We start from the raw sequence: 224,774 nt of genomic DNA on the forward strand, positions 1-224,774 counted from the left end.
TTCGAATCCTGGGTGCAGACATGGCACTGCTCATCAAGCCAATGCTGAGGTGGCATCCCACGTGCCACAACTGGAAGGACTCACAACTAAAAAATATATACAACTATGTACTGGGGGGCTTTGGGGAGAAAAAGGGAAAAAAAAGTTAACTCACAGTGGATCAATGACCAAAATGTAAGTACTAAAACTATAAAACTCTTAGAAGAAAGTGTAGGAGTAAATCTTCATGACTTTGGATTTGGCAAAGGATTCTTAGATGTGACATCAAAAGCATGAGCAACAAAAGAAAATAGATAAATTGGACTTCATAAAAATTAAAAACATTTGGGCCAGCCCTGGTGGCCTAGTGGTTAAGTTCAGCATGCTCCACCTCGGTGGCCCAGTTCCTGGACATGGATCTACACTGCTCTGTTAGTGGCCATGCTGTGCTGGTGGCCCACATACTGAAAAACGGAGGAAGATTGGCACAGATGTTATTTCAGGGCAAATCCTCCTCAGGAAAAAAAAATCAAAAACTTTTGTGCTTCAGAGGACACCATCAAGAAAGTACAAAGACTGGGCCGGCCCGGTGGCACAGCAGTTAAGTTCGCATGTTCCGCTGCAGCGACTCAGGGTTCGCCGGTTCAGATCCCGGGTGCGGACCTACACACTGCTGGTCAAGTCATGCTGTGGTAGACGTCCCACATATAAAATAGAGGAAGATGGGCACAGATGTTAGCTCAGGGCCAGTCTTCCTCAGCAAAAAGAGGAGGATTGGCAGCAGATGTTAGCTCAAGGCTAATCTTCCTCAAAAAAAAAAAGAACAAAAACAACGCACAGAATGGGAGAAAACATTTGCAAATCATATCTGATAAGGGACTTGTATCTAAAATTTATAAAGAACTCTTAAAACAATAATAAAAAGATAGATGTTAGCTCAGGGACAATCTTCCTCACTAATAATAATAATAAAAAGACAAACAACCCAATAAAAAATGGGCAAAGGATCTAATAGATTTTTCTCCAAGGAAGGTATACAAATGGCCAGCAAGCACATGAAAAGATGCTCAACATCATTAGTCATCAGGGAAATACAAACTGAAAGCACGAGATACCACTTTATACCCGCCAGGATGGCTAGAACCAAGAGATCAGATACTAAAAAGTGTTGATGAAGATGTGGAGAAATTGGAATACTCCTACACTGCTGGTGGGAATGTAAAACATTGCAGCCACTTTGGAAAATAGTCTGGCAATTTCTCAAGTGATTAAATATAGAATTATATGATTCAACAATTTTACTCCTGGGTATATACACAAGAGTAATGAAAGCATATGTCCACAAATAACTTGTGCACAAACGTTTAGAATAGCAGTATTCACAACTGCCAAAAGATGGAAACAACCCAAAAGTCCATCAGCAAATGAATGGATAAAGAGAATGTGGTGCAGTCATACGACAGAATATTATTTGGCCATAAAAATGCATGAAGTGCCGGCTCAGGCTACAGCGTAGACAAACCTCGAAAACATTGTGCTCAGTGAAAGAAGTCAGTCACAAACGTCCACGTATTGTGTGATCCCATTTATATGAAAGTCCAGAATAGGGAAATAGAAAGAGACACAAAGAGGTTTAGTGGGTGCTTAAGGCTGGGGTGGGGAGTGGTGGGGAGGAAAGGCATAATTGCTTAAGGGTATGGAGTTTCTTTTTGAGGAGATGAAAACGTTCTGTGGTCATGGTTACATATATATGTGAATACATCAAAAATCATCGAATCGTAGACTCTAACATTTTCCCACTGTCCTCATCTGGGGTATGTTTCCAGGGAACCCAGCCTTCCGCAGGGAGATGGATACCAGACGGGGAAGCACTTTATGAACACATTTGAATACAGCGGAGCATAAACATGAGACTGTTTTTATTTCTCCGTCATGAGTTTCTCTGTTGCTGGCTCTCCTCTCACATTCATTACTGAATATGGAAGCACTTTATAAATACATCTGCACGGTTTTATTTCTCCATGACCACGCTTCTCTATTCTAGACTCTTCTCTCCCATCTCTTAAGGAGCAGATCTCATAGCTCTTAAATCATTTTCAGTTATTACAAGTCCAGCTTAGTGTGGCTTAAAACCTCCACCTCATATCCATTTTAAGAGTCATTTTTGGGGGCCGGCCCCGTGGCCGAGTGGTTAAGTTCGCATGCTCCACTTCAGCGGCCCAGGGTCTCACCAGTTTGAATCCTGGGCACGGACATGGCACCGCTCATCAGGCCATGCTGAGGTGGCATCCCACATGCCACAGCTAGAAGGACCCACAACTAAAAATATACAACTACATACTCGGGGGCTTTGGGGAGAAAAAGGAAAAATAAAATCTTAAAAAAAATAAGACTCATTTCTTCCTCCCCCTGTGCCAGCCAGGTTTGCCCCAGGTGCCACTGGTCTGCAATGTCCCCTCTCTCCGAGCTCCATCTTTATCTGGTGTGATGGAGGGAGTGGCTTGTGCTCAGCCTGGCTGGATTCTGCCCCCAGTGTGGTCTCTGAGCAGCAGATGTGCAGGATTTTCTCGTCTCCTAGCTGTTCACATTGCAGCTTGTTCCTTGCAGGGCAGCCCTAGTTCCTTCTGAGATTTAGGACTATTTAGGCATCATGTCTCAGGCCCTGCACTCGGGGGCCCTTCAAATAAAGCCAGGCTCAGGGGCCACGGAGAGGTCAGTGGGTCTGCAGCCTTGTGAGGAGAAGGCAGTGGTCAACTGGCCTCACCTTGACCCACAGATGCACTGCAATCTCAATCAATGTCCCAACAGGATTGTTTTGTGGTCTTGACAAAGAGACTCAAAATATAATATGGAAATACAAAGGGCCAAACTAGCCAGACCCTCTGAAGAAGATAAAGAGGTGAGGGTCCATTCTGCCAGGTCTCAATCCTTCTTGTGTAGCTGTAATAATTCCACATATCAGCCTTGGTGTTGACAAATAGACGAATGGAACAGGATACAGAGCCCAGAGAAGGTACATACACGTATGAGGACCTAATATACGATTGCGGAACCACTGCAGAACAGTGGGGAAACACAAGTTTTTCCATAAATAGTGCTGGGTCAAGAGAGTATCTATATAGAAAAAAAAGACCTAATCTTGCATACATAGACATAAATTTCAGGCAGATTGAAGACCTACATATGAAAGACAAATCTACAAAGCTTTTAGAAGATAGGAAAATATATTCACAACCTTCGTTGAGGAAGAATTTCTTTAGACACAAAAGGTACTAATCATAAAGGAAAAGACTGACAAATTCAACTATGTTAAAATTAAGAACTTCATAAAAAACATCATGAAGATATTAAAATGGCCAAAATTCAAAACACTGATAACACCAAACGCTGGCAAGGATGTGGAGCAACAGGGACACTCAATGAACGCTGGCGGGAATGCAAAATGGCGCCGCCACTTTGAGAGCTGATTCGGCAGTTTCTTAGAAAACTAAACACACACTTAGTGTATGATCCAGCAGTCATGCTCTTGGCACTTACTCAAATGAGCTGAAAACTTACGTCCACACAAAAATCTGCATACAGATGTTTATAGCAGCTTTATTCATAATTGCCAAAACTTTGGAACCAACCAAGATGTCCTTCAGCGGGTGAATGGATAAATTAACTGTAATCCGTCCATACAATGGGATACTATTCAGTGCTGCAAAGAAACGAGCTATCGAGCCATGAAATGACATACAGGAACCTTAAATGCATATTGCTAAGTGAGAGAAGCCAACCTGAAAAGGCTACATACTGTGTGATTCCAACTATAGGACATTCTGGAAAAGGTAACATGATGGAGACAGAGATCAGTGGTTCTTGGGGGTTAGGGGAGGGTGGGGATGAATAGGTGGAGTGCAGAGGGGTTTAAGGCAGAGAAACTATTCTGTATGACACTGTAATGATGGATACACATCATTATACATTTGTCAAAATCCAGAATGTGCCACACCAAGAGAGAACCCTCACGTAAACTACGGACTGTGGCTAATAACAGCATCAGCGTAGGTTCGTCGATTGTAACACATGTACCACACTATCTAGGGCGGGATGTTGACAGTGGAGGAGGCTATGGTGTTTGGGGGCGGAAGAATATGGGAACTCTCTGTACTTTCCACTCAATTTTCCTGTGAACCTAAAACTTCCCTAAAAAATAAAATCTATTGAAAAACACACATAGACCATGAAGAAAGGAAAAATACAAGTTGCTGAATGAGAAAGGATGTTTCCGCCACCAAAAACCATGCAGGTGAAGGGTCCTATTAGTAGAAACCAGTGAGTAAAAGACCAACGACTTACCAGGACAGCCCATGAATACTTGAAGATCCGCTTCTCCAAAAAAGGAAATCCCAGTGGCCAAGAAACACTTGCAAAGGTACTCAGCCTCAGAAGGAATCAGAGAAATGCAAATAAAATCTCAGTAAAACCCTCAGTCTGAAAATTCCAAATATTAGCAAGGAGGTGGACCGTCAAAACTCCTACGCTGCTAGTGACAATTTCGGTTGACAAAACCTGCGTTGGTAAGACGTTTGGAATTATGAAGAAAGTGAAAAGACAAGCTACAGAATGGGAGAAAACATCTGCAAATCCTATGACTGGTAAGAGTCTAGTATGAAGAATTTAAAAGAGAACTCTTACAGCTCAACAACCAAAAAACAACCTAGTTCACACTCTTACGAAACCCTCACCCCGTGAGCATGGGCTGTGCCCAGCGACTGCTCCTGACAATAGAATGCAGCAGGAGAGATGGGCGTCACGTCAAGATTTGGTTGCCAAGACTCTAGCTGCCTCTGCCTCTTTCTTTCTCTCTCCCCCTTTCTGCCTTGGAGCCCTCGCTCCAGGAGAAGCCAGCTGCCATGTTGTGAGCAGCCCTGTGGAGAGGTCTATGTGACAAGGAACTGATGTCTCTGGCCAACAGCCAGTGAGGACTCGAGGCCTGCCGACAGCCCCATACACCGGTTTAGAAGCAGATCCTACCAGAGCTGAGCCTGGAGTGTCACCGGAGCCCATGATAGACCCTGAGTCAGAATCCCCCAGAGAAGCCCCACTCAGATTCCTGCCCCAGAAAAACTGTGAGATAATAAATGTGAGTTGTTTTACGCCACCAAATTTTGGGGTATTTTGTTATGCACCAGTAGATAACCAATACAAAGACCAACAGTGGAGACGTCAGTGGGTCTCACCAGCCTGCCAGTACTGGGACCCAGTTGCTCTGATGGTCCGTGGGGCTACACTGCCCCTCAGAGGCCATAGCCAGGACTGCGTCTGGGCTCCCTCCGCCCAGCTCTCTTTCCAGTGGCTCCCTCCTTCTGAGGCTTGGCTAGTCTGGTCTCAGTCCTGGTCGGCACTCTGAGGGCGCCAGGGCCTGACGGAGGAAGAGGTGGAATGGGAAGTTATGGATGAGCACAGCTTTGGGTTTCCGGAGCATTCCTGTGGATCTACTAGGTGGTCCCGTGCAGTGGGCTTGGAGGCACCCAGCCCTGCAGGGTGGGAGGAGCTCATGGACCAGGAGAAGCAGATTCTATCCCAGCCCTGCTGCTGTCGGCCTCATTTTCTCAGCAGTATGATGGGGGCATTGCCCGACATCGGGGTCTCCCAGATGTTTTTAAACTTGTGTCTCTTCTGGATAAACATGGAAGTTTCTGTCGTGTGTAAGAGGAGGTGAGTCTCATGCAGAGGCAGGCCTGGGGCTACAATACAGTGTGTCCCCCATCAGCCAGGAGCCAGGAAAAGAACACTTTTTTGGTTGGAAAATGACCAAATGCACTGGAAAAGAACAACCATTCTGCGGTAGTTGGATGTAGCGCCCTACAGACATAGTTCAAGGTGGCCGATAGTATTGTTCAAATATTCCATGTCTTTACTCATTCTTTTCTCTAGTTTGTTCCATCAACTGCTGTGAGAGGGTTATCAAAATCTCCTATTCTGATTGTGTGGTAATGCCTATCTCTTTAATTCTGCCAATTTTTTATGTATTTTGAAGCTCTTTTAAAAGGTACATACATATTTATTTCCTCCTAGTGAACTGACCCTTTTATTTTTTATTTTTTCCTTTTTTCTCCCGAAGTCCCCCAGCACATAGTTGTATATTTTTAGTTGTGGGTCCTTCTAGTTGTGGCATGTGGGATGTCGCCTCAGCTTGGCCTGGTGAGCAGTGCCACGTCCGTGCCCAAGATTCGAACCGGCAAAACTCTGGGCCGCCGAAGCAGAGCGGGCGAACCTAACCACTCGGCCACAGGGCCGGCCCTGACTCTTTTATTTTTATGAAATGTTATGAAATATTTTTCTTTATTTTTGGTAATGTTCTTCATCTTGAAGTCTACCTTATCTGATAGAAATATAGGTACTCCAGCCTCTCATGCTTATTACTGCATAGTATATTTGTATATTTTTGTCCATCCATTTACTTTCAACCCATCTGTGTCCTTGTAGCTGAAATGAATCATTTCTAGATAGTTGAGTCTTGCTTTTCTTTAAATCCAGTCTGACAATCTCTTCCTTTTCATTAGCATATTTAATCCATTAATATTTAATGTAATTATTGATATAGTTGTATTTAGGTCTTCTCTTTTACTATTTGTTTTCTGCTTGCCCCCTATGAATCATATTCTTTTCCTCCTTTTCTGATTGTTTTGGATTAAATGAATATTTTAGAGTTCCATTTTAATTTGTCTGCTGGTTTTTTAGGTATACCTTGGCATTATTTTCATATCAGTTGCTCTAGGGATTGTAACTACATCCCTACCTTTTCACAGACTATTTAGAATTAATATTGTACCACTTCATATAAAATGCAGGAATCTTGCAAAAATGCAGGTCCATTTTCTCCTTTCCCCTGTCCTGTATGCTATAATTGTCCTCCTATGCTGTCATTATTTTATCCCAGATTTCCTATATATAAATGTACCTAAATATTATAATTTCTTATACTGTTTTTTATTATGCTTTTTTTTTTTGAGGAAGATTGGCCCAGAGCTAACATGTGTTGCCAATCTTCCTCTTTTTTTTTCTCCCCAAAGCCCCAGTACATAGTTGTATGTCCTACCTGTAAGTCCTTCTAGTTCTTCTATGTGGGATGCCACCACAACATGGCCTGAGCAGTGTGTAGTCCCCCCCCAGGATCCCAACGGGGGAGCCCGGGGTGCTGAAGCAGAGCATGTGAACTTAACCACTCAGCCACGGGGCCAGCCCCTAATTTCCTATACTCTTTATTTCTTCCTGAAGATCTGAATTTTCATCTGGTATAAATATCCTTTCTTGGAGCACTCCTGTTAGCATTTATTTTCTTTTTTTAAAAAAGCACTTTATTGGGGCCAGCCAATTTCACTGGTTTGGATCCTGGGTGTGGACCTAGCACTGCTCATCAAGCCACACTGCGGCGGCATCCCACATAGCACAACCAGAAGGACCTGCAACTAGAATATACAACTAGGTACCGGGGTCTTTGGGCAGAAGAAAAAAAAAGCCCACTGTGTTGAGGCATCATTGATATAAAAAAGCTTACCTATTTAATCTACCACTTGATAAGTTTGGAGATAAGGATGTACTTGTGAAACCATCACTCCATCATTTCTGATGAGAAGTCATAAGTTGTTCAAATTGTTGTTCCCTTGAATGACATTTTTCTCTGGCTGCTTTCAATATTTTTTCTTCAAGTTTGGTTGTCAGTAGTTGACTATAATGTGCCTGAGTGTGGTTTTCTTTGTATTGATTTTTCTTAGGGTTCACTGAACTGCTTGAATCTGTAAATTAATGTCTTTCACTAAATTTGAGAATTTCTGACCTATATTTCTTCATATATTTTTCCTGCCTCATTCTCTCTTTCCTTTCCTCTTGGGACTCCAGTTCTAGACAGATTTGACGTCTCTCCATCCTTGGTCAGTCACTGCAGGGAGGAGCCAGGAAGGGTGGCTACTTTTTCTAGGGGGAGGGGGCCTGGGTAGCCTCACTCCCACCTGCCAGCCCAGGTAAGCTGGGGAGGGGTACCAAGGGGAGCCCTCAAACTGGAGCACAACTCTCAGGGCATCCTGCCCTGGCAACCGTCTTCTGCCCTTGTCACTCTCTGTCCCTACCTTGGAAGGGGACCAGGAATTTGGTCTGGTCACCACGCTCCAATGCAGCTGGACCTCCTCCCAGCCTCACTGTAGGCCAAGAGCCCCGAGGGCCCACCTGTGCCCTTCACCTTCTAGTTCATGAGTGCCCAACACCCAGGCCAGGAAGCATTCATTTGCCCAGATAAAATGAGGATAAATAAGAACCACATGCTGGACTTTAAAAAATAAATAAACCTAACCTTTATTCAAGCATAATTCTAAGAGCATGTACTTCCTACTTTTTTGGTTGGAAAATGACACTCCCTTTATGAAATGATACAGATAGATGGTAGGGACTTAAGAAAAACTTTGTTTTGGGTAGAATATTCATAAACCCTGTTCTTCCCAAAACCTTTGAGGAAACTAATCTTGTGAAACCCAGATGCCCAGGCACCTTGGTCTAGTTTATGCTGAAAAGCTGGGGCACCAGGGCAAAGAGGAAGAGTGACTGTCCGCCCCCCGGCCCTGGCAGGACCACGTAGGGTGCGGCCCACTCCCACTCCTTCTTTCAGGAAAGCTGCAGTGGGCGGGGTGACAGGATGCCCCTCTCTATATGGCAGGAAGCCATGAGAGGGCAGGCCGGGGCGGGGGGAGCTCATTCCCACCCAGGGGCCTCACAGGGCCTTGCACTTGGAGGAGGAGCCCAGGGTGGGTTACAAGGACAGGCAGGAGGAGAAAGCAGCCAGGGTGTCTGAGGGCCCTGAACAGCCCCGCCGTTGTGTGCAGGGCTGAGCACCGCCTTCTGCTGGAAGGGAAGCTGCGTGACACAAGGCTGGCGGCTGGCTGTTGCGCTGGCTGTTGTTGGCTGGGTCCAGGGCGGTGGCACCACTTGCCTGCGACACCAGAAGGGAGGGAGGGAGGCCGGGCAAGCCATGCAGCAGGTGTGGGGGAGGGCAGCGGACAGCACTTTTCTTCTGTCTCCACTCGGGGAGTTGTCCAGAGGCCTTGGAGGTGTCCCCAAACCCCAAGTGCTGTAGCTCTGCCCCCCATTGTTTGGATACAATTGAATTCTAGTTTCTTGCTTTTGTTAACCTTTGAAATTTTCATCCAAAGCAAACAGGATAAGGCTCCTTGTGGCCAGACACAGACTGTCTGTGGGAATCCATCTCCCCTGTCCCTCTCACGGTCTCCCCTCGGGGTGGGTGGACAGCGGTGCAGTCAGCCCATGCTCTCGAGAGACGGAGCTGGTGAGGGGGCCTGAGGGTGGTCCAGCCCAGAAACGGATGCATCCACGTTATCTAACAACTGGGTTTTTCTACTTGATGGGTATTCCTCCAGAAGACCCACAGACCTGTGTAGAAGTTGTGTAAAAATTCGTAGTATATCTGTATCCTCATTTGTTCACCCACTCCCCTCAAGTTTCAGCAACTACAAAAAGCTTGTGCAGTCCACACCCGTGTGTATCTGTCCTTGGGGACTGTGTTTTCCATTACATTTCAATGTTGCTAGAGCAACCTTCGAAAGGTGAGGCAGTTCACATTCCTGCCAGCAAAGCGTGAGGTGCCTGTTCCCCGCGTCCTGAGAGGGCCACCCGCGCTGCTTTCGACGAGTGGTCTTTTTAAATTTGTATTAAGACAATTTGACCACTAGTGAGATCGAGCAGCGTCTCACACATGACAGGCCATTTGCATCTTTTCTCATCTTCTGTAAATTGCCTGTACATACCCTGTGTCTATTTTTCTTTGGGGCTTTTTTTCAGTGTGTAAATTTCCTTTCTATCTTAGGTATATGAATCCTTTATCATATGCATAGCACGTATTGTCTCCCATTTGTCTTTTGACTTTATCGATGGCTTTTGTCCTGCTTTTGACTCTCACACTTTTTACACTTACGTAACACTTTAAAAATGTAGTCAGATAAGTAACTTTTGCTTCATGGTTCTCCAGTTTCCTGTCCCTTAAATTCCTTCCCATCCCTGTATTCTAAGGGATATGCCCTAAGTTTCCTTTTAATATATTTTTTTGAGGAAGATTAGCCCTGAGGTGACATCTGCCGCCAATCCTTCTCTATTTGCTGAGGAAGACTGGCCCTGAGCTAATATCCGTGGCCATCTGCCTCTACTTTATATGTGGGACACCTGCCACTGCATGGCTTGACAAGCGGTGCATAGGTCTGTGCCTGAGTTCTGAACCGGCAAATCCCGGGCTGCAGAAGTGGAACGTGAGCACTTAACCGCTGCACCATCAGATCAGCCCCTCCTTTTAATACTTTTACATTTTATTCCTGACATTTGGCCATCTGATCAGGTTGGAATTCAGTTTTCTGCACCGTGTGAGGTGGAATACAGAACTGTGTGTGCAAGAGCCTCTAGACGGGGCCCTCCGTCTCTGGGCCTCAGTGTCTGCTCTTCAAAACAAGGCATGCAAGGTGGCTCAGGAGTTCTTTCCATTGCTAAGCCTCTGTTACTGAGCAGAGGTCGCTGGACCCCAGTCCAGGGCTCCCTGTCCATCAACAGGTTCACCAGCCCCAGATGGAGCCCTGTGTGTGTGGGTTGGGGGTTGCCTGCTGCCCCCCCCTCCTACCTGGTGGGAACTTGGGGCACAGGAACCTCACACTCAGGAGAGGCCCTGGGAGTGAGGAGGGCTGGTGGGGGACCTCTGAGCCCAGCCTGGGGCAGGGGGTGGGTCTTGGGTGGAACAGTCCCCCGTGCTGACCACAGCTGCTGTCCCGGCACAATCTGGGTCAGCGCCATGCACTGAAACCGCAGCTCAGCAAAATCCAGATTAACCCCTGTCCCTTTAAGTTGAGACCCGCGGGAGCCCCCTGCTGCCTAGATTCCAGAGGACAAAGGGTCTCTGTTCTGGCTGCCCGGGCTGGGCCTCCTTCCTCCCCAGGCCCCCGCCCCCGCTTCCCTAGCCCTCAGTGGCCTTGGGCTGCTGGGCCAGCTTCTCCTCCCTCTCCAACCCCACCCTGGACGTACAAAGTTCAAAAGGTGCAAACAGGTGTAGACCCCGCCCCTGATCCTCAGTCACCTGGTTCCCTCCCCCAGGGTCAGGGCAGCCTGCTGCCGCTGGACCTTGCCAGTCATTCCATGCCTTTGATACTTGCAAACAAAATGATTTTTTAAAATTTCCTACAAAAATGGTAGCTTTCCAAACACAGTGTTCTGCCCTTCCCTTTTTCCGCTAAAGCCACATCTGGTGGACCGTTCCCAGTCAGTACACCGAGCCCCTGGTTTCCCTCTTACAGTAGCTGCACCGTGGCCCCGTGTGTGCATCTCGGTGTGGGTATCCGGGACCCGAATGCCCATCCTCTGACGACCACCATCTGGGTGTGGGCTGCACTGAAACGCAGTCTCACACGTCTGTGCCCGTCGATGCAGGGAAAAACACAGCGCCGGAGAGACGGGGTTGCAGCTGTGTGCTTGCCGAGTCCAGAGGCTTCCAGCAGGTTCGGCCTGCTCACTGCTCACTAAATCGAAACATGTCTGTTGGCCCACATCTCACCCTTTCAGTGCAATCAAACTTTTTGATCCTTGCAGATGTGTCAGGTGAAAGAGAAGGCATCTCTGTACTTTTCAGTTCGCATTTCTCTAGGGAAGGGCGTGGGAACCTTTTCCTCTTCCTTTGCATATCCGTTCCAGGAATCTGCTCGGACCTATTGGTGAGTGGGTCTTTTCTTATTGATTTGTAAAACCTCTTTATTACTAAACTCCTTATTATTGATCTTATTGAGACTGGCCCTTTGTGGTACGAGTTCCAGGCACATCCTCCCAGTTCACTTCTGTGTGACTTTGCTTCCCAAGTTTGCTCTGCAGAAAGTGTTGATTTTCACCTAAATGAATCTCTCAGTCTTGCCTCTAAAATCTTCTGGGCTTTGAGTCTCATTTAGAAAAGCCTTCGCTTCCCCAAGACTCTGACCCCAAGAACCCCGCCCCCCCAATTTTCTTCTAGTCCCTTTACCGTTACCTTTTTACGCTGAAATCCTCAATCTGTTTGGCCTACCCCGGTGTAGAGGGCGGAGTCAGTCCCGCGCACCGACGTGAATCGCCCCCTTATAGTGCACGAAAAGCCCATGTGTACGAGGCAGCGTTTCATCTTCCCAGAAAAGTGTGTTTGTACACACGCTCGTGGCGGCTTTGTGGTGTGATGGAGCGGGAGGCCCGGCCAGGAGAGTCCGGCTGTGTCAGGCGCACAACCGGGCCTACGGCGAGGCAGGAACTGGCGCAGGACTCGCGGGGCGGCAGGGACGAGGCTCGTCCCGCGGCGCCTGGCCCACGATGCACTGATCACGCAGACACTCGAGTCCCGTGGACCCTCTCAGTGCCTCCAGGAAGCATTTAGGGCGCTTTGCGCGTCCCCCGCCGCCTCCGATCTCCTGCGTGTTCCAGTTGGCGCCCCCCATTCCCCCTTGGTTCCACGTTCCCCGCGTGCGCCACTCGGTCCCGTGCCGCCGCTCCTCCCCCCACTGCCCCCGGTCCCACGCCCCCCGCGCGCCCCACTCGGTCCCGCGCCACCGCTCCGCCCCTCATTGCCCCTGGGTCACACTTCCCCCGCGTGTACCACATAACCTTCCATCTTATCCCGTCCTGCATCCCCCGACCTGCGCTCGCGGTCCCCGGTCGGCGTTCCCCCTCGGTCCACAACCTCGCTGAGACCCATTTTCCTCGCTCACCCCCTCAGTCCCCACGTCATCCTCGTCCGCGCCGCCCCGTCGCCCGCCCCGCGTCCTCCTTCTGACCCCGGTCCCCGCGCGCCCCCGTGCCCCTCGCTCGGCGGTCCCCGCGCCCTCCGCCCTTCTCCCGCCCGGCTCGCGGCGGGGCGGGGCCTCGCAGGCGGAAGTGCCCGGGGCGCCGGCAGCTGGGACCGGCCGGGACGATGGGAGCCCCAGGCAGAGGCGGCGGCGGCGGGGGCCGCAGTGGCGGCGGGGGCTGCCCGGGCGGCGGCGGGGGCGGGCAGCCGGGGACGCGGTCCGGGTAGCGCCGGGCCGAGCGCGGAGCCATGGGCCGGGCTGGGACCGGGACCGGGGGCGCGGCGGTGGCGGTGGCGGTGGCAGTGGCGGGGCCGCTGCTGCTGCTGCTGCTGCTCGCTCGGCCCCCGCCTGGCGCCGCCGGCGACAGCCAGAAGGGCGGTGAGTGAGCGCGGACCCGCGGGCGCCATCCCGGGGGCGCGGGCTGTGGGGCAGAGCGGGGAGCGGCCGGGGGGCGGGGCCGGGATTGTGACTCACCTGGGGGCACCTGTGCGCTCACTTGGCGCGGGCGCAGGGCCCAGGGCCCAGGTCTCCACCCTCAGCTGGGGGCGCAGGGCAGCCCCTTGCGGGTCGCCTGGGATCCGAAAGGTCGGAGGAGAAAGGATACCCGCGACCCCTCCTCTGTCCCCAGGACCTGGTTCGGCCAGACCGGCCCCTTGGCGCGTGCCCCCCCTTCCATCCTCCTCCTCCCAAGGCGCTCAGGTCGGGCAAGACCGTCGCGCGCCGAGACGTGGAGGTGAGGGGGCCGAGGAGGACTCATCTGGGACTGGGGCATCAAGGCTCGCTGGGAAGAAGAGTAGGGCAGTGGGATTCCAGGGCTCCCACCTGATCTGGGAGAGGGAGTTGGGAGAAAGTTGCTTATATCCTGGTGCCGGCGCCCAGGTAGGGGTCATGTGTCCACCCCTCCTGCAGTGACCACCAACCCTGGTGCAGTCACTTTCAGCAGCTGGCCTTGCTTCTTGGAGGCTGGACTCCCAAGTGGCCCTGAGGAGTCTGGAGGCCAGGGTAGTTCTGAGGCAACGGGAACTTCTGTGGTGTCCAGAACTTCCTGCCCTCCCTTCGCGTTTCTGCTCCCTGAGAGTCCCCACCCAGGACCACGGCCTAAGGAGGTGGCTAGACCAGGAGGGGCTGCCCCTTGGGGTTCTGCCCGGGGCTGGGACACCTCAGGTACTTAGTAGCATCCTGACTCCTGTGGTCTGGAACTTCCTGGGGGCCATGTGGCCAGGCTGGCAGGGTTGGGAGGGCCCAGATAACCCCCTGGGCAGCTCATCCCGCAAGCCTGGGGTTTGCTTCCTCCACTTCCCAGCTCCCAGCCCCTCCCCCCTTCTCGGAAATCTTGCTCCTCCGAGCTCCTGTTTCTCTGAGGGCTGTGCCTCTGGTTTCTGAGCTTGGCACAGCTTGAAATGAAAGGCTGTTTCCCGAGATCAGCTCCTGATTAAATTGGTCCGTTGGATACCGACACCCTTACTTTCTCCTTTTTCTCCATCCTGGGGAGCAGGGCTGGGTGAGGGGTCACTGGTGGGGGGTTTATGGAGGTAGGAAACCTGGGGCAGCCCCCACCTCCCAGGCCTGCTGCAGGGCAGGCAGCTGTGTGGGTCTGTGGGTGGGCAGAGTCCCTGACCGGCTGCCTGTCCTGGTTTGGAGGGTGTGGGACAGGGTGCCTTCACTCGGGTTTGCAGGACAGGCTCCGGGACTTTCTCTCTCTTCCCCCAACCCTGTGTTCTTGGCGGGGGCTGGGGGGCAAGGTGGAGGTGCACATGGCTGGTGCTTCCTGATATCAGAGATGTGACCTCCATCCCGCTCAGACTGGTGTGCTAATGGCTGAGTACGTTCACCCAGATAGTGTGGGCGTCTTGGGCAGGAAGATTGGGCTGCAGAGCTGGTGTGGGGGTGCTGGAGGGGCTGTGTAGCCCTGGGAGTGGAGGACCACTGAGTCTTAGGGTGACCTTGAGCAGTTCTCTTATCTCTTGTTCACCTACTGAAACTTCACAGCTGAGCTGGGTGCCAGGTGTCCTCAGGCTGGTTCTCCAGGGCTGGCTGGGACACACACTGCAGCGTGACCTCCCGTGCCCAGCCCCATCCAGAGGCTGGGTGCCCGGATGGCTGGCTGTTTCTTGGAGGCCCCGTGGTCCTGAGGTGGTGGGGGCTGTCCTGCCTCAGCTCCCAGCTCCTTTAGGGTTTTGGGCCCTTGCCATCACATTGTCCAGGGGCTGCAGCAGCCTCAGGGGAAAGTTTGTGTAATTCAGTGGCTTCTAGGCTTCTAGCACTCAGGCTGTGGCACTGGCCTGGTCGTGGACCCCGTGGCCAGTTGACACCTGGAAAGCCTGGAATGCGTCCCACGTGGAAGCCACCCCCCTGCCCCCATGCCTGCTCAGCCTGGCTTTGCAATTGGGTTGTTATTTTTTTTTCAAGGTGCCTCCATGGGAAGGTCAGGAGGCCGGCAGGGGAGCCAGCTCACACAGCTCCCTTACCTGCTCACCGGCTCACCTGGAGGGGCCCTGGGCCTGCTGCCAGGGTGGTGGGAGCCAGTGGGCAGAGGGAGGCACCCAGCTAGAAGGAGTAAGGCCTCGCCCTGCTGTGTCCACAGCGAGTTCTTCCTGGAGCACTTTAACCTCCACTAACCTTGGAGGGAGGGGCATCGGAAGGGAGGTGCTGTCCACCTCAGCCAACTTTTGAAGAAGCTGGGACCCAGAGAGGGGAAGGGACACCCAAGGTCACACGGGGCAGGAGGCCTGAGCTGGCTCTGGGGTGGGGCTCCCTGCCATCCAGCCCAGGCACCTTGTGGCCAGACCCTAGGCCTGGCTGGCCACCCCTGGGGGCACAGAGAGCACCCAGGATGTGCCTGTCCTGTGGGGACCCCAAGAGGGAGGTCCTGGGTGGGCACCCTCACCCACCCACTCATGGGGTAGGTGATTACACAGTAGGACCTGGACACACGCTCCAGTGAGGGGGGGGTGCCCCGGTCAGTGCATACTCCCAGGAGGGGCCTAATCCAGGGTGGGGCCTCAGGCCTCAGCTGAGTCCTAGACCCTCGGAGCTGGTCCAGGAAAGGCCGGTGTGACAGGGGATGAGCAGCAAGGGCAAACTTTTGGAGTGTGTGGGGCAGGGAGCTGGGGAGCCATGATGCGGGGGCCTGAGAGCTGCTCCAAGGACTGGGGCCAGCAGGGGCCCCAGGTTGGGGCCATGGACCGTTTGTCTGCCGTGGGCCCCTACCTCATCCTTGTGCCACCTTGCATGGGCATGTGCTCACTGGAGTATGGGGACTAGCTGTCTCCTTGTCCTCATGGCTGGCCAGGCTTCCAGCCTGAGGTCCCATGCCCCCAAGTTCTCTGCTTGCCACCTCTCCGGGTGAGGGGGTCTCAGGCTCAGGTGGGGGCTGTGTCCCAGGCCATCACGGGCCTGAGCAGGCAGCCAGACTCCAGACCTGCCCCCTCGCCTGTCAAGTGGAACCATTTGCCACAAACAACTGCCAGGGGCTAGAGAGGGACAGTGACCTTTGTCAAGGTCAAAGTGGGCGTGCTGGGCATCCCAGGGACTCCAGACCTGCCCACCATGGCTTCCCTCGTCCTTTCTGGGGCCATGGCAGGGCAGAAGGGCCTCCTGATTTCTCTGTCTGTCCCCCATGTGGAGGTGGCTGGCTCGGGCGTCCCTGGCCTTGCTGACGATACCTTCTCCCCACAGACGTTAGGCTGGTGTCCGAGCAGTTCTCGCAGTCCCCACAGAAGCTGTCTTTCTACAGCTGGTATGGCAGCGCCAGACTCTTCCATTTCCGGGTGCCCCCAGATGCCGTGCTGCTGCGCTGGCTGCTCCAAGTGTCCTGGGGCAGCAGCCCCACCTGCACCAATGTGGAGATCACTGTGTAGGTGCCCGCCCACCGCCAGAGCCCAGCCCAAGGCCCACATCTGACCACATCTGACCTGCCCTGCTCATCCCACCTCCAGGTACTTCCGTTATGGCGCCCCTCCTGTCATCAACCCACTGGGCACCAGCTTCCCCGCCAACACCTCCGTGCAGCCCTCCTTCTTCATCAAGATGCTACAGAGCAACGCCTCCGTCAACATCTCCCACCCAGCACCAGGGGACTGGTTTGTGGTTGCCCACCTGCCTCCCTCATCCCAGAAGATTGAGGTGAAGGTGAGGAGGGCTGTCTCCAAGGATGGGGGGCCATGAGTTCACCTTCTCAGGGCAGAACTGCCCTAGGCTCTGCTGCCCAGCTCTGCTCCAGCCCTCTCCCCCCATGCCCGGGCTCCCTGCTCCAGCCCTGTCCCCCCCGCCCGGGCTCCCTGGTCCTGCCCCCCACAGGCCTGACTCTAGTCATAATCCCCCCATGCTGGCTTTCTCTTCTCCCCCAGGACTTTGTTCCCACCTGTGCCTACGTCTTCCAGCCTGACATGCTGGTTGTGCGGGTGGTCGAAGTCTCTGTCCTGGAGCCCGACGTGCCCCTTCCACAGAACCTCCTCTCCCACCCCAGCTACCTCAAGTGAGTGGGGCCTTGGGGGAGGCCCAGCCTCTGGGTTTGGTGGAATGGGTGGTACGGCTGTCCGAATCGTGCGGGTGAGAAAGCTGGGGCCTGGGTCTCAGGGTGGCACTGGGAAGTGGGGCCCAGCCCCCTTTGGCCACCACCCTGAGTGTCAATGATGGGGGTTGGTGGAGCCTAAGTGAGACCCCTTTGCCTGCAGGATCTTTGTCCCCAAGTACACCCAGGAGCTTCGGCTGGAGCTGCAGGGCTGTGTGTCCAACGGGAGCTTAGGGTGCCCCGTGCGCCTCACTGTGGGCTCGGCTACCCTGCCCAGCAACTTCCAGAAGGTGCTCACCTGCACTGGCCCCACCCAGGCCTGCCGCCTGCTGCTGCCTTCACCACCCTGGGACCGATGGTTGCAAGTGACGGCCAAGAGCCTGGCGGGGCCCCATGTGTCAGTGGCTTTCAGCGCCGTAGCTGCCCTCACAGGTGGGCTGCATGGGGAGGGCAGGGTGGGGGTAGCTCTGCTCCCTGCCCTTGACCCCCAGGCCTTCCTCCAGCTGAGCCCCTTGTCCTCCTGACAGCCTGCAGGGTATGGAATATGAATGTCCAGCCCCTTTTGCCAAGCAGCCTGAACCAGAGCTGCAACATCTCCACTGGTCTGATGTCCCCAAGCCCCAGCTACCAGGACCAGGGCAGGAACAGCAGACTGGACAATGGTCCCTTCTGCCTCATGAGCTACGCGGTCACACGCGAAGACGTGGATGTGGTGTCTGTGCGCTTCCGGCCCTTGGACAGGGTCTTGGTGCTGGTGCAGTCGGACACACCCTCGGTCATGCAGCTGTACCTCAACACAGGCATGGACAGTGGGGGCTCCCTCACCATCTCCCTGTGGGCCAACCAGGTACTTTGTCTGCAAGTACCTTGTGGCCCGGCTCAGCTCGGCTTGGGGCTCGAGGCTCAGATCAGCCTGGGCTGAGTGACGTTGCTCAGGCCTTCCCGCTCTGACTTTGGCACAGAGGCTGGGTCTAGGTGGCCTTTCAGGCGGCAAAGTGACCCCAGCAGGCATTGGGTCAGAACAGGGCTTCCATTTGCAGAATGCAAGGCCTGTTCTCTGGGGCAGCAGATCCCTGCCCACAGGCCCGGGGCTGTAGCTGAGGAAGTGGGGCTTTGGGGAGATCAGAGGCTGGATGTCCCCAGACCTGGAGGGGAAGGCTCCCAGGCAGGTCCTGGGCCAGTGGGAGCCACAGAGAATGGCACCGAGTACCACACTAAGTGGGAATGTAGGGCAGACGCTGGTCCTGCATCTCTGGGCAGCTGCGCTGGGCTGGGACTGATGCCACATGGCCTCTCCTTCCAGAGTTTGATTACCAAGAACTCCTGGGTAGTGGCCTGTGTGAATGCTGCCTCGCCCTTCCTCAGCTTCAACACTTCACTTAACTGCACCACAGGTATGGGCAGGCAGTGTCTGGCCAAGTGACCCCAGCCAGCTGCTCTGGCCACCCCTAACGGGCCTTCCTCTCCCCCGCAGCCTTCTTCCAGGGCTACCCCCTGTTTCTGAGCGCCTCGTCTCGGGAGGCCAACCTCATCATCCCTTACCCAGAGACAGACACCTGGTACCTCTCCCTGCAGCTCGTGTGCCCTGAGAGTCCTGAGTGAGTAAACTTCCGGGCTGGGCAGTGGGCGGGGGGTGGGCACCCAGGGCTGCTGGCTGGGGGCGGGTGGCTGGATCACTGCGTTCAGGACCATGGACGGGGCTGCCTGCTTCCTAGTTTGGGAGCAACCCACTTCCCACAAGGCACGCAGGGTCAGTTGTCTTCCCGGGAAGTTACGAAGGATTCCCCTTCTCTACCTAGCCACCCCTCCCGAGGCAGCCCTGGGAGCCAGGACACAGGGAGGGGGACGGGCCCAGGACACAGCCCTAGACAGACTGGGACTCAGGGCAGGGCAAGGGGGAAGGGGCATCTTGGCCTTGGCAGAGCTCACGGTTCCTGTCCTCCAGGGCTTGGGCCTGGGGCCTCAGTTCTGGGTTCACGTGTCCAAGAGCCTGCGGGAGCACTGGCGAGGGGCTGGCCAGCACGCCTCAGCAGCCAGTCTCCCTGTGCCCCTTCCTTGCAGGGAGTGTGTGGAGGCTGTGGTCTTCGTGGAAAGCGCCTTGTCCTTGGTGCCCTGCCTGCACGACTGTGGACCTTACGGCCAGTGTCTCCTGCTGCGCAGACACGGCTACCTGTATGCGGGCTGCAGCTGCAAGGCAGGTGAGGGCCGGGCCCGGAGGCCTCCGGACTCTCCTGCCCTTGGCTTCCCAGCCCTGTGCCTTCCTCTGGGACACATCGCAGCTCTGCCGAGGCTGAAGAGTGCCTGCAGAGCAAGGGCAGATGCCTCTCCTCGCTCACCATGCCTCCCAATTCCCCACGCAGCCCAGAGAGGCACCCCAGAGATGGCACTGCCTCCTGACCTTGGCCTACCACCCACTCCTGCCCACAGCTGCCCACGCCTGCCCCATACCCGCCTATACCTGCCCTCACCAGCCCACACCTGCTCCACACCTGCCTACATCTACCCACACCTGCCCACCCCTGCCCCATACCTGTCTACATCTGTCCCACACCTGCCTACACTTGCCTACGCCTGCCCCATACCTGTCTACACCTGCCCACACCTACCCTCACCTGTCCTCACCAGCCCACACATGCTCCACACCTGCCTACATCTAACCGCACCTATCCCACATCTGCCCACACCTGCCCGCACCTGCCCCATACCTGTCTACACTTGCCCACACCTACCCTCACCTGTCCACACCTGCCTACATCTACCCATGCCTGTCCCACACCAGCCTATACCTACCCACGTGAGCCCCACACCTGCCCACACCTGTCCCAGACCATCCCAGCGCCTGCTCCTGGTGAGGAAGGGGCTTCTCTGCAGGGCCCTGGGTGAGTAGTGAGCCCTGAGGTTCAGAAGTGCCCCCAACGAGGCTGGCCTGGGTTTCCCAGCCTCAGCCCCCTCGATGTCGCGTCGGCCCACAGGCTGGCGTGGGTGGAGCTGTACGGACAACAGCACTGCACAGACGGTGGCCCAGCAGAAGGCAGCCGCGCTCCTGCTCACCCTCAGCAACCTCCTGTTCCTGGCTCCCATCGCCGTCTCTGTGTACCGGTCCCTCCTGGTGGAGGCTGCCGTCTACGCCTACACCATGTTCTTCTCCACGGTAGGCCTGCCCCGCTCCCGTGGGAACTCGTGGGAGGTCTGGGCCTCCACTCACTGTCCTGCTCCGCAGTTCTACCACGCCTGCGACCAGCCAGGGGAGGCCGTGCTGTGCATCCTCAACTATGACACCCTGCAGTACTGCGACTTCCTGGGCTCCGGAGTGTCCATGTGGGTCACCATCCTCTGCATGGCGCGGCTAAAGGCAGCCCTAAAATATGTGAGTCACCTCCTGACACCCCCAGTCTGGGCTCTGGGGGAGCAGAGGCCCTTGCATGCAGCATGTCGAGGGAGAGACCAGAAAGAGGGTCTGGTTGCTGCCCTTAGAGACCTCCTGTCTCTCATAATGACCAGTCTCCTGCTGGAAGAGCTGCTGCCAGCTGGGAAGGGACTGTGCTGGTTGCTGGAGGATGCCAGGAAAGGAAGGTGGTGGGCAGGGTTAGGTGAGACTCCCCCATCCTGTCTCTCTCATGGGGCGGCAACCCTAGGCCGCACCTCCCCAGATGTGCTCCTAGCGTCCCTCGTGCCGAGGATGCTTTGGGGACTTTTCTGCCTCAGCGCGGCCTGGCCAATGGGGATGTGTGCCCTGGTGCCCCACTGGGCTAACTTTTTGCCTCAGAAATTCACCTGTGGACAGATGAGTGCGAGTAACAGGTACAGGCAGTGCAGAAGCTGGATGAGGGGCGCCTCCCTCCCAGCCGGCAGAGCAGGATGGAGTGTGCTGGCAGCTCCAAGGGGCGGGCAGAGGTGATGGGCGCAGTGAGGGACAGCAGGATGACTGGCGTGCCCAGGCCACCTCCTCCTGTTGGACCTCGTGCCGTCACGGACGACCCTGGCCCAGGGCTCCTGTGACCCTGCGGTCGTGCCTGTGTTTTGCCCAGGTGCTGTATCTCCTGGGCACGCTGGTCTTCGCCATGTCCCTGCAGCTGGACCGCAGGGGGGCCTGGAACACGATGGGGCCCTGCCTCTTTGCCTTTGTGGTCATGGTCACCATGTGGGTAAGGAGCTGGGCAGGCCAGTGCTCCTGCCCAGACCCTCGCCCCAGGGGTTGGGATAAGAGAGCGTGGGCTCCTCACGGACCCCCACTCTGGGAAGAGAGAGTCTGGCCCCTCGTTCTGGCCATGTTTCTGGGTGGGTCCCTGGGAGCTGTGGCTGCAGCACCCTGTGCCAACGCGTACATGGCGGTTCTCTCCAGGTGTACCGCTGCGGGCACCGGCGTCAGTGCTACCCCACCTCCTGGCAGCGTTGGGTGTTCTACCTCCTGCCTGGCATCTCCATGGCCACTGTGGCCCTCGCCATCTACACCTCCATGATGACCAGCGACAACTATTACTACACCCATAGCATCTGGCACATGCTGCTGGCAGGGAGCGCAGCGTTCCTGCTGCCACCTCGTGACAAGCACACCGAGCCCTGGGCCTGCTCCAAAAAGCTCACCTGCCACTATCAGATCTGCAAGAACCACCGGGAAGAGCTGTACACAGTGACGTGACATGGCCAGCTTGGGGACGCCTGCAGCTTTGATGATGACCTCTCTAGCCAGGGGCAGAACCAAGGGAGAGGGACCCTATCCAGATCAATTTCCACCTGAATAAAATTGACCTGCACACCTTTTTGATTCCTCCTCCCAAGGAGAGGACCACACCCTCAAACTCTCTTGTGCTGCGGCTGACTCGGCCCCTCTGCAGGTCCCAGCTGGTGTCTGCAGTGGCCTTTGGGGCCTAGGCTTGGCTGCCTGGAGACCACAGGGACTGTGCAGGGCAGGCTCTGTGTTCTGCTGGCCTGGGGATGGTTGGAGATGTGGAAAAAGGTTTCCCTATGGCCTTGTTCCTCTGAGAAGCTGCGACATGAGACCTGGCGGACCGGGGAGGCCTGAGCCCAGCTCCCATGGGCCCCTGCCCCTGAGGCTGTTGGCTGTGCCCTCCCTGCATCCCTGGCTCCCTGACACTGTGTGCCTCTGAATGCCAGTCTGCCTTGGGCATGGGAATACCCCCTGCTGACCCAGTTGCTGTGGGGAGGGTGACCATGCTCACCAGGGAACTAATGGGCACTGGGGGATGGATGAAGGGGCTAGCTCTCATGAGCGGCATACCAGAAGCTGGCCTCTGGCTGTCGTGCTCTGCCCCTCCCCTCCCTTTGGCTCTCAGATTTGGAGCTGCCGGCCTCTGAGAAGAGCTTCCTAGGGAGGGAGTTGCCAAGCCGCTCTGGGGGTGCTGGCACCACAGGGCGCGCCCTGCCCCAACTCTGTGTCCCCACACCTCTGGCTTCATGGGCCCCTGTCTGGGGAGCTTCCTCTTGAGTAGTTCCCAGGAGGAGATGTGATGTTGCCGCCCTGCAGGGGCCCACCCCGCGATGGGGAAAGAACCATCTCCCTCCTCTGTGGGAGAGGAGGGGGAGGGGTCCCAGCCCCCTAGGGGCGGTGCGCCGCGCATCCCCAAGGCGAGCGTGCGGGGGCTGCTGTCTGCGTGAGGGATGCGGGCGGGGTCAGGGCGGTCGCGGAGGCCCAGAGTCCGGGCACTAGGCAAACCCTTCCCACCCCGCCCCACGTGGCCCTGGGGCTTCCCTGCTGGGTCCCGTCCAGGTTGTCGCCTCCCTGGACACCTGCCCCGCCCCCAGCCTCCATGCGCTTCGCCACCCCAAGCATTCTCTAGGCTTGTAAAGGGGATACATTTGTATATGGTGTTTTTGGGGTAAAACTTTTTAAGACATGAAGACATATTTTTCTGTAGCTGTGATTTCGCTGTAATTGATGAATTTAATATTCTACGGTGATATTTCAAGGCAGACGGGTTTCCGCCCTCCTCGGGGAGAAGGTCGCCTCCCTCCGCAGGGCGGTGTCCAGATCCCCGAGCGCGGAGGGCGGGGCGGGGGGGGCGGGGCGAGGGCGGACGGACGGGCGTGGCAGCCAGTCGGCGGGGGGGCGGGGCCCGGGCACGCGGCGCGGCTTCCGGTTCCGGCGGGGCTCGGAGCTCGCCGAGGTAGGAGGCGCGCTCAGCTCTGGGGTCCCGGGCTTTGGTTTGGGGGTGGGGGCTGGGGTCGGGGCCGCGCGGAGGGATGGGGTCGAGGGCCGGGCCGCGGCGTGACGGCCCGCTGCCTCCAGGCCGCCGCGATGCCCCTGCACAAGGTCCCGGTCCGCCTGTGGAAGCAGCTGCGGCTGCGGGAGGGCCTCTGCGCGCGCCTGCCGCAGCACTACCTGCGCTCCCTGGAGGAGGCGCGCACGCCCGCCCCCGTGCACTACAGGCCGCACGGGGCCAAGTTCAAGATCAGCCCCAAGAACGGGCAGCGGGAGCGCGTGGAGGACGTGCCCGTTCCCATCCACTACCCCCCGGAGTCCCAGCTGGGGCTCTGGGGCGGCGAGGGCTGGATCCTGGGCCACAGATACGTCAACAACGACAAGGTCGGTGAGCGGGCGCGCATCACGGGGACTTCCCGGGCTTTGCTGCTCTGGGCTCTGTGCTGGCCTCCCGAGCTGCCTGGCGAGCATAACGGGCGCCGACCGGCCCTGGGGAGCTTAGAGTCTGGTGGAGACAGCTACATCCGAGGAGCGTGCAAAGGAGTGAAGCCACGGTGGGGTTGGGGGGAGGTTCAGCAAGTACAAAGGCTCTGGGGTGGCCGCCCAGATCAAATGTGAGGGTCTGCTGTCACCTGTCAGCTTGACTGGCCAGAGTTTGCCTGTTTGTCGTCACACTTGCAAGGCTGGCACTGCCACCTCCTTGTCACGCTTAGGAAGGCTAGAGATTCACCTGGCAGCATGGCTCCTGTCTGTCCCCAACACCCTGCCCCCTCCGGTGGGAGCCTGGAGGGGCTGCTGAGCCCTCTGGGGCAGCCTTGTGTCTGAGCCCCCCAGGCTGCCGTCTCCCTCTGCCTCTGGCCCCTTGGCCCCTGGTTTGAAATGTGATGCCCTGTAGACTGTGGCATTAGGATCGTGTGTTTGGTGTGTCTGGAACACACGTGGGCAGCATGGGCAAGGCCTGGGGTGCCACGCTAACTGGGGGGAGGCTGACCTCTAGGTGGACGCCAGCTCCATGACCTGAGTCCGGGCAGCTGCCCTGGGCCTCCCTCGGGTCTGTCTGGAGAAGCAGCAGCACTTGTGAAGCCTCTTCTGCTCCCTCAGCTCTCGAAGAGGGTAAAGAAGGTGTGGAAGCCACAGCTGTTCCAGCGTGAGCTCTACAGTGAGATCCTGGACACGAAGTTCACTGTGACCGTGACTATGCGGACCCTGGACCTCATTGATGAGGCCTACGGGTTTGACTTCTACATCCTCAAGGCAAGTGGCCGCCCACGGCAGGGCCTTGTGACCGGTTAGAGACTCACGGGAGGCCAGGGCAGCACCACGGTGGCAGTGGAGGGTCACCCGTAAATGGCTGTTGGGGCCGTGCCTGTCTCCGGGCAGCCCCCGTGGGGACTTTCTGCTCCCAGGAGAGTCGGTCACTGTGGGCAGCCGTCTCGCCCTCGGGCCCGAGTGAGCCCTGCCGCGTCCCTCCCTGCTTCTGACTCTCCTCTATTCTGGTCTGAGTGCTGGGGCTGCCCTGCTGGCCTGACGTGCTCTGCTGGGCGGGCGGCCTGCTGGCAGCCCCTAGCCCCACACGCAGCCTCTCGCTAGACCCCGAAGGAGGACTTGTGCTCCAAGTTCGGGATGGACCTGAAGCGAGGGATGCTGCTGCGGCTTGCCCGACGGGACCCCCAGCTGCACCCGGACGACCCTGAGAGGAGGGCGGCCATCTACAACAAGTACAAGGTGAGGGCCGGGGCTTGTACCTCCTGCTCCTGTGGGCCCACCCGCTGGCTTCCCCGGCCTCACCGCTCGCCCTGTCTCTCCCGCCCAGGAGTTCGTCATCCCGGAGGCAGAGGCTGAGTGGGTTGGCCTGACGCTGGAGGAAGCTGTGGAGAAGCAGAGGCTTCTGGAAGAGAAGGTGAGCGTGTGTGAGCGCCAGCTGCCCTGTGCTCTTGGGTGGGGAAGTGTGCTGCCCCGGGAGCCTGGGTGAGGGGCCACTGCCCCAGGTGGGCTTGGGGAGGAGCCCCCCCATAGCAGCCCGGCTGTAGCCACAGCCCTGTGGGGTCTGCACAGCTTGTTCCCTCTCCTCGAGGTCCTGACCCTCTCCTGCCTCCTTTGGCCAGCTTCATAGATTTTTAGACGAAAGACTTGGTGACAGGAATGGATTCTTGGCACCGGCGTTTTCCTTGGCCACCTGGTATCCCACAGGATCTTCCCGGTATTGAGTTGAGGCCTTTTTGGGTCTGGCCCTAGAAGGGTCTGGAGCCTGTGTTATCTGCGACCACAGGCCCCTAGGAGGGAAGTAGGGGCAGGCCCCTGATCCCTGTGTCCCCAAGGGAAGGTCGTCTCTGTTTCACGACGGGGCGCTGCTCTCGGGCCTGGGGGCTGGGGCGGCGAGTAGCCCTGCTTGACCCTGCGGCCAAGCCTGAGCGGCTCAGTCCTCTCCATGTTTGGCCCACAGCAGCTGGACTCCCGCCCACCCCAGAATGCCTCACTGTGATCCATCTCTCCCCAGGACCCGGTCCCTCTGTTCAAGGTCTACGTGGAGTCACTGATCAAGCAGCTTCAGCAGGAGGCACTGTCTGAGCCGGCAGTGGTGGGAAGAGACCAGCGAGAAGTGACCACGTAGTGCGCTGGGCCTGACAGCCAGGCTCAGCCCCAACCCCGTGCCCTGTAGCACCGTGGACACAGACCCTGTGGTGGTGGCGAGGGCCATTTGTGGGTGAACCTGTGCTTGTGTGTGCCAGCCATGCAGCTCCTGGAGTAGAGTGGGCTTTGTGAGGCCCTTTGGGGCCTCTTGTCTCAGGATCCTTAGAGCCCTGGGGCCTCTGTGCTGCCCCGCGGTCCCCCCTCCGTCCTGCAGCGGAGGCCCGGCCGAGGCAGGGTCACACACTTGGGGGGAAGCTTGAGTAAAGTCTGAGCCGGGCCGTGTGTGTGCTGCGTTGCTTGGAGGACTGAGCTCTCCCACGTAGTCCTTGACTGCATCACCCTCTGCCCCAGACACTGTGGCCGCAGCTGAGATGGGTGGCGGTCCCCAGCTGAATGCTGACCGAGGTTTGTTTTGGTGATTTTCTTTCCTCTGGGAGAGAGTCAAGTGTAGTTGAAGGCATCCTGCGATAGAGCCCCCCTCCCATTGCACATCCTTGCATGTTCTGCAACATTCTGCAGGGCAGAGGCAGGGAGGCTGTGGCCTGGCTCTGGGAGTGACCGGGAGGTGTCCGTGCTCGTGTGCCCTTCAGGGGTGGGAGCACCCCCAGCAGCTCTGGGCAGCCGTGGCAGCATCTTGCGGGGAAGGCCTTGAGTCAGGAGCCTCTATCAGCACCACCCTGTCACTGTCATGCCACGCGGACCTGCAGGCGTTCAACCTGGGTGCCCTGGTGGGCATGTGGGTCCTGGTAGGATACTGGGCAAGGCACCCTGAGGCCTTTTCTGCTCTGAGATCTAGGGGTGCTTTTGCCACTTCCCTGGCTCTTACATGGAAGTCTTGAGCACTGAGACCCAACTGGATCTCTGGGAGGACAGGGAGGGGTCTGCCTGCTCTGGTCCTGGCAGTTGACTGAGGGGTACTGGGCTCCTATCAGGGGCGCTATGGGAGTGACGATGTCTGGACGGTTCTCAGGGAGGCAGAGGCCAGAGGGAGCTGCAGCCAGGCAGTGGGCACGGCTGGGGCCAGAGGTCCCGGGGCTCCTAAGGAGGTCATTGAGGGGTGGGGCCTGCCTTGCCTGGGGGTAGTACCCAGGGGTCTCTGTCCCCAGCTCCTCCAGGGGTGCCTGTGGACCCCGCGTGTGCTGAAGCTTCCTGCACACGAGTGTTTTCTCATGTAATCCCTGCCTGGTGAACAGTTTTTAATTCTTAAAAAATTTTACCAAAAGCTGACAACACCCAGCTCTGCTCTGGTGGGCTGGCAAGTCCTAGCCACTTGTCCGAACGACAGCCTCTGGCTCCAGCCAGATCCGCGATGCTCTGGAGGGACCAGCCCTCCCTATGTTCACGTCCACATCATGCTTTTCATGTTAGCCCTGAACTGAGTCACACTCATGCCTCCGCAGCCCCTCAGCCTGTCACTTGGGACCCTGAGATGTGTACCCAGGACATGCCCCGTTCATGGACCTTGGGCCTCAGTTACCCTTGCTCACCTGCTCTCCCGGCCCCAACTGAGATCACGGGTTGAGGGGCTCCTGTGTCAGAATCCTCGGGCTCCCAGGGACCTGGGGCTGGCACAGGGTGAGTAGCTGGAGCAGGGAGGGGACTGGGCCTCCTGTGGGCCATGGTGGGAAGGGGGTAGACCCACGCCTCAGTCTGCCCATCAGCACTGGTGGGATGAGCGAGTGTCGGTCTTGCCCTGCCCTGACTCAGGCTGCCGCTCTGCTCCCCCAAGGGCCCCTGGGTTACCACCAGGATGGCCCAGTGCTGCTGGCTGGTAGGGGGAGCTTGGCGTGGCCTCAGCCTATCACTCACCTCCCCGAAACCTGAGGCTGGCTGAGGTTGGGGTCTGAGTGTGGCCTTGGCCCTGAATCTCCAAAATGTGAGCCTTTTTCTGGTTGGAGGCAGCATCAATTTCATCAAGTTCTCACGAATATCTTTGACTCAGGAAAGGTTAAGAAGCCCTCAGTGAGGGACACTTGCCCCCCGCCCCATGTAAAGCAATAACCCCTGTCTGGGACAGGCCCTGGCAGGCCGGTCTGCTGTGCTGTTCCACCGCCCAGAGTCGGGGCAGGGAGGGGGACATGGCTGCACTTGCCCACGTGGCACACAGAACCAGGAGCTGAGCTGTGGGGGCCCATCTGGTGAGTGTCCCCCTCCAGGCGCTGAGCTGCCTTCCTTGTCTCTCCCCCGTCAACCACAGCTCCACCAGTCCTTGGTTGCCCTGTCTGTCTTGCCGGGAACCCCCAGTTCTGCCCTCGCTGAGGCCCTGCAGCCCCTCGGCCCCTGGATTGGTCTGGGAGGGTTTGCGTTGACCGAGGTCAAACCTGCAGAAGCCAGAGCTGCTCTGCCCTGGCCCATGGCGGGCAAGCGGGCATGCCCCTGTCCCCGCACCAGCTCGGTCCAACCCTCCCCAGCTGTTCAGGACCCTTCAGGGGCAAGCCCCCTTCCTCCACCATGTGTCCCACGTGTTTTCATGACAACAGAGCTCAACCAGTCAGCTTCAGTGTCGGCCATGGCTGGGCCATGGACGCGAGGGTGGACCATTGCTGTGGCTGTGGACTGGAGAGGGGTCCTTGACAAGAAAGCGGCCATCAACACATGGTGTCCTGAGGCCCTGTTGTGTCCGCTCTGTCATTCAGATGTCCTTGAGTCCCAGGAAGGGCGAGAGGATGGACTCTGTCTAGAGATGGGTGACCAAGGCCAGGAAGGGTGGGCCCGGGCCGGGGCTCCGTGCCTGCCCCCTCCTCCTGAGGGTCTTGCCTGAGTCTCACTCACCTGTGCATTGGCTTCAGGGCGGCAGGTGTGGAGAGAGCAGGCCGGTCCTGGGCCCCGTCAGGGTCTTGGGCGCTGTGAAGCCCACCCACCCGTGCTGTTTGCCCTTCCCCGGGCCTGCGCTTGGACTCCACCTCCACCTTCACCGTCCACTGCGCACCCTTAAACCTTCTGCTGGCTGTGGGCTCCCTCCCACCCCTCCCAGCCCCGCCCATCTGGCACCCTCTGCTACAGCTCACTGGAGCCCTTTCTGAGCCAACAAGCCCCAGAATGGGGCTCCAGCCCCTGGACCCTTCTCCACTACCCGCAGCTGGTTCTGGCTTCTGTCTCCACACACACCTTGCCCCTGGGCGAGACCAACTGGGGCTCGGTCCTGTGATGAGTTGGCTGGGGGTGGGGCTGGGCAGTGTAAGACCAAGTCCAGGGGGCTGGCTGGGGGCCCTGAGCCCGTCCCGTTGGATGTGCAACCCCTGTGGACCTGTGTTCCAGGCTCCCTCTGGCTCCTGGGTCCCTCTGGCCTCAGCAGTAGCCTCGCCAGCAGTCTCTGGGCCCCCAGGGGCCTGCCTCAGCCTTGGCCTCCTCCCCGGGGCTTGAGGCTCGAGGCTTGCCTTCTGGCAGCCCCGCTGCTCCGCATTTGATCTCTTTAGCAGGTGGGCTGGGCCTGGGCCAGGAAGTGGGACGTGGCCTCCCCCAGCTCACGGGGGCCTTGACCAGGTGGTGCTGATCCCAGAAGCATTTGGACAGGCCAGGAGCCTTCGCAGAAATGGAGGAAGGGTGGCCTGGGGCACTCACTGCCCTGCAACACCCTGGATGGTCAGTTCTTGAAGTGAGGCTGCGTTGTGGCCTTGCTCAGAAGCCCTGGTCTTGAGACATCTGGGAAGGCCTCACTGAGGGGCCGGTGCTGACAGTCTGGGAGCGCAGGCCAAGAGAAGAGCAGGTGCAAGTCACAGGTGTGTGGCAGTTTGCACAGGGTTGGAGAGCGCTTAGCGTGGTGAAGTCCCAGAGTCCTGCCAGGTGGGGACGCAAGGTCTGGGGCAGTGGAGCCATGCTGGGGCCTTTGAAGAGTCTTGGGAGGGCACTGTGTGAGCGAGTCCATGAGTTCAACAGGCTAATGAGGGTGCGGAGGAGGGCTTGGCAGGCAGGGGTCTGAAGTGGATTGAGACTCTTGTGGTCTGAAGTGGATGGAGAGCTTGGCTCTGCCCCCTGCGGCTGGGGAGTGCCCTGCTCTTCCTCCCCTTGCCCTCGTCCATTATTTTGTCACTAGACTGAGCCTGGCCTCCAGCCCCTAGGGCAAGCCTGACCTGAAGTCCTTCTCTTAGCAGAGGCTACAAGGACACTGTTCCTGCCTCTACCAGAGGGTCAGGCAGGGCATGGAGTGGCCTGGGACACGTCCCAGGGACAGGGACTTCTCACATTGGACATGCGTGAAACACACACATGAAAACACTCAACAGTGGATGCAGGAGCGGTCACTGTCTGGCCACACCTGACCCAACCCTCTGAGGGGATCCCGGCATGGGCCCACTGGCAGCGCCGCCTGCTCCCTCGGCAGTCAGGAGTGGCTCGGGGGTGGCGGTGTCTAAAGGGGCTGGTTGCCATGGCTACCATAGGGTTCCGAGGCCGTCATCTGGTCCCTGCCTCAGCCAATCGGCGGTGGGAGCCCGAGCTGCAGCCTGGAGTCACGCTTCTTCCTCCCAGCCACACAGTGGCCAAGAGCAGGGACCCGCTTCCTGGAGTGGCTGAAAGTGCTCAGACGGACGGCCAAGCCCATCATGGCGGACCGAGGGATGGCGGGGCGCGAGCAGGCACACGGAGCCAGGCAGGTGAGGTAAGCCGAGGGGGTGGATGGACAGACGGACGGACAGGTGGACAGGTGGACGTGCCCTCTGCTGCCCATTGTTCTCGTGGCCGAGGCGCTGCCCTCAGCCCACCCCGCCCTGCGCGCCCTCCCTCGCACGCACACGCACACGCACACACCCACACCCGGACCCCCACCCTGGGACCCTCTCCCCAAATGTCCCAGGGAAGGGTCATGGGAGAGACAAAGGAAGCAGCACGAGGCAGAACGAACCCCACCGCGCCGCGTCCCGAAGCTGGCGCTCGCAGCTCACGTCAGATTTCACATGGAGGCGGCATCAAAGACCCCCAACTGGCCGGGCCCTCGGCAGGACGGCCACCGACCCTTCTCCCGGCCACCGCTCCCAGGGCTAGGCGACAGGCCACGTCAACTCAGTGCGGTTTAAGGAGCATTTTTTCGAGAAGAGAAAAAAGAAGCGAAAAAAAGGGAAAAAATGTCCACCTATGACGGGAGCAGCCAGCCCAAGATGGATCAGAAGCGCCAAATCCCATTACTCGGGACTTCAGAGGACAGGCCTGGAAAAGCAGCTGCGATTACGAGCTTGCAAATGGAGGGTCCTTTGGAGATCAAAGAGTGACACGTTTGTGTGTGTGTGTGAGTGCACGCGTGTGTGCAGGAACGCGCACTGTGGGGCGACGGCAGTGGGGCTGTGCGCCGCGGCGTGGTGGAGCCTGCCATGTCACCTGCCCACCACGGCCACCGCCACCCTCCATGTTGCTTGTGTCCTTGCTGCTGTGTGCAATGTGTGGATGCGCCGAGGGGGCCGGTCTGGGTGCCGGTGAGGCCCGGGCCCCACCACCCACACCTGGCCTCAGGCAGTGGGCCCTCTAGGAGGTGGTCCTGGCTGGGCCTCGTCTGCCCACCTGGGCCTCCACCTTCTCCTGGAGTCGGTCCCGTGCCAAGTTTGGCCCAGATGGGCCTGGCAGGAGCTGAGGGGGCAGGCCCGGCTGCGGGCAGAGCCGGCGTGAGGACAGCCGGTGGCTGCCTGTAACCACCCCTTCTGCTGTCCTGCCCGCAGAGGCCGAGAGCTCCCAGATGGCCTGGCGAGCGTGTCCTGGAGGTTCAAAGCCTCCGTCAGCGGGATTGTTAGGTTATTAGGTAAACTCTGAGAAGCAAATCTTTTAATCCACTGTGGCTAATCCAGTGCACTTTTGTGTGCCACGCAGACCCTGCAGCAACAAAGGGCCCAGGGACCCCGGCATACATAATCACACACTCAGAACTTGGCCCCGGTGGCCGCAGGGCTCCTAGGCAGCCAAGAGAGACATCGTGGGGCGACAGAGTGGAGGGCGGGTGGGGCCGAGCTGGAGGGCGTGGGCTGTGGGCGGGGGCAGCTGGCCCGCCTCCCGTTGTGAAGCCCCCCCGAGCTGCAGTGAAGGGGTAGCCCCTGGTCCCCGTGACCGTGCAGGCCTGCGGGGGCTGAACGAGGTGCGTCCTGGCCGGTGGTAGGAGAAACATGAGCTCCCAGCCCCAGGAGAGGCCTTCGGGGATGGAGTGGTCAGATGGGGAAGGGCATTCCTGGTGAGGGAACAGCAAGGACAAAGCAAAAGTCCGCCTGGCGTGAGGGTCAGTGCAGCAGGAGGGCAGGCATGCCTGAGTCCAGGGGGGAGGTGGTCTGAGCCTACCCAGAGGGTGGGCTTCTGCTGCTGCTTCCAGAGGCCAGAGGCCCCCCCTCAGGCACACGACCCCTCCTCTCAGACACTACTGTTCCTGGGGTCCGGGGAGGCCAGCAGGCCCTTCCCTCTGCTCATGAGGGGTCTGAGACACTTGACAGGGCCACAGCCAGCATGGGCTCCAGCCTGCACCCTAGGCCATTCTCGGAGGGTCACTCACGGGCCTCTGAGCCCAGCAGGGTCGGGTCAGCACCCTCACTCTGCTGGGGAGGGTACTCTGGTGTACCCAGGGCCACCAGCTGGCCAGAGACACAGTAGACGCTCAAGTCTCTACGGAGGCGAAGGCTGGGCAGCGCTGGCCACACCCCCAGGTCCCTGAGGCTCCCAAGTTGGCGAGGGGCTGGGTTGGGGGTGGGTGGGCTGCTCTCCCCTCCTCCTTCCTAGGCCCGCCGGTGGGGGCCATCTGGGACCTCAAACCCTCAATGCCACCCCTTTCGCCCTGACCCTACTCAACCATCTCCTGGAACCCTGCACAAATCCCTGGGGTCAGAATCCTCCAGAAAGGCAGTGTGGGAAGGTGTCCCTGCTGTGCCCCTCAGCCTGGGTGACAGGACCCCCGTCAGGACATGAGGTGAGACCCGAGTTGGGCTGTGGAGGGCACCCTGGGATGGAGTGTACTGCCCTGGGGGCCACATCTGCCGCCATGCCGCTGTTGTCCTGTCTGCCCGGGGTGGGACCCTCGACTCACGGGGGCCACTGGGGCTGTGGGGGCTGTGTCAGGTCTGCTGGGTGAGTTGTCCATGCAGGGGACACAGGATGAGCATGGCACTGGCCAGCTGGGCTGGGACCCTGCACTGAGAGTGAGTGGGAACCAGCACAATACACAGTGACCACACTGGCCTTTTGTGAGAGGATGCCAAGTACCCATGGTGGGGGGACCTCCTCCCCTGTGAAAGGGGAGAGCATGGAAGGTGTGGCAAGCCCTGAAAGCAGCTGACAATGACTCTTAGGAGCAGGGATTCAGACCAGGACGACATACAGCTGCAGGATAGAAGCTGACAGTCACGCCAGGTGTCATGCACTGAGCGGTGGGCACTGGGCTGACACTGGAGCTGGCATGTTTGAGGCAAAGCCCTGGTCTCATCCCCCTACCTTCCCAGATTGGCCATGAGAACCCTGTCACGCCTAGGGCATCTGCTTGAGGCAGCTTCAGCCGAAGGGCTGGCCAGAGAACTCCAGATAGCAAGAGGGATGCAAGATGCCAGCCTGGACGACACACGTGCCCCAGGTGTGAAAGGCAAGAGGAGCCGAACACAGGAGGAAAGAGGCAGGGGGACCTGCCTGAGGCAGAGTCAGGACCCAGGTAGCCCCAGCCCAGGGTGCCCACGGGGAGCCGGGCTGGCCCAGGAAGCTCAAGGTGGCACCGTCTTGCTAGTCCTGGGCCCGACTTGGGGCGACTGCAACAGTTTCGGGACAGGGCCCGCCACCCTGCCCCACACTGCCCAACTAGTCAGTTCTGTCGACCCCAGGCCTCACCCCCTGCACCCCCCCCCCCCCCCCCGACTCGCTCCAGCAGATTAATTTATACTGACGTGGAGGTAGAGACTGTGCCTGCTGCAGAGCTTTGGGGTTTCCCTGTGATTGGAAAGGCAACATTGTTGCAGCACTTCCCCCTGAAGGCACAAAGGAGAGAAGGGAGCCTGACCCTACTTTCCAGCAACAACTGCTGTCAATGCTCCAGGACAGTTCTTTAGTCTTCTTGACTCTGTGCCCACATTTCCTGTGTTCACGAAAGTGGGCACCGTTCATGCACCGTCTCCTAATCTTCTTGGTGATACATCTCTCCACCTAAGTGTGGTGTCACCACATCCTCTTTTGGGCCTGCGATGGGGGCAGAAACAACACCCGGCCCTCCCCCGAGCTCAGAACGGATGGAAAAAGGACACTGAGGGACCAGAAGGAGCTCAGGGGGCTGGGCTGATGGCTAGGAAGGTGGCTGGCCAGTGTGGCTGGGGCTGCGCCTCGGAAGGGAAGTCCACTCCTGTGGTTGGAATTGGACGAGCCGGGCCTCACCTGCCTGCCCACCCCACCTCCAGAAGCCCTGTCCTCCCCTCCCAGGGAGACGATGGGGATCTGCCAGTGTCGCATCTCTGCAGCTGCCCCTCTGGGGCTGGTGTTCACCGTCGCGCATCGGGCCCAGCATGCCCCCTCACTGCATCCTCGGCGATTTCTACGCATCGCTTTTCAGAGCTGGTCTCCTCAGCCAGGAGGATGAACGCGTGTGAGGCTTCAAAGCTGACTTTATTTTAAAGTATTCCTTTTTTTGTCTAAGTTGAAGAAAATAATTTCATTTCTGCTCTTAAGTTTTTCGCTTAGTTCCTGTAAAGCCTGCACATATGTCGTCAACAGTTAATCAGATTGAAGCCTCAGTGGCCAACTCTGGCTCCAGCGAAGGGGAGTTGCATTTTAAAGGACCTTAAAAGAAAGGAGGCTGCTCCATCTCGGAACTCGCCTGTTTGGACTCCCTCGGCTCTGCCTCTGGTCTCAGCTCTGGGAGGCTGACGCAGTCCCCACCAGGTCACCCCTGCTTCATCACAGGCCTGCAGTGCTGCCCTTCCCGCCTCCCTCTCTTCAGAGGCTTCCCTGAGCTCCCTCATCCGGCCCACCCCTCCCCCTGCTCGGACAGCGTCGCCTCCATGCCCACGGCCGTACCCACCGGGGCAGGGCTGCCGCAGTGCCTCCAGGCTTTCTGATTCCCTTCCTGTCCCTGCAGGGCGGGGGCCCTGAAGAGCTGGAAGCCCAAGGGCCCTGTTCTGGCCCCAGGGCCTGGGGGCACCTGCCGCCATGGGCCAGGAGGAGGATGGACATGGACGCAACCCTGGGACGCAGCAGCAGCTCTGCAGAACCAAGGCAAGCATTGGGGGCCCGTGTCTGGGAGTGGGGAGGCAGCTTGAGGGCCAATGTCCAGGAGGTCCTGCTGTCTGTCCAGCCCACCCAGGACTCCACACTCCACAGAGACCACACTGTGCCATGAGGGCCAACACTCTGCCTCCTCTGAGGCTCTGAGGCTTAACAAGTTGGGGGAGGAGCTGCGAGGGCGTCCCCCATGCCCAGCACTGCAAGGCCTGGGGCCATTCTAGCCGGATGTGGGCGAGAGTGACACTGCTGCCAGGACCCCAGTGGGGTCAGTGTGGGTTCAGCAGTGCAGCTCCTGTGATGTGCTGTCCTAACCCATGGCCCCCGCCCCTGCCCAGCTGGCCCTGAGGCATGATGATGACCCTAGGAGGGGGCCTGGGCCCTTGGCAGGCTGGGGATGCTTCCCTGGTCCTCATTCCTCACTGCTCCTCTTTCCTACAAAACCCTGGGCAGTGGATGGTATGTCGAGTCCTCGGAGAGGCAGGATGCCAGTGGCTGGGGGCTGGGATGCCTCTGTACCCACTCCCCCCAGGCAAGCACCACCAATGTGCAGCTGGGTGGGAGGTTGGCTGGTGGCTCAAGGAGCACTGAGCCAGGACTTCTGTCCTTGCTTGGGAGCTGTGAAGGATGAGAGTGGGCAGGGAGGGTGAGCAGTGTCCAGGAGAAGATGCGGTGGCATTAGAGGTGACCTGGGGGATTCGGGGGGGCAGGGTAGTGGAAGGATGAAGGTGGGCAAGTGACCAGATACACCCAGGGAGGGTGGTGTGGAGGAGATGTCAGGGAGGGGCCCTGACGGGCTATGGGAACCAGAGAGCAGATCAGATGGGGGCTGTTGGGGAAGGTGTGGGATGGACGAGGCGCTGGGGAGCCCTGGGCTAGGAGGTGAGGTCTCTCTGTGGCCTGAGCTGTACCCTCCTCGTCTATAGAATGGGGGTATAGCCCTTCCCTGGAGGCTCCTGGTAGCATTTCTTGAGGTGCCAGGCCTGGCATGGCTCTGCAGAGGACAGGGTCCTGGGTGGTGGCAGAAGTGATTCCTTAGGGGCAATAATCAATTCCTGGTGCTCACATCCATCCCTTGGGGAGGAGTTGGTGGTGGGTGGGAAACATGGAGTCGGCCACCTGGGCTTGTGCATAGGACAAGGGCTGCTATGGTGACAGTGGGGGGTGTGGGGAGTGCAGGGGATGGGGAGGGCAGTGGGTGCAGGGATCAGCACATCCAGAAGCCCTTGCTCTCAGGCTGGCCTGGGCGAGTGGGACCCACAGCCTGTGGTGGGAAGGGGAGCCCTGTCCAGAACCTGGATGGTGCCTGGGAGAAATCGAGGCAGATGGGCCCAGCTGGGGTGAGGCCTCAGCCAGTCTCAGCCACAGCTCTTTGGCAGTGGGGTTACTGCCTAAGTGACAGCCAGCATTTATGGGATGTCTCCTGCCCACTGTGTGCCTTGGCCCTCTCTGAGTCCAGACTGCCTGGGGACTCAGGGAGTGCAGAGCCCTGGCCCATCTTCTCAGGGTCCTGGCCAGCTAGGGGGCAGCCGGCATGGAGAAGGTGGAGACTGGGGCTGGTGGTCACCAGGGGCTCAGGTACCGGTCAGCCTGGCTCTGCCCTCCAACCACCCAACTCCTGGACACTTGCTTCCTTCAGTCCGCGGGCAGTTGGTGGCCGCCCTCCTGCAAAGGTCCTCCTGTCCAGGGCTGGCGGGCAGGGAGCCCCGAGGTCTCCAGTCCGTCTGGCTACCACGTCCGCCCGGGCACCAGCTGCTCGCCCCGAGCGGGTGGGAGGCCGGCTGGGCGCGGGCCGACCTTGGGAGGTGGACACCGGTGTGGGCGGCAGAAATGGGCTGCCTCCTAGCGTGTGCCCACATGAGGGGCACCGGGCTAGTTGGGTGCCAGGCCGGTCCTCTCGGTGGCCGGGGTCCTTCAGGGAACCTCGCGGGGGCGTCTCCCCACGCCGCGTTCCTGGACGCCATAGCCCAGGTGGACGAGCGTAGCGTCCCGCCGCCCGTCCAGAGTCCCTTCGACGGCATCCTCGCCGCGCGGCGCGACCACGGCCCCGCCCCACGTCAGTGCATCTCGTCTCGCCCGCTCGCTCCGCCCGCCTCGCGCCGCAGGCCCGCCGGGACGCTCTGGCCCCGCCTCCGCGCTCTGGCCCCGCCCCCCTCCTCAGGCTCCGCCCTCCCCGGCGCTCCGGCTCCGCTCCCGCTCTCGGCCCCGTCCACACGCTTGGCCCCGCCTCCGCGGCAGAGGCTCCGCCCACACGTTCCCCGCCTTGTTTCCGCAGTCTGGTTCGGTCTCGCGTTCTCGGCGCCGCCCCACGTCCCGGCCCCGCCCCGCGCTTTCGGCCCCGCCCCACAGTCTCAGTTCCGCCCCACGTCCCGGCCCCGCCCCCACGCTTTCGGCCCCGCCCCCGCTCTCCGCCACGCCCCACGCCCTTGGCGCGCCCCACGTTCCGGCCCCGCCCCACGCTTGCGGCCCCGCCCCGCGCCCGGCCCCGCCCCCGCACTTCCGGGCGGCGCCGGCGGGGGCGCTCCGGCCTGGGCTTGTGCGTCGGGTCCGGCTCCCCGCTCGGGGAAGCGATCGCGGCTGCTGCCGCCGCCGCAGGACCGGCCGGAGTCGGGCCGGACCGCGTCCCCAGGACCAGGCCAGGGAGAGCGGCGGCCGGCCTCGGCGGCGCCCCGCGGCCTGCCCCGCGCCCGCCTCCGGGCCGCCGCGCCGCCGCCGCGATGGGGGCCGCCCCGGGCCGCGCCCCCGCCCCGTCCCGCCCGCCGCGCCGCCGCTGAGCGCATGGGCCGCGCCGCGCCGCGCCGCTCCGGGAGCCGGGCCCGGGGCCCCGCCGCCGCGCGCGGGTGAGTGCGGGCGGGCGCGCGTTCCCGAGGGCGCGGGCCTGTGCGGCCCCATTGTAGGCCGCGTAGGCCGGGCGGGCGGGACCCGGAAGAGGGGCTCGGGGGGTGCGGGCCGGGAGGGGGTGCGGGCTTCGAGGGTGTGCGGGGAGGCTGTGCGGACCGGGCCGGGCGTGGGGAGGGTGTGCGGGCTCCGAGGCTGTGCGGGGAGGCTGTGCGGGCCGGGAGGGTGAGGGGAGTCTGTGCAGGCTCCGAGGGTGTGCGGGGAGGCTGTGCGGGGCCGGGAGGGTGAGGGGAGGGTGTGCGGGCCAGGGCGGTCGAGGGGAGGGTTTGCAGGCTCCAAGGCTGTGCGGGGGAGGCGAGGGGAACCTGTGCGGCCCGGGAGTGTGCGAGGGGAGGGTGCAAGAGCAGGCATGCCGGAGTGCCCAGGCTGTGCGTGTGGGGTCCAAGGCGGTGGGGGCAGGTGTGTCAGAGGAGGCATGCTAGCGGGGGATGGAGAGTGCAAGGACTCTTGACACTGGCCTGTGTGAACGGGGAAGACTGCGGGGCTTGGTTCAGAAAGTGCAGACTCTTGGTCTAGGGGAGTGGAAGGGTGTAAGGAAGACCCAGGTTTCTGAGCAGGGGTGGGGGGTGATCCTGGAGGAGCCTGGAGTTGGAAGTTGGTGTGTTTGATTGGATGGTGCCAGGTGTGCTGTGCTCCTCCTGCTTGGGGCATGTTTTGGGATGTGGGTGGGGTGCAGAGTAGCTGCTGGGGCCAGACATTGTGGCAGGGATCCTGGAGAGAGGCAGTGCGGTGGAGCGTCCCTTCCCCCTCCCCAGCAAAGAGTGGGAGTGAGTGAGTCTGAAACCCAAGGAGGGCACTCCCTCTGAGGGCAGAGGTGCCCCGGGCTGGATCCAGCTGTGGGTGGCTTGTCCGAGTGGCTGTGCTCTCTCAGACTGACGCCTTGCCCCCAGAACTCTCTCTCGGGCGTGGACCTTAGATTCTACCCCCACCGCGTATTTTGGAATTCAGACCCCACGGAACTAGAGCTGCACAGCCAGGGCAGTGAAACTTTTAGCTGGGCACTGAGGACAGTAGAGAATGATATGTCAGTTCTCTGGGGATTTTCCTCAGTCCATCTCTAAGGGAATTTATAGAGTTCTTATGGTGCATCTTGACTACTCCTTTTTGCTTGTGTTTATGTTCTTTGTTCTTTAGGAAGAATCTCAGGGGTATTTAGACCCACAGGCTCTGTTTTGGAGAACACATACACTCTAAACTTGACCTCCCAAGATGATCGGCAATATCTGGGTTTCAGTTTTAAGAACTATTCAGGGACAAGGATGGGAGAGCATGCAAAACACAATGTTTCTGTTTGATTTTTGGCAGGTGTTGATGTTTCTTGGATTTCTAGTTTCAGAAAAGCTAAGTGGACCTTTTTGGGTTATATTAGTCATTGAGAACTTACGTGCTGGGGGAATGGATTACATGTAAAACAGCAGACCTGACCCTTCAAGAGTTTAATTAGTGGACGGTTTGGAAAATGTCAGAGTCATTCTCTGTTACTTCCATACTCCACATAAATCAAAAGTCTGAAAGTTGTATTTAAGTAAAATAAATAAATACATGCACATCCATAGCATCGAGCTGGCTGCCGTGGTACCCAGGAGGGATGCCTTGGTGACTAGATGGGATTTTAAATGCGGTATCAGAGTTGTAGATTCCTTTTATGGAAGCCCTTTATTGATGGTGGTTACTGGCTGTTGGCCAGATTCAGTGCTTGTGGGCATTTGACTCTAGCCTGAGTTAGTGTGACTGCATTCTGCGTGGTCTGCACGTGTGCGTCCACTAACTGCTCGGTGTGCCTCTCTGTGGGGACCCAGAGACTGCGGGAACTGGAGCACATCTCAGTGCTGTCCGTAACTTGGAGAGGTGCCCATGTGCTTCCAGGGACAGGAAAGGTCTTCTGTCAGTTGACAGCCAAAAATAGATGTGAATGGTAAGGAATGCTTCTTTTGGGCAATGAAAAATAGTTTAAAATGATTAGAGGGACTTGTTCACACATGAATTAAAATGGTAGCCTTTTAAGACAGCCATGGTTTTGTAATCAAGGGCTAGGTCATGAATTTGCTGCTGTCTATAGCACGATAGTTCAGCATCTGTAAAGAGAGAACATTCGGCATCTATGACAAGTGTTGTTTTCCTTTATGTCAATGAATTAAATATTTGTTGGTGTGTCTTAGTTGCAAGACTTTGTGCTGGCTGCTGTGATGCTGCAGAAAGCGTCTGAATCAGCCTGCTACAGATCATTTACATAGGACACATAGCGCCTTAGGAGGAAGTGGCAGTGGCTCTTACTTAGCTATCCGTTTGCAAACAGTGACTTGGTTCTTTCTTGAGGCTAGTGACACAGGGTGTCTCCAAGGGTGAGGCTCAGGGGCCAGGTGCGGGCCTTCTCTCCTAGGCCGGCGTCCCGGACACAAGGATGTTAGACATCCAATCCAGGAGCTGGTGTGGGTGCTTGTTCTGTGTTGACAGGGCTCAGAGACAGCGACTTTGCATTTGAAGTGGTCCTGAGCAGCAGGGGGCCACAGCCCATGGGCCTTGACCTTAAGAAGCAGGCCCAGATTACAGCCTACCAAGTAGTTTACATACGAAGTCATTAGCTGCAGAAATGTCATTTGGGGCACATAATTGTGACCCACTCTCTGTCTCTAGATGCTTCTCACTTCTAGCCATCGGCAGCCGCTGGCAGGTGAAGTGTGTGCCGTGTGATTATGCAGGTGTGGGGGCGTGGATTACATGTAGGCCATGGCTGAGAGCGCCAAGCGGTGGCCAGGGAGAGCTACGCTTTATGCTGAAACCAGATTTTAGGGTTGTCCTTTGCTCCCTCTGGCTTTTTCAGTGCTCCAGGCGTTCGGACCTGACACGCTTCTCTCCAGCCCACTGCTAGCCAGCCCTCTTACGTCATGGCGGGCTGTGTTGTAGTCACCCCGTTGGCTGGGTTGGGAGGTGTCGCCGGAGCTCGTGGGCTCCGCGAGCTCCTGTAGGATGCGGCAGGAGGACTGAAGACCATGGCAGAGTCCTGATCCGGGGCAGTCCTCCCTCACACCCCGGGAGGTTTGTAGCTGCGACAGTAGAACCCCTAGTTCTCTGACCTCCAAGAGGGCAGGTGGCTTGGTTTTCAGCTTACGAGCTAAATCTCCTGAGCTGTATGCTTCCCGCGCTGAAAGGTCTGACTATTTGGCTGTCGTTTTTCTGTATCTTCTCTGTTTCTCAGAGTGCTCACCATTTGTTGTCAGAAGGACACTTGCCTTATAAGTCAGGTTTTAGAAGTCAAGTGCAGCTTTCTGCTGGAAGCATTTTCCAGATGCTCCACATTGGTGGCGTGAGGGCCCTTGCACGTGTGCGTGTGGGTGGTGTCCTTTGATCGCCCAGTTGAAGATGCTGAAGGTGACCCCCGTTAGCAGCTCTTTCAGGCGTGTGCTGAGAGTTAGACAACTCGCCGTGTGTGTGCACACGTTGTGAAGCATACAGAGTGTGATGTGGTGGGGTAGGCAGAAAGCACAGTGGCTGTGGGCCTACAGGACATGCGAGCAGATGCTCGCGCCCGCCTTCTGTTGTGTGATGTGCCTTCCCGTCCGTGTCTGAGTCTCACAGTGACCCTGTGGGGCCCGTGGGATGGTCATCTTCATCTCTCACGTGAGGGACCGGCTCTCACCCAGGTGTGTACAACTAGAAGGACCAGAAGCCTCTTTCTTCTCCAGTCCTCCTGCCTTCCTGGAGCTGGCAGAGAAGGCCTGGTCACTCAGCTCTGCGGCCGAGATGGGGTTCCCCGGGCTGCTGGTCTCTGATGTGCTCGCAGTATGAACTTGAGGGGAGTGCTGCTCTCCCTGTCTGGGCAGTCCTTTCTTAGCGCCAGAGGCATTCCTGCAGTTGTAAGAGTTTCCAGGACGTGTTTTAATGTAGCACAAACCTTGTGACAAAAGACTGAAAACTTAAACTGAGTTTTTGGCCTTGAGTTCGAGCGGGAGGGCGTCATTACGAGTCTTGTCTTGAGAAAGCCTCTGTGGCCATGTTTCCGTGGACCCACCTTTCCTAATCCTTGTCCTCTTAATGGTTTCAACAGGACAGATTGATTCACTTTGGAGCCGTAAGTACTGATGTATTAGGGTGCAGCCCTCGTTGTTCATTGACGCAGAGCCCCAAAATGAGTGTCCAAGAGCAGGGTTTCCCCTTGGACCTCGGAGCAAGTTTCACCGAAGATGCCCCCCGGCCCCCAGTGCCTGGTGAGGAGGGTGAACTGGTGTCCACAGACCCCAGGCCCGTCAGCCACAGCTTCTGCTCCGGGAAAGGCCCCGGGATCAAAGGTGAGACGTCAACAGCCACTCCGAGGCGCTCGGATCTGGACCTGGGGTACGAGCCCGAGGGCAGCGCCTCCCCCACCCCCCCGTACTTGAAGTGGGCCGAGTCACTGCACTCCTTGCTAGACGATCAAGATGGGATAAACCTGTTTAGGACTTTCCTGAAGCAGGAGGACTGTGCTGACCTGCTGGACTTCTGGTTTGCCTGCAGCGGCTTCAGGAAGCTGGAGCCCTGTGACTCGAATGAGGAAAAGAGGCTGAAGCTGGCCAAAGCTATTTACCGAAAGTACATCCTTGATAACAATGGCATCGTGTCCAGGCAAACCAAGCCAGCCACCAAGAGCTTCATAAAGGACTGCATCATGAAGCAGCTGATCGATCCTGCCATGTTCGACCAGGCCCAGACGGAAATCCAGTCCACCATGGAGGAGAACACCTACCCGTCCTTCCTCAAGTCCGATATTTATTTGGAGTACACGAGGACAGGCTCAGAGAGCCCGAAGCTCTGTAGCGACCAGAGCTCTGGGTCAGGGACAGGGAAGGGCATACCTGGATACCTGCCCACTTTGAATGAAGACGAGGAGTGGAAATGTGACCAAGATGTAGATGAAGACGATGGCAGAGACCCTGGTCCCCCTGGCAGGCTCACGCAGAAGCTGCTGCTGGAGACGGCTGCCCCGCGGGCCTCCGCAAGTAGACGGTACAGCGAAGGCAGAGAATTCAGGTGAGTGAGACACGGGCGTCCGCTTCTGTGCTCACCTCTGAGACCCGGAGAACTCGCGCGGGAGAGGTGTTGCTGAGGCGTGGTCTTGTCTTGCAGCCCAGAGTGGGCATACGCCTGCTGCCAGGGGTGAGGTGTGCATTTCGTTCTTACTGATGATAGCTTCACCTTTGTCATTAGATGTTTTTAATGTTTTTATGTTGAGGATACTTCTGTGCAGAACAGACTGAAATATATGGCTTTGTAAGTCACTAGGAGCAGTAGAGTTCTTAGACGGCATCATGACATTTAAACTTACCCTTTAGCAGTCGAATATGTATCCTCACGCACAGACGGTGGATTTACCTGGTAGGCATAATCCTTGTGGCTTAATAAAGGGAGGAGTGGACGTTTAAATGCATTCTGGAATCACTGCTTTTTATAACGATCTTCTAAGATTCTTCCTCGAGGTTGGGAAGTGGTGGTGGGGCGGCTGCTGTGCGGCAGCTCGAGCACTTTGGGAACTCCTCTGGCTGTGGCCACAGCTCCAGGGTTGGACCCTCACCTGCCCACCACACGAGTCAGCGCTGCTGTGCAGTGGGTCCCAGCGACTGGGCTTCCTGAAGTTAGGGTCACTGCCTCGGCGTGCAGGCACACGGGCACCTTGGGCGCTTGGCCTTGGTGGCCTTTGCGGGTGTTAGCAGGGCACCGCTGTCTCTCACTCCTTGCCCTGGAGCCGTCCTGGTCCTCGACGCACCTGCCTGTGGCTCCACTGGTTCAATCAAGAGTCTGAAAAGACAGTCCAGCGCCGGGGGTCTCCCGTGGAGCTGTTAAAAACCTGGACTGTTTCTCCAAGCTTCCTGTGGCAGAGAAATTGACTGCTTGCTAATAAACACAGGATTAAACGCTTCTAAGACTTAACCATCCTTTAAGTGATGTGATTCGAGAGACACTGTTTGAGGTGATTTCTTTGCCTTTTGTTCATTGTCTTTAGCTAAGCGCTGTCGATCTTGCGAGGTTTTGAGGACAGCATATGCCATAAAGTTGTCTTGTTAAGTAAGGCTAGTAACCGACACAGTTTTAAACCTCACCTGGAAGTTTTTGTGGTTGAATAGAACAGTTTTAAGATGGCATTGTGTTTGAGGCCCGGGTTGCGGGGGGAAAACCTTGAGCTCAATTCTGATTTCTAATTTTAAAAGTTCCTGAGTGCCACTCCTCCCCCAGCCAGCCCAGTCTGCACACTTTTCAGTTCTCGGTCGTAAGTGGCAACTTTGCCTTTTCCTTCTTTGGTTTGTTCTATTTGTAATAAGTAAGCTTTGCTGTCAAATTAATAGAATCTGTTGGCTGTGCCCGTCTCATAGCGTGCAGCTGTGAGGACTGTGGCACGTTGTGGTTTTAACTGTTGTGGAGCTGCTGTTGGCTGGCAGAGCCTGGAGTTCAGGAGTCCTGTGTGTGATGAAACACCGTCCCACTCGTGGTTGTCCGTGGTAGTTTTGTGAGTGGAGGATCTCCGACATCGGGGTCATCGTTTCTTAGCACTGATGGGGTATGGAGTCCATCACATTCTGCTTGTCCTGAGAGCGTGTGCAGTCAGGGTACATCACGTTGGAAGTCATGGAAAATCCAGGCCGCCTGGCTTAAACAGTACAGGGGTTGACTCAGATAAATAGAAAGTCTGGTGGCAGTGCCAGCTTCAGATATGGTTTGATCCAGGCTCCAGCCATTTTTCTTTTAAAGACTTCAGCTTTTTAGAGCAGTTTTAGGTTACCAGAAAAATTGAAAGGAAGGTGCAGAGAGTTCTCCTGTCCCCCTGCCCCACACATGACAGCGTCTCCCATTGTCAACCCCTGGGGTGGCACGTTTGTCCCAGCTGATGAACCTCCGTGACACATCACGGTCACCCACGGTCCGCAGTTTACATCCATTGCCAGTTTTCTTCTATTTTGTATGTGGGACACCACCACTGCGTGGTTAGTGAGTGGAGCGGGTCTGTGCCTAGGGTCCGAACCTGTGAGCCTGGGCCACCGAAGTGGAGTGCGTGGAACTTTAACCACTTGTCCACGGGGCCAGACCCCCAACCTGTGCCTTTTCTTGATGCTTCTTTGCCTCGCCTTCCTCTGGCCAGCTTTGCTGTCTGGTTGGCTCCCTGTGTTGGAGGTGGCTGCCACACCAGCCTTGGGCTCCAGGCTCCCTTGTTTTTAAACAGACTCTTCCCACAGCCTTGGAGGAAGGTCCTGTGGCTCCTTGTGAGTGACTGGGGCCACTGTGTGCCGCTGTGTCCTGCCACCCCAGCATGACCGTGTGTAAGGCCTGAGCCTGTGCCGCTAAGCTGACACCTCCCCTCAGAGGGGCAGTGGGGTGCCCCTCCCAGATAGCATCTCCACTCTCCAGTGGGGGAGAGTATCCTTCAAAGGAAGATTGGGGTTCATGGAAAGGGAAAAGGAAGGTGGTGCTGAATAAATAGGCAGATAGTGAGCGCCCGCTACAAAGAGGAGGGATGGGAGCCGAACCCTCCACGTGGGGATGCAGGTCTGTGGACAGCAGGTGCCTCAGCGTTGACTGCGTGTGGAGGAACGTCATGAGGGCGTGTCTAGGGCAGGACAACCCAGGGATCCTGAACCAAGAGCATCCCAGTCCCACGGGCTCTGCAGCGCGGGCTGCTCCGACTGTGCTCGCTGGCGTAGTTCCGCCTCCCTGTCCCGCGCACGTGTCTCAGGCATGGTGCTCCCTGTCCCCGGCAGGAGGCCTGAGCGGCAGCCCTCGTTTAGCTTTATGTGTGCGCGCGTGGCTGTTTTTCATATAGACAACATGAGAAAAGTTAAGTGAGTTTTACTCAGGTCTCTGTCAGAACAGTGATGCCCTGGCCCTTTTCTGTGTTCGTCCTCCTCACTGGGGGTCGTTGTGAGCTCTTGGGCTGAGGGACTTTCTTGCCGCTCTGCGTTTTCCGTGTCTCTGTATGGAAGACTTCCCCAGTCTTTAGTGCCTGTCATCGTCAGTGGAATTTTGAACGTACCTTTAGTTGGTTCACGCCCACCACTTAAGTGTGGTGGGAATTGTCAGAGGGTCCTGTGATGCAGGTGCTTGACTGGCCATTTACTTGTGATTTGGCGTTAGGGCTCAGGGGCCACAAGACAGTAGCTGGCAGGCTCAGGCTTCGCTCCCCTCCAAAGCTTGGCCTGGTGTGGGTGCCGAGTGTGGTCAGGGCCTGGCCATGGGAGGGCCCAGCTGGCATTCTCCTGCGCGGCCTGGTTGGTCAGGGCAGACACCAGGCCGGCTCCCTCAGCCCTCCACCGCCTGTGCTCACCAGTGGCTGCTGGCTTTTGACGTGTGACGTCAGCAGATGTCTCCATTGCTGTTTACTACCCTTGCCTTCCTCCTCGGCTGAGAAGTTCCCCCGGGACAGCATCTCCAGGGATCTTTTTTTTGAGTCTTCTTGATGGGCCAGCTGAGTTAGGTGCTCCTGGTCAGGGCTGGTCATCATGGCCGAGGCCGAAGGGTGGACCACCGATGCCATTCACAGCAGGAGCAGCTCGGCGACTTGTGGGTCCTGGAAGGGGTAGGCGACCAGCCTTGCTCTCCAGGGTCCCCTCAGAGTTTGACTGAGGAACTGTCTGACTTGTTTGTTGGTTTAGTGACTGTATTTCTGGTGACGGCTTAAAAGGTCAAGAGGAGAAATGTAGAAAGAGGAAGCGCCCAAAATGTGTACAATTTTATATGGAAAGCAGAAAAGTGAGATTGATTTTGGGTTTTTGATTGGTGTTCGAATGGGGTGGGGTGGCGTTTGGGCGGGGGCTCTGGTGAAGGCCTGCAGAGGGGGTCCCGTCAACAAGGTGGAATGTGTGCCCGCTGTGTTTGGGGATGGCCACGGCCCATGGGGTCTCAGGACACACTTGTGAGCAGCAAGCCTGTTTGATTTGACCTCTAGCAAGTTCTCTTCACTGTCAAGCTTTCAGGCCATTTGTGAAGGTGGGTAGCTGGTTTTTAAAGTCTGGCTCTCCCTGCAGCCCTCCCCCTTCTTTCCTACTGCTGTGTTTGTGGTTACTCCAGGCGGGGCTCGAAGCTTAGGGAGAGAGCATGGCCCTGCTGCCCTTCCCTCGTCATCTTCCAGATGTGTGACTTGTCCAACTGGGTGAATTCTTTTAACTGAACAGATGCCCCCAAAGGAGGCGACTGGAGATGTTTTCAGACAAGACTGGTACGCAGCTGTGGGGCTCTCGAGACAGGAGTTTATGAATCTTTTCACTCACCTTGCTGGCTGGATGAGGAGGACCTTAAGCTTGGGGGCTTAACTTAATCTCTTGCGTGATGACTTTTCCACTAGGCGGCGTCTTGTGGGGTCAGCTCTCTCTTGGCTTTGTGACGGTGGGAAAGTTACTACACCTCTCTGTACGCATCTGTGAAATGGGGAGGATGAAGTAAGGACCTCCAAATGTGGTTGTCATGGAGGTTCCGTGAGATACACCTAGGGGTGCATAGACCAGCCAGTGCCTGTACACAGCAGGTACACGGTACATTTCAGCTCTTGCTGAAACTTCATCGTCAGCATCATCATCTCAGTTTAGTGGTCTGCTGGATGTTGGTGAAATTCACATCCAGGTTACAGGTGGTCTCAAAGACAGGGTAGTAAATGACACATTCAGATTGTAATAATCACATTTCCTTAAAGCAAGGCATGTTAATTCGCCACCCTAAACCTGTTCCTCTCGTAACCATTCTTGCAGTGGCACCACGATTGACCAGGTCAACCCAGACCACCGGGTCCTGCTTTGCTCCCTCCACCAGTGCTGCAGCAGGTCCTGGCCCCTCCTGTGGGAACCCTGTGCCTCTCGCTGTCTGCGCTCTGCCTCCCACTCCTCCCGGACCGCTGCACAGCCTTCTGGTCGGGTCTCTGCCTCCGTGTCTTCTCCCCACAGGGCCAAAAGGATCTTTTCTAAATGCAAGTCTGGTCACGCCGTCCCCTCTCCCAGCACTGCTGGGCCTTCCCACTGCCCCTGGCGTCAGCCCCAAGCTCCTAGGACACAGAGTGCCGTGGTGGACTGCGTCACAGCAGCACCAGTAAGCTGTGTGCACTTTATATGCCTGCCAGCGGGGTAGGACTGGCCGTGAAAATATTTTTAAACCCAAGTTATAGGAGGGTCTAAAAATATTTTTTCTCTGCCTAAGTCATACAAAACTTAGGATCTTTGACAGGTTCCAGCAGGGTCCAGGAAAGTCTCCCTAGTTAGCCGTCAGGCTGCGGAGTTCTGGGTGCAGGGGCCACTTTGCCAGGGCCTCCGTCAGTAGGTTCTGGAAGGGAAGCCCTTGTAGTGAGCAGGTGGCAGACGCTGGCCGAGCCCTCTGGTGGGCCGCTGCCCCCTGCCCTGACGGCAGCAGCCGTTTCAGGAGAGCGCAGGGTCGATGTGCTTGGCGGGGCGTGCGGGGCGTGTGTGTCCCGTCCTGCCGCTGTTGGAACGGAGCCATGCCCGTGGGTCAGCTGCCCGGTGACCGGCAGAGCTTGGGTCTGTGCGCCCATCGGCGTCACACATTGGAATTTGATTTGCGCTCCCCGGCTCTGTAGATCTTTTCTAGAAGCCTGGCTTCGTCTATGCCCGTTTACCCTGCAGTTCGGAGAAATCGGGCCTTGGCTGAGTGGTGGCGCTTCATTGAGGAAAGGAAGGCAGGCTAAGAGTCCTTTCTTTAGTGCATGAACCACGTGAGGCTGCAGACCTGTGTGCGTGGGGGAAAATCAGCATTGCTTTGTTGTCCCCTGTGTCACATCGCTACAGGTGCAGAGTTTTGTGGGCCACTCAGGGTCCTCTCAGAGCCCGTTAATTCCAAAAAGCGTGTGATCTGAGGAAATGACTCAGGAAATCTCAGTCCCTTCCCAGGACCCAGGCTGGCCAGCGGACTTGGTGACAAGGGCTCAGCCTCGCCCCTCCCCTTCCCCTCCCGCGGTGGCCCCGGGCGCCAGTGCGTTACAGTCTCGGCCTGCAAGCCTTCCCTGTGCACCAGGAAACTTCTGGTAGCAGCTGAACTCAGCTCTTTTGTTGGGAGCAAACTCCTCCAGTTTTGATGGGCAGAGGTGAGCCCTGCACAGCGTGACTGGGTGGCTGGGTGGGCACTGCCCTTACCCCCCAGCGGGAGAGGCCTCTTCCCATTCCTGAGCCTGTGCCCGCCCAGTTTTGTGCCCTTTGAGTTATTTAAATGTTGGGTTTTTTGGTGTTGGCCCTCTCTGGACCTTTACTAACTCATCTTCAGTCTCTGGGGCCAATGTCTTCTCTTGAACAAACATTTGAAAATAATCATAAAGAGAGGCCGGCCCCGTGGCCCAGTGGTTAAAGTTCCACACGCTCTGTTTTGGTGGCCCAGGTTCGCAGGTGCGGACCTACTTTACTCATCAGCCATGCTGTGGAGGCGTCCCACATGCAAAGTCCAGGAAGATTGGCACAGATGTTAGCTCAGGGCTAATCTTCCTTAAGGAAAAAAAAAAAGGAGGATTGGCAACAGATGAATCTTCCTCACACGCATGCAAATAATAATCATAAAGACTGCTGTTTGTAATAGCTGATGGCTAAAATAACGTGAATGTCCAGTAGCAGGGCTGGTTGTACAGGGATTTTTTTCTGTATGGTTAGAGAACATAGGCTCTTTGTTTTCTTTTGTTTGTTTTTCTACATTTTCCAAATTCGTATAAAACATACTTCTTTGTAATTAGAAAGTGTATTATTAAAATATATACAATAATATATATACAAGTAAACAATATATACAGATATACAATACAATATGTACCAAGATATATCACAAGAAGGTCCGTGATGTGCAACTTTACAAAAGCGTATTGTTTTCTTTAAAAAGGATGCATGTAAATGTTTCCTTTTCATATGACCTTAGGTCTTCTTGATGTTTGCACTACTATACCAGTATTTTAAATTAATTTTAATTTTTATTAAAACAATGGAAACAAGGAAAATTTCAAATCATGCTGAAGGCTGATAACTAAACTTTACCGTGTGATGTCCCCCTGGTCTTTCTGGGATGGTCACGTCCCGCTGTTTCCTCCCCTGGTGTGTTAGTCTGCTCAGACTGCCACAGTGCAGCACCATGGACTTGGGGCTTAACAGCAGGCATTCACTCACTTCTCACAGCTCTGGAGACGCCGGCACCGTAGTTTCATCGCGAGGCTGCTGCTTGTGGCTTGTCGTCGGCCGCCAGCTCCCGTGCTCCCGTGGCCCTTTTTCAGTGTGGACAGCTCCCTCTTGGCTCAGGGCCCCGGTCTTGGACCTCAGCTAACCTCTGACTTCCTTAGAGGCCCCGTCTCTGAACACAACCACACTGGGGGCCAGGACTTCAACACGTGGATTTTGGGGGGACTCAGACTTCCAGTCCATCGCACCCCCTTTTCTGAGCACTGTGCTCATACTGCTGTCTTGGGCCATCTGTTCTGAGACACCCTGTTGGTGGTCTCCCCTCCCACCACCTGTCCTCATTATTAATGTATCCTCGATTTGGTTTAGATCCGTAGTCGGTGTTCTCATTGCTGAGCCATGTTGGGCCAAGTGTTTTCTTTCTTGTACTATTTTTTAGTGTATCTTTTTGGGTTATAATTGCTGCATTTTTTTTTCATTTGCTTAGATATTTGACTTTCTGACATAAATCTTCCTTTAGGCTGCATCTGCTTAAAAAGTGCCTATGAATATACTTCTCCACATTATAAAACCTGTCAGATAAACTTGTTTTGTATTTTTTTACAGGCAAGGATTCTCCCTGAGCTAACATCTGTTGCCAGTCTTACTCTTTTTTTCCTCCCCAAAGCCCCAGTACATGGTTGTATATTCTAGTTGTGAGACCTTCTGGTTCTTCTGTGTGAGCCCTCACCACAGCATGGCCACTGACAGATGGATGATGTGGTTCTGCGGCCAGGAAGTGAACCCGGGCCACCAAAGCGCTGAGAGCACCGAACTCTAACCACTAGGCCATCAGGGCTGGCTCCAGATAAACTATTTTTTCCCCAAGAGGCATCTCCTGAGACCTTCCCTGTCCCCACTGCACTGGAGATGGATGCTCTTCAGGTGTGCTGTGTGACTGCCGCGCCATGTGACAGGCGTGCCGTGTGACTGCCGTGCCATGTGACTGCCGTGCCGTGTGACTGCCGTGCCGTGTGACAGGCGTGCCGTGTGACAGGCGCACTGTGTGACTGCCGTGCCGTGTGACTGCCGCGCTGTGCTGATGCTGAAAGTCCCTGGAGGCAGCGCTGGTTGGGTTTAGGATTCTTGACTGGGCGGCACCTCCCTCAGAAATTAAAGGGCTAGCCTCGTCCCCTCTGTCCTCTGGAGCCGTCCTGGAGAGGCCCTAGCCACTCTGTGTGTATTCGCGTGTAACCCTCCCCTCCGCGTTTCCTGGGCGTTTTCTTTATAGCTGTGCCTTTTCATAGTACTGTGTCTTGCTCTGGGGCACTTTTCCTTTGTTGTGCTGAAGAAGCTAGTCTTGCAATCCTGGGAATTTATTGAATGTTGCTTCTTTGGTAACTTCCTGTTTTCTGTTTTCACATTTTAGAGCTCCTATTATTACGATGTTGGACCATCTGTAATGAGCCTTTGAATTTTAAATCTCTTTTTCTCCTGTTTTCCATTTCTTTTTGTGGCATTTTCAGATCTTTTATTAAGTTTTTCCCGCCCTTGTTTTCTGAATATACACTCTAAAAAGAAATGTCATCCTTTTTTTGTTCCTGGATCAACATTTAAAAATCTTTCTGGAGATGTTAGTTATCATTTCTTAGTTGTTATTTTGCCCTGCTTTCTGCACAGTGTAGTGTTTGTCCTCTGAGTTCCTTTCTTACAGGTTTGTTTTGGTTTCTGTTTTCCTTGCTTGAGGTTTTACCCAAATGATGGTCCTTGGCTGTTCCCTCTTGTTTACAAGTGAGGCCCTGGAGACGCTGATTCAGAGCTGTGTGGGGAGGGCCTTTGCGACGGCTGAGCTTGGGCTGTTCAGGTTGCCGGCTGACTCTGGCGTAGGGATCCCCTGTCTGTCTTTTTTCTGGGGTGATTGGCTTCCCCAGAGAGGGATGCGTGGTCTCCTTGTGGGGCTGGCTGTTGGATTCTGGAGCTGGAGAGGTGAAGGAGTTTGAGCTTTCCCAGGTGAGGATACGGATTTTCACCTGATTTCTGGGTTTTCATCCTAATCCCCTATCTGTCTCCTGTACCTGATTTCCCTGGATCTGGAGCCTTTCATACTCATTTTACAGAGATGACTTCTCCTGTGTCCTAGAGGGGCGTGTCAGGGGAGTCAGATGACTGCTGGGTGTGAGTGAGGACAGTTCCTGTTTCTGGCGTCCTGCCCCCAGGAGGGAGGCGTGGCTGGTTATCGCCAGAAGTCCTCCGTGTGCTTGAGAAAGGCTGCCCCTTATTTCTCTGATCATAGAGCTAGGCCTCGTTTGCAAAACTTACCTTCTTTTAAATACAAAAGGACGAGAAGAATTCAGTGAAGGGAAAGGAGATGTGGGGCCTGGCTGTTCAGGGGCCGTGTGGTGTGAGCGCCATGAGACACACCGTCCACACTGCATGTTTGTCGAATGTGGGGCCGTGTCGTGAAAGGGTTCTTTCTTTCTCAGTGAAAGTTCACTTTGGGGTGCCCTTAGTAGCCTCAGGGTCACTGGTGAGCGAAGATTACGTCTGCACGTGTAACTTCAGGAGCCCCTGGGTCCATCCGGCAGGCTTTCCTGTGTCACACACAGCTGCAGGGTTTGGAGTCTTGGGGTAGCTGTGAGGGTTGTTTTTCACTCCTGTATGACTCTTGGTTTTCTTATTGGATCTTCTTCTTTTTTTTTTTTAACATTTTGTTTTTCTTTTTTCTCCCCAAAGCCCCCCGGTACATAGTTGTGTATTTTTAGTTGTGAGTCCTTCTAGTTGTGGCATGTGGGATGCTGCCTCAGCATGGCTTGATGAGCGGCGCCAGGTCCGCACCCAGGATCTGAACCAGCGAAACCCTGGGCTGCCACAGTGGAGCGTGCGAACTTAACCACTCGGCCACGGGGCCGCCCCTCTTATTGGTTCTTCTCGAAGACCATTTTGTTCATCTTAGAGAGGGCGATTGATCCCTGTCCTGGTAATGCACTGTTAGATGATCGCAGTGTTTTGGATTTGGGAGAACAAAAGGAGATTAAAGGACAGTGGCACGCACGTGTCTAAGGAGAGCGTGTCTGAACAGACAGGAGAAGTTCTCTCCGCTATGTGACCCAGATTCAGCTGACCCTGTGAAAGGAGAATCGACACATGTGCAGATTCATTCGTTCATCGAGCGCCCTCAGTGTGCCACATACTCTTCTGGGACCTGGGGATTCATGAGTGAAGAAGGCAGGCAAAACGCCTCCACTCTGGGAGCTTAAGTTTTACCAGGGAGAGACACAGGGGAAAATGAGTGAGAAGGAGAGTGTTTCAGATGGTGGCAAATACTGTGGCAGACCGTGGGGTGGGGAAGGACAGTGAGGGACAGAGGGAGGCGTGCGACTTTAACAAGAGTTGCAAAGAAGGTCCCATTCAAGAGGGTGACTTGGGAGCAAAACCTGAAGAAGGTGAAAGTGCAAACTCTGTACCTGGAGGAAGGTGATTCTCACACCGAGGGCACTCAAGGAACAAGCAAAAGGCCAGAAAGGCCGCTGGGCTGGTGCGGAGGGAGCAAGGGGGCTCGCTCGGCAGAGTGGCTCCTGCTTGGCTCTCTCGGGCATCAGTGTGTGGATGGTATTTGGGCCGAGAGCCTCGTGGAGATGCGCAGTGAGTGACATGGGCGGAGGAAAGGGGGTCTCGAGTGACACTCCTGTGCTGAGGTGTGGGGATGGGAAGGAAGCAACAGGGAGATTGAGGAGACCCGACCAGTGAGGGAGGAGGAAAGTAGTGGAGTGTGGCATCTTGGAAGCCAGCTGAAGAAAGCGTGTCAAGAAACATGGAGTGATGGGCTAGCAAAGGCTGCTAATGGTGAAGGAAGAGGGGGACTGACAGCCGTCCCGCTTGGCGGTGTGGAGATGCCTGGTGACCAGGTTGTGGCGGAAGTCTGGGAGATGGCAAAAGCATGTGGAAATGACTTTCAAATTTACCTTTAAACAACTTAAAGCCCTTTGAGAAGGGACCGTGTCTTGTCTTACTTGTGGCCTTTGGCCTAAGATAGTGTCTTGCAGGTCTGCTCTTGGTAAATATGTGTTGAACTGAAATGACTCCAGCTGTGAGAAAATACTTGCAAGACTTGCAGGCTGGGATGGCTTTGTGCTTCTGAGCCGTGGCGTTCACAGCATCTTGGGTTCCCGTCTTTTCTTAAGGAGGCTGTAGCTTACACTGTGGCTTGTGATCATAGCCAGGAGCCACCTTTGCATTGGTTTTACACTTTTGGGCCTCTCACTTTTGATAAAGAAGTAGGTAGTTTTTAAAAAAAATTAGATAAAGTGTGAGATTCTTATTCCTTTTATCAAGTGTATGGAAAATGTTTCAGGAGTGCCACTGCTGTTGAATGTTGAGGCTGAATTTATTGGCTGCTATCTCTGATTGTGAGTGTGGATTTCTCTGTATCTTATTTTATTTCTGTCAGGTTTTGCTTTATGTGTTTTGAGTCCGTAGTTTTATGTGCATACAAATTTAGGCTTGATATATATTCTGTGGATTGACCTTTTTATTATTAGGAAATCTCTCTCTTTATATCTCATAATGCTTCTTGCTTTAAAATCTGCTTTGTCTGATATTGGTATAGCTACCCACTTCCTTTTATTAGTATTTGCATGATTTATGTGTCTCCCAATATTTTTTTTTTTTTTTGAGGAAGATTAGCCCTGAGCTAACATCTGCTGCCAATCCTCCTCTTTTTGCTGAGTAAGACTGGCCCTGAGCTAACGTCTGTGCCCATCTTCCTCTACTTTCTATGTGGGATGCCTACCACAGCATTCTTGCTGAGCAGTGCCATGTCTGCACCCAGGATGCTAACTGGTGACACCTAGCCCACTGAAGTGGAATGTGCACACTTAACTGGTGCGCCACCACGCCGACCCCTATATTTCTGTATTTAACTTATTTCTCTTATTTTCTGGATATGGTTATTTTTTTAAAAATCCTTATTATCTACTTTTAATTGGCATATTTAGTTGATTTATATGTGTTGTAACTACCCATACATTTGGGTGTACAGCTTTCTCCTAGTATTTATGTTCTATTTGTTCCACCTCTCTCTGGCTTTCTTTTGGGTTAATTGAATGTCTTCTGTTATTCAAATTTCCCCCTCTGTTAGCTTGTTGCACATTTATGTACTCCTTTTTTTTTTGAGGAAGATTATTTCTGAGCTAACATCTGCTGCCAATCCTTCTTTCTGCTGAGGAAGACTGGCCCTGAGCTAACGTCCTGGCCATCTTCCTCTACTTTATATGTGGGACGCCTACCACAGCATGGCTTGCCAAGCGGTGCCATGTCTGCACCCGGGATCCGAACCGGTGAACCCCGGGCTGCTGAAGTGGAACGTGTGCACTTAACCGCTGCGCCACCGGCCGGCCCTGTGTCCTGCTTTGTCAGTTGTTGCTCTATGGATTAGAACGTGCATCCCGGACCTAGTCAGGTATAATGTGAGTTGGTTCTTTCATCACTTGCCAGAAAATGCAAAGATTTACAGTTAAACTAACACTAATTACCCTTTACCTACCCCCCAGTGCTCTCTTTGCAGTTGTTTATTTTATTTATATATGTATTTTAAATTCTGCAAGACATAGTCATCATTTTTATGCAGGTTGTAGTCATTCAGATTTACCCAAATATCTACCCTTTCCATTTCCTTTTCTTCCTCCCTGCTTCTCTGAGCTCCCATTGGGATCATTTTTCTTCTATGGGTGGAACTCTCTAGTGTTTCTTTTGGTGTTTACTGGCTGGTGATGAATGCTCAGTTGGGTGCCTGGAACTGTCTTTCTCTCCTGCCCCCTTTGAGGAGTGCTCTTGTGGGCATAGAGCTCTGGGTTGGCATTTCCTTCCAGCTGTCCCCCCATTGTCTTCTGGCCACCAGTGTTTCTGTGCAAAAGTCCAGCGTCTGTCTTACAGCTGCACATTCGAAGGTAATTTGTCATTTTTTGATGCTGCTGTTAAGATTTTCCTCTTTGTCTTTGGTAAAATGCTGAAGTTTTACTGTTGTGTTTATTTCTCTTTCTTGGGGTTGGAAGAGCTTTTGAATCTGCAGCTGGATGATTTTCGTGAATTTGGGGACGTTCTCAGTTACCTGCTCTTCAAATATTGCTTCTGCTCTATTCTCTCTCCTCCTTCTGGGCTTCCGGTTACTCGTACCTTAGACCTTTCCTCTTTTTAAAGCGTTTTCAGTCCTTTCTGTCCTTTGTCCTTGCCTGTTCAGTGTGGATGTTTTCCAGACTGTCTGCTGGCTCACTGGCTCCTCTTAGCTGTGTGTGCTCTACTCTTAGACCTGTCTGTGAGTTCTTAACTTCACTTACCATATTTTTCAGTTCCAGCGTGTTCATTTGATTCTGTTTTTTTTTTTAAATTTCCAGTTCTCTGCTCAAACTCTCCAGCTTGTCTTTTAACTTACTGAGTGTATTAATCACATATATTTTAATGTCCTGTTATTTCAAAATGGGGACTTTTTGCGATTCTGTCTCTCTTGTCTTCTCTTTTTTTCAGTCACTTGGTCTTGTCTCCTGGTGTGCTGGGCAGTTGTTTATTGAATAACTAGACATCATATACGAGACGTTTTGAGATAGTTTGAGGGTCCCGATCATGTTTTTCTCTAGTGAGGGCTGCTTTTGCTCCTGACTGGCCCTAGTGTGGGGACACATCCCTGTGCTCCAGGCAGGAGCCAGTCTGATGGACACAGGGCCTCGGGCTTTGGGAAGGCTGGTTGAGTGCAGACGCATCCCCTCTCGGAGGATGTGGCCCGTGGGCTCTGCACCAGGGCTCGCCTCTCTGTGTGCTCGGAGCCCCCACGTAAGAATTCTGGAAGTTCTCCCTCCTCCGCCTCTGAGTCACCACTCGAGGGCCTCGAGGGAGGAAAGTGGGACCAGATGTTAGACTTGCCTCTGTTTTCCCTTTTTCTCTCGTGTTTTGGCTCCTTAAGACCTCATTGCCTCCATTAGCTCTCTGGTGCCTTTAAACAGATCACAGCGTTTTTTTCTAGTTGTCCTTACGGTGGTTTGGTGTGCAAGCAGAGGTCCAAGGTCGCTGTGTTTTACGGATCAGCTGTTTGTTTAGAGCTTGATTGCGAGGAACACTTGTATTCGATAGCTCTGTCATGTGGTTTTTTTTCTTTTCTCTTTTTCCCTGAGCAAGATTGGCCCTGAGCTAACGTCTGTGCCAGTCTTCCTCTCTTTTGTATGTGGGTCACCGCCACAGCGTGGCCTGATAATCGGTGTATAGATCCATGCCCAGGATCTGAACCTGTGAACCCCAGGCCACTGAAGCGGAGCGTGAAAACTTAACTGCTATGCCACCAGGCCAGCCCCCTTAATACATTTTAAAATAGGAATTTTCTTATGAGAAATGGATGTGACCTAAAAAATTAGGTCAGTCTCACAGAATATGGTACATGTTGAGTATAAACTCTCCATCTATTGCACATATATTCATTTTTCAGGTTTAGAAATGACTTTCCTAGTTACCGTACACATTTTTAGGATTTTCTTTGTGTTTTGAGTTACATTCCTTTTACCCATGTGAATGTATTTGCCTGTTCCCCTGTGACAAAGGTACCTGGGTGTGTTAGTGGCCTGAGTTCATTATTGAGGAGGATGTTGAATGTAACTAACGGCCTAGACGAGGAACGTACTTGGCCTTGGCAGGTGTAGTGTTGCCAGGTAACACCTGCCACGTGGATTCCGCTCCACGTGTCCTGTGTGTGTCAGGCTGTGTGCAGGCCGCACAGGAGGGGGCTGTGCCCAGCGATGAGCTCTCCTCAGCAGACCAAGTGTTCAGACGCTTTGAGCCCGTGTCACTGACACTGTCACTGAGGGCACAGAAGACAAAGGCCATGGGCGCACCTGTGCTGGGGCCCTCCCCACCCCCACCTGGAGTGCCCGGGTGTTGGTCCTCGGTTCCCAGCATGTGGCCATGTGCCCCTCAGGGTGGCCTCTGCATCCACAGGCATGGGCCTGGTGGTGCTGCGCAGGGCCTGATGAGGCCTGGGGCTGACTCGAGACGGTGGTGGCCTTGGGGTTAGGCCAGCGGCAGAAAGCCTGCCTTGGTGGTGGTCCCAGCCCTGGAGGGGACAGGGCTGAAGGCATGTAGGGTCTGCGCCGTGGCTCTGTGAAGTTCCGTTTGCTTTGCAAAGTCAAGTTTTGTGGTGCTACCTGGAGTTGTGTGGAGACGTTTCCATGGTGAGCGAACGGACTGGCGAGTGAGAGCAGCCCAGGCCCTTTGTTCCCACGCGTCCCGGTTGTCGCTGTACATCCTCTGTGCACGCGGGGGTCTGGGCAGCTAGGCTTTCCTGTAAGGGGGTCGTGTTAGCTTAATTGTTGATAAAGTGCAACTCCTTTAAAAAGAAAATCCTTTTGAAACAGTGTGAGAGAAAACTCATAAGCAGAAAAATCAAATAGCTCATAAAAACAAAGTTCCTAAAGATTTCCTCTTCCTCCCTCAGGGTTTTGCTTTCTCCAGAGGCTTCTTCCAGGTGCTCACTCAGGGAGACACGGGGCCTGCGGGCATCGGGGCTGTCGGCTTGGAAGAGGTCTTGAGAGCTGCCTGATGAAGTTGTGAAGCAGAGAGGGTGACCCGAGGCTTGGCATTTGTGATTTCTGAATTACTTCAAGGGAATAAATCATTCCGGTTTAAGAGCATAATTTTGACCTTGGCTAGATTCCTAAGTGTACGTTTTTTAGTTTTAATAAGCCATGTTTTTCAGAAGTCACTGATTTGGTTGTGTGGCTTCAACACTGGGAGCTGGTCTCTTGACCAGAGTCTTATGGGGTCTTGGGGTTGCGACTGTGAGTGTCCGTGTCCCGTTTCGGGTACTGATGGATTCAGACCTGTGTTAGAGAGGCTGCGACTGACACGTGGCTGCCGTCTCGAAATCAGCAAGGCCGTGTGTGGGTCTCCTGCGGTCCTCTAGCTCACGTTTGATGGCCCTCGGAGGGATAGGCACAGATAGCATCTTGCTAAGTGACTCTGAATTGCCTGCAGTGTGTTGGGAATTGCCCCTTCTGAATGCTTATCGCAGTTGTGACTGTTTGAGGTTGTAAAGTGTGGTTGGTGCGTCTTTGGAACCGGTAAATTCCTTGGCGCTTCTGTTTGAAGGTCAAGGCTGGAGTGAGGGGTTGGGTTCTCCAGGCAAGGCCGGTGCCACGACATGCAGGTGCAATATGCTGACCCGCATCGTTGCCATGAGAACGATTCATTAAAAATCATGATGGCAGATTCTGTAACACATGTCTTGTCCGCTTTTTAAACACAGCCACAAAAAGCTCCTCTTCATCAGATGCATGCGAACCTAAAAATCTGTGAAACGTTTGTATCGATCCAGGTCTGGAGGGACTTGTGCTGACGTGTAGGAACCCAGCGGTGCAGGCAAAGCTGAGTGGCACCGCAGTGTTGATGCCGAGCAGAGGGGAGCGGGGCCTCCAGTCTGGTTTAGCTCACCACGTTTGAGCTCTCACCAGTAAGTTCCTCAGCGGCTTCTGTAGGGTGCTTTTTAATTTTCAAAGTGCTTTTCACGTACATTGTTCTGTACACGTCATAGCTGCCCTGAGAGATAACGTACAGAGACATATTATTGTCAAAGCTACATAAGGAATACATTTGTGCGGGGCAGTTGGAAAATACAGATAAGCAGCAGCTGATCTGATACCCACGGCCCAGAGAGCCCTGCTCTGTCTGGACCCCTCTCGCATCTTCTGGGCGCGCCTGTTGTCCCCCACTGTGTGTGTCTTCAGCAGGTGTTTTGGGGAGTTGTTGGTGTGAGTAGCACAGCTACATAGAAGGATTGTGGCAAAGAGGAGCCGATGCCGGGTGGGCCCCGCCCGCCCGCCTTCTCTCCTGTGGGGCTGCCTGCCTTTCCACGTCCCGCGTGCAGGGGCTCCGTGGGGACGGGTGTTCTGACTCCAGAGCCTTGAATCTGGCTCCTTGTGCACTTGTGTCCACTCACAGAAAGTGGGAATTGTGCGATTTAACTGTGACCTGCATCTCTTACCACTCAGTCCTCCTCCCGCTGGACGCGAGGGGCACATGCCCGGACAGTGGGGTCTATGTCTAGGGCTTTCTGCGCCATATGCTGACCCTCAGCGAGCACTTTCGGGTGCGAGTCCTTCAGACGCTTGGAACCCTTATGAAGGAGCAGCTGTTGTGCTTCCTCTTTGCAGGGGAGGAATGCGACTTGCAGCGGTCAGGAGCTGGCACGTGGTGGTGAGGGGCCACTCTGGAGCCAGGGTCCTCCACTGCCTGCCTCTGGGGGGGCAAGTGCCAGTGGCCACTCAGCGGCCACGTGGCCCAGTCTGTGCCGTGCCTGTTCCACAGAACATGCGTCCTCCCATCTTACTGTTTGATTTCGCCCATGAAGGGCCTTTGATGTGTTGTGCAATTCAGAGTTCATTTTTGGCGGTGGGTAGGGTGCGCCAGCTATGTAATAAAAATAAAGAAAAGGCCTGCAGGAGTGAGAAAGCACGAGGCGACCGACATGGTGGCTGAGCAGGAAGCTCCCACCCAGTGCCGGCAGGTGACTCATGCCCTCAGCCTCTCCCCCCCATCCCGATCCATCGCTGAGCATTGTCGGAGCGGCAGGTGCCCTGTGGTCGCTGTGTGAGTGGAAGGCTGTCCGTTCAGTCTGACGTGTCTGTTCCTGCCCCGCGGTGACCCCGAGTGTCTGTCATCTAAGTAGAGCTCACCATGGTTGTAAGAGTGGGGGCGTGTGGGGGACTCTGTGGAGGGGGCTGTTAACTTTGGCTGAGCGTTTGCATAGATGCCAAATTCCTGGTTTCTCGTGGAGGAAGTGAAATAAAGATTTTTTTAGATAGTGGTTTTATTTGTCTCACAGTTTTTAGTGTAAACTTTTTGACCTTTGGATGGAGAGGTAAGTTATTTGTTCTTTAAGTAATAGTATATGTGTGAACACGAGCAACACGCACTTAAATTGTTGCTGCTGCTCAAAGAAACCAAAGCACGTCTCACCGGGGTCAGCGCCTCCACTCTGTGCAGAGAGGAGTGTCATCCTGCACATTCTGGCACCTTCGTGTCCATCGTTTCCGTGTGCTTTGGAGGCCGCCGTGTGTGAGAAGGCGGAGCTCTCGGGGCATGTTCTTTGTAGGGAAGCTGCCCGCCGCCTCCTCCTGAGGGTCAGGCCTGTGAGTGACACACGGATGCCAGGCAGAGCCCTGTCCCAAGGCTGCTGGTGTCTCTGGGTTTGGGTGGTGACCTTCTCACTCAGTTGTCAGCTCCCTGAGGGTGGAAAGGAGCTCTGGTCTGGGACCCTCCACCCACGTTCGGGTCTAGACTCACACTCCTTCCCGTTGTAAAGTCGGGGGAGGGGGTGCTGGGCTTTGCCAACTGTGAAGTGCTGTGCACACGTGAGCTGTTGCTGTGGGAGGTGTGTGCCCCCCAGTTCTAGGAAGAGGCCAGGCGGCCTCTGCCAGGCAAGTGGAGAAACAAGCCGCGGGGCCTCCGTACCACAGAAGACCACTCGGGATGAGACCACGGGCTGGTTGATAGGGCAGTGGCCTGCGTGGATCACAGGATCAAAGTGCCTGGTGAAAGAAGCCAGACAAAAGGGAGCGTGTACTCCCTGTGTGGTGCCGTTTATACAGAATTCTGGAAACCTCTAGGGACAGAGGTGGGGGTGGGGGGGACTGGAGAGAAGAATGGCAAAGGGGCTCGAGGAAATCTTGTGGTGATGGTTGCGGTGATTGTCTTGGTTGTGGTGATGGTTTCATGGGTGTAGACATACGTCAGCACTTATCGCATTGTCTGCTCTGATTATGTGAGTGTATTGTATGTCACACTTGAGTGAAGCTGTTTTTAAAAAGCAGTCTACGCACCTTCATCTGAGGGACCTGGGCTTTTAGGAGTGGAGCGCAGAGCAGTATCCACCTCCCTGAGGGCTTGGGCAGGGCCCAGCTGTCCGCTTCTGCAGGGCTGTGACCGGTGGGCTTGTGCTCACGGGCACTGTCCATTGGGCCTCAGTGAGGACCCGGCTCTGGGAAGGTGCTGGTGTTGGCAGGAGACTGCTTCGTAATGGGCACTGGCTGTTCTCGCCTGCCCCGTCTGCTGGCTCCCTGGGTCAGGCTAATGGCCACCCTGGCAGCGTCTGGGCTCAGCGGATCCCCCTGCCCCTTGGTGGTTCTGTGGAGATGAAGTGAATAGCACGGACGGTCACTGTTTCTAGTGTAAATTACTCGTCTCGTCAGAATAGCTATCAGGTGAGTTTATCTGTACATCTCACAAGCTAATGTGCAGTTTGTGACTCTGTGATCTCATGCTGTGAGCTTCTAATGACATTATTTCCAATTGTTTTTGTCGAGCTTCTGTTTACCCATAAAGCCTGACCGGTACTGTTGACGAGTCAGTCTGGAAGCTGCTCGTCACCACCGGCCACGTGGTCCCTGTAGACTGCACCAGACAACCGTCTGCTAAGTGGTGCCTTGTGCCTGAGTGTCCCTCCAATCACTGCTCATCTCCCGTGCCTGTTTCCAGCCTCTGCCAGGTGCGTGCGTCACGCCTCCACCCTCTGCCTCAGGAGGCTCGGGAAGGACCAAACAGGAAGATACACTTGATGTGACTGGAGTCCTCGGTGAGGTGGCCATGTCCTTGTGCTGACCATCCTGCGATCAAGAACCACCTTCTGACCCGGAGGCCGTTAGTGCGAGGGTCCTGGGCGAGTTGGGTTCAGCTGCCCATGGGCTGGGCCCCCATGGGCTGGCTGTGCGCCTGGGCTCTTTATTGAGCACAATGTTCAATCCTCTTGTGCAGTTTATGCTGTTCCCCCTTGTCCCTGAGGTGCCGAAGGCCATGTGCCCCCAGCTGCACCCCTAGGTTGACATTTCTGGAAGCCAGCGGCAGTGGTGTTCATGCATCTGTCTTCCCAGTGGCAGTCCCTTGCCTTTCTGGTGCCAGAACCCTTTCCCTGGACATGGGCAGGGTCCGACGGTGGGAACGTGGCTGAGGCCAGTCCCTTAACTGAGGTCAGCTGTGGACTCTAGGCTCGGGCAGGAGCTGGTCTGAGGGAACAGGCCATCCCTCGTGGAGAGCCAGCCATCGGCTTGCCAGGTCTCTCCAGACCCGCCCAGCTGCCTGCTGCAGGCTCCCATGGCTTTCTTGCTCTCTTTTTTTCTCACATTGTCTTGCCTCCTTGAGTGTTCACAGACTGATGGGGCGATGCTTGGGTATGAGCAGAAATGAAAGGAATGGATTATAATCCTCTGGATAAAATCCGAATCCAGGAGTCCACATGTAAATAAATGTAGGCGGAGGGAAAGTCGTCCTTACAGTAGAATGCCACCTAGTAAATGCAGGTCAGATGGTGAAGTCAGAAATTACTGGGTGTTAACAGAATTTGTGTATAATCTCAAAGTAGCTCCCCATAAATTACCTGCTAATTAGGAAGAAAAGTAATAAATTTAGGGTGGAAACTGGGCAGGCACTTGGTTTGCCACCAGCGATGGGACCACCCAGCATGGCGTTCTTCTTGACGGGGGGTAGCGCCACTTCCGTGCATTCCTGCCGAAAACGCCGCACACGACCTTGGCCCCGAGGACAGAGGGACGTTCTGCAGCATGACTGCCCTGGACTCTTGAGAAAATCACGGCTGGGACGGATGAAGACTGAGGAGCCGCCCAGTTTAGAGGAGACTGAAGATATGTGACGATCAGTGGAGTTATGGTCCCTGCCTGGGAAGAAGACAGTGACTCGAAAGGCCACGGCTGGACAGTGGAGGGAACCTATGTTTGACTTTTGGATTATTGGTATTATCTCAGTGCCAGGCGGCCTGCTTCCGTTGGTCTGTGGCGTGTCAGGGTTCGGCGAGGGAGCAGAGCCTCTGTGAGCTACAGGAAGGAGTTGATGTGGCTCCTTGGCCTTGAGCGCTGGGGTGGGAGGAGGAGCTGTCACAGCCCGAGACCCTGGCGCCAGTGGCCACAGTAGGGCAGGTGGGCGGGGCTGGCACCTTGTCACCTTCCAAGGAGCGGAAGGTGGAGAAGTCAGTGACAAGAGTGGCATTTCCAAGGGCCTGGGTGTACTAGTGTCTTTCTGACCGTGCTTTCAGTTCTTCTGGGTGTGTACCAAGGGATGGAGTTGTCAGATCATAAGGTAATTCTGTTTTAATTTTTTTGCCATATTGTGTTCCATAATGGCTGCACCATTTTCCATTTCCACCAGAATGCTCAAAGGTTCCCTAGAAGTTGAAAATAACTACCAACCTAGAACTCCAACCCAGTGACAATACCCTTGAAGAATGAAGGGGAAACAGAGACAGCTTCAGATCAACAAACTGAGAAAGTCACCAGCAGCCGCTTGGTACAGGGGATATTTCAGGACTTTCTTCAGGCAGAAAGAAAATGCTCCGAAGTGGAAACTCCTCGATACAGAAAGGAAAGGGCAGATGTGTGGGTGACTCTAGGTGACTGCCGTTGGGGTAAAACAATGCAGTGATGTCTTGTGGGGTGTAAGCATGCATAGAATTCAAATACAGACACAGACCGCACAGCACTGTGTGAGGAGGGGATGGAGTTAATTCTGACCTTGTCTTGCCTGGGAGGAGGTAAAATGGGCTAACTGGACTTTGATACATCAAGGGTACTGTTATAATCTTTACGAGAACCACTGAAAGAAGAGTAAAAGGGTTACTTTATTAGTGGGAGGAGATGGAAAATAAAAAAACATTCCGGAAGAGCAAAAGAAAACAGAAGAGATGTCACCAACAGAAAGCAGATGATAGGCTGGTGGACCCACCCTCTCAGTGGTCACACCAAATGCAGAGGGACCAGATGATGAGATGGTGGATGCACCCTCTCAGTAGTCACATCAAATGCAGAGGGACCAAATTATCTGATTAAGGGGAAAATTGTCGAAGTGGATTTTGAAAAGGCTGGCTGCTTATAAAAGACACAAAATAGAAGACTATAGAAAGGTTAAATGTGCAAAGATGGAAGACAGCAACAGAGAGAACGGCCGCGTGGAGGCCTGTTCGTGTGGGTCCCATCGAGGTTTTGTTCTGAGAACATGGAAGCTACAGAAAAATTGGGAGTTTCCTTAGAGGCACCAGCTGGGAAGTTTGCCATGTCCTCTGTGCCTGTCTCTGTGTGGGTGTGTGTATCTGCACACAAGCACACACGTGCATGAGCACACACATGCACATGCATGCCTGGACACACTCCCTCCCGCCCCCGGTTCCCGGCTGTCTTGTAGGGTCTGGTCCTGGAGTCCCCCACATGACATTTCCTCTCACACATCATTGGCCAGACTTTCTGTCATGTCTGTCTACAGCGAAGGCCCTGCGGTGTCTGTTTCCACTGCAGGAGATGGGCACTCGTGGTCTCTGTCCCAGGAGCCAGCTTTCCTGTTAGCACAATAAACAGGTGACAGCTGTTTCTTCTCTCTTCCCTTTGTCTAAACTTGGAGCTCATGTACATAGTGAGGTTCGCTCTGTCCTGGGGGCTATAGAAAATTCAGAATCCATGTTTTTCCTGCTTATTGCCTTAAAGATGGATTTTCTATACATGTGAAAGACACACCTGGGACCTGTCAGGGCAGGAAGGCAGACCGTTTCAGACGCATCAAAGCTGAAAGCTTGTTCCTGCTGGACGTGGTTCTCGCCACACTGGAGGAGGGTGAAGGTGGGTGCGTGTGGGTGTGCGGGGTACAGAGCACAGACCCCCATGCTCGTCAGCTGCAGTGTGGGCTCGGGCTTCTGTGCTGAGAAAAATTTTTTCTCTTTAATTTGAATTCTTTTTTTTTTTTTGTTTCACCAAATAGATGTTTATAGAAAGTTGCCAAAGTTTAATATTCCTTAAGTGTAGCAGAGAAACGGAAAAGTAGTATAGCACTTAGCCTGTGATCTGAATACCGTGCAGTGGTCATTATGGTGACAATATGTGTGGTTGTATTTTTTTCAGCACCAGAGGAATAGCAGTGTCCTTTAAAAATAATGGTTTATGATGCTTAAAGCAGAGTGTGATGTTGCAGGTGGGCATTGTCTTGTCTGCTCCCTGTCCGGCATTATCCAGACAAGGAAGCATACACAAACACAGGAGCCCGGACGGATGTCCAAGTCTCTGAAGATGTCCCCTCCCTCCTGTAAGCCTTTGGACGGGACGCAGTCCTCAGAGCCTTCGCAGCCCTCTCACTGCCCTCCTGTGGCTGGAATGTGGCAGTGGCCTGCAGGGATGCCCTCAGGCTGTAGTAGGGAATGAGAAAGACTGTGTGTGGTGTTGGACAATGACTAACCCCTCTGAGCCTCATTCCCCGTCTGTGGAGTGGGGATGATGAGCACCTGCTTTCTGAGCCAGCGGGTTAGTTATGTGGCTGTGTCACCATCCACTGCGGTGGCCTCGAGGGCTGGAATAAGAGGGGCATCGTGGCTGGCACTGTTTTCATGTTTGTGGCCTCAGGTGCCGCTCCATCCAGAAGTGCAGAGGCCGAGACCCCTGGGGGAGGTGGCCCAGCTCCCTAGGGTCTCTCTTCCAGCCACAGTGCCTGGCCCAGCCCAGCTACCACGTCCTATGTGATGGATGTCCAAGATACTGAGGCACCTGGTCCTGCCGTCTTGTCAAAATGCCTTTTCCTGAGTGTGCACAGCACTAATTAGGGTTTCCAGAAGGTTCTGTTCAGTAGGCGATGAGTGTCCACAAGGGGTTCTGTTGCCTTAGAAACTATCTGGTTTCCCCTCTTTCTGCATTGAGGGCACTGAAGTCTGAGGGACGAGGTGACTCCTCCAGGTCCCTGGCGTCAGTCACTCACGGCAGGCTGTCACTCACGAATATGGCAAGGGCCCGGGGACTGTTAGCAGCAACGCCCTAGTCAGAAGTGAGCCTGGAGCTCTGGGGGCCATGACTGTGGCCGAGGGTGCAAATCGCTGAGCATTCAGCAGGTACCCAAGCCACCTGCACAGGCTTGCTGGGCCCCATCACCTCATGGCCTTCAGGGGACTTCTTGGTCATTGCCCACGTTCTCCGTGACCTATGGAGATGTGACAGATGTTGTTCTCCAGGGACAGTCTTTGGGAAGGGGAGGAGACACTGCGGACGGCAGCGAGGGGTGGGTAGAGCTGATGCACGGATCAGCGGAACAGCGCAGAGCCCAGACTGGATGTGTATGTGAGGGGAGTTAGGATATGAGGAAGAGCAGGTTTAAAACTATTCAGAACAAGAGGGATTGTTCAGTAGGTAGCGCTAATAGCTGGCTCTCCATCTCAATGCGAGGGAGTGAGGTAGACCTTACACACACCTCAGGTCAAGATCTGAATTAAAAAAACTGCTGAACCATTTGAAGAAAAATAGAAGGATGTATTTATAGTCTTGGAATGAAAGATACAAAAAAAATCTATGAAGAAAAAGATTGGTAAATCTGATTTCGTAGAAATAAAAAACTTGTGTGTGACCAAAATCAACATAAACAAAGTTAAAAAAGAAGAGTGACATTTAGGGAGAAGATGTTTTTGCGTATTAACCAGAGGTTGATGGTAAGACTGTTTAAAGACTTCTGTAAATCACTAAGAAGCTTCCAAACAGCCCAGTAGAAAATGGACAAAAGGTATGAACAGATAAGGAAAAAGAAACTTAAGTGACACTAAAACCACCAGCCTGACATTAACCAGGGAAATGCACACTATAGCTAATCACGTGACAACAGGTGGCAGTGAATCCACCCAGGGATGGTCACTGCTCCTGGTAGGAAGTGACTAGAGGGCAGTGTGACAGCCTCTGTTAAGCCCACACTTCCCCCACCTTCCATCTGGTGGCGCTTCTCAGACTGGTGCACAAGAGTCCTGGTTGGCTCTGTGACGGGGTTGTGACATGCTGTGTCATCAGGTTCTTGTGAGAACCAGCACCAATGTCAATGCTGCTGCTGCTGGCGACACCCAGGGGGGCGGTTTCCTCTTGAGCAAATAAGTCTGCACGCAAGGCTCTTTAGGAGAAGAAAGAGCAGAACAGCTGGGTCCCGTTTCTAGTTATATGTGTGAAAACCAAACCCAAATGATGACCTGTGTGCTCACTTGCTTGTCTCCCTAAATGCCCTGGGCATCTTCCGGTCTTAACCAGCCCCTCTGGGAAGAGCAGTGAGGCAGGAAGCAAGGTGGAGACGCCAGCCCTTTGTGCTCTGCGTTTTTTGTGAATCGTTTGCATTTGTAGTTCATATATTAGGATATCTATCCAGATGACTCTGAAAATGTGGGTTAATGCGAGAGGGCCTTGTGGAGCCGCTGCTAACGTGCCCTCCTTGTTCTCAGGTATGGATCCTGGCGGGAGCCTGTCAACCCCTACTATGTCAACTCCGGCTACGCCCTTGCCCCAGCCACCAGCGCCAACGACAGCGAGCAGCAGAGCCTGTCCAGCGATGCCGACAGCCTGTCCCTCACCGACAGCAGCGTGTAAGTGCCCCGCCTGGGCAGTGCAGCCCCTCGGAGCACAGCAGCCCGTGCCAGGCCCAGCTGGGGCTTTGTCTTCATGGACGGTGTTTCACTGTCCTCCCCCAGCTTGATGGTAGCGCATCTGTTGTGGACAAACTGCATTGCAGGAAGAGTCATTGAAAATCCTTGCGCACGAGAACTGCATTTTGCATTAGTTGCTTCTCTCTGAGGCCAAGGCTGCTGGAGCTTTTGAAAGGGGAAGACCAGGGGGTGATGCAGAGTCCAGAGCTGCTGGGGCTGGAGTGCTTTGCTGCATAGTCTAGGGGTTCCCTTTAAAGGTAGGCGACCAAGTGGGGTGACTGCCTGCCCGGGTGGTGGTGACACCAGCCCTGTCCTTGGAAGGCCGCGTTGCTGTGTGAGCACATCTCTTGTTGATGCTGTTCTGGACTTGTCAGTTTTTTTAATCCAGAAACTGTCATATCAGGTCAGCGGTCACTGTCGTCTGCTCAGTGTTGGGGGACGGAGGCAGGAGCAAGAGGGGAAGTCGGCGCAGCTGGTTCTGTGCGGGCTCTGGTGCGCGCATGACTCAGGGACAGCCGCTGGGGCTGTGTCCAAGAGGCCTTGGTGACCACATTGAGCCTCTGTGTCCCTTGGTGGGGACAGCGGACCTTACTCTTTCATCATCCTCTCCAGGGAAGCCCTCTCTTTGAGGGAAAGTGCTTGTTTTCTGACACCTCCTTTGCGTCAGCAGGTGGCTTTAGGAGTTTGAAGGTGTGCAGCACTCTCTTGTTATGTCAGGGCATTGCCCATCCAGCCCTTGAGGTCATTTGGGGGCTTGACTGGGCCGCCAGGAATGTCAGACTTGCCCAGCTTTCGGTCCGTACGCCATTTGCATCTGACCACCCCTGATGGGAAGTTTCTGGTCAAGGCCGGGGCCTCAGGCCGGGGCTTTGGGCCGGGGGCCGGGGGCCGGGGCCGACCCTTGGGTGCCTTCCATCAGTGTCAGGGCAGAAAGGAAGCCTTTGGCTGTGATGATGAGCAGGAGTGAGTCTGCCGACAGTGACAGCAGATGTCTTTTGCCCACGAGGCCAGTGGGCCCGGCTGGGACGCCTAGTGGTGGGGCATCAGCTGCCAGCTGGTCACCAGGGACTTCTCCCCACTCGGCTTGTCTCTTCATGCGAAGAGTTTGGGAGTCAGATAGGTTTAAATAAGAAAGAAGAACAGGGCTCCTAAACCCTTGTTTTTGTCGGTGGACATGTTTTTGACTCGCTGTCCCCCTTGATACGCTGTCTCTATAGTTGCCCCTTTCTTTTGCTCTGTTGTTAAGCGTCTTCCAGCACCTGACGTGGAGCACCGGACAGCCTCTCACAGCTGTTCTGAGCTGGTGGCCAGCCCTGTCACAGTGCAGCTTGGGCTGTCTCCCCTGCAGTGACCACACGGTGGTGACCTCACTGGGCGGCTCTGCCCCTGCAGGTCGGGCTTCTGTCGGGGTGTTTCTTGTTGATCATTTCATTCTCCTTTAGTCTGAATCTTCAAGATAAAATGTTGACATGTTTTCAGCAACTTCTTGTTTGAAATTTGAATATTTTCAAACAGTATCTGCCATGACTGTAAAGTGTCATGTAAAACACTTGTAGCCCACACAGCCCCACTCAGCCCCACTCAGCCCCACTCAGCCCCACTCAGCCCCACACAACCCCCACAGCACCCCTGCAGCCCCACACTGCCCCACTCAGCTCTACACGGCCCCACATGGCCCCACACAGCCCCATGCAGCCCCCACAGCCCCCCGCAGCCCCACACAGCCCCCCGCAGCCCCACACAGCCCCCCGCAGCCCCACACAGCCCCACACAGCCCCACACAGCACCCCTGTAGCCCCCCGCAGCCCCATGCAGCCTACGCAGCCCCCCCGTAGCCCCACGCAGCCCACACAGCCCCTCCAGTCCCCCAGAGTCCCCACGAGCAGCTGGCAGCATAAGATTGTGCATTTGTAGCATCTGGTTTTCCTCTTCCCTGAAACTCTGTTACTATGATGAAAATTAATCTGCCCAAGCAGTTTTCTCGAAGTCTCTTAATTCTCTCCAAGGAAAGGACATATGTTTGCTAAAGGGAAGATCTAAAATTTTAAAAATAGAGTTTTTTCCTGATATTCTGTTCATCTTGGTTTACACTGAGACTCAGAAATGTAGGAATAGTCAAGAATTGAGAATGTCAAGTCGTGACAGATATTTGAACGTGTATCAGAGGCAGAAGACACGATGGCGTGTTTCGTCTGCACTATTTCTTGGGGGGCAGCTACATGCAGTGCCTCCCCTGTGCGACAGAAGCATGGGCTGGCCTAGCGGTCTGTGACTGTGGACCCGACCCTGGCTCAGGGGCATGTGACAAACCCAGGGGCAGGTAGAGACGTTTTAAATGTGAGTGACTCACTTGTTCTTGATGCCTGTCCCCTTGATGGCCCCTGCCCCCCTGGGTCGCTGAGCCAGCTGCACGGCAGCACCCGTTGGCGCCCTGACAGCAGGGTACTGGGGTAGCGACAGGAGGGAGAGGCCGTCACAGCCCCTCTCACCCCTGCTCTGAAGCAGAGCGCGCCCTTTCCATCCAGACTGGGGCTCTGCGGCCTGTGGTCTTAAGAGAAGGACATTGCAGCCCGGCGTGCTGACGGAGGTGCCAGGCTGGTGGTGTACGGCTGACTAGGACATGGGCTGGGCACCAAGGGGCACGGTGGTGGCTGCGCTGCGCCATCCAGCAGTTAACACAGCCAGGACAGAATGGTTGCGGCTGTGTGTGCATCCTGCTGTTGAGTGAGAGCAGCACTGCTCTGGCAGCACCCCGGCCCCTGTGACGCGCCCCACCCCCTGGGCGTGCTGGGGAAGGAGGCGAGTGGCCAGGAGTCCTGATGTGGATCTCCACTGCACCGCTGGAGGACGGGGAGGCCGTGGTCCTTCCATAGCTGGACGCTCAGAGACCCTCCTTTTTAGCCGTCGGAGGCGGTGGCCCCCTCCCGAGTCCTTCACTGAGAAGGACACGAGGACCTGGGAAGCCACTCTCTGGGTGTCTTGCCCTGGCAGGCGTCTTTGGGTGGCGCTGCTCCTCTTAGCTGCTGCGCTCCCCAGGGTAGCTCTTGAAGAGTGGGGAGAGGACTAGAGAGTTTTTAGGGACTGCATCTGTGGGGTGAATTTTGTGTTAAATCTGGCATCCGTCTTAAGTAAGCGCATTTACTTATATTAAAGACAATGTATAATTTTCTTTAGATGTTTGTCATAACCTTCAGAAGGGTTCGTAACTAAAACTTACGTCAAGAGATCTAATTGGAGCCTCCCTCAGAGAGGTTACACTGCTCTGCCAGTTCACCCTGGAAGGAGGCGGCACGATGGAGTCTTGGAATCTCTTTCCATGGGGTCTCGGTGGTCCTGGCCGCCCACTTCGTAGTCCTCCAGTGCTCCCGGTCCATCTAGAGCCCCCGCCCAGCGAGGCACAGCGCGTCCCCCGCAGCGATAAAGCAGGAGTCGGCCAGCCTTTTCCGTAAAGGGCTAGTAGTAAATATTTTAGGCTTTGTGGCCACATACGGTCTCTGTCACATATTCCTCCTCTACTTTAAAAACGTAAAAACCATTCTTAGCTCTTGGGACTTAGAAGAACAGGCTGTGTGGGCCCTGCTGTGGGTAAAGCCAGCACAGCGAAGCTTTGTGGAGCTGTTCATTGTGCTCACGCCAGGCTCTCTCTCTGACAGGGATGGAGTCCCTCCGTACAGGATCCGCAAGCAGCACCGCCGGGAGATGCAGGAGAGCGTCCAGGTCAATGGGCGGGTGCCTCTACCTCACATTCCCGTAAGTCCGGCCGTGTGGCCTCGTGCTCCTCGTCGCCAAGTTCGGGGCTCACCAGTCCTCTTGGACCTGTGCCCATCCGTTCTCCCCACCCTGACTGTGCTGTGGCACCGGCAGGTGGGAAAGGTCCTGGCCTGGCCTCCTGTGAGCTTGGCTCGTGTCCAGGCCGAGTGTGGGGCCGGTGGCTTACTGGCCTGGCCCACGCATTGGTTCAGAAGAGCAGGAGTGCCCTCACCCAGCACCCACCATTTGGTCTTTGCCCACCGTGTTAGCAAGATGCTTCTCCTCTAGGTGGGCGAGCGGCTCTGAGCCTCCGTTGCCGGCTCTGTGCCCAGGCTGGGCTCCTGCACAGGCCACCTGACTGCAGCTCTATCAGAAAGCCTGTAGGCGCCCCTTGGTGCCCCCGATCTCAGGTTACCTTGTTCTTCAAGTGAGCACTGCTCATTTAAGATGAAACGAGGCGTCGGCCTCTTGGGGGCTGAACGGTGGCAGTCATCACGTGGTCATCCTGACTTCAAAGCTTTGACTCCTGGATAAAGATAATAAGATGACGGTGGTTCTCCCGATTGTGGGCACTGGGGGCTTCTCAGAGCCCAGCGTGGAGCGGGCGAGCACGGCCTGCCTCCCTCCGCCTGCACAGAGCTCCTTTGTAGATGAGCATGTGGTTTGCTTTCCTTATTTGAACACAGGGACTCTAATGGGAAGGACTTGCAGAGGGAGAGTGGAAGCCTACGAGAGGGTCTTCACCCGATGGGCCTGCAGCCTCCGAGGGTGATGCCATTCATTTGCAGTTTCTTTGCAGGGTAGCACCCACCCTAATCGGGATGCCTTGGTTAGTCTTTTAGCTTCTCTGCAGATACTTGAATTTCCAAATAAGAAAAGTGATTGTTTATGACTGAGAAGAAAGGATGTTGGTTTGTTGTCACTTCTAAGAAAAGAATGGTTGAGCATTTTGTCACCTCCCAGTCAACCCTTGATACAGATTTGGCCTGAACGAGACACTGATGGTGTCTCCTTAGGGACAAGTGGAAGGCGCTGTGGGTAGTGTGTGTGTACACATATGTGTGCACATGTGTGCCTGCACGTGTGTGCATGCTGCAGGTGACCTCCCAGGAAACACCCAGTCTGGCTTGTATGACCTGGAGCTGTCTGGGCTCCGGCCTAGGCAGGGGACTGCACACATCTCCGCCTTGCCTTGCAGTGATGCACATGGCTGTTCAGCTCTGCTTGGTGGACACTCACACTCAGGACCAGGGCTGAGCAGGGGAAGCAGAAGGGAGCCTGGCTCCTGTGTCCCTCACTCTCTCACTTTTTGCGACACAGGAGCCACTCACAAGGGCTCCTGTCCCCCAGACAGTAAGAGCATCCAAGTTAGTGGCAGTAAGGTCAGAATTCCTCTGTCTACACTGACATAACCAGTGACCTAGGTGTTTGACGAGGAACAGGATATTTATGTTGTCCCAGATAGCCCCTCGCAAAATACTGACTCACAGTAGGGAAAGCAACTTCAGGGGACTGCCTGCAGGCCCTGCTGGGTCAGTGGTCAGGGGCTGTCGTCAGCGACAGGACAGACGGATGTTGGCCCTGCTAAGACAGTGAGAAGGGCCTGGCACCCCCGGGGGCCCTCCTGCCAGGAATGTCACCAGAACATGGCCCAAGTTGAGGGCCGTGCTATATAAGAACTGGCTTGTGATTTTCAAAAGTCTAGGGGTCATGGAAGTCCAGGAAAGACTGAGGCTTGGTCCAGACGGAAGGTGGCCTGAGAGACAGCCCAGGTGAGCCACCGTGGGGCTTCAGGGCCTGGGGGTGCTTGTGTCAGAAAGTCCTCATGTGTGGGAGACATGCCAACAAATTCTGCATGATGGGGCATCAGGTAGGCAACTTCCTCTCAAAAGATTTAGAAAAAGCTTCTTTGTATCATTCTTGCAACTTTTCTGCAAGTTTAAGGGTTTTCCAAAGTAAAATTGTTATAATTCGATAAACAGAATATTAGGCAAAACCTAAAGTGCAAATTGGCGATCTGGAGAACAGACCTGGAAAGACTTCTCAGATGTGCCACAGAGAGGAGGGTAGTGACAGCTGGGGGGAGGCAAGAGTCAGGGGTGCCGCTGGGAGAGTGTTCCAGGATGAAGAAAAGCTAGGTGTCCTCGGGTTCTGGAAGATCTCAACTAACTGTCGGTGGGAATTGGAGCTGAGAGAGGCGGTGGGCACTGGTGAGAACCTGGCCTGACCACTGGGTGGACAGTCCATAGCCTGGCAGGCCACCCGGCATGATCTCTGGGCCGTCGCATGGTCGCTGAGAGGAGCTGCAGGTGCAGCACTCAGATCAGGCCTGGCCCTGGCTAGACCTTCAGTGAAAGCAGGAGGTGCTGTGTGTTCCAGAGAGAACCCGGTGGTTTCTGAGTCCTGAGTGCTGGCCAGGGGAGGTTTAATGAGCCAATGCTTTTTGAGCTGTGTGCACGTTCAGGGCGATGGGCTGAGGCCCAAGTGGCCTGGGCACAGTGAGGCGGCGAGCACCGAGGGGGCACAGCTCCACCACTGCCTGGCCTTTGTTCCCAGGGCCTGGCGATAGGAGAAGCTCTCGGTGGCCTGCTTCTCTGCAGCGTGGGAGCTTCTTGGTGCCCGAGGCCTGGCTGTCATCATCATTGGCGTGTCTGGAGGCTCAGCGGAGGGGCCTCGAGGTGCCTTCTTTGGGGGGTGCAGCTGCGCGGGACTTGGAGAGGGTGGGGCCGCAGGGGGCGGAGCTCTGCCTGGGAGGAGAGGCTGGGTCCCTGGAGAGCGGCCGTGCGGCCGTGCTGGGAGGCATGGATGGCGGCCTGGTGCTCAGCCCAGCATGTGTCCGGGACAGAAGGTGCAGCCTTTGGCTCAGTGATGGTGGTTTCAAGTTCAGAGTGAAGAGACTTGGCGTTCCGTCCGTGTATCCCACGTGGACGCCCGTCCCACAGACGAGGAGGGATGCTGTTTCCCGTCCTCCTGGCGGCTGCCGAGTCTTGGGAGTGGCCGTCTCTTCTGTGACCGGTGACCGTGCCGCCTCAGGAGCCTGTGCACATTCGCTTCATCGTCGGGCCAGAGGTGTGGTGGCGGGCGGAGGCGGGTCCAGGGAGTGTGGTGCTCCCGCTGGACGCGCGTGGCCCGTGGCCTCCTGCCTTCCTCCGTTGCCTGAGTTGGGGATGTAGCTCAGGCTCTGCTGGAGTCTCTGTTCTGTTTACGAGCTGTTTCTCTTTGTTATTATTATTATTATTATTATTTTTGAGGAAGATTAGCCCTGAGCTAACATCTGCCACCAGTCCTCCTCTTTTTGCTGAGGAAGACTGGCCCTGAGCTAACGTCTGTGCCCATCTTCCTCTACTTTATATGTGGGACGCCTGCCACAACATGGCTTGACAAGTGGTGCCATGTCCACACCCAGATCCGAACCGGCGAACCCTGGGCCGCCGAAGCGGAATGTGAGAACTTAACTGCTGCGCCACCAGGCTGGCCCCTAGGAGCCATTTCTAAGCGGATTTGAGTGGCCTGCCGCATGCAGGGGTCCTGGCGGCGTGACCCACAGGGCTTTGGGGGCCAGCTTAGGGGGACAGTGTGGGTGACTGCTGTGGCACAGAGGTGCCAGCACTTGGGGGACCCTGGAGTCGTGAAGTGTCTGGTCCTCAGATCCTTGCAACTGAGGGAGGGGTCTCTTTTCTGCCTTTATAATTCTGCAGAAGTTTCACATTTTCAATTTACTTAAATTTTTTCCTTTGTGTTTTTTTTCTTCCTCCAAAGATAGAAAGGTTACCGTCGCCTAAGTCTGGTAATTGTGACTTTGGGCAGTTTTCCTGTTTTCAGAAGTGTAACTGCGCAGCCTGGAGGCTGTTTCTAGGATGGACTGGCTCGGCAGGTCTTGGCCGTCCCGGGGCTGAGCCGGCCAGCGTCCTGTCATCAGGTCGCCTGGTTCCATGTGTCTGGGCCTCATGGAGGGATTTTTTTTTCGTTTTGCCCTTGCTCTGTGTGGGCCGTCGGCCAGTTAGAACCATGAGCTCTCGCCATCTGGGCATCCGGCTGTCCCCTCTCAGTCCTGTGTGTGTCATGGCACTCTGCATCAGCACTGTGCCCAGAGAAACTGGCTCTCCAGGCCTCTCCGGCCAGCGGGCTTGGCGGGGCAAGTCCAGCCTCAGGCCCTCTGTTGTCTGTCCAAACACCCCACTGGTGAAGACTCTTTCCAGGGTCTTCGCCTCTTGGCCATCCCCGCTGCCCAGTCCCTGGGGCTCTCTGTCCACGCCCACCTTCTCTCTCAGGCTCCTCTTCTGGGATCATTTAGAAGCCTGGACACCCTGACTGCCCCTTCTAGGGTCTGGCCTCCTTGGCTCCAGGACAAACTCCAGCCCCTTAGGCACCACCCGGCCTTCTGCACCAACTTTTTCCACCACTGAAGCATTGGCCCGTGTTCTGGGCTTGCCCTCGGCCCCCTTTCCTCTCCAGGCCCCTCATAGGTTCCCGCGGCCGCCTCTGAGCCCATCGTGGTCAGCGTCAGCCCCACACGTGCATGTTTGTCTCTGAGCCCTTCACACAATTTTTTACCTAACCTTCCACGTTTCCGAGGTCTTAGGCACAGTCTTCACTCCTGTTTTGTAGATGAGAAACGAGTGGGCAGAGTGGAGGCTGCGCAGAGCCCTCCAGCGGGAGGGTGGCGGGGCAGCGCCTCGCTCAAGGCCCCCTCCCCGAGTCTTCCCTTTTCGCCTTGCTCACGCGTAGAGTCAGAGAGCACCCCTGTGTGCCAGCCTGTCCGCAGGCCACCTCCCTCTCCACCGTCTGCCCTCCTGCACCTCCTCAGCCCTCCTCCCTTGGGCCCCCTCCGTCCTTGTCCTCACAGCAGCAGCCACCCTTGCACAGACCTTGGTGGCTGAAGTGTTTAGAACACGTTTTGCTGTAAAGGGCATTGTTGGGACAGCTGGTGAAATTGGAATAAGATCTGCTAAAATAGTGTTGTATCAGTTCTTTCATGTGTGGTAGTTGTCCTGTGGTCAGGAACCAGAACATCCTTGGTGTTTGTTAATACGCTCTCGGGTGCTTAGGGGTGAACAGGCATCGTCTCTCTACTGGCTCAGAGGAGTGCGTGCCTGTCTCTGTGTGCATGTGTGCAGTGCCTGTGTGTCTCCATGTGCGTATGTGTGCACCCGTGCATGCATGTCTTTGTGTGCATGTGCCTGCGTGTCTGCGTGCATGCCCATGCGTGTGTGCGCACATGTGCTTGTGTGCCTGCGTGTGAGACAATGACAGGGTAAACATGGCAGAAGTCAGCAGTTGGGGGATCTGGGTGAAGGGTGAACAGGAGTTCTTTGTGTTATTCTTGCAACTGTTTTGCATTTGAAATTATTTCCGAATAAAGCCACTCCCCCGAAAAAGTTATACAGTGTTTTCCTGTAAAATACATTGTGGAGTTATATTCTCTGAAAAGGGGAGTCCTCCGTGTCCCTGCCTTTCCCTGATGTTTTCCCCGTGCCCAGTGTGGCGGAGCCCGAGGAGGCCGCAGCCTGGCCTGCAGACACCTGAGTGCCGGGGGCTGCTGCCCTCTTGTGTGCGGGGCGGGCACTGCAGGGAGAAGTTGGTCCGGTCCTGTGTGTGCTGCAGGCTTGTCTCTGCCATGCTCTGAGCTCAGCCCCTCCCTCCTCTGCAGTCTTTGCAGCTCTGCCTGCCCAGATGCCTCGGCCCCAGACCCCGGGCCTCACTGGGTCTTTGCCTGGCCAGTCGCTTCTCTGGACAGGCTGGGAGGCCCTTGGTGCAGGGCATCCCTGGGCTCAGGGCATCAGAGCCTCCCAGTCATGGGGCCTGCAGGCCACCGCCCTGACCACCCAGCTCCAGGAGACCGCGTGCCTGCCCTGCTCAGTGTCTCTGGTCTGTGGTTGTGGGAGGCTAGAGAGAAACGGTGTCGGTGCTCCGTTCTCCTCGATCAGCGCTGGACGAGGGGGCCTGTAGTCTGATGAGGAGACAGGGCACTGATGAGGCCGGTTCCCAGGCGAAAGGGACAAAGGCAACACTGGCTTTACAGCAGATGCGGATTTCCTGATACTTCCTCTCACCCAGAAAGGGCCCAGGGCCTCCTTGGCACAGAGCGTGGTGGCGCGAAGCTGCCCAGGGCCACTGATCAGCAGTGTCTTCTCACAGCGCACTTACCGAATGCCAAAGGAGATCCGCGTGGAGCCGCAGAAGTTTGCCGCGGAGCTCATCCACCGCCTGGAGGCCATCCAGCGGACGCGGGAGGCTGAGGAGAAGCTGGAGGAGCGGCTGAAGCGCGTCCGGATGGTGAGTGGGCCCATGTCAGGGTGGCCCCTGGGTGGTTTGGCCGCGGCCAGATTGAGTTCGGGGCAGTGTCAGGCCCCAGGAGCTCCCTCCAGGGCCTCCCAGACTAACCTCTCCCTGCTTAGTCATGCTCTGACCCTGTCTCCTGTGACACATGCCCCCTCAAAGCCCCCACTCCTTGTCCCCAGCCTGTGCTGTCTCCCAGGGAGTGTTGTGTAGGCCTGGGGCGTGACCAGCAGTGCCTGGCCCCAGCTCCTGGCCCCGTGCAGCCCTTGGGTGCCAGGATTGGGCTTCCTACTTGCACTTCTTTGGGAAGGCAGTTGACAGGGGGCTGAGATGACGCCCAGCTGTCATCCCTCGGCCCTGCAGAGCACGGGCCGGGACAGGGTCGTGGGATGGGGGCAGAAGCCCAGGGGTACGAGTCTCTGCTGAGGCAGCTCTGAGCTGTGCCCATAAAGGGGCACGTTCACCCCCCATCCGCCAGTCTGTCCTTTCTCTCACCGTCCGTCTGTCTGTCCGTCTCTTTGATACCGTTTTCCCCCCGAGCACCAATTGCAGTGCCCGCAGCTGGCCACTGTCCTGTGGTGTTCAGGTACTCTGTGTTTGTGAGAACCTCGTGGGAAACTTCTGGAGATTTGTTTCTGCTAAAATCTAGGAGTAGCTGGTTCCCCATTCTTTTCAGTTATTACCAAATTTACTCATTATTCTGTTTCGACAATTCAGTAGGATGAGAAAATAAATACGAGATGTATCTTTTGGAGTTAAAGTGATCAAATGTTTAAGGTTACAGATACAGTTGCATAAATTCTTAGAGAATCAAATGAAATTCAGGTAGTTTACTGTGAGAACTTATCAAGAAACACGTAGTGAGATAAGCAAAAAACAAGAGTTCTTCCATACAAGGGACTATTTCCTTTGAAAATATAATGAGAAATAAGGCAATAAAATTGAGGAATAGAAGAAAACAACTGAAGAAAACAAAAATCTTTATTGAGAAACATAAAAGAAGGCTCAGTGGCTGCAGGGGTCTCTGAGCAGCTCCCTGGGGCCCTCCCTGAGCCACTGGTGCGAGCCACACAGCGGCCACCTGCCCGTCCACTCTCGCTGGGTTCCTCGTCCTCATCCGTCTGTGCCCCATCCTGCGCGCCGTGCTCGCTCGGGGATCAGCAGGGACAGAAAAGGCCCCAGGGGCCGTGTGGGAGGTGGGTGGCTCCTCAGACCTCTGCTGGCACGGCCTCACCCCGGGCTCCTGACCCCAGGGCACAGAATTTCCCAGCTCCTGGCTCTTCTGGTTCCCCGAGTGTGAAGTCTGCACGGTATGGCTGGTGCCAGGAGGTGACATGTGGCCTTGTCCCCACAGGAGGAAGAAGGTGAGGACGGCGACGTGTCCTGTGGCCCCCCAGGAGCCAGTCACAAGCTGCCTTCTGCCCCAGCCTGGCACCACTTCCCGCCCCGCTATGCGGACATGGGCTGCACCGGGCTGCGGGATGCGCACGAGGAGAACCCCGAGAGCATCCTGGACGAGCACGTGCAGCGGGTCATGAGGACGCCTGGCTGCCAGTCCCCGGGGCCCGGCCACCGTTCCCCTGACAGCGTACACGTGCCCAAGGTGCCAGGGGTGCTGGGGGGCATAGCTCCCGGGCACGGTAAGCACGCACTCAAGTCGGGGGCGAAGCTGGACGCCGCCGGCCTGCATCTCCACAGGCACAGCCACCACCATGGCCACCACGGCTTGGCCAGGCCCAAAGAGCAGGCCGAGGCCGAGGCTGCCCGCCGGGTCCAGAGCAGCTTCTCGTGGGGCCTGGAGCAGCATGGCCACACGGCCAAACCCCGCAGCCACTCCGAGAGTGTGGGCGCTGCCCATATCACCAGCGACGGCCTGGCCTACAGGTGAGCATCCGCAGCGGCCTGAGTTGCGCCTTGAGATCAGGGCTGTGGCTTCTTCATCCTGTGCCCGTGTCAGTGGGGCCTGTCTTCCCAGGGGGGAAGGGGCCGCTGCAAGAGGCCGTGTCTCCTGTGTAATTTTTCCTGGTTTCCTAGGCCAGAATTCCCCTTTAAAGGTCATTAAACAAGGTCAGCCATAGAGACTGTGGGCGTGTGGTGGGCAAGAGCTTGGGCGCCAGGCCTGGGCGCTGGGCTGGCTGGGGCTTTGGCCTTGAGATGTGGTTGGATAAAGATGTGCCCGAGTCAGAGGGAGGTGTCTGGTGAGGAGGGGTGGCCAGATCCTGGTGCTGCCGCTGGGCTGGTGATCTGAGCTGGGCAGGGCGAGGACAAGCCCTGCAGCCTGCCCGAGCCCCGGCCCTCCCAGCTGGTGTGGCCGGGGTGCCCCCTTCCCTTCCTGCCCTGGGGATGGCCTGAAGCAGCCCAGACAACCCTGCAGAACGGGCAGAGGCCACTGGCATGTCCCGCTCCGTCAGGGCCCCCGTGTTCAGGGAGCAGGGGCCCTTCCAGGCCCTTTTCCTGCCAACTTTCGGGGTGCAGAGCGCCAGCGGCCAGCTGTCCAGTGACGGGCCGGGTGAAGTCAGCAGGTGACGCCCAGGTCTTATTCTTACAGCGGGAAGGCGGGCACCACCTGCAAAAGAAACACCAAGAAGGCCGAGTCAGGGAAGAGCATGGGGGCCGAGGCACCAGGCCCCTCAGAGGACGCGGAGAAGAACCAGAAGATCATGCAGTGGATCATCGAGGGGGAGAAGGAGATCAGCAGGCACAGGAAGGCGGGCCACGGGTGAGTCCTGGGGCGTGGATGCAGGCGTGCGCAGATGACCTGCCAGACCCTGGAACTGCTTGGCCAGTGTCCGCGCAGCTGTGTTGTGGCCCCACCCGGCGTCTTACTGCAGACCACCCACGGTTTAGGCATGAATTCCACAGCGTCAGCTCCCATCCATCGCTGCCTGAGCTCGCTAACGCCACCCCTGTGTGGGCCTGTGATGGGCCTTCAGTGTCCTGGGCCTGCTTGTGAGGCCAGCGGGGGGTCACTGCACCCCTGTCCGCGAGCTCCTCTCCCTGCAGCCCCACCCGCTGAGGAGGGCGCTGCTGTCACACGGCTGCTCTTGGGACTATTTCTGGAATGTGATGCTGCCATGTGACAATGACCCGAGTCGCTGGGGAAGTTAGGCAGGTGCCCGATTGTCACTGCAGACAGAGCCCGCAGGAAGAGGCTGTTTGCACATGGCCGTCCCCCGGGGTCGGTGGGGAAGGTTCTCACTTAGTCCTCATCCCTCCGACCTCGACGTCAACCCCACGGGGCCAGAGGCTGCTCTGGGGGGTGTGGAGCTGGGCCCCGGAAATACCCTTGCCACCCCACACGGGCGGGTCCATCTGGGCCTGGCTCAGACAGGGCAGGTCACACCTGAGCAGGTGGCAGGGCTGGAGCAGGTGGGATCTGCCCGTCAGTGTGCAGGCTGGCCCTCCTTCCTTGGTCTCAGACTTCCCCGACCTCGGCCTGCCTTGGCTGCAATGAGGAGGGCTGCGTGTGCGTGTGCAAGGGAGATGACACCTGCCTCGCCGTCCTGAGTGGCGACTCGGGGTCCCTGAGTCCTGTGTCCACGTGGTCTTAGGAATGAGCCCCCCGCCAGTGTCCAGACCCCTTTGCAATCACAAAGCTTGTCCTCTCTATTGGGATGGGGTGGATTCTCGGCTTCTCTAGATTTCTCTCTTTTGTGGGTTTTCACAAGGAATGAGTCTGTCCTGCCCACCCCCAACCCCAAATGAAGGGTTTGTGGTTGACAAGTAAGAGGCGTGTCTGGAAACAGACTCCTGGGGGGAGGGGGAGGGTGCTCCTGCCGTTGGGATAGGCTGTTTTAAATGCTGGCACCTTGGTGTCCCCACCAGGCCCTCGGTGACCTCCCCGGAGCCCCAGGCCATGGGGCCTTGGCCCTTGTTGTTCTTACCTAAGGCAGGTGGGCTGGGCCGGGGAGGTGGGCCCCGGCTGATGTCTCTCTGTGGCCACCTAGTGGGAGGACCCCACCTCCCCCAGGTCCTTCCCTTGGGCAGTTCTGCGTCACGAGGGCGCTGGCCCGACCCACTGCCCAGGTGCTCTTGTTGGGGACCCTCATCTGCTCCTGGTGCCGAGCCCCCTGCCTGATCCCTCTGCTGCAGTGCAGTGAGGTGGCTGTTTTCACACGACCTCGTCTGCTGGTCGTGGCGGCACGTGCATGGGTGTGAACGCGCCCTCTGTGTCCGATAATGGAGGAAAGGCATTTATCATGTTGAGGGAAAATTATACGTTTAGAATTACGCCAATGACGGTAAATGTTTCTGTGGGGGAAGGAAATACACCAGTATACTGAGAGTGATTGTTTCTAAGCTATGAAATTATGGATTATTTATCTTTTTTCTGTAAGTTTCCTGTGTGTTTCAGGTTTTTCACAAAGAGCATCTATTTTAACATTAAAATATTTTTTAAAAAGCACTGAAAACTTTTTCTTAAAAAAGGTCTTTATGTAGGATATGATTTATACTTCAGTAAACCTGTTAAAAATAAGTTACAGAGAAAAAAGTGTGAGAAAGGGATGTTTGTTTATGTGGCACAGGAGGAAATGCAGAGGTTCACGTGGCCTTCGGTGGCCAGGGGCACAAGGGCACTGCTGCCCAGTGCCTGGGGGTCAGGGCCACACCACCTCTGCCGGCCCTGCCCCCCCTCCCGGCACTGCCCAGGGCCCAGGATTGCCAATGGTGCCACAGCTGGTGCTCTTACTCCCGCAGATCTTCCGGGACAAAGAAGCAGCAGGGGCATGAGAGCTCCAGGCCCCTGTCCATCGAGCGTCCGGGGGCCGTGCACCCCTGGGTCAGCGCTCAGCTCCGGAACTCCGTCCAGCCCTCTCATCTCTTCATTCAAGACCCTACCATGCCGCCCAACCCAGCCCCCAACCCTCTGACCCAGCTGGAGGAGGCCCGCAGGCGCCTGGAGGAGGAGGAGAAGAGAGCCAGCAAGCTCCCCTCGAAGCAGAGGTACGGAGCAGGGGGAGGAGGAGAGAGCCGGCAAGCTCCCCTCGAAGCAGAGGTACGGGGCAGGGGGAGGAGGAGAGAGCCGGCAAGCTCCCCTCGAAGCAGAGGTATGGGGCAGGGGGAGGAGGAGAGAGCCGGCAAGCGGGGACAGGTGGGCCATGCTGGGCACCCACCCCCTGGCAGTACTGTCTTCTTCCTTTTGTCGAGGGCCACCTAGGGCATGACAGGTGGCCGTGTTGTGTGATCAGGGCTGGGAGGGCAGCTGGTCACCACTCTGTCCTGGGGAAGGACAGGGCCCCTCCCTCTGACCGTGCCCGCTCTGCTCTGAGTGTGTACTCACCCCGGGGCCCGTCGCGATGTAGAAGCGCGGGAGGTCACACAGTCGGTTGCACTGGCTGCTGTGCAGGCTGAGCTCAGGGCGGGGATCCGGCCGCCTCCCTGCACAGCCACCCTTCGAGGAGCCCCGAGCGTGTCGTTGGCTGGGTGGAGGTAGACGGTGCTGAGATTCGTGTAGACTCTTCTCTGGGGCCCCGGGCCCACAGCCGCTCTTCATTCGCTCTCCTGGGCCTTGAGGGCTAGAACGTCAACCCGCTGTCGCCGTGGCTGCACACCAGGCCCCGTTCTCTCCTCCAGGGAGTGGGGAGCCCTCCCCTTTGTGGTGGCAGCTTCTCTCAAGGCCGGAATGTGGCTGTCCCAGGTCTTCCAGGGCCTTGAGGTCAATTTCCCCGGACGTACTGGTTCCTTCAAATTCCCAGGTGGATCAGGGTCTCTGTGAGGGGCCTGAAAGCTGTATTTCTCCCCCAGAGCTGGGGATCATGGTTCCACAATGGCCACGGTTTGCCTCCGCTGTTACTGGCTCCCTTGCCCAGTTTTCAGTCAGCTGGGCATCTGGGGTTCGACTCCCCTTACTGTTGGCCTCACTGTGTGTGGGGCGGCCCTGCTCTGGGGAATCCGGGGTCAGGGTGCAGACCCTCCCCTGTGTCCATCTCGTCCGCGCAGCCGGAAGCCAGAATGTGTCCCCCGGGTCATCGAGGCGACCACATTTGCAGCCAGCTGTGTCACGCCACAATCCTGGTCAGTCAGCAGAGTCGTCTCTGGGCAGTAGATCTTGCCTCATACTGGGGGACGCGCTCCCGTCTGTCAGGCCTGTGACCCAGAGGCAGCCGGGGCAGCGAGGGGCCGCCTGGGGAGAGGCCGCCTCCTGCTGCGCAGACCACCTGCTGGGGCTTCCTGGGGCCGTCGCCGCCCAACTCGGGGGCAGGGCTTGCGTCTTCTTTTCTGCAGGTTAGCAGGGTGGCGTCTTTCTCGCCGGTGACACGAGTGGAGCCACACGGCTTCTGTGCTGCGTGTTCGGGGTGCGAGCCTCCTGCTGGGGTCTCAGCTGGTGGCTGTGGTGTCTCCGTGTGTTGTCAATCGGGGCTCATGGCCTTTTGTGAATGGCTGCAGACCGAGCAGAGGTCTGGAGGCCCAGTAGGGGTGTGGGCCCTCCCTGAGCCCCTCATGGGTGACCCCTGCCAGGCCGGCCAAAGTAGAGGTCATCATCAGGGCCACACAGAATCATGCCTGGAGGTGGACAGCCTTGGAGAGCAGTTGCTGGGCAGCGAGCCCCAGGACAGGCCTCCCCAGCTGCTTCGGATGTGGCAGTGGTCAGGCTCCAGCACCCGAATCCACGTCAGAGCGCTGAGCGGGCAGAGCCGCACCCACAGAGAGGAGGCGAGGGGCAGACTCTCTCTGGAAGCTCTTCTCAGGGTGGACGAAGTGACGAGATCCCCATGCCGCAGATCAGCGCTTCCCCAAAGTTCTTCCCGGGAACCCAAGGGCTCTGTGACCAGATGAGGACTCTGGGAACTCCGGATCCGCTAAAGCCACAGCCGTTCTGACTGGTCCTGACAGAGCCCTTGGTGCTCGAGTCAGCCCTGTGCTCCGCGCTCCGAGGAGGGTTGGTGTGCTGTCTGTCCCACACCGTGGGAGCCTCGTTTGTGGTGATGGAGCCTCTTGGGGAGCCCCTGCTCCGTCTGCCTGCCTGTCACCCGCTGTCACGCCGAGCGCTGGTGGAGCCCGCTGGGCGTGCGCTCACTGACGCGGTTGTTCCCTAGGTATGTGCAGGAGGTCATCCAGCGGGGGCGCTCCTGCGCCAGGCCAGCGTGCACGCCCGTGCTGAGCGTGGTGCCAGCGGTGTCCGACCTGGAGCTCTCCGAGACAGAGTACGTGCCCCCGGGGATCTTCCCGGGACCGCCCGCCCACCCGTGTCGCGGGCCAGGTCCTGCGTGGAGCACTGTTCCCAGGATGGGAGCTTGGGCAGCACACTGGAAGAGCCAGGCCTGCAAGCCGTTCCTTTCCGTCTCCGTCTCAGGAGGCGCTGACCTCCACGTGGTGACAGATGACCCACAGGCCACAGAGGCAGTCACTCTGCCTCCTTTGCTCTGACCACGCGACCCTGCCCGCCTTGAGTTTCCTGAGCTTCCCAGCCAGGCCTCGGGCCTCGCTGAGCTGAGACTGGCTCACTGACAGGGTTGGGGTTGCAGCCGCAGTCCCCCTGGCGTGCTGGAGGCGTCAGCTCCGTTGGTGCGCGTGCCAGTGCTTGTGTGGGTGACACGGGGATCAGGGCTCTGTGTTCCACTCCCCAGGCTCACCAGGAGCAGGGTGGGTGTTGGGGACCCGTCAGCCTTGTGTAGGCAGTGCTGGCCGCCCCATCCCTCTACTTTTGCTCCAGACAGAGCAGAAGGGGCCCTTCAGCCTGTGTAGTCATCCCAGACAGCACTTAGCACGTCTGGCTGGTGCGTCACATGGGGACGAGTGGCGCTAGGAGACGGGGTGCTGCCTGTCATCCCAGATGCAGCGTGGCTGCCCGGCACCCCTCAGGATAAGGGTCCCACCCAGCTGGACAGGAGAGGGTGCGGCCTCACAACCCACTCCAGAAGCCTGGCCGACCGCTGCCCCTGGTCTTGGACAAGCTCTCTTGTGGAGAGGTCCATGTCAAGACCCGTCTTGGTTCTCTGTCCATACTGGCCTTCAGGTGTTTCTGAAGCTTTGGGGTCTGAGGCCTTGCTAGGATGCATGCAGGGTGGCCCCGACGGAAGTGGGCTGTGTTGGTCCGGTGGCCTGGCGGCTTAAGAAGCCCAGTGGAGGGACCCACCATGGGCTCCGGCCCCGGGAAGCCTGCTCGCCCATTTGTGTGTGGTCGGGGTTGGGGTGCCGCCCACCAGCCAGCTCAGGCCATGGAGCCCTGGGGCCTCACCACACGTGAAGGAGGGTCGGGGGCGAGCTGAGGCAGTGGCTGGGCACGGGGCAGGCAGGCAATGAGCTGATATCTGTGCTGTTTCCGTGTAGAGCAGGCTGGTGCGGGGCTGGGCCCTGGGTTGAGATGTTGCGAGGGGTGAGGCCCCCAGGGGGCTGGATGCGGCTGTGTGGCTGGGCCAGGCATCGGGCCCATGCTGATGTGGTTGTCTGAACGTGGCACGGCTTGCCCCTGCAGCCCTGCCTCCTCAGTCACTGGGGAGTCCAAGGCCCACCAGGGGTGCCCCGTGGGACCCTGAGACCTTGCCATCACAGCTGCATCTCTGCTCCCAGGACGAAGTCGCAGAGGAAGGTGGGCAGTAGCAGCACCCAGCCGTGTGACAGCATCGTTGTGGCCTACTACTTCTGTGGGGAGCCCATCCCCTACCGGACCCTGGTGAGGGGCCGTGCCGTCACCCTGGGCCAGTTCAAGGAGCTGCTGACCAAGAAGGGCAACTACAGGTAAGACCGGGGCTGGGTGGGGCTGCCCGTTGGGTGGGGTCTCTGATGAGCAGGCGCCCACCCAGGAGATGGTGCCATGTGCTGGGTGCCTTGTCCACACCTCTGTCTGTGTCTCGTTCAGCCCTGGTCTCCACCATAACCCGCCCATCCCACCCGGCTGCTGACGTGGCCCCTCCTGGGTAAGCTGCAGGTGGCCTCGGGCTGCGGGCTGACTCCGGCCCCATTTGACTGAGGCCTCCAGGCTGACTGAGGGGTTTGGAGAGTCTGGAGGGACCCGGTTCAGGGCCCTTTCCCCGAAGGTAGGAATAGATGCCTGAACACAGCAGTCTGTCGGTCCCCGTGCTGGTCTGACCTGGGTTGGCCCTGTTTTCCGCTTCCTGATTCAGCCCGTTTTTACTGGTCTGGGAAGCCATGGCCCCCTCTCCAGGGTCCATGCTGTGCTGCTCGGCCCTCTGGCCTGAGACCAGCCCTGAGAGGCTCCTGAGTGAGCACTGTAGGAGGAGCAGGGGCAGACGCGGTCTCAGCCGGGGTCGGCCCGTTGGGCATGGGTAGGTGGTTGCCTCTGTCCACCGGGTGGCCGAGAAAGCACCCCTTGGAGATCCTGGCCACCGGGGGAGGACCCAGTTCCACTGGCTTCCACTTGGGCCTGAGTTGGGGGAACATTACCCCAATGGAGACAATAAGCTCAGCTCTTGGGGAGCAGAAACCCTGTGCCCATCCACTCCTCCCCCATGGCACCCTCGAGTCCAGAGTGGGGACCCCCGCCTGTGGTCACTGTCGGCCCACGGGCAGGCAGGCCCTAGGCAGAACCAGCTCTGTGCCCTGCAGGAGACCCCTGGAGCACGGCCACCAAGCTGCTGTGCGCACGCGGATGATGGGCCGGGGCTGGGGGGGCGGCCCGGGGCGGGGTGCGGGCAGACCCTCATGCCCCGACGCCTCCCTCGCCCCGATGCAGATACTACTTCAAGAAAGTGAGCGATGAGTTCGACTGTGGGGTGGTGTTTGAGGAGGTTCGCGAGGATGAGGCCGTCCTGCCCGTCTTCGAGGAGAAGATCATCGGCAAGGTGGAGAAGGTGGACTGACCGCAGCCTGGCCTCTGCGCCCGGCTGGGCCCTGTCAGGCGGGCGGGGCAGCCACGCTGAGCCACGAAGGGTGCACATGTCATGTGCTGTCATGCGTGTGCCTGACACACGGCTGCTGGGGAGGCCAGCTGCTGCCCGCCCCCCACCACCCACCCCTTGGTCCATCTGTCCAGGTGGTGGTCCCTCCGAGTGGTCCCACAGGCTTCCATCCCGCTGCCGACGAGGAGGGAGCCCGTCTGCCCTCCACAGCAATACTCGGAGGGGCCGCCCCAATGACCCACCCCAGCGGCCCTGCTGCTGACCACAGGCTGGCCCACTGGCGCCTCGCCGGGTCACCCCACCACGGGCTCTGCTTCTCCCTCTGGGACTCACCACCACGCCCTGCCCTGGTCGGGACCCACGAGGCCTCTGTAAACTGTACATGTCACCGAGTGCCTTCAACGCAGCTTGTCTCTTGCCCGCCACTATGGACCTGGCAGCGGAGCGCCGCGGTGCCCTCCCTTCTCCGCCCTCAGGTCCCCAAGCGCCGGCTGAGTGGGACCTAGGTCCCCCTTCCCAAGGGCCCGTGTAAATATGTACATTTCTCAGGCCAGGGCCAGCGGGGGGCTGCCCCGGGCCCGTTTTTCATGCGCTGACTTGTACAATTATCTTTTCAAAGGTACTTGGATAAGAATGAAATAAAACCATTTTTGAACCTTCTCTGCCTGTGGAGGGCACCTGTGTTCAGTGGGTCTGACTGGCAGGCCTGTCATCCTCGACCAGCTCCTGGCGCATGCAGCCTGTCCCCTCTAGCCTGGCCTGGCCATGTGAGCCCTTGTCAGCCCCTGGCGGCGAAGGCGGTCACACCAGCCTCCGAGGGACATGGGGTGGGGTGTCCATGCTCTAGGGCTCCGGAGAGGGTGGGGCTGAAGCCGGCAGCCACGCCAGGTCCCCCTTCCTGTCCAGGTGGGGCCCCAGGCCCAGACCTGAGCCAGGCATCCACCCAGGTGAGCTGGGCGCCCAGGCTGGGTCCATCCAGGATGGAATAGGCCCCAGGAGGCTGAGATTTGGCCAAAGCCAAGGGCCAAGGGGAGCCGTGCTCAGGAACCACGCACATAGTCCAGGACCAAAATTCTTTATTCATGGCCCACCGCTTCCTTGGGTGCCGGAGCAGACGGTTCCCCCGCGGTGACCTGGGCGGCTACAGCTCCTCCTTGGGCCCTGTGGTGGAATTGGCTGGCGTCTCCTGGAAAGAGTCACCGAGGCCCAGCTGGAAGCTGCACCCTCTGCCACCCCTGCCCCCGTCAGCCCCACAGCCATGCATCCAGAGGACTTGTCTACAAGCCAGGAAGCGTGGGACAGAGGCACCCACCGGGAAGGGGGCTACGGGCTCCTCGGTGGGCTCCTCTGCAGGCAGCTGGCCCCCGCTGTCCAGGAACTTGGAGAAGGTCTCCAGGTCCCTGGTGCTTTTGTAGTCAATCACCTGAGGGGAGACAGGAGGATCTGGAGGACACACCCACCTGTCCCACACCCGGGGCACCCTCCCAGGCAGCGCCCTCCAAGGCTGCACCCCATCTCCCGGGCACAGGACAGCCCGAGGAACTCCCAGACCGAACCTCAGACCAAGGGAGACAGGGTCCCGCCTCACCTTCCGCCCGGGCCCTGCGGGGAAGTACTTGAGGGTGGGGAAGCTGTGCACGGCGAAGGCCTCCAGCTCGTTGGCCGTGGCGTCCAGCTCGGCAATGACGATGTCCTCATGATCCTTGTACTTCTCAGCCAGTGCCTCCCAGGCGGGGGCCATCTCCTTGCAGTGGGGGCACCAGGGGGCATCTAGGACAGGGAGTGTCAGCAAGGCCAGCAGGGCCCCCCCCCCCGCCCGCCCACTACCTTCTGCACTCACAGAACTTGATAAACACGTTCTTGGTTTCGTCAAAAGCCACCTGCTCGAAATTCTTGCCTACGAGGGTCTTGAGCGGCCGCTGGTCCCAGTCGGGGGGCACCTCCTGGCTCAGGTGGTAGTGCTGTGGGGAACCGGGCCCAGTGCTTCGTTGGGGATCTCTCTCAATTGCTGTTGCTCCCGCCCCCGTCCCTGGCTGGGCAGCCCAGCAGCAGACCTTGACCTGGCCGCTGAGGACTGCATGGCAGAAGGCCGTGATGGCGGCTGCGGTGACCAGCTCCCCGGCCGCAGGCGCGTACTTCTTGGTGGTGTCCATGTCGATGAAGCGCAGGGTGGGGGCCTCCTCGGCCCCGAGACCGAAGTACCGCAGCACGTGGTCGTTGTCGGCACCCACGTCCACCACCACAAACAGCACCTGCCACAGGGAGACCGCGCTGGGCACCCCGCCTCCCTGCTGCCCCGCCCTCCCGCCCCCCCCCCAGTACCTGCCCCCGGAATGGGGGAGCCGCCTCCCCAAAGCCCGCCAGCAGCTCCTGGTGCGGGGCCAGCGTCTGGTTGATGAACAGCAGCAGGTGGTTGGGAATCTTGGCCGCAAATATCTTAGGGGATGTCTGCAGGGGCAGGCCAGACTCATGGGGACCGGCTCGGGGGCACCCTCCCACTCCCCCACCCCCGCCCCTGCACCTGCAGCCCGACGCACCTGGCTGTTGAACTCCGTGACCAGGTGCATGCTGTGCGTGAGGAGGAATCGTGACAGATCTCCCTGGTCCAGGCCCAGCTCCTCGTCCACAGGGAAGTCTGCTCGCCCCTCATCAAACTGGACAACACCGGGTGGGTCAGCAGGAGCCATAGCGCCAACCCTGAGCCCTGCCTCGGCCCTGACCCACCTTCTTAAAGAGGACCACGGTGTCCTTGGTGAGGCCAAACTTCTGGAAGAGCTCTGGCTGGTCAGTGAGGCCAAAGGTCATATCCAGGGCATCCTGGGCCAGGGCCAGGAATGCAGTCGCGTCCTCGTCCTGCAGGTCCTGAGAAGCCCAAGCCTGTGAGGCCAGCTGGCACCACAGGCCCTGCTCCCACGGCCTGGCCCCTGCCCCGTGCCACCAGCTCACCTGGAAGAAGCCGATGACCACTACGTCCTGGGCATCTATTAGTGCTCGGGCGCCTTCCTCGTTCTCCAGCCGTGTGGCGCTGGACCCCACCCGCCGCCTCAGCCACTCAGCGATGCCTTCGGCCTCCCGGGGGCCTGTGGAGAGCCCCCTCAGCATGGGCCCAGCTGCTGCCCCCGCCCCCCACATGCCCATGCCCCGCACCAGTGTACTCCTCCGGGTGCAGGCGGTCCCCGTCACGGAAGAACTTGAGCGTGGGGTACTCGGTCACAGAAAACTCCTCCGTCAGCTCCGGCTCCGCGTGCCCGTCCACCTTGGCCAGCCTGGCTGTGGCCAACTCTGCTGCCAGCAGGGCAGCCGCCTTGCTGTACTCGGGGGCCAGCACCTTGCAGGGCCCACACCATGGGGCGTCTGGTGGACAGGGCCATGAGTGCCCTGGCCTCCGCGGCCCCAGCCACAGCTCCCGCTCCCGCCTGGCCGGAACTGGCAGACCTTGGGGTCAGTCAGGTCTGGAGGGAACAAGCACGACCCGTCCATGCCTTCCTCCTTCAGGGATCCTCCTGAGCCCCAGCCACACTGAGCCCAGCAGCACAGGGCAGCTCCTCAAGGCCCCCAGCTTGGGTGCAGTGGCCAGCAGCCCCCGACAGCGAGTGTCAGGAGGACCCACATGATGCAGCTCCCTGAGGCCAGCTCCTCGGCCACAGGCTGCCCACTGGGCCTGCTGGCCAGGAATGGCTTTCACACATGTAAAGAGCCACAGAAGGCGCAAGGCCTGAGTGCAGCCTGGGCCTTTACAGAAAGAGTTTGCGAAGGACAAGGACCTTGGTCTCCCCTGCAGCTGTGCCCCTACCTGCTCAGGACCCCCAGGCCCAGCTCAGTCCCACGGCTCTGCCTCAGGTGCCCTCCGACGGATCCCCAGGAGCACAAGGGGGGCCGAGTGACCTCAGAGGAAGCCCCCATGTGCATGGAGTGGGGGATTGAATCCCCAGCCCCGCTGGCCCTGAGCACTCACAGAACTCCACCAGCAAGGCAGGGTGCTCCTGGAGAGCTCGGGCCAGGGTGCGCCGGCTCAGCACCAAGATCCCATTCTCCTCCTCGGTGACCTTCTCCTCGGGGAACTCCTCCTTGAGGGGCTCCTCCGAGGGACCCTCGGGCCCTGGCCCCTGTCCCCATGGGCCTGAGGCCCCAAGCAGCAAAAGCAGCAGCACAAGCAGCAGCTGGCCGTCCATGGCAGTGCCGGGCCCACAGGGCAGGGGCAGATAAGGGGGCCGGGGGCCAAGCTGCAGCCGCCACGTGGCACCCAGGCCCAGTCGCACGGAAGATAAGGCCCCGAGGCTCCCCCCACCCCGAGGGAGGGGAGGCAGACAGAGGCGACACCGAGGGCACAGAGACAGGGCCACGTTTAATAGGGCTGTTCAGGGCACAGTGCCAGGCCCAGGGAGGAGGGGTCCCAGGACAGGGCAGAGGGCATGGAGGGTCTGGTCACTGACAGAGGGGGTGGGGGAGTGCATGGGGGTCCCTGTGCAGTGACAGACAGGCGGGGGAGACAAGGACCCCGAGTGGGAAGACAGCCCCAGGCAGGGGTGGTGCTCAGCTCTCCCAGTCTCGGCAGATTTGGAGGCCCCACTGCCAGGACAGGTGGTCCGTCCTGTCGTCATCGGTGAAGAAGGATGTGACCACGTAGGCACCCCGCACCAGCGCGCCCCGCGGCGCCTCCTCCACCGGAGTTACGAACTCATACTCCTGGGCGCTCGGGCCGTAACTGCCCACCATGTACACGGCCTTGTCCACTGGGGGAGGGCCGGGGCATCAGGGACCGCCCTCTGCCCACCCACCACGCCCCGCAGTCCCCCAGCCGCCCTGTCATGCCGCCCTCACCACGCAGGCCCTGGCGGTAGGTGTGATGCAGACATCTCAGGCCACTGACGATCTCCTTATTGACCTGAGGGACAGAGGGTGTAAGGGTCCCCGGGGGCTGGGCCTGAGGTCGGCTGGCACCCCGGGGACAGCAGCCTCACCTTGAAGGTGATCTTCACTCTGTAATCCACACCCTCCTTCAGGATGAACACCTGGTTTTTCAGCGCAGCCAGCTCCCCTGCAGGGAAAGTGCGCCTAAGGCGTGACCTCCAGCCACGGCCGAGACCCAGGAGCCCCGTGGTGGGTGGCACTTGTGAGGTCTATGGTGACGGGCGATGGGGCACAGGGGTCTTAAGAATCCATGGCAAGGAGCCCAGGTCTCTATCCCAAAGGTCAGTTTGTAGTCTGCAGCAGGGAGTTCCCTGTGAGGTCCCTGGCCGCGGCTCAGGGTTGCACCTGGCATCCTGAGAGTTACCTGTGAGGTCCATAGTGATGGGCCCTGGAGCCTGCTCGGACATCAGTGTCAGCCTGGTCACCTGCACGTTGGGCAGGCTTGGGTCTGAGGAGAAACCAGGAGTCTCTACAGGATGCCCCCCCCCACCCGGGGGCCCCCGCATACCCACCACGGGAGGCAGGGGCCCCCCACCCCACCCTCAACGCCCCCCCACCCCAGGGCCCCGCATACCCACCACGGGAGGCAGGGGCCCCCCACCCCGCCCTCAAACCCCTCCCCCCGCCCGGGGCCCCCGCATACCCACCACGGGAGGCAGGGGCCCCCCACCCCGCCCTCAAACCCCCCCCCGCCCGGGGTCCCCACATACCCGCCACGGGAGGCAGGGGCCCCAGCAGCGCCTGCTTGTACTTGGCCAGGCTCTGGTCACCTGGGTCCAGCTGCTGGATCTCCAGGAGGCTCTTCCTCCCCGGGGCCCGGTACTCCGGCACGGCCTCGTCGAGTGCCTCGTCTGGTGGCAGCTGCCCCCCCTCCTTGTCGGTCAGGAGGACTGGGGTCCGAGAGGTGCGTGAGCAGCTGTGCCAGCTGCCCCTGGCATTTGCCGGCCCAACTGGAGCCCCCCATGTGGCCAGCTGTACCTCTCACTGCCCAAAGGCACTTAGGAGGAAGCCGGTGGGAGCTCTGAGAGGGAGGGGTGCACGGGGGCTCGGGGAGAGGGGTAGGCCAGGGAGATGCAGAGCAGCACCCACGCCCAAGTGCTTCAGGAGGGCGCTGGTGGCTGGAGAAGGCTCCCAAGCGACAAGAGCCAAGCGCAGCCCTGGAGGCACTGGCTGCTTTCTCCTGGCCCAGCCAGCCAGCCAGGGCTCCTCCCTGACTCCGAGGCCAAAGGTGAGGGGAAAGGAGACCCCAAATCGGGGACAGCCCCGAGGACTGGGCCACCCCTGTAGAGGGAGACTCCCAGGCCTCCCCTGAGCAGAGGCTTAGCCCCCCAGGCCCCCTAGGGTCTCCCAGTGCTCCCTGGCCGCTTCCCATATCCCACAATGCTCTTGGACGCCTCTGGGTCCCCATATCCTGCTCTGGGAATGCATCTCTGTACACCTGCCCACAGTCCTACGGGTTCCTCCCCAGAATACTCCTGGGGGGGGTTCTCTCTGAAACCCTGGCTGATGCTCTGGGGCCCCCTCCCTGGTGCCTCCAGGGCCAGTCTCCTAGAGCCCCTTCCCAGGGTGCCTTGGGGTAGGGGTCTTTCTAGGCCCCCTCCCATAGTGTCGTGGGACAGTCTTTCTGAGTCTCTGGCCACTGTGCCCCAATTTTCTCAGGGGTCACCATACGCCCTGAAGGGGCCGGAGCCCCACCCAAGGGAGAGGGTATCTCAAGGCAGGTTCTCCAGGGTAGGGGGTTCCCCTGCCGCCCTGGCCTCCCAAACAGACCCGCCACTCCTGGCTCCTTTCCCGTGAGTGTCTAGCTGGACGAAGCCCCCACCCCTACCAGAGCCCAGCCCGGGGACCGCCCACGAGGTCCCCACGCGCGCCCCCAAAGTTTCTGCGGGGGAGGGGCCCGCCCCGCCCCGCCCCGGCCCGAACCCCCTCCCCTCCCGCCGAGTCCCCCGCCCACGTGGCCGCCCTGGGCCCGCCGGCCGCTCACCTCGGGCGCACAGCGCCAGCCGGAGCAGCTCCAGCAGCTGCGACCCCAGCTCGCACGCGTCCAGGCCCAGCATGGTGGCCGCGGCCCGGGCGCCGCGGAGCCGCCGAGAGCCGCCGCCGCCCCGCCGCCGCCCGGCTCGGCGCTCAGCCCCGGCGCGACTGCGGTGAGCTCATCCCGGCCGGGAGCGCCCCCCGCGCCCAGCGCCGCGCCCGCGCCGCGCGCCCCCAGCCGCTCCGCGGACCCCGCGCAGCCCGCAGAGACGCGCGTGTCGCCCGCACGGCGCCGGCACCGGTCGTCCCCGCCGCGGGCGCACCCGGACCCCGCACGGCCGCCGCGGACACGGACGCACACGGCCGCGTCACGGTCCCAGCCGCCGCCCGGCCCGCACCCCGCTCTGGCCACTGGGGCCGCCCCACCCAACGGCGCCGCGGGCGTCTGGGGAGTCTCCGGGGAAGCCCCCTGGGCGGGGCGGGTGGGGCTGGGGGCGCCGAGCGGAGCAGGTGCGTGTGTGTCCCCCCTCCCGCGTGTCCCCAGGCCCTCATTACCTACCTGCAGGCAGTGCAGGCTGCACCTGGAGCCCAACAGTCCCCCACCCTCCCCCACCCCGCTCCCGCTGGAGCTCCTGTCTGGGCAGAGGGGACTCCTGGAGTCCGTCCAGCCTTGCGGAGCAGGGGGCTGTGTGTGTCTGCACAGCCTCCTGGCCCCGCACCCCAGAGGTTCGCAGTGTCCAAACACAGGGATCCCGGGTCCCACGCACACGGTGAGGTGCAATCAGGAGACACACAGCCATCACTCAAGTGTTTATTGACTGAGCTGTGTCAGTATGGCAGGGTGGGGTCTCTGTTGGCTGTGGGGACCTGGACGATTCCAATGGCCCGTCCTTGGGGAGAAACAGACACTGATCCAAAACAGAACCCCCTGGGTGCAGTGCTGAGAAGGGAGCTTGGAGGGCTGGTCTTAATACCTAAACAAACGTGGGGTGAGTAGCCAGGGGTCAGCCCGCACAGAGAACAAGGGTGAGCTGGACCTTGGGCTGAGGACAGCCGGATTGAAGGCCGAGGTCTGAGCTGGGGAGGAGGCAGAATGCCAGCCTGAGTCCTTCCACCCCATCCACCCCCACCTTCATTTCTGAGGACGCCCAGGGATCAGACCCACCCTTTCCCAAAGGTGCCCCTATCTGAGCAGGAGGCCAGCAGGCCATGGGTGCCAGAGAGCTGCCCCCCTTGCGGCCCCACCCGCCCACAATCTTTCAAGGCAGGATCCCCCCAGCTGGGGCCCAGGCCCTTCTAGGGCCCCATCCCTGCTGCCCCTTCCCTGGGACGATGGGTGTCAGTCAAGGAAGCCAGTTGTCCCCAGGCTGGGGACAGCTCCGGCCTCTGGTGGTCTCCAGCCTCTGTGGATGCCCCCCATCCAGAGGACAGCCAGGCCTGGGGCCAGCCTGACCCGCCCGTGTGGGGGGAGGAGTTCACTGGGGGACAGTGCCCTGGCAGAGGTAGGGGCCCCCCAGTGCCCCGGCCGGGACTCCTGCGGGACCTGGCCTTGTGGGCAGTGGAAATAGATTCAGACAGCTATGTCTGAGGCTGCTGGCCAAAGGAAAAACCCCCATCCTGCCCCGCCCCCAGCTCCCCCTGAGTGGGGAGGGGAGGGGAGGGACTCTATCCCTGAAAAGCAGAAATAGACCTGTTTGCACCTCTTAAAAATGTCCCCAGCAAAGGCGGGGGTGGGGGCGAAGCTGTTGGAGGAGAGAAAAAGGGCCAAGATTGAGCCCCCAGCCCTGGGGCGAACCTTGGGGGTGTGGGTGCTTGTTGAGATCCTGCCTCCTCAGTGAAGCCCCTCTCCCACCGTCTAGGGGTATCCTGGATGTGGTCTCTGTCTGCTCCTCCACTGGCCCCACCCAGGCCTCCTGCAGCTGAGGGGAACTGAGCCCGCTGCCACCTTCCCCCAAGCCTCCAAGGGCCCCCATGCAGCACACCTATGCAGCCACAGCGTCACAGCAACCTGGTGGTACACACACAGTCATGTATGGGATCAAACAATTGCAGGGACACACTCCTAGGGCAGTCAGACCCCTCATGTGACCCCACAGCCCCCTCCACTGCTGGTCCCCACATCCTGAGGGTGCTAGGGTGCTGCACGTAGGGTGGGTATGCGGGGCGGGGGGGACAGCAGACCTGAAACCTTTGTCCCCCACCGCAGCCCACCTTCGCCCCGGGGCCCCTCTCCTGGAGCCCCTCCCCGCACGGAGCTCCCTCCCTCTCCCAGAGCCCCCTCCTCTCCCAGGTGGGCCCCGATTCCCTCACAAGCCCCCTCGCAAGGTCCCCAGCGAGTCCCTGGGGCAGGGTCTGAGGTTCTCGTGTCGTGGGGGAGACTCCTGGGGCGCCGGCCGGTTCCGCACCCGGAGTGGGCGCTGGGCCGACCCAGGCCGCGCAGCCGCCCAGGGTTAACTGGGGCGGGGCGGGGCGCGGCCGGGCGCGGGGCGGGGCGGCGGGACACCCTCACCCTCCCGGCGGTCGCCATGGCCGCCGGCCCCGCGCCCCCCGGCGGGTGCCCCCGCGCGCAGAGGCCGCATCTGAGCAAGGTGGGTGCCGGGCGGACGTCCCACCGTGCCCCAGGTTCCCGGCATCCGAGGGCAGGAGGGGCCGGAGAGGAGTGGGTGCGGGTGCGCGCGAGTGTGGACGCTGCGCGAGCACGCGAGTGTGGACGCGGGGCTGGGGGCGCTGGCTCTGTGTGGGGCGGAGCGGCGCCGGGCGGGCGGCGGAAACCCCCGAGCCCCTCGCGTCTGTCCGCTCCCCCAACCCCCGCTCGCGCCTCCACCTCCAGCCGCGGCCTGAAATACCCCATCGCTGCGCGTTAATCCCCTCTGAGCGCCCTGATCCGGGCAGCCTGGCCGGTCCGGGAATCAGGGTCTCGGGTGGGGGAGGCCGGCCAGAGCGGACCCTCAAGGCCCCCTTCGCCCAGATGGAGCGGGTGGTCGTGAGTATGCAGGACCCCGACCAGGGCGTGAAGATGCGGAGCCAGCGCCTGCTCATCACTGTCATCCCCCACGCGGTTGCCGGTGAGGGGCCGCGGAGTCTGGGGTGGGGGGCGAGCGGCCCTGCCTCGGCCTCCCCCCACCCCAGTCTCTGCTGTGCAGGCAGCGACATCGTGGAGTGGTTGATCCAGAAGTACTGCATCTCGGAGGAGGGTGAGGGGTCGGCCCGCTGCCCGTCCCTCCCCCCACCCCCCTGGGGGTCGCCCTGCGGATGGCCTGGGCTGGGCATCTCCAGCGCACCCACGTCAGACCAAGCCCAGTGTGCTGGGGAGGGGAGCTTGTGGGGTGGGGGGACCAGCTCGGCTCTCCCCGCTGAGCACTCCCCACGCGCCCCCAGAGGCCCTGCACCTGGGCACCCTCCTCGTGCGCCACGGCTACCTGTACCCACTGCGGGACCCCCTCAGCCTCCTGCTCCAGCCAGACGACACGCCCTACAGGTTCCAGGTCAGGCTCAGCTGGGAGCAGGTGGAACGTCCCCCCCTCCAGCAGCCCAACGAGTGGGGACCCCTGGAAGGGGCAGGACTGGGGTTGGAGCAGGGTACTGGGTGATTTCACTGCAGGCCTGGTGGTCCAGCCACGCTTCCCCAAATGGCCTGGACTGGAAGGGCCCTTGTGGTAGAGACACCAAGTTAAGGGGCGGGACTTTCAATTTTTCTGGGGCCACAGTAGGGCCCCCATAAAGGGTAGTGCCTGGGGAGGATCCTCCAGGGGTCCTTTGACCCCCGCCCCTGAAGGAGGCTGTGTGGGGCTTGAGTGCAGGAGCCCTCCACCTCACTGTGTCCTCAGTCATGACGGACGCCCCCTCCTGCCCTCCCTGGCCACAAACAGGCACCCAGGCTGGGCCTGCCCTCAGTCCCTGCCCCTCCCTGGCCCCTCAGCACAGGCTGTGACTGCAGTGGGGACTTGGGCCCCTCCCCACCCTGCCCTGGGGCTGCGCCTCGGAGCCCGGAGTCAGGGAGGCCATCCCTGCACAGGGCCCCAGGCATGAGTGGAGCTTGGTTCAAGGTGGAGAGAATGGCCTGGGTCAGTGACCCTCAGGGCCATGGGCGGACAGGCAGATCCTGGCAGCCAGCCCATTCTCCTCCCAAGGGACCTGAGAGGGTGGGGGCAACTCCTGGGGAGGGAAGGCCCAGGAGGTCCCAGACATCCTTGTCCCTGCACTGCACCAGACGCCCTATTTCTGGACGAGCACCCAGTGGCCAGCCGCCGAGCTGGACTATGGTGAGTGGGGAGCGGCAGGCTAGCCTGCACAAGCTCCCAGGACTGGTGGCCGCTGGGTAATGCCAAAGGGAAGGAGGGGCAGAGATTGCTCTTTGCAGCCTGTCCCCCTGTCCTTCCAGCCATCTATCTGGCCAAGAAGAACATCCGAAAGCAAGGAGCATTGGTCGACCATGAGAAGGTGGGCTCCCCGCCAGGCTGAGTCCAACCCTTGGACCTCAAGCCCCACTTGTGGCCCCAGGGCCTCACAGTTTGCCCTGGAGCCCACAGCCCAGGCCCCAGGATAATGCACAGGCGCGCAACCTCTAAGGCTCAGAGCCGGGCACGGGAGGGGTCACCCACTGAGACCTCGACCCCCCAGGAGCACTACAACCAGCTGCACAGGAAGATCAGCCACACGTGGGACCTGGTAGTGATGCAGGCGAGGGAACAGCTGCGGTGAGGCCCGGCCCTGCAGCCGTGGGACCAGAAGGCACGGCCGGCTTGGCTGCCTGCCCGGGCCCTGGCCTGAGGGGGTGGGGGAGGCGCTGTGGTGGGCACGGTGTCCTCCCAACGCCACCTCCTCCCCAGAGCAGCTAAGCAGCGCAGGAAGGGGGACAGGCTGGTCATCGCGTGCCAGGAGCAGACCTTCTGGCTGGTGCACAGACCCCCGGTGAGCCCCGTGTGGGGATGGGGCGGGTTGCGGACGGCAGTGGGGTCCTGCTGGGAGTCGGTGTGTCTTGCTCAAACGCTCACGCAGACCTGTGCTTTGAGCCTGTGGGAAGGACGTGCCTTTTGGGGTCCTGGTGGGTGACGGGAGGTTCTAGTTATGTGGCTCATCCGAACCCAGAGACCACAAGGCCAGGCCTCGCTGCCCCACACTCCCGGACCCCAGGACAAACCAATTTCTCTCCAGGTCTGAGGGAAAGGCACTGGGAAGCAGAATGGGGGTCCTGAGGACCCTTGGGAGGAGGCAAAGTGGAGCCAGAGCATGAGGGACAGAGGTCAGAGGCCAAGAGCTTCTGGTGGGTTCGTGCCTTACCCAGGGCCGTGGTCCTCATGGGTTGTTTGAGGTCCCCTATTGTGTGGACCTGTAGAGAGATGAAGTGGGCACAGCCAGGGGTGGCCGGGCAGTCACAGCTACCGTGAATGGAAGCTCCTGTGGGAAAAATCCATGAAAAAAAGTGAGAGGGACCCACAGCCCATCCAGTGTGTGTGGGGCGGGGGGATCTGGGAAAACAACTCGTCGTGCACCTGAGGGCCAGGCAAGAGGGCATAGTGGGCGTGGCCCCAAGGCTGTGCGCATGGCCTGGGGTCGGCCAGGCTGGCCATGAGGGGTGGGGGTCCATGTGGAGGGGACCTCAGGGCGAGTGGGCATGAGGCGGCGGTGAGGGAGGGGCCAGCCCGGGGTGTGTGACTGAGGGAGGGGCGGTGGGACGTACGGCTGTGGTGAGGGACTCTCTGGAGAACGTCAGGTTTCTGCTTGAGCAGGGGGCTTGTGGAGGTGAGCTTGGCGGAGGCGAGGAAGAACGGGGAGCTTTGGGGAGAAAGTCAAGGATTTCGCCTGAGTGGCAGAGCCAGGCTGGGGCGAGGTGTGCATGTGGAGCTCAGGGGGCCATGCGCTGGGCGAGGTGCTGGAGAGGAACTTGGAGCCGGCTCTGGGAGGGGAGGTGACCAGGAGCTGGGAATGGGCGGAGAGGGGACTCAGAGAGGCTCAAGGCTCAGGCTCCTGGGTTCCTCTGAATCTGTTTTCACACTAACGCATGACATGTGGCTGCAGAGCTTCGGCATTGGAGGCTAGTGGGGGCAGGAACGTAGCCCTGGGCTGGGTCTCAGCAGCCCACCTCAGCCCCCCACCTCATCTCCTCTCCCCTCTGCAGCCGGGGGTCCCCAGCGTGCTGGAGCAGGGTCCAGAGCGGGGCTCCTGCACAGCCAGACGAGTGCAGATGGTGAGGACCCTGCACGCAGCCCCCAGCCCCCCCCCAACCCCTGCACCACTGTGGGACTACTTGGGGGGGCTGCCGTCCATCCTTCTGTCCATTTGTCCATCCAAATGGCAATTGACGCAGCTGCTCCGCTGCATCACTGCCCCGCTCCTGGTCTCCCTCTCCCCTCGCTCAGTCCCCTTTCCCAGCCCCCTGCTAACTCTCGCCTTCTCTCGCCTCCCACCTGCTGCCCTGGGTGCAAGTAAGTGCGATGACTACGGGCGGGGGGATGGGGGTGCTCTTCCCCAAGACCAGGGCAGCATCAGGGTCCACAGGGAGTTGGAGGGGTGACAAGCAGGGCCATGGGCCTGAGGGACTTGGGCCAGACCAGCCACCTCCCTCCAAGGCCTCTGGTGGCCTCTGGAACCAGAGGGAACTGGACCTGCACAGACATGTCCAAACTTTGTAACAGCAGGGCCCTCTGTTCAAATCCTGTGAAATCTAAAATACGGAACAGGTTCGCCTGGGGCCTTACTGATAAAGCTTCTTCCTAACCTCGAAACCCTAAGCTCACGGTCATAGGTTTATAGTTCCCCCATCATAAAGTCGGTCAGAGAGAACTGAGAAAGACTGAAATCACAGGCCTCCTGAGGGTGCTGTGGCCCTCGCCTCCGCCTGTTCCCGTGTTGGTTGTGAGTGTTGGGAGGGGCCAGTCATTCCGTGGTCACACTCTGTCCCAGAGCCCATGAGCAGACGGCAGGCGGGGTCTGAGCTCTGCACACAATGAGTTAAACTTGGAGATAAGTTAACAAGGCCAGGGGCCCAGCATGAGCCCATAGCAGCATCTCTTGTGCATAGGTTGTTTATATAAAGGATCTAAATACATCTGAAAATATGAAAGAGTGACAATTGGGGAACCTCAAAGCAACTTTGAGAACCTAAGGGCTCCATGGAACATTCTGGAAAACGCCAGACCATAGGCCCCTAGACGTTTCCTGGGAAGTCAGACCCCTCATTGGAGGAGGGGGCTCTGAGGGCTGGGACAGGGGTGGGATGTCAGTCCCCAACAGGGGCCTGCCTCCTGACTGCAGCCCACCCGGCCCTTTCCAGACCAAGAACATGGATTTCTACAGGCGGGAGGTATGTCCTGGGGGCCACTGGGAGGGGAGGGCTGGCTGACCCCTGCCCAGGCCACCTCACAGGTCTCGTGTCCCAGATTGAGTACTGCAGGAAGGCGCTGGGCCGGACCCGGGTGAAGTCCTCAGTCTGCCTCGAGGCGTGAGTGGGATGGGGGGTGGTGGCTGGGGACCCCCAGCCCAGAACCCAGACCCTCCTCCCTGGCCCTTGTCCCCACAGCCCCTCCCTGCCCTGGCCCTGGCCCATCCCCACCCCCAGGTACCTCAAGTTCAGCAGCCAGCACGGGCCACATGACCCCATCATGTCTGGGTGCCTGCCCAGCAACCCTTGGATCGCAGACAGCGACACCTACTGGGTCGTGAACGCACCCAGGTGAGCCCAGGATGGCCCGTGTCCTCCCCACCTCCCTACCTGCCCCACATTCCTTGTGCTCCTGGCCAACCCCGCCCTCTCCCCCAGCGTGGCTGCGCCCACGAAGCTCCGTGTGGACCGATGGGGCTTCAGTTTCCGGGAGCTCTTGGAAGACCCCGTGGGACGCGCCCATTTCATGGAATTTCTCAGGAAGGAGTTCAGTGGTGAGAAGCTAGAGGCCCTGCTCAAGGTCCCAGGGCGGAACACCCCCGACCCTGTTCCCACCAGCCCTGCCTGCAGCTCGGGGTGGGCCTGACCTGGTGCCTGGACCCCCAGCCGAGAACCTCAGCTTCTGGGAGGCATGCGAGGAGCTGCGCCACGGAGGGCAGGCCCAGGTCCCCGCCCTGCTGGACGCCGTGTACGAGTGAGTGCTGAGTGGCGGGTGCTGGCCGGCGGCCGGCTGGGGTGAAGAGCCTGGACCACCCGGCTGTTCCCCGTACACAGGCAGTTCCTGGCCCCTGGTGCCGCCCGCTGGGTCAACATCGACAGCCACACGATGGAGCGGACCCTGGAGGGGCTGCGCCGGCCCCACCGCTACGTGCTGGACGACGCCCAGCTGCACATCTACATGCTGATGAAGAAGGTGGGCACCCCCTCCCTATGCCGCCTGGGAGGCTCAGGGGCATCCAGCCCAGGCCAGGCCTCAGTGCCCCCCACCCCCAGAGCAGGGTCAAAGGGCCACTGCCCTGGAGCCCTGTCTATACACTCACGCCCCCAGGGGGCTGCCCTTACTCTGCCCTTTATAGCAGAACAAACTGAGCCTCCGAGGGGCTGCCCCAGGCACGCGCTTAATGAGGGCCCAGCGCTGACTTTAAGAAGCATTTTAATAGGGAACAATTCAGATATACACAAAAATAAAGTGAAATGATGAATCCCCTGGAACCTACTGCCTGGCTTCAAAAATGGTCACCCAGGGCCTGTCCAGACTCACGGTCACTCCCGCCCGCTGCACCCACCCCATGACTTTAGCGCCGTTTCCAGCCTTCCTATCTGCAGGTGTTTCGGGAAGTTCCTCTGAAGGACATGGACCTTCTCCCTTTTCAACTTGACCGCACATGCCAGCATCACATGCTGAACACGAGCAGCTTTCCCTCCACGGCCTCAGTCGGGGTCCTCGCTCCCCAACGGCCTCCCTCCGTGTTCGTTCTTGTTGCCACTGCAAAAACACGCCCCCAGCTTGGTGGCTTAAAGCCATACAGATTTATGCTCTCACAGTTGTGGAGGCCAGAAGTCTGACACGGTCTCCCTGGGCTAACGTCAAGGGGTCTGCAGGGCTGGTTCCTTCTAGAGGTTCCAGGGGAGAATCCATTTCTGGCCTTTTCCAACTTCGGAAGGCGCCGCATTCATTGGCTCCCGGCTCCTTCTCCCATCCTCGCAGCCGGCAGAGCACAGCTTCAGATTTCTCTCTCTCTGACGCTCCTGCCTCCCACTTCAACTTATAGGGGCCCCTGTGATCACGCTGAGCCCGGCTGGGTCATCTGGGGTGCCTCCCAACCTCGAGAGCATTAACTTGATCACATCTGCAGAGTCTCTCTGCCTTTTAAGGGACATAGTCACAGCTTCCAGGGCCCAGGGCTTGACATCGCTGGGGGCTTTTATTCTTTATACCACGGCCTAGAAATAGTTCTCTTTCTATTTTCTTTTCAATTTGCTTGAATTTGGATCCAAACGAGGTCCATACCTTAGAATTGATTAAGTCTCTTAAGCCTCTTTTTGAAGTGTCGGTTTCTTCTCTAGATCTTTTTTTTCTGATTTCTGGTTTTGTTTTGGAGGAATTGAGTCCTTTGTCCTGTAGCATTTCCCACCGTCTGGATTTTTGCTGACCACACCCCTGTGGCATCTTGGACGTGTTTCTCTTTGAGGTCTCCCCTGTGTTTCTGCAAATCGGTAGTCACATTTAAAGTTTGTCAGATTCATCTTCGGTTTCATTGTTTGTGTCTTTGGTCGGTTTTGTCAAGAATATTTACTGCAGAGATGTGCTTGCTGTGTCTCTCCATCAGGAGGTCTGAGAGCTCCGCCCCCTCCTCTCTCTGTGACGTATACAGCAACTCACAATCGTGGCTCAGATCCGTGATTTCTTTAGGGTTTGACGTTCTGATCCCATCACGGCTGAGCTGGAAGCTTCCTGTGAGATGCCTCCCTCGCCTGATCTTTGCTGGCCCAGCGGCCCCATCCTAGAAGAAAAGCAGAATCAGTGCTCGATTCTTTCCTTTTTTACCACTTTTAAAAATAATAAGTGGGACCCCCTCGTATCTGCGAAGGGTGGTCAGTGAGGGTGGGATGTTTTTAATACCCTCATAAATTCACATTTTCACCAGATTTGATGGGTTTTTATTCTTACATGATGTTCAGAGTGCCACGTCTCCGGCCAGCTGGCTCTTGAGTCATTTGATGTGCCCCGCCGGCCCCGGGGGCTTCCTTGCTTTCTCGCATGGTGGCTTGTCCCACAGCACAAATTTGGACTCCTCCTGCCCGGACGTAGAGGCAGCAATTTCCACAGAAGCCCTGGCCCTTTTTCCAGGGTGGTGTTTAGACACCTTGACCTGCACTCCAGTTGTGTCATTGAGACTGGGGTGGCCATCGTGCTCAGGCCTTTCAGTGGACAGAAGTGGGACATAGGTGTGTTTTAAATAAAATCTATCCAGAGTTCATCCTAAGACCTGTAATTCAGATCCAGGATTGCCACTTCCTCAAGTTCCTTGACCTTCCCTCTCTGTCGTCACTCCCCTACCGAAGATCTTTCCATCTGCTTTTCTTGAAGTTCACGCGGGAGCACCGACGAGCAGCACAGCTCTGCCGTTTACAATGCAGTCACAAAAACGGCTTCCTTCTTTCCCTTTTCTGTCCTTGGTGTGTGTCCTACGGGGACGTCTCCACGAACAGCTCCGCCATGTGGTTCGGGTGGTGTCACCCACCAGATGCCCAGCTAGACTTGTTCCACTTCACTTTCAGTGTTTGCGGATTACTTATTTATTTATTTTAAGATTTTATTTTTCCTTTTTCTCCCCAAGGGCCCCCGGTACATAGTTGTGTATTTTTAGTTGTGGGTCCTTCTAGCTGTGGCATGTGGGACGCCACCTCAGCATGGCCTGGTGAGAGGTGCCATGTCCGCGCCCAGGATCTGAACCAGCGAAACCCTGGGCCCCCGAAGCAGAGCACGCGAACATAACCACTCAGCCATGGGGCCGGTCCCCTTATTTTATTTTTATAATTATGTAAAATATCGACACAGTTTCAAAATCCAGTCTACGAAACAAAGTACATTCAAATAAACCTGCTCGTGTCCCTGCCCCTCCGTCTTCCCTTCTTCCCACTAATGTTAACAACTTGACTTTTATATTTATTTGTCTTTTAAAAATATGAGCAATTCAGTTCGTAGACTCCCCTTCCTCTTTACTGAACACTATGCAGTTTTCCTCAACCTTGTTTTTTATTTGGCTCCATGTCCTTGCCCTCACTCTGCTGTTACACAGAGAACCGGGGTACGCTGGCTCCCTGTGACAGCTGCTCAGGAGTCCCCTGCTGGAGGGGCCGTGGTCCGTGCTCCAGGCATGGGCACTGGGCTCCTACCCTCCTTTTGCTGGTAAATGGCCCAGCTGGATGGGAGCCCAGGTCTCCCTGAGGCTGTCTGACTTGGTGTGGCAGGTCTGGGACCGCCACCTCCAGCACTGTCCCCTGGGGGACCTGAGGGTTGGAGGAGACCACAGCAGCGCCAGCTGCACCGCGGGGAAGCTGGCTGAGGCGAGGGGCTCAAGGGGTCAGGGCTGCACACTGTCTCTTGCAGGATTCCTATCCCAGGTTCCTGAAGTCCGACATGTACAGAGGCCTGCTGGCGGAGGCCGTGGTCCCCCCGGAGACCAAGCGGCGGTGAGCCGCGGTGGGGCCCAGCGCCTGGAGCCGGCCAAGCCCACAGCGAGGTGGGCAGGAGGTCACCGCCCTGCACTCAGGCCCGGTCTTGCCCCCAGGGTGTTCCCGTTCATGCGGAAGCCCAGGCGCTCAAGCCCCAGCCCTGCTCTCCTCGCTTCCAAGGAGCCCGCTGCCGCTGCTGGCGGCCCCAGGGGTGGTGACGGGGAGGCCTAGGTGGGCCTGACAGCAGGAGGAGGTGGCCATCCTCGACTCTCATCACTGTGCCCTTGGTCCTGGAAGCTGCTGAGACCCCGGCACGGCGTCCCCTCGTGCCCAAAGGACCTGGCCTTGCTGCAGGGCCAGGAGCCTCTCGTGGGCTTCCCACCTTTCCCTTGGGTCCCCCCCTCCCCAGAAGGGACCGGTCCAGGTGCTGGCTCCAAGGGAGGGGCTGTCATTGGCCGAGCTTGGGTCACCTGGAGAACGGGGAGATGGGATGGGCAGACCAGACTGCTGCCACGCGGAGCTCCTGGCGTTCTGTGGTCTTCAGCTGAATGGCACTGGGTGCCCACGCCCATCCCCAGAACCATTAAATGGGCGGTGAATACCTGGGGAGCAAGATGCACACACAGACTGGCGGTTTCCCGCAGGCAGCACTTGCCTGTGGTGAGGACGTGCCGGCCTCAGGGCGAGTTCACCCGCTCCACTCGCCCGCAGGATGCTGATGGGGACCCACAGAGGTGGGGACACACGGAGCTCCCCCAACTCCACTGGGGCCGTGCTCAGCCTTCCGACGAGCACAGAGCCGTGTGCGCAGGCATCGCCCTAGCCTCAGCCGTCACTGCGTGTCTCAGACCTCGTCCTGAAGGTGCACCTCCGTCTGGTCTCCTTGAGGCCGTGGCTTCTCCGCCAGAGTCGTACAGAGGTGGCTCCCGTGTCGTCACCCCTCTGACAGCCGTCCTGGTTCATGGCCAGGGCAGATCTTTGCCAGGGCTGACAGGTGGAGTCTTCGGGGGAAGAGGTGGTGACACCCATCACCATCTCTCGTGGGGCCCCCAGACGCAGGCTGAAGGTGCAGCCACTCCTCTGGGAGGCAGCTCTGACTGACACAGCTGGGATGCCACCCTTCCCACAGGGCTGGCCCCCTCCCTCCCTCTCCTGCCCACGCCTGGCACAGAAATAAAAGACCTTCAGCCATCACTCTAGGCCCTGCTGCTGTGGTCCATATTGTGGCGTGAGTGTAGATGTAGGGTGTGTGTGCATACGTGTGCGGGGGGTTTGCGTGCGTGTGTGCATGTGTGTGTGGTGTGTGAGCATGTGTGCGTGTGGGGGTGTGTGTGCATGAGGTGTGCAGTGGTGAGGGAGGTGGTGAAGGACAATGAGGGGAGTTCACTGTCAAAGGCGGTGGCTTGGATGGTCCCATGTGTGGGGTCCACAGCAGAGGAAGGACCCAGCCCTCAGTCCCCAGGCTCAGACGTGGGGTGTGGTCCTTGGGGAGAGTGGGGAACGTTCTTTGTGTTCTGGCAGGACAAGGATGTGAGTGCGCCAGGGGACAGTGAGGAAACCAAGTCCAAGGGCCCCATGGTGGGGAGACCCCTAGTGTTGAATGCAGGGTCTCCTGGGCTTCTGGTGCCCAAGGCCTCAGAGTTGCAGGGATCCCGGCACAGGCCGACCCCCAGGCACCGAGTGACTGTGCGCAGCTGCTTGATTTACAAGTCTAGGTGCAGGATGCCCACCTGTGACAGCGTCCCCTGGCTCAGGTCCCAACTCTGCTTACTGTCCCAGGGCTTGCGGGTGGTTCCTTCCCAGAGCCAGCTCCTCCATCCAGCACTGCAGGCCCGACCTAGACCCTGGGAGACTGTGGGTGGCGCTGAGCCCCAGCCCTGCCCGCCCCTGGTGACTTTCACTCACAGGACTCGTCATCGCAGCCCCGTCATGCTGAGGCCCTATTGGCTGGGCAGCTTTTCACAGGGACAAGGGACATGCTTCATTCAAACTCAGCCCCCTGTCACCCGCCCCAGGCCTTCGGATGTGGTTCTGTGTGGCTAGAAAACAAGGCTTTTGTATTTCAATATCCACAGGAAATTCCGCAGGATCCTCCAAAGCCACGGCCCTCATCACTTTGGTACCCAGATCTGGTCTCACTGAGGCCCCCTGGGGGTCCCCCTGCCAGAGCTCACCCCCAGCCCCTCCCTGGCCAGCCTCGGGGACGCATGGGTGCTGGGGGACTCCTTGCCTGCCCCAGGCAGAGCACATCCACGTCCATGGCCGGGTTTCCGGCTTGCTGTGGGTGGGGCGCTCCGAGAAGCACAGGTAGAGGGTCCCTCACCCCCTCAGCCACCCTCCCCACCCTGCTCCAGCAGCCCGGCCGGCAGCAGATCCACTTCGCCCCTCTGGAGCAGACAGACAGACAGACATGAGGCATGTGCGCCCTCACGGGCTCTTCGGTCAGTGCAAGACGTTTATTCTGCTTTCTTCCTGCGGTGCCTGGGTCAGGCTGCTTTTTCTCATCTGGGCACGGCTGACCGCACAGAGCACCATGGCGGGGCGGGCCTGGGCACACAAGGCACAGAGGTGAGTCCCGCGTCAGGTGACACCGACTGCCGGGGCCGTCCGAGCACCAGGAAGGAGGAGAGGCGCTGGCCACACCCAGGGGTGCAGGGACCCAGGAGACAAGCAGCTCCAGTGTGCATCAAGGGGGCGCGTCCTGCAGCCAGTTCCCTGGGACATTCACAGCACAAGCAGCCAGCACGGGGGCGTGAACCCTCCGAAGGACACCCTCGAGTGGCTGGCGGGCCTCCCGGCCCATACAGCCCCGCCCCCCATGGGCCCAGTCAAGGGGACACCTCAGGGCAAGTCACCACCAGCCACGCTAACGCCTTCCCTTCCTTGCAGTACGAAGGGCGGGGCTGGAACCGCCATCCAGGGCCCACCACCCTCTGAGCGCCATGACCCCAGCGGACAGTGCAGAGAGAAAGGCTCAGACGGGTCGAGGGGAGGGATGTCTGTGGATGGAGCCCAGGCTCTCCCACAGCAACAGCCCCTCTGGCTAGTGGATGAGTGAGGTGGGCCGCCGCAGGGCCAAGCACGGCCCACAGTGGCCCAGGGACACCGCCGGGAAGGCAGGTGGCCTTGAGCATGACCCCAGTGTCCTCACAGCATGCTGGGCAGGAGAGGGCAGAGGCCTGGGCGTCCCCTCGCCCACGCGCATCCCTGGGCAGGACGAGGACCTGGCAGAGAGTGTCGGCAGGGTCGGGAGTGGGGGTCGGAGTGCAGACTGAGTGGGCGAGGGGGCAACGTCCCAGGACCTTTAATGTCAGCAGCTGGAGCCTCTCCCGTAGCTCCGGCGTGGCTAGGCCTCGCTCCGGTACCGCAGGCGCGAGAACCGGTCCCTGACGGTCTCGTCACTGTCAGGCCCGCCCTCGGCCAGGCGGACCACCCTGCTGCTCAGGATGAGGTCCCGCACCTTATGCTTGGCCACGGAGACCAGGCCGGGTACGTCTGGGCTGGCTGGGCCAGTCAGCAGGAGGCAGGCAGCGTGGCGGCTTGGCTCAAACAGGACCGCTGTGGGGGGACACGGCCATCAGGTCTGGGAACCAGCCAGAGCAGCCCTCGCAGCAGGTGGAGCCCAGGCCACGTGGAGGCCGCACCCACCATGGAAGGCGATGATATTGGCAGAGACGTTGGCCAGCTCCAGCAGCACGCTAGGCAGGGTGGGGTGGAACATGTACAGGCTGTGCTGGGCATCTCCGGGCTCCTAGGGCAAGAACAGGCCATGGGGCGTGGGTGACTGGGGCCACGACCAGCTCCATGTCCGGGTGGTAGACACCAAGCGTCCTTGGCCAGGTGGCCAGGCAATGCTGAGCTCACCCCTCACGGGATGCTCCTGACAGTGACGACGCCCAGAGCTGTGTCCACCAGCGTCCCCACCCGGGGCCCAAAAATGCCCATTCTAACTCCACCCACCTGCCGCCTCTCCCCTCAACCAACCCGGACCCTCCTCGGTGTCCTCTAGCTGAACACTGTGCCCGTCTTCCTGTGCCCCCACTTATTCCCAGGTTCCCCTCATCCGCCCCAAGGCAGACCCCAGCCCCGGCTTCCCCTGTGGCCTTTCAGCTGCCGCATCCCGCCCGCTCTCACACAGCTGCTGTTTATCTGGGCTCGCCGGGTCACAGTCACCGGCTAGCTCCTGGCGCCTCAAGGCAGGACCCAGGCCTGTCCGCTGGACTCTGGATGCTCCTGGCGGGCGTGCCCCGAGCACCTGCCCTGCCCGTACCATCTGGTTGGTGCCCATCAGCTCGTGGAGGCCCCAGAAGAAGAAGGCCGAGCGGTGGTCTGCGGTGGGCAGGCTGGTGGACTGAGGGTCCCCGGGGAGGCCCGGGAGGACCTGGCTCCACAGGACGGCCCCGCTGCTGAGGTCCAGGAGCAGGATCTGGGGAGGGAGGGGCAGCGTGCAGGGCTCGGCGGGGCTCGCACAGGCACACGGCCAGCCCTGCCAGCCCTGAGGAGCTGTCCCCCAAGGGCAAACAGGACGGGTCACTGGGGCTCAGCCTCCCGGCCACAGCCAGGTGCCGTTCAGACTAGTTCTCCTCAGCTGTGGACAAAGGCGGGCCCCTCAGAAGGAAGTGCAGCCGACCTGTCTGTCAGTGCCGGTCCCATTTTCAATGACCACGGCCCAGGTGTCAGGCTTGTAGTAGCCGAGGACGGGTTTCCTGGAAGGAGAAGAGGGCAGGAGAACTCACAAGGGCCTCTGGAAGCAGACACCTGGGGACAGGCCCGCTCCACCTTCTTTGGCCACACCTCGGCAGAGCGGGGGCAGCCCATGCCAGGGCCCTGACGGGAAGCCGACACCAGGGGCTTCACCAGCCCCTTGATGTGGGCGCAGGGCAGCACCAGGTGACAGGCAGGAGGCTCTGGCAGAAGCTCATGGCCCTCCAGCCCCCCAGCGTCACCCCCAGGGCCACCAAGGGGATAGGCTGGGGGTGCCTGGCTTGCAGCGATCGCACAGGTTCCTGGAGAAGGACCCCATACCTCAGGACCTGGGCTGCACTGAGGGTCCACCTGGGGGCCAGGTCCTGCCCGTCCAGCAGCTTGCAGGCCTCTGAGCTCACGAGGAGGAGGTCCTCGCCGGCCTTCCCCGGGACCACCATCAGGAAGCGGACAGCTCCAGAGCTAGAGAGGCAGGGGACTGGGCTCAGCACAGAGGTGGTGGGAGGCCGGGACCCCCCATGTGCTGCTGGGCTGCGTCCCTCGGGTTCCCGTGGCACAGCCCGCACTCCCAGTTCTCTGAAACGAGACCCTCCCGGGAGACCAGGAAAAGCCCACTGTCAGGACCCTGTCTTCTCTGCTTTTCATCCGGCTTCTCTTTGCCGACTTTGGCTCATGGTTCCCAACAGCAAGGCCCTCGTCCCCTCCGCCGGCTCGACGGCTCTGGGCACTCGGGAGCGGCCCCGACCCGTGGGAGCTGCCGCCCAGACCAACCTGTGCAGAAGCAGCCTGTGGGTGGTGGCGTTGAGCATGCCCTCCCAGCGGGGGTCTTTCTTCAGGGGGCTGTCCCTCCCGGTCACCTTCTCGTAGAGGCCCTTCACGGAGTAGCCACACAGCGAACCCGCTGTTCAAACATGGAAGAGCCTCAAGTCATGGGGGCCTCTGCCGGGGTCTGGGGAGGAGGTGCGCCCACCAGCCCCGCTTCCAGGACACGCGGCGCCCTCCCCGAGCCTCGGGGAGCTGGGGCTCCTGAGGCTTTCTGAGCCCGATGGTGTTGACTCGCATCCCTGGAATTAAGGCAGAAGCTGACAAGTGTGGCTGCGGTCAGACTTCCTCACACTCTGTCCTCCCCGAGGGGCTGAGCTCCTCTGAGACCAGCACGGCCTCCGAGACCAGCACGGCCTCCGAGGCTGGGGCGGCCCTGGGAAGAGCAGATGTGACATACCGCAGGGGAGAAGGATGTAGGGGGCACCCGCCCTAGTGACGTGCAGCAGGGAGCCGCTGGTCCCGTCTACACCGAGGCTGCCTCGGCGGCCGATCTGGTGCCCAGTGCTGCCTGAATGGACATAGCCATGAACCTGCAACACACAGGAGGGGTCAGCACTCTGTCGTCCGAGGAGGTGGTTGTGATTTAGTGTCTGATACTGGGTGCCTGTGCGCAGCCCTCCTGGGAGACGCGGGCAGCCCCACCTCAGCCCGCGGAGCCCTCCATCCGTGGAGCTTCACCCCAGCGCCGCATGGCACCCATGAGAGGCACTCCCCGCTCCCTGCTCTTGGGGCGGCCGGAAGCTGCCGGCAGGGACAGAGCCTCCCAGTGTGCTGAGTCTGCAGATGCCAGGGGCGCAGGGCCCTGGGCGCATCCCCGGAGAGGTGGTCAGACCCAAACTCTGCTGGGAAGTGGTAGTGGACTGGAGGCAGAGGAGGCTGTGGGGACTCGGGAGGAGCCCTACCTCCCCGTCCTCCCGGGTGAGAACCAGCAGGTCAGGGGCACCATCGGCGTCAACGTCGGGCACCTGGAGCAGAGGGCGCAGCACAGAAGCGTTCCCACCGAAGCTGCTGGGACGGCTCCACAGTGTTTCCCCTAAAGCCAAGTGCAGTGTCACTGCCTGTGGGTGCAGCCCCTTCCCCGCGCTCAGACACACAACCAGCACCAGTGGGAGGCTCCTGGCAGGTGCAGGCCACACCCGCTGAACACTGATTCACGGTGCTGGCGCTCCAGCTGGGCCAGCGACGCTGGGAGCCGCAGAGTCCCCTCCTTTCCGGCTTGTCTGCGTTTTCTGACATTCGGCTCTAGAACATCTTAGGGCCGACGCTCCCCACCCAGAGGGACAGGGCCTGATCGCTACCTCCTGAGGCCTCTCAGGACCCCGTCTCCTGCTGGGGTCACAGGTGGACCCCCTGCCTCCACAAGGGCCTTTCCCCGTGCCCCGCACATGGGAGGGAGAGAGTGAAGTGCATGCTCATGGTGGGACCGAGGGACCACAGGTCCTCACCCAGATATAATCTTGCCCACATCTTTTTTAACTGGAGTCCTCTCCTCTTAAAATATTTCCAGCCTGCTCTTCATTTTCCTCTCTATCCTTGAAACCACAACTGGTAAGGGAAATGCTAACACTCACCAAATTCCTTAGGACCTTGGTAAGCTACGAGGGGCCATCGCTCAGTGCCTAAACATGCCTGTTACACTAAGCGCCTGCAAATCCATGGCACGGACAGGTCCTGGCTGCCCTGGTGGGCTCGATGCGGAGGCACGGCCTGGCTCGCTCTGGCTGCCCCATGTACCGCCCGGGAGCCAGTGGCAGCTCAGCTCCTCCTCACCTCTGCTAACCCCCAGCAGGTGCTCTGCTGTGACCCACGAGCAGGATTTAAACCGGAGGTGACAAGACACCGTGGAGTGTGACATGTCAGAGTAGCTGAGGCATATGATACCTTGTGTGGGAGTTACCTCCCACCCCTGTAATCTCCCTTCCCATCCAGTCACGCCACCCCTGCTGTCACGGGCTGACCCTTCTCAGAGCATCGTGGCCTTGGACCCCCGGCGTGAGGCCCAGGTGAAGCCACAGAGAGAAGTGGCCTACCTGTGAACGAGTCGACTGCGATCAAAGAACTGGGTCTGCCCACGAGGATGCAGGCAGAAGATGCCCCGCTGTCCCTCGGCTGGGGGACGGCGCACTCCACCAGAGCCCCGTCCTGGGCTGCGGGTCTCTCCCAGAGCACGCTGCCGTTGGCCCCTGACACTGCAGCCACAAAGGTGCAGGGAGAGGAAAAGCCTGCAGGGGGAGACCCAACTCTGTGGGCCGGGTGCGCACCCTGCTCCCGGCCACAGCCCCACCGCCTGGGCTCCTTCCCTTTGTCCCTGGGCCCTAGACCCCCAGACTCATGGGTGCCCTGGCGTTCACCCCACAGGGGTCAGCAGCCACCTGGGTGCCTAGACCAGAGCCTGTCTCCTTGTCTCTTTCTAGTCCTGCTAGGAAGGAAGGGCAATGTGACAGTTCCCAGAAATTCCACCAGTGCTCCCCAGATACTGCAGAGCGAGAGGATTCCTCCTCCCACCCCTCCTTTTCCAGAGAAAAACAAAATTACCTTCATCGGCACAGGATTGGTTGATGAAACTGTTGCTGCTGTTGGTACTTTTATAAAGAAAGAGAACATCTTGGATCCTGTCTCTGTTTACATCTTCTGTAGCCAGAAAGTCGTACGTGACTGAAAAAGAAAACCACATACTACGTTCCTCGGGCCGTGTCCGCTGCGAAGGCCAGGCCACGTTGGACACCACCTGTTTCTCTGCTCCGTGGGGCTCCGTGGCAGTGAGCATCCGCCCCCACGAGATCACCAGCACAGGACCTGTGGCTTCTGCCTCACCAGGACGAGCAGTCCCCACGCTCTGCCGCACCAGCAAGGCCGCATGAGCACGACGGGCGCAGGTGCCACGTGTGAGCTTTAGGGAGGGACAGTGTCACACACGGATGTTCTGAAACCTTCTCTTCAGGAAGGGACCCTCCCCTACATCCGCTTGGGATCTGGAGTCCACATTCCATACTCGTAAGGTCTACTCCTTCCTTTCATTCAAGGACTCAAATGACAAACTATATGCTTTAAAATGAAACAACAAAAGAATGAAGTTGGCCCCTTACCTCACACCATACATAAAAATGAACTCAAAATGGATCAAAGACCTAAGCTTTAGAGCTAAAACTATATTGGGGCCAGCCTGGTGGTGTAGTGGTTAAGTTTGCACACTCCACTTCAGCAGCCCAGGGTTCGCCGGTTCAGATCCCGGGTGCAGATCTACACACTGCTCATTACTCCATGCTGTGGCAGCATCCCACATACAAAAGTAGAGGAAGATCGGCACAGATGTTAGCTCAGGGCCAATCTTCCTCACCAAAAGAAAAATTAATAAAATAAAGATTTCCCAGTGGGAAAACAAACAAACAAACAAAAGAGCTCAAACTACAAAAGAAAAAACATAAGGAAAAATCTTCATGACATTGATTTTGGAGATGATTTTTTTAATATGACACCAAAAGCATAGGCAACAAAAAATAGATAAATTGGACTTCATCAAAATTAAGAACTTTTGTGCATTAAGGACACTACCAAGAGAATGAGGGGCCGGCCTCGTGGCTGAGTGGTTAAGTTCATGTGCTCTACTTCAGGGGCCTAGGGTTTCGCCACTTCAAATCCTGGGCACAGACACGGTACCGCTCATCAGGCCATGCTGAGGTGGTGTCCCACATAGCAGAGCCAGAAGGACCTACAACTAGAATACACAACTATGTACTGGGGGGGCGCTTTGGGGAGAAGAAGAAAAAGAAAAAAGAGAGAGAGTGAAAAGACAATCCACAGATTAAAAGAAAATACTCACAAATCATCTATCTGATAAAAAATTAATATCCAGAATATATAAAGAACTCCTACAACTCAACAACAAAAAAGAAAACCCAAGTGAAAAATGGGCAAAGGACTTGTATAGACATTTCTTCTAGGAAGATATACAAATGACCATAAGCACATGAACAGATGCCCAACATCACTAGTAATGAGGGAAAAGCAAATCGAAACCATAACAAGACACCATTTCACACTTGTTCAGACAGCTGTTATCTAAAAACAGAGAGAGAGAAAACAAGAGCTGGAGAAACTGGAGCCCTGTGTTTTGCTGGTGGGAACATAAGACGGTGCAGCCCCTGTGGAAAACAGTCCAGCAGTTTCTCAAAAGTTAAACACAGAATTAGCATGTGACGCAGCAATTTCATTCTTCGGGGATACACCCGAAATAACTGAGAGCAGGGGTTCAACTAAGCACTTGCACACCCGTGTTCACAGCAGCGTTATTCACAGCAGCCAAAAGGTGGAAACAACCCAAGGGTCCATCAACAGAAGAATGGACAAACAAAATGTGGTCCAGCCATACAATGGAATATTATTTGCCCATAAAAAGGAAGGAAATTCTGACATATGCTACAACACAGATGAAACTTGAGGAAACTTATGCTCAGTGAAATTGGCCAGACACAAAAGGACAAATATGATATGATTCTACTACTATGAGGTCCCTAGAGTTGGAAAATTCATAGAGACAGAGAGTAGATTGGAGGTTCCTACAGGATGGAGAGCGGGGAGGAATGGGGAGTTACTGTCTGCTGAGTACAGAGTTTCTGTCTGAGACGATTAGAAGTTCTGGAAATAAAATACATAAGGAACTTACAAAACTCAACAAAAAAGTGAACAACCCGATCAAAAAATAGGGAGAGGATATGAAGAGACATTTTTCCAAAGAAGATACACAGATGGTGACAGACACATGGAAAGAGGTTCAACATCACTAATTATTAAGGAAATGCAAATCAAAACTACAATGAGATATCGCCTTACACCTGTCAGAATGGCTATAATTACCAAGACAAAAAATAACAAATGTTGGAGAGGACGTGGAGAAAATGGAACCCTTATACACTGCTGGTGGGAATGCAAACTGGTGCAGCCACTATGGAAAACAGTATGGAGATTTCTCAAAAAATAAAAAATAGAAATACCATACGATCCAGTTATCTCACTCTTGGGCATTTATTTAAAGAACATGAAATCAACACTTCAAAGAGACTTATGCATCCCTATGTTTATGGCAGCATTACGCATGATAGCCAAAATGACGGGATAAAGATGTGGTATATATATATATATATATATATATATATATACACACACATACACACACACAATGGAATACTACTCAGCCATCAAAAAGACAAAATCGTCCTATATGTGACAACATGGATAGAGCTTGAGGGTGTGATGTTAAGTGAAATAAGCCAGACAGAGAAAGACAAACAGCCTATGATTTCACTCATACGTGGAAGATAAACAAACACATGGATAAAGAGAACAGATCAGCGATTACCAGAGGGGAAGGGGGTTGGGGGTGGGCACAAGGGGTAAAGGGGCACATATGCATGGTGATGGATAAAAACTAGACTACTGGTGGTGAGCACAATGCTCTCTATACAGAAACTGATAAATAATAATGTACACCTGAAATTACACAACATTATAAAGCACTATGACCTCTATAAAATAACTGGGGGGAAAAAAAGAACATACACATAAACCTACCAGTCTCATTAATGAGTTCAACAAGGTCACAAGATGAAAGATCAATATAATAACCAGTAGTATTTCTACATACTATCAATGAGCAACCTGAAAATTAAGTTCACAAAACAATTCCCTTCACAGTAGCATCAAACAGAACATTTTGGAATAAATTTAACAAAAGAAGTGCAAGACTTGTCCATGGAACACTATAAAACATTGTTAAGAGAAATTAAAGATCTGAATAAATGGAGATATACTCCATTACCACGGACTGGAAGATTAATTGTTAAGATGGCATTTTACCCAAACTAATCTATAGATTCTACACAATTTCCATCAAAACCCCAGAAGGCTTTTTTACAGAAATTGACAAGTTGATCCTAAAATTTACATAAAAATGCAAAGGACCCAAAAGAGCCAAACCATTTCGAGGAAAAAAAAACAAAGTCGGCAGACTTATACTTCCCTATTTCAAAACACCGTAAAGCTATAATCAAGACAATGTGGTGTGAGGACAGACAGAGGCAAACCCAACAGGACTGACAGTCAATCGAGTGTCAAAGCAGGAGCCGAGGCGATTCAGCGGCAAAAGGACAACGTCCTCAACAAAGAGCGTTGGGACCCGTGGGTGCTGACATGTGAGCGACCCTCCCCCAGACTCACGGGCTCTGCAGAGTCAGCAGCCAAGGGCACCAGGCCTGCCCTTTGCCTCCCAGCCAGTCCCGCTGGGAAGGAGGCTGCTGGGCTGCTTTCCAGAAATTCCACCATTTGCTTCCACTGGCCACAAAAACTACCTCAAAATGGATTGCAGACCTAAATAGGAGAGCTAAAACTATAACATTTCTAGAAGGAAATACAGGAAAAGATCTTCATGACCTTAAATGAGGCAGAGTTCAGGGGCAGCCCCGTGGCTGAGTGGTTAAGTTCGTGCGCTCTGCTTCGGTGGCCCAAGGGTTTCGCCGGTTCGGATCCTGGGCCCGGACATGGCACCGCTCATCAGGCCATGCTGAGGTGGCGTCCCACATGCCACAACCAGAAGGACCCACACCTAGAATATACAACTGTGTACTGGGGCACTTTATGGAGAAGAAGAAGAAAAAAGAAGATGGACAACAGATGTTAGCTCAGGTGTCAATCTTTAAAAAAAAAAGAAATTAGGCAGAGTTCTTATGCCAAAAGCACAATCCATAATAAAAAACTGATAAATTTGACTTCATCAAAATTTAAAACTTTGGTGATTCAGAAGACATCCTTTGAACACAAGCCACAGACCGGTTGTAAATATTTGCGAATCATATATCTGATAAAAGACTTGTATCTAGAATATATAAAGAACTTTAATAATTCAATAATAATCAGATTTTTTAAATGAGCAAAAGATTTGAATAGATATTTACCAAAGAAGATGTAGGAATGGCTAATAACCACATGAAGAGATGCTCAACATCATTAGCCATTAGGGAAATTCAAATTAAAAACACAGTGAAATACCACTTCTCACGCACTAGGATGGCTACAATCAAAAAGACAGATGGTAACAAGTGTGAGCAAGGATGTGGAGAACTGGAATTCTCTCCACTGGTGCTGTGGAAAACAGCCCGGCTGCTCCCTAGAAAGTTACACATACAATTCCACTCCTAGCAATCTACCCAGGAGAGATAAAAACACGTCCACGTGAGACCTGTACATAAATGCTCATCGCAGTATTACTAATAAAAGTCAAAACCTGAAGACCATCTAAATGTCCACCACCTGGTGAACAGATGAACAATACGGTCTCTCCCTACAAAGGAAGACTGGTCGGTGATAAACAGGAAGGAGCATGCTACACGGACGAGCTCACGCTGAGTGAAAGGAGCTGGACTCAGAAGATACATATTATACGATTTCATTTGCATGAAACGTGCAGAAAAGGCAAGTCTACAAAGACAGCCAGACCAGTGGCCGCCTAGGGCTGGGGAGGGGGACGGCACTGATGGAATCCCACAGGGACGACAGAAATGCTCTAAAACTGGATTGTGGTGACAGTTACATAGCTGCTCTGTGAACTAACTAAAATCATGGAACTGTATACTCAAGACAAGTGAATATTATGTAAACTATACCTCAATAAAGCTGCAAAAAATAAACACAGAAACATATTATTCCTCCCCCTCAAAATTAAGCACCAAATTCTGAACAGAACTGACCCTGAGTGAGGCTGAAACAAGAAAGTCTCTTTACTCCACAGAGAAGCCCTTGGGTCTGTGCAAAGCAGCACTCCGAGGCCGCGAGCGCTCACATCCACCCACACGGTGACTGCAGGGCTGTCCCCGGCTCCAGAAGCCAGCGTCCAGAGAAAGGCTGACTCAGCTCTCAGGAAGGCCAGGGTCCAGGCTGCCCGTCGTCAGGGAGAAGTGAAAGTGCGCTTTACTCTGGCTGAGCAGACCGGGTCTGGACGACAAAATCAGCCGCACACTCTTCATTTCACGACAGCTTCTCTGTGTCTGTTCTGCCCACTGTGCCATTTCATTAATTTCTTTTTTAATTCAGAAAAGGAACCAAATGGGCCACTTTCCTTTATTGCCCCAACCCACCCTTCCTGTGCTCCCACGGTGGTCCTTCCATGTTTCCTTAGAGGCTGCTCTGCTGATCCCTAAAAGTCCAGGAAAACCGTGAACACTGTACTGGCGGCCACTCAGGGGTGATTCACTGTCAAAGACACCTCTGGACTCTGGGACACCTGCCGCCCCACCGCCCACCCCTCAGACCACGCTGGGGAGGGGGCGCACCTGCTGTGTTGTAATGGATCCGCCACGTCCCCTGGGATGCTGGCCGGTCTGGACACGGGATGATGAAGGAAACCACAAACACCACAAGAAGGCAGATGAACAGCGAAAGGAAAAACGCCACCGCCCGGCAGCGGGAGAGGCGGGACTGCGGAGGCGTCCTTGTCAGGATGTCTTCCTTCTTCACTCGGTTCTCCAGATCCTCCTGCAACTTCCTGTCTTCATTCTTCAAGGGGTGGATTTCAGCTTCTAAGTCCTTGGTGTCCGTCATTGTGCGCTCATCCCCAACTTTGACTCCTGGTCACTGCATCAACAGAACAGGGCACAGTCAACAAGCGGCAGAGACAGTCTCCCGGGGCTTTGCTGTTTTCAGCCTCTTAGGAGCCTGGCTGCAGCTGTGACCTTGCACCATCCGCCAGGAAATAAAGCTAAATAAATGTTTAGGGTGGCACAGCTTCCACCTGAGAAGTCTTTACTTCAGAGGCAGACCGGTTGCGTAGAGCCAGCAGGCGGAAAGTTTTTCATCCTTACATTCGGGGCCTCCGCCTGCGGACTCTGGGGCAGCTGAGGGAGCCACAGGGCGACGCTGGGGCCAGGCTACTGCTGCTAGACCCACAGGCTAAACATCAACTAAGCCCCGAGGCTCAAAGTCTGGGCGCCTGACCGCCTTCCGCAGCCTCAAGCACAGATGGAAAGGGCAGCCCCGGTGGGAATCGGCTGAAGCCAGCCTCACACGGGGCCTCCCTGGAGCCAAAAGCTTCGTGAGGGCGGGCTCTGCAGTCCCAGCCCCGCCCTCGCCCCTGGACCGGCGGGTCCGTGTCTGTGAAAGGGAAGCAGCAGTGACTTTAGAGGACGGTCTCAGGATTAAACTAGCAAGTGCACACAAAGCAGTTATAACAGTGTCTGACACATACTCAGCACTCAGATGCCAGATGATTATCACTAATAACAAGATGAAACATACCGGAGGTCCCATGGAGGAGGGGGGACGAGTACAAGTCTGCCCACGACTTCAGAGCCCGCCTGCGGGACAAGAACACGCTCTCCCCCTACCTCTGCTGCTTCTCCCCTGCCTGGTGCCCCTCCCGCCACTCCTGCCGGCTGCTCCCTGGGGGGTGTGAGGAGGGAATCTGGAGCAGCCACCTTGGCAAATAAGACAGAAAACACTTTTGAAGACGGTGATGCCACAGGACAGAAGGAGTGCAGGTCCCTGAGAGCTGGAAACCACCACCACCAATCCTTGAGTTCTACACTCTGTTACGTGAGAACGAAACAAACTTCTATCTTGTGTGAGGCAAGATACTTGTTATCTTAGTCCTTTTTCAACAGCCAAACCAGTGTCCTAACTAAGGAGAGAAGGGAAGGGATCCTATGGGTCTGAGTGAGTTATAATCCTCGTCTACCCAAAAAGGGACTCAGTGGTTCAGATTCAAATGGACAAATGAGGCTACGCCAGAGGTTAACTGAAGGTGAGAACCCCAAGAAGCAGCTGAGAGCTGGAAGTGGCTCTCTTGAGGGACAGGTGGAGGAAGATGGAAAGAGACGAGAGGCTGCTGGGTGTTTTGGTGAGGAAGGTTGCCCCTGAGCTAACATCCGTGCCAGTCCTGCTCTATTATTGCCTGTGGGATGCCTCCACAGCATGGCTTGATGAGTGGGCGCCAGGTCCGCACCCAGGATCCAAACCTGAGAACCCCAGGACACCGAAGCGAGCTCATGAACTAAACCACCGTGCCACCGGGCCAGCCCCAAGACTGCTGTTTTCTGTATAAACTTTTCACTTTCTGACTTTAACTGTTTTTCTCCAATTATTCAATAAAAATAATTCATTTTAAAACCTGCGTATACATCCACTAGGGTAGCTTTAATAAAAAAGAAGAATGACAAGTGTAGGTGAGGACGTGGAGAAACTGGGAGCCATGTACATTGCTGGTGGGAATGTAAAATGGGGCAGCTGCTGTGGAAAACAGCCTGGCAGGTCCTCAGAAAGTTAAACATAGAAATACCATATGATCCAGCAATTCCACTTCTAGGTATACACCCAAGAGAACTGAAAACAGAGACTCACACGAAAACTTGTAAACAAATATTCATAGCTTCGTTAGTCGTGACAACCCAAATAGCCATCAACAGATGATGGATAAACACAATGTGGTCCATCCACACAATGGAGTATTATGCAGCCATAAAAAGGAGTAAGCACTGACACGCTATAACGTGGATGGATCCTGAAGACATTTGTGCTTAGTGAAATAATCCAGACACGAAAGGTTACCTACTGTATGACTCCATTTATATGCAACGCCCAGCACGGGCAAATCCACAGTGGCAGAAAGCAATCGAGTGGTTGCCAGGGGCTGGGGCAGGGGGTGGGGTGTGCCTGATGATGGGTGCAGGGTTTCCTTCTGGGATGATGACAATGGTGGTGATGGTTGCAAAACGTCGTGAATGTACTAAATGTTACTAATGGTAAATTTTGTGTTATGTGTATTTTACCACTATTTAAAAAGAAAACAAATCTGTGTGCGTTCTCCTTAGTGCTGAGACATGAGTTCTTAACATCTTGGAAGTCAGAGGAGGTGTGCCTGTCGAAGGTAAAGAGCTGGACACAGGAAGATCGAACAGTGACTCACGAGCAGGGCCTCCGTGAACCCCAGCCCGACGTGGGGCGGCCAGGCGGGCTGTCTGGAAGAGGGAACTAGGGAGCCAGAGACAGAACCTGGATCGGGCCTGAGGGACGGGACATAGCTGCTCACCCAGCAGATCTAGCCACTATGTCCCCAGTGAGGGGATGTTTCAAATACTTAAAACACACAAAGGAATCTTTGATAAAGGAAAGAAAACCAAGTGAGATATCAGAATGCTAACATTCTTCATTTTAAAAGCTCTGTCTTTAAAGTTCTCTTACATAAGAGTTTTAAAACATTGGGCTGCAGCCGCCCTCACCTGCCAGAAGCTGGAACATCTACAGGCGACGGCAGGAAAGCACCCTAAGACTGTCCATGCAGGAACAAGGGGCATCCGCTCTAAATGACAGTGTTCACGCCCAGGCCACAACCCCCTTCTCCCAGACCCACGCTGCAGCAGCAGCCCTGGGAGACGTTCAACATGAGAGCTGGACGGCCGCGGGCACGTGTGGTGACCAGGTCTGGACAGGGCATCTGCCCTTATAAGCCCAGGAGGGTGTAGGGACTGTAAAGTCCTTGGGGAAATGCATCTCAAGCAGCCTGTGAATGCATTGGGAGAAGGACGTAGCTAAGCCATGATTCTCAGCCTCGGTTCCACATTAGAACCCAGACCGATTAAATCAGCATCTCCGGGTGGGGGTCCCGGGCAGGAGCAGCTGTTAAGGCTCTCAAGGGGACTCCAAGGAACAGCCACGTGGAGAAGGGCAGACCAAGAAGTCCGCCCTTCTCTTGTCCTGGTCACCCCAGTAGCGCCAGCAGATGACTTCTCCTGCCTCCGGGCCCTGAGCTGGAGACTCCGTCTCCCCACTGCCAGCCCAGAGGGAAGCAAAGCGGAGGGAGGAAGAGCCTCTCCCCTCTACCAAGCTGCCTGAGGCTGCCTTCTGGGTGTTCTCGAATCCTCGGCCAGCCTAGCAAAGTACTGTAAAGCCAAACGCAGGCCCCAACCTCGTAAGTCAAATCACACATTTCCTAATCATTCTTTGAATCCCTGAGTGACGTGGCTCCCTAAAGCTAAAGAAGGGACAGCGCAGAACAATCATCACTGACGACGCTTGGGTTTTTATTTTTTTAATTTAATTTTTTTGGGGGGAAGCTTAGCCCTGAGCTAACTGCTGCCAGTCCTCCTCTTTTTGCTGAGGAAGGCTGGCCCTGAGCTAACATCCGTGCCCATCTTCCTTTACTTTATATGCGGGACGCCTGCCACACATGGTGTGCCACATGGTGCCATGTCTGCACCCGGGATCCGAACCGGTGAACCCCGGGCCGCCGAAGCAGAACACGCGCACTTAATCACTGCGCCATTGGGCTGGCCCCGGGTTTTTATTTTTTTAAGTCAGCAATAGATATACACGACACATTTGAATCAGGTGAAAGCATAAATCTCCTTCCTCTTGTGGCCCTCAGGTTTGAGAAGGGAAGCGCGTTACTAGTTTCTTACGGGCCTCCAGAATCATCCTGTGCGTTGCCAAGAATAAAGCATGTTTTATAATGTGACTGGAATAGCCAAGTCATAAATCTGACCTCTGAAAATTAAAGGGAAAATAAGCTCAAACTATTCTCTTATCTCTACTACGTGGTTTACGTCTCTAAATCAGACCAAATGGTGCATCCTCCGGCAGGAAGACAGGGAATACTGTCATTTCCACAACGACCGGCTTTGACCTGGAGAGCCCGGCTGAAGGAAACAACCCTCCCCATGCTGCCACCCATCTCTGCAATGAGGTCCAGAAGCAGAGGGAAAAGTCTCCCCAAATGGCCATCAGAACACGGTTGGGCAGGCGAGCAATCCACTTCCTGTCAGCGCCTGCAATCTGGCTGTGCCCCACGTGCAGAGGGAACGAAACATGACACATCACAGCCACGGGGGAGACAGACACAGGCTTCAAGAGGCAGCTCCCACCCTCAGAGGCACCTCTTCTGAACCAGCCCAGCTCGGCGGGGGGACCGTCAGGCCCCAGGCAGCCCTGCGGAGCCCACCACACCCTGTGGCTGACCTGGGCCAGGGTGGCACGCTGTACTCAACATTTTTGTGGGAAGCATCATTTCAACTGGCAAATGTTGGTTTTCAAACCTGAACCAGCCATTAAGACATTTGTAGAGGTCATAACCTGATCTGAGATCAAAAAGAATTTGTGAGAAACTAGTTTAAAATCATCAATGAGATCCCCGTCTCCATCTTAGCTGAGCCTAGTATTTTTAAAGATTTTATTTTTCCTTTTTCTCCCCAAAGCCCCCTGGTACATAGCTGTATATTTTTAGTTGTGGGTCCTTCTAGTTGTGGCATGTGGGACACTGCCTCAGCGTGGTGGCTTGATGAGCGGTGCCATGTCCTCGCCCAGGATCCGAACCGGTGAAACCCTGGGCCACCGAAGCGGAGCGTGTGAACTCAACCACTCGGCCACAGGGCCGCCCCTAGCTTAGCCTAGTATTTCATTTGTAGTTTGAATCATTGAACTCTAATGAGAATATCAGTTGAGAATGTTTTTCTTTCCAAGTTTTATATCCTATAAATGAAGGCCTAAAAAAATGATGTGGTGTGTAAAATGAAACGCAACCAACATGCAAAATTCATTTTTACTTCTATTACATAAAAATAATTTGAGTGCTTACCTAATAAATCACTAGATAGGAGGTGTCTTTCAACAAATACGTTAACATTTTCTGAAGGAATAAAGATTTCATTTTAAAATAAAAACTAAATAATCAAGTGTTCTGAATTAGGAATTGTTAAGTATGCCTTTCTAAGGTCACTTTTGTGTCATTATTTTTACTCTGAAACTTTTAACTAGTCACAGTAATGGTTCAAAGTAAACTTCAGAGAGGCTGGCCGGGTGGCGTAGTGGTTAAGTTTGCATGCTCTGCTTTGGCAGCCCAGGGTTCACGGATTTGGATCCCAGGAGTGGACCTACACACTGCTCATCAAGCCACATTGTGGTGGCGTCCCACATACAAAATGGAGGAAGATGGACATACATGTTAGCTCAGGGACAATCTTTCTCACCAAAAAATAACTAAATAAATTTTAGAAAATCTAGGGGAGTACTGATTCTGCTCCTGTAACAGAATCTCAATGGAATATTTTCCCCAAGACCAACGTGGATTTAATTTGATCGTAGTTTCTCACATTTTAGACTTTGTCAGCTTCCACTTAAACGAGAGTAACAAGGGTCCACATGTTAGTGGCATTTCTCATGTTTATTCTTCAGACAAGCTGAAGTGATTTTAATAAAGCTTAGTGATATTTAAATAACAATCTTCTCTACCGTTGTTTTAAAAACGTAGTCTTTGACTATTTTGACTTTAAACACGTGCTACCTTATCAAGTGCACTGGAAGGTCTACCACTGGCAGAACTGGCTCAACAAGAACTTGTGGTGCTAAGTCACTGACTGACGGTAAACACTGCAAATGGTGCATGTTGTTAGTTACAAAATCATCAAGAGGGCATTTTGTCAAGCTCCAGAATCGATATATATGTTCAGGCCATGAGAGGTGATAGTTTTATTTATAACTTTGTAAACTGCTGTTTATGTATGAAACGTAGCAGGAAAATACACTGAGAAGGGGTAATGCTTACAGAGGGCTGCTTTAATGTGTTTCTTTTCTTTAAAGATTTTATTTTATTTTTTCCTTGTTCTCCCCAAAGCCCCCGGTACATAGTTGTATATTCTTTGTTGTGGGTCCTTCTAGTTGTGGCATGTGGGACGCTGCCTCAGCGTGGTTTGATGAGCAGTGCCATGTCCGCGCCCAGGATTCGAACCAACGAAACACTGGGCCACCTGCAGCGGAGCGCGCGAACTTAACCACTCGGCCACGGGGCCAGCCCCTATGTGTTACTTTTCCTAAATGTGAACATTTTTAGTGCACACTTGAGTAATATTTAAGGTAATCAAGCAAAGTAATAATACAATTGCACTGTTGTGAATGTTGTCAATGACAAAAATAAAAGCACGCTGGTCATTAAGAAAAAAAGGAAGATATTAGCACCAAAATAAAGGAACCCTAAATCCATGTCCACGTGGTACAGGATAGTGAAAAAGAGCAGATTTTGAAGCTGGGTTTGGTAGCGAGCTCTACCTCCAGCTCTGTGGCTTTCTGCGGACTTTTTTTTTTTTTTTTTTTCTGCTTTATCTCCCCAAACCCTACCTTGTACATAGTTGTGTATCTTACTTGCAGGTCCTTCCAGTTGTGGGATGTGGGACACCGCCTCAACGTGGCCTGACGAGTGGTGCCATGTCCACGCCCAGGATCTGAACCCTGGGCCACCACAGTGGAGCGTGCGAACTTAACTGCTTGGCCACGGAGCCGGCCCCTCTGCGGACTTTTTAAACTCCATTTCCTTTATTTGTCTGTGGGGAACTGTCTGTCTTGCAGGGCTGTTGGGAAGGTTTTAGACAATGTTTATAAAGTCCCAGGCTCAGAGTGTCATTTAGGGGGCGCCCCCTTCTCATCGCCACCTTTTCTTCAGTGTCTTCATCTTCATCTTCATCGTCGGCAACCTGTGCTGCCCCTACTCTTCTCCAGCCATTGCCTCGCTGGCAGCCTCTTGTCCTGTTGAAAAAACTGTCTCAAGTCTGAAGCTGCCCATGCAGTCAAGGGTCTATACTTGAGATCCTGAGAACCTGAACTTCACTAAGGAACACAGACTCCTTGCATTGCAGGCTCCTGGGAGTCCTCCTGTGAAGTCTTGTGACCTCCCACCACCTTAGGAATATCCTCCGTAGGGGGCTTCACAAAGAAAGGCTCCTACACCACTGGCGGTGTGCAAGACAGTTTAGGTGGTACACAAACGAACATTTTAATTTCAATAGTTAAATAGATATATTTTTCACAGATGTCTTTCCATTTATGGTAAGTGATAATGGTCTCAGACTTCTGACAACTGATAAAGTTTCCTTCTTAACTGCTTATTTTGAAACAAATGATTTACAGGAAGTTGCAAAGATGGTCCTGAGAGGTCCAGTCTCGCTCTCCCCCAGCCTCCTGAGCAGCTACAGCACGACACCACCACAGGAGAGCGACACTAGCACACTGTGCGCACACAGCTCTAGGCCATCTTATCACACGCGAGGATTCATGTGTGGCGAGAAACAGGCCCACCCAAGACCACAAAGATGTCCCCGTGCTGTCTCTTTAGAGTCACACCCATCTCCTCCTCCCCACCATCCCTAACCACTGGCAACCACCAATCTGTTCTCCATTTTTAAAATTTTGTCATTTTGAGAATGTCATGTAAATGGAATCACACAGCAAACATAAACACTCCTTGAAATTGGCTTTTTTCACTCTGCACAATGCCCTGAGGGCTCTCCACGTTGTTGCTGTAACAACACTTGATTCCTTTTTATTGCTGAGTAGTACTCCACCGTATGGATGTACCAGTTTCTTTAACCAAGGCCGTCTGGGTTGTTACTAGTTTTCGGCTATTACAAATGATGTTGCAGGGGCCGGCCTGGTGGCGCAGCGGTTAAGTGTGCACATTCTTCTTCGGCGGCCCGGGGTTCGCCGGATCTAATCTCGCGTGTGGATATGGCACCGCTTGTCAAGCCATGCTGTGGCAGGCGTCCCGCATATAAAGTAGAGGAAGATGGGCACGGATGTTAGCTCAGGGCCAGTCTTCCTCAGCAAAAAGAGGAAGATTGGCAGCAGATGTTAGCTCAGGGCTAATCTTCCTCAAAAAAAAAAAAAAAAAACAACAACAAATGATGTTGCTATGAACCTTCACACATGGGGTTTTGTATGGATACAGGTTTCCACATCCCTGGGATAAATGCCCAGCAGTGAGGCTGCTGAACTGTATGGAGTTAGATGTTTGGTTTTCAAAGACACTGCAGCCCTGTGGCTGGCTGCACACATGTTTAGGCTGAAACTTCCGTGTGCACTGACTCTTTATCACTGTACAGTGCCCACCCCGTCCCGAGTGATTTCCTGCTCTGAAGTCTACTCCACTTGATGCTAACATGGTTATTCTTATCTTCCTTTGATTAATGAATGTTTGTATGGTGTATCTTTTCCCGTCCTCTTACTTTGAGTCACCTGTACCATTCTATTTGAAGCAGCTTTCTTTTAGACAGCATATGGACCCTGTTTCTTTAAATCCACTCTGCCAATCTGGCTTTTATTTTCAGACTTCTAAGGAAATTATCAATATGTGAGGCCTTTAATCTACCTTTTTGTTCTCTTTGTTCCCTGTTTTTTGCTTCTTGGTTTTCTTTTTCCTGACTTCCTGTGGATTACTGAACGTTATTTAGAATTGCGCTTTGATTTATTTAGAGTGTTTCTGAGTGCATAGACTTTTTAGTGGTTGCTCGGGGTATTATAAGAGACACACAACTTATCACAATCTACTGGTGTCAGCATCTCACTAGTTAGTCCGAGTAGAGTGTAGAAAACTTACCTCCCTTTAAGCCCTTTTAGCTGCCTCTGTGTAACGTAACTGTATTAACTATGTTCTTGACATATGTTGAGAGCTACATCAATGTTCAATATACTTCTTGCTTCAACCATCAAACATGATGCAGAAAACTCAAGAGAAGGAAAGTCTACTATATTTACTCATATTTTGGCTTTTTCTCTTGTTCTTTCTTCCTAATGTTCCAAGATTCCGTCTTTTATCATTTCCTTTCTGTTTCAAGAACTTTCTTTAGTCATTCTTTTAGAGTAGGTCTGCAGGAAACAAATTAATTTTCCTTCATTTGGTAATGTCTTTATTTCTCCATCATTCCTGAAGAGTAATTTCCCAGGTACAGAATTCAGGGTTTGATAGGCTCTTTTCTTCCAGCTCTTGAAAAACGTTATGCCACTTCCTTCTCGCCTTCATGGTTTCCAACAAGAAATCTGCTGTGGTTGAATTGTTTTTCCCCATAAGGAAGATGTCAATTCTCCTTGCTGCTTTCAAATTTTCTTCTTTGCTTCTAGTTTTTAGAAGTTTAATTATAATCTGTCTTGCCATGGCTTTCTTTGGGTTCATCCTGTGTGAGGTTTGCTCAGCTTCCTGAACCTTTACGTTTACCTCTTTTGTCAAATGACGGATCTCTCCAGCCAGGGTTTCAGTTTCCTGGAGCAGCAGCAGCACCTGCAAGAGGTACAGGGGTGCGGGAGCTGCAGCCCAGGCCGTGGGGGCCTGGAGGAGGGAAGCACGTGCCGGGGGCCTGGGACCCTGGGTTCTGCCAGTTCCTCTGTGCTCTGTCCTCTAGCTCTAAGCCCTCAGCCCCTCCAAGGTTTCCTTTTAAAGTATATTTAAATAGAAAAAGTGAGGTGATTAAAGAAAAGTATTAAACAGAAATAAGTATATAGTTGTTCTGCAGATATGGCAAAATTCCTGAGTGATAAATGAATGAAGTCTGGAAACACTGCTTTCTGCAACCCTGCAGATGGTGACGCCTCAGCCTGAACACTCGCAGGAAGAGAAAGTTGAAACACCTTATATTGCTGCACAGTCCCAGCTGTCAGAAAGTCTGCCAAATTCTGAACTAAAATATGCTCTCCTATAACTGCCTCCTGATCCAGATTCTGTGCTTTGGAATAATATCTATGAAAATTAATAAAGGGAAACCTCATTTAAAGTGGGGTCAGGACACCAGAAGGGGGAGCTCCCAGGCAGTACCACTCTCCCTCAATTATAGGAAGATGGTCGATTACAGGATCCAACAGAAAGAAGGGTCAACGGGAAAGAATCTATGACAGCAAGAATTGTACACGCATCCCAAACGGAAGTTGACAATGACCCCAGCAACTCGGCCACTGAGAGACCACCACCCTGAACTCCTGCTTTTCTCCAACGGACTTTCCTTCAAAACAACCCCTCCCAATTTCCTCCTTTTTCTCTATAAAATAATGTTCCTCTCCATTGTTTGTTGGACTTGTCTGTGGTCCACCATAGCATGCACAACCCAAATTGTAATTCTTTGGCTATTCCTGAAAAAACTTATTTTGCTGATAAAATAACTGGCTGTTTTATTATTTTTTATTCATTTATTTTTTGCTAAGGAAGATTCACCCTGAGCAAACATCTATGCCGGTCTTCTTCTATTTTTCAGCATGTGGCCCATCAGTGCAGCATGGCCGCTAACAGAGCAGTGTAGGTCCACACCCGGGAACTGAACCTGGGCTACTGAGCAGGGCTGAACTTAACCACTCAGCCACGGGGCTGGCCCTAGCTGTTTAAGATTGATATATCTAATCTCTTTTTCTACATGTAAGCCTTTCAAGTGTCTAAAGAGTATTAATGAACAAACTGTATTCAGGTGGTTTTCCCCTGCCACACTTACAACTGTTGCTCAGACACCATGGGCTGTATAGGTCCTTCAGTGTCCCTGAAAAGCCTAACTCTAACAGTTTCCCATTGTCTAAGTCTGCTTAAAACATCCTTCCCTTTCAAATCCTACCCATCCCTCAAGGCACATGGTAAACGCCATCTTATTTATGAAGCTTTTTCTGGTTTTCTAGCCATGTCTGGCTGTTCTGGAGGGAGGGGAGTAGCTGTTTAATTTAGGAACACTGAGTCCCTACCTAATCTAATTCACTGATGGTGAGGGTGCAGCCGAGAGGAGTGGCTGGGACTGGAGGACCACCTACCATCTGAGACACCTTGGTCCCATCCGAGACCCAGCCCCTCTAATAAATCAGTCAAGGTTCTTACTTGCCAAAAAGACCTTAGCTAATTTAGGTAGAAAGGGGATTTGCTGGAAAGAGATTGGATAGTACCCAGAATTGATGGGAAGACTAGAGAGCCACGCTCAAAAAATGGGTGGCCGTCAAGCGACGCTAGGTGGTCAAGCCTACAGCAATACCCTGGCATGGAAGCAGTCTGGTTGGGACACCACTGCTGCCACCATGCACCCTGGATACTGCCCCTGCCGCCCACAGGACTCACAGTGGGATTCTCCCAGGACAGGCGGGGCACCTCCAATTGTTGATTCTGTGAATGAGCCAATATCCTCAGGCTAGGCCCTCCAAGTACATACCAATGCCCCTCCCACCCACGCACTTTCTTCACCAGGGCCCCAGAGAAGTTTGGAGACAGCAACAAGCACACAGCACAAAGTCCTATGGAAAAAACAAACAGAACCATCCCAAAAGAAAAACATCTTCTAAACATAGAGAAGTAAGAAGAAAATGTTACATCTGGGCTTTCCTAGTCCTGCTGGTTGAGCTACGTAGTTGCCCAGGCCTCACTACATTACACTGTGAGCAATGCCAAAGGCCACAGGTCTCACCTCGGGCAAAGTCTAACCTCAGAGGGTTATTTTTATATTGGGGTCAATAATAAACAATCCTGAAAAGTGAGATATTAAATTCTGCCTTGTAATGTCTTCGAATATTTGAAAGGCTTCATACGGAAGGGGTGGCAGTAGGACTAGGTCAACGGATAGAAGCCACAAGGAGCTATTTCAGCTAAAACAAGAACGAACCTAGTCAGCACAGCACCAAGGCTTACTGAACCTCCCGGGGAGGGAACAATCCACCTTCAATGGAGGATTCAAGCGCAGGGTGACAGGACCACCTGGCAGGAATGTCTCAGGACATTCTAACCCTGATGTTCTATGACTAGAGGTCAAACCCCAAAACTGGTCTTATAGCTCTGGCTTGCCGTCATCTCTTTAAAAGCAAGGACTGTCACTTACTGTTTCTGTATAAATCACTGACATTTAAATGACTCTGAAAAATTTCTTTCCTTATTTTTTTTCCTTTAAATCATTAATAGAGTGCTAAGACTTTTGTGCCAGTAAAATTAAAGATACTTTTTAACAAATAGGTGAAAGATACTGTGATCCTTCTCTGAAGGTTTCTATTCTTTATGAGAGAAAACTGAGTCGGGACACATACCCAACTCAAATAATACAACTTTATTTACCTAAGAACAAACTGAGTTAAACAGATAGAGAGATGATAACCTCACTATTTGACTCCCTCAGGAAACGACAATAAATTATCTCCAGCAGTTCATTCCCTCTAGAATCCTCCCTCACTGGGTTTCCAATGGCAAACCACACAGGCTCCACCGTGAAGTGTGCAGTGGTTCCAACGTGCAGGAACTAGGCGGCAGTTACGATGAGGGAGGGGGAGTACAAAGCAGCCGCACGGGGAGGGCTTTGTCACGACGGGTCAGTTCTGTATCCTTATCGTGCTGCTGGTTGCAGAAATATCTACTTGTGAAGAAACTTCATACAATTAGATGGGTGCATGTAAAAACTGGTGAAATTGACGGGAGGAAGGTCTGTAGTCCAGTTAACTGCCTGTGCCAACATCCATTTCCTGCTTCTGATAACATGCCACAGTTACGTAAGGTGTGCTATTCGAGGATGCAGCCCGAAGTACAGACGGACAGCTCTGGACAATTTTTATAACATCCTTGAGTCTATAGTTAGTTCAAAATAAACAGTTAAAAATAAAATCAAAAAAGAAAAGAAAATCTTTACAAGGAGGGGCGGGGTCAGAGCTTCATTCCCCGTGAAGAAGAACCAGCTTCCCCACAGGCAGCCCTGGGTAAAGCCTCAAAGCTACCCTTTTCTGAAGCTCTTTTGTTCCAGAGGCAGGAACTTTCCGTGTCTGGCTTTGTTTGTGTTTGGCGGGATGTCCACAACGGTGGAGCTCTGTGGTAACTTGAAGACATCTGAAAGAATGGCCAAGCCCTGACGCACTGCAATCCTCTATTTCAAAACAATTACCGGCTTTCTGAAAACCACCATAGCAATCATCTCCCTTCCCACTGCGGGAAAGAAAGATACTTGCAGTTCCTCCCAGCATAACTCATGCATAATGATACCCCAAAACACTCCGAGCACACAGCAAATGTCAGAATTCAGCAAGGGTCACTTGGCCAATGTAAATGCCCAAAGGGATGGGAGCTTTCACTGCCTAACACACTCTATGCAGCGTGAATGTTGTTCAGAAAGGGTGTGCACACTCAACACGGGTCAAACTGTCTGGAAAATTAAGAAGTTGATCAGATATTGCTTCACAGTGTGGCAATTAATAAAGAAACCTTAACTAAACTGGAGTCAGGAAGGCTTATGGGGGAGCTCTCACCCCATCACACATGTCAATTACTGCAAACAAGAGGGGGTGGGTCCTTGCATCTCCAACAGGAAGTACAACTACTTTACTACTGAGTGAAGACTCCTCTCCCTGCTTGGCAACAGCCCAGCCAATGAGAGAAGCTACAGCCCAAACAATGAGAGACACTGAGGCTCAGCCAATGAGAAGCCATTGCTACCCTGAACTGTTACTCTCCCCCAAGGGATTTCCCTTTAGAACAGCCTGGCCTTACTCCCCCTTCTCCTCTACAAAAGCAGCTCCCTTCCTTTGTTCTGCCGATTTGCCTGTGGTTTGCCATCCATGCGCATCCCCATTTGCAATTCTTTTGGCTATTCCCAAATAAACTTGTTTTGAGGGTATAAAATAAGTGGCGAATTTGCTTTTTAAGCTGACAACAGGATCCCCAGGTAGGACTCTTCCCAGAACCCTGGTTACTCAGTCACAGAAAATGGGTCCATTATCAGAGACCAACAGTGACACAGCCAAGGCCAGTCAGTTCACATCTCACCCCGTTTGCACATAAGGACGTAGTGAGTGAGGATCCATGGCAAGAAGGTATGCATGTTCTTGTTTGCTGCTGCGTTTCAAAAAGACCCAGAGCACTAACCAAAGCTTCAGGAGACCTGGGAGCCAGAGAACATCCTTGTGGAGTCCAGGTCAGGCAAACCAGGCCAGCACTGTGCCTGCTGCACTTCAGCATCTATACTCATAACCATCTAGAGTCAGGCCATTTGGCTATTTAAAAACTAAAACAAAAAAGCGAGCTAATAACCCAAAATTTTCTCAATCCTAGTGTTAACCTAAAGTTTCTGACATGAGTGGGCTCCCAAAGAGAGTATTTTTAACTTCACAGCACTTGGATTTCTCAGGGTTCTTTCTCCTGTGGTACGAGAAAACTTTCAAAGTTAACAAGGCGTGAAGAAAGTCTTTTTAGATGAAGTTGATCCCGACTGGCCTCCCCACCTGGCTTTGTTTCTCAGCCTCTTCCTCTTACATCCCCAACTGCTTCTCAAACAGCAAAGTGCTTTCAGCCCGCTGGCTACCAGGCAGAGAAACTGCAGGGTGAACACATGATCTTCTGGAGGATTCGGGAGGAGCATACAAAATTGTTTTCTGCTGGGAGCAGAGAAGGTTCCAGACTCCCCAGGGCACGTATTCACTCTGGCTTGCCTTGAGGAGTAGGGTCAGCAGAGGAAAAGTCTCAGAAGTCCTGGCAGGCATGCTGGGCAGGGTCTCTATGTCCACTCTGGAGAGTACCGAGGACAATGCTGGAATTGAGTGGTCCACTTAAGGACAAACCTCTTCCCTCCAAGTTAAGAGTCTGGGGTATTGTGAAGCACATAGCTTGCAACCTAATTAACAGGAGTGGCTCAAAGTGCCAACCTGATCCAAAGAGACTCAAAAATAAAATACCCGAGTTTTCTCCCTAAACTGAATTTTTATGTCTATGAACTCCCAGGTTTTTTCTTTTTAGTTTCTTCTTTTTTTTGTGTGTGTGAGGAAGATTGTCCCTGAGCTAACATCTGTGCCAATCTTCGTCCATTTTGTATGTGGGACATTGCCACATGGTTTGATGAGCAGTGTGTAGGTCCGTGCCTGGGATCTGAACCCGCGAACCCTGGGCTGCTGAAGTAGAGCACACGAACTTAATCACTATGCCACCAGGCTAGCCCCTCCTTGTTTCAAATTGTAGCTACTGTTGTTAAATTCCACATAAAGAGGGAGTAAGAGAAACTTAAAAAGTATTTTGCTTCTAATACCACAGTGAAGCATCTGCAAACGATAAACCTGGAAAGAACCATATCCCTGACATCAAGTGTCTTTATTAATTCCTTATTTGCTAGCATAGGAAAGATCCATAGCCAGTAGGCCTATGGGCTTTAAATAACCATGCCTACTTAAAAGACAGAGGCTTCAAAAGTCTAACCTGGGGACAAAAATGTCTATCTCTATCCTAGAAAATTCAGTGTGAGCAGTCCAGAGAACAAGAGCCCTAGGGAGCTGTTCACATCAATAAATCGTCAAAGGAAAACAAAATCCCTATTTGTATACATATATATGAAATTAAATGAACACTTTCCAGATACTAAAAAGGAATTAAGAACTTTTCATTAAGATAAAAGCTGTTAAGACATAAAAGATGAAGGAAAGATAATAAAGGAAAAAGAGCATGAGGTTAAGAGTTTTGTCTTTACCTCATTTGCATCCAATGTTCTTATCTGTCACTTCTAACAAGCTGGTGGTCTTGAGGACAGAAATGAGAAATAGAGTCACAGGATTTTCAGACAGTCATTGGCTGGAATTTTCTCCTATCAATTCGGAGCTTCTGAAATGATTAACTATAAAGTTCACTTTTTGACTCAATGTCATGTAAAACAAAACTAAAAACGATGAAGCAAAACGTGACGGATGAGAAAGAAAATGTATCGATATGATACATATTGAGGTAACAGAGACTCTAAGGATAACCTGAAGTGAGATGAACACATAATCCCTGTGTATGGTTTTTCAAACATTATTCCCCTGGTACTAAGGAACTATGAGGAACCACAGATACCCAGCTACGGTGGGTGTGTCTGTGCAAGGCCACTGGAGCTGCCACACCTGTCCTCGGAGTACAAGGGCTATCGCGTCCAGAACGGAAACTCTGATTATGGGGCAGAACAATAAAAAATCAAACAGTTCAGGCAGCTCGTTAACATTTCAAGGGGGTAGGAATACTACAGTATATGCAGAAAGGAAAGAGGGGTCTCCTTTTCCTCCAAGGGTTCTGTCTCTAAGAACAGTCTACTGAGTCAGAGAGAACAGAAAATTAAAAAGAAAACATTTTTTTAAAGTCCTACTCTAATTGTTTTTAATGGATAAAGAAAGCATAAAAATTCTAGCAAGGGCAGAAGGAAAAACTGCCAGAACAAATAACTGACAATTCCACAGATAACACGAAAGTCGGGGGTCTAATTTTTTAAACTAAAATTTGATAACTTTTTTATTTTTTTGGAGAAAAGGTCATTTCAAGGTACTTTAATAAGAAAGTCCCCCTAATTTTTAAAATTTGAATTTTACAGCATTCTTTTAAGGGAATTTTCAGACAATGAGCCAAAGAGATCAGATTTTCAAAATTAATCACTTCAATAAAAGGTAGTTTGCATATTTTAAAAATTGGTTTAAACTAAGTAAAATTTGTGTTTAGTTTTAACTGCATGTCTTAAACTCACAGCTTTGGTGTGATATGAGAATTTTGAGAAGAACTTGGCACTACAGTTTGCTCTCTGTGAGGGAATAAAGCAGGAGAAGGTCCTCTTCTGTTTATTTCAGCACAGCCAACTAAATGCTTTCCACACTCAAAGAACATCTACTTCTTGCAGTACTTGACCTCACCAGGGTGACAGTTTTACAAAGGAGATAGTACTTTAGTCAAGGGTACTTGCAAATTTAAATAAATAAATAAAGCAAGAGGAAAAAAGCACCTGCAAATTAAAAAACAGAGGGGGCGGGGGAAATAAGCAGAGGAGAGGCTTGGAGGAAACAGCAGATGAGTTTCTTAAATGGAGAAAATATGTAGGGAAAAGCTCTGATTATAGGTCAACTTTATTATCTGGCTTTACCAGTTAGTGGCAGAAACTGAAAGGATTTTGTCAATGGAGTGAAAAACGAGAAGATCCCCTCAAAATTCTAGCACTACATGTTGGTCAGGCCAAGTCACTGGAGGTCTGGGCGAGAGCTGACTTCTTTCTCTCCATGGGGAACTCTGGCCCCGAGTTCACACTCGCTGGATCGCTCTCCAGAAGACGGGAGTCATACAGAGCAGAAACGCTGCGCCTTGTGACACACTCAGGGGCGTCTGTGCAGCTCACCTGTGAACCACCTTTGCCCACTGAGATTGTGCTGACGTGAGCAGTAAGGGATGCTGACTTCCAGCACTTCCTGAATGCTGGTCCTGGAAGCCCTCTCAGTCCTCCAAGCCTCAGCTGGACCAGCATCAGCCCTGGGAAGTTTTGTGAGAGCACTACTGACCGGGCCAGCCACTTCCACCCCAGAGATCTTGGCCTTCTTCTTCCCAAGCACTCAATATTCCTCCTACGGCCGACTGAGAGCTATTTAAGGGAAGAGGACTCTGCCACGTCCCCTGTGCCAAACACATGGCAGACGCTCAGTAAATGTCAGGAGATGAATAACATAACACACGATCACTCTCTTCACTCCAGGGCCTGTCTTTTTGCACAGAGTTCATGATCTATAGTCACGAATAGATCTTACAGCAAGTGTGCTCAGGTGCTTGTCCCTAAAGCTGGCTGTTATACATACAAACAGCTTAAGAATGTCTTACATTGGGAGGCTGTGTCATGGCCAAGAGTGGCCCAAGGCTTCTGAGAGCAGTTCAGCATGAGGTATTTGAGAGACACCCACGATATCCAGCTGGGCACTGGATTTTAGGCTGAGCAAAGCACAAGTCAGACAATGACAACTAGTGTTCAGTTGTTTACAGCTGAACAACTATTTCCTCTCTTCACCAAGCAAATAATCTCAAGACGAAGAATAGGCCCTTATTCATCTTTCAGACAAGAAGAATTTTAAGGTCATGGTCCGCAGACAAAGGCAGATGTATCACAGCACATGAGTCAGGCTCACAAAGCTCAACACGCAGTTCCTTCCTTGACACGACCTCGGACTCTACAGTAACCGAGGACAGTTCACAGGGCCTCCGGAAAGAAGCGAAGGACGAGCCTCTGTCTGCATTTCAGACAAGGCACTGCTACACAGAATAAGCTGTGTAGCTTTGTCCAGAGAAAAACACGGAGTAAGGCTTTTTCCTGAATTCTAAGGCAGATTTTATTTCCCTTGACTCCCACACAAATCAGTGTTACTTCTTGTCCTGACATGAAGGGGGCAGGGAGGGAGAGAAGGAAAGGAGAAACTCTTAAAAAGATGAAGTATAACTCTTACTTGATCACTTTCGATCAACCCTACAAGACAAGTGGGTCTTAACTTCAATTTACTTATTTTTATCATTATTTATTTTTTAAACCTTTTGTCATGTAAATGTTTAAATATTCACAAAAGCAGAGAGCAGCAGCCCCACTAGCCAGGTTCAACAACACCGACACAGCTGATCGTTCAGCTGCAAGCCAGTGCCCTTCTCCCCATGCCCCACTTCCGATTTTTAAAAAATTTGCTCCACTTTAGAGGTATGTCACTTGATGTCTCAGCATCTGCTTCCTGGTTATTCAGTTAGGAATCAGCATTCTTCTTCTTCTTTTTTAAACCACATCCAGACAACCTAAGCTCCATGAAGGATTTTGCAAAGTGAGAATGGGAAGAAAATTCACTAAGTTTGTGGGCTTTATAAAGACCAATTTTGAGTGAGATATAGAGGACATTTTGAAACATCCAACGAATCCAGCAAATTCTTTTTTTTTTTTTTTTAAGGAAATCTATTTTGCAATCTGGCACATTCTTTTTTAAAGATTTTATTTTTTTTTCCTTTTTATCCCCAAAGCCCCCTAGTACGTAGTTGCATATTTTTAGTTGTGAGTCCTTCCAGTTGTGCATGTGGGATGCCACCTCAGCATGGCCTGACGAGCGGTGCCATGTCTGCGCCCAGGATCGGAACCAGTGAAAGCCTGGGCCAACGAAGCGGAGTGCTCGAACTTAACCACTCGGCCACAGGGCCGGCCCAAGCAGATTTTAACTTATCTATCTCTTCAATTCAGTTCCTCCTTTCGACGGCCACAGCCCTAACTCATATTTTAGTAGCTGCTCACCAGTATTTCCGTAGCCCTCTCAAATCTTCTTTCCTTGAGACTGAAAGAGACATCTTCCTAAAATATCTCCAGATCATGTCATTTCCCTGCTTAAAACTCTTGAACGACCCTCACAACCTTAGAACAAAGCTCCCACACCTGAGCCGGGTTCCAGGCCTTTTCACCACCCAGCTCTCACCTACCTCTGGTGTTCTCTTTCCCCAAACCCTACGCCCAACATCTGTTCCCCCAGTCATACTGCTGATCTTTTGCACATGCTGTTCCTCTGCCTGTCTTCATCTGGTAACTCCTACTGTACCCTCAAAGCCGATTCAAACGTGGCCTCCCCCCATCACTGCTCCACGCTCACTGAGCCACTGGTCAGACCTCTCTGCCAGACTACGAGCAACTTGGGGGCATACACTTGTTTTTATTGCCTTTGTTTCCCCGGGACAAAGTATACTGCCTGGCATAAAATAAACACACGTTCGTGTCTAAATAAACGTCCAGTTCTTGCTATGCTCTGCTTATAAACTTTTCTTGGAAGAATAATTTATTGATGCATTTATTAACCATTTGCTCTGAAATCTACAGCTTGCAGGAGGAGTTGACTTTTAAGATCTGATCTGAAATAGATGGCATAAATCAGACGTAGGGGTCACTTTGACTACCTGACATCCATTCCTTCCCTCCTGTAACAGCTCCTTGATTTTCCTTGGGAAACTCGCTTTCCCACACGCTTACTGTGTTTCTAGTGGAACTGAGCTCTCCCCACCTTGAGGAGGGTTCTTCACCCAGACCTAGCTAACTGACCAGATTCACACTGATTACGGCCCAACTGAGTATCAGGCCCAGAACTTCAGCTGGAATTACAGGGAACAGGCCCTCTTTTCCCACAGGAGTGGTAAGTGGAATGGTGGTTTTAAAATATGTTCACAAACTCTTTGATATCAAAGAGTTACTAAGTCTTATACTTAGTAACACTGACCAATAGAACATGGCAGAAGTAACAGAATTCCAGAACCAGGTCATAAAAGGCACTGGGGCTTCCATCTCTCTCGCTCAGATCACTCACTCTGAGGGACGACAACGTCCCTGTAAGGACACGGGGCTATGGAAAGGCCTACCAGGCAAGGAAATAAGGACTCCTACCAAGAGCCAGAGAGGAACTGAGGCCTCCAGTCATTAGCCATGTGAATAGCTGTCTTGGAATCAGATCCTCCAGTCCCAGTCAAGACTTTAGATGACTACAGCGCCATGTGAGTCCCTGAACCTTAATCACCTCACTAAGCCACTCCTGAATTCCTGACCCACAGAAACTGAGATAATAAATGTTTGACGTTTTAATCCATTAAACTTTGTGTTTTGTTATGCAGCAGCAGATAACTAACTTAAGTAGGTAGGATGGTGGGAACCTGAGAAAAAAGCCAACACAGAGGGAAACAGGGCAAACAGAAGGTATGCGAGGATGGAGGCTAATCAGAATCCCCTACACACCATTACCAAATCCTGAGGATCTCATTAAGCCCCTGGCTCCCTCTACTCCTGGTCTCCTGGACTTTCCCATACGAAGGCCAGTGGAATCCCTCCACAGGCTGAACCAGTTTTAATGGATTCCTGACACTTGAAGCCAAAAGCACTCCAATCAGGGCAACAAAGACCCAGAGAACAGGTAAAATGTCCCCAAAAATGTCCCCTTGGTCATTTCCATGATTTCATATTTCCTACGGTGTATTTTCTCTTTAGCATACTCCATATTTTATGTATCTTATTATCTGCATCCTCCTGTAGAACTGAAGCTCCTTGAGGACAGGAATTCTGTTTTGTTGAGCGCTACGTCCTCGGCACCAGGACCATGCCTGGCACGCAGCAGACGCTCTCCAACTGCACCCTCACTGTGAAACTGCGATCAAAGAAGCGGTGCGGTCTGGTGGTGGCATTAGACAGACACCAGCAGCCGGTCCCTGGAGACGGGCACATCACACCAGCACCTCCGCTTTAAATCACGGGGTTTCTCGGAGAACCCCCGAGGAACTAACCTCAGGCGCCGCCCTGATAAGTAACTCATCAGTCTGCTCAAGGCAAACGCCCCCGGTCAGCGCTCGGCCGATCAGCTTGCGGGGGGTGGGCGCGCTCCCACAGCCCGGTGTCCTCTCCCTTCAGGAGGAGGATCCCCCCTACAGACGAGCCCTGGTCGCCGAGCGGGGCTTACTGCCAGGCTGACATGACAACGTCCTGACGCGAGGGCTGTGCGGCCCACGGGGTGGGAAGTCTCCTACTGGGGGGTCCATCCCGTCTCCGGGGGAAGCCCAGGCCGCGGGCTCGGCCCCGCCGACCCCCGGGGCTGAGCGGCCCCGGCTCCCTGCGCGGCCCCTAGCCCCCACGGCAGCACGGACACGCGTGGACTCAATTCGGGGGAGGGAGGAGGGGCGTGGGTGGAGTCCTCGGGGCCGGGGCGTCCGGGGGGCGGGCAGCTGAGGTGGGGAGACGCGGTCGGAAGGGAAGAGGGGGCCCGCGGCGGGCACGCGCGAGGAAGACAGCGCCGCGCTCACTCACCTGCCGCCGCGCCCTCTAGCCGGCGCCGCCGCCGAGCTCCTCGGCACCGCCCCCTAGCGTCACTTCCGGTCGCCCAGGGCGGGGGCGGAAGTGCGCGGGAGCGAGCCCCGCCCCGCGGCCGGCCTTGGTTGCTAAGCAACACGCACCCCCTTTGCTTGGGCCGCTGTTCCGGGTCCTGCGCTCGGGCTGGCGGACCTGGCCCGCACCTGTCCGCTTTGGGGTCCCCGGGACCGCGGGAGGGCGGTCGCCCCTGACCAGCGCTGGCCTTGACAGTCCTATGGTTTTCAAGTCGAGTCTCCTGTGGCTTTATTCGCGTTCCACGATTATTAACGCGTCTGAGCATCTTCCATACGTTTATTGGCCAAGGCGTTTCCTCTTCTCTGAATGCCTTTTCTCGTCGTTGGTCCAGTTTTCTGTTGAATGGTTTGTCTCTTATTGTTTCCTAAGTTTTTATCAGTGACGTGTGTCGTGAACATCTCAGTTTGCGTCGTCTTTTCACTTCATGGTGCCTTTTGATGAACAAAAGTTTGTATTTTAATCTAGAAAATGAGTCAATCTTTTCTTTCATGGTTCATATTTCTTGTGTCTTGTTTAAGGATTCCTTCCCTGCCCCAATTTACTCTCTCACTTTTTTTTCTAATGGTTTTAAAGTTTGATTTTAATATTTAAATCCTTAATTCAGTTTGGAATAGATTTAGTGTGAGGTAAAGAGGTTATTTCATTTTCTTTTCCATTTGGATAACTAGTAGTCCTAGTGCCATTGATTGAGTTAGTCCCTCTTTTCCCCAGCGATGTGCAGTGTCACCTGCCATATTTTTTTTTAAAGATCGATACCTGAGCTGACCTCTGTTGCCAATATTCTTTTTAGTTTTTTTTATTTCTCCCCCAAAGCCCCCCAGTACATAGTTGTAGATTCTAGTTGTAGGTCCTTCTGGTTGTGCTATGTGGGATGCTGCCTCAGCATGGCTTGAGGAGTGGTGCTAGGTCCATGCCCAGGATCCAAACTGGTGAAACCCTGGGCCACCAAAGCAGAGCACACAACTTAACTAGTCAGCCACAGGGCCAGCCCCCACATCTGCCATATTTAAAAAAAAATCGTATATGCATGAGTTTCTGGTGGTTTTTTAATGTTCAGCTTTATTAATTTTATCCTAATGCTCACATGAGGTGTTCTGGATCAGATCAGTTTTTTTGTTTTTTTTTTAAGATTGGCCCTAAGCTAACATCTGTTGCCAATCTTTTTTTCTTCTTCTTCTCCTCAAAGCCCCCCAGTACATAGTTGTATATTCTAGTTGTAGGTTCTTCTAGCTGTGCTATGTGAGACATGGCCTCAGCATGGCTCGATGAGCGGTACTATGTCTGCACCCAGCATCTGAACCCGCGAAACCCTGGGGTGCAGTATCGTAGTGCACGATTTCTTAATAATTACCCCACAGTAATAATTCGCATGTTGAGTCCCTCACACCTCCTCCCCATAGGCCTTACCCTGGGGCAGCACATAGAGAACTGATAGACATTTTTCCTGCCTGAGTGGCCCGACTCAACATTGGTGAGGGATGAGGAAAAACGACTGTTCTGTGTTTACAAAGGGGAAGAGGCAGCTGGCCTTCTGAAAGGGTCTCCTCACTGCTCCAGCCCTTTGATATGAAAATGAATCTAACCAGGGGCCAGGCAGCCCCAATGTCTCTTGTCTAACCTTTGACGTTTAAATATTGTGCCTAAAAAGATAACACTCCATTCTCCCCAGTCCCTAGGCACCTAATCCTGGCTGTAACCACTTGGCTCTCTGAGAGAGAGAGGGAAGCTATTACACTTTTGAATCAGAGCAATTAACTAGACAAATGGCTACAGGTCTAATTCTCACGGTATGTGAGGAGTCTGAGGTGACTAGGGCCCTTTCTGGGAGCTCTGGGGAATTGAAGGAAGTTCTATTTCCCCACAGCTTCTTTCTGGAATCTGTATTCTCTTCTGTTGTTCTCTCCACCCATTCTCGTGCAGGTACACACAATCTCGGTTACAACATCCTTATAATAACTCATGATGTCCAGTTGGACAGATACCTCCACCTTATCCTTCTCTTGGAAAGCTTCAGCCATTCGTCCTTCAGTAAAATTTTACAATCAGGCCAAGTTTCACAGAAGAACCTCATAGGGGTTTTTTAAAGAATTGCATTGAATCCATAAATCACTTTGCAGGAGAACTGACAAGATATTATCTTCTAGCCACTTAATTTAGGCCTTCTGTGATGTCTTACAGTAAGATTTTTATTTCCTGCGTACACGTCTTTTGAATCTTTTGTTAGATTTATTCCTAGGCATTTTGTGGTCTTCAATGCTTTCGAAAATGGTGTCTTCAGGGGCCAGCCCACTGGCTGGCATTCCGCTTCAGTGGCCTGGGGTTTTTGGGTTCAGATCCCCAGCACAGACCTAGCGCCACCCATCAAACTACTCTATGGCGGCATGCCTCGTAAAATAGAGGAAGATTGCCACAGATGTTAGCTCAGCAACAATCTTCCTGAAGCAAAAAGAGGAAGACTGGCAGAGATGTTAGCTGAGGGCCAAACTTCCTCACCAAAAAAAAAAAAAGAAAAAGAAAGAAAATAGTGTCTTTAAAAAATAAATTATATTTTCCATTCTTGGTATATAGAAATAGTGGATAGCCATCCATATATTATTTTTTAACCAGAAACTGTGCTAACCTCACTGTTTTTAATACTTTATTGGTGGATTCTTTTGAATTTTCTAGGAATATAATCATATCATCTGAAGAAAGACAATTTTGTTTTTTCCTCCTTGATCCTTGTGTCTTTAATTTCTCTTTCTTGCTATTCTGAGCTGACTGTTCAATAGAAGCAATAGTAGGCATCTTTGTCCTGTCCCTGATTTTAAAGGGAATACTTTCAAAAGTTGCCCATTTGCTCTAGGATTTTGGTAGATATTCTTTAACAGGTTAGGAATGTTTCTTTCTATTCCTAATTTCCTAAGAGTTTTTATCATTGATGTGCATTGAATTTTAACTGCTTTTTCTGCATCTCTTGAGATGATTATGTGGTTTTTCTCCTTTAATCTTTTAATGTGGTAAATGCTGTTAGCTTTCTAATGACAAACCATCCTTGCATTCTTAGATTAAACCAATTTGCTCGTGGCCTATTATCATTTTACATAGTGCTAGATTTCATAGTGCTGACATTGTTTGGGATATTTGCCTCTATGTTTATGAGTGAAAAAAGATAATAATAGTTTATTTTACTCTCCTTGTCTGTTTTTGCTATCAATGTTATATTGGTCTCATAGAATGAATTGGGGAGCATTTAATCTTTTTCTATTTTTTGGAAAGGTTTGTATAAGATTGGAATAATCTGTTTCTTTAAAAGTTTGGTAGAAGTCACCAGTAAAACCATGTGGGCCTGATGCATTTTTGAGGAAGAATTTTAAAGTAAGATTTATTATTATCTTAATGTTAGTGCATAAAAAATAAGGTTAATTAGAGAAGGAGACAGAGGGAAACTTCAGATACTGAGGTGAAGATCTGGGCAGGCTCAAGGCTGTTAAAGATTGATGGCATAAGTCATTCTATTACCCCAAGATGTATGACATTCCTGATTTTTGACAATTCTCACTTGCTCTACTTAAAATGAAGCACAGTTACAACCTTTTGACTGTTGAGAAAAATGAAAATTTAGAGAAGGAGCAAAATAGAATTTTCCCTAGCATAAAGGGGTGTTGTTTTCCCTTTGTACTTTCCCATACATTGTAATATGTAAACTCAGAGCTTCATTTTATTAAGTATATATTAGTGTTTTGTTTGTTTTTTCACGGTCATGGTCTCCTCCTCCTCTGGGGCCTTCTTTGCCCTCCTCCTGGAGCTGCGGCCAGGCCCCTTTGAAAGGAGGGTGTGGGTCACTCCTGGCTGTGACTGCCTACCTGCCCCTGCTGAGGGTCAAAGTCGCTCCCCAGGCATCAAGGGGACCTGCAGGCCATTGTTTTCCTGCAGGTTCACATGCTTCAGAAATCACACAAACTGCTGCAAGGAGCCCAGGAAAGATTTTCAATTACTCTTTTAACTTCCTTAATAGTTATATGACAACTATTATCAAATCAATTTTAGTCAGTTATTTTTCTAGGAATTAGTCCATTTAGCACAAGTTTTTGAATATAGTGACATACAGTTCACAGTGTTCTCTTAGTTTTTAATTTCTTCTCTCTCTGTAGTTACATTCCCATTTTATTCTTTATTTTGTGCCATCGCTCCCTTTTTTTTTTCTTTTGGTGAGGAGAGATTGGACCTGAGCTAACATCTGTTACCAATCTTCCTCTTTTTTTTCCTTCCCAAAGCCCTCGTACGTAGTTGTATATCCTAGTTGTAAGTTATTCTAGTTCTTCCATGTGGGACACCGCCACAACATGGCTTGATGAGTGGTGTGTAGGTCTGCACCCAGGATCGGAACTGGCGAACCCTGGGCTGCTAAAGTGGAGTACACGAATTTAACCACTCGGCCATGGGACTGGCCCCTCATCTCTCCCTTTTTTCCGTCAGTTTCACCAGAAGTTTGTCTCTTTTATTAATCTTTTCAAAGAACCACCTTTTGGCCCTGTTGATCTTTTCTATTGTGTGTTTATTTTCTATTACATTGATTTTTGTCTTCTTTTTGTCTTCTCTTTCCTGCTTTATTTAGTCATAGTCTGTTTTCCTTTTCTAACTCAAGTTGAATGCTTATTAGGTCATTAAATCTTAGTCTTTAAAAAAATATTTTAAGCATTTAAGACTATGGATTGCCCTTTAAATACCATTTTTGGTGCATCTCCCAAATTTGAATATATAGTATTTTCACTACCACTCATTTCTAAATATTTTTATTTTATTCAAAAGCTATTTATAGGGGGCTGGCCCCATGGTCGAGTGGTTAAGTTCACACGCTCTGCTTCAGCAGCCCAGTGTTTCGTTGGTTCGAATCCTGGGTATGGACATGGCGCCGCTCATCAAGCCACGCTGAGGCAGCACCCATGTACCACAACTAGAAGGACCCACAACTAAAATATACAACTACGTACTGGGGGGCTTTGGGGAGAAAAAGGAAAAAAAATAAAATCTTTTAAAAAAAAGCTATTTATATTTGTACTTTATAATCTCCAAATGTACGGGTATTTTTTAACTTACCTATTTATTATTGACTTCTAATTTAACTTACTTGTGGTAAAGATTGTGGGCTTTATGATGTGGAAATTAATAAGAGAAACCTCAACTAGATTGGAGTTGGGGGTGCCCGCAGGAGAGCTCTCATCCCCATCACACATGGTCAGTTACACCAGACGGGAACAGACAGGACACTAGCATCTCCCACAGGAAGTACAACTACTTTGCTACTGAAGGAAGATTTCTCTCCCCACTTGGCAACAGCCCAGCCAATGAGAAACGCCCGTAGCTCAGCCAATCAGAAACACCACAGCTCAGCCAATCAGAAATGCCACAGCCCAGCCAATGAGAAACGCCTGTAGCTCAGCCAATCAGAAACACTGCAGCTCAGCCAATGAGAAGCCATCCCCACCCTGAACTGCTAATTTCCCCCAATGAACTTTCCTTTAGAACAGTCCCTCTCTCCTCCCCCTCTTCTCTATAAAAGCAGCTTCCATCCCTTGTTTTGTGGATTTGCCTATGGTTCACCATAGCATGCACATCCTGAGTTACAATTCTTTTTGCTATTCCTGAAGAAACTCATTTTGAGGATAAAATAGGCAAATTCACTTTTTAAGTTGACAATGACACTGATTCTTTTAAATCTATTGACGTTTGCTTTATGTCCTTGTTATTGAACACAAACACAGGTTCTTTTACCCACTGCACGGGAGGGCCAAAAACTGGAAATGCCAGGCTTGTGGCAAGGAAAGAAGTTTATTATTGAAAGGCAGCCAGACAAGGAGATTAAAACTCAGATCCACCTCCTTGAAGGGAAAAGGGTAGAGGTTTTATCTGGGGTTTTAGGTAGGGGAGCGAGAGCATGTGCTGGGGATTTAGGTAGGAGAGAGGGAGCGTGTGGCCTTGCTGGTTGGTGCCTTCCCACCAGCCTGCGTTTGGCCTTGAAGACTGAATTTCTTTTCCCTTGACTGTCTGGACTTCTCTGGTTAGTTTTCACCTTCAGCCTGCGTTTCGCCTTGTGAGGCTGAATCTTGACGTCTGAACCTTGACTTCCTGGAAAAGACAGCTCACTCATATACTAGAAGGGACAGAAAGACCTGGTTAGTTGTAAACAACAGTTGATTATGCTGAACATACATAGCTGCAGTTATCAAAGCTCATCTCAAAGTTTTTGCTCCAGGGAAGACTTTTTTGACTCCTTCATTCTCAGTGTCATCCTTGTTTCATGATTGATTTTTGAAAATGGCCTGTGTGCTTGAGAAAAATGTCTATTCTCTGATTGTTGGATGCAGAGTTCTATACATGTCCTTGTATCAAGACTGTTAATTTGTTATTCAAATCTTTTATATCTTTACAGATTTTTGGGCTGTCTGATTAATACATTTTGAAAAGGGTATGTTGAAATCCTCTTTTATGATAGTGTGTTTGTTTTCTCTGTAGTTCTGTCATCTTGTGCTTTGCATAATTTGAGGCCATTTTATTAGGTGCATACATGTTTAGAATAGTTATATCTTCCTATGAAGAAAACCTTTTTAAATACAGAGACTTCTCTTCTCTATTCTTAATAATATTTTTTCCATTAAACCTTACACTGTAACTATATCAGGTTTGTTTATATTGTTGTTTGTCTACATATTTTTCAACACTTTTACATTCAACCTTTACATGTCTTTATAATTCACGTATATTGCTTCTGAATAGCGTAAAACTGAATTATCATAAAATCCTGATTTTCTCTTTTAACTGATAAATTTAATCTCTTTATAATTATTGTGATAATAATTTATTTGAATTTTTTTCTACCGTATAATTTTTTAAATATACTTTTTCTTTTTGAATAATTTTAGAGTAAATTTGCAAAGACAGTATAAGAAGTTCCATGTCCCTTTCACTCAGTTTCCTCTAAAGCTGACATCTTACATTACTATGATACATTTGTCAAAATCAAGAAATTGGGGCCAGCCCCGTAGCCTAGTGGTTAAGTTCTATGTGCTACACTTTGGCAGCCCCCGTTTGGTTCCTGGGCTGGGATCTACACTACTCATTGGTGGCCATGCTGTGGCGACAACACTCATACAAAACAGAGGAAGATTGGCACAGCTGTTAGCTCAGGGGGAATCTCCCTCAGCAGAAAATAAAAACCAAAACACTAAGAAATTAACATTAGCACATTACTGTTAACTAAATCGCAGACTCTATTCAATTTCACCAGTTTTCCCACTAATGTTCTTTTTCTGTTCAAGGCTCCAGTCCAGGCTGCCACTTTGTATTTAGCCATATTATTTTAAATTTTTATTTACCCCACTTTTTCAATGCTTCTTTAGTGTTTTAGATTGATTAAATTTGTTTATGTTCTTGGTCCGTTTTTTCCCATATGCCTGTTGGCGGTTTATATAATCCACTTATGTTTTTTAAGTGGTTACCCTTGAAATTTTACAATGTATATTCAGTTTAACAAAGTTAAATTTAAACAGTATCTTAATGAACCTCTGAAACAATACAAGGGCCACAGAACTCTTTAATTGTTCACCCCTCGTTTTTTTTTTTTTTTTGAGTTAATGATAGGTTACAATCTTGTGAAATTTCAGTTGTACATTAATGTTTGTCAGTCATGTTGTAGGTGCACCACTTCAGCCTTTGTGCCCACCCCCCACCCCGCCTTTCCCCTGGTATCCACTAAACTGTTCTTAGTCCATAATTTTAAATTCCTCATACGAGTGGAGTCATACACAGATTATCCTTCTCTAGCTGGCTTATTTCACTTAACATAATTCCCTCAAGGTCCATCCATGTTATTGCAAATGGAATGATTTTGTTCTGTTTTGCAGCTGAGTAGTATTGCATTGTATATATGTACCACATCTTCTTTATCCATTCGTCTGTTGATGGGCACTTAGGTTGCTTCCATGTCTTGGCTATTGTAAATAATGCTGCAATGAACATTGGGGTGCATAGGACTTTTGGGATTGCTGACTTCAAGCTCTTTGTATAAATACCCAGTAGTGGGATGGCTGGATCGTATGGTAGTTCTATTTTTAATTTTTTGAGGAATCTCCATACTGTTTTCTATAGTGGCTGCACCAGTTTGCATTCCCACCACAGTGTATGAGGGTTCCTTTTTCTCCACAACCTCTCCAACATTTGTTACTATTAGTTGTAGATATTTTTGTCATTCTAATGGGTGTAAGATGATATCTTAGTGTAGTTTTGATTTTCATTTCCCTGATGATCAGCGATGATGAGCATCTTTTCATGTGCCTATTGGCCATCTGTATATCTTCTTTGGAGAAATGTCTGTTCATGTCTCCAGCCCATTTTTTGATTGGGTTGTTTGATTTTTTGTTGTTGAGTTTTGAGAGTTCTTTATATATTATGGATATTAAGCCTTTGTCAGATATATGACTTGCAAATATTTTTTCCCAGTTAGTGGGTTGTTTTTTTGTTTCAATACTGTTTTCATTTGCCTTGAAGAAGCTCTTTAGTCTAATGAAGTCCCATTTGTTTATTCTTTCTATTGTTTCCCTTCTCTGAGAAGGCATGGTGTCCGAAAAGATCCTTTTAATACTGATGTCAAAGAGTGTACTGCCTACGTTTTCTTCCAGAAGCCATATGGTTTCAGGTCTCACCTTTAGGTCTTTGATCCATTTTCAGTTTATTTTGGTGAATGGTGAAAAAGAATGGCCAATTTTCATTCTTTTACATGTGGCTTTCCAGTTTTCCCAGCACCATTTGTTGAAAAGACTTTCTTTTCTCCATTGTATGCCCTCAGCTCCTTTGTCAAAGATAAGCTGTCCATAGACGTGTGGTTTTATTTCTGGGCTTTCAATTCTGTTCCATTGATCTGTGCACCTGTTTTTGTACCAGTACCATGCTGTTTTGATTACGGTAGCTTTGTAGTATGTTTTGAAGTCAGGGATTGTGATGCCTCCCGTTTTGTTCTTTTTTCTCACGATTGCTTTAGAAATTCGGGGTCTTTTGTTGCCCCATATGAATTTTAGGATTCTTTGTTCTAATTCTGTAAAGAATGTCTTTGGGATTCTGATTGGGATGGCGTTGAATCTGTAGATTGCTTCAGGTAGAACGTACATTTTAACTATGTTTATTCTTCCAATGCATGTACATAGAATGTCTTTCCATCTCCTTATGTCGTCATCCAATTCTCTCAGAAAGGCCTTGTAATTTTCATTATATAGGTCTTTCACTTCCTTAGTTAAACTTACCCCAAGGTATTTTATTCTTTTTGTTGCGATTGTGAATGGTGTTATGTTCTTGAGTTCTTTTTCTGAAAGTTCGTTATTGGAGTATAGAAATGCTACTGATTTATGCAAATTGATCTTGTACCCTGCAACTTTGCTGTAGTTGTTGATTACTTCTAAGAGTTTTCCAATGGATTCTTTGGGGTTTTCTATATATAAGATCATGTCGTCTGCAAACAGCGAGAGTTTCACTTCTTCCCTCCCTATTTGGATTCCTTTTATTCCTTTTTCTTGCCTGATTGCTCTGGCCAGGACCTCCAGTACTATGTTAAATAAGAGTGGTGATAGAGGGCATCATTGTCTCGTTCCTGTTTTCAGGGGGATGGCGTTCAGTTTTTGCCCATTGAGTATGATGTTGGCTATGGGTTTGTCACATATGGCCTTTATTATGTTGAGGTAGTTTCCTTCTATGCCCATTTTTTTCAGAGTTTTTATCATAAATGGCTGTTGGATCTTGTCAAATGCCTTCTCTGCATCTATTGAGATGATCATGTGGTTTTTATTGCTCAGTTTGTTGATGTGGTGTATCACGTTGATTGATTTGCAGATGTTGAACCATCCCTGTGTCCCTGGTATGAATCCCACCTGATCATGATGTATGATCCTTTTGGTGAATTGCTGAATTCTCGTTGCCAAAATTTTGTTTAGAGCTTTTGCATCTATCTTCATCAGTGATATTGGCCTGTAGTTCTCTTTTTTCGTGGTGCCCTTGTCAGGTTTTGGTATCAGCGTGATGTTGGCCTCATAGAATGTGTTAGGAAGTGTTCCATCTTCCCTAATTTTTTGGAATAGCTTGAAAAGGATAGGTATTAAATCCTCTCTGAAAGTTTGGTAGAATTCCCCAGGAAAGCCATCCAGTCCTGGGGTTTTATTCTTTGGGATGTTTTTGATTGCTGTTTCAATCTCTTTCCTTGTGATTGGTCTGTTCAAATTGTCTGCCTCTTCTTGAGTGACCTTTGGGAGATTGTAGGAGTCCAAGAATATGTATCCGTTTCCTCTAGGTTATCCATTCTGTTGGCATATAGTTTTTCATAGTATTCTCTTATAATCCGTTGTATTTCTGCAGAGTCTGTTGTTATTTCTCCTCTTTTATCTCTGATTTTGTTTATTTGAGCTTTCTCCCTTTTTTTTCATTGTAAGTCTGGTTAGTGGTTTGTCAATTTTATTTATCTTCTCAAAAAACCAGCTCTTTGTTTCATTGATCCTTTCTACTGCCTTTTTCATATCAATAGTATTTATTTCTGCTCTGATTTTTATTATTTCTCTCCTTCTGCTGACTTTGGGCTTTATTTGTTCTTTTTTCTCTAGTTCAGTTAGGTGTAGTTTAAGATTGCTTATTTGGGATTTTTCTTGTTTGTTAAGCTGTGCCTGTATTGAGATGAATTTTCCTCTTAATACAGCTTTTGCTGTATCCCATATGAGTTGGTATGGCATGCTATCATTTTCATTTGTTTCCAGGTATTTTTTTATTTCTTCTTTAATTTCTTCAATGATCCATTGCTTGTTCAGTAGTGTGTTGTTTAGTCTCCACATCTTTGTGCTTTTCTCAGCTTTTTTCTTGTAATTAATTTCTAGACTTATAGCACTGTGATCGGAGAAGATGCTTGATGTTATTTCAATTTTTTTAAATTTGTAGAGGCTTGCCTTGTTTCCCAAGATATGGTCTATCTTTGAGAATGTTCCATGTGCACTTGAGAAGAATGTGTATTCAGCTCTTCAGGGTGAAATGATCTATATATGTCTATTTAATTGTTCACCCTTCTAACTTGCTATTGTTGTTCAGTATTTTATCAGTCTTTTTTTAAACTCCACAAACTAATTTATTCTTATTTTATACAGTCTTTGTCTCCATTTTTACATGTTCACCATTTTTTCCCTGTTTCACTCACCATTCCTTCTTACATCTCAGACTGTCTTTTGAGGTAATTTTCTTTCTGAATGACATCCTTTATAAATTCCTTTAGTGCAGGTCTCACTGTCTTAGCTTTGGTTCCCCAGAAAGCAGAACCTGACCGAGAAGCTTTTGTGCTGCTGCTGTGGGCTTGGCAAGCCGAGGAGTTGAGGGCAAGATATCTTGGACTCTCAAGGTCTGGTTGTAGTGCTCCTTTATTCAGAGAATAGCATGGGGACAGGACCCATGGGCAGTGAAGAGCTGCAATGTGTTGAGGGTAGGGCTAAATTTATAAGGTGTAGCCGTGTGAGTTATTTTTTACAAGACAAAGGAAAGATAACGTAAAAAAGTTGTTAAAATGGTGTCACTGCAGGTGGGGTCTGGTTCTCGTGTGGTCGTATAACTTTAGACACAAATAAGGTCAGGATGTCCTGTACATCCCAGAGGGTGATACAGATCAGCACGTGGGCCAGAATGCCTTGGGCTTCTCTCCTTGGGGCAGCCTTGATCCTAATCACTGCTACTCTACTGAAGGGCCTCAGTCCCAGGGAATTAGGAAAGGGAGTGTTGACACAAATAATCCGTAACCAACTATAAGTGAAAATTTGGATGAGTTTATTCTGAGCCAAAATGTGAGGCTCATAGCCCAGGGCCTTCCTTCCCCACGGAAGGACAGGCACCAAAGAAGTAGGCTGTACAGAGTGGTTATATACCCTCAAAGAAGATGTTTTACATATGATTGAAATGCCCCTTTTACAGTTGTCACGAGACTGCTCTGTCAGCCCAGTGATTGATGGACACAGCAGGCAGTAGGTGTGCTGTCTTGGTGGACACAGCAGGTCTGTTGTCTTGAGCTGGGTGGTCACAGGTGAGCACAGCAATCAATTCCTAGCCTAAGGAAAGATGCTCATCCTTAAGGAAATGCCAATGTGGAGGAAGTTGCACCTTTATCTTAAGGGCATTTGTTCTTGTCTTTGGGACATAGCAAATGTTTAAAGCAGATATACAATGCATGCTCAATGGCCACGTCAGGCCCTTTTGGAAAAACAAAGTCAGGCTGAATTAGGCTCACACCAGATGGCTTCCTCATATACTGCAATATATCCTATTGCTTGCCATTTCTATTTGTCAGGAGCAAAGGGAGTGAGGCATGGAAGGAGGAGAGCACAAACAAGGGTGAGTTAATGAGCTGGGCACTGTTTGGTATCAGGGACTCTGGACTGCTTGCTTTCCTAAGTCTGTCTTTGCCAGAGGATATGGACATTGGAGGGAAATAGTTCGGCGTGGCAACGGCTTCTCATAGGCTGGGCTGTTGCCAGGTTTGGGAGAGAACTCTTCCTTCAGTAGTTAGGGAGTGGCACTTCCTGTCCAAGATGCAAGCGGCGGACTCTTCCTGTCTGGTATAACTGACACGTGTGATGGGGGTGAGAGCGCCCCCTACAGTCCTTCCTGACTCCAATTTAGTTAAGGTTTCTGTTAATTTCCACACCCCATAGACTTAACTCCTCTGTGCTTCTGGGTTGCACCTGTGGGTTTACATCAGGCCTTGGTGACAACCGGGAAGCCCCTGGGTGGGGCAAGAAGCACAAATTGCACAAGGCGGTCACTGAGATCAATGTTGAAGTGTCACTACTGCTTCGCACCCTTAACTCCTAAGCCTTTGTATTTTAGCTATTGGCGACTGTGGTCAGTAGTCTCCAAATATGGCTACTGAAAGTTCCTCTCATCGTTGTACACAAGCTGCTCCTCACATTGAGAGGCAGCATCTGTTTCCCCTCCCCTTGAGTCTGCACTGGCTTTTTGACTTGCTTTGACCAATAGATAATGAAAGAACTAAAGTTTGGGGTCTGAGCCTAGGCCTTAAAAGAACTGACAGCTTCTACTCCCTCCCATACTATGAAGCAGCTTGGGCTAGACTTCTTGATGTCATACTCTTGTGTACGGAGAGAGAGGCCACATAGAGGACCACAGAGGAGCCAGGCATGTCAGTGAAGCCTTCTTGGAACTTCGCTCGGCCCAGTTTCATACTAGCAATCTTGTGAACCCAGCCAACACCACCTAGAGCAGAAGAGGCCACATCCCAGTGGGGGGGATCAGAATTGGCCACCCCAAAATGTGTCTCTTTGCCTTGATTATTATTATTTTTTTTAAAGATTTTATTTTTCCTTTTTCTCCCAAAGGCCGCCGGCATATAGTTGTGTATTTTTAGTTGTGGGTCCTTCTAGCTGTGGCATGTGGGACGCCACCTCAGCCATGTCCACGCCCAGGATTTGAACCAGCGAAATCCTGGGCAGCCAAAGCAGAGTGCGAGAACTTAACCACTTGGCCATGGGGGGGGGGCCATGGGGCCGGCCCCTACCTTGATTATTTTTAAGAACAAAAGACTCTGAAAGAAGCTTTCATCTCCCCCTCTAACTGCCTAAAAGAAATTTAAGGTAAAAGGCCTGGCCCCAGGACAGGCCATCCCCATAGATAACTCTGGGTATTCGTAGACTGTCAGGGTCCTTCTAAGCCAATTCTTATCTACCAAACATTTGCTTTTCCATCTCCGTGTGAATTGCCTTCCTCCCCTTTGAAGTCCCAAACCACTACCCCAACACCCACCTTTGTCTTCAGCTGAAGATGGAATGTAAGGGAACAGCCTCTGCCATTTTGGCGAGTTACTCAGTTTTCCTGAGTTTCTCCTGTGTATACATCCTATTAAGATTTGTTTGACTTTCTCCTGTTATTCTGTCTCATGTTAGCTTAATTTGTAGACCAGCCAGAAGGATGTAGAACGGGTAAAGGAATTCTCTTCCTCCACTACACCAGCTAAGCCCTGAGTGAATTCCACAGAATCATGAGAAATAATAAATCATTTTTGTTTTACACCATTGAGTGTTTTGTTTCATTTCATTTCATTTTTTGCTGAAGAAGATTAGCCCTGAGCTAACATCTGTTGCCAATCTTCTTCTTTTTTTGCTTGAGGAAGATTAGCCCTGAGCTAATATCTGTTGCCAATCGTCCTTCACTTTATATGTGGGTCGCTGTCACCACATGGCTGACAAGTGGTGTTGGTACGTGCCTGGGATCCAAATCTGTGAACCCAGGCTGCCAAAGCAGAGTGTGCTGCTGGCCACTCTGCTGGCCATGGGGCTGGCCCCACACCATTGAGGTTTTTTTTTTTTTAAGATTTTATTTTTTTCCTTTTTCTCCCCAAATCCTCCTGGTACATAGTTGTATATTCTTTGTTGTGGGTCCTTCTAGCTGTGGCATGTGGGACGCTGCCTCAGCGTGGTTTGATGAGCAGTGCCATGTCCGCACCCAGGATTTGAACCAATGAAACACTGGGCCACCTGCAGCAGAGCACACGAACTTAACCACTCGACCACAGGGCCAGCCCCAATACACACCATTGAGTTTTTAAGTGGCTTACTTACATAGAAATAGATAACTGACATGATTTACCATAAAATGGATCTCTTGGTATGAGGCAGTGTTGTGCAGGATCCCATGTCAGTGAATCAGGCACTCTGCAAGCCTTTCCAGGTGTGTTTTGGTGTGGGGGCATTGTATTCAGGAAAAACAAATACACATCTTGGATATGGTGACAGTTCAGTAAGGATGAATCACTGTCCCCCTAGAGTATAAAGGATCCAATGTAGTCAACCAACCTTCCAGTGGCTGGCTGCTCTACTCACAAGAGAGTACCATAGCAAGGATTCATCTCTGATGTGGCTAGGGCTGGACAGCCTTGTGTATGGCAGACTACGAGCTCACAGAGGAACTACCACGAAGTAATAATGACAGAACCTAACATTAATTCCATGCTTGATTTAACTTTCACAAAAGCCATATGACAGGCACCGTTAGAATCCTCATTTCACGGAGCCTGAGAGTATCTAAAATGTTCACGGTTTCATGATCAGCATGAAAACACACAGGACTTATTTTCTTGTTTTGGATTGTCTATATTTATTTCATTTTATTGCAGTTTAGCCTCAGTAAAGCACATGAATAAAATCAGGGTTGGGACTTTGGCTCCGCCCTTTGGACAACTTGGTCGGACCACTGGAGCCTCAGTCTCTTCCAGAGCCCAATTCCGCAGCCCATCTCGCCTCAGAAACTACATTTCCCAGCAGGCCAAGCGCCGGCGCCGACGCACTTCCTCCCGGCGTCCCCCGCGGCGGGAAGGAGCCGAGCGAACTCGAGGCCGACGCGACCAGCCTTCGTCGTTGCCGCCGCCGCTGCCGCTGCCGCGCTGAGAGAAGCCGCCGCGGCCGTCCCTGCCGCCCCCGCCGGCCACCATGTCCGCTCAGGCGCAGATGCGGGCCCTGCTGGACCAGCTCATGGGCACGGCCCGGGACGGTGAGTCGGGGCGGCCGGCCAGGCGAGGGGCCGGGTGGGAGTGAGGCGAGGCCGCCGGGCGGCCTGAGGCGGGGGCCGCGAGCGTCTGCGCCTGCGCCGGCGCCCCCTCCCCCGCGCTCCGACCGCAGGCGCCGGGCTTTTGTCTGGGCCGGCTCGCCTCGCGGGCGGCCGCGCGGGTGCTCCCGGGACGGCGGGCTCCTCCCCGCGCCCGCGGCCGCGGCCCTTCGCGGGCTCGGGCGCCGGCGGCGGGGGGTGGCGCGCCTCCGGGGTTCCTCGGGGGAGCCGCTGCGCCCGCGGGAGGCGGCCGGGCCTCGAGACCCCGGCCGCTCCTCCTCGGGCCTCGCGCGGGGAGCCTCGGTGCTTTTCTGACGTGGGTTCCCGCCCGGTGCTTTTCCTGTCCCCCTAGCGCACAGGAGGCCCCTGTTAGCCAGCGCTTGGCAGGCGTTAGGTAGGTCGTGCTGTAGGCAGGAGCGCCGGATCGCGGTGTTGTCTCGGGAGGACGCTGTTGCATCCTTGCAGAGCTAGACACCTGCTGTGGTTTGTGTTTTCTTTTCTACCGAAGTAATGAAGTTGAAAGTCCACACTGGCACAATCGTAGGGCTGTGCAATCCTTTGCAGTTCATTTCATAGGTGAATAAGTGCTTTTTAGCTTTCTTTGTATATTGAGTTGCTTTTGAATTGCTTCCCATATTTTTATTTCATACAAACTGAACAATTGTGGCCCCTCTATTTTATTTATAAAGGTTCAGTGTATCTTTGCCTGCCTACATCAATCTGCAAGGGAGTTGCAGAAAAGCCTCATGTTCATCGAGCCGTGAGTCACAACCAATTTCTAAGCTGTTATAACAAAAAAGTGTTTGCTTTTTTTCACAAGTAACTTTAAAAGTGTAGTTTAGAAAGAAAAACATTTTCCATAAAAAAAGACACTACATTAATCCTGGATGCTTGCGAATCCTAAAATATATTCCTCCTTTAGTATTACACAGCTCTGTGTCGTATGCACAGATTAGCTTTAAAATTTGTCACATTCCACTTTGCCTTTACTTTTATGTATCATTCCCCTGACTTCCTTACTGCAGGTTGGGCAAGAAAACTTTTCCTTTAAAACTTTTCAACAGCGGGCATAAAATTCTGCAGCTGAGGTCTTGAAGAATGCAGATGGGTACAGTATGTGTTGGAACTCACAGTGTGTATTGACTAACCTAGTTCCTTTCTGCTTTTTTTTGGTATTGTCTTGTTTAAAGTGACTCCCAGGTGCCAACTCTTTTTTAAGGGTGGGGGTGAAAGAGGGATAGGTAGCCCAGGTCTAGATTATTTATCAGTCAGCGGTAGAGTTTGAAAGCTTCTTCACGTAATTTTGGGCAAAATACTGCCTGCACGTTTGTCCATGGCAAAACGATCAGATTAATAAGTAGCTCTTGTTGGTGGAAACTACCAGCTATAAGTCATACGTGGTGATTCATGGCCCTCTGATAGCATGAGTTTTGGTAGCTCATTGCCCACATGTATGTGGGGGGCTAATGGCCTTTTGGTGCTCAGCATTTTACTTCTGACTTCTTGACTTCTTTGGCACAATGATGGAGTCAGATCTCATTAAGTGTGATTCTTCATGACATATTTAGCATCAGAAAACATCTGTGTTCCGCTCCAGTCTTAAATATCTTTAGGTCAGCTTTTCAGTGTATTTGCTAGTCTGCAAATCATCCAGGTGAAGTGTTGTACCACAGATGCTTTTGTGCTTAAGGTGATAATACTGTCTTATTTAAAAGAACAAATGAATTTCAGGAGACGAAACCAGACAGAGGGTCAAGTTTACAGATGACCGTGTCTGCAAGAGTCACCTCCTGGACTGCTGCCCCCATGACATCCTGGCTGGGACGGTAGGTGCATTGGGGGTTGGGGGCTGCCGTAGACACTCAGACACGGGTGCTGTGTAGACGGTGAAGGTTTTTCAGGTTGAGTTCTGTCTTCCTTTACCAGGCAGAAATCACCTCCTGCCCTTCAAGTTATAGATTCTGTTAGTTGGGTAGAATTTTATATAGTGGAATATATTTTACTGCTGTAAAATTTTATCTAAAGCGGTCAGGTTTTTGTAGTCATTTATTCTGAGATATTCACAACTAACTGATACAAGTCTCATTTGGCTGTAGCAAAAAGTGCTTCGGGTCAGCGTATAGTTCTTTGAAGGTTCTGGGTTGGTTGGTTTGTTTTCAAGTTAAACGTATGCTAGACTTTTGGTCTAACCAGGTACATTTCTTTCTCAAACCTAGGTTTTTAAAAAATCAGTTGGGAATAACATTAATTTTTCAGTCTTGTGTTATGCTACCCTTTCAAGAAATCACCACAAGATCCGATGAATACAGACCCTTAAAATTTTAGGTTAGCTTCAGATGAGCCAAACAGATAAATCCTAGTTTTGCAGAATGTGCGTTTCATCAAAATTAGATAGGATTTAAAAAGACTAAAGAGTGGAGGATTATCTGCCATGCTTCAGCTACTTTAGAAAAGGAGTCCTTTAAACACCACCATTTTAAGATTTTACAGCTACCTCCCGGGATATAGAACTGCTGAGGGTCAGATGTGTGTGTACTTGGGAGTATTTTCATGATTAGTTGTTGCCTTTGTTATTGCCGTGTTGGGGGAGCAGCCTCTGGGAGAGTGCTTAGATGTGTTAAATTGTCTCAGGCTGGCTCTTCTGAGAGCGCAGAGGAGATGATCGCCAAACCTCGTGCCTCTGCTGCCTGCAGTTTTATCTGCAGTTTGACCTGTGTGGGAAAAGGTTGTAACGGCTGTTTGCTGCAGGTAGTTGCGGGTACCCTCAGTGTGCGTTAACGGCTCCCACTAGTCGTAAGCACTTCAGTTGGCGGGTTCTCCAGTAGGAGGCATCGGAACCAGGAATTGTTGATAGGGCTTAGTGGAAGAAGTCAGAGGGAGCAGAGAGACGTGACACAGACTGAAACATTCAACCGTGTTTTTCTTAGTCCCTCTGTAGTGTTGTTCCAGAATGCTGGGGAGAAAATACCCACAATGAGGGCATTTCGACATGTTTATTGTGTTAGGTATAGGTTAATTCACCAAATACTCATTGGACACCTCCTCTGTGCCAGGCACTGGAGATATGGTGTCAGTAAGACATAATCTTTAGTCTCGTCTAACGAGAAGAGGACAGACAATAAATAAACAACGGATAGATAGTGGACTGTTTTAGATTGGGTGATAAGGAAAGGCTCTCGAGGACCTTGGAGCAGAGACCTGAAGGGTGAGAAAGAACACTTGTGCAGTTTAGGATATGCCGCTCTCGGTGGAGGATGGAGCTGAAGGACAGCAGGAATGCCACTGACGTGAGTGAGGGGGAGAGGGAGGCAGAGGCTCTGGAATCAAATGAGTGATGAAAAGCCACGGACTGAACAGGGTCGCTCCCGGGTGGGGTTGGGCAGGAGCAACTCAGCAAAGGAAGTCTGAGAAGGAGCGATCTGAGGAAGAGAAGGAAACCCCGGACACCCGCGTTCAGGTGGAGATGCAAATGAACAAGTGTTGGGGCTGCTGAGGGTCGATTGTGGCGAGGATTGAAATTTGGTTGGAGATTGCTGTAAAGGGTGAGCCTGACTGAGGTGGGCTACGTGAGAGTAGTGTTTTGTGTTAAATTGAAATGGAATGGGTATGTTCTTTAGAATATAGCAGCAGGATGAAAGTGATTATAACTGTCAGCTTGCTAAGGCCTGCGCCAGGCCCGAGTGTTTGCTAAAATCATCCTCTGTCATTTGTAGGCGTGAGGCAAGGAGGAATGGAAGTAGTAATTTTATTGAGGCTTAATGGGAAAATGTAGTATTGATTGGTGAATTTGGAAGAATAAGGTGGCTGGAGGGAAGGTAGTGTAACTTGTCTCAGTGGAAGATCTTTGTTTTCCAAAGGTTCTGGAAGGAGTCTTCAGTGCTCTTCCCTGTCAGCAGTGTGAGGCCACTAGAGGGTAGAGGACACAGGTGTGTGGCAGGGAAAGTCCTGATGCACTGGATTTAACAGCCGCCTGGAAGACTTTGAAAGGACGTAATGAATGTGGTATTTCAGCTCTGCTTGGTGTTTAGCTGTGAGGGGAAATGGCCAGTACTTCCCTGCCTCCTTGGCAAAGCTGACAAGGTACATCCAGAGGGACCATGAAACCCAGTCCTGTCCCTCACTTGCTTACCAGTGGCTGCTTGAGAGCTTTCACGCAAAGGAAGACAGTGGTGAATCTTGCGTCGCATGTGGTTCCCTAATTTCAAAACTGTCTTGGTAGTTGGAGTTTTTAGGGTGGAAATTGATTTGCACTTAAGATCTTAGGACTGAAGGTTTTAGCGCTTGTTTTTCCTGGTAGTTTTTCTTTGAGCAGTAGCGTTCAGTAACATTTAAGTATTTCTGATAGCTACCATTCAGTTTTTGGCTATCGTGCTCAGTTTCATTTGTGGAAGTTATATATTTTGAAGAACTGTATTTGGTACTTAAAAGAGTGAATGAAGCAAAAGTTGTCAGCTTTACAGGGACAGTGATTCTAGTTGAAACTTTGGCTTCTAGAACCACTGTTGCTCTACCTCTAGATCCCCCACGCAACCAAATACATGAGGGACTATGACTGCAGACTGAGAAGAGTGAAGGAGAAGAGAGTTTTAGCATTCAAATACAAAAGTCGGTCTTTGGTCAAAATGAAGGTGAACTCCACACTCGGTGGCCCACTTTTGGCTTTCACTGCTGATACTGAAGGTTATTTTGTCAGTGAGCCAGGCACGCACCTTCCGTGAGACTAGGGCCCATGAGTCAGGCACTGCCAGCCTCTCTCATTTGCCTGAAGTGTTAAGGATTTTATAATCTATGAAGTTTTTGATCCATGAAGTTTTGAACATAGTTGTAGTTTGAGCTTAAAGGAGTTCCTGGACTCCATCATTCTGCTTCCTAGTTTTTTTTGTTTTTTTTTTTTTCATTTTAAACATCTTTGGGGAGGGGGAGGAGAAGGACAAATGAGATAAAGGCATGAGCTAAACATCCAACAAGCCCCATTCCTCGTTCTCTGTAGCTGGCACCATTAGTCGGAAAGTCACTCGTTTGCTGTGATGGTCATGATATACTTGAATGCATAGATCTTTAAGGATCTCCTTATTCGTTTGGCCAGGTCTGTAGTAGGTGCTTTTTTGTTTTCTTGGAATAATTCATCAGTGCTTCCTGAGAGGCTCAAACAGGATCACTGGCCAGATTCCCAAGAGAAACTTCACTTTTGGCCTGTATCTCAGGTAAAGTGTTCTTGTATATAAATTGAAAAGGATGTGAAGATAAGAACCAAGGCCAGTTAAAATATGCCACCATGCCTGAAATTGTGTGGTAACACCTATGATAGGTGGCACCTTCTTTCGAAAGTTCCTTAGTGATTCGCAAAAGATGTTATCTGTGTTCTATAATAAAGATCCCAATAAAAATAGACCCAAGGATGTATAACCCAGTCCTCTTAGTCATGGATAAACCTATGTAACAATATAAACAGATCGAAGTGCTAATGTGAAGACCAACATTCCATGCATGACCTGCTGAAATACAGGCTCCTTTACCTTAAGGTAAACTGTGGTGACTTTAAACTGAAGAGAATTAAGGTAAAACGCAGATGATAGTTTACTGAGTTCTTCATCTTGAAACATTCAAACATGCAGTACACAAATATACAACAGCTGTAAATCATTGGGAGTTCATCCAGTAGTATGTGCCTGGCACTATGCTGTGCGCTAGAGAAAAGACAGTCCAAGCTGTCAGTGTTTTACATAGTTCTGGAGGCTAGGAAGTCCAAAATCACAGCGCTGGCCGATTTGGTTCTTTGTGAGGGCCTCTTCTTGGCTTACAGATGGCTACTTTCTTGCTGTATCTTCACATGGTGGAGAAAATGTACTTTTGTCCAATAGCTTGGACTTCAGGGGTGTCTCCTCGAGATGTTGGGTTTTGTTGACTTACACCCTCTGGTTTGATGGCATGATCCTCAGCATGCACACTTCCCTGTTGCTGGTTAGATGGCCAGAGGCGGGAAGTGCCTGCACAGTCCTGTACTCAGGATTTAGATGAGAAGTATGCAGTGTTGTCCCATTGTTCTGCGTGTGCTTACAACATGTAATAGCACATCAACTAATCTTACTGGTAACAGATCATTGGTTTCAGTAAAAGAGCCTTTTGTTCTCAAATGGGGCAACTGAGAGGCCCAATTCTATGTCCCCAATTATATATCCAGGGTCATTTACTGGGTTGGAACATTTGAAGGATTAGTTTGGCCCTGAATCAGCCTATTCTGGTTTATTCCTTTTGGTATACAAAGAGCTACACAAAGCCAAGTGTTAGGTTGTGTTGTAATTGCCAAAACCTGATTTCTGTCTGCTCTTTCCTTTGCCTTTTCTTGTCTCTGCAACCTAGGCCTTGAGCATCTTGATTAGTCAAGATTGTAAGAAGGAATGCCTAGGAACTTGTTGCTGTCGGTGATACTCTTGTTTTCTGGCCTTTTCCTTGCCACTCTCCCTTTCCTCCGGCTGCTATTCACTGAATACATGTTTATTTTGTGACTGATGTAAAAAATACAACTGGCAAAAGCTAATTAATGTGGTTTTCATTATTAGTCCAATTATCTCAGGAAAGTGTGCATGCTGAGGATCATGCTATCAAGCCAGAGAGTGTAAATTAACAAAACACAGCATCTCAATATCATATAATCGTGGTGGTTAAAAAAAAAAAGGCTTCTCAGCTTTATACTGTTTCTTAATTTTCTTGTAATTTAGTATTCAAATAAAGTTATTTATTTTGGTGACAGTTGAACATCAGGTCATATGCTTTCTACAGTGGGTAAGACATTCATGTGTAAATACTTCTTTCTTTTTCACAGCGCATGGATTTAGGAGAATGTACCAAAATCCACGACTTGGCCCTCCGAGCGGATTATGAGATTGCAAGTAAAGAAAGGGACCTGTTTTTTGAATTGGATGTAAGTTTTATTTGATGTTAATTCGTCCCTGCTGTGAAGAATATTGAACTAACAAGCTTAGTGTAACATTTGTAAGTTATAGAGCAAAATAATAAAATAGTTGTTATTCCACCAGTCTAGCTTGAGAGCTAGAACATGGCCAGTACCATTTTGTGTCTTCCTCAGTGTCTACCACCCCAATACTAATCTGCATTTTGTATCATTTTGTTTAAAAAATATATTTTTTAGATATTCTTATGATTCGAACATTGTTTCTTCTTGCCTATTTTTAAGCCTTATAAAAATGATTTCATAGTGTAGATAAGTCTTTAACTTTATTTTTTCATTCAATATTGTTTCTGTTTACCCATTTTGTTGGGTATGGTTTGTTGGTTTTCACTGGTGCTTAAGTATTTCCCAAACTATGCGTTCTTTATTCATAGACCATTGAGTTGATTCTAGATTTTTGCTATCATGAATAATAATATGAATATTCTTGAATATCTTTTTGGTGCACATGTACAAGGATTTATCCAGGGTTTATTCCTAGGAAAGGAGTTGTTGACTTGTAGGGGATATATGTGTTGTGTCCTTGCAAGATAGTTCTGTAGTGTCTTTTTCTTTTTTCTATCATTTGATAAAGTGGCTATATCAATTTACACCCCCACTAGCATCCTCACCAATACTTGGTATTATCAAACAATTAAAGTTTTGCAATTTAGTGGTTATAAAATGGCATTTTGCAACTTTTCTTTCATTATTGCCTTCCCAAGGAGCCTTTTTTAGATCTTTTTTCCTAATTCGTCCCCTTCCCTTCCATGAGATTTGGATACACAGATACCCAGCGTGTTGGTTTATATACTGTCATCTTTTCTAGGCCACAAACCATTGTAATATCTAAGATTTTTTTCACCCTTTAAGACTACTTTTCATCCCTGCCCCCACTGAGAATGCATGATTTAGAGTCACTCTGTTGTAATTTTTTCTGTTCCCTAATCCTCCGTCACCACTATGACCACAGGCTCAGTGGAGGGGTTTGATGCCATTCAGGCTTCTGGGTGAAGACTAGGAAGGGACCGAGTTTGATGTGAGGAAGCCAGAGAAGAAACCCAAGGAAAGGCAGTTTTTCCTCCCAGAGAGCATTTTAGAGGATATATTGTAGCCAGAGTAGATTCTCTTTAAATCAGTAGTCTTAAAAAGTGATTAGAATTAGCAGTTCTTTTTCAAATACATTGTTTAACAATAGTGTGCTCTGGTGTTGAGTCTTCGAATCAATTAAAAATGCCTTTAGCAACAGCTCAACTAACAGATGGGGCTTGGAAGTAGAAGTTTTCTGTACTGTGAGTTTTAATTCTTCAGTAACCTGAAAATGCTTATGTAAAGTGGCCATTACTTTGGGATATCAGGTTTCAGAAACTGATACACAGATATATAGGTTGAAATCTCAGTTTTAGTAAGGAAGTTTTTTGGATCACCTATCTTAGCATTTCTGCTAAATCAGAATGTCAGTTTACTTTTTAAATAGCCTGATTAATGCTAGAGAATAGATTAATAGAAGACACTGAGACTACAGAAAAAGACTGAAATATATACAGTAATTTGGCGTATTATGAAGGGTGTGTGTTCAGCCAGTGTAGAGAAGATAGAATTTTTTAATGAATAGTCTTGAAAACCATGGTGTAGCCAGTGGGAAAAATACCAAGTTGGATCCCCAAAATGAATTTTGTTTTGTCATCTTGAGATGTTATGAAGCCTAGATGCTTATGAGAGAAAGATGGATACGTTTGTCTATGTAAAAACTTAAAATATTAGCGTATCAAAAATTTCCGCTCATAAAATAAGAATAAATTGAGGCAAAGTATTTACAGTATATGTGGTGATAGGCTAGTTTCCTTTATATATAAAATTCATCATGATTGACAAGAACAGTATCAGTAGCTCAATAGAAAATGGGCAAAAGACAGAAAAAGACATTTCCTAGCAGGCATCTAATTCTGTGGTAGGTGCTCACCCTCAGTCAGAACCAGAGAGATGGAGAGTTGAGTAACCCGAGTACAGCTCCTGGATAGTTCAGCATCTCAAGATGTGAAAGCATAGTCCAGCAGTGCAACTTCTAAGAGTGTATCTTACTGATACACCTGCGTAGGTACAAAGATAAATTGCTCCAGAATATTCCTACAGCATTATAGCTGAAGAAAGCAGGAACCAAGGAGACTTCCTCAGTAAGGGACTGGCAAAATCATAGCTATGCTTTACAGTGGGGTGGTGTATGGCCGTGAACGAGGATTGAGGTCATTCAGTGTATGTTGATGTGAGATTATCTCCAGGATACATTAAGGACAAGCAAAGTGTAGTTATGATGCTTCCATAGTGTGTTTTTAAAAAGGGAGGGTGTTTTACACTTGCTGATGTGCTTAGAGTAGTTTTTGAGGAACCGAAAAGATTGTGAACACTCTTGTCTTGGTTCGAGGGCTAGAGCAGGTCAAGAGATCTTTTTGTACTTTGTGAAAATTTACCATATGCAGGAATTACTTTTTCAGTTAAAAAAGTAACTACCCCTTTCCCCAACTCCTTAAAATTTTTAACCTTACAGATGGGTCATATTAAAATGTTTGCTAACCGGTGCTATAAACACATGGAAGAGGTCCTCCTGCCCTGAAGAGTGAAGGGTAACCTGGAACAGCCATGTTTGTAGGAGGGCAGTCTGTCAGGCACTGTTGGCATGTCAAATGCATATATATACTTAGTCCACAACTCCTGCTGCTGGGAATATATCCTAGGGACGTGAAAATGAGTATGCAGAAAAGACGTTCGCGGCAACTTAAAGGGGAGAAAAGGTTATAATGAAACTATGTATTAATGAGGGACTGGTTACATAGATTGTAGTCCTGTTGGACAGTGGAATGATGCTTTATGAAGCTCTAAGCAGACACCTCTGGGTGTTAGGGAGGGAGATTGGACCTTAAAAAAGTCTTTTTAAATGATGGCTGTAAGAGATAACTCATATGCCATAAAATTTATGCTACCTTTAATTTTTTGATTTATACATGTCAGTAGTGTTTGGATGTGCATGGGTTACTTTAATAATTTAAGTAAGTAAAAGTGGCCTGACTTTAAAATACCAAGCTAAAAGAACTTTTTTTCCTTAGTTATGCAGAATAAAACTTAAAGGAAAAATCAAGTCTTTTCTCAAAATATATAGATTTGTTAAATTAATTTTATGGAAATGAATTTTTAAATCTTTTCAGTAGGTAATATATGCTGTTACAGATTCCAGAGTTATAAAAGGCTATTTGCTGAAAAGTCTGCCCTTCTCCATGTGACACACCATCCAGTACTGTTCTCTGGAGGTCACCTGTATTTTTCAAAGATAGTCCATTCCAAATGAACAAATGTATCTATCAGAAAGGCTAGTTGTGATTTTTTTTCTTGTCAGAATTGCAATTTGGTAAACAGGACACCTCAGAAGCTTTTTGGCCAGTTGTGGTCAGTGAGCCAACTCTTGCTGTGGTTCACCTGCTGGTGCCTCCTGATAACCTGCTGTTGGCACTACGCTCCCAGCCTGCCGTGTGGCCCATGGGTGGTCCAGGTCCCTGGCTGGGGATCTGCAGCTCCCATGTGTCCATGTTGAGGTTGGTTTCTGGAAGGGCTGCAGTGTCATCACCACTATTGAGAGATGGACACAGGTTTCATTTTCGCAGGTTGTGAACCATCACTAATCCATGATTTGTTCTTATTTTTCTTAACAACTTGTGTTTGTGTAGCTCACCAAGTGTTTTGGTAGAATCTCTTTGTTTTTGGTAACAGTTCTGTGAGATAGGCCAATCATTTATCTCCAAAGTCTCTGAGGGTGCTGTATGTTTTATGTTACTGGCCAGAATTAATGGAAGTGGTGTCATGCGACACTAGGAGAGGAATCATACTTCATCCAGTGAGTCAGCCAGGGATATTTAGGAGCTCTGTTTATTCAGGTTATATTACAGAGACGGCTGACAATGAAAGTATAATGTTTATTTTGTTTTTATATTGAATAGTTTTTAATCAAATATATTAAATATAACTGGCATTTGAATTACATTGTAAACCGTTTTTATTTTACAAGGGTTTTTCTTCTGAACAGATTATTGTAGTGAGATCAACATGAAAGCTTTGCATACTGGACGGTACTGCTAAGACACCCATGCGTTTTGTTTATTCTTTTAGAGAAGAAAAACTGTTCTCTAAAACTTGAATTTTTAGTTGATTTATTAATTCATGATGCATTAGTTTAAAAGAAAATTCTGTCTTTACAGAAGGCGGCATTACTGTTAAAATATGTTTTCTTTCTTTTTTTTTCCTTAAAGATTGGCACCTGAGCTAACAACTCTTGTCAGTCTTCTTTTTTCTTTTTTTTTCTTTCTGCTTTTTCTCCCCAAATCCCCCCAGTACATAGTTGTGTATTTTAGTTGTGGGTCCTTCTAGCTGTGGCACGTGGGATGCCGCCTCAGCATAGCTTGATGAGTGGTGCCATGCCCGTGCCCAGGATCCGAACCAGCAAAACCGTGGGCCGCCAAAGTGGAGCGTGCGAACTTAACCACTCGGCCACGGGGCAAGCCCGTTTTATTTCTTAGTTGCTGAATTCATGGGCTTAAGTGACATTTGACTTTCAGTAGATCTTTTATATGAATTCATCAGTCCTTTATACAAATTTAAAATATTTATAAACTTCAAGTCACCTCTAGCAATTTGTAAGAAATTGCCCTAGAAGAATATTTGCCTATGTATGGGAACACATGAGATGTTTATTGCATCATTTTGAATTAGTCAAAAAAGCCAAATATGTATCTATCGGAGGGGTTAAAGTAGTTTTGTTAAAATGCAATGAAATACTGCACAGCTATAGGTCATAGAAGATGCGTACATTGAGGTAAAAAAGGAAACCTGCAAAACTATCCTGTTTGGTTGGAATAAAAATTGTTCGCTTATGTATGCATTTTTTAAATAACAGTGTTAAAAGGTATATGCCAAACTCAAGTGATTATTTCTTGGGAGAGGGGAGGAGAAAGAATTACATTTTCTGTGTCAGATAAAGTTATTAGGTCCAGTCAGATTGCTAATATGGTAGGCAGAAATGAGAATTTGAAAGTATTTCTACCTTGTGACTTATTTCTACAAATCTCTGTCCTAGGGAAGTAATTGGAAATACAGGCAAACATTGGTACACAAAGATGTTTGTGGTAGGCTTGTTTATAAGACTGAAAAATAGGACACAACAAAAATGCTCAAGAAGAGGAAAATGAATGAGCAAATTATGATGCACCCATATTGTAGACTGTTCGTTTGAAACTAATGCTTATGAAACCTGTTTAACAACTTATAATTGCTTGTGATATCACGAGCAAGACAAATATACAAAATTGTGCGTGCTAGAGATTTCAACTCTAAGCTTTTTTGTGTGCTTTCATTGAACATGTGTTGCTTAATCAGAATTCCTGGACCTGGCTTTTAAAAGACTGTGATGGAAAACCCCTGAAGCCCTTCTTCCCTGTGCACTCTCCGCTCCCTGGAGGCAGTCCCTTCCTTACTGCTTTAAAACGCAAGGACGCAAACACTTTCTAAAAGCAGCATCCTGCTTCCGAAATGCCACGAGCTGACCTTAGTTGGTGAGCTTTTTAACGAACTATTTCAGAGCAGTTGCTGGAAGCCTGTCACTGCCAATTCAGGGATTGGCTCTAGGTCGGAATTCTGAGGCTCCGCTGGCAAAAAGGAGGTAGAGAGTTGTGCTCATAGAACTTTTTAACAGTTTAAAGCTATGATTAAATGGAATGTTTTTCTACAAAAAAAGACTAAGAAAGATTGACTTACCAGGGATTTTTTTTTTTTTTTTTTTATGGAGAATCTCAAATGTTAAAAGTAGATGTAACAGTGTAATGAATCTTCACGTATGCATTACTCAGCTTCAGGAAGGATCAGCTTGTGTCCACCTGTATTTCATCTTTGTCCGAACTTTTCTCACGAACCTCACACATCCTGTCGTTTCATCTGTAAATATTTCACCATTCCCATTGGCTTTTGAAGATCTCCTCTGCATACAAAGAATCGGGTATTATACTTGGTTGTGACAGAATCTACTTAGCATGTTTAAAAAAATATTTTAAGGAAAACTGGAAACATATGGAAGTGAACAAAATAATATAATGAAATCTCCAGATTTCGTCTCCTAGTTTTCAGTCATTATTGATGTGAAGACTCTTGTTTCATCTTTATCCTGTCTTTCCCCACTGGATTATTTTACAGTAGCCCCTACTTAGAGAATTTCATCTGTAAATTCTGCCAATAGTGTATCCAGAAGATAAGAACTTTGTTAAAAATAATCATAGTTTTAAAAATAATTTCTTAACATCTTCTAATAGTGTTCAAATTTTCTAAATTGTCTGAAAAAAGTTTTTTTAACAAAAGTTATAAAAACAAAATATTTAACATATATTTAACAAAAATAAAAGTTATTTGTTTGATTTAGGATCCAAAAAGAGGGCCACACATTAGAATGCTTGCTAAGTCTTTTTGAATCTTATCTTTTTAAATCTATTTTGCTAATTGTATCTTCATGATGTCTTCTTAACATGTTTTTCCTTATCTGTGAAATATCCTGCAATCTAGGAGTTAGATCTAGAAGCTTGATCATCAAATTTAAGTGTTTTTTTTTTGTTTTTTGTTTTTAAACCAGGGAAGATTCTCCCTGGGCTAACATCTGTGCCAGTCTTCTTCTATTTTATATGTGGGTCACTGCCACAGCATGGCTGACAGGTGGTGTAGGTCAGTGCCTGGGATCTGAACTAGCAATCCAGGGCCGCCAAAGCACAGTGTGCTGAACTTAACCACTATGCTACAGGGCCACCCCCTGTAAGTTTTTTTTTTTGTGAGGAAGATTGACCGTGAGCTAATATCTGTTGCTGATCTTTCTCTGTTTTGTGTGGGATGCTGCCATAGCATGACTTGATGAGCGCTGCTAGGTCTGCGCCTGGGATCCGAAACTGAACTGTGGGCCGCTGAAGCAGAGCCCGTGAACTTAACCCACTATGCCACCAGCCGGCCCCTGTATTCCCTTTTTTAACGCAAATAGTAGTCTACTGTATACTTAGTCTACACCCGCCTCCCGCTTTTTTTGTTCAACTTTTCCTATGAGTTCCCTTATTCCTTTTTGTGGCTGTATAATATTCCGAAGGATGAGTATGTGTTTTATAGGACCAGTCCCCTGTTGATGGTCATGGTGCTGCATCACACATGGGCACATTGAGTGTATCTAGGAAAGGTTCCCAGCAGTGGAACTGTTGGATCACAGAGGTGTGTGCATTGCTCATTTGGATAGATATTCCATAGAGAACACTCCACACTGGCCTTATATGAGAGTTCCCATTTTCTCATCTTCCGTAATTAAATTACCAAACTTTTGGGTCTTTGCCAGTCAGAGGGGTCTAACACGCTGTTTATTCATGAGTCTGACAGGGTTGTTGTAAAGGTGTGTACTTGTGTAGGTTTTCTCTGCCTAGACCCTCAGCTGGAGCTTGATGAGTGGGACCTCTGCCACTCTTCTACCTGGGATCCACCCAAAACACATGTGTTTGATCTGGGAGAGGGTGCCTCCCCATCCTCATCATTGGCTCCTTCTGGCCTAACGCAACCTCAACCTGACCGCAAGGCCGAGGCTTGGTTTCTTGAGAGTGTTTTACCCAGAAATTCCCTAGGAAAGGGTGTGTAATGTTTGCTGTTAGGTAATCTATATAAATGTATTGCAAGTTTCTGAACTTGAATACCAGCAAACAGCAGTATTACTTCATTAATTTAACTTAGAGAAAAGTTATGGAGCAGTATGTTTCTTTATTGTTCACATGTTGAAAGTGTAAAGAATTTGTTTCTCTTTAATTCAGTGAAGATACGGCTAACCTTTTCCCTAAATTGTCTTGTTTTGTGTTTCCTGAACAACACACCGTGTGGACTAATTTCCGAACTGTCTTTAGTATACCAGATGAGAGCGGTTCTGAGTATCCCTCGTTTTTGTGTCTTACAGATGTACAGTGTAGTAGTCAGATTGTTCTAAGTCAGGTATCTGAGTTAGAGTCCCTATGTGGCCTTGGGCAAGTTATTCCACCCTTTTCTGTGCATCTGTAAACGGGGCTGGTGATAACCGCCTCAGAGTGTGAGGATGAGAATAGGGACTTTGGAGCCAAACCACGGGTCCTCGCATCCTCAACCTGATCCTCCTACCACCCCTTAGTAGTTTGGAAACTATGCCTCAGTTTCTTCATCTGGGAGATGGAGACCTTAAGAGTGCCTCTGCAGCTATTTTGAGGCATATGTGGACACGCAGCATAGCACAGGGGCGCACGTTTGCTGTGACTGTTCTGCTCAGAGCGAGGGCTTGTCTCAGCTCACTGATTGCCGTTCGGTGTTACTGCTGCTGGGCAGAGTTGGAAGCGGCGCCACGTAGTCCTGCGTGTGCGATGAGACCTGTGTGTCAGCGCTGTGTGCAGGGACCCTTGGTGGTTCGTGGTGCATCACAGCACCCTTGAGTTACAGAAGTTGGATGACTTTCTAGTAAGTGGTAGGTTGTGATTAGGACAACTTTTAGGCTTGATTATCTTTTTTTTGATCATTTAAACCTGCTCTTTGATTTAGGAACCAACCCGAAATTGAGAAGCACATTGAAGAGGAAGGGGCGGTAGGACAGAGAGCCATCCTTTAAAGAGTGTGGCAGTTGAAAGACATCTCTACGGTCTGCTGCTTCTGTGTGGTGAAGTTTACCATTTAGCTTTTAGCTTATCAGGTGTTTGAGTCCATAGCCAGTTTGGATTCTGCTTAAGATGCAGGCACTTGCTTTGATTGGTAAAGGACCTGGCAGGGTTGTCAGGTGTCTGCTTCCCACCCGAGCCTGATGAGTGGGTCTCTGGGTCTGCCTCAGCTGTGAGAGCGCTCTGTTTGGGTATACAGTAGAGTCCACACAAAGTCTCAGTGCCTGTGTCTGGGTGAACTTGGGCATCTCAGGCTGGTCTGTTAGGAGCTGTTCCATCCTGGCAAGTCCCGACCCTGTCAGCAGAGCTGGTCACCTGTAATCTTTCCAGGAAGTACGTGTGTGCAGGCATGCCAGTCATTGTCGTTCCTGATTGTTCGATTTGAACACAGTGAAGTGTTTGTCAGAGAATATCTGGATGACCATCGATGGAAAAGTCCTGAGTTCCAAAATTGTGGAGTGAAATCTGAGAGTTGGCTTCAGTGGAGGATGATGCTTCAGCCTTTCTCCAGCGTCCTGGCGGACTTGGCACCATCACAGAGCCTCTTCCCTGTCTTGCCCTACTCCCAAACGTGCATTTATTTGAAAAGAGTGTTTCAGATTTCTGCAGGTGACCATAACCCTCTCCAGTATCCCTGCTGTCCGTTCCGGTGTCACGCTTTCCTAATAGCTGACTCCTCTCCTGGCCATCTTTGGGGTGGGGTGGGCAGTGGGCATGGATAATCACCACTTGGTCTGTTGGCATAACTTTCACCTGCCTTATTATCATCTCCACCCAAAGTTTTCTTTTCTCTATTTTTTGTGATAGATCATACTGTCTACCGACGTCCTCCACTGCCAACCTCACTTGGTGTCATACTTAACATGATGCCTCATTGGCAAGCTGACTCCTGGGTGCTGATCATAGCCTGACAGTTGGAAAAGTGATGTCTTGTTTGTATGTTTATGTGAAGTGATGCTGGGGCCTTTGACTAGTTATGGCAAGTTAACTGCTTAGCATATGTGACAGCTTGTTCATTTGTATTGTATTGTTTCCCACCAATTCTTTTCAGAGTAAGCAGTTAGATTTCTAGCGTTTATTTTTCTTTATCTCTTTGGGTAAGTAGTAACCAGTTTTCCTGCTACTTTAGACAGTAGGCAATAACTGAACGTATTCACAGCTCTCAGTAATCTTTTTCTATTGTTTTGTTTTGAGGTGGAAGGGGGAACTCTACCCTCAGCACTGAGGGAATAATATTTACGTGGCTCACAAAGACCAGTGAGTACATCATCTGCACCTCCCACCACTCACCAGAAGAGGGCTCCAACACTAGTCTCAGAACACTATTCATTATGGCCAAGTGTTTTAATTTTCCTCAAAATTGTCTTGGAAATGTTATTGAGGGATGGGGGTCCTTTTACAAATTTTGGAAATAAATAAATCAGAAGAGATGACCATGCTTCTGAACGATCATTTGGTTTAACAAAGTCCCTTGATTTAATGTGATTATGGATGTGTTGGCTGTAGTGTAGTTTAAGATCTTCCCACTGAACCTACAGGCTTTAAGAAACCAACCCAGGAGTGTATTTCCTATCGAACAAATGGGTTCCGAGACCATACATGTGATTGATCATAGCGCTCTGTTTCTCCTGAGCTAGGCGATGGATCACTTGGAGTCTTTCATCGCTGAGTGTGATCGGAGAACTGAGCTTGCCAAGAAGCGGCTGGCAGAGACACAGGAGGAGATCAGTGCAGAAGTTTCTGCGAAGGTACGCCTCGGAGCCTTTCACCTCAGGTTTTTGGTACAGTTTACTGGCTTGTAAAAACTGGGCCACTGATGGGCTAATAGGTCACCATCAGCCCTGCTTGTGTATCTCTGGGTGGGCAGTACGTGCGACCTTGGGTGTTCCCAGGAACCAGGGAAGGCTGTCAACCCGCTCTCAGCCCCCAGGAGGTACTGCCTCTGTCCCTCCTCCCACCATACATGTTTTTTTTGACCTCCCCACAAAAAACAGGAAATGGGAAAAATTAGGGAAAGAGTTAAACTGTGGTGCATTCACACCATGGAATGAAGAAGGTCGATCTGTGACCTGGCCTGAGTGTCAGCTGCATTACTCTTCTGTGCCCCCTCTGGTGGAGCTAAGTCTCTTCATTGTTTTCTCCTTTTAGTTTTGTCAAAGCATTTCTTAGGATATATGAACTGGACCAAAGGGCCTGTTTTATTTCTGAAAGTAAATCCCAATAATTAGGCATTGTGCTTACAGTATAAATTTATGCATTTAAACCTAGACATTTCATTACCCCTACCCAGAAGATTGAACTGAGAGAGGACCTAAAAAAAGACAGCCTAGAAAATGACCAAATGATCCTTGTGACCGTGTTGGAGGTGACAGGTGCTGCTGTTTTTATTGGAGAGCAGTGAACAGGTTTACTTTATGGTCAGAGTTTCGGTGGCAATAAGGATGTCATAATTATTACAGTTCACATGTGATCCAGCCAGAATCTTGGGCTGTTCAGTTTTTTTCACTGAGCAGACCAGAAATGCAGCAAGAGAAATACTCATTTTCTTTTCGTTAAAAATCTTTGGTGGTTTTTTTTTGTTTTTTTGTGGGGTTTTTTTTTTTTTTTTTTTTGAGGAAGATAGGCCCTGAGCTAACATCTGTGCCCATCTTCCCATATTTTATATGTGGGACGCCTGCCACAGCATGGCTTGATGAGTGGTGTCTAGGTCCGTGGCCAGGATCTGAACCGGTGAACCCCGGGCTGCCTAAGCGGAAGGTCCGAACTTAACTGCTGCACCACTGGGCTGGCCCCAGTGTTCGGTTTTTAGATGACTGCTTACCTGATTATTTCTGTCTCCCCTCAGGCAGAAAAAGTACATGAGTTGAATGAAGAAATAGGGAAACTTCTTGCTAAAGCCGAGCAGCTAGGAGCCGAAGGGAATGTGGACGAATCCCAGAAGATTCTTATGGAAGTGGAGAAAGTCCGTGCAAAGAAGAAAGAAGCTGAGGTTGGTGAGAAAAATAATCTTAGAGTAAGGGGAAACTTCGTAACTCCAGAGAGTTGACCATTTGAGCTAAAATTAAGCCGTCCTCCCTATTTTGAATATTGGGAAGGAGTTGGGAATTGGGTGTATGTTGACAGGATCACAGGATTTTTAGAGTCAGTGCACACTTGGGTTTGTATCTTTGCTCTGACCCCTTGACCCCCGGGTGACCTCAGACCAGTCACTTGCCAGGTCTGAGCATAATTCCCATTTGTAGAGCGCAGTCCTGGGTAGTGAAGAGGCAGTGGAGTTGTTAGTGAGCACATCCTGTCAGAGGGCGTTGGTGGGCACTGGTGGTTGTTCAGCGTGTATGACTGAGCTGGAATTGTGTGCAGGTTGCTGTAAAGAATGAAAGCTGGGTGTTGTTTGGTAGAGAGAACCTGTGTGGATTGGGGGTAGCGTCCAAGTGGTGTCGGCTGGGGTGCCAAACCAGGACACACTGGTAGTGTGGTGGAGAAACTGAGTCAAGGACAGTTGTTTTCTTCCTAGATTAGTATGTTCGTCAGAGACCCTCAGGTTCTCAAATCTGCACCACTGGAATTGGAGATGGCTCATGTAGGCTTTGAGAGTGTTGGAAATTGTAGAGGCAGAGGGAGACAGTGATTGGCGTGTTGCTTTAGTAAATGCTCTCTAAGCTCTACCTGTGTGCCAGGCACTGCTTGTTGTGAGCCAGCCGGCAGAGGCCCTCCTCTCATGGAGAGGGCACTGGAGTGGGGAGGGGTGCAGACAGAAGGGAATGTGAACAGATGTATGAGATTGATTCAGATGAGGATTGGTGCTCAAAAGAAATGGAGTCTGAGTGTGAGAGGGACTTTGGGTTGCAGGGGCTTTCCAGGTAGGGTAGGGTGACCCCGGCAGGCCCCTTTGCTGAGACCCACAGACTGAGAAGGTTATCAGAATGGCAGGGGCAGAGAGGCCAGGTGGAGCTGAGGAGACCCTGGGGCAGGTCTGGTTTGGGTCATCACTGGACTCCTGGCTGAGTGTAGTGTCTCACATGTGGTAGGAGCTCAGTAGTGACTGAGTGAATGCATAATAGTGCCAGCAGCTGTGGGTGTCAGCGCAGTGCCCAGGGAGGCAGAGACAAGTAAAGAGACAGCCATAGGGTATCAGGGTGGGGCTGTCCGGACTGCTTTCCATGGGCCAGCGTGGGCCGGAGTTGAGGTCAGTGCGTTTGTCTGGGGCTGAGATAGTGCTTCTTGCCCCTGGCAGACTAACACCCTCCTCGGTGACATTTGTAGACAGTGTAATCCATTCTTGAACATAAATGAGAGAGAAGAGAAAAGAATTCACAATACAAATCTGATATTTTACATGTGACCACACTAAAAGACAACTGGGGTCTTGAATGTGACAGTTGCAGGTGACGTTTGTGAATCACATACCTTGAGTGGCATTACCATGGTGGCATGACTTGGTAAAGTTCCACACAGGTTCCCTGGTTTATAGGGTAGTTCCATTATTGGAAAATAGGGTATTTAAATCCTGCATTTTGCACAAGATATAAATCCCTGTATAAGTCCTATATATAAATCCTTACCCCAGATCTAAACCTAGTCTACTTTAATGGGAAACTTGTGTTTACATGTAGAACAGAGTCAGCCTTCCTGGGATGCTGACAGCGCCCCAGAAAGGCCAGAGTTGGGGGAAGCTCTGCGGCCTCTTAGCACACCCTGAGGCCCAGCCCTTCCTGCTTTGAAGAGCAGAGCAGACACCAGAAACCCCTTGGATGGCTCAGAGATTTGTACATTGGCTAAAATAATTGTAGATATGGGGTTTACCACATGGATGTCTGCAGACAGCCGAGACAGGAGCAAGATATGAGACACATGGCTGTTCATGCTCAGGCCTCCTAGCATCCTCATCCCAGCCACTGTCTTTTGTCCCCATCACTGTGAGTACCCCCAAGAGGCAGCATCACTTCACTTCCTTAAAACCACCAGGCAAGATGAGATGGTGTGGAGGAGGCCTCGGCAGTGCTGGTCTCTGTGGTGGTGTGGTATCTTGGGGGCCTTTCTCTTCTCAGTAGCAGGCAAGTGTTGAGTAGTCTTAAGAAACAATACAGAGAGACCTTGTGTACCCTTTATCCAGTTTCCCCCAGTGCTAGCATCTCGTAAAACTACAGCTCAGTAGCATAGAAAGGATATTGATGTTGCTACAGTCAAGACAGAGCATCCATCAGCTCAGAATCCTTCCTGTTGCCCTCTTATAGCCACACCCACTTCTCTGACCCTGACAACCCCTAACTTGTCCTCCATTTTTATGTTTTGGTCATTTGGAGAATGTTATATAAATGGAATAATACAGTATGTAACCTTAGGGGATTGGCTTTTTTTCACTGAGCATAACTAGAATTTATTTTGAAAGATATTAGAGAGTGGCATTCAAAGTTTCAAAACTATAGAAAGGGACAGAATAATATCACAAATACCTGTATAGCCACCACATTTATCATTTTTGCTTAGGGTTTTTTTTTGTTGTTTTTGTTTGTTTTGATGAACAAGATTGCCTTTGAGCTAACATCTGTGCCAGTCTCCCTCTATTTTGTATGTGGCACGCTGCCACAGCGTGGCTTGATGAGCGGTGTGTAGGTCCATGCCTAGGATCTGAACTGGCAAACTCCAGGCTGCTGATGTGGGGCACGTGAACTTAACCACTACGCCACTGGGCTGGCCCCCTTTTCTCTTTTAATAAAAGATGTAGCACATTATAATGGAAATTTAAGTTCCCCTCGCTAGCCCCAGTTATCTCCCTTCCCAGAGGCAGGCATACGTGTGCGTTCAACATAATCTTCGGTCTTGTCCTCTCACTTTATTACACATGTGTACCCATAAGAGAAGAGAGAGAGGGGGTGTGTGTGTGTGGTGTACTCTGTGCAGTTGAAGAATCCTCCATAAATTCTGCCGTCCTGTACGTGTCTGCTCTCCACTTCCATTGTTCACTCAGTGTTGTGTTGAGATCCCTCCGTGTTGCTACATCTAGATCTTCTCAGTCAATTCATTGCTGCGGGATTCCATCTGATGAACACATGACCATTCATTGGTGGTTTTCTAGGTTGTTGGTGGTTTCTCATCCTTACAGAGAGCTCTACAGCGAGTGTCCATGCACCTGTCTGCTGGTGCATGTGGGAGAGTTTTCTGGGATATGTCCCTGGAAGGAGTGTTTCTGGTAACGGTGCATACATGTCCCGCTTTCACAGATCGATTGCTAAATTACACTCCACCTTAGCTGGACCAACCGTAGGCTTCTACCAGCAGTGTGAGAGTGCCTGTTTTTCTGTATCTTTGCCAGTTGAGTGAATGACGTGGTATCTTATTTTAATTTGCATTTTCTAGGGAACGTTTTGAATGTTTGAGTTAATGGAACCTTACTTACGTTCAGGTCTCCCTTTAAGTAAGGATAAATGACTACTGAAATGTGTTCTTTTTTTTCCTCTCCAAAGCCCCAGTACGTGGTTGTATATTCTAGTTGCCAGTTGTTCTAATTCTTCTATGTGAGCCGCTGCCACAGCATAGCAGCTGACAGATGGGTGGTGTGGTTCCATGACTGGAAAGTGAACCCAGGCTGCCCAAGTGGTGAGCACAGAACGTTAACCACTGGGTTGTCAGGGCTGCCTCTGGAATGCACTTCTTAAACCTGGGCTTTGAGGGAGCGTTCTTAACTTGAGCACAAACAGCAGTTAACCACGTCCTGCTCTTTTCCTTTGTATTTCATGTATTTGCCTTGAGGCTGAGTGAGTGAGTTCTTGTGATGGACTCGGACATAGAGGCTGCAGGAGGGAGTGTATTTTGTTCTCTTCTGTTGTGCAAACTTTCTCCTTTGAAGATAGTGTCTAATCTATTTGTCCATCCAAATTTTAACTTTTGGGGCTGCATTGGGAGACAATTTCCTGGACGTTGGGACACAATTTCTGTGGATGGCTCTTGTGTGTTTTGCTTGTTTATTTGGTTTAGTTTTGCTTTTTGAAGGCTCACGTTGAAGATTCTCCCTTCTTGCTTCTCTGGTCCTCACAGAGCTCTCTACCATGCGTAGTGGAGACCTGCCTTCCCTGCTGGCCTCTGGAAACAGACAACATCCTGCTCATCCGAGGGTTTTGAATGCTCCCTGTGGCTTTGAAACCGTGACTGTTAGTTGATTTTAAATTGAATTGGCTACAAATGCCTGAAGCTTTGAAAACCATCTAGTTTTTATTTATTTAAAAGTAACCTCTGTAGTCCCTTCAGATACTTCCTTTTGCGGGGTTGAGTATTTGATGGCAGTTCTGTATACCTCACTTTCAGCACTCTCTTCTCTTCTCCAGGAAGAATACAGAAACTCCATGCCCGCGTCCAGTTTTCAACAGCAGAAGCTGCGTGTGTGTGAGGTCTGCTCAGCCTACCTGGGCCTCCATGACAATGACCGTCGTCTTGCAGACCACTTCGGGGGCAAGTTACACTTAGGGTTCATTCAGATCCGCGAGAAGCTTGATCAGTTGAGGGTACGTTAATGTATTGCGTTTCTAGAGAAACCTGAAATGAAAAGTCTTGTGATCATCTTTACATTTCTTTATTTCTGGAAAACCTTGTGTTTTAATCCTCTCTAAGAACATGCCTTGAGTTTTTATAGTGAAATACTGAGATTTCATCACTTCGTTCACACAAGAGATCTAAGCTCTCTGAATCCAAAGGGACCTTGGATACTTATTTAGTCTGTACCACCTTGTTCACAGAAGAAAATGGCTGAATCCAGCCCCGGGATACAGACAGTTCTTAAGCATCTCTAGAGTGACTGCTGTTTGGAGATGGGAAAGAGCCAGTTGTCTCCAGTTTTCTCCGTGGACAGAGCGGCAGATGTGTAGAGAGTGGTTAGGCTGGACAGGTCTCACATCCTGACCCTTGCTTTTCAGCCTCTTCAGAAGGTTGAAAAAGTGATGGGATTTTTCTGATAGCCCTCCTCCCACCTTGGCCACCTCTGTCCCTTCCTCAAGCCGCCTTGTTTTTCTGGATTAGGCTCTAAAACATTTGTCATCTTGGGTACGGAAAGCTGAGAATGGAAGGTGATCATGTCTTGGATACTTTGATTTGTCGTTCTTCAAACTTATGGAGTCTTGCTGCTGCATACTGGGACTGCTAGGGTGGGACGTTGGGTAATATGCAGGCCTTCCCTCCAGACACCTAGAGTCTTGTGGAAGAACAGGCATGCGGTATTGGATGATAATCAAGGCCAAGAACCCTCTTTGCCCCCAGGAAGGAGTAGCAGGTGGCAGAGGAGCGGGGTCCCCAGTAGGTGATGTATGAACTTAGCACTAGGAGAGGGAGCTGGGGTGGCAATGAGGATATTCTCAACCACTGGTATTGAAACATTTTGTTCCTGCATTCCTAGTAGAATTTTGAAACCTGATACACTTTGTCATACATTTTTAAGTTGGAGTGTTTTTCATATATGTTTATAGGTATGAAAGATGTAAAAATATTTATACACAAAGGAGAAGATTGGCAACACATTAGCTCAGAGCAAATCTTACTCAGAAAAAAAAAAGGAGAAAGATGTAAAAATATTTCGTAGGTAGCCAGTAGAATGTAATAATGACTTGGTGGTGTCCACTACCATCCTTATTAAAAATATACTCCTTAGTAGTTGGAAATGTCACATTCCCATTTCTCTTTTAAATTGTATTCCCATTACATATCACCCCATAATTTTGTCCTATACCTAAAAGCCTTTTATTTTTTTCTTAACATGTATCTCTGCATCACAAACGTGAATATATTGAAATTTCTTTCCCTGAAACCTTAAGAACTTGATCTAGAAAACATGTTTTATCATTGCGGTTATGAGTATATAGTTGACGAAAACAACACAAACATAGGTTTTGATAAATAGCTCTTTAACAGAAAACGTATTTGAAAGTTCACCTCATAACGATAAGAAGGATGGGAGTTCTGTGCCCTAATCAGAGGTGGCTTCACTCACGGTGTCCCAGAGGTGTTCACACTTGAAGGTCACGCACCAAGGTAGACCCAGGATGGTGAAAGCAAGCAGGTGTGGGAGGGTAGTTTTTTAGAGAGTAGGGAGGGTTTGGAAAAGAGTGATGTCAGACCACAGTCATGTTCTTGGTCATATCTGCTGTAGGAAGAGTCTGCATGGTGCTGAGTTGCTGAAACTTGCACCCTAACCTAACTCGCCCATCCTCCTGTGCCTGCTCCCGGCACAGGACAAGTAAAGTCCGAGGGGTCAGGCTGGAGGGGTCAGGCGGGAAGGCTCTCACACCTTGCGAGTGCTTTGCAGCGGAGAGTTGGCCTCTCCTAGTTCTTGCTGTGCTCTCTTATCCTGAGGGCCTGGCTCCAGTTCGCACTGAGGTTTAAGATAATCTTTCACACCTTTGTGGACATGAGAAGACTGGTGCCCTTTTGGCTCACTACTCTTACTGACTTCCCCTCAGGGCTTCATTTCACTTGGCAGAGAGATGAGGACACTGAAAGGCTGTGGTTGATATTAGGGGTGGAGTGTGTGGACCTAGTGCTTTGATGTGGTCCCAGATTGGACCTGGTGCTCTCAACTGAGCTGGGTGGATAGTGGTCCAGTTGTGAAGTTTCTCAAGGCCGCCTCTGCCTGTTGCATTTTCTTTTCCGTTGTTTCACAACCAAGCCCAATGAGTCAAGGGTTGAGCTTGGTGTTGAAAGCCAGCTGTGGTGGGTTCATGGCCCACCTCCCCCGGCCTGCTGTCTTCCGTGAGGCCAGGGCTAAAGCCAGTGCAGCGCCCTGAGGACAGGCTGCTCCTTGACCTCAGGAGCTTGGCTACTGGCAGCAAGGTGTGTTTGGTCAGACACGTGTGTTCTCTTTTACCGTAAACTTCGTGGAGTCTCCTTTGGGAAAAAAACTAACTTTCTGGATTGATTTGAAGCAATGTGATAAATTTCCTGTGACTTAGTAGTACAGCTCCTCTTAGAAGATGCAGTTTGTCACTGAATTGATAGAATGTAATGATAAAGCAATTTTTTCATGTGTTTTCCATTGTTTAAGAGGTTTTAAAAATGACTGTTCCTGTTTTGTAAGAGTTTCTCTTAGATTTTTAAATTCCCAATGCTGAGGTTGTATAAAGGTGCTTTGTTAAACAATGTTCACACTCTAGTTTGTGCAACTTGCTCTTCTCTCATTTTGCAATTTTTCATTTATTTAGAAAACTGTGGCTGAAAAGCAGGAGAAGAGAAATCAGGATCGACTAAGGAGGAGAGAGGAGAGGGAGCGGGAGGAGCGGCTGAGCAGGAGGTGAGCCCCTGGCCGTGCCCTGCCCGAGGAGACCCCTTCTCCATTCACTGCAGTGTTGCTCGTGACAGTTGAGGTCCGCCAAGTCCCTACCTGGCCGTTAACAGAAACGACAGACATGCAGTTTGTTCAGTTGAATGAGGTCTTGGCTGGCCCAGGAGGGCCTGTGTGTGCACAGTTGTGCAACAAGGAACAGGGCCATCCCATGCTGCACAAGCAGCTGTGGAGAAGACCAGGTTCTAACCTGGAGAGGTACACATCCCCCAAGGGCTGAAGAAGAAGAAGAGGGAGAAGGCCTCGCTGCACCCTGCCTCCTGTGGGTGCAGCCCTTCACCAATAGGACAGGCAGGAGCTGAGATTCTCTGGAGCTGGAGCATGCTCTGTCACACTGCCGTGCCCTGCTGTGGGTGAGATCCCCCACAGAATGGCCTTGGCGCCAGTGGAGGAGGGGCGGGACCTCTTGCCCTGTTGAGAACGAGAGTAGGTGGTAGGGATGGAGGCAGTGAGAACAGTGAGGGGCTTGGGGAGAGTCCGGAAGAGGGAGGTGGCAGTTTGAACCAGCTGAGGGCTGGACCGGTCTGGGTGTGTTCTGGGGGTAGAACTGATAGCATTTGCTGGTAGACGGATGTAAGGCTTGCAAAGGGAGACTGGAGCTGGCCTCACAGTTTCTGGCCTGGAATGGCCACTTACAGAGCTGGAACGACTGGGAGCAGTGTAGTGGGGTGAGGAGGATGTGGGGAGTAGAATTTGGCTCTGGCCATATTTGGTTTGAGATCCCTGAGAGACTTCCAAATATTTTCTCCTCTTCCTGGGTTTCCTTTGCTGTGCAGAAGCTTTTTAGTTTGATGTAGTCCCACTTGTTTGTCTTTGGTCTTCTTGCCTCTCGTTTTTAATTTTAATTTTTGATGACTAAGTTTTTATAAAACTATTTGAACAAGGACTCTAGTGGTCATCCTTGTATATGTTTGAGTGTTTTGTAAAATGCACTGGAATTTCTGGGACAAAGGAACTTAGTATAGTAATATTGGTAGGTGTTGCAAAAATTGCTTTCCAAGAGGCTTTGTCAGATTATCCTCTAGCCACATGGTGTGTGAGCATCTTTTGTCACTTCCTGCTTAGCACATGGTGGCAATCTTGTAAATTTCTGCTGTAGAGCAGGTGTAAATGAGACCTCGTCGTAAAGCTCATCTTGGATTGCTGGTTGTAGCGTATTTCCCAGTGAGCCCGTGTGACCCTCACCTGGCAGCGAACCTGTGGTGGAAACTTGAGGCTTTGCATTAACTTCAGTGTCTTTTGGTGACTTCGGATTCTGCCCAGCCCTGTGTCTGTTGCATGACTGTCTGCGTGGTTTTGCTAGTGTCTACTGTACAGATTTGGCAAAGCCACTTGTTGAACTCGGTGCAGCTTCTGACCCCTGGGTGCTGGTTTCTTCCCTCTGCCACATAGCAGCTCGGGGCTAGGGGTTGGGAGCGGGTCTCATCCCATGAGCATTGAGACTTGGTGCTACAGGCCTGAGAACGAGTGAGCAGCTAGAAAATAACAGGTCTGTGGCAAGTTGACCCTTCTCCACCCTGTGGGCTTGGGGCACCTTCCCTCAGGCGGATCTGTTTTTGGGAAATTGTTAATCTTTTTTTCCATTTTAGGTCTGGATCAAGAACCAGAGATCGCAGGAGGTAGGTTTCCAAATCCATTCCAGTGTTCTCAGCCAAGTGTTCTTTTCCACGTGCATTTTTCTCATATAACTTCTGTAACTTCATGATTAGTATCTGGTAGGCAGGGCTGGCTAGTGAAGGGTGGGGCATGGGTGAGGCTTGAGCCCCATCTGTCATTGAGTTGGTTGGGGCTTAACACAGCAGAGGGATCCACTGTCACTGAGAGTTGGAGGGTCCGGCAGAGGCCTGCAGGGCGGCCAGGAGGTTCCTGGCAAGATGCTTTCAGAAAGTATCAGTGGAAAAGGTCTGGCCATAATTTTTTTTGACCAGAGGTTAATTGATGGGATTCTTGTGAAACCCCAGTTGTAAATTTGTGGGAGGAAAGGGGAGATATCAGTAAAGCATCAAGCAGAACCTGTGGCGAGAGGAGGGGCATTGGGCGAGGCCATCACCACCTACAGAGCCTTCTGGTTGTGTGCTGCAGGTCGCGCTCCCGGGACCGGCGTCGGAGGCGGTCAAGATCTACCTCCAGAGAGCGCCGAAAGTCTTCCCGGTCCCGGTCCCGAGACAGACACCGGCGCCACCGCAGCCGTTCCCGGAGCCACAGCCGGGGCCACCGCCGGGCTTCTAGAGACCGGAGTGCGAAATACAAGTAACTACTCTGACTCCTTCGGTAGCTGCAACCAGGAGTGAGCCCCTTCTCTTTGTGTTCCCAGGGTCCACTGGGGGTCTGTCATCAGGGCCTGTTGGCTGTACCTGGTAGGGATGGGGCTGGGCTTTGCTCAGGAGCCTGGCTGGGCACCTGGAGGACTGAGTGTTGGGGCTGGAGGAGTTGTGAGTGGGAGCCCTAAGCTGAGAGCAGATGGACTTAGGGCTGGGACAGTTGAGAGGCTGTGCTGACGGTCAGACATGGGCGTGGCCCCTGCCAGGTGGCCTGCTGTGTTCAGGGGCTGCATACTCACCGTCACTGGCATACACAGAGCCCCTGAGACTTGTGTCCTGACCAGGCCTGCTTACCTCTGTTGTGGGGTTTTTTTGGTTTGTTTATTTTTAAGGAAAGACCAAAAAACACCGCTCATGGTCACCTTCAGAGACAACCACTGTTAGCACTTTGGTATGCTTGATTTTAGTCTTTTTTTCTATATTATTTTATATAATGGATTATATTCTATATGTGTACTTTTATTGTATTTTCCTTCGCTCCATTTACATTATAGCGAAAGCTTTCCCTGTTATTAGAAATCTTTGCAAATGTCACTTTGTAGTGGCTGCCTAACGGTACCTATACAGTGAGATGGGCATGAGACAGCAGGCCTGGCTGCCCTTTGGCCTGCTGTGGGTTCCCCCCAGGTATGATGGGTCTTGGCCTTCCCTGACCTGGCATTGAGGGTCCAAGTTCTTGGTGCCTGAGGAGCCAGCCAGGGGGAGCGCCAGCCTCTACTGAGCCTCTGGTTCCCCTTTCCCAGATTCTCCAGAGAGCGGGCGTCGAGGGAGGAGTCCTGGGAGCACGGACGGAGCGAGCGGGGGGCCCCGGACTGGAAGCTCGAGAGCTCCAACGGGAAGACGGCTTCTCGGAGGTCGGAGGAGAAGGAGGCTGGCGAGATCTGAACCCACGCCTGCGCACTGTAAATAGTCTGATAAACGAATGACACGGCTTAAAGTTACCCTTTATATTTGCTGATACAACTCATCTTTTGTAGTTTAAGATTTCTATTGTTTTGGAGCTAGCTGTGAGTTTCTAGAGATGTACAGAGTTGCTCCTGTGTTCTGGGGTTATGTTGAGTAGGAATAAATAAATCTGACAGACTGCCTCCTGACTGCTGCAGTGAGGTCTCTGCTGTCCCTCTGTGCTCAAGAGACGTCACCATGGCCCTCCCACGGGAGGTGCTGACACAGCAGCACCCTCAGAAATTGTGGCTTACTGTTGGATTCCCCTTTGAGTTTTGTCATCTGACCCTACTATACACACACTGACTGGAGCCAGGTGTGCACAGCTGTCTGCAGGGCTGTCTGCTCATGTCCTTTCTGAGTCTGAGCTGCCGAGCTCTGCCCTTCAGTGCAGACACAGTAGGCTCCAATGGGGGTGAGGGACATGCCCGTTCTGCATCCATTTCTTTAGGAAGGGCTGCCCGTCTGGTCTGCTGTTAGTGTGGCCTTAACCTGGCATTCCAGCTCAGGCAAGCTACCCTGCAGTTCCCCTTTTAGAGTTACTTAGGGCGAAGACAGACTCTTGGACAATATCCACATCACAGCCATGGCGTCCTCAGAGCAGAGTGCTGGAATTTGACTCACGCTCAGGGAGGGCTTCTGTCACCCACTCTCAACTCTTCTGCTGCAGGTCCTGCGAGACCAAAATGAGCCCTTCGGGAAAGGGTAACTGGAAGGTCTTGGCTTTTTTTTTTGGCTGAGGAAGATTCACCCTGAGCTAACATCCATGCTAGTCTTCCTCTGTTTTTTACTTTGGGCCACCACCACAGCATGGCTGCTAACAGAGTGGTTTAGGTTCATGCCTGGGAACCAAACCTGGGCTGCCAAAGCTGAGTGCACTGAACTTAACCACTAGGCCACCAGGGCTGGCCTTCCTTTTTCGACTTTTCTGGGGGCTTTTCTTTGTTTTTGGAGGAAGGTTCTGATGGCCACATTGTGAAAGCAGTGATCCCCACCCCTCTGTGCAGAGGCTGGTTGGCTCCATGTGCACATGGGCCCTGGGTCTGGATCTGTGGCCACTAGCACCATTATGAGGCTGTTGGTCCTACTCTGGACTCTGCTGCCACTGTCTGTCCCCTTTTAGGAGGACGTGTGGGTAGGTGGACTGCTCTGCTGGCCTGTGACACAGGTGTTCCCTGGCTGGCTGTGCATGGGAAAGGAGTGCAGTGTCAGGAGGGTGTCCCTCCACCCAAGAGGCACTACACCTGCTGCCCAGGCTGGGCCAGACCAGAATCGACCTCACTGGAACATACTCTGGTCCCATAGTGGGAGACTACTAAAAAGTGGGTGGTAAACATCTCTGCTTGGTAGGTGGTGTGGACGCCAAGCTGGCTGGATAGAGGCACGCCCTGTTCAGTTTGGAAGTGGACACAAATTGGTGGAAAGCCTCAAGTGGATAAGGGTGGTCCCGCGAGGGGAGAGGCAAAGAGGATGAGAGCTGGGGTCATGGGTTCCTGACTCAATTGTGCAGTCTGGCCTGTGACATGTTGAGGGCTGGACTGAAGCAGGCAGAGGGCACCCCAGCTTGAGCAGCTTGGTGGGGGCACACCTCCCACCTCTGTCCTTCATCTCCTGGAGGAGTGGAGTATTTTTTTCTTTTCATGTTGTAAAATCCACTAAGACTTATTTTAACCACTTGTAAGTCTGCAGTTGAGTGGCATTAAGTGTGCTCATGTTGTGCAGCCATTACCACCGTCCATGCAGGGGTGGTTTTGAAAAGGCAGAGGGAGGATGTCCCTGGACTTAGGAGTAGGCCTGGGGTCCCAGCACGAAAGCAGGTAGGGGCTGGGGTCGAGACAGCCCCCCGGCTACAATCCGGGGAAGAAAGGACTGGAGGAACTGTACTGGCCCTGCAGCCTGCATGGGAGTCCAAAGGGTCCAGAGCAGGGCCCATCCTTGGGGAGCAAATACCCTGGGGTTCACCAGGAGGCCCTCAGCCCTCATTGTGTCTTGCAGATATGTGGATATCCTCCTAGAACAGTAGGGATGCTCAGCAGCTGGTTGCACTTGGCTGGGCTTGGGAGCTGGGAGGGCTTCCTAGGGGAGGGGGTGTGCACGGGCAGTGATCTCCACCTGGGAATGGGATGGTGGCCTCGGTGGGGTTTGGGACCCACACTTGGTCCTGCCCTCGGGCACCATTGGATCATTTGAGTGGTTCTTGGACTTTCTCGTGTGTCAGAATCAGCTCGAGGACTTGTTAAAACAGGTTGCTGGCCCCCCCACACCCCCTAAGGCTTTCTCTTGGGCTGCAGAGGGGCCCAAAAACTTACACCTCTTTTATTATTTTGTTGGTAGGTTTTTTTTTTGATTGCAATAAACTCAACATGAAATGCAACATTTTTCTTTTAATTTGGGCATGCTTTATGTTTTTATTTTCAAGTAATACATATATATAGAAACATTTAAATAGCACAAAAAGTTACACAATGGAACCTAAATCTCCCGTTTTCTCTAACTGCCAGGCGCCTTGAATGGGATCTCAGTTACCAGTATTTTGTATTTTCTTCCAAAAAGGCCTATACAAGAATATAAACAAATGAACTTTCCTCCACACACAAATAGCAATATATTAGGCACACTATTTTACACTTGACTGAACAATATATTTTGGAGATTGTTCCATATCAATCAGTATACATGGGAAAATTCAACATTTTAACCTCTAAAAGTGTACAATTTAGTGGGTTTTATTATATTCACAATGTTATGCTATCTAGTTTACCACTGTGTAGTTGCAGAACACTTTCATCACTCCGAAAGGAAATCCTGTACCCATTGACAGTCACTCCCCCTGACCTCCAGTTCCCCACCCCTAGATGACCACTAACATACTTTCTGTCTCTCTGGGTCTGGACATTTTGTGTAATTGGAGGCACACAGTAAGGGACCTGTGACTAGCTTCTTTTACTGAGCATAGTGTGCAAGATTCATTCACGCTGTAGCCTGTGTCAGTACCAAGAATGTGAGTGTCCTGGGCTGTTGGGGCTGCTGATCCGGACACTGAGAGCTGGAATAGGGGCAGACACTTTGTATGTGATGTGGAGGCAGCAGGAGAGGGGGTCCCAGGAGCTGGGGTGCCAGTGTCAAACCCTGAATGACATCTCTTCTGGGATGTGAACTGAGATGCTCTCTGACTTCTTAGAGCAGGGTCCCAGCTCTTGCCCTCAGGGCACATGCAGAGTATAGTGGTTGTTCTGTTTGGACCTTAGGAAGAGAGGGTGGTATCATCATGTCCTCAGTTGCTGACACAACATATTCCTTTTATGTCCACTGCACAGCTCCTTTGCCAGCCCCCTAGACAACCCTTCCTCTACTTCACCTGCATCCCCACAGTTGCTTAACCTGGGCATTCCAGTGCATGAGGCTATAGCACCATGTGGCCCAGCATGCTGGGTTGCAGGTGACAAAGCTGATGGCTGCTCATGGACAGGCACAAGGTCTGCCACTAGGTCCCCGTGGTCTCTAGCACAGCCCGTGAAGAAGGACTGGCCATCCCCACAGGAGTGCCAGCTGAGGTGGCCTACCCTCCCCCGGAGGTCATCCAGGAGCCCACAGGGAAGGCCCAAGATGTCCCTGAGGGTATTACCTGAGCACTCACAGTTCTCTGGTGCTTTCCAGCCCCTTGCTCCTGCTCTTCCCTCTGTCCCTCCCTGGGGCTCCTGGTTCCCATGGTCGTGTCTTCCAGCTGCATTGTGTCTGCCTCCTCACCTGCTGCCTGACTTCGTGCTGGGGGGCTGCTTTCCCAAGGAGGTTGTGCAGAGGGTGCCCATGCTGTGCTGTCCTCACAGTCTGGGAGAGGAGCAGTGGTGAGGGGCGAGCAGAGAGGACTCCCAGACCCAGGTCGCCACCTTTTAAAAGATTTTTATTGAGGTATAATTGACAAATAACATATTAGTTTCAGGTGTACAACATAATGATTCCATATACATATATATTGTGAAGTGATCACCACAGTAGGTTTAGTTAATATCCATAGCCACATGTAGTCACAAAAGTTTTTTTCCTTGTGGTGATAACTTTTAAGCTCTACTCAGCAACTTTCAAATATACAAAATAGTATTGTACATAATACTGTGTATATAAATATGTAGTCATATAAAACAATGCATTATGTTTTCTTGGGCTGCCTTCTGAGGCAGCCAAGACCTCTGGAGCACCCCCCCCCCCCCAAGGTCTAGTGTGCCTGGGACTCAAGGCTAATCAGCCCCCCAGCTGAGCCCAGCCTCTCTCCCTACAGAAGAGAGTATAAAACAGAGAGTAAGAAACAAGCCCTGCTATCAGAAAATTTACCATTTCATCTACAAGATTTTTTTATACAAACCCACGGTAACCACTGAACAAATAGAAGAGAGACACAAATGATAAAGAGAAAAATGAGAAAACCATCATGGGGATTACCAAACTGAATTGGCTGTCTGAAATATATGGGACAAGAAACAAGGGAAATATAGAACAACCAGAAAAGAAGTGATAAAATGGCAGCATTAAGCCCTCGTATATCAGTAATCACTCTAAATGTAAATGGATTGAATTCTCCAATTAAAAAAAAACAAGAGTGGCTGGATGGATTAAAAAACAAGACCCAACAATATGCTGCCTCCAGGAAACACAGCTTTAAAGACAAACACGGGCTCAGAGTGAAGGGATGGAAGACGATACTCCAAGATAAGGGCAAACAAAAGAAAACAGGTGTTGCCTTACTTATATCAGCCGAAGTAAACTTCAAGATAAAACAGTTAATGAGAGACAAAAAGGGGCAGTATATAATGGTAAAAGGGACACTCCACCAAGCAGGCATAACACTTACAAATATATTTGGACCCAACACAGGAGCCCCAAAGTACATAAAGCAACCATTAACAAGCCTAAAAAGGAGATAGTAACAACAGCACAATAATAGTAGGGGACCTTGACACCCCTACTTACATCAATAGATCATCCAGACAGAAAGTCAATGAGGAAATAGCAGAAATAAATGAACAACTAGACCAGATGGACTTCATGTATAGAACACTCATCCAAAAACAGCAGAATGCACATTGTTTGCAAATGCACATGGAACGTTCTGGATGATAGACCATATATTGGGAAACGAGGGAAGCCTCAATAAATTTAAGAAGACTTAAATATCAAGCACCTTTTCCAACCATAATGCTATGAAACTAGAAGTCAGCTACAAAAAAAAAAAAGGGAAAGTAACAAATATGTGGAGACTAAACAACATGCCAATGAACAATGGATCATTGAAGAAATTAAAGGAGAAATTAAAAAATGGAGACAAATGAAAATACACCATACCAACTCATATGGGATGCAGCAAAAGTGGTCCGAAGAGGGAAATTCATAGCAATACAGGCCCACCTTAACAAACAAGAAAAGTCAAATAAGCAGTCTTAAACTGTACCTAACAGAATTAGAAAAAGAACAAAGGTCAAAGTCAGCAGAAGGCGGGAAATAGTAAAAATTAGAGCAGAAATAAATGAACTGAAACGAAAAAACCAGTAGAAGGCAGAGTGATGTCAGCATCATGGTGGAGTGAGTTTTCCCAGTAATCTCTCTCCTCCACTATACAACGAAAAAGACAGTCATACTCCAACAGAGGACCTCCACACACAACACAAAAAACATTGGAGAGACCCACACAGCCATATGACGGAGGGCAGAGAGACTGGAGCCCCCCTCAGAGGAGGTGGAACAGGGTAAGAGAAAACGTTGCTCACTGCCCTAAAGACTGCAATCTGGGACCGCAGGAGGCCTCCAAGAGGGAAGGAACAGGGCAGGGGATGTTCGTTTGCAGGAACATCTAGGATCCCTGAGGGCCCTTGCAGCTAGAGGGAGGATCTCTACCAGGGTGAAAGCTTTCATGGGGTGGGGGGTGACCTTATCAAGCCAACATCCCCAGGAGAGCAGATAGCAAGAGGAGAGGGAGAAAACTTGAGAGCACTCAGGAGAAAGTGCCCCTCCCCCCACCCATACAGTGTGGCTCCAGGCCCTGGGATCTCTGCTGAAGGCAGAGACCTCAGAATACGTGGCTCTTGACCCCCACCCAGTGGCAATAGGTGATAACTGCGACCAGATAACACCAGAATGAGAAAAAAGAGGCACTCCTTCTAGCAATATCAAACATTCTATTAGAGCTCCAGACCAGAGAGAAAATGACAAGAACCAAGAAATTAGTCCTGAGGACACAGAAATATGTAATCTAAGTGACAAAGAATTCAAAATAGCCATCATGAAAAAACTCAACGAGTTAAAAGAGAATGTAGAGAAACAATTCAACGAGTTCAGAAGCTACTTCACAAGAGAGATCAAAACTATAAAGAATCAATCAGAAATGTTAGAGATGAAAGACACAATGGAAGAAATAAAACAAAATATGGATTCCCTGAATGCTCAAGTGGACAGCATAGAGGAGCATATCAGCATAATCGAAGACAGACGTGTTGAAATGCTCCAGATGGAGGAGAGAGAACAAAGACTAAAAAGAAGAAAGTCTCTGAGAAATATTTAATTGCAATTATGTTGCAACTTGGAAATGCAACATAAGAATTATAGGTATTACAGAAGGCGAAGAGAAGGATAATGGAGTAGAAAGCTTGTTCAAAGAAATAATAGCAGAGAACTTCCCAAACCTAGGGAAGGAGATGGAAATCCATGTGGAAGAGGCTACCAGAGCTCCTAAATATGTCAATGTACAAAAACCTACTACAAGGCATATAGTAGTGAAACTGGCAAAAGTGAATGACAAAGAAAGAATATTAAGGGCAGCAAGGCAGAAGAAAATAACCTACAAAGGAACGCCTATCAGGCTTTCAGTGGTTTTCTCTGCAGAAGCCTTACAAGCTAGGAGAGACTAGAATGACATATTCAAATCTTTGAAGCACAAAAACTTTCAGCCAAGAATATTTTACCCAGTGAAAATATCCTTCAGATATGATGGAGAAATAAAACCTTTCCAAGACAAACATAAGGAAGTTTGTAGCCACGAGACCGCTCCCCGCCCCATACACAGAAGAAGTCCTCAAGAAGGCCCTCGTATCTGAAAAAAAAAAAAAAAGGCAGGGTAGAAAGGAGTTACAAAGCATGGAGTAAGGAGATAAATAGGCAGATAGAATCAGAGCAGGATAGCAAATACTCAAGTATAGCATTAAAGACAAAGGGAAGGAAAACACCAAAAACAAAGATAATCTTGTCATTTTAACCACAAACTCGTAAGATGGAACAAGATGTGAGAAAAACAACTTAGGAGGGGAAGAGGAAAGGGACTGAATCAGTTTAGTCTAAAGAAATAAGAGGCCATCAGAAAAGAAACTGTCTTATCCACGAGATTTTGAATACAAACCTCAGGGTAACCACTAAACAAAAAGAGCAGAATGGAGACGCAAATAATATATAAGGAGAAAACAAAGAAACACAACAGAAAAAATGACATAACTCGATTGGTAGAACAAAATGCACAGGATGAGAAACAAAGGAATTGCAGGAGAACCAGAAAATGAGTGATAAAATGGCAGCAGTAAGCCGTCATATATCAATAATCACCCTAAACGTGAATAGATTGAATTCTCCAATAAAAAGACACAGAGTTGAGATGGATTAAAGAACATGACCCAACAATATGCTGTCTCCAGGGAAACACATCTCAGCTCCAATGACAAACACAGGCTCAGAGTGAAGGGATGGAACATGATACTCCAAGCTAATGGCAAACAAAAGAAAGCAGGTGTTGCCATACTTAAATCAGACAAAGTAGACTTCAAGATAAGGCAGGTAAAGAGAGACAAAGAGGGACAGTATATAATGATCAAAAGGACACTCCATCAAGAAGTAACACTTATAAATATCCATGCACCCAACACAGAAGCACCAAAGTACATAAAGCAACTATTAACAAACCTAAAAGAGACATTAATAATAACACAATAATAGTGGGGGACCTCAACACTCCATTCACATCAATGGATAGATCATCCAGACAGAAAATCAACAAGGAAAAGTGGAATTAAATGAAAAGCTAGACCAGTTGGACTTAATAGACGTATATAGAACACTCCATCCAAAAACAGCAGAATACACATTCTTCTCAAGTGTGCATGCAACATTCTCAAGAATAAACCGTATGTTGGGAAACAAGGCAAGCCTCAATAAACTTAAGAAGATTGAAATAACGAGAAGCATCTTTTCTGATCACAATGCTGTAAAGCTAGAAATTACAAGAAAAAATCTGAGAAAGGGGCAAAGATGTGGATACTAAACATGTTATTGAACAAGCAATGGATCATTGAAGAAATTAAAGGAGAAATTAAAAAATATCTGGAGACACATGAAAATGAAAACATACCATAGCAACTCATGGGATGCAGCAAAAGCCATATTAAGAGGGAAATTCATTGCAGTACAGGCTTACCTGAACAAACAAGAAAAATCCCAAATAAGCAATGTCAAACTACACCTAATTGAATTAGAAAAAGAAGAACAAAGCCCAAAGTAGAAGGAGAGAAATAATAAAAATCAGAGCAGAAATAAATGCTTATTGAAACAAAAAAGGCAGTAGAAAGGATCAAGGAAACAAAGAGCTGGTTCTTTGAGAAAATAAATAAAATTGACAACCCCCTAGCCAGACTTACAAAGAAAAAAAGAAAGAAAGCTCAGATAAATAAAATTAGAAATGAAAGAGGAAGAATAACAATGGATACCACAGAAATACAACAGATTATAAGAGAATACTATGAAAAACTATATGCCAACAAAATGGACAATCTAGAGGAAATGGATAAATTCTTAGACTCTTAGAATCTCCCAAAGCTGAATCAAGAAGAAATAAAGAATCTGAATCGACCAATCACAAGTAAAGAGATTGAAACAGCCATCAAAAGCATCCCAAAGAATAAAAGCCCAGGACCAGACGGCTTCCCTGGGGAATTCTACCAAACTTTCAGAGAGGATTTAATACCTATCCTTCTCATGCTATTCCAAAAAATTAGGGAAGATGAATGCTTCCTAATACCTTCTACGAGGGCAACATCGTTCTGATACCAAAGCCTGATGAGGACAACACAAAAAAGGCAAACTACAGGCCAATATCGCTGATGAACATAGATGCAAAAATCCTCAACAAAATATTGGCAACCCAAATACAGCAATACATCAAAAAGATCATACATCATGATCAAGTGGGATTCATACCAGAGACACAGGGATGGTTCAACATCCACAAATCAATCAACGTGATACACCACATTAACAAAATGAGGAATAAAAACCACATGATCATCTCAGTAGGCTCAGAGAAAACATTTGACAAGATCCAACAGCCATTTATGATACAAACTCAACAAAATGGGGACAGAAGGAAATTACCTCAACATAATAAAGGCCATATATGACAAGCCCACAGCCAACATCATACTCAATGGGGAAAAACTGAACACCATACCTCCGAGAAGAGGAACAAGACAAGGATGCCCACTCTCACCACTCTTATTCAACATAGTACTGGAGGTTTTGGCCAGAGCAATTAGGCAAGAGAAAGGAATAAAAGGAATCCAAATAGGGAGTAAAGAACTGAAACTCTTGCTGTTTGCAGATGACATGATCCTATATATAGAAAACCCTAAAGAATCCATTGGAACACCATTAGAAATAATTAACAACTACAGTAAAGTGGTGGGGTGAAAAATCAACTTAGAAAAATCAGTTGCATTTCAGTACTCTAATAATGAACTTACAGAAAGACAAGAATATAATTCCATTTACAGTCGCAACAAAAAGGATCAAGTACCTGGGAATAAATTTAACCAAGGAGGTGAAGGACTTATACAATGAAAACTATAAGACATTATTGAAAGAAATAGATAATGATGGAAAGAGATTCTATGTACATGGATTTGAAGAATAAACATAGTTAAAATGTCCATACTACCCAAAGCAATCCACAGATTCAGTGCAATCCCAATCAGAATCCCAATGATGTTCTTCATGGAAATAGAGCAAAGAATTTTAAAATTCATGTGGGGCAACCAAAGACACTGAATTGCTAAAGCAATCCTGAGGAAAAAGAACAAAGTTGGAGGCATCACAATCCCTGACTTCAAAATGTACTACAAAGCTACAGTAATCAAAACAGCCTGGTAGTGATATAAAAACAGGCACACAGATCAATGGAACAGAACTGAAAGCCCAGAAATAAAACCACACATCTACGGACAGCTAATCTTCTACTAAGGTGCCAAGAACATACAACGGAGAAAGGAAAGTCTCTTCAATAAATGGTGTTGGAGGGGCTGGCCCGGTGGTGTATCAGTTAATTTTGAGCACTCTGCTTCGGTAGCCCAGGGTTCGCCAGTTGGCATCCTGGGTGTGGACCTATGCACTGCTTATCAAGCCATGCTGTGGCAGGCATCCCTCATATAAAGTAAAGGAAGATGGGCACAGATGTTAGCTCAGGGCCAATCTTCCTAAGCAATAAAGGAGGATTGGTGGCAGATGTTAGCTCAGGGCTAATCTTCCTCAAAAAAAAAAAAGAAAAAGAAAAAAAATGGTGTTGGGAAAATTGCACAGCCACGTGCAAAAGAATGAAAGTGGACTATTATCTTTCTATGCACACAAAAATTAACTCAATGGATTAAAGACTTGAAGGTAAGACATGAAACCATTAAACTCTCAGAAGGAAACATAGGCAGTGCACTCTTTGACATCAGTCTTAGAGGATCTTTTCAAGTACCATGTCTGTTTGGGCAAGGGGAACAAAAGAAAAAGTAAGCAAATGGGACTTCATCAGACCAAAGAGCTGCTGCAAGGTGAAGGAAACCAGGATCAAAACGAAAAGACAACCCACAACCTGGGAGAACATATTTACAAATCATATATCTCACAAAGGGTTATCCTCCAAAATATGTAAAGAACACAGCAACAAATATCAAAGAATCCAGTCAAAAAATGGGCATAGAGGGGCTGGCCCCGTGGCCGAGTGGTTAAGTTCGCGCGCTCTGCTGCAGGCGGCCCAGTGTTTCGTTAGTTCGAATCCTGGGCGCGGACATGGCACTGCTCATCAGACCACGCTGAGGCAGCGTCCCACATGCCACAACTAGAAGAACCCACAACGAAGAATACACAACTATGTACCGGGGGGCTTTGGGGAGAAAAAGGAAAAAAAAAATAAAATCTTTAAAAAAAAAAAAAAAAATTGGGCATAGAATCTGATCAGACATTTCTCCAGGGAAGTATACAGAGGGCAATAGCCATGTGAAAAGATTTTCAACATCATTAATCATCAGGGAAATAGAAATCAAAACTACACTAAGATATCACCTCACACCCGTTAGAATGGCTATAATACCAAGAGAAAACATAGCAAATGTTGGAGAGGGCATGGAGACAAGGGAACCCTCATACACTGCTGGTAGGAATGCAAGCTGGTGCAGGCAAAAAAAAACACCAAAAAACAAAAATAATGAACGAACGAAAAGAAACAGGCCCTGCATGTCCACCTGGGGCAGGAAATGGGACAGTGTCTGCTCCTGGAAAGTCCTTGTCTTCCCCCATCACAACCCCTCTGTCCTCCCAGAGGTCGTCGCTCCGGACATGAAAATCATTTACCACAAGCTGAATTGCTTCGAACAACACACATTTATTACCTCACAGTTTCTGAGGACCAGGAGTCAAGCCATAGCTTAGCTGGGTTCTCCCGGGCTGCAACCAAGGTGTCTCTTCTGAGGCTGTACTGGATGAGGACCCTTCCAAGCTCGCATGGTTGTTGGCAGCATTCAGCTGCCTTCCAGCTGTCGGCAAGAGGCCCTCTCCACAGGCAGCCCACAACATGGCAGCTTGCTTTTTCAAAGCAAGGGTGAGGGTTTCCCGGCAGTAGAGGCCTCAGTTAATCGTGGAAGTGACATTCCATCCCCTTACTGAATTCTGTGGGTTAAAAGCAAGTCATAGCACCCAATAGCATGGGAGGGAGGGACGGAGAAAGAGAGAAAGAAAGTTAAAATAAGTGCTGGCCAGGATGTGGAGAAATTGGAACTTTCATCTGCTGCTGGTGGGAACATAAAATGCTGCAGTCGCTGTGGAAAACGGTCTGGCAGTTCCTCAACAAGTTAAACAGAATTATCATGCAATCCAGCAGTTCCACTCCTAGATAGATACGCAAAAGAACTGAAAACAGGAACTCAAACTGATAACTTGTACACATGTTCATAGCAGCATTATTCACAATAGCCAGATGTGGAAACAACCCAGAAATCCATCAACAGAGGAATGGATCAGGTCTATTCATACAGTGGAATATTATTCTGCCATAAAAAGGACTGGCATTCTAATACATGCTACAATGTGGATGAGCCTTGAAAACATGCCAAGTAAGCAAGAAGCCAGATGCAAAAGACAGACCACATATTGTATGATTCCATTTATATGAAATCCAGAATCGATAAATTCATACCGGTGGAAAGTAGATTGTGATTTTCAGGGGCTGGCGAAAGAGAGAAGGGGGAGTGACTGGTAATGGGCACAGGGTTTCCTTTTGGGGAAATGGAAGAGTTCTGGGACTGGATAGTGGTGATGGTTGTATAACATGAATGTACTAAATGCCCCTGAGTTGTACACTTTAAAGTGGTTAAAATGGTAAATTTTGTGTTATGTGTATTTCACTGTATTGAAAACAAAAAGCAAAACTCACTCAAAGGGAGGTGGCTACACAAGGTGTAAATGCCAGGAGGCAGGGTCACAGGGTCCACTTCACAGTCTGTCCCCACTGTTGTTGTTATGACACTTTTTTTTTTAAGATTTTATTTTTTTCCTTTTTCTCCCCAAAGCTCCCCAGTACATAGTTGTATATTCTTCGTTGTGGGTCCTTCTAGTTGTGGCATGTGGGACGCTGCCTCAGCGTGGCCTGATGAGCAGTGCCATGTCCGTGCCCAGGATTCGAACCAACGAAACACTGGGCCGCCTGCAGCAGAGCGCTCGAACCCAACCACTCGGCCACGGGGCCAGCCCCATGACACTTTTTTTGACTATGCTTCTTGTCTTAAAGTCTATGTGTCTGATCTCTGTCCTTATTTGGATCAGTTAAGTCACTTATAGTCAATGTAGTTAACAACGTGTTCAGTTTTGTTGATACTGTCTTATTTGGAGCTTTCCATTTGTCACACCTATTCTCTTTCTTTTTCTCTCCGTTTTTGCCCCTTCTGTGGGGGATCATTTTAGAATATTTTAGCATTCTAGTTTTTCCTCTCCATTAGTTTGGAAGTCATACACTCTATTTCTGTTCTTCTATGGGTGCCCAAGAGATTACAACACACACGTAATCTACTGTGCTGGGCTGACTAGTGGCCCTCAGAGCGTCCAGGCCTTAATCCCTGGAGCCTGTGAATGTCACCATGTGTGGCAAAGGGTTTTGGAGATGGGAGATGGTTCTGGATTGTCCACATGGGCCTACTGTAGTTACAAACATCCTTCTAAGAGAGGGGCAGAGGGAAATTTGACTACAGAAGCAGGCAAGATGCTCCTTGCTTTAAGTATGGAGGAAGGGGTCAAGGACCAGGGAATGCAATTCTAGAAGGTGGAAAAGCAAAGAAGTGGGTTTTCGCCCAGGGCCTCCTGAGGGAGCACGATCTGCTGGCGTGTTAATTTTATCCTAGCGAAACTGACTTTGGACTTGTGCCCTCCAGAACTGTAAGACAATAAGTTTGTGTTGTTTTAAGTCACTGAGTTTGTGTTACACCAGCAATAGGAAACTGACACACTCACCGAAATCTAAAGTTAATGAGAATGTCTCTTTGCCTCCCAGATGGTACAAGGACTTCGGAGCACTCAACTCCAGTTGAGTCCCTTCAAGTTTCGTTATTATTGTCTGGTGTGTTTTATGTCTGCCTAGATCTTTTCCCCTTGTTAACCCCATAAACATTATTTTATGTACAGTCAATGTTTGTATTTACCACTTTTTTGTTATCCCTCCTTCTTACAGCTCAGACCTCTTCCTAGGACGCTTCTTGTGCCTGAAGTGCATCCTCTAGCAAAGTCAGGATAGGGCGTGGCAAGTGAGGCCCTGGGCACAGGGTTTAGGGCAGAGCTCCTGCTCAGGGCTGGGCAGGAGCTGCAGCCTGGATCATTTCTTCTGACCTGTTTTTAAGACACGAGTTCTCTCATGACTGTGTTTTATCTGTTAAATTCATCCATTGAATTTTTATTTCTGATGACTATATTTTTCTTTCTAAAGGTTTTCACATGTGCTGTGTCACTCTTTATATTTTACGGCTCCCTGCAGACATTTATAGTCTCGTCTTTAACTTTTTAAACATAGTAAGCCTACTTGTAACTGAACCTGACATCTTGGGGGCCTGTTCTGCTGACACGCGTCTGCTGGCTTTCGTACGTGGTGCCTTATGTGCTATAAAGTTCCATTATCTAGGGAGGATTTATTTGCTCCTGCCAGGTGCCTGGGGTCCATGAGGGAATCCAGGATCACTTTATATGAATCCACAGCCTGAGAGATTTTGGAGGAGACCACTCAGGTGATATGAACTTGGGCTGCAAAGCCACAGTGTGTTAGCATGTGATTTCAATTTATCAGGAAGTTATTTTCCTTTTTCTGCTGAACGCCAAAGTGTTTTGTTGTTGTTTTCAGTCCCGGTGTTTGGGGAGAGGAGGGAATTGTCCAGCGGGTGTAGCCTTTTGGGGCCCCAGCTTGATGGGGAAGTGTCCCCTGTTCAGCACATGACCTTATGCTGGCCCTTCTCACCTGTGAGCCGGTGAGAAGGGAGACCTCAGGCTCTGTGGTTCGGGCGAGTCCCTCAGGCCCAAGTGGTTTAGGTGCTGTGATCAACTTTCTGAGTTCTCACCTCTGCTTGGATTTTGGCCTGAAAATTCTATATCGTGTTGTTCGCTCTTTGATGCTTTTAAGAAGATGTAAACCACTCTATCCAGCATTTTTAGTTATCCATAAATGAAGCTGGAGCCTCTCTTCCCAGGTGGGAAATGGCAGCTCAGAGCAGGCAAAGCCTTGGTGCAGTGACGGGGCCCAGAAGCTGAAGGAAGAGCTGGGTGTATCTGGAGGAAGCCCCCCCCCCAAAAAAAAATAAAGACAGGAAAAATGGACAAGTAATCTCAGTGTATAAGGTAGACCACAGGTCTTCTACAGAAGAAGGGTTTCTGTGGGTTAATGTGACACAGAGAATGCCACAGCAGGAAAATGGGCCAAGGACACAGAAGTGGAGAGGGGGCCAGCAGTCCTTCCCTTCCCGGTGACCCAGTCAGTGGAGGCCCCCCAGTGGGGAGCTGGGGAGGACGAGGCACTTGCTTCCTGCTGAACCGGGAGGCAGTTTTAGCCATATTATCAATAAGCCATAGCAACCGGCATCCTATTCACCCCAGAAATTCCACTTCTATAAAAATTCCCCATGGAAATGTTTCTATGTTCGTGCGTAGAATGTTAGCTACAAATATTCCAGGTAAGGTTCTCTGCAAATTATTTGTAAAAATGAAAAACAATCACTCATGCCCCCAACCACTTTCCTTTTCTCGGGTTGTATAAAGCATGGTGACAGTTGCCTTCTCTGTCTCTTTGGTCCCATGCCAGTGGAAAACTGCTGCCAACACTTAATTTGTATCGTTTTCAGGTTTACTCTTGATTATATCAATATAAAAATGGATTTACGCTCTCCCCGTTGGCCTGCAGGGCGCTTTGTTATCTGAATGTCTTGGCGTTGTTCGGTGTCTGACCTCATTCTCCGTAGTGGCTACACAGCAGTCCCTCGTGTGACTCCACCATAATTCATTTGACTTCGCTCCTACTGATGAATGGGTTGGTTGTGCACCATATTTTTTCTTATTTCCTTTTTATTTCTCTGCTCTAATAAACAGTTATGCACAGAACATCACTGTGCACACATCTTTATATAAGTGTGCGCCGCTGTTTTCTGCAGGATAAATTCCCAGAAGCAGGATTGCAGGCGTAGAGAATTTGCTCTTTTTGGGTTTAAAGGATACAACCCGTGAGAGATGTGCTGGAGCCTGCTTGTATTACCTTGTGTTAAATTTTCAGGAATTCTGAGAGCTGGTTGTTAAACACAATCACTAGTAAAAATTAAATTGTATTAATTTAATTATGTACACATAAATAGGTCATGTTAAAAACAAAGGTAAATACTGAAAACGCATTCCTTCCTAATTATGTTACTATATTGTACTATTATCTATGTTGTTGTTACCTGTGTTCATGTCTCTTGTGTCTGGACAGTGGAAATACAACACAAAGGCGCTACTTTGTATCTCTTCCTCACTTCCCAGGCCGGCATATTGACAGCTTGAAATCAGCCGTGAGGGCAGTATTTACCCCGTGGAAACCCCCTACCCCTTCTTCCAGAGCGCCAGTGATTAAACATGTACCAGGCCACAAGTGTAAACAACTGAATTACCCTCCCAAAAGGTTATCCTGAGCTACACTTCCACCACAAGTGTATTGAATCTTGCCTTCTTAATACTTTTTCATGATTTTTTCTTGTTGTTAATGAGCATTTTCATTTGCGTGTCTTTGTGCATCATTGCAGATGTCCATTGGCTCTTGGTACACTGTGAGTTGCCTGTTTACCCTTTAGCTTATTTTTCTGTTAGGCTAACTGATGTTTAAAAAAAAAAAAAAAGGTCGAGGGGGTGAGAAAAAAGAATTCAGAGGTCTGTGTTGTATAGCAGAGATAATAACATTTTGTCTGCCATTTTTGGCAAATATTTTTCTCCCAGTTCCTCTTTTAACTTTACTTACAATGTCTTTCTTTTGCCCATACCGGGTTTTTTTTCTCTTTGTATAGTCCAGTGTGTCCACTTTTTCCAGTGTCACTTTGAGAATACCATTTCTTAAGAAAAATACATCTAAATGTGCCTAGAAGGACCTGAAAGGCTGTATATGAAATGCTCTTGTTTTCTGGGTGGGGCGGTGTCTGGGTGGGGCGGCTTCTGCCTCTGTGTGTGTGTGGTATGTCTGTGCATGTGTGTCACACGTGTGCTGTTGGCTCTGACTCCCGTGTTCTCCATTTGTTCACATGTGGTTTCCCCATGTGTCAGGTGGGAATTGGAGGAATAGTGGATGTACTGGACCCACGGGGATACCCAGGAAGGTGCATTGGTTATTTTCTGAAGTTTCTGCAAGGACCGTGATTGATTTTACGAGAACAATTTTTCAAAAGAAGCTCTGACATCTGTCTTCTTTGAAGTGTGGGCTGTAGGTCGGGCTCCTGGCTGGCGCCCTGGCGCACCTTGTCTGCTACATGACTGGGTGCTGGGGCAGGACCCACCTCCTCCCAGCATGTCGAGTCTGGCAAGCGGGGGCCTTCCCCCCAAGCCTGCTGGCTTCCCTAAGGCCCCAGTACCCCTCCAGAGCCGCTGGGTATGGTCGGGCCAGTTGGGCCCTGCGCAGGTCCCGGTCTGCGCCGGCAGGGGGCGCCGTTCCCTAAGTTTTCGGGGGCCGCGCCCCGCGCACCCGGGACCCCGCGGTGGGCTCTCGGCGGGTGAGGGACCAGCCCGGCTGGCCCGGGTCCCAGAGGAGTCCGAAGCGAGCAGCCCCGGGAGGTCCGGCCTCGCCAGGGACCTGCCACCCTACTCCCGAGGGGCTGGAGCCGCACGCCTGCGCCCCGATGTGGCCGCAGCCTAGGGCATGTGGGTCACGGGTTACGACGTGGGCTTTGGGACCCGCCTTCCCAAACTCGCCTCAGGCCCCAGGGGTGGGGGCGACCTGAACCCTCTCCCTCGACCACCCAGGGTGCCCGGATGTGACAGTGACGGCTGTGGCTCAGGCTCTCCCAGACCCCTCTCTTCCCCTGGGGGGCAGACGCCCACCCGCCGAGCCGGAGAGAACACTCTCACGCGCACCGGGCTTGCTTTCGGGGACTTTACTCCGACGCTGGAACCTCGCGGGAGGGGCAGCCGGGGGGCCCCGCACCCACCGAGCCCGGGTTTAGCGACAGTCGGAGGCCAGCGCCGAGATCACGTGGCTCAGGAACTTGACCAGCGAGGCCTGTAGGGTAGGGCTGAAGTCCCCGGGGAAGTGCCGGGCGAGGGTCACCAGCAGGCAGTGGGCCAGGAGCTGCGGAGAGAGGGGTCGTCCCACCCGGGGTCCGTGCGTCCCCGCCGCGTCCCTGCGGGGAGCAGAGGTCCCGCCCCGGCCCGCGGGCTCACCTGGAAGCTGGCGGGGTCCACTCGCAGCTCGCGAACGTGCCGGTGGCGCAGAGCCGACAGGGCGCGGGGCAGGTCTTCCAGGTGCTCCACGGCGAGGGTCAGCGCGTCGGCTACCTTCTGGCCGTGGGCTTTGACCTGGGCGGAGCCGAGGCTCAGGTCCAGGTGGAGGAAGTAGGTCGTGGTGGAGGGGAAGCCCAGGAACATCCTGCAGGAGGAACGCGAGAGAGGTGCGTCCGGGCGGGAGGGGCTTGGGGAGCAAAGGCTGGCGAGCCGGAGGGCGCGGGGCCTCCGCACCTCTCCAGGGCCTCGGTCGCGTAGACGCCGACGTTGCTACCCATCTTCTTCCACAGCGCGCGCACGGTCGCCCTGTCCGCCGCCGCCAGCGCCATCGTGAGCCCGGCCAGCGAGCGCGCCTGCGCCCCTGGGCGGCGGGTCCCCGCGGCCTCCGCGGGCGCCACTCCGCGTGCGCCGCGCCTCTGCTCGCAGAGTCCAGTCCCGAGGGGTCCGGGAGCGCTCGACTGAGCGTCTGCTCCGGCCTGGCACACTTCCAATCACCCTGGACGCCGAGGCCGCCATTTTTGTGGTGTTTGCTGTATGGAAACGAATATTTAAAGTGTATTATTGTTATTAGATGACATGAATTTTAGCACGCATTCTGGTATGGAACGTCAGCTTATTCTACCTCCCTCCCGAGTCCTTTATGGCACCTCCCTCAGTCTGTGTCTCATTTATTGTATAGAATGAAGATATCAAGTTTTCCTTCGCAAGACTGTTGTGAGAGTTAAATGGATAACAAATGTCAAGTGCCTGGCTCCCAGCTCGTGTTCCTCTCAGGACAATGGACGTTTATCGAGTACCTAGGATGTATCCCACTAAACACAGCTAATACCTATGCAGTGCTCGTTCTGTGCCAGGAAACACTCTACACTGTTTTTTAAAAATTGTGGTGAAATTCATATAACTTAAAATTTACCATCTTAGTGGCTGGCCCCGTGACCCAGCGGCTAAGTTCACGCGCTCCACTTCAGCAGCCGAGAGTTTGGCTGGTTCGAATCCTGGGCGGGAACCTGACATGGCTCATCAGGCCACGTTGAGGTGTCCCCCATAGTACAACCAGAGGCGCTCACAACTAGAATATACGGCTATGTACTGGGGGGCTTTGGGGAGAAAAGGAAGGGAAAAAAAAGAAGGTTGGCAACAGTTGTTACCTCAGGTACCAATTAAAAAAAAATTACCATCTTAGCCATTTGAAAGTGTACAATTCAGTGTTTTGAATCACATTCACAATGTTGTGCAACCATTACCACTCTCTGGTTCCAGAAAGTTTTAGTCATCTCAAATAGAAACCCTGTGCCCTTTAGCAGTCACTCTGTAACCCCTCTCCTCCAGCCCCTGGCAGCCACCAATCTGCTCTTCTGTCTGGTGGCTTTGCCTATTCTGGACATTTCCTAGAAATAGAGCAGACAGTATATGGACTTTTGTGTCTGGCTTCTTTCCGCATCGTAGCATGTGTCAATACTTCATGGCTTCTATGGCCAAATAACATTCCTCTGTATGGATAGACCACATTTGTTTATCTGTCATCCACTAACGGACACTTGGGTTGTTTCCACTTTTAGCCCAGGCCTTCCTTTTTCCTGGTAATAAAATAAGACTGTCTCTTACTGAGAGCTCATGCTGTGCCACCAGCTGTGCTAAGAGCATCACACACTGAGGCAGACCTGCCATCGCATTTTCCAGTGGCGACTCTTGGGCCCAGGAAGGAAAGGGCCTGCCTTCAGGGAGGGCTCAGAGCTGGATGGCTGCCAGGACCAGACACCTCGAGCCCTCGCTCTGAGGCCACAGGCACTAGGAGGGGGAAGCACGTAGAGTGTGGCTCCCTGGCCCCGGCTCTCCTCTTCAATGCCCCGCTGGGGGTGGTTGGGGGGCCTCAAGGGTGCCAGCCTCAGGGCAATGTAGTGGGTGCCAAGCTGGGCCCCAAAACTGGGCCTCCAGACCCTTGATGGCCCCAGGATATCAGTGTGAGCATCCTGGGAGTGGTACCAGGTGAAAGGCATGCATTGCCTGACACTTGCAATTGCACTCATCACCCCTGATTCCATCTAGACTGCATGTATTTGGAGGCAACTCCAAGGGAGCATGACCTCTGTCCTCCTCAGCGCCCAACTCTGGGAGGAGCGCTGGGAGAGCTCAGAGGTCCTAGGCTGGAGGGCTGCCAACTCTCAGATCAAGTGTGTGTGTGTGTGTGCCATTAAATGTAAAGGTGAAAAATGAATTCATTGCTTGAATAAACCCGTGTTGAGTCTGCAAGGTTCCGGAATGAAATGCAGGAAGAGGCCAACGTGCACAGCAAAGCTCTCCAGGGTGACAGTGGGGGGTTGCTGCAAACCCCAGGCAGCCTACCGGCTCCACTCCCTCCTCCGCCCTTTTCTTCCCTTCCCTCTCTGCCCGCTGCTGGGAGGTCCTTGATCAGAGAGACCACCCCCGCCCCCAGCACATTCGCGGACACAGAGAACCGAGGCACGCAGGCTGCAGCCCATCAGACTTTATTCAAAGATAGGGAAGTGCGGGCACGCGGAGCGCAAAGGGCCCCGGGCCGCGGGCAGGGATCGCCGTGGCTCCAGCTTAACGGTATTTGGAGGTCAGCACGGTGCTCACAGTGCTCAAGAACTTGTCCAGGGAGGCGTGGACGGCAGGGGTGAAATCGTTGGGGAGGTGGACGGCCAAGGTGGACAGCAGGCAATGACTCAGGAGCTGTGGATCGAGGGGGTGTCAGGGGGCGTCGGGGCCGCGGCCGCCCGCGCTCCACTTCTGAGACCCACCGGGGTTCCCTGCCCTCTGGGAGGGCTCGCTGCGCCTCCCGCTCGTCTCTCCCGCCCGGCCAGGCCCGGCCCCCGGGCTCACCTTGAAGTTGACGGGGTCCACGCGCAGCTTGTGTGCGTGCAGGTCGCTCAGATTCGACAGGGCGCCAGGCAGGTCGTCCAGGTGGCCCACGGCGAGAGTCAGCGCGTCGCCCACCTTCTTGCCGTGGGCCTTGACCTGGGCGGAGCCGTGGCTCAGATCGAAGTGGGGGAAGTAGGTCTTGGTGGTGGGGAAGCCCAGGAACATCCTGCAGGGAGAGGAGAGTGAGCGGGGCGGCGGCGGCCGGGGGCCGGCGTGGGTGTGGGGTGGCGGGGTCGGGGGCAGGGTCCGGAGCCTCGGATTCGGAAGAAGGCTCTGGCCGGGCTCCTCCGGCTGGTCCGCGGTCAGACCCTGAGATCTTGGGGGTCTTTGCACCAGCCGGGCCAGAACCCACCGAGGGGTTGCTGGCAGGCCCCTGGGGCGGCTGCTGTGCCCGAGGGTCCCGGCCAGGGAAAGGAGGGTCCTCACCTCTCTAGGGCCTCTGCGCCAAACTCGCCAGCGTTGCCGCCAACCTTACTCCAGGCGGCCTTGACGTTGGTCTTGTCGGCGGCAGACAGCACCATGGTGACTGTTTCTGAGTCTGTGCTGGGACCAGCAGCGGCACGGCAGCATACGCGGTGGGCCGAGCGCGCAGCTTTATAGTCCGGGCGCGGGGGGCACGCCCGCCCGGGCCGCGCTCATTGGCTGGCGAGGAGCGGGGCGCGCGGCGGCGCCGCAACCGCAGGGGACGCCGGCGGGGGGTATGTGCCAACGAGAGCGGTGGGACTTCGCTCCCGGTGGGCGCGGGGACCCGGCCAGGACGTTCCTCCCTCCCACAGGCTGCATCCCCCTCCCCGGAGGCTATATCCTTGCCCCCAGGCTGCGGAGCCAGTCGGTTTGGGGTGGGTTAGTGCCGGCTCCTCCACCAAGTGAGGTCAGTGACACCCGCCAGGGTCCGTGAGCATCCCCGCACCCCCCAGGCTGCTCTCTCCTGGGATCGGAAGGGAGTAAGTTGGCCCCGCTACCCACGCGGGACCAGGCTTGACTCCCGCGGGACGTGTTTTAACTTGGGCAGAATCAGCGAATGAATGGGCGACGGAGTACGGGACGGAAGAAAGGCCTCGTCTAGTCGGGGCAGACAGAGATGCGCCCTTGCTCACCTGGACTCAAGAATTCCTCCGAGGAGTCCCTCCTGCTCCCCTTCAGCGCCCTTTATCCACCAATCATGTGTGAGCGCCAGCCTGGAAGGAACAACCTGGAGGGGCAGAATCCGTAGGGCTGGGGGGCGCCCCCGGCTCAGGCTCCTTCCCAGGGTGGTGGTCCCTGCAGCCGCGGGTCCGGGGCTCACAGAGGCCGCCCCTCCTATTTGGGGCGCCTGTGTGAATGTGTGAGTGACTGTCTCTGTCCTTCACTGGCGAGTGGTCCTGGTTTCAACGACACCCCAGTCCCCCAGATTGTGCCTGACACAAGACTCGCTGGGTAACTAGTGGTTGAATTGATAAATAAAGCAACTGGCTGAACCAGACCTGAGCTTTCAGGCTAGTTAGGGACACAGACAATCATCCACTCATTACACAACTACATACATAGTCGTAAACCTTCTTAAAGGCCCTGAGAAAGCGTGGAGGGAGTGAATGAAGCATTCAAGGATGTCAGGGTTAGTCTGAGGATGACGGTGGGCTTCCCTGAGGAGGTGAGCCTGGAGGATGAGTAGGTAATAGAGTAGGATGGAGAGGGAGCTCCCCATTTTCTTGTAGGGGAGCAGAGGGAGAGAAGTCCTCTGTGGCTGCAGAATGGATGTGGGGGGATGTGGGCATGATGAGGCTGGCAGACCCTGCAGGATGGGAGAAGGGAGGGACTTCTGGTGAAACAGTGAGAAGGGGCAAGAATTCTAGCTGGTGCCTTCCCCTTACTGGTAACAAGTGATAGTCCTTTGGGCTAGTTGGTGGGAGGTGGGTACTGAGGAGGTGAAACATCAGAACTTGGTGAGGAGAAAAGGGAGTGAGAAGTCATTGATATGTCCTTTCCTGGGAGTCTAGAGAACACTGCTTTGAGGAGTGGGTTGGGTGGGCGTCCTTCAGCCCAGCCCTCTGTCCCCATCCCTCCCCTAGGGCCTTCATTTGGGACCTGCCCTGTGTGTCTAGGAGGACGTGATGGTCAAACTGACTTGGACAGAGAAGAAAGCAGCTCAGACAAGTCTCAGCAATGTTGCCTTCTGCTCTGTCCCCATGTCTGTTCTCATTTTGTCCTCACCGGACCCTCCCTAGCTCATTCCACTCTCCTTTCCTACCCTCTACCTTTTTTTCTGACTTTGTCCACAGCCTCAGGCTCAATCCTGGCTCTGAAGAACAAAAAGGATAATACCCTGGGGCTTACAAGCACCAAAGACCCATCCCCAAGCCTGGGCCAACTCCCTCTTTCTGCATCTTGCTCTAATCCCTGCCCTGGGCCCTTCTAAGGCAAGAATTGGGGAACATATCTCAGCCAATGGCTTAAATTCTTAATATGGGAAAAGCTCCCACATTTATATAAGGACAAGACAAATGACTTGTGAGAACAACTGACAACGGATATTAACAGGAAATTAACAGAAATATAGAAATGATAAAATATTTCTATGAAGTAAGAAAGCTGAATAAACTGGCCAAAAGAATGTAGAGGAGATAGGTTTCAGTGAGAAGAGCGGGTTGCAGACAAATTATGGTATGCTGATATTTTAAACAATTATTTTATTGAGGTCACATTGGTTTATAACATTGTGTAGATTTCAGGTGTACATCATTATACTTCAGCTCCTGTATAGACTGCCTTGTGCTCACCACCAATAGTCTAGTTTTTATCCGTCACCAGACATACGTACCCCCACCCCCCTGTCCTCCGCTTACTTTTTGATAAATATCGATGATATTTTCCACACACACAAAAAGTGTAGTCATAGATGTGCTTGTGTCCCCTCAGCACGGAGCCAGCATAGGAGCCAGTGGGCTCAGTCCCACACTGTTAATGGGGCTTCTTCTGCAGGGGTGGGGGCAGGGCGTGGGGACTGTCTCTCCTTACTTTGAATAAATAAAAAGTGTGTGTGAGAGAGTGTGTGAAAGCCTGGATGGATTTTAGTACCTTAAGTGTTTTTCTGTGTTTAAATAAAAATGAGTTGGGTTGTGTGGCAGAGGAAGAGTGCATGGTGAAGAGCGGGGAACATCTCCCGGCTGTTCAGAGAGGTCCATGTACAGAAAGAAAGGAGTATGCAGGGGGCTCGCCACCCTCCTGAAACTTTGATCCCCTGCGGCGAGTTGCCCTGGAGATAGGGGCTGGGCTGGAGATGCTGATGGTGTTCCTAGGTGGCTGCAGAGCCGGTCGGCCTGCAAAATTCCAGGGCTTCAGCACCTGGACATGGGTCTCACTGAAGGTGGCTCACAGCGCAGGGCAGAACGGCTGGCAGATCCCAGGAGCCTCTGGCTGGAGAATGGGGAGGCAATTAGCTGGGGGATGCAGGGCTGGGCACGCAATGCCTGGTAACCTGCAGGAACGAGGGAACAGGTGCTCTGCTAAGAGCTTCCCCAAATGCCTTGACTCAGGTCCTCTCTCCCCCGCCCCCGCTTGCCTGCGGCCCCCAAGGATTCCTGTGAGGCAGGGAGGATGCGCCAGGCTGCGGCGCCTATTCCAAGCCACCTTCCTTCAGGTGGAAAGGAGGTGGAATCTTCTAGATATTGTCCAATTCCTGCATTTGCACGGGAGCCGCCTATGTTTGTGGTTTGTTTTTATCTAGATTATATATTAAACGGGCATCAGTCAGAGACTTCAAACAGGGTGGCGATCTTGATCTTACAACTCCCCACGTCCCATGCCAGGGAGGAACCCTGCGAAGTCGGGCACCTCCCAGCACAGGAGCACAGTGCAGCGATTCGCTGAAGCATGTGTCTTAGCTCCACTCCCTCCTCCACCCTTTTCTTCCCTTCCCTCTCTGCCCGCTGCTGGGAGGTCCTTGATCAGAGAGACCACCCCCACCCCTGGCACATTGGCGGACACAGAGAACCGAGGCACGCAGGCTGCAGCCCATCAGACTTTATTCAAAGATAGGGAAGTGCGGGCACGCGGAGCGCAAAGGGCCCCGGGCCGCGGGCAGGGATCGCCGTGGCTCCAGCTTAACGGTATTTGGAGGTCAGCACGGTGCTCACAGTGCTCAAGAACTTGTCCAGGGAGGCGTGGACGGCAGGGGTGAAATCGTTGGGGAGGTGGACGGCCAAGGTGGACAGCAGGCAATGACTCAGGAGCTGTGGATCGAGGGGGTGTCAGGGGGCGTCGGGGCCGCGGCCGCCCGCGCTCCACTTCTGAGACCCACCGGGGTTCCCTGCCCTCTGGGAGGGCTCGCTGCGCCTCCCGCTCGTCTCTCCCGCCCGGCCAGGCCCGGCCCCCGGGCTCACCTTGAAGTTGACGGGGTCCACGCGCAGCTTGTGTGCGTGCAGGTCGCTCAGATTCGACAGGGCGCCAGGCAGGTCGTCCAGGTGGCCCACGGCGAGAGTCAGCGCGTCGCCCACCTTCTTGCCGTGGGCCTTGACCTGGGCGGAGCCGTGGCTCAGATCGAAGTGGGGGAAGTAGGTCTTGGTGGTGGGGAAGCCCAGGAACATCCTGCAGGGAGAGGAGAGTGAGCGGGGCGGCGGCGGCGGGGGGCCGGCGTGGGTGTGGGGTGGCGGGGTCGGGGGCAGGGTCCGGAGCCTCGGATTCGGAAGAAGGCTCTGGCCGGGCTCCTCCGGCTGGTCCGCGGTCAGACCCTGAGATCTTGGGGGTCTTTGCACCAGCCGGGCCAGAACCCACCGAGGGGTTGCTGGCAGGCCCCTGGGGCGGCTGCTGTGCCCGAGGGTCCCGGCCGGGGAAAGGAGGGTCCTCACCTCTCTAGGGCCTCTGCGCCAAACTCGCCAGCGTTACCGCCAACCTTACTCCAGGCGGCCTTGACGTTGGTCTTGTCGGCGGCAGACAGCACCATGGTGACTGTTTCTGAGTCTGTGCTGGGACCAGCAGTGTACGCGGCTGGCAGAGCGCGCAGCTTTATGGTCTGGGCGCGGGGGGCACGCCCGCCCGGGCCGCGCTCATTGGCTGGCGCGGTGCCGGGAGCTGCGGGCCGGGAAAGCGCTGAGCCGAGCGAGGGGGGCGGGCAGGACTCCCTGCGCACGCGCCGGGAGCCAGCTCTCCTCCGCACCCTCGATTCTCTCTCCTGTGGTTCCGGGAACCCACGCAGGTTCTGAGCCACCCAAACCCACTGTCACTCGCCTTTGGCTCGGGCTGGGGGATAGCTTCCAATGTGTATATTTGCGGCTTCCGAAGTGAAACAAGCTGCTTTGGCACCAAACTTTGCCCCAGGCCGAGAGCTGTAAACTGTCCGTGTAAACGACGCGGGGAAGGAGATAATGTGGGGGACGTCCTCCAAGCCCTCCTCCCCCGGTGGTGGGCAGGCGCTCCCGGCAGCAAGGGGTAACGGGCGGCCTGGACCGCGGGGGCGCGGGTTTCGGCTGAACCACCGTCCGGACTTAGCCTCCAGCGTCCCCCTTCGGACTTGGGCGCCGACGGTCCCGGAACGGTCCTCATCAGAGTTTGGAGGGCTCCCAGGGTCCCTCTCCGGGCTCCTGTCCCCTTGTCCGCAGAGGTTCTGGGTTGAGCGCTAAGATTCCTGCCCCGGTGCCGCAGGCGGGAGAGATCGACCCTGGGGCCGGCCGTGGTGGCCGGGGACGCGCGGAGACTGGGGCGCCGCGGCTGCGGCTGGGTGGGGGTGGGGTGGCCGGGGCCAGCCTGGAACCGACCCTGCATTCTGATCGCGTAAATTATTTCAAAGACCCAGCGAGGCCCGAGGTTTTCCCACCTGATGCGTTAGGCTCAGATTACTCGGGGACATGCCCAGTGAATCGAGTTGGAAACCTGTTCCGCCAGATTGCGGCTGTCGAGGAGTTCCTCCCTACCCCCATCCCTTGCCCCCAGGAGATTCAGAGGAAGGGGATAATTTGGCCCAGGGCAAGGTTTGCTGCAGGCTAGGGGGAGGGGAAGCGGAAAAGGAACAGAGATGGGGGTCCGAGGAACCCAGGGCCGCAATTCTGTTTAACCTCAGGCCAGGAACTTGGCCCCTGGGCCTGGGAGCCCGCATCTGTCTGCAAAAGGGGCAAAGATTCACGTTCCCCGCTTCCGCGCGAGGTAGGGATGGAGGGAGAATGACTGAACGAACGAATGAATGCGGACGTGCTTTGAGAAGGTGGGGCCACCGCGCAAGCCGAAGCCTGACTCTCCTCCGATCCGAGCACCCACTCTGCCCTACCACGGCCCCCCACCGAAGCTCTACCCCGCCGTCTGGAGGCGCCCTCTCCTCGGCGTCCACACCCTCCCGCCGCCGGGCCGTGTTCGCCCCCAGCCCCATTCCAGGCCGGGCGGCTCCGGGCCTGCCTCCTGGCTTCCAATCAGCCCCTGTCACCTCTCCTCTGGCGAAGGGGCCTCCTTCCCAGCCCTTGATCAGGCTTCCTGTTGACCCTTCTGCCGGAAATGCTGCCCTCTCCAGCCGCGTCCCAAGGAAGGTCTCTGCGGGGACCCTCTGCTGACACCGCCCCCAGAATGCGAGACCCTGATGCTGTTGCTGCCTGGCGCCCCGGAAGACACTTCTGTTCTCTCGGGAGAAATGTGTGCAGCCCCTCCTTGTGGGGACCTGGGCCTGTCCCTGCTCAGGCCTCAGCGTGGGTCAGCCAGACATCCGAGCGATTCACCTTTCCCGACTCATGACCTTCTCCACTGTCCCTCCTGACTCTGCCCTCCTCACTGTCCCCTCCTCACTGCCCCTGCTCACTAACACCTTCTCACTGACCCCTCCTCGCTGTCCCTCCTCACTGGCCCCTGTCCTCACTAAACTCACGCTGTCACCTACACCAGTGTCACCTGGGACACTGTCACCTGTCCCAGCCTGTCTGGCACTCACCTCTGCAGGGCCTCGGTGCCCACGGCATCCGCCTGCCTGGAGATCTTGCCCCATATGGACATGACCATGGTCCTCTCAGCCTTGGTCAGAGACATGGTGGTGGCTGGACTGGAGCTCGGTGTCCTCAGGACTGGCCTCCATGGTGCTCAGCCCCCAGGGTCGCCTTATATACACGGAGCTGGGGTGGGGGCCAGAGTGTGGCCATTGGTCAGGAGGGGAGGGGGCCGTGAGGGTGGTGGTCTCTTATCCGATCCAGTGACGAGCAGTTTGGGGTGAGGGGGTGAGGGTATCACCCACTGGGCCACAGCCAGAGCCCTGGCCCAGGGAGATGGGGGCCCAGGCTTGGGCCGAGGGTCCACGTGTCAGCCCAGCCCAGAGACTGGCCTCCTTAATGCTGGTCCCTCCCCTCCTTGTCCTTGCAATGGAAGGATGACCTGAAACCCGTCAGGCCCTGACAGAAGCACCCTGTTCCTTAAGCTTAAGCTTCAGCAACGCCACCTGATGAGTCACCGAGGCCCATGGAGGGAAACTGAGGCCAGCCGTCACTGGGTGTGAGTGGCAGTCTTGGCCTCAGACCCTCTCCCGCCTCTGCTGTGTTGCCCCCTCCTCACCTAGATGAGGGTCTGTCTGAGGTTCTCCCCAGCACGGGCCAAGTCCCCCAGCAGCTTGGGGGGGCTGCTTTCCAAGCAGGGCCCCCAGGCCGCAAGGAGCCTGGACTCTCCCACAAAGGCTGGGCCACACGCGCCTACGGTTCCACCTGTCACAGCCTGGACAAGACCCTTTGTTTCTGTTTGTCCACGCAGCTTCGCTTCCCTTCCCTTCCCATAAGGCGGCCATTCTAATGAGCCTGTATCTTCCTCTCAGTTCCTATGGGTTCTTGCAAAGTGCACTTTTATGCATGTATTTTTAAGTTAAATTATAGCTTGATTCAAATGTTGTAATTATAATAAACATTTTTTATAAGCACTTTTTTAAAATAGAAGATTTTTTTACAGAACATACAATATGATAATGTTTTTCAGTAGTAGAAAGGGCTGGATAGGACGGCACCAAACTAGTGACAGTAGTGACCCCTAAGTGACGAGGGTTGTGGTGTCCTTGTCGGTTGGTCGGTTGCGTGTGTTGTCACTGGGTTTCCACATGGAGCACGTGTTGCTGTTCAGTGGAGCTGAGCTGTGGGCCGCCTGACCCTGTCTTTGTATCTGAGCCGAGAGTTTGGGGCCCCTGGGCACAGGGGGCTGGCAGACCAAGCCCAGGCCTGAGTCTGGTGGAGAAGCTTCTTCTGTGGCTCCTCCTGTCACACATCCCCCGACGGCCACCTCCCCGGCTGCCTCAGGGAGACCCTGGGTACTCGGAGAAAGGGGCAGAGACCCCCTCACTGCTCTGACCCTGGACTGAGCCCTGACATCTGCGTGTGGACCAGTTTCTCCCTCCCCAGCCAGCGCATGCAGGGGGATGGCTGTCATGGCGATCCGTGTGGTGGCACCTGTTTCCACTCGCTGTTGAGGTCGCACACTTTCCCACATGACAGTTAAGATCTGTTGGTCCATTCTCACTGGTCAGATGCACTCAGGTTGTATTTCTGTAGTTTGGTTTTTTACACACACACTCACAATCTCCACACACTCAGGCTTTTCTCTCTACATTTTCTTTAACACATGTTTCGTGCATGTATTTAAAATTTTTTAAAAATTTTAATTTATTGATGTAAACTATTATAAACTCAATAAAAAAATTAATTTAAAAATTAAACATTAATTGTAGTAGCAATCCTGGCGGAAGTATAGCTTAAAAAACAAAATTTCCCTTCTCACCTCCTCACCTCCAGAGATAGCCCTTTAATCATTTCCTAGGACTTTTCAATAAATTACGAATATATACATATATATTTTTTTGAGGAAGATTAGCCCTGATCTAACATCTGCCGCCAATCCTCCTCTTTTTGCTGAGGGAGACTGGCCCTGAGCTAACATCCGTGTCCATCTTCCTCTACTTTATATGTGGGACGCATGCCACAGCATGGCTTGCCAAGTGGTGCCATGTCTGCACCTGGGATCCAAACGGGTGAACCCCGGCCACTGAAGCAGAGCGTGTGAACTTAACCGCAGCGCCACTGGGCTGGCCCCACGAATATGCATGTGATAACCCAACTAGACCTGGAGTTGTTGTCCCCACTCAGAAGTTGGAGCCGGGGAGTCCTTGCCTCCGCAGCCCCAGGGGTCCAGTTGGCATGGGGTCCTCATATAAAAAACACCCTTTCTGGGGGCTGACCCCGTGGCCGAGTGGTTAGGTTCGCGCGCTCCGCTGCAGGCGGCCCAGTGTTTCGTTGGTTCGAATCCTGGGCGCGGACATGGCACTGCTCATCAGACCACGCTGAGGCGGCGTCCCACATGCCACAACTAGAAGAACCCACAATGAAGAATATACAACTATGTACCGGGGGGCTTTGGGGAGAAAAAGGAAATAATAAAATCTTTAAAAAAAAAAAAAAAAAACACCCTTTCTGCTCGTAAAAATGATACACGCTTCTCTTGGACCCTGGGAGGGAGTCTGCAGACTCTGGGGAGGAGAACACAAACCACTGCCTCTCAGCAATCTCTGACATCTCAGTGCTGTTCTCTTTGTTTAGCTGAATTATTGAAAACGCAGCTCCATGCCCAGGTTCCTTTTGCTGTGACACATCAGTCCCCCAGTTCAGCGAGTGTGTGCGCATCACAGCTGGCCCTGAGAGTGAGCCTGAATCAGCCGCCTGGGAAGCTGACTCTGGAACCTAGACTTATAGTCCCGAAATTAGCCACTTCAGGCTCACCGTGGGTGCCTCCCTGCCCTGGCCCAGGTGCTGTCACTGTCACGGGGAGAAAGTTTGAAGTTCAGTAGAAACATGGGCGTGTCTGCCCCCCCCCCCCCCCCCCACACACACACAGACGACAGGGACACGTTCAGGCCCCAGGCTGGGGAGCAGAAGGGACAGACAGGAGACTGCCAGCCCCTTATCTTGGAAATTCCTCCTAGGAGGGGGTCTCCAGCCAGAATGGGGGGGAGGGATTGGAGGGACTCAGAGTGTGCCAGGCCTGGGGAGTGGTGGGGTGGGCTTGTGGGATGGGGAACAGCACACAGAGATGGGAGCACCAGGAAAGCAGCCTGGAGGAGAACCTGAGCTCCCTCCCCTGAGGCAGCGGGACCTTGACCCCGCAGGGGTTCAGGCAGGGGCAGGGGGCTGCAGACGAGACCACCCCTTGGCCCAAGGGTGCACTGGGGAGGGCCTGAGGGCAGAAGATAAGGACTCAGGCCCAGTCCCTGGGGCAGGCCCACAGCACCCCTCCTGCAGGCTGGGGGGCCGTGGTCTGAGGGCCCTCTCCTTTCTCCAGTCTCAAGCCAGGCCCCAGCTCCCTCCCAGCCTTTGCCCACGCCCATCATGGTGGGGGCACCTTGGACCCCACAGTTCTCCACCCTTTCTTTCTTCTCCTGGATACTCTTGCGTCCTGACCCGCCAAACCTATGCGGAGGTAGTTGCATTTAACTGGTGTCTGGCTCTGTCCCCGTCTTAGCCCCCTCCCTGTCTGCCCTCAGTCCACCTCCTGGCGTTAGCCTCCATCTGTGCCCCGTGGCTCCTTTTGTTGGTGTGTCCATGCTGATGTCTTTCCTGAGCTCAGGCTCTTATCCAGGGAGAATTTCACCGCCTCACTTGTGTGTCTCAGACGGAGCCCCCATCTTCCCCACAAAGTCTGCGCCCCCTCCTCCTGCCCTTCCCCTGGCCTCCTTGACCAGTGATGGCAGCAACGTCCTTCCTTCCCAAGGCTCAGGCCAGAGACCACAGGCCCCCAGACCTTTGGGGGAACCCCGCCCTCCCCGCTCCTGCTTCCCCCCATCCTTGGCCACCTCCCTCCCACCTGGGGCCTCTTCCCTGAAAGCTCCTTCCCCAATATTGTCACACCCTCAAAGTCACCTCTCCACGTTGACAGGCCCACACCCTGACCACCCCATTTAAGATGACACCCCCCACCGCCTGTCCCATCTCCCACCTGCTTTACTTCCTTTTTTCTGCAGAAAGAAAGTTTTCGTTTATTATCCACTAGAATGTAAGCTCAGGAAAGCTGGGAATTTTGGCTTCAGTTTTGTTTACTGGTCTATTCCAAGCATCCCAAACAGTCAGGGCTGCCCGAGCAGGCTCCCCAAAACACCTGTTGAGTGAATCATTGGTCCTTGTGCCTCCGCTCTCCAGGGTGTGCTGACCGCCCTCTCCCTGAGCCGGGCGCCCTCCTGCCTGAGTCCCGGATTGCTGGGAGCCGTGGCTACATCATTTGATCGGCTGTTTGACAGGGTCCAGCCAATTAACGCCGAGGGGTGCAGGGTCGCCCCTTGGTGAAGAATAACCGGCCAGCCCCTCACATAGTTCTGAAACCTGTGCTGCTTCTAATTGCCCTTCATTCCTTTTCCTTTCTTAACCTCCAGTTTTCACTCCTTTGGGTGGCTGCTTGGGAGGCACTACCTCCCGGGAAAATTAAATATAGTAAGAGAATGTGACCACCTGCAGGTAACTTTCAAGATATTTTTCAGTTAATTAATGGAGGAGCACACAGTCCCATTTGAGACAATCAGAAAGGAATCCTGCCCAGATAAGATGTCGAATTAGGTTTATGGCCTCCATCTGGTTAATGTTTCCTTCTCCCTCCAGTTCTTTGTCTAAATATACATATGCATCGTCCTTCTAAGTTTGCTGGTTAATTGGATGATCAAGAAGTATCTATATATTATTCTTGACCTTCTGCTTTCTGTTAAAATGTTATAGAGGTTTTCTCCTAAAAGCAATAAATAATAAATAATTGGTGAGTAGAAGGGCCGAGGGGTGCAAGAATGCCCCTCGGTGAAGGATGGCCGGCCGACACCCCTGATATTTTCTGAATTATATGCATGCTTTCTAGCAAGGTTGTCTATACTTATTTCTGTTTTTCATTCTTGAAGATATATAGTTTAGCTTAGCTTTTCAGCCCTTTACTTTACTAACAAAGTGATACTTTCTCCGGCAGTGTGCTTAAGGGACCGTTAGCTCTACAATCTAAAAGACAAAGGAATGCTTCCACCCCCTAAAGGGCGCGAAAAAGTAAAGATGTTTAACTGCCCGCTGAGAATGCAGATAGCCCTGGGGATAAGACACCCTGGAGTCGCCTTTTGTTCCCATTAACCATCTACACTAATGGCGTAAATGATTGTGGGAGGCAGGGATGGCTTCACCTGGATGTAACCAGACGGACTGCTGTCCTGTCCGGAGGCCTGGACCTTCTCTCTTTGATTTAACTTTACCATGAATTACAACAGATGCCTAGGTACCTATCTCCTTTAGCTTAGAGACAACAAACACTAGTTAATTACAGAGAAGACGATCATTAACCTTATGCTCTATAAAATGGAATGCTAATAAATATTCTTGTGCTCGTTTCTTACTTCCTTATCTCTCTGAGAATATTTGTAAAACTATTTCTGTACTAATCCTGAAAAATATATAAACGACACTTGTGCACAGTAAAGTCGGACTTGCTAACACCAACCCAAGTCTCACGTCTCCTTTATTTTCCCCCTCCCTCATTGCGCCGACGCCGTCCATCCCTCAGGAACCTGGACTCCGCCGGGGCGGGACCCCGGCACCGGATGCTGAGCTCAGGGCCAGGAGCACCAGGAACGTTCCGTCAGAATCTGCCCAAGGTGGGCAAGGAGGCTGGCACCTGTCTTCACAGAGCTGATGGCACTCGGGTCTTCAGGTCCACCAGCACAAGCAGGCGCTGGTCCTTTAGAACGCGAAGGGTCCCCTGAGTCACCTGGGGCCATGAGGAAACAGGCCCAGAGGGGAGGAGAGGCCAGCCATGGTCACAGAGCTCATTAGAGGCAGGATCGGGCCTCAGAAGAGAGGCTCCTTGGACTCAGGCCTCTCCCTGGGCCTCTCTCCATGCTGAGGCCCAAGGCCCAGCCCCTGGCAGGTGGCTCCTGGACAGCCAGCACGTGGGACCACATCCCACACCCCGCACCCTCTTGGGCAGGAGTCCCTCTGGGTCATAGTCCTCCCTGGAGAAAGGGGGCCCACTTCAGGCACCTCTCTCTGAGGACAGAGTCTCTCTGGAGTGCTGGAAACCCCCAGACCCTAAAGTCAGGCGAGCACAGCAGCAGCCTCGGGCAGGCTCCTGAGAGCCCCACCTGTTCCTCATGGGTTACAGCTGACCACCTATCCCCTGCTAGGCCGGCTCGAACAGTTGGGGACATAGCAGGGGACAGACAGAAACATGTGCTCTTGAAGCTGACATTCCGGTGGGGAAGGTGTGCGTACAGGATGAGGGCGGGGGTAAGCACACCTGTGAGGAAGGAAGGCACCGGGGCCCAGGTGCTCGCTGCAAGCCTGTGTCCTCCAGCTGAACAAAAGCACTGGAACACGGGCACCAGATGTGGTCACCTGCGACATGAGGCTCCGGCAAAACAGGGAGAACGAGGCCTGTCCATGCCGCAGGGGGAAGATGGCCTCCTTACCTGTCCACACCACAGGAAAAAGTGGGTCTCCCTCCCTGTCCACACCACGGGAGGAAGTGGGCCTCCTTATCTGTCCACACCACAGGAGGAAGCAGGCCTCCCTCCCTGTCCACACTGCAGGAGGAAGCCAGCATCCCTGTCCCGGTGACATGGGGCTGCTCTTTGCCCATTGCCTCTCCAGCCTCCTTTTGCTCCTGTCATCTTCTAGGTTGTTAAAACACTCCATCGGAGGATTACTCCCACCTCTTGCAGCATCCACTCCAGAGCGAAGCCCTGCGTCCTTGCCCTGAAAGCAGCCAACACCAGGCTCAACCTCTGACTCAGACGCCCACAGTTCCCCGTGGCGGGCGGTCCCCTCCGAGGCAGCGAGTTAACACACCCAGCTGTGTTTGACTGCAGGAGCGTTCCAGGTGGCCTCTGGCTGGACGGTGCTGATGTCAGGACAAGGCAGGGAAGCCTGGCAGGTGGTGCTGAGGGGACTGCAGTGTTAGAGAAGGTTCTGGGGAAGGCGTCACTGAGAGGGCACATTTGAACAGACGTTTGAAGGAGTTGGGAGAATAAGCCGTGAGACGTTTGGGGGAAAAGTGTGTGGCGAGGAGAGGGAACAAGCAAGTACAAAGGCCCTGAGAGGCCATCCTCCACTGATCAGGGGACAGCAGGGAGGCTGGTGGCCGGGGCAGAGAGAGGAGGGTGACAGGAGCAGCGCTGACGGCCAGCCTGGTGGAGGAAGGACAGTGTCATGAGCCCCTGGGGCCAGTAGTTCAGCACTCGCCATGCTCGCTTTGTCGGTCTGTCTCGGCACGTGTCTGAGTGCTTTACCTCCTCCTGGACCGGACGGAAGTGTGTGGTGGGCGTCCAGAAGCCCCGTCTCTGCATTCCATTCCGCCCGTGTCTCCCAGAATCAGGAGTTTCTCCCACACAAGTAACCACAAGTCTATTGTCAATCTAAGTGAACGGCAGCATTCCTTTGCATCCGATTTCCCCATTCATCCTCCAGATTCTTCAATTTGTTCAAATTGGGATCTGACCCAGCCTCACACGTAGAATCTTCTCGTCTCTTTATTCTTATTCCATAAGCTCTCCACCCCATGCACAACTCTGCCCCATATGAATGACTTTTTGCTGTCTTGTAGAATGTGTCACCTTTTGGGTTGGTCTGATGGTGTCCTTGAAGTGTTACTCAGCTGGTTCCTTTATCCATGTGTTTCCGGTGCCCCGAAGTCAGATCTAAAGGCTTGGTTAGAGTCAGCTTAAAACTTATCGGCAATGAAAAGGCAGCCCACAGAATGGAAGAAAATATTTGCAAACCATATATATGGTAAAGAACTTGCATCCAGAATATAGAAATAACTCTTACAAGTAAAGAACAAAAAGACAAACAATCTAATTAAGAAATGGACCAAGGGGCCCGGTGGCGTAGCGGTTAAGTTCACACGCTCCACTTCAGCAGCCCGGAGTTCTCACTTTGTGATCCTGGGGGGGGGGTACTTACAGACCACTCATCAAGCCATGCTGTGGCAGGTGTCCCACACACAAAATAGAGGAAGGTTGACACAGATGTTAGCTCAGGGACAATCTTCCTCACCAAAAAAAAAAACCAAAAAACAAAGAAGGAAAGAAAGAAAAATGGACAAAGGACTGGAATAGACTTTTCTCTAAAAATGACAATACACAAATAGCACATGAAAAGATGCTCAACTTCATCATTCATTAGAGAAATGAAAACCACAATGAAGTACTACTTCACACCCAGTAGGATAGCCATAATAATAATATTCAAAAAGCAAAATAACAAGAGTTGGTGAGGATGTGAAGAAATTAGAACCCTCCTATGCTGCTGCTGGGAACGTAGAGGAATATAAAGTAGAGGAAGATGGGCACGGATGTCAGCTCAGGGCCAGTCTTCCTCAGCAAAAAAGAGGAGGATTGGCAGCAGATGTCAGCTCAGGGCTAATCTTACTCAAAAAAAACAAAAACAAAAAAAACCATACATCCATACAAAATCTTGTACAAGAATCTTCGTAGCAGCACAACTCACAGAGCCAAAAGGCAGAAACAACCTAAGCATCCATCAATGGATGAACGGATAAACAAAATTTGGCATATCCATACAATTGAATGTTATTCAGCCATAAAAAGGAAGTATTGGCACATGCTACAATGTAGATCAACGTTGAAAACATTCCACTAAGTGAAAGAAGCCAGACACAAAAGTCTGCATGGTGAATGATCCCATTTATATGCAACATCCAGAACAGGCAAATCCGTAGAGACAGAAAGCGGAGTGGTTACAAGGGGCTGAGGGCTGCGGAGTTTCTGTTTGGGATAATGGAAAAGTTTTGGAACCAGATGGAGGTGAAGGTTATACAACATTGTGAATGTACTAAATGCCACTGAGTTGTTCACTTTAAAGTAGTTAAAATGGTAAATTTTGTGTTCTGTGTAT

The 224,774-nt window shown here is 52.5% G+C and overlaps 11 protein-coding genes and 1 pseudogene across 32 annotated transcripts; 5 read left to right on the forward strand and 7 right to left on the reverse strand.

The window, feature by feature from the left end:
- Window positions 1-12,910: 12,910 nt before the first annotated feature.
- Window positions 12,911-22,070, forward strand: PGAP6 (post-GPI attachment to proteins 6). 4 transcript variants are annotated; one of them, XM_014849012.3, is made up of 14 exons: window positions 12,912-13,184; window positions 13,435-13,539; window positions 16,485-16,662; window positions 16,745-16,937; window positions 17,156-17,283; window positions 17,483-17,751; window positions 17,847-18,166; window positions 18,623-18,713; window positions 18,794-18,917; window positions 19,381-19,517; window positions 20,292-20,470; window positions 20,540-20,686; window positions 21,348-21,464; window positions 21,662-22,070. In XM_014849012.3, the coding sequence occupies exons 1-14, from the start codon at window positions 13,055-13,057 to the stop codon at window positions 21,956-21,958; spliced, it is 2,415 nt and encodes an 804-aa protein (XP_014704498.2). In that variant the 5' UTR covers window positions 12,912-13,054; the 3' UTR covers window positions 21,959-22,070. The 4 variants fall into 4 exon arrangements, with proteins under 4 accessions (XP_070341440.1, XP_014704498.2, XP_044603201.1 ...); XM_070485339.1 differs by lacking the exon at window positions 21,348-21,464 and having other exon boundaries at window positions 12,911-13,184; XM_044747266.2 differs by lacking the exon at window positions 13,435-13,539 and having other exon boundaries at window positions 12,913-13,184.
- Window positions 22,071-23,372: 1,302 nt separating this feature from the next.
- MRPL28 (mitochondrial ribosomal protein L28) lies at window positions 23,373-26,388 on the forward strand. The gene is made up of 6 exons (XM_044747720.2): window positions 23,373-23,444; window positions 23,567-23,863; window positions 24,581-24,733; window positions 25,070-25,204; window positions 25,293-25,379; window positions 25,977-26,388. The coding sequence occupies exons 2-6, from the start codon at window positions 23,576-23,578 to the stop codon at window positions 26,088-26,090; spliced, it is 777 nt and encodes a 258-aa protein (XP_044603655.2). The 5' UTR covers window positions 23,373-23,444; window positions 23,567-23,575; the 3' UTR covers window positions 26,091-26,388.
- A 4,303-nt stretch (window positions 26,389-30,691) lies between these two features.
- On the forward strand, window positions 30,692-89,196 carry AXIN1 (axin 1). 4 transcript variants are annotated; one of them, XM_070485341.1, is made up of 12 exons: window positions 30,692-30,707; window positions 35,124-35,260; window positions 42,210-43,168; window positions 68,507-68,647; window positions 72,361-72,457; window positions 78,596-78,733; window positions 80,091-80,620; window positions 81,285-81,455; window positions 83,435-83,680; window positions 85,774-85,881; window positions 87,248-87,415; window positions 88,371-89,196. In XM_070485341.1, the coding sequence occupies exons 2-12, from the start codon at window positions 35,195-35,197 to the stop codon at window positions 88,495-88,497; spliced, it is 2,751 nt and encodes a 916-aa protein (XP_070341442.1). In that variant the 5' UTR covers window positions 30,692-30,707; window positions 35,124-35,194; the 3' UTR covers window positions 88,498-89,196. The 4 variants fall into 4 exon arrangements, with proteins under 4 accessions (XP_070341442.1, XP_044603651.1, XP_044603652.1 ...); XM_044747716.2 differs by lacking the exon at window positions 30,692-30,707 and having other exon boundaries at window positions 33,969-35,260; XM_044747718.2 differs by lacking the exons at window positions 30,692-30,707; window positions 35,124-35,260 and adding an exon at window positions 37,969-38,106.
- A 399-nt stretch (window positions 89,197-89,595) lies between these two features.
- Window positions 89,596-92,801, reverse strand: PDIA2 (protein disulfide isomerase family A member 2). Its single transcript, XM_044747445.2, has 11 exons — window positions 92,492-92,801; window positions 91,684-91,890; window positions 91,483-91,616; window positions 91,261-91,398; window positions 91,074-91,190; window positions 90,859-90,984; window positions 90,591-90,788; window positions 90,377-90,497; window positions 90,125-90,306; window positions 89,849-89,959; window positions 89,596-89,722 (listed from the first exon to the last, which is right to left on the reverse strand). The coding sequence occupies exons 1-11, from the start codon at window positions 92,706-92,708 to the stop codon at window positions 89,678-89,680; spliced, it is 1,596 nt and encodes a 531-aa protein (XP_044603380.2). The 5' UTR covers window positions 92,709-92,801; the 3' UTR covers window positions 89,596-89,677.
- Window positions 92,802-92,863: 62 nt separating this feature from the next.
- On the reverse strand, window positions 92,864-95,651 carry ARHGDIG (Rho GDP dissociation inhibitor gamma). Its single transcript, XM_044747447.2, has 6 exons — window positions 95,432-95,651; window positions 94,158-94,337; window positions 93,812-93,895; window positions 93,498-93,574; window positions 93,358-93,421; window positions 92,864-93,269 (listed from the first exon to the last, which is right to left on the reverse strand). The coding sequence occupies exons 1-6, from the start codon at window positions 95,502-95,504 to the stop codon at window positions 93,070-93,072; spliced, it is 678 nt and encodes a 225-aa protein (XP_044603382.1). The 5' UTR covers window positions 95,505-95,651; the 3' UTR covers window positions 92,864-93,069.
- Window positions 95,652-97,505: 1,854 nt separating this feature from the next.
- On the forward strand, window positions 97,506-108,175 carry RGS11 (regulator of G protein signaling 11). Of its 6 annotated transcripts, none has more exons than XM_014848841.3 (17): window positions 97,525-98,009; window positions 98,390-98,486; window positions 98,565-98,615; window positions 98,800-98,906; window positions 99,632-99,683; window positions 99,803-99,861; window positions 100,042-100,118; window positions 100,251-100,332; window positions 101,540-101,608; window positions 102,695-102,724; window positions 102,801-102,862; window positions 102,980-103,093; window positions 103,181-103,296; window positions 103,409-103,496; window positions 103,577-103,715; window positions 106,917-106,999; window positions 107,098-108,175. In XM_014848841.3, exons 1-17 carry the CDS (start codon window positions 97,578-97,580, stop codon window positions 107,210-107,212), a joined length of 1,773 nt encoding a protein of 590 aa, XP_014704327.2. In that variant the 5' UTR covers window positions 97,525-97,577; the 3' UTR covers window positions 107,213-108,175. The 6 variants fall into 6 exon arrangements, with proteins under 6 accessions (XP_070341445.1, XP_070341446.1, XP_070341443.1 ...); XM_070485343.1 differs by having other exon boundaries at window positions 102,701-102,724; XM_070485345.1 differs by having other exon boundaries at window positions 97,514-98,009; window positions 101,540-101,607; window positions 102,695-102,862; window positions 106,917-107,049; window positions 107,693-107,829.
- A 1,247-nt stretch (window positions 108,176-109,422) lies between these two features.
- FAM234A (family with sequence similarity 234 member A) lies at window positions 109,423-145,414 on the reverse strand. 6 transcript variants are annotated; one of them, XR_011494416.1, is made up of 12 exons: window positions 142,849-142,975; window positions 120,832-121,132; window positions 115,046-115,165; window positions 114,541-114,732; window positions 113,413-113,543; window positions 112,908-113,040; window positions 112,457-112,586; window positions 112,007-112,147; window positions 111,612-111,687; window positions 111,116-111,407; window positions 110,630-110,732; window positions 109,423-110,539 (listed from the first exon to the last, which is right to left on the reverse strand). XR_011494416.1 is itself a non-coding variant. In XM_014848836.3 (12 exons), exons 2-12 carry the CDS (start codon window positions 121,097-121,099, stop codon window positions 110,328-110,330), a joined length of 1,662 nt encoding a protein of 553 aa, XP_014704322.1. In that variant the 5' UTR covers window positions 121,100-121,132; window positions 142,849-142,975; the 3' UTR covers window positions 109,423-110,327. The 6 variants fall into 6 exon arrangements, 4 of the variants coding, with proteins under 4 accessions (XP_014704322.1, XP_070341450.1, XP_070341449.1 ...); XM_014848836.3 differs by having other exon boundaries at window positions 111,252-111,407; XM_070485349.1 differs by lacking the exon at window positions 142,849-142,975 and adding an exon at window positions 129,909-130,586 and having other exon boundaries at window positions 111,252-111,407.
- Window positions 145,415-158,254: 12,840 nt separating this feature from the next.
- LUC7L (LUC7 like) lies at window positions 158,255-187,942 on the forward strand. 6 transcript variants are annotated; one of them, XM_044747116.2, is made up of 11 exons: window positions 158,255-158,475; window positions 159,219-159,289; window positions 160,261-160,355; window positions 165,353-165,451; window positions 175,836-175,946; window positions 177,044-177,187; window positions 181,521-181,697; window positions 184,380-184,468; window positions 186,109-186,138; window positions 186,602-186,769; window positions 187,584-187,942. In XM_044747116.2, the coding sequence occupies exons 4-11, from the start codon at window positions 165,356-165,358 to the stop codon at window positions 187,723-187,725; spliced, it is 957 nt and encodes a 318-aa protein (XP_044603051.1). In that variant the 5' UTR covers window positions 158,255-158,475; window positions 159,219-159,289; window positions 160,261-160,355; window positions 165,353-165,355; the 3' UTR covers window positions 187,726-187,942. The 6 variants fall into 6 exon arrangements, with proteins under 6 accessions (XP_044603051.1, XP_014704317.1, XP_014704316.1 ...); XM_070485350.1 differs by having other exon boundaries at window positions 158,302-158,475; window positions 186,602-186,806; XM_070485351.1 differs by lacking the exon at window positions 158,255-158,475 and adding an exon at window positions 159,037-159,105 and having other exon boundaries at window positions 186,602-186,806.
- On the reverse strand, window positions 163,528-164,317 carry LOC139040237 (alkaline ceramidase 3 pseudogene; annotated as a pseudogene).
- A 17,746-nt stretch (window positions 187,943-205,688) lies between the features above and the next one.
- On the reverse strand, window positions 205,689-206,414 carry HBQ1 (hemoglobin subunit theta 1). The gene is made up of 3 exons (XM_014848834.3): window positions 206,284-206,414; window positions 205,990-206,194; window positions 205,689-205,897 (listed from the first exon to the last, which is right to left on the reverse strand). Exons 1-3 carry the CDS (start codon window positions 206,376-206,378, stop codon window positions 205,769-205,771), a joined length of 429 nt encoding a protein of 142 aa, XP_014704320.1. The 5' UTR covers window positions 206,379-206,414; the 3' UTR covers window positions 205,689-205,768.
- A 2,105-nt stretch (window positions 206,415-208,519) lies between these two features.
- HBA1 (hemoglobin subunit alpha 1) lies at window positions 208,520-209,950 on the reverse strand. Its single transcript, XM_044747331.2, has 3 exons — window positions 209,359-209,950; window positions 208,894-209,098; window positions 208,520-208,743 (listed from the first exon to the last, which is right to left on the reverse strand). The coding sequence occupies exons 1-3, from the start codon at window positions 209,451-209,453 to the stop codon at window positions 208,615-208,617; spliced, it is 429 nt and encodes a 142-aa protein (XP_044603266.1). The 5' UTR covers window positions 209,454-209,950; the 3' UTR covers window positions 208,520-208,614.
- Window positions 209,951-212,916: 2,966 nt separating this feature from the next.
- On the reverse strand, window positions 212,917-214,110 carry LOC123276910 (hemoglobin subunit alpha). The gene is made up of 3 exons (XM_044747330.2): window positions 213,756-214,110; window positions 213,291-213,495; window positions 212,917-213,140 (listed from the first exon to the last, which is right to left on the reverse strand). The coding sequence occupies exons 1-3, from the start codon at window positions 213,848-213,850 to the stop codon at window positions 213,012-213,014; spliced, it is 429 nt and encodes a 142-aa protein (XP_044603265.1). The 5' UTR covers window positions 213,851-214,110; the 3' UTR covers window positions 212,917-213,011.
- Window positions 214,111-224,774: the final 10,664 nt, after the last annotated feature.

The sequence above is a fragment of the Equus asinus genome, chromosome 14 (genome assembly GCF_041296235.1).
Source record: "Equus asinus isolate D_3611 breed Donkey chromosome 14, EquAss-T2T_v2, whole genome shotgun sequence".
In the NCBI taxonomy this organism is placed as follows: Eukaryota; Metazoa; Chordata; class Mammalia; order Perissodactyla; family Equidae; genus Equus; species Equus asinus.

Coding starts and splice junctions, on each gene's coding strand:
- PGAP6 (XM_014849012.3), top strand. CDS start 13,055: ATGGGCCGGGCTGGGACCGGGACCGGGGGCGCGGCGGTGGCGGTGGCG. Junction 16,663..16,744: donor ACCAATGTGGAGATCACTGT/GTAGGTGCCCGC, acceptor TCCCACCTCCAG/GTACTTCCGTTATGGCGCCC. Junction 16,938..17,155: donor CCCAGAAGATTGAGGTGAAG/GTGAGGAGGGCT, acceptor CTTCTCCCCCAG/GACTTTGTTCCCACCTGTGC.
- MRPL28 (XM_044747720.2), top strand. CDS start 23,576: ATGCCCCTGCACAAGGTCCCGGTCCGCCTGTGGAAGCAGCTGCGGCTG. Junction 24,734..25,069: donor TTGACTTCTACATCCTCAAG/GCAAGTGGCCGC, acceptor GCCTCTCGCTAG/ACCCCGAAGGAGGACTTGTG. Junction 25,205..25,292: donor CCATCTACAACAAGTACAAG/GTGAGGGCCGGG, acceptor TCTCCCGCCCAG/GAGTTCGTCATCCCGGAGGC.
- AXIN1 (XM_070485341.1), top strand. CDS start 35,195: ATGGGCCAGGAGGAGGATGGACATGGACGCAACCCTGGGACGCAGCAG. Junction 35,261..42,209: donor AGCAGCTCTGCAGAACCAAG/GCAAGCATTGGG, acceptor TGGTTTCAACAG/GACAGATTGATTCACTTTGG. Junction 68,648..72,360: donor TCCCTCACCGACAGCAGCGT/GTAAGTGCCCCG, acceptor TCTCTCTGACAG/GGATGGAGTCCCTCCGTACA.
- PDIA2 (XM_044747445.2), bottom strand. CDS start 92,708: ATGGACGGCCAGCTGCTGCTTGTGCTGCTGCTTTTGCTGCTTGGGGCC. Junction 91,617..91,683: donor GCACCCGGAGGAGTACACTG/GTGCGGGGCATG, acceptor GGCTCTCCACAG/GCCCCCGGGAGGCCGAAGGC. Junction 91,399..91,482: donor TGGTCATCGGCTTCTTCCAG/GTGAGCTGGTGG, acceptor TGGGCTTCTCAG/GACCTGCAGGACGAGGACGC.
- ARHGDIG (XM_044747447.2), bottom strand. CDS start 95,504: ATGCTGGGCCTGGACGCGTGCGAGCTGGGGTCGCAGCTGCTGGAGCTG. Junction 93,896..94,157: donor GCCCCTGCCTCCCGTGGCGG/GTATGTGGGGAC, acceptor GTTTCTCCTCAG/ACCCAAGCCTGCCCAACGTG. Junction 93,575..93,811: donor CATCACTATGGACCTCACAG/GTAACTCTCAGG, acceptor CTTTCCCTGCAG/GGGAGCTGGCTGCGCTGAAA.
- RGS11 (XM_070485342.1), top strand. CDS start 97,578: ATGCGGGGCGGGGGGGACAGCAGACCTGAAACCTTTGTCCCCCACCGC. Junction 100,333..101,539: donor GGCTGGTGCACAGACCCCCG/GTGAGCCCCGTG, acceptor TCCCCTCTGCAG/CCGGGGGTCCCCAGCGTGCT. Junction 103,716..106,916: donor TCTACATGCTGATGAAGAAG/GTGGGCACCCCC, acceptor TGTCTCTTGCAG/GATTCCTATCCCAGGTTCCT.
- FAM234A (XM_070485347.1), bottom strand. CDS start 143,191: ATGCTCAGACGCGTTAATAATCGTGGAACGCGAATAAAGCCACAGGAG. Junction 112,148..112,456: donor CACAGGCTGCTTCTGCACAG/GTTGGTCTGGGC, acceptor CTGCCTCTCTAG/CTCTGGAGCTGTCCGCTTCC. Junction 110,540..110,629: donor CAATATCATCGCCTTCCATG/GTGGGTGCGGCC, acceptor GTCCCCCCACAG/CGGTCCTGTTTGAGCCAAGC.
- LUC7L (XM_014848830.3), top strand. CDS start 158,415: ATGTCCGCTCAGGCGCAGATGCGGGCCCTGCTGGACCAGCTCATGGGC. Junction 158,476..160,260: donor CATGGGCACGGCCCGGGACG/GTGAGTCGGGGC, acceptor AATGAATTTCAG/GAGACGAAACCAGACAGAGG. Junction 186,770..187,583: donor GACCGGAGTGCGAAATACAA/GTAACTACTCTG, acceptor CCCCTTTCCCAG/ATTCTCCAGAGAGCGGGCGT.
- HBQ1 (XM_014848834.3), bottom strand. CDS start 206,378: ATGGCGCTGGCGGCGGCGGACAGGGCGACCGTGCGCGCGCTGTGGAAG. Junction 206,195..206,283: donor GCGACCGAGGCCCTGGAGAG/GTGCGGAGGCCC, acceptor TTCCTCCTGCAG/GATGTTCCTGGGCTTCCCCT. Junction 205,898..205,989: donor TGGACCCCGCCAGCTTCCAG/GTGAGCCCGCGG, acceptor CTCTCTCCGCAG/CTCCTGGCCCACTGCCTGCT.
- HBA1 (XM_044747331.2), bottom strand. CDS start 209,453: ATGGTGCTGTCTGCCGCCGACAAGACCAACGTCAAGGCCGCCTGGAGT. Junction 209,099..209,358: donor GGCGCAGAGGCCCTAGAGAG/GTGAGGACCCTC, acceptor CTCTCCCTGCAG/GATGTTCCTGGGCTTCCCCA. Junction 208,744..208,893: donor TGGACCCCGTCAACTTCAAG/GTGAGCCCGGGG, acceptor CTCGATCCACAG/CTCCTGAGTCATTGCCTGCT.
- LOC123276910 (XM_044747330.2), bottom strand. CDS start 213,850: ATGGTGCTGTCTGCCGCCGACAAGACCAACGTCAAGGCCGCCTGGAGT. Junction 213,496..213,755: donor GGCGCAGAGGCCCTAGAGAG/GTGAGGACCCTC, acceptor CTCTCCCTGCAG/GATGTTCCTGGGCTTCCCCA. Junction 213,141..213,290: donor TGGACCCCGTCAACTTCAAG/GTGAGCCCGGGG, acceptor CTCGATCCACAG/CTCCTGAGTCATTGCCTGCT.